The sequence below is a fragment of the Dasypus novemcinctus genome, chromosome 6, assembly GCF_030445035.2.
Source record: "Dasypus novemcinctus isolate mDasNov1 chromosome 6, mDasNov1.1.hap2, whole genome shotgun sequence".
Classification (NCBI taxonomy): domain Eukaryota; kingdom Metazoa; phylum Chordata; class Mammalia; order Cingulata; family Dasypodidae; genus Dasypus; species Dasypus novemcinctus.
Genome location: NC_080678.1, coordinates 135,823,808 through 136,112,165, shown reverse-complemented (window position 1 = coordinate 136,112,165; position 288,358 = coordinate 135,823,808). Strand labels below are relative to the sequence as shown.

The 288,358-nt window shown below is 48.6% G+C and overlaps 1 protein-coding gene across 1 annotated transcript; it reads right to left on the bottom strand.

Annotated features, from left to right (window-relative positions):
* Positions 1 to 76,391: 76,391 nt before the first annotated feature.
* Positions 76,392 to 275,930, bottom strand: LOC131278853 (disks large homolog 5-like). The gene is given in 36 exon segments (XM_058299452.2): positions 76,392 to 78,045; positions 79,523 to 79,632; positions 80,286 to 80,395; positions 81,410 to 81,537; positions 81,826 to 81,972; positions 88,861 to 89,057; positions 89,698 to 89,868; positions 90,685 to 90,833; positions 91,406 to 91,589; positions 92,154 to 92,300; positions 92,983 to 93,116; positions 93,417 to 93,579; positions 96,733 to 96,883; positions 97,158 to 97,247; positions 97,917 to 98,029; positions 99,283 to 99,319; positions 99,322 to 99,423; positions 99,821 to 99,944; positions 100,659 to 100,796; positions 100,799 to 101,517; positions 101,520 to 101,676; positions 102,482 to 102,574; positions 106,184 to 106,287; positions 106,604 to 106,779; positions 108,693 to 108,820; positions 109,123 to 109,255; positions 112,502 to 112,627; positions 113,464 to 113,648; positions 118,189 to 118,501; positions 119,809 to 120,068; positions 136,174 to 136,357; positions 136,919 to 137,062; positions 139,696 to 139,855; positions 152,587 to 152,655; positions 154,818 to 155,081; positions 275,346 to 275,930. Coding segments are annotated over 34 exon segments (5,469 nt in total). The 5' UTR covers positions 152,630 to 152,655; positions 154,818 to 155,081; positions 275,346 to 275,930; the 3' UTR covers positions 76,392 to 77,896.
* Between the last annotated feature and the right edge of the window lie 12,428 nt (positions 275,931 to 288,358).

Sequence of the window (288,358 nt, the reverse complement as noted above, 5' to 3'; positions counted from 1 at the left end):
TACAGGAGTTCCTTTTATATGCAGAATATTAGTCTCCTATCAGATAGATGGTTACCAAATATTTTCTCCCATTGGGTAGGCTGTCTTTTCACTTTCTTGACAAACTCCTTTGAGGTGCAGAAGGCTTTAATTTTGATGAAGTCCCATTTATCTTTTTGTTCTTTTGCTGCTCATGCTTTGGGTGTGAATTTCATGAAGACATTTCCTATTACAAGGTCCTGTAGATGCTTCCCTACATTGCTTTCCAAGGTCTTTATGGTCTTAGCTCTTATATTTAGGTCTTTGATCCATCTTTAGTTTATTTTTGTATAAGGTGTGAGAAGGTAATCCTCTTCCATTCTTTTACTTATATCTAATTCTCCAGGCACCATTTGTTGAAGAGGCCATTCTCTCCCAGTTGAGTAGGCTTGGTGGCCTTTTGAGTATCAGGTGACTGTACATATGAGGATCTGTATCAGAACTCTAAATTTAGTTCCATTGATCAGTGTGTCTATCCTTGTGTGAATACCATGCCATTTTTTTATGTTTTATTTTTTTATTTCTCTTCCTTCCCTCCCCTCCCCCTCTCCCCCCCCCCCCGTTGTCTGCTCTCTGTGTCCACTCACTATGTGTTCTTCTGTGTCCGCTTGCACCTGTGGCAGCACTGAGAAACTGCATCTCTTTTGTTGTTGTTGTGTTATCTTGCTGCATCGGCTCTCCATGTGTGCAGTGCCACTCCTGGGCAGGTTGCACTTTTTTCAACATGGGGCAGCTCTCCTTGCAGGGTGCACCACTTGAGTGGCATGGCACTCCTTGCACGTGGCAGCTCTGCATGGGGGCCAGCTCACCACACAGGTCAGGAGGCCCTGGGTATTGAACCCTAGACCTTCCCATATGGTAGGTGAATGCTCTATCAGTTGAGCCACGTCCGCTTCCCTACCATGCCATTTTCACTATTGTAGCTTTGTAGTATGTTTTGAAGTCAGGTAATGTGAGTCCTCCAATTTCATTTTTCTTTTTTAATATATCTTTGGTTATTTGGGGCCTCTTTCCTTTCCAAATAAATTTCATAGGTAGGTTTTCTAGTTCATTAAAAATTGTTGTGTTGATTTTTATTGGGATTGCATTGAATCTGTACTTCAATTTTGGTAGGATAGATATCTTAATGATAGTCTTCTTATCCATGAACAGGGAATATTCTTCCATTTATTTAAATCTTCTTTGATTTCCTAGAAGAGTGTTGGTTTTCTGTGTATAAATCTTTTACATTTTTAGTTAAATTTAATCCTGGGTATTTGATTTTTTGTATTCACTATTGTAAATGGTATTTGTTTCTTGATTTCCTCCTCAGATTGCTCTTTATTGGTGTACAGAAATGCTACTGGTTTTTGTACATTGTTCTTATAACCTGCAACTTTACTGAACTCATTTATAAGTTCTAGAAGCTTTGTTGTAGATTTCTCAAGGCTTTCTATGTATAGGATCATGTCATCTGCAAATAGTGAAATTTTGACTTCTTCCTTTCCAACTTGGATGCCTTTTATATCTGGTTCTTGACTCAGTGCTCGAGCAAGTACTTCTAACACAATAGTAAATAGAAGGGGTGATAGTGGGCATCTTTGTCTTGTCCCTGATCTTAGAAAGAAAGATTTTAGGATTTCACCATTGTAAATGATGTTACAAAAGTCATTTTAGGTCACAGTAAAGTCACATACAGTACACAGGGGACTCCCATAGGCCCAACATCTTCCCCCTTTTCCCCCTTCCTGTATCAATAACCTTTTTATATATGGATGGTACATTTGTTACAACTGATGCATAAATATTTATACATAGCCACTAACCATGGTCAATGGTTTACATTATGGTCTACACTCTAGACCACACATGTTTATAAATTTTTTAATGAAATTCAACATGGCCTGTATCCATCATTGCAAGATCAAGCAGAACACTTCCATTGCCCCCTAAATACCCCCTCTTCCATATACTCTATTCCTCCCTCCTCCTCCTGTCAAGACCCCCAGTGACTGCCACGCTTCACTCCTTGAAGGACAAGATTCATAGTTACTTGCAACAACACTGAGGGCTTGACACACTGGCCCACATAGGAACCACCCATGCTCTCTGAGACACCCACCCCTCTATTTGAGAATATATTGGTCTTCCCCAGGATGTGAGTCCAACTCCTTCCCTCTCATTATGTGGGTCTCCACCCACTAATACAACACACTATAACAAAATGATCACTTGCACATTCTTTAGAAGACTGCCCCAGATGCACCCTGTCCCAAATGCCCCCTCATCCAACACCGTAAGACAATAAACCTTCCTTGTCATATTGCCAAAAAAACTTTCTCAACATTGTAGTTTCAACCACATACCAGCCAATCTCCAGAGTTCACCTGCTCCCTCCCCAACCCTCTCCCAGTTCTACAGAATGTCCAACCCACCCTTCCTCCTCACCCTCCTGTCAAACTTACATCACCCAACCCAATAGTGTCACTACACCCCTGTCATATTCCTTCATTGCACAACTACTCATTTCCACCTTATCATAGATTTCGCCCATATGGGCATTGGCTCACAACTTCCTTCTCCCTTTCTATTTCCTGTAAATCTATTGTCCAGACTCTAGCTCTCTGATTCTGCTTGATTTGCGTAATTCCTATCAGTGACGTCATGTAATATTTGTCCTTCAATGCCTGGGTTGCTTCACTCAGCATAAGGTTGTCCAAATTCATCCTTGTTATCCTGTGTGTTGCTATTGTATTCCTTCTTAAAGCTGAGTAATATTCCATTGTATGTATGTACCACATTTTATTTATCCAGTCATCTGTTGTTGGGCATTTGGGTTGATTCTAACTTTTGGCAGTAATGAATAATGCCACTATGAACATTGTTGTGCATATATCTGTTCATGTCCTTGCTTTAAATTTTTCTGGGTATATACCCAGTATTGGAATTGCTGTTGGGCATATATCTGTTCATGTCCTTGCTTTAAATTTTTCTGGGTATATACCCAGTATTGGAATTGCTGGATCACATGGCAGATCCATAGTTAGTTTTTTGAGGAATCACCAAACTGGCCTCCACAATGGCTGGACCCATTCTACATTCCCACGAGCAATGGATGAAGGTTCTCAGTTCTCCCCATTCTCTCCAATACTTGTAGTCCTTTGTTTTTTCAATGGCTGCCTATCTAATGGGTTTAAGATGAAGTCTCATTATAGTTTTTTTTTAATTATTTATTTATTATTTTTTTAAATTACATTAAAAAAAATATGAGGTCCCATTCAACCCCATTATAGTTTTGATTTGCATTTCCCTAATAGCTAGTGATGTTGAGCATCTTTTCATGTGGTTTTTATCCATTGTATTTCTTCTTTGGAAAAGTATCTGTTCAAATCACGTGCCCATTTTTTTAATGGGCTGTTTTTCTTTTTCTTTTTGAGATATAGGATTTCTTTATATATGCTGGATATTGGGCTCCTATCAAATAGATGGTTACCAAATACTTTCTTCCATTGAGTAGGCTGTCTTTTCACTTTCTTTTTTTTTTTTTTCATTTGCTGAGCTACTTTATTATTATTTTTTTAATTTATTTTTTTATTATTGACTCTGTAAAATATTACATTAAAAAAAATATATGAGGACCCATTCAACCCCACCACCCCCATCCCACCACTCCCCCCCCCCCCCCCAGCAACACTCATTCCCATCATCATGACACATCCATTGCATTTGGTAAGTACATCTCTGGGCACCTCTGCACCTCATGGTCAATGGTACACATCATGGCCCATACTCTCCCCCATTCCATCCCGTGGGCCCTGTGAGGATTTACAATGTCCAGTGATTGCCCCTGAAGCACCATCCAGGGCAGATCCAAGTCCCAAAGATGCCTCCACATCTCGTCTCTTCCTGCCATTCCCCATACCCATTAACCACCATGTCCACTTTTCCCACTCCAATGCCACCTTTTCTCTGTGGACATTGGATTGGTTGTGTCCATTGCACCTCTATGTCAAGAGGAGGCTCAGATTCCACATGGATACTGGATGCAATCCTCTCGCTTTCAGTTGTAGGTACTCTAGGCTCCATGGTGTGGTGGTTGTCCTTCTTCAACTCCATCTTAGCTGAGCGAGATGAGTCCAATAAATCAGATTGTAGGTGCTGGAGTCTGTTGAGGCTCAGGGCCTGGCTATCACATTGTAAGTCCAGAGATTCAGATCCCCTAAATATATCTTAAACCCCAACACCAACTACAACTCCAGCACAGTAGCATGAAAGTCTTATGAAGAGAGATCCCATCTGAGTCCAGATTCATCACGCCTAAACACCAGCTCCAAAGAAGGGCCATCTGACATGGCAGTTAACCCCATCTGCCATGACCATAACACCCATGGATCTCTTTAGCCCGCAAAGGAACCAATACCTAGGGGTTGTATCTACTTTATCTGTCTCTTAGACTCTGCTCAGTTGTGCATAAGGGCAATCCTTCTGACAGCCTCCAGACTCTTTTTTTTAGAGACTCGTAGCCATATAAACTCATTTCTCCTTTCCATTTCCCCCTTGCATTAGGTCAAACAGCATTTTAAAGTCATGTTATTTTATGTAGACAGGGATATTCTGCTGATCCACATTGAATCTTCCTTTCCAGGTCATTTTCCAGTTGCATCATCAGTTGGTAGTTGATAGTGATCCCTTGGTGCCAGGGAGGCTCATCCCTGGGTGTCATGTCCCACGCTGGGGGGAAGGCATTGCATTTACATGCTGAGTTTGGCTTCGAGACTGGCCACATTTGAGTAACATGAAGGCTGTCAGGAGGAAATTCCCAGGCATGATGCTGCTCTAGGCCTTGTTCTTATTTCAGGCATATCAGCTCACAAGCATAGTCATTAGCATCAGGGGCTCACTGTTGGACCCTCATTCCTTCCCAGTCCTTGCTGCTGCATCTGGGAGACTGTCGCTGCTCCCCTAGGGACCACGACAGAGCACCACCGGCCAGGATCCCAGTACCCCCCCCAGCTGTAGTTTTTAATTGTTGCCACTATGAGTATATCCAAACATTACCATGCACCCTGGACATATGTCCTGTATAGCTCCCTGTCAGCCATATATCACCTGTCAATAGTATCCTATACCAGTATTCCTCCATTGCCATTGTTGAACCACTCTGTGATCCAGAACTTCCTGAAAATTGAAGCCCAATATAAAGTCAGGATCCCTTACTAGCTAAATGGCATATAGCGATGGGTTTAAAGGTTAGATATAGAATACGTGTTGACTTGGAAAAAATTCTACATCCTATCTTTTTCTTTTTTTTTTTCTCCCTAATTATTGAACTTCTCTTAACAAGAGCCCTAGACCACAGCAATTCATATATATAATATACAGCACTCCCACACATCCATCACAAAACCTTTTCCCTTCCACAGCGATACTCTTACATCCTATTCACATCATATTTACTTAAATTGATGTACAGAGTCTAAGACAATTGTTTTCAAACAAGGTGTCATCTGTGCTTACATTGTGGTGCATACATTAGGATACACAGTTTTCTAATTTTTTAGTTATCCTATGTTTTACATTATGGTTTACATTATCAGTCTGTTGTCTCCTATATGTTATGGTGTAATATTACATGTTTTATATCCATCCTTGTGTACTCTTGTGAAACTCCTCTCTTACCCCCCATTTACCTTGGTTCCACACATTTAACATCCATTTTCCCATCCATCTTGGTGCCCACGGTGACAGCCAACCTCCATTTTCCAAGGAGCCACGTCCAGAGATAGTTGGAATAGTGTTCACAGCCTAACTTGCTCAACTGCCCCAATGCCTTGGGAGCCACCCTTTCTCTCTAGAGATACAGTTTCCTCTATTTGATGGCATTAGTCCTCCCCAGGATGTGGGTCCACCCCCACTCTCACTACTTGGGTCTCTACCCAATGGTACCACCCACTCTGGCAAAATGAGCATTCAGACATTCCCCAGGAGCCTGTCCCGCATTGGACCATCCCCTCCGAGCATTCTAAACAGGTAACCCTCTTAATTATATTTCGGTATGATTTTCTCGGCATTTTACTCTCCACCAACACCTGACAGTCTCCTATGTTGGTATGCTACCCCTCCCTCCCCCCACTTTTGGGCAATATTACCCATCCGCCCATCCCAGCCACCCTCAAACCCGCAAAGCCCCTCCCAAAGGCAACCCCTTGCCCCCATTTTATCTCTTCTTTGTGTTCATACTTACCACCAGCTCGTCAGAAATTCCACCCCTGCAGATGTCGGCTCACTTCCTTCCTCCACCCCCGATTTCCTGTAAGCCTATCGTTCAGTCTCTTGCTCTCTGAGGCAGCTTGCTTATTTCATATCATTGAGGTCATGTAGTATTTGTCCTTCAATGCCTGGGTTGCTTCACTCAACATAAGGTTCTCAAGATTCATCCATGTTATCACGTGTGTTTGTAGTGAATTTGTTCTTATAGCCGAGTAGTATTCCATTGTGTGTATATACTACATTTTATTGATCCACTCATCTGTTCATGGGCATTTGGGTTGATTCCAACTTTTGGCAATAGTGAACAATGCTGCTATGAACATTGGTGTACATATATCAGTTTGTGTCCTTGTTTTCAGTTCTGCTGGGTATATACTCAGCAGTGGTATTGCTGGGTCATATGGCAAATCTATGGCTAGTTTTTTGAGAAACTGCCATACTGTCCTCCAGAGTGGTTGGACCCTTCTGCATTCCCACCAGCAGTGGATGAGTGTTCCCCTTTCTTCACATCCTCTCCAGCATTTGTATTCTTCTGTTTTTTTCATAGCTGCCAATCTTATGGGTGTAAGATGGTATCTCATTGTAGTTTTGATTTGCATTTCCCTGATAGCTAGGGATTTGGAGCATTTTTTCATGTGCTTTTTAGCCATTTGTATTTCTTCTTTGGAGAAGTGTCTGTTTAAATCTTTTTCCCATTTTTTAAATGGGTTTTTTATCTTTTTATTTTCAAGATATAGGAGTTCTTTATATATGCAAGTTATAAGTTTCTTATCAGATATATGGTTGCCAAATATTTTCTACCACTGTGTGGGCTCCCTTTTTACTTTCTTGACAAACTCCTTTGAGGTGCAGAAGGCTTTAATTTTGAGGTAGTCCCATTTATCTATTTTGCTGCTTGTGCTTTTGGTGTGATATTCATGAAGCCATTTCCTATTACAAGGTCCTGTAGATGTTTCCCTACACTGCTTTCTAAGGTTTTTATGGTCTTGGCTCTTATATTTAGGTCTTTGATCCATCTTGAGTTGATCTTTGTATAAGGTGTGAGATGGTAATCCTGTTTCATTCTTCTACATATGGCTATCCAGTTCTCCAGACACCATTTGCTGAATAGGCTACTCTCTCCCAGTTGAGAAGGTTTGGTGGTTTTATCGAATATTATGTGGTTATATATGTGAAGTTCTATATCAGCACTTTCAATTCGATTCCATTGTTCTGTGTGTCTGTCCTTATGCCAATACCACGCTGTTTTCACCACTGTAGCTTTGTAGTATGTTTTGAAGTCAGGTAGTGTGATTCCTCCAATTTCATTTACTTTTTCAGTATGTCTTTGGCTATTCGGGGTCTCTTTCCTTTCCAAATAAATTTCATAGTTAGTTTTTCTAGTTCCTTAAAGAAGGCTGTGTTGATTTTTATTGGGATTGCATTGAATGTGTAGATCAGTTTTGGTAGGATAGACATCTTGATAATATTCAGTCTTCCTATCCATGAACAAGGAATATTCTTCCATTTATTTAGGTCTTCTTTGATTTCCTTGAACAGTCTTGTATAGTTCTCAGTGTATAAGTTTTTTACCTCTTTAGTTAAATTTATTCCTAAGTATTTGATTTTTTTACTTACTATTGTGAATGGTATTTGTTTCTTGATTTCCTCCTGATCTTGCTCATTATTGATGTACAGAAATGCTACTGATTTTTGCACATTGATCTTATAACCTGTGACTTTACTAAACTCATTTATGAGTTCTAGAAGCTTTGTTGTTGATCTCTCAGGGTTTTCTATGTATAGGATCATGTCATCTGCAAATAATGAAATTTTGACTTCTTCCTTTCCAATTTGAATGCCTTTTATATCTGGTTCTTGCCTCAGTGCTCGAGCAAGTACTTCTAAGACAATGTTAAATAGGAGCGGAGACAATGGGCATCCTTGTCTTGTTCCTGAGTTTAGAGGGAAGGATTTTAGGATTTCTCCATTGTAAACAATGTTGGCTGTAGGTTTTTCATATATACTCTTTATCATGTTCAAAAAATTTCCTTGTATTCCGATCTTTTGAAGTGTTTTTATCAAGAAAGGGTGCTGTATTTTGTCAAATGCTTTTTCTGCATCTATAGATATAATCATGTGATTTTTTTCCTTCAGTCTGTTTATATGGTGTATTACATTGATTGATTTTCTTATGTTGAACCATCCTTGCATACCTGGAATAAATCCCACTTGGTCGTGATGTATAATTCATTTAATGTGTTGTTGAATACCTTTTCACTTTCTTGATAAACTCCTTTGAGGTGCAAAAGTTTTTAATTTTGAGGAGGTCCCATTTATCTATGTTTTCTTTTGCTGCTCATGGTTTGGGTGTGAAGTTTGTGAAACCATTTCCTATTACAAGGTCTTGTAGATGCTTCCCTATGTTATCTTCCAAGGTCTTTATGGTCTTGGCTTTTATATTTAGATCTTTGATCCATCTTGAGTTGAGTTTTTATAGGGTGTCGGATGGTGTTCCTCTTTCATTCTTTTGGATATGGATATCTAGTTCTTCAAGCACTATTTGTTGAAGAGGGCATGCACTCCCAGTTGAGTGGGCATGGTGGACTTGTTATATATCAGATGACTGTATATGCAAGGATCTATATCAGAACTCTCAATTTGTTTCCATTGGTTGGTATATCTATCCTTGTGCCATTACCATGCAGCTTTGACCACTGTAGCTTTGTAGTATTTTTTAAAGTCAGCTAGTGTGATTCCTCCAATTTCATTTTTCTTTTTCAATATTTCTTTGGCTTTTTGGGACTTCTTGCCCTTCCAAATAAATTTCATAGGTTTTCCAATTTGGTAAAAAATGCTGTGTTAATTTTTATTGGGATTGCATTAAATCTGTAGATCAGTTTGGGTAGGATAGTCATCTTAATGATGTTTAGTCTTCCCATCCATGAACAGGGAATATTCTTCCATTTATTTAAGTCTTCTGTGATTTCCTTTAACAGTATTGTATAATGTTCTGTGTATAAGTCATTTACATCTTTAGTTAAATTTACTCCTAGGTATTTGATTCTTTTACTTGCTATTGTAATTGGGATTTATTTCTTGACTTCCTCAGATTGCTCATTATTGGTGTTCAGAAAAGCTACTGATTTTTTGCATTGATCTTATGATCTGTGAATTTACTGAACTCATTTATAAGCTCCAGAAGCTTTGTCATAGATTTCTCAGGGCTTTCTATGTATATAGGTTCATGTCATCTGCAAAGAGTGAAATTTTGACTTCTTCCTTTCCAATTTGGATGCCTTTTATATCTTTTTCTTGCCTAAGTGTTCAAGCAAGTACTTCTAATGTTAAATAGGAATGGTGAGAGTGGGCATCCTTGTCTTGTTCCTGATCTTAGAGGGAAACATTTTAGGATTTCGCCATTGTAAATGATGTTAGCTGTGGGTTTTTCATATATATATTTTTTATCATGTTCAGAAAGTTTCCTTGTATTCCTGTCTTTTGCATTGTTTTTATCAGGAAAGGGTGCTGTATTTTGTCAAATGCTGTTTCTGAATCTATAGATATGATCATGTGATTTTTTTCTTTCAATCTGTTTATGTGGTGTATTACATTGATTGATTTTCTTATGTTGAACCATCGTTGCATACCAGGAATGAAACCCACTTAGTGATAGTGCATAATTTGTTGGATGTATTGTTGAATATGATTAGCAAGTATTTTGTTGAGTATTTTTGCGTCTACCTTCATTAGAGCAATTGGCCTATAATTTTCCTTTCTTGTGGTGTCTTTGTTTGGCTTTGGTATTAGGGTAATGTTGGCATTGTAGAATAAGTTAGGCAATGTTTATTCTACTTCTATTTTTTGGAAGATTTTAAGCAGGATTAGTGTCCTTTCCAGAATGTTTGGTAGAATTCACCTGTGAAGTCATCTAGTTTTGGACTCTTCTTAGTTCAATCTTGTTACTTCTGATTGGTCTGTTGAGTTCACCAATTTCTTCCTTTGTTAAGGTAGGCTGCTTTTGTGTTTTTAGGAGTTTGCCCATTACCTCCAAATTATCCTTCTTGTTGGCATATAATTTTTCAAAGTAACTTCTTATGATATTCTTTATTTATGTGGGGTTGATGTAATATCTCTTTCCTCTTTCTTATTTTGTGTATTTGCATCTTTTCTCTTTTTTTTCTTTGTTAGTCTAACTAAGGCTTTGTCAATTTCATTGATCTTCTTAAAGAATCAGGTTTTTGGTTTTGTTTGTCTAGTGCTTTATTTTCAACTTCATTTAGTTCTGCTCTAATCTTTGTTATTTCATCCTTTCTACTTCCTTTAGGTTTACTTTCTTGTTCTTTTTCTGATTCCTCTATGTGTCCAGTTAGGTCTTCGATTTTAACTCCTTCTTTTGATGTATGCATTTATGGCTATGAATTGCCCTCTCAGTACAGCTTTTGCTGCATCACAGAGGTTTTGATATGTTGTGTTGTCATTTTCATTTGTTTCAAGGTAGTTACTGATTTCTTTTGAAATTTCCTCCTTGACCCACTGTCTATTAGTGTGTAGTTTAACTTCCTTATCTTTGTGCCAAATCTGGTTCCTCGCCCTTACTGATTTCCAGCTTCATTCCTTTGTGGTCAGAGAAGTTGCTTTGTATGATTTCAGTCTTTCTGAGTTCATTGAGAATTTTTCTCTGGCCTAGCGTGTGGTATATCTTGGAGAATGATCCATGTGCACTCAAGAAGAATGTATATCCCACTGTATTTGACTGTAGTGTTCTGTATATGTTTATTTAGTCCAGATTCTCTAATGTGTTGTTCAGAGTCTTTGCTTCTTTATTGATTCTGGTAAGAAATTCTGTCTAGTGGTGTTAATGCTGTATTAAAGTCTCCCACTATAATTTTAGAGGTATCTATTTCTCCAGTTAGTTTTTACAGTGTTTGCCACATGTATTTGGAGTCACCCTGGTTAGGTGCAGAAATGCTTATGATTTTTCTTTCTTCTTGAAAGATTACCCCTTTTACTAATATATAGTGCCTGTCTTTGTCTCTTTCAATAGTTTTGCATTTAAAGTCTACTTTGTCTGATATTAGTATAGCTACTCCTGCCCTTTTTTAATTGTTGTTTGCTTGTAAAATTGTTTTGCAGCCAACCTCTTTCAGACTCCTTGAATTCCTGGGTCTAAGATGGGTTTCTAGTAGACAGCATATAGATGGGTCATATTTCCTTATCCGTTCTGCCATTCTTTGTCACTTGACGGGTGAGTTTAATCCATTAACATTCAGTGTTATTACTTTCAAGGAATTACTTATATAAGCTATATTTTCTTTGGATTTATGTACATCATGTGTTATTTTTATTTCTCTTTTTTTAAATTTATTTTTTCTTACACTGTCATCAAACTCTCTCTCTCCTGTTTTATCCTTTCTTTCTGCAGTACTCCCTTTATTATTTCTTGAAGGACAGGTTTTTTATTGGCATACTTCCTTGCTTTCTGTTTTTCTGTGAATATTGTGAATTCTCCATTATTTTTGAATGCCAGCTTTGTTGGATAAACTTGGCTATAGGTTTTTTCTTTTAGCAGCTTAACTATGGCATACTACTGCCTTCTTGCCTCCATATTTTCCGATGACAGACCAGCACTTAATTCTATTGAGCTTCCCTTGTATGTGATGGTTCTCTTTTAAACTCTTGCTGCTTTCAGTATTCTCTCTTTGTCTTTTGTCTTGGACAATTTGACAAGTACATGTCTTACAGTAGGCCTGTTGGGAATTATACTGTTTGTGGTACACTCCACTTACTGGACATGTACATCCATCTCTCTCATTAAGGTTGGTAAGTTTTCAGCTCTTATATCATCCTATACTCCTTCTGCTCCCTTTCACTTCTCTTCTCCCTCTGGGATGCCAATAATGCATATATTTGAGTGTTTTGTGTTGTTCAGATTCTTAAGTCCCCACTAGATTTTTGCTCTCTTTTTATCTATCATTTCTACTCTCTGTTTGATTTCAGCTGTACTGTCTTCCACATCATTAATTCTTTCCTCTGCCTGTCTGTTCAAATCTGCTGGTATATGCTTCCAGTATATTTTTGATTTCTTGGATTGTGCATTTTATCACCATCATATCCATTATCTTTTTATATATGTTTACAATTTCTTCAGTATGTTCTCCCAGCATCTTCTTAATATCCTTAATCTCTTCCTTTGCTTAATTAAATTGGTTCAAGATATTTGTTTGGACAGCTCTGATTAGTTGTTCCATGTTCTGTATCTCCTCCTGGTTTTTAGTTTGTTCATTGGACTGGGCCATGCCTTCCTGTTTCTTAGCATGACTTATAATTTTTGTTGGTTTTTAGGCATCTCTTTATCTTGATGGGTTTATTCAGTTGATTAGTTTCTCTCTCTACTTGGGTTTTATTTAATTGCTGTTTTTGTGTGTGTGGTAAGTTTTCTCTTTGACACTTAGTTCTTCCTATTATGTTTCCTTACTGTTGTCTGTGTTCCCTTGATAGAGAAAGATTAGGGCCAGAGAAAAGGAAAGAGGTAAGAAGAGAAAAAGGATAACAAAAATAATAATAGTAAAAGATAGAAGAGGAACCATATAAGGCCTAGGAAAATGAATAATTAACTCATGTAAGAAGTACAGAGGAATTAGAATAAAGAAGAGGGGTACAATGAAATGAAAAACTGAATAGAGAAAAATATCTAGAATGAATTAAAAGGCCTGAATGGTAAGAAGAGACAGAAAGAGAAAAAATGCAATAAGAAAAAAAAAGTTAAAAATGAAAGAAAACAGAGAATAGAGGAGATAGAAATAAAAATAAGAAAAATTGAAGACTAAACATAGAGAGGCAGAATTTAAGAACCAAAACAGAAAGCAGAATATTGAACATAAGGAAGGAAGAGAAATAGCATAAATAGACAAAATCTGTATACAAAAAAAGGGGGGAAACAAAGGATGGGGAAACATAGCAAACAAGAAACAAGACAGCAGTATCTAATTTTTAAAAAATGGTGAGGAAGGGGAGGAAAAGGGGGAAAAAAAGAACAAAAAAATAAGCAATCAAACAAAAATTTAGGAGAAACAGCCTTCTCACTTAAGCCCCTGAAGAGCTTCTCAGGTTACTAGTGTTTGTCAATCAGTTACCCTGCAGCCTGCCCTCTGTAAATTTTGAATCGGGTTTTAGCAAGTAAAATAAGTAAAATTTTAAAAAGGAACCTTTTTTGAAGAAAAATAAGAGACCCAAGAGAAGCTAATACAATACTGTTTATGTGTTTCCTGTTCTAAAGTATCAGCTGTGTGTTTGATCACCTGGTAGATCACTACTCTAAGGAGAGGTGGGAATCAAGCCAGTGCCCTTGTATATTCAAATTGGAGACTCCTCCACTGAGCTAAACTTTCTACTTTGGTCTGTTAGCTAGAGAGCTATCCAGTCACTTTCCCCAGGATAGGCTTGACTCCCTGCAGTTGGGGTATTACTACTTATAGGAGCCTGTCTGTCCCCTGTCCCCCCTTTCTACTCTTACTGCTTATTCTCCAGGGCAGCAGGACATGACAGCCTGTGTGACTGGATCTCCCCTCACCTCTCCTGGTCAGGTTGAGTTCCCTCCTGAAATTCAAATGGGACCCTGTTATGTGAACTCACCATGGAGAAATGACTCTCAACCTTCTTCCAGACCTCCCCCTCCACCCGGGGGACCCTAATAGGCTCTTGGAAGGTTATTAAATGCTTCCTACTGCCTGCCTCCCTTAGGAGAGTTGGAATTTTAATAGTTTTCAGCACCACACCAGTCAGTTGCCTGACTCCACCATCTCTCAGCCCAAGTTCCTCTCTCCCAGGTCAGCTTGGTAAATCAGGCTGCTTGAGCAAATTTGCCCTCTTCTCTTCCTGGGGCCACCAAGGTATGCTCCCTAAAGTTCAAAGGGGGACCAGGTAACCAAGCCCACAGAAAGGAAACCCCTCTCCACCCTTTGCCAGAACCCTATTAATCCTGGAGAACGTTCCCTCCTGCTCAGTGACTATTGGGAGTCAGGGAGTTAGCTGTGGTTTTTTGCCTTGAGGGCCTAGCTGCCCACCGTTTCCAGTCACTGGGGCGAGAAACTGATGGTTTTCCTTTGGGTTTTTTATCTCTTTGCCCTGTTCCTTGCAGATCCATGCCCTGATGCCTCCTGCTCTGTGTGTTCCCAAAACAGCTCTCTCGGCCAGGATCTTGTTCCTTCCTAGCCTTTTTTGCGAGAGAGGTGGTGAGTGCGCACTTAAACCAATGCCATCTTGCCTCAGTCTCCAGAACACTGTCTTCATTGCAGAAAGAGCTTAACAATGCATGTCCACTTTCATGTTTGACACTGGATCTGATATTTTACTCTTTCTTCAATCAGCATTTGTGGAGTCCTCCAGTCTCTACCATCCTCCACAGTTTTGGAAAATGCATTGAATAACTCAGGCACTATACATAGTTTTAAACTTGTGAGTTAAAGAAGAAATCAAGAGGAATATCAAGTATTTAGAATTGAATACATATAAAAATATTTTACATGAAAACTTGTGGTTTGCTGATTGTACAGTGCTTTGCAAATCTAATTTAGAAGTCTTATATTTACAATAGTATCAATTATATAGTATTAGAATAAATTAAAAAGATGTGATTTGCCTTTGAGAATGTTAGAAATGATTTTGATGGATAGCAAGGCATACTATAATGAAGATATCAGATATCCCCAACTTAATATTCATAATGAATTTAATTTCATTGAATATCTGTTTTTGCATGGTAGGTAGATTTGACCAACTGATTCAAAAATTTACTTGGGAAAGCAGAAGGTCAAGAATAGCCAAGAGAGATTTGGAAAAGAAGGAGGGAGCAGGTGTAGCTCAGTTTTGAGTGCCTGCCTTCACATATATTAATACAAGGTCCCGGGTTCAATCCCTAGTACCTCCTGAAAAAAAAAAAAAAAAAGAAAGGAAAAGAAGCAAAAAGCATGTGTACAGTATATATGATGGAGGGGTGACTTGCACTGCAAATTAGTAAGATCATAAGATATTATAAGGTTGTACATTAAGAAAATGTGGTAATGGTGTAGAAATTGGCACTTAAGACCAGTGCATAGGTGTGGAGAGTCTTGGCAAAGACCCATGGGCACTTTATATATGACAAGTGACATTGCAAATCATTGGAGATGGAATGGTCAGCTCGATGAATTGTGCTGGAGCAATTTATCCAAATAGGAAAAATAAAACTTCAATACTACCTGTGAGTAAATGTCAATCAAGCCTGTCCTTCTCAATAAGAAAATGGTCTTTTGTTAGCCTGCTACCATCATGTTTCTCTGGAAACCTGATAAAAGTAGAATCTCCACTGTGTCACCTGGCAGCACCACTGCACAGGGTAAATTCAGTGCTGACTGGTGAACTGCATCTGGACTGGAGGGACTGTGACTTGTGGAAAGTACAGATGGAATCTGCTCTAAATGTGGACGTTTCTCACTGTGATCCCCAGAAGTTAGGTCTGTGGGCTCTATTACACTGGTTCCCGTGGACCTGGGGCTCTTGTGGACCCACCCATGTGCTCTCACTGCCTCACACCTGCCTGACCCTAGACTGTTTTGAGACCCCCTGCTTAGGCTGTCCTGCAAGCATGCTGAGGTTCCTCTCCATTGTCCTTCCATGAAGCTAATGGAGTGAGTGAGCAGCTCACAGCTCACTTTTGGTGGTTGAGCAGAATGGGCAGGTTCACTGAGGTTCATTCCATGGAGACTAAATCATCAGAGGAAAAACCAAAATGTTTAAAAAGTAGTATATGTAGAATTGATATTTTTCTTATTCACTGTAGGGAATGGCTTTTTAAATCTATGTTTTATATATAATTCAAAATGGCACTGTATTTTAGAAATCCATTAGAACTTAATACATTCCAAAATGATCAAGTTATTGCTAAAACACAAGTTGACTGATATTTATTGTAAGGAGACTCATAGTCATGTTAGCGTAAAAACATGTTTTGGCTCATTCAGCCAAACTAATTGCTTAATAGGAATGCAAGGTAGTTGTTTACATGTGTACATGTACATGCTTATTGGTAAAAATGATTGTGCTCAGGCCCCTATTCTGGAATCACATATCTAATTGTGTCTGTAAGAGTCATTTCAAGGCTAGAGCATCTCATGGAATAGAATTAAGAACCACACCCACACCCACACTAAATAGCACTAAATAGCAAGAAAGGAAAAAATAAATGCATTCAAAATTATAAACAGACACTACCAAGAAGATGAAAAGAAAGGGCATAGTCATGGAGGGCGGGGGACCGGAGCCCAGCCGAGCCCAGCCGAGCCCAGCCGAGCCTGGCGGTGGGGTTTCTGTTCTTTGTTTTTTGGTTTTTGGTGTTTTTTTTTATTTTTTATTTTATTTTATTTTTGTTGTTGTTGTTGTTGTTTTTAATCCTCTCTTTCCTGTCCCCAATATTCTTCTTATACTATTTTATCTTAACAATACAATAGGTCCAACAGGAAATACCTCACATTTGCTGGGTTTCCTCACCCTCCACTGCCTCATTTCTCTGTGAATAGATTGAGCCTATCTACACTATCCCCTTTCCCCTACAACATGATATCCTCCACCATCTGCTATCTCTCCTATATTCCATCTCCCTTTCTTTGATCCACAAAGTGTCTAACTCTTAATTTCTAATACCTTTGCTTAGTTTTCCATCTGGTATTCGTCCCTGAAACTATTACCTTTCTTTTCTCTTTCCCACTCTCACGAAAACAATAGCCTCTTAGTACGTACCACATTCCTCCCATATTCAGTCTTCTACCTCATTATAGGTACTTTCCTACTACTATAACTCTACACAATTTACATGATCTAACCTCCATCCTCCCAGAACTCATATTGTTGCTTTGTTAACATATATCACCAATACTACTTCACACTTTTTCCTCCCTTACACAATTGCCTTTCCCCAGCACTAATACTTTCCTTTAAAGTGAGCTTAACTAGCAATAAGAAATTGGAATAAGAAGAACAAAGTGACAAAGAGAAGATATAACACTTACGCAAAAACAACAGCTAATTAATCTCCAAGACTAGACAAAGAAGCTAAGGAAGTGATTAAACCCATCAAGAAAAAATGTTGACAAGACAGCAACAAAAATCTACAAACCAAACCAGTAATCAGGAAAACATGGCTGAATCCAATCAGGAAGGGGGGCAGGACTTCACACAAGCAAGGAAAGATCTCAGAACATTTATCACTGACAAATTTGATGAAGTAAAGAAAGAGGTTAACAGCATGAAGACAACACTTGGAGGGGAAATTGCAGACATGCACAAAAAAATAACAGATATGATGGAAATGAACACCACAATTCAAGAAATCAAAAATACACTTGCAGCAAATATCAACAGACTAGAAGAGGCAGAGCAGAGAATTAGTGATGTGGAAGACAGTGCATTGGAAATCAAACAGATAGTAGAAGTGGTCAATAAAAACGTAGAAAAAATCCAGATAGGACTTAGGGACCTGAATGATAATGCAAAATGCTCAAACATACGTATTATAGGCATTCCAGAAGGAGAAGAGAAGGGAAAGGGGTCAGAAGAAGTGTTGCAGGAAATAATGACTGAAAACTTCCCAAATCTACTGAAAGAGACAGATGTACATATCCAAGAAGCACAGCGCACTCCACTGGTCATAAACCCCAACAGGCCCACCCCAAGACATATACTTGTCAAATTATCCAATGCTCAAGACAAAGAAAAAATTCTAAAAGCAGCAAGAGAAACGAAAACCATCACATACAAGGGAAACTCCATAAGATTAAGTGCTGATTTCTCATCTGAAACGATGGAGGCAAGAAGGCAGTGGTATGACATAGTCAAGGTACTAAAGGAAAAAAATTTCCAACCAAGAATACTCTATCCAGCTAAACTAGCATTCAAAAATGATGGAGAGTTCAAAATATTCACAGATAAACAGAAACTGAAAGAGTATATCAACAAGAAACCTCCCCTTCAAGAAATTCTTAAGGGAATTCTGCAGGAAGAAAGGAAAAAACAGGACAGTCAGAGATGGAGGAGAGTGTAAAAGCAACAAGAAAGACAAAAATAGAAGGGGAAAATAAAATAATACAAACAAAATATAACAAACACAAATCCAACCAAAATATGGCTACCATAAATAACTCTCTAAACGTAATAACACTGAATGTCAATGGATTAAACTCACCTATCAAAAGATTCATACTGGGACACTGGATAAGGAAATACGACCCATCCATATGCTGCCTACAAGAGACACATCTTAGACCCAGAGACTCATGGAGGTTGAAAGTGAATGGCTGGAAAACAATCATACAAGCAAACAACAACCAAAAAAAGGCAGGAGTAGCTATATTAATATCAGGCAAAATAGACTTTAAATGCGAAACAATTGTGAGAGACAAAGAAGGATACTATATTTTAGTGAAAGGGACAATTTGTCAAGAAGATCGAACAATCATAAATATTTATGCTCCTAACAAGGGCACCTCTAAATATGTGAGGCAAACGCTGGAAAAACTAAGTGAAAGAATAGATGCATCTACAATTATAGTGGGGGATTTTAATACACCACTATCAACTCTGGACAGAACATCTCAGAAGAGAATCACTAAAGAAACAAAACATTTGAACAGTATATTAGAAGAGCTGGATCTAATAGACATATATTGATCATTACACCCAAACACAGCAGGATATACATTTTTCTCAAGCGCACATGGAACATTCTCCAAGATTGACCATATGCTAGGCCACAAAGAAAGGCTTAATGAATTCAGAAAGATCGAAATCATACAAAACAATATCTCTGACCACAGTGGAGTGAAGCTGGAAATTTGCAAGGGACAGAGACCCAGACTCCACACGACAATTTGGAAATTAAACAGCACACTCTTAGAAAAACAGTGGGTCAAAGAGAAAATCTCAAAAGAAATCAATGACTACCTTGAAACAAATGATAATGATAACACAACATACCAAAATTTATGGGATGCAGCAAAAGCGGTACTGAGAGGGAAATTTATAGACATAAATTCATATATCAAAAAAGAAGAAAGAGCAAAAATTGGAGAACTAACTGCACTTCTGACGGAATTAGAAAAACAACAACAAAGTAACCCAACAGGAAGAAGAAGGAAGGAAATAACAAAGATAAGAGCAGAACTAAATGAAATAGAAAATAAGAGAGCACTTGAAAAAATAAACAAGACCAAGAGCTGGTTTTTTGAGAAGATCAACAAAATTGACAAACCTTTAGCGAGACTAACAAAGAAAAAAAGAGAAAAGATGCAAATACACAAAATAAGAAATGAGAAAGGTGATATCACCACTGACCCCACAGAAATAAAGACTATCATAAGAGGATACTTTGAAAAACTATATTCCAACAAAAATGACAATTGAGAGGAAATGGACAAATTCCTAGAAACTCATAAGCAGCCCATAGTGACGAAAGAAGAAATTGATGATCTTAACAAACCAATCACAAGCAAAGAGATAGAATCAGTCATTAAAAATCTCCCAACTAAGAAGAGTCCAGGGCCAGATGGCTTCACAGGTGAATTCTACAAAACATTCTGGAAAGAACTAACACCAATCCTGTTGAAACTATTCCAAAAAATCGAAACAGAAGGAACACTGCCTAATTCCTTCTATGATGCCAACATTACCCTAGCACCAAAGCCAAACAAAGACACCACAAGAAAGGAAAATTACAGACCAATTTCTCTAATGAACCTAGACGCAAAAATACTTAACAAAATACTTGCTAATCGTATTCAACAACACATTAAACAAATTATACACCATGACCAAGTGGGATTTATTCCAGGTATGCAAGGATGGTTCAACATAAGAAAATCAATCAATGTAATACACCATATAAACAGATTGAGAGAAAAAAAACACAATTATATCTATAGATGCAGAAAAGGCATTTGAGAAAATACAGCACCCCTTCCTGATAAAAACACTCCAAAAGATCGGAATACAAGGAAACTTTTTGAACATGATAAAGAGTATATATGAAAAACCGAAAGCCAACATTGTTTACAATGGTGAAATCCTGAAATCCTTCCCTCTAAACTCAGGAACAAGACAAGGATGCCCATTGTCTCCGCTCCTATTTAACATTGTCTTGGAAGTACTTGCTCGAGCACTGAGACAAGAACCAGATATAAAAGGCATTCAAATTGGAAGGGAAGAAGTCAAAATTTCATTATTTGCAGATGACATGATCCTATATATAGAAAACCCTGAGAGATCTACAACAAAGCTCCTAGAACTCATAAATGAGTTTAGCAAAGTCGCAGGTTATAAGATCAATGCGCAAAAATCAGTAGCATTTCTGTACACCAATAATGAGCAAGATCAGGAGGAAATCAAGAAACAAATACCATTCACAATAGTAAATAAAATAATCAAGTACTTAGGAATAAATTTAACTAAAGAGGTAAAAAACTTATACATCGAGAACTATAAAAGATTGTTCAAGGAAATCAAAGAAGACCTAAATAAATGGAAGACTATTCCCTGTTCATGGATAGGAAGACTGAATATTATTAAGATGTCTATCCTACCAAAACTGATCTACACATTCAATGCAATCCCAATAAAAATCAACACAGCCTTCTTTAAGGAACTAGAAAAACTAACTATGAAATTTATTTGGAATAGAAAGAGGCCCCGAATAGCCAAAGATATATTGAAAAAGAAAAACGAAATAGGAGGAATCACACTTCCTGACTTCAAAACATACTACAAAGCTACAGTAGTGAAAACAGCATGGTACTGGCATAAGGAGAGACACACAGACCAATGGAATCGAATTGAAAGTTCAGATATAGAACCTCATGTATATAGCCATATAATATTCGATAAAGCCACCAAACCCTCTCAACTGGGAGAGAATGGCCTATTCAACAAATGGTGCCTGGAGAACTGGATAGCCATATGTAGAAGAATGAAAGAGGATTACCATCTCACACCTTATACAAAGATCAACTCAAGATGGATCAAAGACCTAAATATAAGAGCCAAGACCATAAAGACCTTAGAAAGCAGTGTAGGGAAACATCTACAGGACCTTGTAATAGGAAATGGCTTCATGAATATCACACCAAAAACACGAGCAGCAAAAGAACAAATAGATAAATGGGACTACCTCAAAATTAAAGCCTTCTGCACCTCAAAGGAGTTTGTCAAGAAAGTAAAAAGGGAACCCACACAATGGGAGAAAATATTTGGCAACCATATATCTGATAAGAGACTTATAACTTGCATATATAAAGAACTCATATATCTTGAAAACAAAAAGATAAACAACCCAATTAAAAAATGGGAAAAAGACTTAAACAGACACTTTTCCAAAGAAGAAATACAAATGGCTAAAAAGCACATGAAAAAATGCTCCAAATCCCTAGCTATCAGGGAAATGAAAATCAAAACTACAATGAGATACCATCTTACTCCCATAAGATTGGCAGCCATGAAAAAAACAGTAGAATACAAATGCTGGAGAGGATGTGAAGAAAGGGGAACACTCATCCATTGCTGGTGGGAATGCAGAAGGATCCAACCATTCTGGAGGACAGTTTGGCGGTTTCTCAAAAAATTATCCATAGATTTGCCATATGACCCAGCAATACCACTGCTTGGTATATACCCATCAGATCTGAAAACAAGGACACAAACCGATATATGTACACCAATGTTCATAGCAGCATTGTTCACTATCGCCAAAAGTTGGAATCAATCCAAATGTCCATCAACAGATGAGTGGATCAATAAAATGTGGTATATACACACAATGGAATACTACTCAGCTATAAGAACCAATACACTACATCGCACGTGATAACATGGATGAAACTTGAGAATCTTATGTTGAGTGACGCAACCCAGGCATTGAAGGACAAATACTATATGACCTCAATGATATGAAATAAGTTAACTGCCTCAGAGAGCTAGAGTCTGGAAAAGTGGCTTACAGGAAATCAGGGGGTGGAGGAAGGATGTGAGTTAATGTCTGCAGGGGTGGAATATGTGATGAGCTGGCGGTAAGTATGAGCACAAAGAAGGGACAAAATGGGGGCAAGGGGTTACCTTTGGGTGGGGTTTTCTGAGTTTGAGGGGGGCTGGGGATGGGAAGAGGGGTAATATTGTCCAAGAAATAGGTAGGATGGAGGGGCAACATACGAATATGGGAGAGTGTCAGAAGTTCGTTGAGAACTAAATGTTGAGTAAAACGTATCAAAGTAAAAGTAGGAGGGTTACCTGGTTAGGACGCTCAGGGGGTATGGTCTGATGCGTGACGGACTCCGGAGGGAATAGCTGAAGGCTCATTTTGCCAAGGTGGGTTCTACCATTGGGTGGGGTGGACCCATATCCTGGGGAAGACTAATGCCGTCGAATAGAGAGAACTGTATCTCTCGTGAGAAAGGACGGCTCCCAGGGTATTAGATTGGCAGGCGTTGTGGGCCCTAAGGGGAGGGGAAAATGGATGTGGAATGGATGGAACAAAGGTAAATAAGGGGGCAAAAGAGGAGTTATGTGAGAGTACACGAGGATGAATATAAAACAGCTAATATTACACCAAAAACATATAGGGACGACAGACTAATAATGAAAACCATAAGACAAAACATAGGATAACTAAAAATTTCAAAAACTGTACAGCCTAAAATATGGACCACATAGTAAGCACAAATGTCACCTTGTTTGAAAACTATAGTTTTGGAATCTGTACATCAGTTTCAGGAAATATGATATGAATAAGTTAAAAGATTATTGCTGTGCAAGGGAAAAGGTTTTATGGTGGATCTGGGGAAATACTGTATAGTGTATATATGAATTTCGGTGATCTAAGACTCTTCTGAAGCTGACATTATGTTGGGATTCACTTTACGGGAAGTTTTGGATCACAGAGTGGTTCAACAATGGCAGCGGAGGAATACTGATATGGGATGTTATCGACAGGATATATATGGTTGACAGGGAGTTATACAGGGCATATGCCCAGGGTATATGGTAATGTCTATATATACTCATAGTGGAAACAGAAACAACAGCTGGAGGGGTACTGGCCTCCTGGCCGGGGGTCACTGTTGTGGTCCCTGGGAGAGCAGCAGCAATCCTCCAGGTGCAATGGCAAGAACCAGGAAGGAAGGAGGGCCCAACAGTGGGCTCGTGATACTAATGGTTACACTTTTGAGCCTATACACCTGCAATAAGAACAAGGCTTAGAGTAGCATTGTGCCTGGGGGTTTCCTCCTGACAGCCTTCATGTTACTCAAATGTGGCCACTCTCACAGCCAAACTCAGCATGTAGATGCGATGCATTCCCCCCAGCATGGGACACGACACCGGGGGATGAGCCTCCCTGGCACCGAGGGATCACTACCACATACCAGCTGAAGAAGCAACTAGAAAATGACCTTGAATTAAAGATTCAATGCGAAACAGCAGAATATACCTGTCTACATATAATAACATGACTTCGGGAAGCTGTTTGACCTAATGTAAGGGGGAAATGGAAAGGAGAAATGAGATTATAAGGCTGTGAGTCTCTAAAAAAGAGTCTGGAGGTTGTCAGAAGGAATACCCCTATGTACAACTGAACAGAGTCTAAGAGACAGATAAGGTAGATACAACCCCAGGTATTGGTTCTTTTGAGGGATAAAGAGACCCACGGGTTCTATGGTCATGGCAGAAGGGGTTCACTGCCATGACAGATAGCCCTTCTTTGGAGCTGGTGTTTCTGCGTGATGGAATTGGACTCAGAGGGATCTCTTTTCACAAGACTTGCATGCTACTTTATTGGAATTGTAGTTGGTGCTGGGTTTAAGATATATGTAGGGGATTTGAATCTCTGGACTGATAATATGACACCCAGGCCCAGAGCCTCAACAGACTTCAGCTCCTACACTTTGATTTATTGGACTTACTCCACTCAGCTAACATGAAGTTGAAGAAGGTCAACCACCACAACTTGGAGCCTAGAGTGTCTACAATTGGAAGCGGGAGGAGTGCATCCAGTACCCATATGGAATCTAAGCCCTCACTTGACATAGATGTGCAATGGACACAACCAATCCAATGTCCACAGAGAAAATGTGGAATGGGTGTGGGAACGGTAGCCATGGTGGCTGCTGGGTGTGGGGAACGGGAGGAAGAGATGAGATGTGGAGGCGTTTTCGGGACGTGGAGTTGTCCTGGATAGTGCTTCACGGACAATTACAGGACATTATAGATCCCCCCAGGGCCCACTGGATGGAACGTGAGAGAGTCTGGGCTATGATGTGGACCATTGACTATGGGGTGCAGTGATGCTCAGAGATGAACTTACCAGGTGCAATGGATGTGTCATGATGATGGGAGAGAGTGTTGCTGTGGGGGGAGTGGGGGGCAGGGGCGGTGGGGTTGAATGGGACCTCATATTTTTCATAATGTAATTTTTTAAAAAAATAAGAAACAATTAAAAAAAAAAAGAAAGGGCATAGATTATGGCTGGAGCAGGAATGGGAGCAATAGAGTGACATGAGCTGAGGATGGGGAAATTAGGCAGGGCCAGCTAATTTAAGGCCATGGGCCTTTGAACCTGTCATTCCTTTTGCTCCTTGCTGAGCTTCTTTTCATATATTAGGCACATGGCAGTTATGTATCAGTAGGCTCTATGTTAATAGTTATCGCCAGTGGCAATGATTTATTTGTTTGCCAGTTTATTATCTGTCTCCTCATGAGAATATATACACTCGTAAGGGCAGAGCACATCTGTCATGTTCACTGGGTATCCCAAACACTTAGAATAATATCTGCACATAGGAGGTCCTCAGAAAATATTTTTTGAATGAATGAGTAGATGATGCAGAATCGAGGGCTAAAATACTGACTACTGAATCTTTTTTTTAATGTGATTTTTTCCTGCCATCTAATGTAATTCAGTTTCATTCCCCATTGGACCAAGTACTGTAGAGGATGCTATAAATGCATCAAAGTGGACTAAAAGTCTTCCTCAGGCAGAGCAAAATCTCATGGGGGAGAACTACATAATATTATTGGATTAGATGGAATAAATACTAAAATAAAGATAAATATAGTGCTGGAAGCTTTATATTCACAGTAAACTACAATAAAAGCACTTGTTATAAGAATCTCAACCAGGCTACAGTGGAGCAAAGACAAGGAGTTGTGCAAAGATCTTAGTGGTGAGAAATTTTATGTAATAGGAGTTTTAGGGAATGGGTGAGTTGGAATGCTAGGAAACCTGAAGAGAGGTAGAGCCAAAAATAGAAACTAGGCCAGAGTGGAAATGAATTCTATATGTGATGCCAAGGAGTATGCATTTGATTCAGTCCCATAGAATGAAAATGAAACAGAGATGGAGACTTCCTGTTTTACTTTCTCATCTACCTACCTACATTTATCTATCTATCTATCTATCTATCTATCTATCTATCTATCATCTATCTATCTATCTCTAATCTACCTACCTACCTACCTATCTGTCTACCTACCATCTATGTATCATCTCTTTGTCTAGAAGGTGGATTGCTGATAAGGTGGAAGATAGGTTGGAGTGGCAAGAAGTGAAAAACAATTACTAGACAGATGTTCACAATAAATTAGTAGGTAGATGTTTACAGTAATCTAAAAGAAAAGATGAAAAGGAGAAAAGAGTTAGAAACTTGAATTTACCCATAGAAGCAAAAGAAAAAGCCATGTATTTTGCTATGGGTAAAACATAAAGTGCATGTAGGAAATTAGTAGAGGTCACGGTGAGCAGGCAGGCAAAGGCCAAGTAGTCAATGGTCTACACTTATATGCCTAGCAAGAATCCATGGTTTATCTTGAAGTCGGTGGGTGGCTATAATTAGATTTGCATTGTAGGAAGAATTTTTTCCTAGACAGTGGAGACTAGACCCAAGAAGGCAATTTAGGAGACTTTTGCTAAGTGGAATTGCAAACCAAAGTTCAACCAGTGCCAAGCAGATAGCCTAAGTGAGTAAGTTGAGTAGTGAGACATTGGAAAGGAAACAGAGAAAGTGAGTATAGACTAGTATTTGAAATATCTGTTAGAGCTAAAGCAGTAGCTAGATGGAGATGGAAAGTTGAAAGGGGTTTCTATTTTTAAGGTGAGAGAATTGAGAATTATGATATGTAAAAACTTGTAGATAGGTAGAGATTATATATATGTGTGTGTGTGTGTATATATATAGATAGATGAAAAATAAATTATGGAAAAAAGTCTCAGAGAAAGCAGAAGGAAATAGGGTTGAGAATGTGGAAGAATTAATTCTGAATGGGGGAAAGTAAGGTGTTATGAAGAATGCTGATGCATCTAAGTATACAAAGAGAATGAGTTGCTGGCTTGCACTTCTAAGAAGAGGCTACACTTTCATAAGACAAAGAATTAAGGTAGGGGCTAAAAGAGGGTGGTAGTTGGGAATTAGCTGCAGTGAAGGAAGGGTAGAGGAAACTGGCTAGGGACAGTAGCAAATATCTTCCAAATGGTTCTGCTGGGTTTAGAAACCCCAGTGAGCCCAGGACTTCTCTCCCACAGCTTTGGTAAATTAGGGGAGAAGAAGAATATGTGGATGGACCCAAGGGGGCTTGCTTGCAAGCCATGTGGAAGTGTAAAATAATGGAGCTTGTAATCAGACAGTGGGATTTGGGAATTAGCTCAGAAGTGGTCCATTTCTACCTGATGGTAAGGAGAGTGGCTGAACTAAAATGGAGATGAATGTCAACTGAATAATTAGATTATCAGAGATCCTTTTTAAAATTTATGTGTTATTTGACACCATGGATAACTATATAAATTTCTTTTCTAATGAGAGTAAGCCTACCGTGTGGCAGGCCAGTGGATGCTTTGCAAGAGCAAGTCAGAGCAGTAAGGATGAAGACGACGAAGGGTCATCATGGAAAACATCCTTTGGGCTTGCAGGTATGAGTTCATCATTTTTAGCAAATTTCTGAGGAGGATGTATTTCAGAGTGAGGGCACAAAGACATTTCTAATACAAATGAAGGAAAAAGTGAGAAGAAAGTTTTTAAAATGGGGGAGAACATAGTTTTCTAGGATTTTCTTTCTAAATTGAAGAAAATGTCCTCACACCCCCATTTACTAGGGCAAATTTTTACTCCTTCAAGTATTTAATCATATCAAACATGCCAATTTAATACAATGAACTACTGATGTTTTCTTAAACTAGGGATTATAGATTTGCATAAATTTGAGTAATCTGACCTTCCTCATTAACTTAGTTTTGATTTGTTGCATGGTTTTTACTGTTAATCTAAAATAGTAACTTTTTTTGGATTACAAATAACCATATGTTAATGTGGAAAAAAAGAAAATTTGAACATGTTTAATAAAATAAATCATAACACTGAAGACTATTTCAAAAAAGTTTATATGTATGTGTGCACATTGGTATATAAGATAAACATAATAACTATAAATAGGAATATATATGTGTGCCTATATATGATATATATATATATATGTATCTATAATTTTTGTGTGTGAGGTTGGAGAATCACATATGTACCTCAAAACGTTGGATCCTAGAGGATCTAAAAGATCACCCATGCAACTTCCCATCAAGTGCTGGTGTCATTTACACTAATAAAAACTGTATTATATTATGCAATTATTAAAATACAGGTCTCATACAGAAATAGCCAGAAAATATATTTCAAAAGTCGAGGTATAATTTACATATGGTGAAGTGCACCCTTTTAGCATACAGTTCAATAAGGTTTATCAAAGGTATACAGTCTTATATTTGCCACCACAGTCACCATCTAGTACATTTCCATCATCTCCGACACATCTCTTGTGTTCCTTTGTAGTCAGTCCCTAACCCCACCTCCAGCAGCCACTGATCTGTTTTCATTCCCTTTACTTTTGTCTTTCCCAAAGTTACTTCAGTCTTCAACCTGGCTAAACTCATTTACTTCAAGTAACTTTTCTGTAGCTTCCTTGGGATTTTAAATGTAAATGTTCATGCTGTCTATAAATTGAAAGTTTTATTTCTTCCTGTCCAATATGTATGCCTTTTATTCCTTTTTTTCCCCTGCCTTATTGCACTGCTTTGGACTCCCATTATGCTAGTGAATAGGAGTGGAGAGAGAGGACATCCACGCCTTATTTTTGTCTTAGGGGAAAGCATTCAGCTTTTCATCACCTAAGTATTGTGTTTGCTGTAGTTTTCTCAGAGATGTCTTCTATCATGGTGAGGAAGCTCTATTCCTAGCTTGCTGAAAGTTTCATCATGCATTGATAAATGAATTTTGCAAATGTTTCCTCTGTATCTATTGAAATGGTCATATGGTTTTCTTCTTTAGTGTGTTGATATCCTGAGTTATATTGATTTTTGAATGTTTTTTGTTAAGATTTATTTATTTATTTAATTTCCCCCCCCTCCCCTGCTTGTCTGTTCTCTGTGTCTATTTGCTGCGTCTTGTTTCTTTGTCCGCTTCTGTTGACGTCAGCAGCACAGGAAGTGTGGGCGGAGCCATTCCTGGGCAGGCTGCACTTTGTTTTCATGATGGGCGGCTTTCCTCATGGGTGCACTCCTTGCGCGTGGGACTCCCCCACGCGGGGGACACCCCTGCGTGGCACGGCACTCCTTGCGCACATCAGCACTGGGCATGGGCCAGCTCCACACGGGTCAAGGAGGCCCGGGGCTTGAATCGCGGGCCTCCCATATGGTAGAGGGACACCCTAACCACTGGGCCAAAGTCCATTTCCCTGATTTTTGAATGTTGAACCGACTTTTCATTCCCTGTTTACGTTTCAGGATATGGTTTATTGATAATCTTTTGAGGGTTTCTATATCTCAATTCCTGTGGCTTATTGGTCTTCATTTTTTTTTAAGGTGATGTCTTTGTGTGGCTTTGGTAAGAGCAATGTTGCCTTCATAAAATGAATTATGATGTGCTTATTTCTCTACTATTTTCAGAAGAATTTGTGGAGAATTGGGTCTTTCTTAAATATTTGGTTGAATTTATTAGGCAGTCTGGGCTCAATGTTCTGTCTGTTGAAAAATTTATAAACTATAATGTTTCATTTAAACATAGGTTTATTCATTCTGTATATATATGTATGCATACATACTTTTAAAAAAGTGAACTCTGGTAGTTAGTGTTTTTCTAGGAATTTGTCCATTTCATCTAAGTTGTAGAATTTTGGGGCATAAGATTGTTCATAATATTCCCCTAATTTCTTTTTTATGTCTGTAGAATGTGTAGTGATCCCTCTTCTTTAATTCTTGATATTAATATTGTTGTCTTCTCTTTTCTTTCTGAATCCATCTTGTTAGAAGTTCATCAAAATATTGATGCTTTTCAAGAATCAGGTTTTATATCCTTGATTTTGTTCCCTTTTTTATTTCAGTAACTTTTGTTACTATCTTTATTATTTCCTTTAATATGCTTTCTTTGTTATTTCCTACTTTTATTACTTTCTGCTTGCTTTTGCTCTTCCTTTTCTAGTTTTTCAAGATGAAATCTTAGATCATTGATTTAAGATCTTCTTTTCTAATTAAATATTTAGTGCTATAATTTTCCTCTAAGCCCTCTAATAGAAGCTATAAATGCCCTCTGAACATTGCTTTAGCTGCATAGAGAAATTTTGATATTTGCATTCAATTTAAAATATTTTCTAAATTTCCTTGTGACTTCCTCTATGATACTTGGGTCATTTAGAAGTTTGTTCCTTAATTTTCAAATATTTGCGTATTTTCCTCATATCTTTTCCTTATTCATGTCTAGTTTAATTCTGTTGTGGTTAGAACATACTTCACATGCTTTTAATTCTTCTTACTTTGTTGAAGTTTGTTTTATGGTCTGGAATATGGTCCGTCTTAGTGAATGCACCATTGGCACTTGAAACAAATGTGTCTTCTTCTGTAATTGGGTGCTATGTTCTCTGTCAGGCCAGGTGAATTCACAGAATTGTTCATGTCTTCTACATCCTTATGAGGTTCTATGTAATTCTTTCAATCAGCAAGAGAAGAGTGTTGAGGTTCCAGCTACAATTTTGGATTGGTCTATTTCTTCTTTGCATTCTGTCACTTTTTGTTTCATATATTTTAAGTTTGTTCATTCCTGGAGGGTCTGGGCCTTTAACAGTCCTCCCTAAATTGGGTTGTTTTTGTTTCCCATCTGTTCTACTTTAATCACCCAAGAAGCACCCTTGAGTGTCACTTGCATTCCAGTCACACTTGTCCTTCATACTCCCCATTGTGCAGCAGCACCCTAATTTCCCCTTGATAATTAGAATCACTTACATCAGGCAGCACAGAAATCCCCTTCATTGCCTGTCAGTTTAGTAGCATGAGGAGCCCAAAATGGCCTGGTGATATTCTCAACTTCCAGTTCAGTGTTGTCTCCTCTGATGGAAGCATTCTTCATTCTTCTTAGTTCTGCTTTGATTTCTTTCAACAGTGCTTATTTGTTTTGTAGTTTAAAAATGTAGTTCTTCAGAATGAATGATATAAGATATGAATGGATATGAAAGAAGTAGAAGGTTTGTGAAAGCTTCTTTAAGGTAGTGTCTTTTGTCCTATGATAAGATGGCCGGTGTTCATAAAATCAGGATGGAAAAATGTAGGACAAGAATTAAATGCATATGGAAAGTTGTAGATGGGTTAGCAGAAGGGAATTTTGCTTATTGCTAAATGTAATTCAATAAGCTTATTTAAAGGTGAAATTTGTCTTGAATTAATTAGTCTATGTGGTTATGGATGGTTATGGGAAGTTTGTAAAAGCATTTTCCAAACTAAAAGATTACAATGTAAAGGACTGATTTCAGGAAATCATTATTAAGTAGAAATCTAAGAGTTGATATTGATAGCAAAAATTAACTTTATAGCAAAAAACCTATCCTCAGTCTGTTTTAATGTATTCTAAGATTTGTTTCCTAAGTGATGTACTGATGCAAAACTAAAATTTGACTTTCTCTCTCTGTTAAAGTAACACAGTTTTCTTAAATGTCTGGTCTGTTTTGAGTGGATGGATATAAAACTCCTTTTGAGACTATCAGTGTATATATAACAAAGAATCAGTGCCTTATCAGAATGTCTTCATCGTATCCTTATTGGTTTTAAAATAGAGAGCCACTACTATTTTAGAAGTGGTCTTTTCTTACTATTTGATTAACTTATTTGTTACTGTGATAAGTAGAGGCCTGTTCGAATATAATGTTCTAAAACCCTTAAGGACTTCTTTAATTGCAAATTGTTATAGAAGAATTTGTTTTTCGCCTTGTAAAAAGTGAGGTGCTAAAATATAAACACGTAATAATGTGTAAAAACCCATACTACATTTACCTCTCTGAAGTTTAGGGAATCTCCCACATTGTTAAAAGTAATATATTCTTTTTTTTTAAATTTTTATTTTATTGAATTATATCATTCATACATGAACACACATAAACAATAAGTATATAGTAAAGATTGTGAACTTAAAAATAAACATACATAACATCACACAGGGTTCTCATATATCACCCCTCTACCAACTCCTTGCATTGGTGTGAAATGTTTGTTACAAACTATGCAAGAGCATTGTCAAAATATTACTACCAACTATATTCCTTATCTTACATTTGATGTATTTTTCCCCCAACCCATACTATTTTTCAAATGTACTTTTGTTACAGATATTGTGAACTTGCAAAACAATCATACAAATGTATAGATTTCCCATACAACTCCAAAACTTGGTGGAACATTTGTTACAGATTATGAGATAATATCAGACTATTACCACCAATCATGGTCCATAGCATACATTTGGCACACTTTTTCCATACACCTCCGTTATCAACACAGTATAGCTTGGCATTAATGCAAGAATATTATAGTATTGCTGTTAACCAGAGTCTATAGGTCACACCAATTGTAGTTTTCCCATGTTTCTCCATATTCCCATCACCCTGCAATGGTGATGTACATCTTCTCTTGCTCACAGAAAAAGTAATATATTCTTATGGTGGGGATATTAATGTTCCAAAAAATTGGTAATATATTAAGTTGGTGGTAGCGAGAATATGATCTTGATTCCATAGGGCATCTTAAGTTTTCATAAATTTACAAAAATAAATTTCTTCCAGCACTTCTGAAGTTTCTTTGTGGTAAACAGTATCTTTCTAAAAGAGAAAACATGAAGAAGGAATTAAATGTGTAATTTCCTTGTATATTTGGGGAATATATAAAAAAATTCTTAAAGAATTTCAAAGTTCACGCTGTCTGTTCTATCCTAATACTGATCTGTATGATATGATTTTTGGTTATACTTTTAGTTATTCTTAGAAAAATGTGATGCTGTGAGAACAACCAAAATCTCTTATCAGCTACACTCTTTTCTATGATGCTTCTCGAATAGATCATGCAGTCACCCCGTCATAAACAAAAAGACCTTAATGGAAAAAGCAAGGCAAAAGTTTGTTATGTTTTTCCTATTGATTAACATAATCTTGGTAAAAGAGTAAAAAGCAAGGTGAAACAAAACATCTACTATAAGTTGTAGTTTATGAAATCTAGAAATAGCTCAATTTAAGGATATTAAGGCCTAGATTGTAAGCTTTTATAGCAGTCACATTTATTCTTGAGCTCTGGTCTATGATTGGTATTTCTAAATCCGGAGATGTTTTGTTCTTTATGTATAACCTAATAGCTCCCCCAATTTTTTTAGCACCCATATGACATCAGGAACCCAGAGTTAAAGTTCACCAGCTCTAGAAGTGATAAAGAAGTAGCCCCATGGGTACATATACAAAAAGCACAGCATAGAGGAGCTGCCACAGGGTGGGCCTGGCTGAGGTATTAGGCATCCCTATCAATATCATACAAGTTCATATCATACAAGATTGTGAGGCCTGTTCAATGTCAGCCACAAACAGTGCCTTACAGCAGGGGACATAGGGACATAGCCAGAAAGCCACACACTAAGAGGATGTTGTTGGGCTCTCTTGTACATTTAAACCAGGTCCCAGTGCCATGTACGGTGTCTCTCCATTTGAGTTATTGGCTAGATTGGTCACTAAGACCCCCAAAACAATAAAGGTATCTGCCACATTTGGTCATGTTCTGAAATAGGTGGAAATATGTTGCTGCCTCAGGCTTCTGTGGCTCTGCCAGCCAGTGATGGCTTGATATCGCTAGACTTACAATGGATACTTGTCTCCAGGTTGGCTCTGTTCATCATGCCACAGGGTGCTGTGTACCAGGCCAGTGGATCTCCAGACCAACAGTGCCGCACTGTGCTGGCTGTGTAAAGGATACACCCAGTGGAGCAATAATTGCCAGAGTAAATGGGTAGAACCTAAACAAATACAATTGGCATTATGGCCTGCTTCCATGGAGGGACAACATGTATAGTATTGCAAACCTGGAGCTTAGATCTATTAACTGCCACTCAGAGAAAAGCTTGTGCATTGATTAGTATTAAGTGCTGTACCTGGTGAATATGATAATAATAATATCTCCAATACTGGATCATATGCAAAATGTTATTGAACATGTTAAAAATCTCAGAAAACTTGATTCATTTCCTGAGTGGTTGATGAACTTGCCTATGAGATGGAGAGTGGCTGTTTCAAGAACTGCCTTCGTTCTGCTTGCCGTGTGCTTGTCTTGCTGCTGTCTATGTTGTCTTTGTGGGTTTATGTCAAGAGCATCCTCTAAAATAATATGGATATTTTCTTCACCCATGCTCAGCAGGAAGTAACTACCGAAGATGGACCTTTGCCCATTCCCCTCAAATGGGGAATGCTTACAAATATTTCTTCTTAAGAATAAGAAGAGTATAATCACAAGGCGGGACTTGATAGCTGGAACATGTGCTTATTGAAAATTTCTTTTCTTAAGCAGTAATGAAAAATTCCAAGACCCTCTCCAGATCTAGTTGAACTAGTTTTCTATTAACCTAATCATAGTAGTTTACATTTTGGTCTTAGTTCCTAGAAGGACAATAACCAGAACTTCCCAGTTCTACTTCCAGGAATGTCAGTAGTAAGATAACATCTCCGCAAAACCACAGAATGGTACCAGGAGCAACTTATTGCCCAGAAAATCTGCAACTGATGTGGGCTATGGGTGGGAGGCTCTTTGTCTCTTCTGAAATAACCTTAACCTGAGCTGTCTGTCCTGACCTGTGTGTGTGGGATGGTGAGAGGCTGCAGCCCTGCCCTTGGTAACCATGGCACTGACTCCAGTCCCAGGAAACAGTTTATCAATGCAAACTCTATAAACTTTAAATATTCAGGGAAAATGCAAAGCAAATGTGCTAAAAACTTATCTAGAATGTATGAAGTCCATGCTAAAAGCTTACCTAGGATGTGGAAGATACATATGCTAATTCAAACCTATTGAGCACTGAAACAAAGAATGATTTAGCCCTTCCTCTGTATAAAAGGAACTCAAAATTCTTGTTTGGGGCTTGGGTTTGAAACAGAAAGCTCCTGAATCTGGCTGGCCATCAATAAGTCATTTTTCCTTCTCAAAATCATTCCTGAGTCCTGGCCTTTCTGTACACAAATAATTGAACCTCTCACAACTGCTACAATACATCTTCCCTGGGATAAAAGGCTACAAACTAGGCATCAAACAGGAGATTTGCGTATAGGACATAACACAGGAGACCCTGTAAGCAAAATTCCAGAATCTTCACCCACATGGCAGCAATATATCATGTAATCATCGCTTGATGTTCCCTATTCCCCCTATAAAAGCCCTAGACCCTTTCTCACTTTGAACTGGTTTTGGGCAGATCCCTTAATTCCTTGCTTGTGCATTTGGAATAAATCATCTTCTCAGTGAGAAAAAAAATTATATATATTGTTCTTATACATATTTTGTTAGATTTATAGCTAAGTATTTTGTGATTTTTATGCTGTTGCAAATGGTACTTTAAAAAATTCAACTTTCAATTGTTCATTGCTAGTGTATAGAAATACATGATTGATATTGATGTGGGCTATGGGTGGGAAGCTGTGTCTCTTCAGAGATCAGCTGTCTGTCCTGACTTGTGGGTGTGGGACATAAGAGGCTGCAGTCCTGCCCTTGGTAACCATGGCAATGACTCCAGTCCTGGGAGGCCATTTAGCAATGCAAACTCTATATACATACCAGTCAGTACAGGGAAACTCTGATGGTGGTGATCCCGAAACTTAAGGGAACTTGGACTTGGCCTCGAATGGGCAATATAATATAGCCTGTGCATAAATTCAGAATCATCTAATTCTGTATTCAAGTATGCCTAGTCTCTAGAAATCCAGTTAAGTGATATGGGCTTTGAATGTTCAGAAAGGATGTAAGACTGAATGTGTATTCAAGGTTGCATCTACACAGAATGTGGGCAAGATGCTAATTCAAGCTTACCCGAGGTGTGGGCGATATGTTAACTTGCCTGGTAGTCAGGCAAAGACTTAACTAACAAAGAAAGTAGTTTTCTTTGATAAAAGCACCGTTTGACTCCCCACCCTGTATAAAAGGAACTGAAAATCTTGTTCAGGGCTCCGGTTTGAAACAGAAATGTCCCGAGTCCTGCTGGCAGTCAATAAATCATTTTTCCTTCTCAAAATCATTCCTGAGTCCTGGCCTTTCTATATGCAAATAATTGAACATCTCTCAACTTCTACAAGAGTATTGCATATTGTTCTTGTAACTTCAACTTTGTAAACTCATTCATTAATTCTAGGAATATTTTTGTATAATTTTTAGGATTTTCTAAGTAGGCACTCATGTTGTCTGTGATTAGAAATAATTTTATGTTTTTTTTCCTTTCCAGTATGTATACCTTTTATTTCTTGTTCTTGACTTAGTATGCTGTTGAATAGGAGTGGTGAGAATAAGTATTCCTTATTCCTGATTTTATAGGGAAAGCATTCCATTTTCATCATTGTCTGTTAGCTGTAGGCATTTTGTGAATGCCTTTTTGCATTGCTGCAAGTTTTATAAAGTGTGGCTGTTGAATTTTGTCAAATGCTTTTTTCTGTATCTATTAACATGATCATATATATTGACATGGTGATTTACTTTGATTTCAAATGTTGATACCCCACTTGGTCTTCAAAGATTACTATCATTTTTACATATTGCATGGCTTGACTTGCTAGTATTTGTTGAGGATTTTTGCATTTTTGATCATAATGGCTGTTGATCTGTAGTCTTCTTGTTTTTGTTAATATCTTTGCATTTGGTGTCAGGGTAATGTTGCCTCATAAAATTATTTGGGAAGTGTTCCTCCTATCTTCTGGAAGAGTTTTTATTATATTGAAATTATTTTTCCCTTAAATGTTTGGTAGAATTCACCAGTGAAGCCTTCTGGTTCTGGAGTTTGCTTGTGAGAAGAATTTAAAATACATATTCAGATGTATGCCTGTGGGTGTATAGATGTACATACTTATATATGTAAAGGCATGTTTATATATACACTTGTATTAATAAAATCTCCTATGGGTTCTGTTTCTCTGGAGAACTGTGGCTATACATTATGTGATTACAGTCTTCTTCACAACATGCCAAGGTAATACATGATGTTAGAAGTTAGCACAGAGGTTAACCATGATGTGTGTAGCAACTCAAGGGAATTATGAGGGGAGGGGCTTTTAGGGTACAAGTTATATATTGTTTTTTGATCTGGGTGCAGAATTGGTGAAAATTCATCAATGTATACACTTATGTGTACTTTTCAAGTTTATTTATTTAGACAAATAAAATGTTTTTTTAAAATAAAAATTGCAGATTCAGTGTCTTTAATTCATATAGGACTATTCAAGTTATCTCTTCTTTAATGAGCTTTGCCAGTATGCATCTTTACTTGAATTTTCTTATTAATGAAAGTTTTCAAATTTATGGGCATAGAACTGTTCATAATATTCCCTTGTTAATCTTTTAATTTCTGTAAGATCTGCATTCATGCTCTCTCTTTCATTCCTGACTTGGTAAAATATATCTTCTGTTTCTTGATTAATCTGGCTAGAGATTTATCACTTTTATTGATCGTTTCCAATTTTAGCTTCATTTATTTTTTTCTATTGTTTCAACTTTTTTGATTTCTGCACTTATTTTTATGATTTTCTTCCTTCTTCCTTTGGGTTATATTTACTCTTTTCTTAATTTCTTAAGGTGAAAGCTTAGATCATTGATTCGAGTTCTTTCTCTTTACTAACATAAGCATTTAATACAATGTCTTCCTCTAAGCACTCTTACCTGCAGCATCCTACAGATGTTGATGTTTTATTTTCATTCAATTAAAAATCTTTTCACACTTGCAATGACCAAAGTCAGAACAGTGTGAGCAACAAATTAAAGTAGTAGTGGATATTTATATAATAAGTATCCATGAATCCATAGTAATTAAGTAAATGACAGAATAAATTGATAAATGAGAAGACATATCTCACATGCAGAAGAATTCCAAATAAATGATGTAGATACTCCACCATGGGAGGACAGATAGCATAACCCCCTTCCCTTAAGGGTGAGCTGTGCATGAAGACTTCCTCTCAGAGCACGTGTGAATGGGGGAGTGATGGAAACAAGAAAATGGTACTTCAAGCCAGGTGTTCAAGGTCAGCATCGACAGTCATAAATCATGCTGATAGTACATGCCCTGGATGTGATGTCTTGAAAATGGACTTTTTAACTCTGCAGTCTTCCTCTCCACAACCCATAATTCTAGTCTAATCATAAGAAAATCATCAGACAAATTCCATAGAGGGCCATCCTGTGATAAAACTGACCAGGACTCATCAGAACTGTCAAGGACGTCAAAAACAAGGAAAGTCTGAGAAATTGTCAAAACCGAGAGGAGCCTATGGAGACACCAAAACTAAATGTAATGTTGGATCCTGGGTGGGATTCTGGGACAGATAAAAGGTAGTTGGTATAAAACTTAAGGAAATCTGAATAAAGAATGGACGTTAGTTAATAATAATGTGTCAGTGTTGGTTGACTAATTGTAACAAATATACATACTAATATAAGGTGTTCATTATAGTAGAAACCATGTGCATGTATGTGGTGGGACTCTCTGTACTGTGTGCTTAATTTTTCTGTATATGTAAAACTGTTCTAAAAAATAAAGTATGAATTTTAAAAATCTGTGTCTAATTCCTCTTTTGACTTTCTCTTTCATCCATGGGTTACTGAGAAGTATGTTTTTGCTTTCTGAATGCTTGAGGATTTTCTTTCAGTTATTGATTTTTATCTTAATTCCATATTGCCCGGGACAGTACTACGTTGCGACGGTTTGCTCGGTCGGTAGAGGTGGGGTCTGGCTGCGGACGAGGGGTCGGTCCAGCTTGGGACGAGGGGTCGGTCCCGCTTGGGATGAGTGGTCGGTCCCACTTGGGACGAGGGGTCGGCCCGGCAGCAGATGAGGGGTCAGTCTCACAGGGGTTGCGTGGTTCGGCTGATGGGGTCACCCGGCGGAGCTGGCAATGAGGGGGTCACCCGGAGAAGCAGGCGATGAACTGGGGACAAGGGAGGCCAGGCCCTTGTCAGGGGCTCTCAGGACTGGAGGGCGCATGGCAGAAGAACTACTGCGGAGACAAGGTAAACACGCAAGTCCACTTTATTGAGGGAGAGGCAACAGTTTTATAGGGGCTGGGGAAGGCTGATTGGTCGAAGCCACACCCTGTTCTGATTGGTTGCCAGAGAAAGGTCAGTGGGCGGCACTGGATGGGGCAGGGGTGGTGATTAGGGATTGGCTGTTGCTGTTGCTGGGGGAAGTGGCAGGGTTTAGTGATTGGTGGCTGCTGTTGCTGGGGTAGAGGGCAGACTGGAGTTTCCTGCCCACGCCTGGCTGTTGCTGCTGTCAGGGGGAGGGAAAAGGGCAGACTGGATTTTTCCGCCCTGTGCCTGTGCAGGGAGAAAGAAGAAGAAGGGTGCTGCCCCACAAGGCATCATGTGGCGCCATCTGGGAGGATGGGTGGCCGCAGAAGCATGGCTGCCGAGAAGGGGAGACCTGAGGGCACTCTGCGCCCATGCCGAGCTTCCTTCAGGGGTGGCAGTGGGCCCGACCAACCACCCTATTATGGGGGCAGCGGTTTGGAATAGGCCTACCACGGCCATCGCCCCTCGCCAGGTCAGCAAACCACACTTCAGCCCGAGGGGTGACCGCACTACATGTTATTCTAGTACTTTCCAATTTGTTAAGGTTTGATTTTTGGCCAGAATATGGTCTATCTTGGTGATGGTTCTACATACACTTGTAAAAGAAATGTTATTCTACTGTTTTTGGAAGCAGTATTTTATAAAGATCAATTTATTCAAGTTGTTTGATAGTGTTGCTTAGTTGTTCTATATTCTTACTGATTTTCTTTGTACTTCTATTGGTTCCTGAAAGAAGAATATTGAAATCTTTAATTACAATTGTGTATTTTTTTGTTTCCTCTTTCAGATCTGCTTTTTGCTTCTGCATTTTCACACTCTGTTGCATGCTTACTCATTTAGCTTTGCTACATCTTTTTGTGACTTGATCTCTTTATCAATATATAATGACCCTTTTATCCTCTTAATGTTCTTGTTCTGAAGTCTGCTTTTTCAGATATTAATGTAGCCACTCTGCTTTGGATTAATGTTAGCATGCTCTATTGTCCCCGTCTCCTTCCCGCCCAGTATTGGCAGCCGGCGCTGCCCCTCCTTCTCCCCTTCTCTGTCTTCCGCCTAGCCGTTATCTAGACAGCCCGCACTTTCCCCTTCCCCTCCCTTGCTCCTAACCCCTTAGCCAGCTTACTGTCCAGTAACCGCCTACTGTCCAGTAACCGCCTACTGTCCAGTAACCGTCTACGCAAGCAACAGCACCCGCCGGCACCAATCAAGTCCCTTTACGTATCCCTAGACCCTATAAAACCATGTCCCCTTCTACAATAAAGACAGACTTGTGCCCAGACCTTGTCTCCGTGGTGTTCTTGCTTGCACCGTGCGTCCCCCATGCCTGAGCGGAGAGAGCGAGGGCCCAACGGCTTCGTGCCGACCCCCCTCCTCTCCTTCAACCGTGAGGCAGCCCCCGTTCAGAGAGCCCGCCCGGCCATCTGCGTCGACCCTCCCGGAGGCCCGCTGCTGCCCACATTTGGCGCCCAACGTGGGTGGGGCCCACTCTGACGCCTACCCCCCACCCTTCGCTTAAGGTAGGGACTCTTCGGCGTCTTCCATTCAAACCAGAATGGGTGCTTCGCTCTCCTCCCGTCAGGGCCCGCAGGTTCGGGCCCTGGCTGCCCTCCTGGAAACTAACCAGGTTAGAGTTTCCATCCGCCAGCTTCAGCGCTACTGGGACTTACTTCTCCCGTTCAATCCCTGGCTCATCACCTGCCCGCTCTGGAGTCCTCAGACTTATGCCCGGCTAATCGAACGAGTACCCTCAGCCATGGAACATGAGGGCCGGGTCTTTCCCCCGGCCTCCTCCTCGCTCTTGTGGCCATTCGCGCTTGTTTGCAAGGCGTGCCTGCTCCCGAGGCCAAGGCCTTCCCGTGCGATACCGTGCATGAGTCAGGGGAAGGGCGCGGCCGCCAAGACGGCGCTGTCGGTAACGACACTGATGCCGAATCGCTCTCGGCTCAGTTGGAGGCCGTGCTTGAGCTTGACCCCCCTTGCGCCACTGATTCTGACTCCGACCAGGATGGCGCACTTCTGCCTTCTTCCTCAAGAAACAAAGAAAAGCCCACCCAAGAGGGCGCGCTCCCTCCTTCTTCCTCCCAAAAGAGGAAGAAGCCGCACTCCCCGCCCCTTCCTGCTTCTTCACGGAAGGACTATCCGCCGTTGTACCCTCCCCTTCCTGCCTTGGGGCCATCTTGCCCCTACCCGGAACCGGCATCATCTTGCCCTCACCCGGAACCGGAAGCGCTTCATCCGCCATCTTCTGATGATGACCTAGATGATGCATACGAGCGCCCGCCATCTTATGTGCCGCTGAATAGACACCCCCTCCCGTGCTCTAATAATCTTCTCTTTGAGCCCCCCACTGCTCCAATCGCTGATATGTATCCGCTAAATCCCAATCGTTCTCGAGCGAACCCCCAAATATGGGTTCCTTTCTCCCCGAAAGACGTGCAAACCCTCTGCAGTGCTATCCGAGAGGATGGTCTCGCCAGCCCCCAAGCTCAAGACCTCCTTGAATGTATGACCTTTGCCCGCTGTCTCCCCTACGACTGGATATCCCTCGCAAGAGGCATACTTCCCTCAGGGCAGTTTATTGACTGGTGCACACAGTTCGCTGCCGAGAATGAAAAACAAATCGCCGAGAACGCCCGCGACGGCACCTGATATCCTGCCAATGCATTCCTCGGACTGGGGCACTATGCCATGCCACAGAGCTACGTCGCCCTCCCTCAAGGCTTCTACATCCAGCTAAGGCAGTGTGCCCTCTGTGCCTTCTGCAACTGTGCCGCCTCCACGCCCGAGCCACTCACCAGACTTTTCCAGAAAGCAGAGGAACCGTTCTCCAACTTCATGGCGCATGTCCAGGCTGCGGCCGAGCGCAAGGTTGTCGGCACACAGGCCCAGACCTCCTTCATCAAGGACATTGTTCAGGAGGGCGCAAACCCAACTTGCAAGGTGATCATCAGGCCGCTGAGAGACAAGTCCCTCCACGACTGGGTCCTCGCCTGCTCTGGAGTCAACGCCCAGGCCTCCGCCATGGCCCAGGCTGTCCTCACTGCCGTCTCGGCCTCCAACAAATGCTTCCACTGTGGCGAACTCGGCCACTTCACTCGAGACTGCCCCAACAAGCCACGGCCGCCGCCGGACGTGCCCAACATAGGCCATCCACCACAGCCTCCTTCCACTCCGTGCCCGCGGTGTGGAAAAGGATACCACTGGACCCGCGACTGCTGCATCCCTAACACCAGCCGCAAGCCTTTAAAAGGCCATGGGGGCAGGCCTCAGCCCCGCAACAAAGAGGCCGCAATGACTCAGCGCCCCCGCCCATGAAAGTACTCTGGTCTATTCCCATCGCACCCTCCACCAGGCCTTTTCTCTCTATCCAAGTCTCCGGCCGCTGGCTCACAGGGCTACTCGACACAGGAGCAGAAATTTCCTGCATCCCACTCAACCAGGCCGGGCACCTCCCTCTGACCGATGGCCCCCTAGTGGTGGGAGCCACCGGCCAAGCGCCCTCCCAGCAAGTTGCCCAGGACGTCGTCTGGAGAGACGCAGAAGGTCGACAGGGAACCTTCCGCCCCCTCGTTCTGAAGGAAATCTCGCAAGTTCTTTGGGGCCGTGATATCCTGCATCAGTCGGGAGCCGTTCTCACTGCCATGCCACCACAGCTGCCCCCCCAATAGTTTCGGCCTTTGCTCATGTTCAACCTCCAGCACCCGTTCCTCTGCAATGGGATACAGAGGAGCCCATTTGGGTGGAGCAATGGCCTTTCCCAATCCCTAAACTGGACATTCTTAAGGGGCTTGTCAATGAGCAGCTTCACGCGGGCCACATCGAGCCCTCCACCAGCCCATACAACTCACCAATTTTCTTCATTCAAAAGAAGAACGGGAAGTCCCGTCTACTTCAAGACTTAAGAGAAATCAACAAACACATCAAGCCTATGGGATCGCCGCAGCCCGGCCTCCCCCACCCTACCGCGGTGCCCCGGCATTGGTTTGTTGCAGTGATAGATATTAAAGACTGCTTTTTCTCCATCCCGTTGCACCCGGACGACTGACTGAAATTCGCCTTCACGGTTCCTCAGACCAACCATCGGGAACCGGCACTGCGATACCACTGGCGCGTTCTGCCTCAGGGCATGTGAAACAGCCCTGCCATTTGCCAGATGTATGTACGCGAAGCCATCCAGCCACTCGTGAAGTACGCTAACATCATCCACTCGTGAAGTACGCTAACATCATCCACTATATGGACGACTTGCTCGTGGCCCATCCCTCAGAGTCAGGACTGCGTGCAGGAGCAACTGCTGCGCCACCTTCGAGACCTAGATCTCAAAGTCAATACACAGAAGCTAACGGTTCATCCACCCTACCAGTTCCTAGGGTTCTCCATCACCTCCACCGTTGCGCCCCAAACGCCACACATCAGAATTCCTGACCTGCTTACACTGCTCGAATTACAACAACTCTGTGGACAGATCAATTGGTTGCGCCCAGCGCTGCCGCTTACCACAGAGCAACTCCAGCCCCTGTACTGGCTACTCTGCTCCAATGCTCCGCCATCATCTGCACCCAGAAAGAGGATTCGCCTCACCGACGAGGCCAAAAATGCCCTGGCCTGGGTAAATAGAGCCATCGAACAGTGCCAACTCCAGTGACATGAGCCTGGGAAACCGTTGTTAGGCCTAGTCTTACCCACTCGGGGAACACCTACTGGCCTTCTTTGGCAAGACGGACCGCTCCTCTGGGTCCATATGGCAAAGAGCAACTCCGAAAGATTGGACCTCAAACCACCCTACTCGTTCAGCTCACCACCGCCCTAGTCACACAAGCCACCCATCATTATGGGTGCCCACCTGACACCATTGTGTGGCCCTTCACCGCCGGGCAAGTCATCACCCTGCTACGCAGCTCCGTTGATATGCAAACTCTTATGGAGCTTTATCATGGCAACTTCGATAACCACTTTCCACAGCATCGGTTACTGCAGGGCCTTCCCCTGCTAGAAATCGCCGCCCCCGGCCATTTCCCTTTTCCATCCAGCAAGCCTCTTCCAGACACCACCATCATCTTCACAGACGCCTCCAAGACTAAGTTTGCCGCTGTTGTCTTCGCACCCGGCGAGCACCAGCCACGTTCACATGTGCGCCTCCATCAATCCTCTGTGCAAGTGGCCGAACTGCGTGCTGTCATCTTAGCACTCCAAACCCATCCCCACTGTCCACTGAACATCTTTACAGACAGCCTCTACTGCCTACAAGTCTGCCAAGTCATCGCCTTTTCTGCGTTTTTTCCGCCCGACAACTCAGTGAGTGAAAGCATCAACGTCGCTCTCCTGGACCTTCAAGAGCTCATAGAGAACCGCCGACAGCCTTGGTTCATCGCTCACATTCGCAGCCATTCCGGCCTTCCCGGGCCCCTGGCCCATGGCAACCACCTTGCTGATCAGGCCGTTCACCTGCTTCCAGCCGAGACCACCGTCGCAGTCGGAGACCTCATCAATCAGGCCAAGCTGCTGCATGCCAGATTTCACTTCTCAGCAGCTGGCCTCCACAAACTCTTTCCAGACCTCCCAATCCATACCTGCAAACACCTTGTGCGGTCATGCCGAACGTGCACTCCATTGCTGCCCTTGGGGCCGCTCCAACCGCAGGGAGTTAACCCTCGTGGGCTCTGCCCCAATTCCAGATGGCAACTGGACGTCACTCACGTCCCCCAGTTTGGCCGATGGAAATACCTCCACGTGGCCATCGACACCTTCTCCCATCTCTGCTACGCAACCGCGCTCACCAGAGAAACAGCCAAGCATGCCATCCAAGTGCTCAGAGAATCTATTCTTTTCATGGGCGTTCCATGGGACATCAAGACAGACAACGGACCTGCCTACCGGAGCGCCTCCTTTGCCGAATTCCTCAAACTCTACGACATCACCCATCACTTCGGCATTCCCTACAATCTGCAGGGACAAGGCCTAGTAGAGCGTGCTCACCAGTCTCTCAAAACCCTCATTCTCAAGACATCTGCCGACCAGCCGCGTCGCACCCCTCGCGACGTTGTCACAGAGGCCCTGATCCGACACAACCTGATGACCTTCAATGCCCAAGGCTTTTCACCGGTCCACATGCACTGGGGGCCTATCTTCCGGCCCACCCCTGCACCGCTTGTCCTCTGGCGTGACCCGCAGACCACCCAATGGCATGGACCTGCCCCTCTCTTAGCCCAAGGATGGGGATTTGCCTGCGTTTTCCCTGAATCAGAGCCGCAGCCCATCTGGGTCCCAGGACGTCTCATCAAGCCCCACACCGCCAAGGCTTCCGCTAACGCTGACACCAATGATCCTCCTAACGAGTTGCCTACCTAACTTGCCTCCTTCCCATCGCTGTTTCCTTTGTAGTTTTCTCTCTCTCTTTTGTCTCCACAGATGATTCGCCGCAACGCGGGTAGTTCCGTTCTTCCCATTGCTCTCATCGTCATGCTTCCCTTCATCTCCCTGGCCGTTGTCAACTCGGCCCATCAATGCTCCAATTGAACCCTCCAGCGCTGGCAAGAGGAAGCCTTCCTCATCATCAGAAAACTACTGCCCACGCCTGAATCCCCACCCCTCGCCGTTGGCCCCAATAAAGTCCTCAATCCCCCTGCCTCCCCCCCACTCCAGTGGCACCCCCCCTCGTCCATCACTCCCCAGCTATGGCCCCCCCTACCAAGTATTCCAGTCCCCTTCTCACGTTAATCTATGCATCCTACTTATCTCTAAATACTTCTCAGCCCAACCTCACCAAGAACTGTTGGCTCTGCCTCTCCCCCTCCCTTCCTATCTATGAGCCTGTCGCCGTTAACTTCACGTTCAACGAATCCACTTCAGTAGCCCCAGCCGAGTGCAACTGGAACACTTCCTCCATCCCCCTAACCCTTCAATCTGTTTCCTCCACAGGATGCTGTGTTCATTCTCGTCAAGGTTCCCACCCCTCCCTTAGTGCTTGCTCTAACTACTCCTCTCCCAGCACTTCCGCCAAGTTCTTAATCCCCCTTAACACCTCCCAATGGCTTTGCACCTCCACCGGGCTAACCCCCTGCCTCAACGTCGCCACCCTCAACGCTACCCATGAGACTTGCCTGCTCATCCTTCTCGCTCCTCGAGTCGTTTACCATTCTCTGACCACGAATTTTTCCGCCGCGTGCTGAGCAGACAAACCTCCCTCCACTTACAAAGGAGAGAGCCTGTCACCACAGTCCTGACAGTCGCTACCCTTGTAGGTCTTACAGGGGCAGGCACAGGGATCGCCGCCCTCACCACACACAGTCCTCTGCCCTCTCCTCTCTCAGACAAGCCGTCGACGAAGATATCACCTACCTTCAAAATGCTGTAAAACATCTAAAAAAATTCTCTCAATTCTCTCTCTGAGGTAGTCCTCCAGAACCGCCGCGGCCTCGACCTCCTCCTCCTTAAGGAAGGGAGTCTCTGTGCCGCCCTTGGAGAGGAGTGCTGCATATACGCCAACTCCACCGGCTTAGTCGAGGACAACCTGAGAAAGGTCCAGGAGGGATTGAATAAGCACCGCAAAGAGCGAGAAAATGCGAACTATTTTTCCAGTGTTCTCCATACCCTCCTCCCATACCTCCTTCCATTTTTAGGCCCACTCATCATCATCATGTTAGCCCTCACTGTAGGACCCTGGGCCATCAAAAAAATAGTCTGCCTCGCCAAAGACCAAGCCAACGCAGTATTCAGCTCCTTTGTGCAGGTTCATTATCAACGCCTCGCCACTAAAGAGCCACCACCAAGCCACCCGCCGTGCTCCTCCCGCCCCCACCGCAAACACCGAACCGCATGCCTGTAACCTCCTGTCTCCCTTTCCTCACTCATCTCCCTCCTTCTCCCCCAATCGGGCGAGGGGTTCAGGAACATCACGACCCCGTTTTGCTGGCAGAGCTCGGCGCGCGCCAGGCGCCGGCGTGCACCGACCCCAGCAGCAGGCACATGCGTCCTGGCCAGACGCTGTGTCCTCTGCAGCTGAGAGCAGCTGGGAGGGCCCTCTGCTTCTTGCCACCAGCCGGTCCTCATGGTCTCCCTCCTCCCCTCATCTTACCCCAGTACCCCGTCCCATACTGCCCCTGCTGCCACCAGTTCACCTCCCCCGAAGCACATACTTTTAAACAAAAGGGAGCAATTGTCCCCGTCTCCTTCCCGCCCAGTATTGGCAGCCGGTGCTGCCCCTCCTTCTCCCCTTCTCCGTCTTCCGCCTAGCCGTTATCTAGACAGCCCACACTTTCCCCTTCCCCTCCCTTGCTCCTAACCCCTTAGCCAGCTTACTGTCCAGTAACCGCCTACTGTCCAGTAACCGTCTACGCAAGCAACAGCACCCGCCGGCACCAATCAAGTCCCTTTACGTATCCCTAGACCCTATAAAACCATGTCCCCTTCTACAATAAAGCAGACTTGTGCCCAGACCTTGTCTCCGTGGTGTTCTTGCTTGCACCGCGTGTCCCCCGTGCCTGAGCGGAGAGAGCGAGGGCCCAACGGCTTCGTGCTGACCCCCCTCCTCTCCTTCGACCATGAGGCAGCCCCTGTCCGGAGAGCCCGCCCGGCCATCCGCGTCGACCCTCCGGAGGCCCACCGCTGCCCACAGTTTATTTTCTGATTTTAGTATAGCCACCCTAACTCTCTTGGTTACTATATACATGGATTGTTTTTTCATCCTTTTATGTTCAACTTATTTGTGTCTTTGAAATTTAAGGTGTATTTCTTCTAAACAACATATAGTTCTATCTTGCTCTTGTATCCATTCTGCTAATCTCTGTTTGTTGACTGGAGAGTTTAATCCATTTGCATTCAAAGTAATGGCTGATAATGCAGGATGTAGTAAAGCCATTTTGTCATTTTTTTCTTGTACATCTAATACCTTTTTTGGCCCTCATTTCCCTGCTTCCTCTTTTGTGTATAGTTGATCTTTTGTATTGAAACTGCTTTTGTGTTGAAATTCTCTTCACATTACCTTTTTTGTATATTTAAAAAATATTTTCTTAGTGGTTACTATGAGTTTTATATTTACCATCCTAAGAATATAACAATGTAGTTTGAACTGATAAAAACTTCAAAACCATATGCAATCTCTGCTTCTCTACCCCTCTGTTCCCTCTTTTTAGTTCTTTTCACAAATTAGCTCTTTATATTATGTATTTCCAGTAACCTGAAATAGGATTATTTTTATGCCTTTGTAGTTTAGATTATGTGAGAAAAAAAAAGTAGAGTTACATAACAAGAGTGTAGTAATCCAGGCATTTATAATTACCCATGTTGTTACCTTTGCTGGAGAACCTTTATTGGAGAACTTCGTTTCTTCCTAAGTCTTCAAGCTACTGCCTACCTTTCCTTTCAACCTGAAGACCTCCTTTTAAGATTTTTGCAGAGCAGATTTAGTAGTTTTTGAAGTTCCTCAGCTTTTGTTTATCTGGGAATGTCTTACAGTAAGACTCATTTTTAAAGGTTAGTTTTGCTGGATATACATTTTGGGGCTTTATTTTTTTCTTTCAGCACTTCAAATCCTGCTTGCTCTTTCCCCTCATTTCTGATGGGAATTAGGTGCTAAATCTTATTGAGGATTCCCATGTATGTGATGAGTCACACCTCTCTTGCTACTTTCTGGATTTTCTCTTTCTCTTTGCCCTTGGACAGTTTAATAATAATGGGTCTCTGTGTAGATCTCTTTAAGTTTACCCTATTTGGAATTTATTGGTCTACTTGGATGTGTATATTCATGTCTTTCATCAAATTTGAGAAGCTTTTGGTTATTGTATTAGTCAGCCAAAGGGGTGCTGATGCAAAATACCAGAACTATGTTAGCTTTAATAAAGGGTATTTATTTGGGGAAGAAGCTTTAAGTTACCAGGCCCTAAAGTGCCCAACTCAAGGTACCATGAGAAGTACTTTCCACCCAAAGCAACTGGCCACATGCTGAAGCAATATGGCAGGTGATGTCTGCGAGGGTTCAGCCTTCCTTCATCCTCTTCAGGCTCCATGGTCCCAGCTTCTTCCAATCTCAGCTGTAGGTTGGGATAAATGTCTCTCTCCTCAGGGCTGATTCTTTCTGGGTTCAGCTGATCAGTTCTTTTCACAAGGTCAGCTATACAGGCTCATCTCTCTTCCTGGGGCCTCTGTCATGTCTAAAGAGCTGTCTCTCTTCCTCTGCATACTTTTTCTCTGTGCTCTTCTTCTCCATGTATTTACTTACTAGGGCTCCAGCATCAAAACTCAAACTCTCTTCTGTGCCAATCATAGTTTACTCAAGTAAAAGTGAAACCCCTGAATTTAATACAATCTAATACACCTAGAAGAACAGAACAGTTTACAAACACAGTCAAATATCTATTTTGGAATTCATAAACAATACCAAACTGCTACAGTCATTATTTCTTCAAATGTTCCTTCTGCCCCTTTCCTTTTCTCTTCTAATGGAATTCCCACAGCAAATATGCTGGTACAATTCATGATTTCCTTCAGATCTCTTTGGCTCTACTCACTTTTTAAATTCTGTTTTCTTTCTCCTCTTCAGACTGAATAATTTCAACTAGCTTATTTTCAAGATCACCAAATCTTCCTTCTACCTGTTTAAATCTAGTATATTTTATATTTCTGTTTATTGTACTTTTCAACTCTAGACTTTCTGTTCTCTCTTTTTAAAATGTTCTAATTGCTCCTTTTGGTCATGCATCACCTTTGCAATTTCCTTTAGTTCTATGTCCATAATTTCCTTTAGCTCATTGAACTTATTTGGGACAGTTGACTTAATCCCTGATTACTTGTCCAGTATCTGTGCTTCTTCTGTTGTTTTACTTTGTTCCTCTCAATGGACCATCTCTTCTGTTTCTTTGTATGCTTTGTGATCTTTTGTCAAAGTCTGGGCTTTTAATTCCTTTGGCTTCTTGACTCTGGAATTCTACCAGATTTTAGGGTATATTGGCTGTGTGTTGAGATTCTTCTTCAATATCCAGCCCAGTTTATACTGAATCTACAGATCAGCTTATGGTGAAAAGGTAGATTCTTCTCAGGGTTTCTAAGCATGCATCTTGCCCTGGCATGTTTGGGACCTTTCAAGAATTTTTCAGTATGTGCAACTGTTTTCTCTCTACAAAAGGAGTTTCTCTTCTCTGGTTCTCCTCTTTGGGCCTTGGGTTGTGCTGTTTGTATCAATTACAGTCTTTCACCCCAGGCACTGCAGTCATCTCAGCTCTGTTCCCCTGCTCTGCTCCTCCTTTCTGCACTGTTTCTCCATCCTTGGCAAATTCCATGTTAGGCAAAACAAACATGTGCTTTAAGTCAGTCTTTGAAGAAGCAGATTGGAGCTGATGTACAAAGACATATAATGTGTGTGTTTGGGTGAGAGAATCACCAGGCATCAGGGACCAGCACTTCAAGATGTGCAGGCTGCCAAACCATCAAGCCTCAGATGCTGGGCCAAGCCAACAGCTGGGGAGGGGCTCACAAGTGAAGGTGTTCTGCAGCTTTCCAACCAATTTTAGGCTTTCTTTTTCCTGATTCATTGTTTACTGAAAAGTTATCTATTGCCAGTCAATTTCCAGAATTCTGGGAAAGTTTTTTCTGACAGAGTCTGCCAGGTTTCCACTATTCTAAGAAGAGCCATTCACCAGGAACATCTTATTCCATTTTGCTGATGTCACCACCTCAAGTTTTGGGTTCTTATAAATAATTACTTTTTTTAAAGTTTATTATTATCTTTAATAATTTGGCATATTTCATGGATCTGACTCTACAGTTGATATTCAAAAGGATTCGGCAGTTGATAAATCATGCAGAAGTGAACAAAAATATGATATTGTAGAGGAGCATCGTAGCGTGTTTAAAAAAAGAATTTTTCACTCTAGCTCAAAGAATGTCAGAAGAAATCATAGTTTTATATGAGGAGCTTTGATTTGGGAGACTTATTTTTTTGGATTTAAGAGTTAAATTGCCTTTTAAATCATTAACCAATTTATCATAATATTGGGGGGTGAAATGCATGCTTTCAAAGGATCTAGAATTGTCATGTCTGCTTTGTTTAAGAGAATATTTCCTCAGAAATACCAGAGGTGGCATTAAAAACAGGTAATCAGACCAATTTTTAAATATAAACCTAATTCTTGAGCTGCAATGCTTTTAAACTTCTCTTCCTTCACTGAGTAGGTTATGTCTCTTTTGAGAGCATAGTGTCCTTCTTTCTAGTAGATGGGGCCATTGTTGCCCTGTGGGAGGGTCTGGCTGAGTAGATTGATGTATGAACCCTGGACTTTCCCTTGCCAGCATGCGCAATTAAGGAACCCATGCTCCCATCAGTAAGAGGAGGCTGGAGGGACACACTGGGTATGCCTATGACCAAAACCACATGCATGCTGTCCATTCCCTGTCATTTATGGTTCCATAAGCATTTAGACATCACTTTCAGGAGATAAGTTCAATAATATTGCAAAATGCAGATAAAATGAGGATGAGATTAGTTTTTGATTCAGAGAGATATTCAAAACAGGAATTACAAATAGACTCAGGTCTCCTGAGTACGGGGTCCTACACCTGAGCCATCCAATATGGGAGCCTCGAGCCACGTGTGGCTCCTGAGCACATGGCTGGCCCAAACTGAACTGTGAGTGTGAAGAATACACTGGGTAGGAAGGTTTGGTATGAACAAAACAATATAAACATCCCATTCACTTTTATGTTGACTATGTGGTGGTTTGAAGCTTTCCGTACACCAGGAAACATGTTCTTAAATCTGACGCCATGGGTGTGGACCCAGTGTAAGTAGGACTCTTTGATGAGGCTACTTCAGTTGAGGTGTGGCCCAGCTCCCTCAGGACAGTCTTTAATCCTATTACTGGAGTTCAGAGAGGGGGCAAGAAGCTGAAATCAATGAAACCCAGAAGAGATGGGTGCCACCATGTGCCTTGCCATGTGACAAAGGTGCCAAGGATCACGGGCAGCTGGTCTTGGGGAAGAAAGTTTCACCCTGATGAGCCTTAAGTTGGACATCATCTTGGCTTCAAAACCATGAAGTAAAAATTCCCATTGTTCAAACTACGAGCCACTTCTTGAAATTTGCTTTGAGCAGCGTAGGAAACTAAGACTGCATTTTGAAGGGAACGTATTTTGGACACAGTGGGTTAAATAAAACATTATTAAAAGTAATATCTGTTACTTTTAATAATAGAAAACTTAAATGCTGTGGCGGCTTGCATACGTGGCTCACATTCTATTACTGTTGGGTCATATGCAGTCCTGGAGGGTTGCAGACCCCCAGGGTGTCCCCACCGCCCAGGCTGCCCTCCCCTGGAGTACCCCGCCCTTTTGACATGCTGGATCCAATCACAGCCACCGCCCACACTGTGCTGCATTTGCCATGCTTCTCACCGACCTTCTCCACCTGCCAAACACCCATGTGTTCCCAGACTCAGAGGCCACGTGCTTGGGGAAGCCCCCAGCTCCATCTGGCCCCTCCCTGAGCCCTTTTAGACCCCCGCTGAATCACGCCTGACACCTCCTGACCTCTCACCTCCTCCCTGGCCTCTGTCCCCTCTTGACCTCTCAGCTCTTCCCTATCCTCAGGCACCCCATTCCTCTCTCCACATTATCAGCCCCACCTCCTCCCAGTCCTCAGGGGTGGACACTGTCCTGGGCATGTCCCCTTCCATCCCCAACACCTGCCGGGCACACAGGACAGGGGACGGCTCAGCTCAGACAGCCTGAGGGAAGGCAGGGCCCAGTTCCCAGGAAGGGCGAGGCTGAGGGGGGTTTGCCTGGCCCTCTGGGGGGCTTCAGGGAGTGAGGCTCAGCAGGACTGCAGGAGCCTGAGGCCTCCCTGTCCAGGTGGGCAGGGACAGGGGTCCCGGGAGGCCCGGCTGGGGCGTGGGTGGGAGCATGGAAGACGAAGGGACTGGAAAGGCCCCGAGTGCTCGGGCCTCACCCAGGCAGGGCCTCGGCTGGCTGTCTGGGCAGGGCCCTCGGGGGTCCATCCTGGGACTGCAGGATGGAGGAGGGGTCTGGGGAATGAGGGGCTGTCTCCCCAGAGGTCGTCCCAGGGAAGGGGAGGAGCAGGGGGGCTGCAGAGAGGACCCAGGGACAGGTGAGACAGAGGAGAGCCGGGCCCTGCACCAGGACACTGCGGGCAGGGGCAGGGTGACCAGATGGCGATGACCACCCGGGACCCAGGTGCGACGGGTCTGGGGCTGGGGCTGGGTGCTGAGCCGCATCCAGGGAGTCTCCGTGGGGAACAGGCCACGTCTCTGCTGGACAGCGCATGGACAGAAGGACAGAGCACCTCACCTTCAGGGCCTGGGGGCTCAGCCCAGCCCCGAGGCAGGGGGCCTGGAGAGCTGGGGAGTGCAGCACCCAGAAAGGCCATGAGGTCCCCGGCACCTGCCCCCACCTCGCCCGGGGTGCGCTGCGGGAGGAGCCCGCGGGCCCCCAGCCCTGCTCCCCTCCTGCTGGGCGCACCCCTGCGGCCGCCTCCCGCGGGCCCGGGCCCAGGGCGGCCGGATCAGCTGTGGTGAGGTCCCCGCTGCCCACGCGGCCTCAGGCCCGAGAGGAGTGGCCGAGGGGAGGCGCGCGGGCCCCGCAAGCTCCTGGCAGAAACCTGCCCCGCCTGCGCGCCCCCCGCCTGGGCTGCCCTGGTGGGAGCCCCTGGCCACGGCCCTGAAGGCAGCGCCTCCTCCAGGCAGCCGGGGCAGCGGGGCGAGGCCCGCGGCGGCCTGCCGGGTGACACGCGGGGAGCGGAAGGCAGGCGTCGCCTCGTCCCTGCTCCTCCCACCAGCCCTGCCCCCTGTCGGGGCTTTTCCAGTCCTCTCTGCTCAGAGCTGCGCCAGCTCAAAGGATTGGAGAAGGAGGTTTTCAAGGAAAGGGTTCCTCTAGGGATTTCGCATCTTGCTGCATGGTCTTTAGGCCCCCAGCCTGCATCCTAAAAACTGAACCAAAATTATGCGAGTCACCCATCACCTCCCCTCCTGGAGAAGCAGCCTGCAGGGGGCCTGCCGCCCCTGGGGGCGCCGCCATTTCCAAGGCCAGGGAGGTCCCGGGCACCCTGGGAAGGGCCTTGCTGACGCCTCACCCCTAAGCCGGGTCTCCTGCGCCCGGGGGAGCAGGCTGCTCTGCGCGAGTTCAGAAGCCCCCGGTGCAGCCGGACGTGCTGAAGGCTAGGGCAGAACAGAGTTGGGGTCCACGCTCCCCCCCAGCAGTCCACAGCCGCCTCCCCCTAAAGGCCTCATTTCCGGCCTCCCCCAGCCTGCCATCTGCCGGTGCCAGGAGCTGCTGCCCCGTCTCCCAGGACAGGGCACAGGCGCCAAGGGCCCACCCCCAAGCAGGGGGCTCCTCACACCTTCACCAACCTGTGGGATAGTCGTCTGGTGGTCAGAACCCCAGCCAGAAGGTTCTGGAATTGGCAAGTAGTCGAAATCTGGAATCCTGGCCTCGTGGTGTTTTATTTCTCTCCCACATAAAGATGGAAAGAAAGCCAGTTCTTGGCTAAAATGGATCACTAAAATTCATCTGAAATCAAAATGTCTTATTCTAGCCTCATTGGCTCATTGTGGCAACTTTCAACATCTTAATTTAGCCGCTCATGCTGGAAGATAACTTATTGAGATGTGATTTCATTTTTCCAGGTATGTGTTTTCCCTCCTCTGTTCTGTGAAGTGAGCCACACCCTCAGTTCTGCTCAGTACAGGCCTGCAGACAGCTTTGCAGAGACCACCACCACCAAGGCCTCGACCCTCTGGGAGGTGGAGGGGCAGGACAGAGGGCTCTGGGGACAGAGACAAAGAAGAGGAAGCCCAGGAGCTGCCTGCAGGTAGGAGAGTGTATTAGTCAGCCCAAGAGGTGCTGCCGCAAAATACCAGAAATGGGTTGGTTTTTATAAAGGGTATTTATTTGGGGTAGGAGCTTGCAGATACCAGGCCATAAAGCCTAAGTTACTTCCCTCACCAAAGTCTATTTCCACGTGTGGGAGCAAGATGGCTGCCGACGTCTGCGAGGGCTCAGGCTTCCTGGGTTCCTCTGGGCTCAGCTCCTGTTTCCTGCACAAGGTCAGCTGTAGACCATGAGGCTCTGTAGACTTTGCCTCTCTCCACAAGGTCAGCTGTAGACTCTCAGGAAAATAGCTCAGTCTCTCTCCCTGGGGCTCCAGCTTCAGCATCAAACTCCAACATCAAAACTCCAATATTAAAAGGCCCCCCAACTCTGTCCTTTGCCACACCTTTTATCTGTGAGTCTCCACCCACCAAGGTTGCGGAGACTCAACACCCTAAAGACATGGCAAAATTAAAGCCCTAATCAAAACCCAATCATGCCCAAGTACAGATCAGACTACAAACGTAATCCAATATCTATTTTCAGAATTCATGACCATATCAAAGTGCTACAGAGAGGATGGGGTGGGGGCTGCCTGAGGGTAGCAGAGGATGGGGAGTCCATCCGAGGCTCAGAGTTAGGTTAAATCCTTGGGGTGGGGCTGCTGGAGAACTTTCCAGGCACCAGAGGGACAGGGAAAAATTCAGTGATGATATGCTCCCACTGGAACCATAGGATTGGGATTCAGAGTGATTCAATTGGATAGAAGGGATTTACGGGATGTGAGCAGCGTGTCCCAGAATTGGATTACAATTCACGCCTGCTGACGCGAGGCTTTGTGAGAGTCTCACCTGCCGTCCCTTAGCTGGGTGTGAAGGTGGCAAGGGCCCTCTGGTGCCAACCGGAGGGCAGGAGCCCCAGGCCCAGCGCCTGGTCCACAGCCACAGGGTGTGGGCATCGGTCACCCACAGTCTCCACAGCACCACGGGGCTGGTGCTGGCTGAACAGCGCGACCTGATTGTCCTCACGTGACGGTCACGGGGATCAAACCCAGGCTTTGGCCGAGGGACGGGAGGGGGAGCAGGTGCCGTGGAAGGTGGAGGGTGTGGGTTCCAGGCGTGAAGCAGGCACTCCGGAGGGTGTCGTGGGGGGACGTGGGCTGGGAGGAGAGCATGGGGGAGCTGGTTGGGAAAGGGGTGACTGCGGGGACAGGGGAACAGGAAAGCCGAGAACCCGAGGGCTTGGGCGATGACGGGACCAGCTGGCCTGCGCGGCTTCCAGGACTCAGCTCCGCACGTCGCCTGTGGTCCTGCATGTCCCTGGAACTAGGGTGGCTGCAGGGGGCTTGGGAGCGGGGGCTGGGGCCTGGGGCTGCTTCCCATGGCCTGTGCGGCGAGCTCATGTGTGAGGAGCCTCACGAGGGAGCCTGGGGGTTCAGCAAAGAATGTGGAGTCAGGCCCTGGGTCCCCAGGCAGGCACTGACCCCCTGGCCTGACCTTGGGCATGGGGACCTGCAGAGGGGCTGGGCCCACCTGGGGGCTCAGGGTCGGGCTTGCTGATCCCAGCAGAGGCTGAGCTTTGGCAAAGGGGCGCCTTGAGTTTGGCGCCTGCCTGCAGAAAGGGGAAAATCAGCCTAACCATGGAAACGTGGTGAAATGTGTGACACGACGGTCAGGAAACCACCTCCAGGTGAGACAGAAGTCCTAGTCCTGTGTGTCCCCTGACTGCAAACACTATGGTTTTGAGATCAGCTCTTTAAAAGGGCAAGGGATGACTGCAAGCCATGAGCGCCATCTCCTGGAGTCAAATGTACATCACAGGGGACTCCCCAACCCCCAGGCCCCACCTGGACACCTGGGCACCCGGTGCTGAGGCAGGAAGGCGCTGGGGGGTGACCCTCAGCCCAAGGCCTTCTGGCCCTGCACCCTGGCTCAGGCTTCCCAGCCAATCTCTGAGACAACCCCCATCCAGGGCAGGGTCCCCCACCCCCGGCCTCCTGCCTCTTGTTGGTTTCTGGGTGCCAGGGAACACCTCCCAGGGCCGGTGCTACAGGAGCCAGAATCGGCTTACTGTGGAGGCCCCACCCAGTGGGGTGGTGAGGTGGGGGGGGCCAGTGGGGGGGGTCCCAGACACAAGGAATCCTGTCCCTCGGGCTTGAGGGCCCCAGGTCACCTTTGGGCTCAGGAGCTGCCCTGCTGGTCATTCTTCTACAGGACGTCACTGGGGCCCCACCCCATGGGGTCCCACCCACTCTCCTGCTCCCACGTGTCAGAGCCACCTGAGCTGAGCAGCGGGGTCCCTGTCCAGCCCTGCCCCCCGGGCCCTTTGTCTGGGGGTTGCTGGGAGTTGTGCAGAGCCTTGTCCACCCTCAGGACCACCGGGCTCCACTCCACCCTCCTGGTGGTGGCTGCACAACGTGCCTGGGGCCACGGGGTCAAGCCTTACAGTTGCCAAAGCTCGGGGGTCTTTTCAGAGGACACCTTTAACCCCAGTACCTCCCACTTCCTGAGGGGCTCCTGAGGTGTTGGCTGAGTGCTGACCCCCACTTCCTGCATGTGAGGGACAAACCCCGCCCTCCCCTCCCAGGCAGCACAGCCCTGTGGAGGCTGGGGCAGCAGGGGGGGACTGCGGGGGTCAGGTGCTGGGCAGGGGGCAGAGAGGAGCTCAGAGTGACCCCAGGGCTCAGCTTGCCATGAGGAGGAGCAGCTGTGGGAAGAGGAGCAGGAGGGGGCAGGGTGTCCCAAGAGGACAGAGGCAGAGGCTCCCCAACATGTGGAGAGAACTCCGGGGGCTCCTGACTGTCCCCGGCGCCCCCTCCTAACTGCCCCTCCACCTGTCTGGGCCCTGACAGCAGCTCTGTTGGAGTCACGTGACCAACGGGTCACCAGGAGGGACCCTGATGAGTAGGGGCACCGGGCAGCTGCCTGGGAGCCCCTCAGTCCTCCGTGCAGGGGCTGTGGTGGGGGGAAGAGGGTGCGGGCAGCACCCAGAGGGCAAGAGCCTGCAGGAGGAAACGCTGCTGGTTCCCAAGGCTTTCCAGCTTCTGGAGCCCTGGGCCTGGCTGCCCACCAAGGCCTGGCCCTCAGGCCCCAGGCCTTCAGCCCCCGGGCCCTGCTGCCGGCCTCCGCCTGGCCCCCCAGGTCCCACCCTTCAGCTCCACCCAGGACCCGCCCCCAGGCCAGAGACCCTGCCCGAGGCCCCGCCCCTCGGTTCAGTTCTAGGTCCCGCCTAGGCCCCACCTCCAGTTCACTCCAGGCCACGCCTCGGTTCAGCCCCAGGCCCCGCCCCCTCAGCCCTGTCCTCTGCTCTGGGGTGGCTGCCTCTGTGCAGCCTGAGGCAGGTCAGTCCTGTGCTGCTAGGAGTAGCCTTTGGCAGGGCTGCTTTGATGTTTCCATAGAAACGCCCCTTGGACAGAGGCACTGAGGGACACAGCAGGCTGGGGGCATCTGGAAGTGGCCTGTGGAAAGTTGTGCAGGTTTCATGGTTCCCTGGAAGCTTCCATGTTAGGCGATAGAAACCCCCAGATTCAAGATGCAGCCTTCCAAGCTCCTGAAGGCCCCTCCCATGATGGGGGTTCCCCCTCCCCAGGCTGGTGTCAAAGTCCAGAGGGGCCTGGCCCTGCTCCCGTCCTCAGGGCTGCCCGGCTCACCTGGTTGTGGCCTGCTTGGGCCTCAGGCCCTGGGGCCTCTGGGAGGGCAAGTCCTTGTCACCACACAGCCCTGGGACCAGTGACCTGCTCAGGGTTCAGCCCTGGAGCCTCAGGCTGGTTCCCTCTGACACCTGACCTTGACCTCTGCCCTCTGACCCTGTTGACCCTGCCTGTGTTTAGAGACACAGCGTCTCTTGGGATGAGCATCAGCCTTGGTCCATGCTGGGAGGGGATGCTGACCCTAGGCCTCTCATTCCCCTGTCAGCCTGGGCCACCTGCCTGTCCCATGGATCAGAAGACAGAGGACAGCAGAGGCCCAGCTGCCACTGCCTTGCCTGGCCCAGGCTGCCCAGCACGGCACAGGCAGAAGCACCTGTGCACATTTGAGAAAAGCAGTTTCCTCTGCGAGCCCTGACCCCCACTCCATCTCCATTCTGGGCTAGGCCTCAATTTGGACATTTTCTAAGCCTCAAGCTGTAAGATGACAAACTTCCATTGTCTAGGCCACCTGATTTCATGGTATCTGCTTTGAGCAGCCTAGGAAACCAGAACAGATGTGGGTACCAGGAGAGAGGGGTGCCTCTATTGCAAATGCAAAAGAGTGGAAAGGGCTTTGGAATTGGGTTGGGCAGAGGTTGCAAGAATTGTGAGGTGCTTGAAAGATAAGGCTTAAATTTATTTGAAGAGCCTGTTGGTAGGAGTATGAATGCAAAAGGTATTTCTGATGAGTCCTTAGATAGAAAGAATGCATGTGTTATTGAAAATTGGAAGAAAGGCAGTTGTAGCAGTTTGATATGTTTATGAATTCCAATAATAGATATTGGATTATGTTTGTAATCTGGTCTGTACCTGGTGTTATTGAGTTATGATAAGGGCTTTGATTGGGCCATGTCATTAGGGTTTTGTGTCCCCACCCGTTGGTGGGTGGGGACTCACAGATAAAAGGCATGGCAAAGGACAGAGTTGAAGTTTTGATGTTAGAGTTTGATGCTGAAATCTTAAGCTGGAGTCCCAGGGAAAGAGACAGAACCCTCCACTTGATTTTCTGCAGTTGACCTTGTGGAGAAAACAGAGGAGCTGAGCCCAGAGGAACCCAGGAAGCCTGAGCCCTCGCACACGTCAGCAGCCATCTTGCTCCAACACGTGGAAATAGACTTTGGTGAGGGAAATAACTTATGCTTTATGGCCTGGTATCTGTAAGCTCCTACCCCAAATAAATATCCTTTATAAAAACCAACCAATTTCTTTTATTTTGCATCAGTACCCCTTTGGCTGACTAATACAGCAGTCTTTGTTTTAAAATGGGAGAGAACTTGGCAATATTGAGTCCTGATGACAGACAGGAGAACTTAAGAGCTATGAACTTGAGGATATTTCCAAGCTAAGTGTGGGTGGAAGGTGCAGCCTGCTTCTCCTTGAACCTTATAATAAAACGTGAGAGGAAAGGGATAACTGGAAACTGAACTCTTGGGTACAGGAAAAAAAAAAGAAATTGATGATTGGGAAAATTCTGAGCTTTGAGAAAGCAAGTCCCAGAAAATAGCGCTCCCTGTGAGGGTTTAGCTGAGCATGGAACCGGGCAGTGGTTTCCTTCCAAGTCAGGACTGGAAATGCGGCTCTCCAGGTCGGAGCTGGGAACGCCCTGCTGCCTGATGGCTGGGACCCCTGTGCAGCACGTGAAAACCAACAAGCTTCTGAGAGATCCCTATGAAAGGAACCCCTGCCAGCCTGGACTGGAAGGGACAGAAAAGGACAGATGGAAGGAAATCCCTTCAAGGGCAGAATGTGGGAGGCTGAGGTCTAGACCACAGGCATCCACTGGGGCCCAGAGAAGGGGCCACCTGTGCGTGTGGGAAGGGCGAGCGTGCCCGCAGCTGGAGGCTGCGCCTTCCCCCCCGTCACTCAACCAGCGCTGCTCCCCCCGGTTGCTCAACCAGCGCTGCTCCTTGCTCCTGAGTGGGCAGAGCCTCCACCCGGGACTGCAGAGGGTCTGGCCCCCAGCCCAGGGCTCAAGGGGGGGGACAGTGAATGGGCACTGCAGGAGCCCGGCCAGGCCAGCCCCTGAAGAGGAGGAGGCGGTCGGCGAGCCCAAGGCCCAGGCTCTGGAAGGTGGGGTTTCTCGGGGTGCAGGGGACCCCGGGCTGTGAGGCAGGTGGGGCCCGTGGCTCCAACCCCATCACCGCCCCTCCCTGGGCTGGTCTCGCCCCTGCCTGTGGAGGCCTCAGCAGGGAAGGCCCTGCAGGTAGGGTGGGCGTGGGTGGGGGACCCTCAGGACTCACCTTGCCACCAAGCCCTCAGGTTCCAATCCCCTGCTGCCCTCCCCATGGGGACTATTGGGCTGACAGGTGCAGTGCAGGGCCCAGGAGAAGCCCCTTCATCTGCGTTTCCACACAGGGCAGCCCCCGTCCCCCACCACCCCTTCCCTGGCAGGTGATTTGGGACGACAGCCACGTCACATCCTGCTGCCACCTCTCCGCGGGGTCTGGCTCCAACTGTGCCTCCCCTCAGCGTTGTTCCCAGAGCACGTCCTGACACACTAATCACCCCCTGGCCTGCCTGCATCCCCGGGTCTCCTCTAGCTCAGGTGAGCCACCTGGAAGAGGTCAGCTAGCACAGGTGTGCTGACCTGGTCCACCAGGCCCCGTGGGTGTCACTGCCATAGCCCCTCCGTGTGGATGCCAGGGTGACACCAGGAGGCCGGCTCTGAGGTCCTCCTGCTCATGAGGGGTCTGTGCCAGAGCCTGGGGACTCTCCACGTGTCCCTCCTCCCTACCTGGGCTCACAGCTGGACTGAACCCCAGGGCCTGTGGTCAGGTGGGGCCACATCTGAGCTCACGTCAGGGCACGTGGCCAGGCAGGCCCCTGCCAGCCTCTCCAGCTCTTCCCCCTCCTGGGTGATGTTCCAATTGGCAGGGCCGCCACTGTCATTGGCCTCGAGTGATCGTGTGGTGGCTCAGCACCCACCGTGGCCAGGAGCCCCTCTGCCCTGTCGTGGTGAGGGAGTCCTCCCACATGGCATTTCATGAGTGGGGCTATTTGTTCCCGCACCCATTCCAGCTCATTCTGACTCTGCAGGGTCTGCTTCATTTCTGCCTCTCGGGAAATGTGCGTTTATTGCTCTGATTTAAAATAAGGAGGAAGAATTCCCCAGGAGAGTCCCCCTTTCACTCCTCTCAGACGTGGGCAGCTCAGAGGGAGGGCTTGGTTTCTCCAGCCCCGAGGACTCAGGCAGGGGGGGTCACAGAGGGCTGCACCCCTCCTCCCCCCACTAGGGTTGAGGGGCCCCCAATCAAGGCCCCAGCCAAGGGTCAGCTGAGGGGAGGGAGGGTGGGAGAGGGCCAGGGAGGGACTGTCCATGAAATCCCATTTTTCTGAAGCCTCGTGTTCAGTTCTCAGCAGAAGCCGAGGTCTGAAGTCCCAGGTGTGGCCGTCAGGGGGCCCAGTGACCTGACAGATGACCTCTGGCCTAAGCCTGATGCTGCCACTGTGTCCTCGTGTGCAGGGACAGGGAAGACATGAGGGGCCACTCCAAGCTTGTGTTGGTTATACTAAGAGTGCCCTCAGCCTCCACTGTAGGAGGACGTGGTGGCTTCAGCGGGACTGCGTGGAGTCTTTAGGAGGGACAGATCCATTTCTCCAGAGTCCAGAGCCCCAGGCATGGGCAGGGGTCTGCTCGGTTTACACAGGGTCAGGGGAGCACAGCAGCCAGCTGAGGCACACCGAGCCTCGGGGCACAGCCAGCTGAGGCACACCGAGCCTCGGGAACAGCCAGCTGAGGCACACCGAGCCTCGGGGACAGCCAGCTGAGGCACACCGAGCCTCGGGGACAGCCAGCTGAGGCACACCGAGCCTCGGGGACAGCCAGCTGAGGCACACCGAGCCTCGGGGACAGCCAGCTGAGGCACACCGAGCCTCGGGGCACAGCCAGCTGAGGCACACCGAGCCTCGGGGCACAGCCAGCTCTGAGGCACACTGAGCCTCAGGGCACCAATATGGTCGATCCAATGTGTCTGCCAGAGAAGGAAGAGAGGTCTCTATGCTTCCAGGTGATTGCAACCCCCTTGCTATACTTTTCTTTTTTCAGTGCAAGTAGTTTGGGGGCTGATCCCAGGAACCACCTCAGGAAGGGGGGGTGGAGACGGGGATGAGAAGGAGGCAGAGAGCACAAGGCAGTGGGTCTCAGCGGATGACTGCTGTGGGTAGGACTGAGCCCAGGGGCTCTTAGGAGACAGTGTAGACCACTCGACCGAGTTTTCCCTGCAGAAGTGGATAGGACTGGGGCAGTGGCCCACCAGCTCCCGTGTCCCGTGTGCCTCACTGCAAGGGGCACTGACTCCCTGACATTTCCAGCACGCCCAGTGTGTGGACAGGGCAGGCTCAGGTGACTTGAAAAGCCCCCAGGTGAGACCTGCAGGTGCTGGGAGGTGGAAGTCTTGTTTTGGGGTTTGGGTACACAGTGGGGTGCTGAGGGGACATGGGGGGCAAAGCTACAGCATCTGCCACATCTTTACTGAGTGCCTACTGTGCGACGAGGCATCATCACGGTATAGCTCCCAATCCAGAAGACTAGAACCTAGTAAATTAGAGGCAGCGGGACACCCAGTGAAGCAGGAAGGGGACAGTTTAGTTACAGCGGGTTAGAGCAGGCTTCCAGAGGAAATGGCATCTGAATCTGAATGTTGAGAAGATCCAAAATCCAGACAACTTGGGGAGCAGCATTTTAGGTGCAGGACAACCAGCAAGGAAGGCCTGAGAGGACGGAGGCAATTGTAAAGATGAAAGGAGCTGATACCTTAGAGGACTCTCGGCTTTCCATACTTTTTTTTTTTTAATTTATTTTTTTATTGACTTTGTAATAATATTACATCAAAAATATATATGTGAGGTCCCATTCAACCCCACTCCCCCACCCCCCTTTCCCCCCCCAACAACACTCGTTCCCATCATCATGACACATCCATTGGATTTGGTAAGTACATCTTTGGGCACCTCTGCACCTCATAGTCAATGGTCCACATCATGGCCCATACTCTCCTCCATTCCATCCAGTGGGCCCTGTGAGGATTTATAATGTCCGGTGATTGCCTCTGAAGCACCATCCAGGGCACCTCCATGTCCCAAAGACACCTCCGTTCTGCCTCAGTCCCCCAGAGCCATAAATCCAAAGTCAGTCCTTGAGAGGCATCTGGAAGGGTTTGGACTCCCCCATCCAATTACCCCCACTCCTCAGAAGCCCTTTCACCTTAGACAAGGCCTTCAGCTCCGAGCCTTACTTTCCTCCTCTGCAAAAAGGCAGGGACACTGTGTATACCTTGTAGGATTGGGAAGCAGGTTGGGAGGCTCCCTTTCTCCCAGGCAGAGGAGAAGGGTTCCCAGTGCATGTTCATCTTGTACCCAGGTTGTTGAATTTGTTATTGGCTCTATTACTTTTTTTGTGAATTCTTTGGGATTGTCTATACAAAGGATCCTGTCATCTTGAACAGAGTTTTACTTCTTCCTTTTCTATTTGGATGACTTTTATTTCTTATTCTTGTCTAATTGCTCTGGCTAGAACTTCCAGTACAATGTTGAAGAACAGTAATGAATGCAGAAACCATTATCTTATTCCTGATCTCAGAGGGAAAGCTTTCTGTCTTTCATCATTGAGTAAGATATTAGCTATGGCATTTTCATAAATGCCCTTTAGAATGCCAAGGAAGTTCCCCTCTCTTATTTTTTTCTGAATGTCTTCATCACAAACATGTGTTGGATATTTTCAAATGTCTTTACTGTGTCAATTGAGATGACTGTGTATGTGTTTCTCTTTCATTCTATTAATGTGGTGAATTTGTTTGATTGTCTTCTGTTGAACTAGCCTTGTATTCCTGGGATAAATCCTACTTGGTCTTGGTGCAAAATAATTTTAATATGCTATTGGATTCATTTACTAATGTTTTGTTGATGGTTTTTGCATCCACATAAGGAAAATTAGCTCAGGGTGCCCCCACCTCCCACCTACTCCCCAGGCACCGAAGCCCCTCCCCGATGCTTCATGCTGCAGGCTGCAGGGACAGAGCACAGGACGCAGGCGCTGTGACCAAGGGCTGGCTCCACTGAAGTTCTCACCAGGTTAACTACTCCCCCCAAAATCTGGGTCCCTCCAAGTTCAGCCCCACAGTCTCGGGGTGGGGGCAGGACCCAGAGCCCTGATGGAAATTCAAGCTCCAGCTCCCACTCGTTAGCCCCCCGGCTCCCAGAGACAAGGCCAGACACCCCCAAATCCACCGTTGCCAGGCCTTGAGCCAGACCTGGCAGGTGGTGTTGGGGTCCTGGGTTGAAGGCAAAACCGCTGCTCCCACTCCTGGGCCTGAACTCCGCTGCACCCGTGTGAGCCCCTGCCCTGCTGCCACCGGCCCTGCCGCCTGCTGAGCCCCCATGCTGCCCCTTGCAGGTGCCAGCTGTTACAAGGGGAAGCCTGCTGCCCTTTCTCTCCAGCAGCTTCCAGGTGACAGGCCTGGCGACGGGAGGGGCCCCCCACACTCACAGACCCGCCACCAAAAGTCACTGCCGAGCAGGTCCCCGCTGGCCACGCTCAGCAGGGGCCCACGGCCGTGGCCGGGGAGAGGGCTCCTGCCCAGTTCCCAGGTGGGCACGGGGCTCAGGATTCCACCTCGGGGAGGAGGCAGCTGCCGGCCAATGAGCGGGCGCCCCTGCCAGGCTGGGAGGCCCTTCTCCCCCTGCGCTGAGCTGGGGCATCTGGACATCGGGCTTGACCATGTCTTTCCTCCACGCCTGAGCCACGCATGTCAGGTTCCCCGTCCTCTGATGCTGTGACTTGCAGGTTTCAAATGGCCGCTCAGTTTTGCGCGGCAGGGATGATGGCTAATTGCTTCTGTGTGACGTCCGTCTTGTGTGTTCCTGTAGTCCTTCCAGAGGTACCTGGCACAGAGTAAGGGCCATATAACTGTTATTATTCCTGCTGCTTCCTCAGGCCTCAGAGCTCTGCAGCCTCTCTCTTGCAACTCGAGAATCTCTGATGACATGCTGTGCTTCAGCACCTGAAGACCAGAGAGACACCCCTCCCCTCCCTTCATCCTCTTGTTTGTGCTGGGGTGGAAAGGTGGCGAGGGATGGGGGGCTGTGTCCTCTGGCCTCGAGAGGCTCAGGCTGGCCCTACAAACCCCGCAGGCCCCCTGGAAGTCGGGGAGGTGGGGAGACAACTTCTAAACAGATGCAGAAGCCCCTCGAGGGGCTCTGAGTCCTTGGGCCAACTCCCTTGGTCTCTGTAAGTCTCATTTTCTTTATCCCTACCTCGGAAGGCTGGAAGCACATGATCTCCCGTTTTCATTCCTTTAAGCTCTCACAGTTTAGGATCTGCCTTATGCTGAAAGGTCTCTGAGTAACCTGTGGATTTTAGAATGCACAGAACCTAAATTCAGGGACTGTGGAAGATACCCGATAGATATGGGTTACTGTGGGAAGGCAAAACCTGCACTAATTAAAATCAGCATCATAAAAGGGCTGGTTTTCCAGATAGCTAACCTTCACTTTTCTAAAGCACCAAAACTTGGAACTCATTACAAAGGAAGACAGCGTGAATGTTTTCAGCATCTACTCTCTCCCATCCAACCCCCCCTTAAGGGAAATTTTCAGAGAAACCAAGTTACAAACTGAATTTTAAAAAGCTGTAAGTGGAGAGAGAATACTGAGGTGCATATGGAAGGGGCTTGTGCGGGGCTGCTTGACACAAACCCTGGGTACTCTCGTATGCTCACTTTATGATTTATTGGTTGTACAGTTGTATTCCCTCCATCCCCATGGTTCCTTCATCTGTCTGCTCATTGTGCCTGCTTTTGTCTGTTCTTTTTTTTTTTTTTGTCCCTGCTCCATGTGCCCACTTATCTTCTTTAGGAGACACTGGGAACTGAACCCGGGACCTCCCATGTGGGAGGCAGGTTCCCAACTGCTTGAGCCACATCCGCTCCCTACAGTTGTATTTCTGTACATTACTATGCATATAATTCTTCCCAGTAGTAAAAGACTCAAAAGAGCAGCAAATAGGTTACTTGGGCAGTTTTGATAGCCATTACTTGGTATAAAATACTTGGTGTGTGCAAAGTAGCACTGCTTGAAAGCCACTGACCTGGCCCCACCCTTGTTTAGCCAATATGTCGTGGTGGACAGGCCTTCTTCAAGAGCACAGATGGACAGCCCCCAGCTCCTGCCCCGGTTGTGTCCAGGCAATGACTGGGCATGCGGAGATGGCAGCACCGGCCGCTTCCTGCCAGACACCAGACCCTTCTAAAGAGCTATTTGTGCTCAGGGCCTCCCCATTGGCCTGGGTGCCATTTTCTCAGAACTGCGCTGCAATCGAGGCTCTTCCTAGTCCGTCTGTCCTTCCCTCTCTCTCCCTTTGCAGGAGCCTGATATGGCTCCAGTGTCAAGCCTTCCTGGCTGTCTCTACCATTCACAGGCCATGCTCCCAATAAACCTCTCATATGTCTAATCCCATCTTGGCATCTGCTTCTCAGAGGACCTGAATGGACTCCTTTGTGAATGTCAAGGTTTTTTCCCTATGCATATTTTTTTAAATTGAGACCATCCTGGTGTGTATTTTCATATAACATTTTGAGCATTTTCCATACTATTAAACATTCTTCAATATAGGCTTATAAAACTGGCTTAATATATGTTATGAATGCACCATTATTTATTCTTCCTATTTGGGACATTTAGATTTGTGGTGTACACATGTTGTGCTTGAAGCTGCCCAGCATCCTCTGAACATGTTCCTCCATTTGGGAAGTTTCCCACATTAACAGGCCTTGCCTCCCTACCTAGCAGCCCAAATTTGCTTTCCCAGACTCCCTTGCAGCTAGAGTGCAGAAACACGACTCTACCAGACATGCCTGCAGGGACCCTGAGTAAGAAGGAGAGCAGTGAGCTGGGAGTGGGGTGGCTTTTGTTGATGGTGGCAAACAGAGATGCGTGGCTTTCCAGGGCAGCAGTCCCTGTTTGTTCTTCATCCTTCAAAGTCACCATCTTATTGGTTGTCAGAAAGTAGCAGCCCCCTTTATAAAAAAAGAAAGTAAAATTTGAGGAGATAATTAAGGGTTCAAAGTGACCCAACCATTGTGAGCGAATCCAAACCAGTACTGAAGTCCTCTGACTCCTGACCAAGTGTCCTAAAATTATACACAAGGTGACTGATTAGTCTCTGGGAGGCTAAAAAGGCCAAAGAGGGGACACTAGAGGAGGCATCGGGTTTATGAGAACGGTTTGGCAACATGGTATTAAAAAAAAAAGATCCCATGGTTCTAGAAGCAACACGGTGCAGGCTTCAGACCTGTCTCTTCTCTTGGCTGTCTTTGGTCAAGGCACCGGCTCAGTTCCCTTTACCACCTCTCCATGGTTTCTTTGAGAATAAAATTAGATTATGCTTCTCATAGCAGAAAAGCTAAAAACCAACCAACCAACAAAAGCTAAGTCATTAATATAGAACTGACTAAACGACAAATTCATCCAAACAAGAACCGTGCACAGTTGTTTAAAAGAAAGAGGTAGAGCCACATGCTCTGATACAGGAAAACCTCCATGGCTTTGGGTGGGGACGAAATTATCAAGTAGGTTAACTATGATTTTGGTAGGCAAAAATATTGGGGGAGGCATTACACAAGTTTGTTTTTTTCCCCTTGCGTAGGCATAAAACTATAACAGTGATTACTTCACAATTGGAGCACAATAGACTCTTCCCTGAGCTTTACTATAAAACAGTCTAGTCTGATATTTTTTTGAAATGGAAACCTAGATCAAAAACTGACATTTTGCCAAGTCATATTTCCATTTTTGGCTGACCCGTTTCAAAGGAAATGGCATTAGCCAGTCCATCTCTGAAGAGTTGAGCACGCATCGCCACAAGGTATTCCCTACACAATTCCATAAGCACCCGAACATAGCAACCCCCTCGTATAACACCTAGTGTAGTACATAGTCAACTTCCCCCTCTTGTCCCCCGAACGTCCTCTGCAACTTTTCTCTTGTATTTGGTTATTAGTCTTTCAGGACTTTTCCAGTCAGGCACCAGTGGTGAAGAGCTTGCGCCTGCACCCGCGTGCCCTCCAAGGGCACACTGCATTCTGGGCGGGTCTCAGGAGGCAAGGAGACAGCTGCACTCGTGGCACCCTGCACACGGGGCAACAGCTTCCTTCCGCTCGACACACTCCTTTTTTTTTATCCATACCACTGAAGAGACCAGGTCACTGGTTTGTAGAACCTGTATTTTAGATTTGCCTGATTGTTTCTTCATGGCATCTGTAGTATCCTGTTCTTCTATTTCCTTAATTTCCTGTAAACGGGCAGTTGGACTTAAAGGTCTGGTGAGGGCCAGGTGATGGATTTTTTGCGGGAACACATTGCCTCATCTGATGCCACCCCCCCCCCCCAGTGATTTCGTTATTACTGATGCGGGATGATCACAGGCAGGTGGAAAGCGCCAGACCGCTCACATTGTCAAAGATTAGGGCCTCCTTTACTTTTCATTTCAAACTCTGCTATACTGTTTGTGTTTTTGCCATGTGCCTATATTAATATTTGCCATAAAAGGATGATTTCCTTTTTAATCAGAAGTTTTTAATCTAGAATTTATTTTAACCTGAAATAAGTGCTCCCAAGGATGTAATTTTAAGTCGCGTTTTGAATACCTGGCTTGATAGATCAAAACAACCTTGTTTTAAAATGACAAGGTTTGGCCTTCTTCTCATTGTTCATTACATTTTGGTTTGAATAAAAGAATAGTATAAACGAATACTGATCATTAAAAAATTTTTTTAACCATGGGGAGATTTCTAGTATATGAAAGTCACCTAGTAAGTGGCACACAGTAGGCGTCTTACAAACTAGAGTCCATTCTCTTGGCAGTGCATACCCCACAAGACGGCCACTCAGGTTACATTTGGTTACGACCAGGTGTCCTAACGCCACCCCCACACACACACACAGCCGTGGCATTGCTGAGCTGCCGTCAACTTGTCCCAGTCCTCGGTGGCATCGGCGCCACCATCGTCCTCCTTTTGCGGCCATCATACACCCTTTCCCTTTGAGAAGGAACACTTGGCGTCCCTTTCTCCAAGCCTCTTCCTGTCTCGAGGTCTCTCTGGCAGCTCCAGTTGCCAGCACAGCAGTGAACACAATGCTGGGGCAAAAGCCACCCCCAATATTTTGGTATTTTGTGTTATTGTGAAAAAATTAAAACACAAAACACCGAATGCTACCTCCGGGGTGGGAATTCATATTTGACTTGGCTTTGTACACACCAAGCAGCAAGAGGAGTGAAGAAACTGATTTTAAAATGTGTAACTTTCTGGGATGCAGGGTGGAAGAGAATCCTCTTTCACTGCTCATTTTTCCACATCTTTTTTCACTTTTGCCGCAACCCCTGCCCTTCCCCCCACCTACCCCCCCCAAACCCTTCAGGGAGGTCTGACCACGAAATCCTTCCAGAGAGAGGTGTCCTAAGCCAAGGCGCAAGCCCCTCTCAGCTTGCCTGCTGAAATCGTGAGGGCCTCGATTCACCTCGCCACCGCTCCCCCCTGCCCGTGGCCGAGGGTGAAGGGAGACAGGACGGAGAAGGCCGCCCGCGTGCCTGGGCCTGGGGAACCAGCGAGGCCTGCCGTGGAGAAGCCATGACAAAGAACTCCAGAAGCCTTTCCTCCCAGCACCTCCCACAGGGGCCACGGGCTACCCCGGGACCCCCACAAGGGGACACGCACCTCCCCGGGGTCCCCTCCAGCTATCCCTCATCTCTGCATTTTTAAGGACGAATTACCCGAAGTAAGGAACCTGGCTTCTCATCTTCGAGGGTAGGCGCAAGGACACACACCTTCTAGATTCAACTCTCAGCGTTCTGGTTTTAAACAAATGAAGAGCCCCTCAAGCAGCAGCCTGCTGGAGGGTCCTGGGCATGGCCCACGCAGTCCAAAGATTTAATACACTCACGGGAAAGTTACAAAAAAATGCAATTTTCAGGGAAAGTTACAAAAAATGCAATTTTCAAAAACGCACTGGTTTTATGAAGAAGGAAATTGTTCAGAAGGCATCAACTATGTTAGTGAAAGTAAATGGTTAATATATACTTCAAACACAAAAATGTAAAACCATGTCACTGAACCTCAAGTTAAATAAATGTAAACTGAGGCAGCGGACTTGGCCCAGCAGTTAGGGCGTCTGTCTACCACATGGGAGGTCCGCGGTTCAAACCCCGGGCCTCCTTGACCCGTGTGGAGCTGGCCCATGCACAGTGCTGATGTGCAGGGGTGTCCCCCACATAGGGGAGACCCACACGCAAGGAATGTGCCCCATAAGGAGAGCCGCCAGCACAAAAGAAAGTGCAGCCTGCCCAGGAATGGTGCTGCCCACACGGAGAGCTGACACAACAAGATGATGCAACAAAAAGCAACACAGATTCCTGGTGCCACTGATAAGGATAGAAGTGGTCACAGAGGCACACACAGTGAATGGACAAGGAGAACAGACAACCGGGGTGAGGGGGGGAAGGGGAGAGAAATAAATAAATCTTAAAAAAAAATGTAAACTTGCAAAATGCAAAAGTTAAACAATATTCTCTTTGTTCTAATTATTGAAGATAATTTTCCAAAACATGTTAGTTAAAAAACACACTGTCCCTTCCAGTCAAACATCTGACAATTTTAGTTTTATCATTTTTATATTTCCGTGGAGAACCAATACCAGCACACATTGTTGCTCAACTCAAAGCAGCTCTGGTTCTGTTCTTTAAAGAAAAAAAACTAAAAAGATCATTCCGTGCTCAGAGGGGCAGGGGACGTCAGCCATGACTCGAGATGTGCTGGGGGAAGGGGGACCCGGGCCCTTCATCCCACTGCTTGACGGCAGTCACAGAGTTCCCAGCATCTCTGTGCACCTTTACTTGTCTTAAATGGTGTGCATAAAAATAGCTAAGGTGGTTTACTTCCTCAGAGCAGCTGATGACTGCTGCTACGATTTTCTTGCAAGGATCAGCATCTGAGAGGGGCCAAAGAGGCCCACTCCAAAGCAAGCACACATTTTCTCTCCTCCCTAAAGGTGCCAGGACATCACGAAAAGGGCTTAGGCAATCTACCCTGACTGCTCAAAGCCTTGGCGTGCTTGTCTATGAACTCCTCGCAAAGTTTAAATTTAAATAAGTCCATCAACACAAAAACCACTTGATCCCAGTGCCTGTTTGTTGGGAACAGTGAAGTTGCTAAACCCAGGTGACGGCTGCTGGATGTGGGCCTTGCCAGGACCCAGTGCCCAGGTCCTCAGGCGCCAGGCTAGGGGGTGGTGGGGAGGCGCTGCTCAGTGTCGCTGGAGCCCCTCACCAGCAGACTCGGGGTAAGCGAGCATCCTGGATAACCTCGGTGAGCCCGATGCAACCAGGCGAAAGGCCTTCCGCGCAGCAGGGGGATCCCCGGGAGGAAGAAGTTCCACCCGGGGACAACAGCCTCGGCTGTGCCTGTGGGGCCCCACGTGGCTTGTGATCTGCCTTTTCTGACATCCTGCAGACAACAGCTTTGGCCAGCGCCCAAGAGCGCCACCCTGCCTGTCACCCTCCTCGCCTTGCCTGCCAACCCTCGGGGCTTAGGAGCAGCTTAGCCAGCACCCGCACTCACGCAGGCCAAGTCCTCCAAGAAATCCACACGCATAGCTTATCTATGCTGTACAGGTTCTTACTGGTTCTCCTTCTCTGGTTGAACCTGACTGACACACCTTCCAACTGCAACAGGATGCTGCTGTTAAAGGAATGAGGCGTGCCTTCCAGCTCTGTCCAAGACCCCAGTAAACGATGAGCAAAGTAAATAATAAAGGAATATAAAGAAATACAAAACTTACTTATGGGTTAAGGAAGCAGATTGATACATAAACTTAATTTTGTGCCTCCTAAAACTCTATGAAAACACAGAAATACAGTAAAAGAACTGCTTTTAAAGAGACAAACCTAGAAATATGAAGACGGCTGGGGAGGCAACGACTGCAAAATCATTTCAGAAACTGAAAAGTAGATGGGCCAGTGATGAATTACTCAGCAGATCGGAGAATGCCAAATCCCAAGTCTGCAGAGGGCAAGGAACTGTTGCGTGGTTACTTCTAGAACTTGGGGGAAGAAATGAGGAAGAGCTGGGTGGGAAACAGACCCAGATTCCAAGCTACAGGGCTCCTGGCTCCCCCTCAACTGGGCAGAAGCATGGAGGGTTCTCCTTGGAGTGAGAGAGGCTTTCTGCAGTAGGACGCCAGGCACAGCTGGCAGCGTGGGTACCACACTGAACAACAGGACTGTGACCGCACGCGCCCCACTGAGCGCTGACTGCAAAGTGCCCACTGGGCTCACAGAACGCTGCCAGCCTGATCCTCCAGTCAGGAGCGGAAAGACTCCTCTGGGGAAACTGACAAACTCCAGAAGAAAAACCTAGAGAGACCTTCACTGAGATTCCCCAACCAACAGTGCAGCCAGGTCCTTAGCGTGAAAGGCAGAGACGACAACCCTACTGTGCGTTCTGGAGCTTCCCTCTCTCCTGCTTATCAACCAAGGCAACCCAGGAGTACCAGATACCTGAGGTTAAAGCTTCTAATAAAGAAACGAGCAATTAAGAAAGAAAACAACCTTGGAGGAATTAGAAATATGGTGGGAAGAGGAAGGAAACTAAACTATGCTCAGATGAGAACATGCCATAATTGAAACAATTACAAGATGCTAGAAAAATGGATATTCAGAAAATGAAAGAGTTCTTGGAAAATAAAAATGATAGCAAAACCAAAAAACCAACTGAAGGATTCAAAAGATGAAAAGTTGAGGGAATCTCTCTGAAAGAATACCGTAAAGACAAAACCTAGGGGACGGGAAAATGCGGGGACCAGTCCAGGGTCTCCAACACAAGCAATCAAAGCTCCAGATCCAGGGGCAGCTCCCCAGGGGTTGGTACCGAGGCCCTCGGTAGCCCGGGGGGGCCTGTGCGTCCTCTCCAGGGCTTCCCAATGCCCACGTACATACTGTAGACAATGGCAAACACTCGGCGCTGCTTTCTTCTCGGCCCAGAGCTTTCCCAGAAAACAGTCCTGGGAGTAATCACCGTTCCGTGGAGAAGGAATTTGGATCTGTGTTAACCTTTTGTCTTCACACATGATGCAGGCAACAGGAGTGTGACAAAGAAGAGCAAGAAGGGAAAATCAGAAACAGATGATGAAAATTCCCAGTAAATTCTCAGGAAGTGGGGAGAAGTACCAGGCTGACAGCTGGCACCAAACCCGGAAGACAAACTAGCCAGTTTGGGGCAGGGCCTCAAGCCAGGATGTCCCGAGCTGCCTGCACCGTGGCCCCTGCAGCCTGGGTGTCTGCTTAGCGTCAACGGTGAGGCGGCCGCAGCCCAGTTCTGGACTTCTACCATGTTGGCCTTGACAGTGGGCTGATGAACTCCCTGCTCTCTAAATAAATCAGCTGCAGGTCCTCCTCTCCTCCCACAGGAGAAACCTACAGGGTGGTTGTAGCAGGTGTAAAAACAAACAAAAGCAGCCCACTCCCTCTGACCATCTTTCTGCCAGACAACCAGTACCTGGTCTGGGGACTGTGCTGGTACCCGCCCCAACAGTGGTGGCCTTTTGTTCCCAGGGCCCACTCAATCCCCCGCTCACTGACTTCTCCGTTAGCAGCTCTTGTCAATTACCAGGGAAGCTGAAGTCCACTGTGACCCCGAGATCCCCTTGCCTTCTCTGGCAGACTTCATCCAATGGTGCCAACTAGGGCATTGTCCCCACATAGCTGGGTTCGTGCCTGAAGCTCAGTTTTCAAAACTGAGCAATATACTGCTCCAAGATAGCTCCACAGGGGCGTAGATGATACCCCTAAGTCAGGGTGGGGCTTGCTTTGGTGGAGAAGGCGGGAGGGCTCCTGAGGCAGTGACGGTGTTCCACCCCCTCACCTAAGGTGTTGGGTGCCCCGTTCGTTTCCTTCTTCGTGCAACTGCCCGTTTGGATTGTAAATGCTCTTCTGCACGCATGAGAATATCAGTTGGGGGGGTTCAGATCAAAAGGCATAGACCTGTACTAGCAAGAACTGAAGGGGAAGGTCTGACAGCAAGAGGCCAGAGAGGAAATCCCAGAGGGTGCGAGCAGGTGAGCGAGCACATGGGCTAAATACACTGAGGAAACCCGCGGCAGGGGAGCCAGGGCCGGCAAGCAGCAACACGGGTCCACCCTGCTCCCAGGATCCTCTTTGCACGCCCCTGCCCCGAGAGGACTGTCATTCCAGCGCCAGGCCCTGCTCTGACTTTGAATCCATGCTTGCTCTGGCCCCACCCTGCCCTGCCTACCTCTCTCCAGCCTTGGCTCCCCTGGCCCAGGTGGCCCCCTGCACTGTCAACCCCCAAGGAGGCGCAGCTCGGCTTCCCAGTGCCGATCTCTGGGCTGGTCGGCTGCCGTTTGGCCTGTCAGGCCTTCATCTTAGTGGCCGCTCCTCAGCGTTAGGTATGTTGGCGTCTCCTCCACCTCACAAGAAAAAGTCAGGTGAGTCAAGGCTGCCGGGGTTTTCCTCAGCCTCTGCAAGTCCACTGCTGCCTCCCCGTACCACAGAGTCTGCTCGGATCAGCAGAAGGCAGAGACGCGGAGGCGCCGTTCGTCCAAGGCCTCGTGGTTAGAGCCGATCATCAGCTCTGCCTCTCCGACTTCTTGGCTGGGCCCTTCTAGAATGATCTAGAATGACGGTGTTCACCTAAGGCACACACCAACTTGGGGCAGGGCCAATCTGGCTGTGGAACCAGCACCCACCAAGTGCAGTGTCTGGGGGGTTCAGAGACGAGCCTCTCACATGGGTGAGGCAAACCCCTCCTCTCAGCACTGCCCGGCAGGGCCCCTGGCAAGGCCTCAGCGGGCCCAGGTGAACGACCTATGATCTCAGTGATGTAACGGGCCCTCCATTTTAAAAAGCTGAGCATCTTTCCCCTTGCAATTATAAAATAAAACCAAGTTTACTGCAGAAAATTTGGAAAATACAGAAAAGTCTAAAGAAAATAAAATCTCATCCGCTGCTAAGGTTTTGGCGTTGTAACCGAGCCCTTCCTAAACAAGTAGCCATGCCCCCTCCCCCTGCACTACCCCCCACCCCCTAGCCCCATTTGCTGGGGGGGGCTTAAAATCCGTGGAGCAGCTGCCCACTCTGAGGTTGGCCCTGGGTCATGGCAGTGCAGGGCCAGGCCCCACGGCCGAGGACACCCGGGCAAATGCAGGGGCTGAGGATTTGCCCCAGCTCCCACCCGCTCAAGAGCAGAGCCCAGCTCAGTTCTGTAGCTCCCGTAGCCCCCGGGGGGCCAAGGCTGCAGGTCCACAGCGGAGGGAGGGACGAGGGAGGTACCAAAACCAAATCTGCCCCCATGGGCCCAGCCACCACGCCAGCAGGTGGTTTTCCTAGAACATTCTGCCCTCAAGCCCCTCCAAGCCCAAAGAGCAGGGAAGGCGGCCTCTGCTCTGCCTCAGGCCTCTGTCCATCTGAGGCCAGTGCTGGCCTCCCAGGGGCCTCCCCACCACCCCGGAGCAGGGGCTTTTGGGTCCAGGTGGCTGGAAGCCCTGCTGACCCTGCCTGGCAGGCTGGGTGTGGCCTGGGCCTGGTCCCCTGCAGATGAAGCGCTGACTGGACAGCAGGACCTTGGCATCCTGCAGGGCCCCCAAGCACTCAGCTCACTGCCCCCTTTCCATTTTACCCACCCCACCCCCCCAAGCCCACACCTGCAGGCCAGAGGGCAGGCTCTAAGGCCCCAAATGCGCTGCCTGGGGCAACAGTGGCCTCGGCCACCATGCCTATTCAATGCTGGACAGAGGGGAAGGATGACACAGGCTGAGGACGCAGGTCCGAGGGCCTCCTGATCGTCCTGAGCTGGGAAGAACGTCGCCCAGCAGCCACGCTCTGCAGGGGAAGGAAACTCTGGCAAGTTTTAGGAAACCGGCGAAGCTGAGGGCGCAGGAAGGCACGAAACCAAGGGAAACACAGGTGTCTGCACACACAAGTTATAGAAATTGACCTTTATTTGTCGTACTAAAGTCTGTTTAACTTTTGATACAAAGTAACATTTTAGTACAGAAAATCCCAGTCTGCCAGAACAGTACCTGTCTGCTCCCGCATGCCATCCTCAGCCCGAGGCAGCCCGAGGCTCTGAGAAACCACCCCCGAGGGGCCTGAAGGTAACACGCCGGGACCTAGTCTACAGTTTTTCTTAATTGTGTGAGCTAGAAAACTTGTACCTATAAAACAAAGGACAGCATTGAGGACTGAAACTTCTTTTTGAACAACTGTGCAAGAAAATATATCCCTTTTTTTTAAAAAAAAAAGTCAGTAATGGCTAAACTACAATCTAATGTCCAGAATTACAAATAAAATGAAATAGGATTTCTTGATAGGAAAATGAAATTGTTAGGAACAGGATGAAAAGGCAGGGCACGCTCCCACAGAGCCCCATACAGTACCTGGGAAAAGGACGCACAGCTTCAGGAGATACCTCAACCCTTCCGCCCGAGACACCCGGCATGGGCAGCGCAAACCAGGCCCAAATGGAGACACCTCCACAGGGCCCGGTGCAGGCAGGGACGGCTGCCACCTAGACTGGAGAGGCCCCCGCTTCAGTTTTAGTTTCAGCGTAGAACGCGCCAATGCACTCGCCACACTCTAGAATGTAATAGCTTACGAGGCACCCCGCAAAATCTCCACTGGTCAAGGCTGTTGCCAACTACAGAACCTAAAAAGGACCCAACGGTACACAGTGGCCCTAGCTGAACAGAACCTGTCACCGGGAGTCTATGAAGCTCCAAGGGACCAAATGCTTAAAGGATAAACCCACATGGAGGAAAAAACGAGAGGCTGTGGAAGGCAGGAGAGGAGGAGAGAGGCGAGTTTACTGGACTGCTAAAGCAGTCTTCCCTCCCCAGGGGGGGACGCTGCTGCTGGCGAGGCGACTCCACAAAGGCACTGGATCTGCCACCTCAAATGGCCTGAGCACCTGCGGTCACGGGGCCCTCCCTGGACAGGAGGAAGGCTGCCACAGCTCTGGTCCCACCGAGAACCTCCCGGAGCAAAGCAGCCGCTAGTGAGGTTCCAGAGTCGTTTCGCTGAAAGCAGGAAAAGAAACAGATGGGGCAGAAAGATGGAGGGGAGGCGGGGCAGGGGCTCAGCACCAACAACGTGAAGCCGTTCAAGTAAACAGAAACCACCAAATACTTAGAAGAGGCTTGTAAACTTGTGATCTGGAAGGTTCCCTTTGCAGCATCTCTGATTGGCTGGAGAAAGAAAGGTTGGTGTTGAACCCCTCTGTCGAAAGTCTTTTGTGTGTTTTTGTTCAGTCGAGTCTTAAGCACACAGGTGGGAGGAGCGCGGTCCGCTGCCCAGGCCTGGATCCATTTGGCCGCCACCCTCCGTCACCCGGGCGGGAGCTTCTGGAGCCTGTGCTCGTGGGAGCCTCCCCTTCACGCTCCCATGCAGTTTTCTGGTTTTAGTCACTAAAGAGAGCTGAGCCACGCATTCATGCGGGCAGAACATGTGCAGTCTCTTCACAGGACGAGGTTTCCCTACAACGGGAAGGCTGGGATCCACAGGATTTATTTTGTTCTTGATTGACTGTTGCCAGGATTTGCGTGCAGATGCTTGAGAGGGCTCCTCCCTGGACGACCCCTGCAAAAGAGCCCCCCAAACACACATTCAGCTCAGAGGGAGGGCCTGGGGTCTTAAGGCCCCTTTTGCCGCCTGCTCTGAGCCTCTGCGGCACCCCTGCCCCCCGCCCACCCCACTCTCCTCCACCAGGCAAGAAGGTGGGGAGGAGAAATAATCATAAAAAAATAAATAAAAAGATAAAAGACAAAAAAATAGAAGAGTGGAGCGCACATCAGTTCCACGTCCCCCCTGTCCCTCCAGTGGCATCTGGTCGGCTCTTCAGCAGGCGGCTGGAAACACGGGCTCCAGCAAGGCTGGGCTGGGCCCCAGTTTACCCTGCAACCCGGGCGGCCAGGGCCTGGCCCCGCGCACACACTGCCCACCGCCCCAATAACTCCCCGGGCTGGGGGATCCCAGCACATGGAAAGCCGCTTAGGGGAGGAAGGGTGGGTGTTGTGTGGCCCAGTCGGAAGAGGGATTCTAAAGGGAACTAGCATGAGTTTAAGGGGTCAGGCTTCCAGGCCCAGAGAAGATTCCAGCAAAGCCAATGAAATGCATTCCACTCTGGCCCAGCTCTGCCCTGCAGCCTTCAAACACCACAGGTTCGGTGGATGCGAATCGGGCGATGCACCTCCAAGCTCTGCAGAACAGCGCTGGCCACAAGTGGGCCCCGGCTGCCAGAGGTGAGAGTGGAAGCGGACAGCGTGCAGAAACCGCCAGAGCCTGGCAGGGCAACTTTGTGTCAATCGAATGCAATAAAAAAGAGAGCCTGCATTTTCCAAGTCTGGGGGATTTTTAAGGTTTGTCTCTAGTAACTTGCTTTTAACGTGTTTGACAAAAGGACTGGTCTGTGATGGACTGGAAATTAAAACACATGGATGCACCCCTGACCACGGGGGGGCAAGAGAAGGAAGCCCTGTTCTAGATCACAACACACTCCACGATGTAAGTTCACTGCCCCTTTCTTCCCACGACCAAAATGTTAACCCCCTACGAGTGTCTGATTTTACTGAAGAGGCTGAAAACCAGGAAGGAAAAAGGCAGCAGGTAAGTTGGAGCCATGGTTTTTTTTGTTTTGTTTCAGAGCCCAGAGATGGGTTTTCTTCACACAACCCCGTGGCCGAAACTGACCACTGGGGGGACAGACGACCACGGCGCACACGCTGCCTGCTCGCCAGGGAGTGCTCGGATCCGGGGCCGCAGGGACCCAGGAGCTGCGCTATGTGGTTCCCAGGCCCCGAGATGGACCCACGGCTGCCCACTAAGAAGGTGGGTGAGAAAGACCAGCTGGTGACCAGGTGCGCAGCTCAGAGAACTTTACATTTTCATCTTAAAACGCCTGGTGTCGCCAAGCGATGGAAACTCCAACACCTCAGCTGCGGTGAGAGGTGCCTGCAACCAGGCCCGGGAGGCGGCCCGTGAGCCCAGACTCCTCCCGCTCTCAGGAAAGATGCCCTGGTGAAGCCTCTGGCTCCTCCTCGCCGCGCCTGGCACCTACCTGTGAAGTACCTGCCGTACTCCTGCTCGATCTTCTGCGCCGCCTCAAACTGCTCTTTGGAATGCCTCTAAGTCACCTTGTCCCTCAGGTAGATGGGGTCCCTCTGCTCCCTGGTGGGACATCCAGCATAGGCTGAGCCTCTCCCCTCCCAGGCCCTCTTTTTCCTCTCCTCATCCAGGGGAAGGGCATCCCCCAGGCTGTGGGGCACCCCAGGAGCGCCTCGCAAAGCAGGGCAACAGCCCGCGGGTCCTGTCGGGGCTCTAGGCAGAGGGAACAGTGGGGGGCCCAGTGCGTGCACAGAGAGCAACAACCAGCTGGCCCCCAATGTGTGGGAGCCCAGGAAGGTAAAAGGAGAAGCAGCCTTGGCGGGCTGAGGACACCCCGAGGAAAAGGCACCTCAGCGAGAGCAGAGCCGGCCTGAGGCCGATCCGGGTCGGCCTGGCTCTGCCGGCCCTTTGTGTCCTCTGAGCCCCAAAGTGAGCAGAAGAGGAAAGGGGGGCGGAGAGGTGGGAAGGGGCTGTGCAGACAAAGCTGGGTGTGCGAAGGCACTGTGCGGCCCCCGAGCAGGGCTGAGGGGCTGCCTGGAGGAGGAGGGGACACAGTTAAAACGGCCTGGCTGAAATGGGATGGGCCCATGAGGGGCAGGGCCCCTCCCTTCCTCCTCTAAGCACCTCCTGCCTCTCCTTCGCTGCCCGCCCGCAACCAGGGCCACCGGCCCCCAGCCCTCACCGTCCAGGCCGAGCCCTGGGGCGGCGGCACCTACTTGATCTGCTTTGCGCTCTTGTAGTGGATGAAGATGACGATGGGGTAGATGTGCATGTTGTGCAGCCACTCGATGGCGTGGGGCGCGATGTCCAGGAGGCAGTGCCGGTTCTGGGGGAGGAGGGAGGGTGAGCACCACGGGCAGGGGCGAGGGGAGGGCGGGGCAGCCCAATCCAGACTTCCTTCCCTGCCTTCGCCCAGGTGTGGGGAACTTCTGGGATCCCTACCACACCACCAGCCCGGAGGCCTTATTTCTGCCAGACCCAGCAAATGAAGAGCTGGAGCATCCTGGAGGGGAGTGTGGCTTTGCGTGGCTGTGACTGACGCGTTCCCCGGGTCCCCTGAGCCTCCAGGCCGAATGGGGGACAATGAAAGGCCACAGGCTTGTGCCTGGGCCGCCCGCCCCAAACACCCCTGAAGCTGCACCGGGGAGTCCCGCCGAGCCCAGGGCACCCCTGGCGGAGGTCTTCCACCCCCACAGGGCAGTGTGCACTTAGAGCCGCAAGAGGCCAACTCCTTCAACAGGAGGAACCAACCCAAAGAGGCAGACTGGCCAGCCCCAGTCGCAGAGACTGAGAAGGACAAGTCCTAAGGGGACCCCGAGTCCCCTGCTCTGCCGGGGTCTTTCCAACACGCCTTGCAGAGCCACCAGTCTTTTTCTCGGGCTTCCCGACAAATGGACCTGAGGGCTTCAAATGCATACAGAGCTAGATAGCAACGGTATGGAGGCAGGGCCCCCCAGGCGGCCGTGCTGGAAGCTGCGCACCAGCCTCCAGATGAGGCACACAAACCTAAGAGTCTGCTCACAGGTTCAGCAGAATCTGTTTCAGAATTCCCTGCAGGAGGCTCTTCCCTGGAGTTCAAAGTTCTCATCCACCACCTTGGAGGGGGAGCGGCCACAAGCTTGCCCTGGCGCCAAGAGCCAACGAGGGCAGGCGGCAGGCAGGTGGATTCTGCCAGAGAGCATGTGGATGAGCTCCGTGAAGGTGTGGGAAGAGCTGGGGGTGGGGAGCTCTAGAGACACGCAGGGCAGGGATGCACAGGCAAAGGGCCCTGATGCAGCCAGGGGCGCCCAATCCCGACACACAGTTGGGCCTCTTCCCTGCGGCCTAACGCGGGGGATACCTTTTCTGTGATTTCTTTTATTGAAGCCACCGTGGTGACGTCGAAATGCCCGCTTCTCCGCTTGTAGTCGACAAACAGGCAGTCTTTGATGCCCCACTCAATGGCCTGCTGGGAGGCCTTCATCACCTCTGCAAGGCAGGCACGTGGCATCAGGACTCTGCACCCCGAGGCCCCTTCCAGGTAGTGGGCACTGTTAGCCCTCACAGCCTCCCCCGGCCCCAAAGGGGCAAAGAAGCCGGCTGTGCACCAGCGCTTCAGGGACACGCCACTGCCCTCGCCCCGGGGGAGGCAGGGCCGGGGCCGCACACTGATCTGACCCAGTCTGTGGTCGCCTGTCCTCTAGGGAGGGCTCTGGAACAGCCTGCTCTGGCTGACTCAGGGACAGACGTGCCCGGCAGGCGAGGGGCACCCCTTACCAAGGGGGCATCTGCAGAACTTGCCGGGCGCCTCGTTCACCAGCATCTCCTTCACCACGTCCAGCAGAGGCCCCAGAACCAGGACAGGCCGCAGGGATGTGCACTCGACCTTCTGCACCCGCTGATAGGCCAGGCTGCTCGCCGGATCTGAAGGAGAGAAGGCGGCGGCGTCACCAGGCTCCATCACTCCCCGATGGATCTGTGGGGTCCGTCACACAGATCCACAGCCCGGCTGGGGACCAACTCGTCCCTGCTGCCCGGGACTCTCCTGCCAGGCGGGGGCAATGGGGCCCCTCTGTTGTTCCTGGAGACCAGCACAGTTCTCTCCCCCGCATGAAAGCCAAGTGTCCCCCAGTCCTTCAGCTCTCACATGCTTCCTTGTGTGCCCCGTGCCTGCTTTCCTTCCACCCAGTATCCAAGCTCCTCTTGAGATAAAGCCTGAGCTTAGCCAGGCCCGGTCAACAGGGTGTGAGCAGCTGCAGCTCCCACTTTCCAGCTCCCTCCCCATCGGCTGGGACGGAGGGAGCTGGAGCCAGCCCCGACCAGAGCCAGCCCTGACCACCGAGGTGAAGAGAGGCCTTTGGAAACGGCCACAAGACAGAAGGGAACTGGGCCCCTGGACGGACCCCACAACACAGCGCCTCCCCCAGGCCACCCGCCAGCTTGGACAGTTAGAGGTGACAGAAACAAGCTTCCCATCAAGTTTAAGACACTGTTGTCTGGTCTCAGTGAAAGCAGTTGAAGCAGCATGCACTGCACCTTGCATCCCACATAATGGACATAAAAGCCCTGCAGGAGAATACTGTGCCTCAAAACCTGTAAGCACCTTCTTTGCATCCAGCTGGTTCAAGTCGCCGCGTTGGCATCTCAGAAGTACAGAGTGCACAATAGAAAGCTCAGACTCTGCCTGGCACCAGGAGATAACCGATGTGAAGAGACAACACGAGCTGCTTAACAGCACTAGGCAGCAGAACAAGGGCCTCCAGATAGCAGCAGGGGGTGGAACAAATGCTAGGGGTTGGAGTAGGGGATGAAGAGGCCACCGGAAGGCCCGGGAGTGGGCGGGATGACAGCTGGGCCCGAGGCGGAGCATGGAGGGATGTGCAGGGCGCCAGGTGAGGGCGAGGGCCAGCGCCAGGCTGAGCAGCAGGCAGGCCTGAGGGCGAGGCTGAGCAGGTCTCCCCGCTCCCTCAACCCGCCCCAAGCGCGGCTTTTTTGACGGCCAGTTGCCCACGCCCATCCACGTGGCTCTCTAAACAACCTAGTGTTCCACAGAAGGCCAGAGTCACAAGACAATCTGTTTTTAAAAAAAGTGAGGGAGGATGTGGTGGTCAAATAAGCTTGGGAAACGCCACACACATCACATTCATCACCTGAGAACCTCCACGCATTTGAGGAAAGTGTCTAAGGAGTCCCCGGAAAAAGATCTTCCTCCAAGAAGAGACGAACATCTTCTTGCGTAAAGAAAAAAAAAATTACAGATAAAGCTAAAGTCCTCTCTGATGCCCGTTTCCCAATTCTGGTCCCCTACTGGCCTCTTCAGAGGTGACTAATATTATGGGATGGAAGCATATCCTTCCAGTCATTTTGTTATTCTCAAACATTGATTTTTATATATTCATAAAACTATATAATATATTGCTATTGCATGTGTTTGACAAAAATAGCATGATAATATATTCTGCAACTCTTTGAATTAGTGTTCTGTTTCTGGAATGCACCCAAGCTGATTCAGACATATCTCATTTACTCCTTTTGAGCTTCACGAATATGCATCCATTCCCCCGTTTCTGGACATTAAATCAGTATTTCCCTTAACTTACTTGAACAAGAACCATATTCTCTTAACTACTGTTAACACCCATTTAACAGATGCACGTTCCTCCCTGACTAATCCCCATCAGAAGTCCTCACAATTACAGAATCGTAGGGCTAGAGAGCATCTTTCCTATCACTGAATATAACCAGGTAAGTTAGAGGCCCAAAGAACTGTGGGCCATCCAAGGTCACAGCTAACCAGGGCAGAGCACAGGGGTGGTCTCAGGGGCTCCATCCGTACCGTAATGACCTCTTGAAAAGGAAGCACCAGTGCTCAGTGCATAGCCCTGAGACATGCCTGCACAGGTCCCTAAGGGGTCAGGGACAAGGCCAGCCCGTCCTCCGTGGCGGTGGACAGCCCATGACGGTGGGCATGCAATCACGAGGAGGAGGTCTTCTGGGGACACACGCGGCAGCTGGAACCAATGAACTAAAGCAGGAATTCAAATGCCACATAAAAGAAGAAACACCTTTCTGGAGGCATCACAGAGCTGTTGAGGCAACCAGGATTTGAGATGCAAGATCCTGGGGAGAAGGGAACCCCGAAACAGTAAGCCTCCCTCCGACAGAGCATTTGCAGTTTTTGGAGTAAAAGCGAGAGGCAAAGAAGCCAGCAGAGCTGTTGGCAACCACCAAGCAGGTGAGACGAAATATAGTTTAGGACTGCCAAGGCAGCCAGGGCTTGAGGGGCCAGGATTCCAGAGAGAAGGGAGAGGCAAAGAAGTAAGCCTGATATTCACCCGTTTTTCCTTAAAGTCATTTGCCAAATTCCTAAGCAGAGAAAAGAAGCTGAGAGTTTAAGAAAGTCACTAAATTGCAGAACTGAGGTCCCTGCAGTCTCATGGTGCTGAGGAGACAGAGTCAGGGAGTCAAGGACAGCTAGCAAGGAGGGGCCTAAATGACACCCCAGGCTCAGACGGGACCACTGAAGGGCCACGCCTAGATTTCAGGATGAACCTCCAACTGCACAAAAGCTGCAGCTCAGCCTCAGGTCCATTCAGTGCCTGCCTGCAGCAAGGTGACCCGCCACCGCTCTGGAGGACAGGGCCCCAACAATTTCCTAACTGCTGACATTTCAACCAAAGATGACCAGGTATTCCAGGAGAAAAAAGAAAGACAATAGGAGACTCACAGATAACCAGGAAGAATGATGACCCAGTCTTTAAAATTAATGTGATTGATAAGTTTAAGAAAACAGATAACAAGAAGGAAAATTTCACCAGGGAATTAAAATCTACTAACGATGAAGCAAATGAAAACTCTAGAATCAAAAGATGCAATTTATGAAATTAAGAACATACTGGACACGACAGAAGAGGAGATTAAGGAACTAGGAAAAAAGGCCAGTAGAAAACATCCATACTGGAGCATAGAGAGAAGAAAAGAGACAGAAAATGGAGAAAAAAACATGTCAAAGATAAACGGGCATGGTCAAAAGCACAAAGGAACAGGAGTAGAACAGAAAGGTAGGTAGTGGTTGAAGAAACACAATTTTATTTTAATTTTTTTAATGGTGGAAATAATTGAAGAGCCTAAAACCTGGGCCATTCTAACAAATAACCAACAATTATTTGAGTGACACTCTGCCAGGCACTGTCAGGGAGACCAACCTAGATCCTCATGACGTGGAATTAGGAAGCTCTGATGCTTATGAATGTGGGAAAGCACTGACGAAAACAGTAAATATTAAAAAGGGTATTAAACTGCACACACATGTATATATGTAGTTATGTATGTATGTACAAGTGTGTTTAATACATTACAATAACTATGCAAAAAAAAAAAAAAAACCTATGGAAAGAAGACAACGCAGTAAGATATACCAAAATATCACAGATTTAAAAACAAAAAGAAACGATGGCCAGAATTTTCCAAAACTGACCAAAGTGTCAAGCTACGGTACTCAAGAAAGTGTTAAGAACTCCCCAAGCAGGATAATCGTAAAGAAAACTGAAGACAAATCTTAAAAGCAATGGGGGGTTGGGGAGCAAAATATTACCTTCAACAATAAGGGTATGAAAAATGACTTCTCTCCAGAAACCAGAAACAGCAGGCTCTTCAAAACCATATTCAGGTCCCAATCCCCAGAACTTGTTACTATTACCTTACATGGCAAAAGAGGTGATGCAGTTAAGGATAGCAAGAGGAGGAGCTTACCTGGGTGAGCCCTAAATGCAATCACGGGTGTCCTTGTAAGCGGCAGATACACATGGCAGAGAAGATGGAGCAGAGGGAGAAAGATGCGGGTGCTGTGGTCACAGGCCACGGAAGGCCAGCTGCCACCAGACCTGGAAGAGGCAAGGAAGGACCCGCCCCAGAGCCTCAGAGGGAGCCTGACTCTCCTAACACCGGATTTCAGTCCAGAGATGCTGCGTAGGACTTCTGGCCTCTGGGCTCTGAGAAAAGTGCGTATTGTTTTCAGCCACGTGGTTTGTGGTAATTTTGTTATGATGGCCCAAGGGAAATGAATGTATCATGAAAGCCAGGAGACAGTCAATAACACCTTTAAACTGATTAAACAAAACACCTGTCCATCTAAAACTCTATACTATCCCCAGTGAAAATCATCTTCAGAAATGATGGCAAAACAGACATTTTCAGACAAACTGAGAGACTTCATCAACAACAAACCTCTTCTACAAGACATACTGAAGGGAGGTGTTCAGCAGAAAGAAACAAAATCAGAAGTAAACACATAACTGCAAGAGGGAATGAAGGGGGAAACAGACTTGGCCCAGTGGTTAGGGCGTCCGTCTACCACATGGGAGGTCTGTGGTTCAAACCCCAGGCCTCCTTGACCTGTGTGGAGCTGGCCCATGCACAGCGCTGATGCGCGCAAGGAGTGCCATGCCATGCAGGGGTGTCCCCCACGTAGGGGAGCCCCACACGCAAGGAGTGCACCCGTAAGGAGAGCCACCCAGCATGAAAGAAAGCGCAGCCTGCCCAGGAATGGCGCCGCACACACTTCCCATTCTGCTAAGGACAACAGAAGCGGACAAAGAAACAAGACGCAGCAAAAAGACACAGGGAACAGACAACCGGGGGAGGGGAGGAATTAAATAAATAAATAAATCTTTTTAAAAAAAGAAAGAATGAAGGGTAATGGAAAGAGTAAGTATAAGTGAACAGTTGGCCGGCAAATCAATAATACTCTCTTGTGTTTAAAGTATACATAGAATTATAATGCGAATACAAAAGGTGGGAAGGAGGTAAATGAAATTACAGTATTCTGATGATCTAGAATCTTTCCTTATAACTAATATCAGTAGTAAGTCAGCGATGCATGTTGTGTAGTCTACTGTAACCCCACAAAGGAATAAAATGAAAATGAATAACTTTAAAAACTAAGAGATGAGGAAAGGGGTGGGATGAAATAGCAAACATACTTGATTAATACAAAAAAAAAAAAAACCCAAGAAGGGAAAAGAGGCAAGAAAAATAGAAAACAAATAGACAATAAATGTAAATCCAAATGTATCAGTAATTACATTTCATGCAATGGATGAAATACTCTTATTGAGTGACCAGAACAATTACATGTATGTTCAGGCTGTGAAAACTCTCTATGTTGTTCATGTCTCAGTAAATGTTGTGCCCTTTTCTGTACATATATTTCAGTAGAATTTTTTAAAAAGACATATGGTCACAGTGGATTAAAAAAAAATCCATATGCTACTTGTAAGAGATATTTAAATATGAAAAGATAGGAAGAATTCAAAGTAAAAGGATGGGAAAAGATGACCCAGAAGAAAACTCGTAGAACTGAATCAGACAAAATAGATTTCAATGCAAGAAACATGACAGACCTAAAGACATTTCACAATGATAAAAGGGTCAATTTACCAGAAAGATATGTATTAATTTAAAATGTACTTAATGACAATTTCAAAAATCGTCATGCAAAATTGAAGGACTAAAAGGAAGATTTGACAAATGGCTGTTTTTCAAAGATATATACATATCTAGGACATACCCCAAATGCACTGGAGACAGTCCCTGCGAGAGGGAAGAAGGGGACAGGGGAGAGCAGGCAGCGAGGAATGAAGGAAAACCCAAAGAGGGAGAAGCGTAGCCCTAGCCCTAACTGAGGCGCTGGCAAACTTTTCCTGTGAAGGGCACGGGAGTATGCATTTCAGACCAACGGCAAAGCTGAGCGAGACTGGGGTAACAGTCCCCTTCAATTTTATATTTAAACATAAAAACCACCCTTAGCTCGCAGGCGCAGAAAAACAGGCAGGCAGACCAGGCCCCCGGGCTCTAGTCTTAACGGAGAGTAATGGGGAGCCCGGGACCCAGGGTGTAGGTAACTCCACTCTCTGAGCCCCAGGCCTCCATTTTAAACACAGAGGAGAAGGGACAGGAAAGGGAGGGAAGAAGGAAGCCACCCCCCCTTCTGTTCCCAGAGGCCCCTGCCCGCCCTTCCCCTGCATGCTGTGCCTGCCCTGCGCCATGCCTGCCATGCCCCGTGCCCGTCCTACCCCTGCCCGCCCTGCACCGTGCCCGCCCTGCCTGGCTGGCACACATCCTAGGGCTACAGGCCAAAATCAGAGCAGCCTTGGGAAGGGCCTGCTTTACAGGACAAATGCACCCTCCCCTCGAGGCCGTCTGCCAGGGTCCACCTGACCTTCCCTGATACTTGACACCAAGGACCTGCGGAGATGGGTGGCCCTGGGTCACCACCAAGCAGCCTGAAACGCAGCCATTCTGGAAGCAACGTCCCTGAGCAGAGACTGCTTTCGGCCTCCCCACTGCCCATCTTTGTCTCTCCCTTACTAACAGGGTTTCCTGTAACGTTGAGGCCACAATGCACCCAGCCAAATCCCTCTTTTCCCATGTCCCTGGCAGATGAGAGTGGTCAGTGAGATACAAGTGGAAGCCACAGCATGGGGCTGTGATTTAAAGAGAGTTGTCAGGCAGAGGTCCAGCCTCCTTCCTGCCACCTGAAACAAAGACATGATGGCTAGAGCTGCAAAGACACACATGGTGACCACAGGGAAGCCCCAAGACCGGAGCCACATACTATGGGTGACAAGCAAAATGATCATAGACTCTGAAAACTGCAGCGCCACCCAACCAATCCAGATGCCTGCCACCAGCCTTCTTGCATTTGAAAGAAAAATAGACCCTGTCTTGCTTAAGCCACTGTCTTGAGGCTTAAGTGATAAACATCAACTCAAATCCTGAGAGTCCACTGGAAAACCAAGTTTAGCCACTTGCCTTCAAAGAGTGGAATGGAGTCATTGGAAAAGGCGTCCAAGGCCAGGAGATCCCTCCCTTCTTTGGACCCACTGCGCTTGTGCTTATGTTTCCTTCGAAAGAAGGACCTGCGTGCGGCGGCCAACAGCGTCTTTGCAGCATTGTTATCATCTTTGACTTCGGACATGCTGAGCCTCCTGGAGAATTCTTGGTCCATCCTGTGGCCGCAGAGAATGGCAGTGCTGGGCAAGGCTGCTGGGACCATCTCCCTGCCCACACTGCTCGGTGAGGAAGGCGAGAGCTGATACAGGACCAGGGCCTGTTCCAGGGCTCCCCTTTGCAGGTTTCATAGCTACTTCACCCAGCCCACCACCGAGGACCCCTTCACCCACCTTTGCAGGGGGTTGCACAAACACCAGTGCTAGGGGCCAGCTCTTAGGAATTTCTACCACTTTCTACTCGGATCAGTGTCAAAGGAACTGCCACGAAAGCCCTCGCTTAATAGCATTTTCTTGAGCCTGTTTTCCCTTTTTTTTTTTTTTTTCAGGAGGTACCAGGGATTGAACCTGGGACCTTGTACATGGGAAGCAGGTGCTCAAACCTCTATGCTACAGCTGCTCCCCAGCTTAACAGCATTTAAAGTTATGCTTCCTGAGTCACCACTGTCTCTCTGCACAATTCTGATTTATGCCAGGGGCAGTTCCTTAGATAACTGATCTTGGCCAACCAGAGGTGGGAACGAGCAGCTTAGCCCTCCCCGCAGCCCAGCCCCTGCCCTTCATCCCTGGGACAGCTCCGTGGCTGGCGGCCCACTCTGCCCCCGCCCAAACCCCCAGCCCGGGGCTGGAGAGGACATACACATATTTGCTGGGAATCTGCCCGTGCTGGATCTTCTGGGCGTTCTCGTCCAGCTGCCAGGCCATCCAGTAGCCAAACGTGCCCTGGGGCAAGGTGTCATCAATATAGAGGATGTCATCCTTCTTAAAGCTCAGCTCATGCTCCACCTCTGCCAGCCGGTCGTACAGGGCCCTGGGTGGGTTGAGGATGCGATCAGGGGGAGCTGCACCCTGAAGGAGCCGCCCCCCAAGACTGCTCTCCTGCACTGTGCTTCCCCCAGACTAAAAAGTCATTCCAGAAACTGGAGCTGGGTCTTCCCACTCTGCAGCGGCTCCCCGAAGGCGGGCGCCCGTGCTCTGCACAGGAGGACGAAGGTGGTGCCTTCCCCTAGGACTAGGGCAGCACCGTCTCCTTCAGACTGAGAACTTCTGGCCAAGACCTGAGGCCCTGCCCTCCCCTTCCAAATGGGTCTTCTTGCATGCCTTCCCTCCTGAAGGCAAGGGCCATGGTTCCTACAGACTGGAGACCCCGCAAGATGGAAATAGGCCATGGAGACAGGGAAATGCACCACATGGTACTTCAGGATCAGTGGTTCTTAATTTTGGGGGGGTCTCAGATCTGAGGGATCATGAAGAAAGCTAAAAGTCCCTCCCAGGAAATGCTTAATCCTGTGCCTGCACCCACACCATGTCACAAGGCACCCCAACGTCCACATGCACACTGCTGGGCAAGACAGGAAGGGGAGGAGGGCAGACCAGAGGGAAAGGGGGATCTGTGGCCTCCAAATCCCCCCAGGCCCTAAGCCCCAAATAAGGAAGCCCACCTGCTCCTCAAAGCCCGCAAGGGTGTTTCGAAGTCACGAGCACCATGCTGTGACTTGCAGATCAGGGGGTCAGGTAACAGCTACCACGGCCCTACCCTTAGGAGGCAGGAAGCACAGGGGCACTGATGAGGAATGGAGCGCCACAGGAGGCCGCTCCCCTGGCCCCGACCCCCCAGGCCCGGCACCTGATGTAGAAGCTGTCGCCAGGCAGGCCCTTGATCCTGGTGAACTCCTCGGGCCAGTACTGCACCTTCAGGTGGACGCTGTCCTTGGGCTTCAGCATCTTCACGTAGACCTCCTCCACCATCTTGCTCCGGATGTCCAGGGAGCCGTACTGCCCGGGGATGAGGGGGGTTGGGGTCAGAAGGGCAGAAACCAGGGGGCGGCCTGGATAGCCAGGAGAGGCCAGTGTGGCGAAGAGGCAGAGAACCGACATCCCCCTACCTGGGAGCCCCCCTGCCTCCCCTCTGGAGGAAGGGCTGAATCCTTGGGGTCTCCCCCAGTGCCCAGGAAAAGCCACGTTCGAGTCCTCGTGCAAGTATGAGATATTCGAAATACAGCATTCCCTCTCGTTGCACTTGAACCTTTAAATATCTATGCACCAACTCTTCATCAAAAGGGGACCCTGTGCAGGGGAGGTACAACTCTCCCTGTCAAATCTGAGGCTGCTGCGCACAAGAGCAGAGCATCTTCTCCTGGACCCCCACAGCCAGGCTGGGGGGCTCTGCCCACAGCTTCTCAGAGGCCTGCCCGGCTTCCCAGGGGTCTACCCAGAGGGTCCATGCAGCACCCTGGGTTTATGAGGGTTTAAAATAAAATCACCCAGGGGTCACCCGGCATCAAGTCTGCGCTGTCTGTCCCCGGGGCCATCTGAGACAGACCCCCAGGGTGCAGCTAAGGACTCACCTCAAGGAGGAGGTCCCCTGGCACGAGGCCGTCGGGACCCCTGGCAGGGCTGTCGTCCTCCACCTCGGCCACGAACACCCCGTGCAGGTTCCCGCCACATAAGTGCACCCCGAGCTCCAGCTGAGACTTTTTGATGAAGATGACTCGCGGCTCTGGGGTCTTCTTGTTGGCATCTCCCACCATCCTTTCGGGAAGAAAGACGAAGTTGCTCGATCACGCACAGACAGGGAGGCGGGCACGGGCAAGTCAGAACTGTGGCTGATCCGGACCCGGGCTCTACTTGCCTCACGGTCTCCCGCCTCCCCCTGCCACCCTCCTGCAGCCTTTCAACTGCGCCACTGAGCCTGTGCCCAGGACCACGCCCTCTAAACCAGGAGCTCCCTGGGGGTGAAACTGCTCTGACGGCCCCAACCCAGAGCCTGATAAACAAGTGAGGGATAAAAGGAAAAGAGAGAGGAGAGGTGGGGCAGAGAGGGAGTCAATGGGAAAATGAGAAAAAAGAAGGAGGGGGGAGGAAAAGAGCGGCTATGGCATGCACCTCCCCGCCCTACCAACACCAAAGACCCGGTGTGCGGCTGGGGTGGCTGGGGTGGCTGGCAGCCGGTGGGGACGCAGCAGCTGGGGGGTGGGGAGGGCTGGCAGCAGCCCCCATGCCCATGCGCTCAGAGGAAGAGCTGGGGCTCACAAGGACCCCCCGCCTGGCTGCCCGCACAAAGGGAGGGCTCCCAGCCCGTGCCGGCTGGCTGACCTGGAGCTGGGCGTGCTCTGCTTGCACGGGGGCGTGCCAGGGCCCTCGTTCTGCTCCATCAGGGGATCGATGGCAGAGGCGTGCTCCGGGGTGGTGGCACCACTTCCCTGGAGTGTGGAGTGGGTGCTCGCAGGGTCCAGGTGGGAACTGGAGTGGGGAGGGGCAGGGAGAATGAGGGGCAGCCGCCCAGAGCCACACCCCTCCAATGACAATGCGGGTCCTAAGGGGGGATTGGGTCCACGTGGGTCCTACCCCGAAGCCCAAGGAGATGCAGGTGCCTCGGAGCTTGGACGCGCGTGGCCGGTCACCTGCAGGAGGCGCCGGTCCACCTCTCCCCTACCCAGGGCCCACTATGTCCTCAACCCCGAGGTCCTCTCAGACCACCTCTGGCCTGATGCCTGCGGCACCCCGGTGACACGTGAATTCTCTGTCCCTTTTCCTTGGCTCATGTCTCGACCCCCCACTAAGCTGCAACGTGCTAGGCTACTGAGAACCCTGTCTCCCCCTTCTCTCACCTGCCCCACGGCCCACAGCCCGGGCTAAGACACAGGCAGGGGTGCAGGGTCTGCTCAGGACAGAGTGTGCCTGAGAATCCCGCCCTGGGCTTCAGCCTCTGGCTACCCAATGCGACCCTGGCCCACAGTTAACTCGCCCAGTTTCAGGAGGAGACATGTCCCTTTAAATGTCTCTCTCATCCAAAATCTAGGCTGGTCAACTCTCCTCCTCCCAGGAGCCGGAGGCCCAGGAGATGCAGCTGGTAGCCCTGCTCTCCAGCAGCTCGCCCGTCCCGCCCACTCCCCAGCCCACAGTCCAGGGCCTCCGGCCTCACCTGGAGCGTGAGTGGCTGCCCAGCTGGTGCATGTGTGGGTTGTACTGGGCCAGGATGGTGACAGTGTCACACTGCTGCCCGATGATGAGCCGGGCCTGCTGCTCCGTGGCACTCCGCAGGTTTATGCCATTGAACTGGGGAGACACCCACAAAGGGCTGGGGACAGGATGTGGGGGGTGGGCTAGGCAACAGGGGCATGGGGGGTGGGCTGGGGGATGGGCACATGGATGTGGGGGGAGAGCTGGGGGATAGGCACTTGGGGTGCAGGCTGGGGGATGGGGATGGGGATGTGGATGTGGGGTGCAGGCTGGAGGATGGGGACGGGGATGTGGGGGGTGGGCTGGCAGATGGGGAGGAGAGGAGGCCGAGGAGGAGAGGAGGGAGAGGAGGAGAATGCTGCCACGAACATGCTACGGAGGGCAGCCCTCTCTCACCTCAAGTAACTGATCTCCGTACTCCAGGCCGGCCTGGTGGGTGATGCTTCCCCTGGTCACCTTGGAGACGTAGATCCCACCCTTCTCACCACTCATGATGGAGATCCCCAGAGGCTCCAGGCCCTTGTGCACCTTGACGTGGCATGGCTCCTCCACATAAGACCTTGGAAGAGAGCCAGCAGTTTGGGGGACTCAGATCCAAAGAGTTCTGGGGAAGGGTCTGTGCTCAGGCATGCAACTGGGCTATGCAGAAGAGGCCAGGGAGCACAGGTGCTCCTGGGGTGACACAGGCAGGTGGAGGAGTGGCTACCCCAACTCTCTCATGACAAATGATGCATGTTCCTGCAACCTCATGTAATATGAACATGGCAGCAATGGACACCAAAGCACCCCATCCCAGAGACACGAGAACAGTCCGTGTGAACTATAAACACTGATATGTGCAGGGGAAGACCCTGAGATTCTCCACGTGAGCCGAGCTGCCTCACACAGTATGCGATTTACAAACTCCAGCAGGGTCCCAAGAACCCCTTCCTGGGAAAAGAGATGGCTTCTGGGGTGACAGTCCCTTGAGGAAAGACAGTATAAAATATCAGTTTTTATATTTATTGGCTACCCAGGGTGATGCAAATTGATCATGGCCCCCTTTGGACGGCTTGGGTTTGCAGCGGCAGTCAGCATGGAAGCCATGGAAAGACCATGCCCTTGCTGCACCCCCGGGGAGCTGCCCCCCGTGCCCGTGGGCGTGAGAAGGACCTGGGCCCGGCAGGCACAGGCAGTCTCAGAAGAGGTCTGTGGTGGTACGGATCGCAGGAGAGCTGAGATTACACCTCTGCCAGCACGGCCCTTCCCCTGGCGCCCTGCAGCGCTTCCCTCGGCCTCCCCAGCTCAGACCAGGCCTGGTCCGTGGCCAGGTCATCTCCATGACTCAACCTGCATCCAAACACAGACGGTTTAGAGGTGCAAGACCTCAGAGAGCAGCCGCCCCCACGAGGAGGTGCTCCAGCCGGGGACGCCACAGTCCTCCCTTAACACGCCGCCCTCTGTGCCACTTCTAACCAGTACCCTTTCCTCAAAAGAGAAAAGGACAACTGTAAAATAACAGCCATTCAACAGAAGCCATGGAGCCATCACAACTGACATATCGATCACAACAACTCCTCTGGAAAGACGAACAGGACACACTGGGAAACGAGAAGGCAGGTCCATACAGCACAATTCCACTTCCACAAATGTGCACGTGCAAACTTACATGTATGCACACGCATGACGACATCTCCAGAAGGCCACCGACATGTTAACAAAGTGGACCTCTAAGTGAGGGCATGTGTGGTGATTTTTGCTGGTTAATCTTCTGATTTTAATTTTTTAACATAAGCACAATTAATTTTTCTCAGGATAATGAGGTTGCATTTTTGTGAGCAGTTAAAACACTATTTCCTTGAAATCTTGTTCATTTTTTTAAGGTTCCTTTTAAATAGGTTTATACAGTATACTTCATGTGACGAGGAGCTTAGAGTAAGTAAAAGATGTGACTATGTATAACAAATAAATAATGAAACAGGAATAAAATACACAGACACACATCACAAACAGGTAGCAGTTATCAAATCTCTGGTTGATGAGATTAGTTTTTTCCTTCTCTCAGGAAAAAAAGGATTATTTTAAATAAGTGTTCTCTACTCTGATGACTTGTGTTTTTGTCCAATTTTCTATGAGTAGTTATATGATAGTATGCTTCAAAATCAGGGGTAAAAAGGATTTTTTTAGGAGTTACCAGAGACTGAACCCAGGACCTCATATGTGGGAAGCGGGTGAGCTACATCCGCTCCCCAGGATTATTTTTCACACCTGTTGTCTGTTCTGGTTGCTCGTGTTTTCACATTTCTCTGATGAGGCCGTAAGCTCACAACACTTGTGTCCTTCCCAGTGGAGTCCCCAGCTCTCTGCACGGCACAGGGAGTGAAGGGATTACTGGACTGCGACATGACGAAACCCCCTCTACTTCTAAGGACGCACTGACTTCAGGGGAAGGTCTTGGTCTCGCAATGACCAGAGCCGGGGTCGAGAACCTCCAGCCCCGGCCCCATGCCTGCAGGCCGTGTCCCTGTGTGCACACATGGGAAATCCCCGTGGGTGAGGACCGGCCCTCCCCGTGGACTCAAACTGCCCCTCACAGTGTCCCCTAACGGGCCAGGCGCTGGTGAACGAGGACACACCCCTCTCCCAGGCTCTTGGGCTGTTTGACGAGGTCACGCTTTCGAGTCAAATATGAGATTTTCTTAACGGAGCCCCCCTCCCCGACCCTGCCGGCAAAGGTCACTTGAGGCTCACGGCTACAGAGGGTCTTCAGCTTTTTGGTCTCGCCTGGACAAGGGCAGCTGTGTTCTTTTTTACGTGATTAAATAAAGGCAAGTTCAAGTTTAATGAGATGGCCTAAAGACCCACACTCTGGACAGGACCTTCTAAATGTAAACACGATCCACCAAATGCCATTTGCAGGAACGACAGAGAGGGACGAGGTGTGTGTGGACAGCGTGTCTGGAGGGGAGTACAGACTCGTAGACGGGGCAGCCTCGGACAGACATGAGGCCTACAGTGAACCTAAGAGTGAAGCAGGGACTGGCCTGCACTTAAAATGAAACCACGGCTGGCTTAGCTGTACATTTAGGCTTTATATTCTTTCTTTGCCCCTTTATGTATATTTCACAATAAAAGGTAGAAATAATAATAACCGAGAGCTATAGCTGTTCTGGGACCAAAGAACAAGGCAAAGAGTGAATCCCAATGCCCACTGCTAAGACATGACACAGACAAAACACTACAACTTCCCAGCCTCAGTTTTCTCATTTGCAAAATGGGGCTAATGACAATCATAACAATGTCACTCACACTGGGGTTAGTTTGAGGCTCTCACGACTTAATGCACTCACGGTGTTTACACAGAGCGATAGCCGCGGCCGTGGAGCCACCGTCGGGCTCGCGTCCAGCACCCTCCCCGCAGGCCCACCGTGCCCCGCGGCACTCCGTGGAAGGAGCCCACCCTGTTCCTTGCCTTGTCACCTACACGTGCCCACCCCTGGGGGCACAGCAGGCTGGGCTACGGCTCCCACATCCCAAGGCCCCGTGGGTGGCACTAGGGATGCACCAGAGCAAGACACGACCCAGCACCAGTGGAACCAAAACCCAGGTGGCCCAGTCCTGGGATCAAATAACAACGGACCCCACAACCCCTGCTGTGCGTGCCCATGAGCCCCCGTTGAGGGATGCGCCGCCCACCAGTGTGGCCGTGACACAGAGCCCAGGTGGTCCTCACTGGTCCTTCCTGCGCTCCCCGAGGGACGTGGGGTTGACTGCGATCCTTGGCAGTATGGAAGCCGAGGCGTGGGACTGGCTGCAAGAGGACAGGGTGTCGACATTCAGGGGCGACCGAGGCGGCGTGCTGCACTCAGAATGCGACAGCGAACCTGCAAGAGAGCGCGGGAGCTTGTGGGCCACCATCATCTCTGGGGGCCCCGGCTGCCACGGCCAGGAGGAGGACGTGTCCCCGCCGCTGCGTGCCACGGGGCCTGACCGCGCCACAGGGCCTGGGTCCATCCCAAGTCGCCAAGCCCAGGGCTGACTCGGCAAACGCTGATCAACGGAAGCAGGTGCAAGTTATCAGCTGTACCCAGACACTCAACAGTGAGGAGAAAGGGAAAGAGCAGGGCTGGCATGGAGGGGGCTGCGAGAGGCGCTTACCTCGATCAGAGTCCATGACAGACCGGGGGTATCGGGGCGTCGATGGGATTTTAATGCGTTCCGCCTTGTACTGCAAGTTACTCGAAGACCCTAGAGTTCCAAGGGGACGAAACTTTAGTCCTATGATTAAACACCAGCCCTCACCACCAATTTGGAAGACCAGAGAGATGTACAATCACAACAAAAACTCTGAGCTGAGCCTTGCCATTCACCCCCTAGAGGTCTAAATGAGAGGAGATGGAGAAAGATAGGCGCTGAGCCCCTGTCCTTGAACGAGCCACACAGGCGACGGCCACTCCAGACGGGACCGCACAGGCAGGGACAGTGACCCAAGCCATGCAGCAGCCGCTCCGTCTTCTCTCCCCAACACCGTGAACCACCCCCTCAGGGTGTCTAGGGGGGACCTGCGAGACCCTACGTGGGGCTACGGTCCCCACAAGTGGACAGCAGAATGCCTCCCCCAGGTCGCGTTCAAGCTTGGGTGCCCAGAGCGAGGCTCCCTAGCCGCGGGATTCCTCTGGAGCTACTGCAGCAGGAAGGCAGCAGGGTCACTGAAGGAAGCGAAGAGACATGGGGAGCGGCTCTGAGCGGGGCGGGGTGGGACCAGCCCGCAAGGCGGTCAGCCCTGCGTGGAAATGAGCCGGCCTCCATGGGGGGTGGGCAGAGGCAGCAGGGAGCAGGCCACCGGGAGGCTCTGCCGACCGGGAAGGGGGAGGTAAGCGAGGGCGGGGGCCAGGTGACAGCAGCCTGCGCGGTTACCGAGGCGGGCGCTGGAGGGCAGCGAGTTGGAGCTGTGGGAGGCCCTCATCTCAGGGTCGTCGCTGCAGACCTGGGGGCTCAGGTCCAGGCTCAGACGTCCTTGGTGCTGGACACTGGAGAGAACGAGAGGGGCGAGGGGGCTCAGGGAGGAAGGCCCGAGCGGGGCGCCCGGGGAAGACGTGCGTGCGACGGGCGTCACCGACACCCCCTGGTCAGGCAGAGGGCGGCCCGCAGCCCTGGGACTCTGCTGCTCACGGGCAAACCGCTCCCGGGCAGAGGGCCCCTCGAGCAGCACAGAGGGCCACACAGCCGGAGCCGCCAGCCAAGTGCACTTCAGCCAGGGCCCCCGTGAAAAAGGGACTTCCGTATGGGAAAAGAGGGGCTCCCGAAGCCGGCGGGCTCAGGCGGCTGGAACCACTCCTCCGAGGATGTGGGCCAGGAGAGGCTGGCCCAGAGAGGGGGCTCTGTGCCTTGTTCAGAGGGCATGGCAGGTCACAGAAGGGGGGCTGGCCTGAGAGCAACCCAGGGACGGCTTCTTCCAGCTGTGCAGAGAGGATGCCTCTTGCTTATGCCCTCCCTCCCACAGACCCCACCAGACTTGGGACAAAATCCAAACCTTTGCTTTCAAGCCCCTACAACCTGTGACCCCCTCCTGAGCCACTGTCCCCCACCACACTCCAATCACTCTGCCCCCCAAGCCAGTGCACTGCCTGCTACCTCCCACCCTCGGCCCAGGCACCTACCACTCTGCTCCCCCGGGGCGCTCCCCAGTCTTGGGACAGCCAGACTCCCCTCCTGCCTCACAGTCACTGCAGCACCCCCCCCATCAGGCGGCCCGCCCTGCCTTCGAGTCACAGTCCAGCCTGTTGCCATGTTTTCCCGTCTCCAGAGCCACCACCTGCCTGCCTCCCCACACGTGAACACAGAGCACTGCCGGGCCAGCAAGCTCATCCTTCAGTGCCCTGCTGCATCCCCTTGAAACTAGAACAGTCTGTGGCATCTAGGAGGTGCTCAGTAAATACTTGTCAAATAACTAGATGAATGAGCCCAAGAGTGGCCTCCACCCAGCCCCCTCCTATGCGGCCATCTCCTCCTCCACGACAGGGTCAGTCTGGCACTTAGGGCACAAACACGCTGTGGACACAAAGCCAGACCTGTAGGGAGGTCTGAGCCTCTGTGGGGTTCAAGAGCTTTACAGACCCCATGCTGGTGGAGGGAGGGGCCACCTTTAAAGCTCACCTTCCAGGGGACCCCAGGCTGCTCTAAGCCCCTTCCTGGCCAAACTGCCCACGAGCTCTGGGTGCCTGGCAGCCCGGGTAGGCTTGGAAAGCAGGGGAGCCAGGGAGGCGTGGGGGGGCTCGCATACCTGGGGTGCAAACCCTGGGGGCCCAGCTCTCTGGGGACGGGGAGCTGCAGGGGCCGAGCCTGTGGCTGTGCACGGTGTAGATGGGGTTCCTCAGGATGGAGCTCACGGTGGTGCTCGGTGTCACGCTCCGGGGGATGGTGCCTGGAAAGGGTCTGGGTGAGAACCACTGCCCCAGAGCCCCCCGGTGGCCCCACGCCCAGCCCCTGGCCCTGAGCACCACCAAGAAGCTGCAGAGTAATTTGGGGAAAGGACTCACAAGTCCAAAAGGGCGCCAGCTGCCAATCCGCTACCCAGCAAAGAGCTACCTGCCTTTCTCCACCAGTAAAATGGACAAACCCACTTTAATGCTTCCACTTCCCGGCTCGCACAGGGGATAAAGTGCTTTGAGAAACAACTGTCACCGATGCCAGACAAAACATCACAGGTAGGGACCACCTCCAGTTCTTTGGGCCGTAAGCCAACGCCCCCCACCCTCCCAAGTCTGGGCAGACCCATGCGACCACACCGACCTCTGCCCCCACCCGCCTCATCAGCTCACCCACAGACGCCCTGCTGGGGTAGAGCAGGGGGTTGCCGTGCTGACCGCAATGGCCTGGAGAGTAAGGGGACCACTCCGGGAGCTCTGGGGAGAGGTCACCACCTGCCGTGACACACTTCTGATCCTGAGGAAACAAAGGCAAGAGGCGACTGCTGGAAGCAGGCAGCGACGTGGGCGCGCCTGAAAGCTGACGTCTGCCCGGGAGCTCCTCCTGACACCAAGGCGCTGCTCGTTCACGTTGTGCAGACATTAGCGGAAAGGCAAGAGCTTCCCTTAAAACCAATTCGGAAGAAAAGCAGAGACAGTATCCCTGTTCTTTCAAATAAAGAGGGCTTATGTGTAGAAATGGTGAGAACACGGGTGCTTCCGACACAGTCACAACCCGGCTTGCACCATGTCGTGCTTCCTGTCTGCCGGGAGCAGCACAGCTTCCCTGAATGCTGCCCGCCACCTGTGGCATTCTCTTCCTTCTGGAAATGACTACAGCACACACCAAAACAACCACACTATCCCGGGCTGGCTGACCAGGTATGCCAGCCTGTCTCCCTAAACCTTTCAAGGCAAGTCTGTGCCACCGTGTTTTCTCGCAGATGTTCAAAAGCTATTTGAATAAGCAAATCAAATGCTACTCCTAAGAAAGGGCTCCTCTTTTAGCTCCACATTCCCACCTCCCATTGGGGCTGCTTCCCCCCCCACCTCCTCCACCCCTTTCCCTCCCCTCGGGCGAAGGAGCCAGGGCTAAGCAAGCTTGGGGACCTGGTGCAGGATGCCTTGGTGTGGCTCTCGACTGCTATGACCCCCCATTCCCACCAGGCCCCACTCCCAGGCAGAGCTCTACCTCCAGGAATGGAGCAGGAATGACCACTGGGGCGAGTTTGGGCCGAAAACTGGGAGCAGACTTGGGTCTGCGGCGCTTCTGGCCCAGCTGGTCAGCCTTCTGGGAGGTGAGGTCCTCGTCACAGGACTTCTTGGCCTGGCCGGCAGGTAGGAGGAGTCCCCGTCGCCTTCAGGGTAGTAGCTGGAGGCGATGCGGACCTTCGCCTTGCAAGGGGGCGAAGTGCACGTGGGCTCCGCGGGGTCCGCGCCAGGAGGCAGGGCCGCCGGGGGGCTGGTGGATGGGGAGCTGCCCACCAGAGTGGCCTCTGACTCGGAGCTGGTCTCCAGTCTGTGCTGAAACTTCATGGAGTCGCTCCTCCTGGGAGGTTTCGGGGGTGTCAGGGGCCCCACTCTCTTGGAGGCCTGGGGAGAGTGAGCAGGGACGGGGAGAAGGTAGTCTATCTTGGGGGGTGTCTGGGGGCGTTTGAACGTGTTCAGGTCAAAGATGAACTTTCTTTGCTTTGGCTTCTTGTACACAGAGAGCTTCTCGGTCTCCACCACGGAGCTGAGCACGGCCTTGGGCCACGTCCCGCCACTGTTGGAGCTCTTGGACTCTGCCTTATGCAGGGGAGCCTCGGACACCCTGCAAGGGCCTGCCTCTGTCTCAAAGGGCAGCAGGGGCCGCCGGCTGCACACATCCACCAGCCCATAGCCGCGCTCCCCGGAGAGGTCCGAGCAGAAGGAACTGGGACTATGCTCCACGGCACCTGGGCAGGCCTGCGGGGAGCCCAGGAAGGGCCCCCCAGGGAACGGCTTGTGCAGGAAGGAGCCACTGCCCCCAGGGGGGCCCGGCTGCTTCCTGTCCTCCAGCCTGTCCACAGAAAGATATCTGTCTGCGTGGAGTTGTTGTGCTGCGTCAAGTTCCGTCTGTTGTAAGCCTGGACCTCAGGGCCCTGCACTCGGAAACTCAACATCTTATCCGAGTCCTTGATATTTTCAAAGATGTTCTGGCCACTCCATGAGGAGCTCTGAGGGAACACCTAAAGCAGAGGAGCGAGAGCGAGGGAGATGAGACTGCAGGACCTGAAATGGGCCATCCAAAGACCGAGAGGGGCTGATGCACACACCTGCATACACACTCACACACCCCTGTCTCCCTCTGGCAGGTGCGGCTTGCACCTGCAGTTCTCAGTCCTGGCCCCTTGGAACTCACATGAGCCACATGGTTCCTTTGAATCTGAGCACTTTCTGAATTTACCTGTACAACATCCTACACATTTTTAAAAAAATTATTAAACATAAAAGCAAAATTGCAGAGTTAAAAATACACAGCTCTTATTGAAATGGACAAGTAATTTTGTTCTATTATAAATTTTGCCAACTATGTAGAAAAATTAATAGGAAAGTACAATGAGCACCCATAAACCTACCATCTGGATTCAACATTTTACCAAGTTGTTTTTTCCTGTCTGAAAGGAAGTTGCAGATATGACATTTTACTCCAAACAACTTCAGCAAATACCTCTCAAAATAAGGCTATTCCCTTACACAAGAAAATAATTCACTATTATCATCTGAATAACTAGATATTATTATATGATAACATCATATTAGATGGTATTCAAATATACCCTACTGCCCCCAAAATATACTTTTGTATATAAATATACAGTTAGAGCTGCTTTTTGTTTTAAGCCAGGATCCCGTCAGGCCTCACGCACGCCCTACATGTTGTGAAACAAGCTTCCAGCAATGCCGAGAAGTAGAGCTGGGGTCCGCAGAGCTGAGGCTTTGTCTGTGTCCCAGACAATGAGAGCAGAGCCAGGCACAGGGAGGGAGCCTCACCTTTAAGAGAGAGAGGGTCAAGGAGTCCTGGCAGCTCCGCAGCAGAGATTCACATTCATTCAGAGACTTGTTGTCCAGTGCAATGCCATTGATCTAGGACCAAACAGAGAGCCCATCAAGCTCACCCGCAGGGCGGCCCCGGGCAGACCCCAGGCAGGGGCATGGCCCGGCTGCCATCCTAGGGGAGCAGGCCTGGTTCTGTAAGGTCACACCTTCTGGAGTGGGCAGATGAGAGAAAGCCGCTCAGTGGTAAGACACAAGGAGCCAGGCAAAGGTTTCTGAGGCCAGTGAAACGCACACCCTTAAAGTCAATCCAGGGAAAAGCGCCTGTCCGTCTGGGGCCAGAGCCCCAAAGATCTTAGGGGGTCATTTCTGTCCTGCCACTTTCTGCTGCGTGATGCTGGATGCAGCTCAGAGCTTCCAAGTCCCATTCCTTCATATTAAAAAATGGAAAATAAACTCAAACCCCTCCCAGAGGCAGTGAGGAGACTGGAAACACGGTTGCAAAAGACTTTGTAAACAGAAAGGAGCCACGTGAAATGAAGGCTCATCTCTCAACCCTTGTCCCTGAATCTCTGCCAACAGCCCTCCAGGCATGTCCAGACCTATTTTTTTTTTTTTTTGAGGTCCTGGAGCTGGGGATTGAACTCAGGACCTCAGGTGTGGGAAGCCGGTGCCCAACCACCGAACCAGACTGGTTCTCCTGAGTGCTTTGTTTGTTATTTTGCCCAGGGACCAAGCCCAGGACCTCCCTGGGCTTGTATGAGAAGCAGGTGTGCAACTGCTTGAGCCACATCCACTCCCCCAATCTTTTTAAAAGGGTATGTACAATGTGTGAATGGTTAAACAAACCGTGGTACTTTCATGCCATCAATTAACACTCGGCAATAAAAAGGAACAAACAGCCGATACACAGAGTACCCTGGATGGCTCTCAAAGGCATGAGCCTGAGTGGAGGGAGCCAATCTCAGAAGGTCACATACTGCAGTTCAACTGTATAACATTTTCAAAATGGCAAAATCACAGAGCTGGAAACCAGATGAGTGGTTGCCAGGTTTAGGAATGGTGGGAGGGGAGGGCTGGCTGTTACTACAAAGGGTCAACTCGAGGGCGAGCTTTGTGCAGATGGAACAGTTGTGTGTCTTGACTACACTCGTGATTCCATGCAACCACACGTGCTGGAAAGGCACAGAACCACACCTACACATCGTACAGCTGTCCACTCCCTGGTCGAGATGTTCTAGTTGTGTAAGATGTAGCCCTGGAGGGAGAATGGGTAAAGGATACATGGGAGCTCTCTAGGTTCTCTTTGCAATTTCCTGTGACTCTATAATTATTTCAAAATCAAGTTAAAAAAAAAGTATATGCAGGGTGATTATCAAAGTGGAGGATTAATTTGGTTATTGCTCTCCTTGTAACTTTTCCACGACTTAACATTTTTCACAATGGCCGTTTTAATATGCTTTTAAACCCCAGCTCAAAAGAAAATCTGAGAAAAATTGGCAAAGATGTGAAGCAGGGAGCTCTCTCATACACTGCAGGTGGGACTGAAAAGGCCAAGAGTGGGAAGATCCTATCAACTGCTAAATGCATAGGGCTCCTGGCCGAGCAGTAACACCAGGAATTTACCCCAAAGTACACTTTCCAGGACAGCCTGGAGCCCTCTCCAGCAGTACTTGTAAAGACAAAGATGTCTTCAAAGGAATGCAGAGTGCTGCAGGCACTATAGAAAACAGTAAAGAGATTTCTCAAAGAGTTAAACAATGAATTACCATGACTCTACAACTGCTCTCCTAGGTATACACCTAAAAGACCTGACAACAGGGACACAAACAGATACTTAGACACAAGTTCACAGCAGCATTACTCACTGTTAGCCAAAAGGTAGAAGCAACGCAAGTATCCATCAGCAGAGCAATGGGTAAACAAATGTGGTCTAGACATACAATGGAATATCCTTCAGCCATAAAAAGGAATGAAGTTCTGACTCATGCTACAACATGGGTGAACCTTGAAGACATCATGTTGAGTGAAATAAGCCAGACACAAAAGGACAGATATTGTAGGATTCCTCTTATATGAAATATCTAGAATAAGCAAATTCCGAGGAACAGAAAGTAGATTACAGGTCACCAGGGCTGAGGCGAGGGGGTGGGGAATTGTCTCAAGCAGGCACAGAGTTTCTGTTTGGGGTGAGGGGGGAAAAGTCTTGGTAGTGATGGTGGTGATGTCAGCACAACATTGTGAATATGATTAATGCCACTGACATCTACTTAAAAATATTAAAATGGGAAATCTTATATATGTTACCAACATATATATTTAATTTTTAGGGAAAAAAATGTCCTAACGACCATCAGGAAGGGACTGGTTCCACAGCTCGTGCTGCTGCCGTCAAGGAGCAGCATGAAGTTAGCAAAACGGGGAGGCAGACCGGGACATGCAAGTGTGCAAGGACCTCCAAGCCACGCCGCTAGAAACTAAAAGCAAGGCTGACACCTGAGCATGCTCTGATCCCATCTGGATGAAAAGGCAGAGTAGGAAATACCCATGTTTTAAATATTTCTGCAAGAAAACCCAATCAACTGTTAACAGTGGCTGCCGTGGGAGGTTGCCGAGGGAGGTTGGTAGATGCAGAGTCTGGAACTGGAGGAAGAGTTACTTTCACTGCCAGCACTACGACTGGAATTTTGTGGGTATATCATGAAAAAGTTTAAGACATTTTCAAGTTCAGAAAGTGAGTTTAAAATATTAAATGTGCATGCCCTATGACTCAGAGTAGAGTCACCAGAGAGAGAATCGTGTACCCAAAGCAGCTATGCACACAGGTGACGGTCAGTGCAGAACTGTGCGCAATTGCAAAAACTGGAAACGATGCCTATGTCACCAGCAAGGGAGGGGGCTTTACATTACACATAATCCAACAGAACATCACTGAGGGGATAGAAATGAGGCTCAATATGGAAAGACAGCCACAATGTAGAGGGCAAATCGTAGAGTAACACAGTATGAGCTCACGTACTCAGAAAGAAACACACACCCACCAGAGCCCTGTACGTGCACACGTGGGTTTGTATAAGCACTTAGGGTCTGGGGGCACACCCAGCAAGTGGGGGCAGAGATTAGCTCTGGGAGCAGGACTGAAGGAAGGAGTCAGACCACTTTTCACTGTGTGCATGTATCTATCACTTGAAGATTTTACAGCAAGTCTTACTTTGACAATAAAAAAATGAAACAAATAAAGGATATAATGTTTAGTATGAAAGATCCAAAAAGTTACACACCAATGACATCAACTTGTAAAAAAAAAGTTCTCCTAAATGTACATTCATGCATAGAGTACAGGCTGCAGAGAAATTCATAAAAATGTTAAGGAAGCTTTTCTACAGGTGGTAGCTATACAAGTGACTTTTATTTCCTCCGTTTTCTGTATTTCTTAAGTTTCTAAAATAAATAGAAACACATCATCAAGACGTCAGGATCAAAAATCTTTTTTTTTTAGAGGTACTGGGGATTGAACCTGGGACCATGGCAAGCAGGAGCTCAAACCACTGAGCTATACCCGCTCCCCCCAAAATTATTTTTAAATGTTCACACGGAGCAATGCCCAAGAACATTTCTTTCTCAAACCTTCCAACTGTAATTCAACTGTCTGTCTGCAGTGGGTCACCCTGGCCCTAACCTTGTCCCAGCAAGACTTACCGCCACAATCCTGTCTCCCACTGCAAGAGACCCTTCCTTGGCAGCGGGGCTCCTGGGTACCACGGCGGCAGCGTACACTCCATTCTCCAGGCTGACGCCACTGTCTGCAAGCACAAGGCTGACCGCGGTCACCGCCTGGCCCAGCCGGTCACGGTCCTGCCTCATCTTTGCTAACCAGACATCAAAAAGGGGGTTGCTGTCCGACTGCACCCTGCCCGAGCCGGCACCCTGCCCAGGTCAGGCCCCGGATGCAATGCACATCTGGTGAACTGAATCAAGCATGCAAAGGGAGATCAGCAAGACCAGAAGGGGAAGGTGCGTGGGCAGCGCTGTAATGACATCCACGCCTTGCCCCTGCAAGGAGAACCATCGCCTGCCTGGGAGGAGGTGGCGCCCTGCCCCCTCTGCTGGCCCCTCTACCTTTGTGTCCACTTAGGTTGATGTGCAGTGGCGTGACCACCTTCCCGCCCAGGGACTTGCGCCACTGCACGACCATGTTGATGGCCCCCCCTCCGTTGAGGAGCACCTTGACCGCCTGCTTCTTGTCCTTGTTGATAAGATCCACATTGTTAATTCGCAGCAGCCAGTCATTGACCCTGTGGAGGGGCAAAGCCAGGTCAGCACCTTCGCTCACGCCGGACCAGCTGTGCCTGTTTGGAAAGTGGGGACCCCGTGTACGTCCAGAAAGATTTCCTCTTCCCAGCACATAATGGTTAAACTATTAGGTTGGTGCAAAAGTAATTGCAATTTTGCATTGCTGAAATTTGCCATTTGATACTGGAATACATTCTTAAGTAACTGTGGTTATGTTATACATCATTTTAATGTACATTTCTAGTTTTATGGTTTTTTGCTAATGACATTACTTGCTGTTTATTTTGTATTTATTTTGGCTATGGAAATGATGTTAGAAAAAAAAAATTCAAGTGATTTTCTTACTTGAGTTCAGAATGGGTTGTAAGGCAGCAAAGACAACTCACAACATGAACACCACACTTGGCCCAGCAACTGCTAATGAACATACAGTGCAGTGTTGGTTCAAGAAGTTTTGCAAAGGAGATGAGAACCTTGAAGATGAGGGAGCATAGTGGCTGGCCACTGGAAGTTGACAACAACCATTTGAAGGCAATTGTCAAAGCTGATCCTCTTACAACTATAAGAGAAGTTGCCGAAGAACTCAACATTGACCGTTCTATAGTTGTTCAGCATTTGAAGCAAATTGGAAAGGTGAAAAAGCTTGATAAGTGGTGCCTCAAGAGCTAACCGAAATTCAAAAAAATCGTCAAAGTGTCATCTTCTCCTTTTCTATGCAACAATAAGGAACTATTTCTCGATGGGATTGTGATGTGCAATGAAACGTGGATTATATATGACAACCGGGAATGACCAGCTCAGTGGTTGGACCAAGAAGCTCCAAAGCACTTCCCAAAGCCTAATTTGCACCAAAAAAGGTCATGGTCACTGTTGGTTGGTCTGCTGCCAGTCTATCAACCACAGCTTTCTGAATCCCAGCGAAACCATAACATCTGGGAAGTATGCTCAGCAAATCGATGAGATGCACTAAGACTGCAATGCCTGCAGCCAGCACTGGTCAACAGAAAGGGCCCAAGTCTTCTCCTTGGCAATACCCAACCACATGTCGCACAACCAATGCTTCAAAAGGGAAAGAACTGGGCTACTAAGTTTTGCCTCGTCCGCCATATTCATCTGACCTCTCACCAACTGACCACCACTTCTTGAAGCATCTTGACAACTTTTTGCAGGGAAAATGCTTCCACAACCAGCAGGATGCAGAAAATGCTTTCCAAGAGTTCATCAAATCCCGAAGTAAGGATTTTTATGCTACAGGAATAAACAAACTTATTTCTCATTGGCAAAAAAGTGTTGATTGTAATGGTTCCTATTTTGAGTAATAAAGATGTGTTTGAACCTAGTTATAATGATTTAAAATTCATGGTCTGAATCACAATTACTTTTGCACCAACCTAACAGCAGACTTAGAGCTGGGCTGCCTGGACTGAGTTCTACCCAACCTTGAGTGACCTTCTGCAAGTGACATAGGCCCTCTGTGCCTCAGTGTCCTCATCTGTAAAAGGGGAGTAATAAAGCATCTTCCTCATAGGATGGTAAAGATTAATGAATTTATTTATATACATGGAGCAAACAGTAAGGACTGTGGAAGCACACAGTATTTTCAGTCATTCCTATTCCAAGGCATGAGCAGGCATGCCCTATGCTTTTACTCATTCCACCGAGACCTTTCCTAGTCAGAGGAGCAAGTGGCAGCACCTTGGTGACAGGGGGAAAGCAGAGGCAGAGGCAACTGAGAGGCAGGGAGGTTCCTACAAGAACAAAATTAGCAGCCGCGCCTGCAGGCCTTGGACGGACGCCCCGCAGGCACACGGGTTTAGTCGCTGCCTGGCGCTCTCGGGCCCGCTGGGAGACGGCCCCTTGCATTGGGTTGGAGGGGACCCCTTCCCTCCAGGGCCTGGGGCTCCTCGGTTCTTACCTTAACCTGCCATCAGCAACACTCCCTTTGTCCACTTTAGTGACAAATATGCCACAGTCCCCCAGGAAGCAGGGCTCATTCACGCGTTCTGCCATTTCAAACCCGAGTGCCTTTAAATCCACATTCTCCTGTCAAAGTAGCAGCAGCACACTTGACTGAGTGCCAAGGAGGAAGGTTTGGCTCTCAAACCCCCAAGTCCCCTCACCGTGCCTGACGGAGCCCGGGGCCCCGGCTGGAAACCTGCGAACAGCTGCCCCTGCCTGTCAGCCACTGCAGACAGACACATGTCCTCATGGTGCCACCTCCCCCCTACTCTCTGCTCCTCCCTCTGCCTTCTGCATGCATGCTGGCATCTGCCATGTGACACAGGGGACCGACGTGTTGCCACCCAGCTTGGGTGCCACCCTCACACTCCCCAAAGGCAACTCACCATCTCCCTCTCAAACTCTACCACTTCCGTTTCCCACTCCATGGAATCCGTGTCGATGGCCAAGTCGTGGGAGCTGTGGGCCATCAGCTGTCGGAACCAGGCCTCCTTCTCTAACTGGGATTCCATCTGCTCCCTGCGGAGAGGGTCCTGGGGCAGCTCTCTGGGCGGGGAAGCACCCAGCCTGTCCCAGCTCCCAGCCCAAGCCGAATGCACTCCTTTCCCCCCTCCCCTCACGCTAGCTTCCCAATCAATCTGGAGGGTCAGTCATGGCCCCTTCAGTCTCAGTGGGTTTTCACGGTGGTTGGTTACTGTGTTTTTTTAAGGAAGACTCAAATCCTTTACAAATTGATCTATACGTTTGATGCATTTCCTACCAAAATTCCAGCAAGATTTTTTCTTGTAGGTGTGAATGAGACTATCTAATATTTATACAGAAGAGAAAAGGAACTAAAATGACCAAAACAATTTTGAAAAGTGTGGCAGTTTGATATTACTGAGGAATTCCAAAAAGAAATACTGATTATGTTTGTAAACTGGTCTGTTCCTCTGGGCTAGTGATACCCTTATAATTGTGTTGAATTTAGGTTTCACTTTTACTTGATTAAATTATGATTAGGGCTTGGATTGGGCCAGTAGAATGTGGAGGCAGACTCACAGAAAAACAACATAGCAGAGGAGGCAGTTAAGAGTTTTGGATGCTGGAGCCCTGGGAAGTAAACACACAGGAGAGGAACAGAGAGGAGTAGACACAGTAGAGACCCCAAAAAGAGAGAGAGCCTGACAGTCCATAGCTGACCTTGTGGAAGGAAGAGAGCAGCCAAGACTGGAGAGAGAGATGGGACTTATCCCAGCAATGCTGAAGGAAGCCAGGACACCAAGCCTTGGTGGGGTAAGGAGGCAGAACTCGAAGACGATGGCAGCCATCATGCTCCACCATGTGGCAACTTTGGTGAGGGAAGTACTTGATGCTTTATGGCCTGGTGACTGTAAGCTTCTACCCCAAATAAATACCCTTTTAAAAGCCAATATATTTCTGGTACTTTGCCTCAGCATCGCTTTGGCTAATACAAAAAGGAAGAATAAATTGCGGACTCACTACCTGACTTCAAAACATATTATATACTACATTGATTGAGACTGTGTGGTATTGACACAGATCAATGGTATGAAATAGAGAGCCTAGAAACAGACCCTCACAAGCAAAGGGCAACGGATTTTTAACAATGTGGATGAAACCAGCGCCAGTAGTGGAAGGATGGTCCGTTCAACAAACAGTGCTGGAGCACCTGAACACCACAGGCAAAAAAGTAATGATCTAAACCTCAAAACTTCTATGAATTAACTCAAAATGGATCATGGGTTCAATTTTTAATTTAATTTTGTAGATTTAAATGTAAAAATTAAAACCACAAAACTCTGAGAAGGACATATAGGAGAAAATTTTCAAGACTTGGGCTAGGGGAAGATAAAAAGGACTTTGGTGAAATTAAAAACTTCAGCTCTGCAAAAAGCCATGAAAAAGATGACAAAAGACTCGATATCCTGATGACTTGCAAGTGATGCCCCTTCTTCCTAAAACCCAAACCCCCTTTCTGGGTTCATCGGTGTGACCCTTCAGCCCCAGGGACACTCTCTTGTGACCTGCTCATTTCCTGCTCAAGTGTGCCCTCCCCCAAGCCCACAGCTCTGGCCGGCCCGAGGTCTTTCTGGCCATCTCCAAAGGCTGCTTGGCCTTCCTGGGACACCGCCAGTCCCCACCCCAGACCAGGTGAAGGGTGCTTCCACCAGGGTCCCACAGCCCTCGGCCAGCGCTCTGCATTTAATGCTTGCTGCACTTGCCCCTGCTGTCATCTGATCGGGTGCACACCTGTGCTCCCACAGGCTGGGGGCTTCCTCGGGAGCAGCACTGACCCCTCGTCAGCATCACGGGTTAGAGAACTTAGGAGCTTAGCAGAGAGAAGGTACAAATCCAAGTATGCCAAAGGAACAAATGGAAGATGCTTGAAAGTTCCAGGCATCTCTGGTGCAATTAAAATGCAAAACCTTCTCCCAGGTTCAAGCTCCAGAGGTTCCAGGATTTAACTTAATTTAGATCCACTGCTCATGAGAGCCAAGGTGGGCGCCTGGCAGGGGGAGTTGGACACTTAGGTTCCAAATGCCTGAGACTTTTCTTAGAGCACTCAAACCCTGGAGATTCTGGTTTGATTTTTCAGAATAAATATTAGATTTTACTGAATGGAGGAGGAAGCACTGTCAACTCCCTCAAAGGCCACTGCTCAAGTGTGTGCAGGCTTGTACACTCACACAACACACCAGGTCTTAACTCCCCTTCCCCACACTATCAGCATAGGAAAACTTCCAATGTACAGAGAACCACTGCTTCTCAAGTTCAAGTTCTCTCTATTACACTGATGAGTATTGGGCTCTGCCACTTTCTACGGTTAAAGTGTGATCTTTCTTTTATCAACCACTGCTAAAGGCTATCATGCCTTAAATGGCTCTCCTGGGAGCAAGCTGGAACCACAGGGAGGATGTCTGATACCCCAAAGATTCTCCTCTAAATGGACAGCCTCATAACACAAGCAGAGTGGACGGATGAGCCTGAGATATGCTGCCTTGGAAACATTGACTCACAGTCATGACTATTTTCATTGTTGACATATTTGTCTCTCTAACGGCCCCATTTATCCAGCTCCTCCTAGGGACTTTGCTGGCTCAGCACTGTCTGCCCACGGCTGTCCAGAGGGCCTGGCCCATACCAAGGACATCCTCAACCAACATCACAGAATGAATGAATGGCTGGCAAGTCCCCAGGCAGACTGCCTGGACAGACAGCATTGCAAGGCTTTCCTCCTTTGTGACTTCACACATGGATCCTGCTGATGGAGGGGTTGGGGACACATTCTGCAGCGCTCTAAAGAATTTCTAGTGAGGGATGCAAATGTGGCTCAAGCAACTGAGCTCCTTTCTACCACATGGGAGGTCCCTGGTTCGGTTCCTGGTGCCTCCTAAAGAAGACAAGCTGAAGTGATGGGCAGGTGCAACAGAGTGACGCAACAAGGGACACAAGAAGAAAAACATAATGAGAGAGACACAACAAAGCAGGGAACAGAGGTGGCTCAAGCGATGAGGTGCCACCCTCCCACATCGGAGGTCCTGGGTTCAGTTCCCAGTGCCTCCTGAAGAAACAAGGAAGACAAATGGACACAGCGAGTGCAAACAATGAGGGGATGGGGAGAAATAAATCTTTTTAAAAAAAAGGCAGCACTGAGACCTGCCCTACGGACTGACGGAGTGGGGCAGAGAGAAGGACACGGTGCCCAGGCTGCACGCGGGGAAAAGCCCTTGCCTCGTCCCCAAGGCACCCACCCCAGCATACTTGAGCTCCTTGAGCTCCCGGCTGATGTCATTCTTCTGCTTGCGCGTGTCATCCAGGCTGCGCAGGGCCTCGGCCAGCTCGCTCACCGCCCAGTCCCGCTCCTGCCGCAGGTTGTCACACAGCGTCCTGGCAGAGAGGGGGCAGCGGGCAAGGTCAGCACAAGAGGCGTGGAAAGCTCGAGGGCCTGCAATGGACACTTCTAGATGCACAGAAGGAGGCTGGGGAGCCGGGGGGTGATCATCCAGGCCGGGTCCATCATGAGACGAGGGGACAGGGAGGACCCCCGAGCAAGCAGCAGCAGGATCCAGGCTCTTCCCACTGTTTCCCCCTCAACGTGCCTGGAGTTACAGACCACCCTCCTCCCTGCCCCACCCTCCTGCAGATGCTCACTCCCACCTGGCTCAAGACCCACCTGGGAGGTCTCCTCTTCCATGAGCCCCCTGCCCACCTGGCAGCCTGTGCTGCAGAGCCCACCTGTCTAGGGGCTTTCTGGAGCCACCCCCAACCCACAGCCAGGCGGGAGCCCCAGGCTCACACCTCTGCAGGTCTGAGCCCCTCCAGGGCACAGGCCAGGTGTGGCATGGCTCTCCTAAAGCAACCTGTGGCTTTGAGGACCCTAGGACTACCTCAGCTGTTCCAGAGAGGAGGTGGGCATGGGCAGCCTTGGCAACATGGGAGCCTGGGCTCTGTGCCACTTCCAGAACCACCTGATGCTGCTGTGCCCAGGGGCTGGTCCCCACCTCTCCACGGCCCCAAACCTCATACCTGGGCCCTGAGCAAGGACTGCACCCCGGAGAAACCACAGAGAGGGTCAGAGCAGGGTCAGAGCGGGAGCAGACAGGGAGCCCACCACTCCTTCCCCACCCCTGCTGGGGCCTCCCTGGCCACACCCTCCAGCCCACACTGCACACTAAGGGGCTCGCTACTGGCAGGGTCCCCGGGGGGGGGGGAGCGGTGCCTACCGGATGCTGTCACGCTCTGCCATGATCTTGTCTCGCTCCTGGAAGGCCCAGTCCCGCCGGCACTTGGCCACATCTGCCTCCTGGAGGGCTTCCTTCAGCTCCTGGCACAAAGCCTTGCACTGCTTTCGAAGGATTTCGACCTCCTTGTTGGCCCTCCCGGCGTCCATTGTCACTGTGTCTTTGATCTGGGAGGGTGAGGGGACAAGCAGAGGGGACTTTTGTGGGGCTTTCTGGCTCCTACCAGGATCAGGGCTGGAGCCAAAGCTCTAGGCTTGGGGGAGGCTCAGATCACAGCCACAGCCAAAGCCAACAGCCGCTCCTTCTCCTGGGCCCGCAACCCCCATGTCCACAGCCACAGCTCGGGCTCCTGATGAGGGGCCCAGTCCACGCCCGGCTCAGCGGAGGCCCCGGCTGAGGGCTTTGTCAGACGCCCTGGCCAGCCCCTAACTGGCTTCTATCTGCAAGAGCGTGCTACATCTCTCTAAAGGGCTGGCAACAAAACGTCATGGGGCGAGGCTGCACTGCCCCCACGCTCCAGGCAGGAAAAGAATGCTTGCCCCACCTTCTGTGTCTGCCATACCGGTTTTTATAATCTGGCAGGCTGCATTATTTTTAAAGGCTAAAACTCCAGGAATTTTTGCTGAAGAACTGTTTATCTCAGCTTGCTTAAAAAGCTGAAATATGAAGCATCTGTATCTTGACACCTCCTCAAAGAATTGCATGCTCCACTAAAATCTCATATTGAACTTTTATAAGCACTCATGTAGAAAGCTCTCTCTATGCTTCTACAAACTTTAAGAAGGGAAAAAGGCCAAATGACAAAACAAGTGTCTAGCGCAAAAACCATCTCTGCTTCGAGCTCAACGGCAAGCCGCGTATGACCATGACATTCATTTCCACATGGGCCATCTCCACCTCTGCATAAGGCCAAGGAAGACAAATGAAGAGCATACCCAGCTACCTCTCCATGGAAGAGAAGAGAACCGCCTCTGCTGAAAACAAATTCAAAAAGACCTCGGGTCCTCACCAAGACACCAGGACGAAGGAGACAGGGGAAGATCCTAGGCGTCACCCTGGAGCTGCCCCCACCTCTCAAGCAGTGTTGGAAAGGGCTGGGGCAACTGCACCACAAATACGCCGGAAATCAGCAAGGCCTCTGACCCGCTCTGCTCAGACCTCACATTTCACAAGATCAATTTCAATCACTTTACTTTCCATTTTCCGCAGTTCTCTTCACTCTTATGCAGTGTTCAGTTTGCTATTTTGAAAGGAAACCCTTATTTGTATTACTCTTCTGTCAAGTGTTATAATAAGCAACACGTTCAGGAATCACACTCTTAAAACCTGCCGTTTTACTCTGCTCAGGATTCATCGAGTTCAGGATCTGAGAGGTCTTAGTACCTAGTTCCACTCTGGTACAGAGCCATCTCACTTTGCCGTCCAGAGGTGGAGACCCCAAGGGGAGGCAGCTTTCCCCCTCCCCTTCTCCCTCCCCCTGGGCCCCTCAGCCCTGTGGGTCCCAGAAGTGAATTCATCCAAAAAGACTATTTCCTTGTAAGCAGCACAGCAGCTCTGCACTTAGGTCTGTGGAGGGGCAGGAAGGCGGTAACTCATAAGGAGCGCTGCAATTCGGGAGCTGAGAGGCCCCGAGAGGGCCCTCTGTGGGAGCCTGGTTTGCTGCCGAGGAACCTCAGGATCCGAGAGGTCCCCCAAGGCCCCCGCTGGTGGGAGCGCTGAGCCCGGACCCCGGCCTTCCAACTCTCACTCCAGAGTTCCTCCCTCTACACCATGCACCCCCCAAGGTCTCTCCCCACAGTCCCTGGGCGGGGCTGGGGCCCCAGGTTGGGGAAGAACATGCTGGTTTTCCCACCACTCACCTGGCCCAGGCCTGAGGCTAATTCAAAAGGCCCCTGGGCTGCAGCCCAGCCCCCCAGACGCTCCTCTCAGAGTCCCATCTCCTGCTGCCTTCCCTGCTCCTGAATAGCTCCAAAACTCCTTCCTGCTCCTTTCCTCTCCCACACTGCTCAGGCTCTCTCCACCACAGCTGAGCTCCGCTCCTAAAGGGGCACTGCGGTTGCCCGGGCGATGGGGGGCCAGGGACGCAGCAGCCACTGTGCCAGGCAGCCACGCCATCCTTTCTGTGAGCTGGGGGCTTGGTCGGAGGGGCCTGACCTGGGAAGCGACCCAGCACCTGGGGAGAACTTGTGACCAATGGCAGTGCCCACCCCACCCCCCGCTGCCCCAGGCAGCACCTTGGTCCACCAGAGGGCCACAAACCCCAACTGGACCAGGTCAGCTGATGGCCAGAGGCTGGGGGCGTGGTCCAGGACAGGCCCACGCAGCAGCTGGGAAGCAGAAGGGAAGGCAGAGGGATCTGGTGTCCAGAGCTGACCCAACACCCAGAGCAGACCCAGATTCTGGAGAGGACCTGGCATCCACAGTGGGCCTGGCGCCCAGAGCAGAGCTGGTGCCAGGGCTGGGCAAAGGCCCTGATTGGCATCCGGACCTCCTGGGCCCTTCCTGCCCATTCAGGAGAAAGGCATGGGAAGGGGAGTGGACCAAGGAAAGGAAGGCAGAAGGGAGGGAGGGAAGAGAGGTGCAGAGAGAAGGGCAGAGACTGCCAGGGAAGCCCGAATTGCACCAGAGACAAAAAGCAGCTGATTCTGAGATCTGGGGAGCAGGTCACCATGGCTGAGGCCCTGGACAGGGCACTGTGGCAAGGCATGGAAAGCAGGGAGGTGTGCCCAGGGAGAGGGTCAGACCCAGGAAGGCCCAGGCCACTGGGTGATGTGGTGCATCTGGAGGCCAGGCAAAGTTCAGAAGGGAGCCGAGCATTTCAGCCCCAGAAGCTCTTGGCTGCCGGGGAAGGGAGAGGCTCTCCTCTCCCGCCTGCCGATTTGGAACAGAGCCTAGAAAAGATTCCAGCTCAGCTGGCCGGCAGGCTCCATGCTCAGCCAAGACCCCCCCCACAGTCCAGGAAGCGCACTCTGTTCTCGAGTGCACTGGGCAAGCAGCCGGCGGCAGTGAGCTCGTTCCTGGAGCTAGCACCCAGGGCAAGGCGGGCATTGATCTGCCCACACTCCCTGTGTTTTCAGACTTCCTCAAAGGGCACAACTCCTCCAGCGGCAGATGCCCCCCAGGCAGCCCTGCCGCCCCACTGCATGTCACCTGCGCCATCCACTTTTCTGCATCTGCTCTTCCTTGACCCTTTTGTTTACTTACTGACTCAGTCATTTTCAGTTTTCTTCCTAGTCATTTTGTTTCCCTTTCTGATATGGACAATATCCACTCGCCCCCACCCCCAAAATTAATTACTTAAATCCCAGAAGGCGAAAATGAGTTGATAGTTTTCCTGGGACCATTACGGAGTTCTAATGCATTAACTTTCCTTATTAGAAATTCCTTCAACATCTTTTCAAAAAATCCATCAACATAAAAAGTATACCCTATTGCTTTTCAACCACCAGCTAGAGAAGTCTCAGTCCTTTTGAATGAAATTGCCATTATGTGACCCTCTTTTACCTACAAAAACACGATTTCGTATGGTTCAACCTGATATACACAGGGCAGTAAGCTTCCGATGAGAATAATACTAACCTTAATAATAAAAGTAGAGTCAAGTTGTTCCTAAGTCTCATGGGGCCCACTCTACGTGCTTTTTCTACATTCAACCATTTGATCGTCACAGCCCTGGGAGGCAGCTGCCACTGTCTTTCCCTCTTTGCAGGTGAAGAAGCCGAAGCATAGAGCGGCCCCCGGCTGCGGAGGTCCCCTGCAAGCACAAGGCTGTGTCCCTCGCAGGCCCGCGGTCCCTGGCACCCCTGGCATCCCCGGCACAGGAAGAAAGCCTCGCAGGGCCCTGGACGCCTCTCAGGCACCAGCCCTGTGCCATGCTTGGTAGAGGGGAGGGGTCTGGCTGTGACCACCCAGTGCCCACCTCCCCCTGCCAAGCTGCCCCACCCATAACACCTTGCTTCTTGTTTCTCACAGACCAACCTTAAAACCTACATTCTGACTGAGCTGCCAAGGAAAGCAGCAACGTGGAGAGGCATAAACAGATGGTTTTGATGGGGAGAACATTCACTACGATCAAGTTCAGCAGCACACAGCAGAGCTGAAAGATGTAAAAGGGAAGCTCAAATATGGGGGGAGCTCCTGCTGGACACAGATGGCCTTGGGGTCAGCAATGACCATGAGGAAGGCCTGGGGTGACCAGGTAGGAAGTCTTCAAAAACTCCACACTGAAGGCACAGGATTCCAGCAGAGTGGCCCAATGCTGGTGCTAATGAGCAAGCCTTCCCTTGACCCTGGAGGTAAGGCCCCCAGGGAGCAAGGCTTGAGGAGGAGGGCTTCAGGGTCAACCCAGGATAACATCTTCCTGGAAGAACGCTGATCACCCCTTTAATAAGCAAATGCCCACGACTGAGGGAACACTTCCAGACCCATCGACAGCTTTGGGGACTTGCTCTCAGCATCTTTCTCCTTCACGAGCAAGCCCTTGCTCTAGCCCCTGACTTTTCAAGATTATCTACTATTGCTTCACCATGGGTCTGGGTGTGAGGGTGCCTGGGCAGCGTCCGAAACTCAGCCAGCGTTTCGGGCAAAAATGAGCAGGCCTTCGTGCCAACTCGGAAGGCGGCTTCTGACCGGCCGCTGTGCCCACTGCAGCCCCCTCCTCCCTGGCTGCTTTAGAAGATGCTGGACGGCCACCGTCCCCCTGCCTACCTGTCGCAGTGCCTCCATCTCCTCGCTGGCCGCCTTCTTCTCAGATGTGCTGCTCTTGAGCTTGGACTCGGCCAGCTCCACCTTGGTCTGCAGCTTGTCCAGCTCAGAGATGACCTGGTCCCGCTCGCTCATGATGAGCTTGTACTCGCTGTACACTGCATCCCGCTCCTCCTTGTACTTCTCCGACTCCTTGGCGGTCTTCGCTTGCATGGTCCGCAGCTCCATCAGCTCCGACTGCAGCAGCTCCATCTCCCACTGCAGGTCCTTGTTCTGGGTCGTGGCCTTGTTCAGCTCGTGGTGGATTGCCTCAAACCTAGGGGAGCGGCGCCCAGGGCACCGGGGAGGGGTGGGGGGCCTGCCCAGTCAGCTGCTAGGCCGAGGCCACTGTGCTGGACCGCCTTTCTCCCACACCCCCGACAAAGGAAAGTTATGGAGTCCTGGTGTCCGTGAACCTGGAATCTTTCTCAGCCTTTAACAAATACCAGAAGCTGAGCTGAGGATTTTATGCCTCCCGTTTTACTAGAAATAACACCTTATATCTTCCACAGCCAAGCCATGTTATTTAAAAAATAAAAATAAAGGCTGCAGCAGCCCAGCACACGGGAGCTCAACGCAGCTTTGATCTAAGTTGAGTCTGACCGCCACGTTTTCACAGACACTAAGGCCTCAAGTCAGTCAGCACAGAGACCACAGCTCCAGCCAGCCCCGTGCAAGGCAGCCCTGCAAGTCAGGGCCTGCAGCGTGAGACTGGCATTCTCAAAGGCTGTTCCTTGAAACCCCAATCCTGCACAGGGTCCCACTAAACATGCTGGGTGCTCTGGCGGCTTATGTTTGGGAACACTGCATCCTGTGCCCCACTCTTGGCAAGTCACATTGCGCAATACCAGAGTAAAAGGCCCGGAGAGGTCCTGATGTAAAGAAACCTGTCTGCAATTCAATCCAGCAATTTCCAAACCTATTTATCAAGAGAAAACGTCTACTTAAGAAGCCCAGGAAGACTGCTGAGAATTGGCGTTGTGCAGGAACGTTCCTTACGAAACACTATTTGGAGGAAGGGAGCACAGCCCTGAAGAAGATCATATTCCTTAATTTAAAAATAAAACTTTGGAAGGAACAATGCCTAAGACAAGTGGCTGTCCTATTCTCTGGGTGGGTAACTGACACAGATGGAAACGCTTGTGGTGAAACCTGGATGAACTGCATGCTTTGTTGATATGTATCAATAAAATAGATATGTTTTTTTTTAAAAAAAAAAGAATTACCAGCATTAGAAGAAAGAAAGAGAGAGAGAGAAGGGAGGGAGGGAGGAAGGGAAGAAAAGGAAAGAAAAGGAAAAAAGCAAGCTCAGAGCACTCAGAGCTACTCAGGGGAGAGGAAGGAGCCACAATTCATGAGACTTACTGGGTGTCAAAAACAACGCTTCCTGGAGACCAGTAGCCTGTGCCGGTTTTAATCCCAGAAGGCGCTGGGAGCCTCGCAGATAACCACCAGCCCAGAGGTTAGCCCCCTTCCCCCCCACGCCCAGGGGAGTTCAAGCAGCTCCCCCGCCCTTCTCAGAGAAGGTGGGGCGGGTGCAGGCTCTGCCTGCGCATGCCCCCCTCCCAGCCCCCCGGCTCCTACCTCCTCAAGGAGAGGGCGCACTGGTGCTGCAGCTGGATGGCGGTGTCCCTCTGCTGGGTCAGCATGTCCGTCTGCTTCAGCAGCCGCTGGTTCTCCCGCTCCAGCTGCTCCAGGAGGTTCAGTTCTGAGCTGTGGATGGCCACCTTCTCACTGAACCTCTTCCGCAGGGCGTCGTAGTCCTTCTTGACCCCCTCCAGCTTGTCCATGGCCGTGTCGTACAGCTTGTTGAGAATCTCCGAGGACCCGCTGCGCTTCAGCACCTGGAGACAGAGACTGCCTGGCTCACCCAGGGCCTGTGGGGGCTGGGGGGGCTGCGCCCAGAGCACAGCACACCCACACTTCTATCTGGGAGGGAAGGCCCCACCCTCTAGCCTGGGGGAATCTGGCTGTCTCATTCACAGGCCCTGCCATCACATGAGGCTGATTCATTCAGATTTATTCATTCACAAATCTCTATTAAGTACTGTGCAGAAAACCATAAACATTGCAGACATAAGGCTGTGTTTAAGGACAGAAATCCAGAAAAAGGCCTGTTTGCAAGGCTGGCCCTTGGCTGGTATCTAGGAACTTGAAGGGTAAACCATTCCCTACAGTGACATAAAACCTTCCCTAAATGATCAAAGTGGCTCATGGTGCCTAAACTGTACAAATAACATGTTACACTCTGAGCACCTGCTCTTCTTCTGGGAGTCACACACTTAGTCAACAGAAAGCCCTCATGACTTTTAGATCAAGCAACACCTTGTACCCAGGTCTGGCAAAGTTCCAGTAACTACAAAGTATTGCCCTTATTCATGGGAAATAACTCAAAACTTCGAAAAGAAAGACTTCAAATATTCAATTACCAAACATTCCCTAAACCAGGTGAGAACCCGATTAGCTCCAATCTGGTTTACTGTGCAGCCCCGGCACTGCAGTTATTCCCAAAGTAGCCCACAAGGGGGCAGTCCGTTGCAGACCAGCCAAACGCTCTCCAGATTTGTCTCACAAGCTTCACTGAGAAACAAAATAATTTAAAAGGCCATCTGGAGGTGAATGAACACAAACCTGGTAGAGCCCAATTTCACATGTCTGGAACAGAATTTGGAATCTATATGATGGTTTGGCATCTCTGCATTGTAAGTCCTTCAAATACCCCAGCCTTGAGTTTAAACCCTGACAGTCTGGGGACAATTCAGGGCCGAGTGAATCACAAGTTCGCAGTGAGCAAGGGCATGCAGGGACAAGCCCAGGGATAAGGAGATGACAGAATCTCAGGGTCACAGGGGACCCCGAGGGGCCACTTCCACCAGTGTTATAACCACGCTCACGCACAGGCAGACTGCACAAGAACACCTGGCTTACTCTGAGCTGAAATCCACCTCCTCTAAAATCAAAGCCTGTTCTTCTACCCCTGGAATCATACAGAACAATCCTTTCTCCACAGGACAGTAGCCGAAGAGGTGCTCACGTGCCCACACGCTCCACAACCTCTTGCCACAGGCAGGTGCGCCGGGGCAGCCTCTGCGCATCACCATCGACAGCCTCTGGAGAAATCGGGGGGAACCACCGCCTCAGCGCAGACCAGGAAATTTGAAAAGCTATCCTAGTAGTCCAGACTTTTTCCTTTACACCGTTAGAAGACAGTGTTCTTAGGAGCTAGTTTCCCACACACTGATTCGCAGTCAATGGTGAGACGTACATAAACGCACACGCAACTGCAGCCAAACATTCAGCCTGCCAGCCCAAGGGCGGTGGAGGTCCGAGGGAGAGCATTTACACCCAGCCTGGGATCCTACCATCCTTCTCGTCCCAGGCAGGCAGCGGTCTCCAGAGATGACTCCCCAGGCCTGAGCCCCCGACAGTCTGCCTGGGAGGACGGGGTGGGAGTGGCGGGAGGGAAGGACCAAGCCCCGCGTTCCGCTCTATCCACGCCGCACGACAGCCGCGGCAGGAGTGGCTGCAGAAGGCAAGCAGAGCAAGAAGAGAACGCACCTGGGGCTGCACTCAAGGCGGGTCAAAACACTCATTATCTGGGCTTCTCCCCAGATGTGTCCTTCAGGGACCAAGAAACCCCTTTGCTCCCCCCCTGGGCCCATGACAGAGCATTAGCCTGTGGTTCCTGGGAAAAGAAAGTCAACTTTCAGGAATTACAGAAGAAAAATACTGTATTTTAAAGACAGGGGCCAGGGCAAGAAAGAGAAGAGAGAAGGCTCCAGGGGCCTTATGAGTTTCTCAAATAAACTGGCAGAGCCTATAAAAAGAGAAAATGTGCTTTGCCTTGAACCCAGCAATTTTATCTCTAAGAGTCAAACCTAAGAAAATGCGGAAAAAAGAATGAGGGCAGACGTAAGCATGTCCCGGGAAAGACTATTTGTAACAGGACGAAAGTGCAAACAACCAAGGTGCTTAACACACTTAGAACAGGGTTAGGCCATCCCTGACAACGAAACCACGGAACACTTGGCTGGGAGTTCCAAACTGAAAGAAAACTACAAGGAAACCCACGGTATATTGTTGGGTTAGGAGTAAAGGCAGGTTGCAGGAAATGAAAATAAACGCTGTGCATATGTTAAGTATGACACAGAAAACTATCTACGAAATTAGATGTCAGGGGTGACCAGAGGAGTCCCCTTTCAGGAGGGAACCTGGGGCTGCAGTAGGGGTTGGTAACTGCACGGCTGTTGAAGAGGGTGTTGGTTATTTCATTCATGGCCTGTTTGACCAAAGAAGACGTATGATTTCAGTAAAGAAAACAGACAGGCACACATCCTGTACCTGCTTCCTCAGCCAAGGCTCGGCAGCCCCTGCCCTGGTCACTGGGGCATCCCCAAGACAGCCAAGAAGAACCCAAATTGCCACAGCCCGGGGATGCCACATCTGGGCCGCGGCCCTCCCTGTCCCCTCCATACACTCAGAGGCAAAGCGCCCATCTGCCCAAGAGGGAACGGGGCCCGGACCCAGGCCCACAAAGCCCCGCCCACCAGGGCAGCCTCACTTCCTGTGAGATAAACCGTACCGAGGGCAGGAGGGCCCCACAAATCCCTCGAGCAAACACACAAGTCAAACAGCACCTTTTACCCAGCAAGGGCCTCTTCACGTTGACAAGGCGTGGCAGGAAGCGAGCCACAAAACCGCCTTGTCCCTGGAGACCGACCTTTACCCCCCAGGCCCCGTGGGGCACAAACCTGGGGCCTGCCGCCTGGGCGGAGGGGGCACGGGCAGCCCCGGCAGCTGGACACAGTCCCCGCAGTGGCCAGGCCACTCTTCCCCCAGCCGCCAAGGCGGCGGCACTTGCCCGGTGACAGCCAGTGCCATGAAGGACCTGTGGAGCCTGGAGCACGGGCATTTAGTCCTGCCCTGCGGGACAAGCCCTCAGGAAAAAGAAACCAGGGGATGGGCAAAGGGACCGACAGAAAACACCCCCACTTTATTTGGGAGGAGGGGGACAGGACAGGGAAGGAGGCGAAGAGAATGGAGATGCAACTCTCAGTCTGGCTGCCTGTCAAAGCCGTGTACCTCCAGAAGAAAGAGTCAGATTTGGAGGCAAAGAAGTTTTATGCTTCATGAGGGCAGATTTTTTTTTTTTGTGATGGAGTCTTTCTGAGATCTAATTCACCCTTTTAAAGTAAAACTTCAGTTGGTGTTTAGTATCTTTATGAGGTTGTGCAATCACCACCGCCACACAATTCCAGAATATTTCCATCACCGCGAAAATAAATCCTGTACCCATGAAGCAGGAGCTCTGTGGTCCTCCTCCCCTCAGCTCCTGGAAACCACTCATCTATGTTGAGTCTCGATGGATTTACCTCTTCTGGACATTTCATGGAAAGGAATCCTGCAATACGTGACCTTCTGTGTCTGGCGGCTTTCATTTAAAATAATGGTTTCCAGCTCATGCACATTGCAGCGTGCACCAAAACGTCATTCTGTTTCTGGCTGAATAGTACGCTGCTGTACGGGTAGACCACATTCTCCTCATCCATCCATCCATCAGTGGACATTTGCATTGTTTCCACCCTGCGGCTACAGTGACCGATGCTGCCATGAACGTTTGTTCACAGTTTTGTGTGGACAAGTTCTCAGTTACCTTGGTTTTATACCTAGGAGTGGGTCGCTGCGTCATCAGGTAACACCCATGCTAACTTTTTTTTTTAAAGATTTATTTTATTTATTTATTTCTCTCCCCTTCCCCCCCACCCCGGTTGTCTGTTCTCTGTGTCTATTTGCTGCGTGTTCTTTGTACACTTCTGTTATTGTCTATTGTCTATTTGCTGCGTGTTCTTTGTCCGCTTCTGTTATTGACGGGAATCTGTGTTTCTTTTTGTTGCGTCATCTTGTTATGTCAGCTCTCCGTGTGGGCGGCGCCATTCCTGGGCAGGCTGCACTTTCTTTCACGCTGGGCGGCTCTCCTTACGGGGAGCACTCCTTGCGCATGGGGCTCCCCTACGCCGGGGATACCCCTGCGTGGCAGGGCACTCCTTGCACGCATCAGCACTGCACATTGCCCAGCTCCACACAGGTCAAGGAGGCCTGGGGTTTGAACCGCGGACCTCCCATGTGGCAGACGGACGCCCTAACCACTGGGCCAAGTCTGCCACCCCATGCTAACTTTTTGAGGACATGCCAAACTGCCATCTAATGTTCCCACTAGCAATGTATAAGGGTTCCAATTTCTCCACATCCAGATCTGAAAGGCCCAGGATAATAACAGCAAACATCACCGAGAGCTTCAGACATGCCAGGCCCCTGGTGCTGTGCTCTGCATGCAGACCTCCTTTAATCTCCTCAGCAACCATGAGATGAACTCAGCCAAAAGCCCACTCTGCCACTTCCCAGCAAGGCTAGAAAGGTAGAGCTGCAAAATCTCTCAAAATGATGAATCTCCCAAAGAAAAGGCAAAAGGTTATCAGATAATTAAGGTAAGCAAACTCACAGAGACAGACTCTAGATGTAAGTTATGAGGGGACGGGGTAGGGTAAGAAAATGAGGAGTGAATGCTTAGATTGCCCTGAAGTTCTGTTTGGATTGATGGTAAAGTTTTGGTAATGGACAGTGGTGCTGGTACCACAATGCTGTGAACATAATTAACAGCCCTGAAATATATATTTGAAGGTGGCTAAAAGAGGATTTTTTAGGTTGTATACACGGAACTAGAATAAAAATTGAGAGGAAAAAAAAAATGATCTGAGCCAAGGTCAGAGCAGGCAATGGCCAGGAAAAAAGGAGAGGCAAAGGGTGAAGTCAGGGAGGGCCGCCCACCCCTCAGACCAGGAGTCGCCCCTCGCAGTAGAGAGAGGCACGAGGCCTCGGCTGGGGCTCCGTGACTGACTGCCAGGCAGCTCCCGCTCACACCGGGAGCACGGGGGCAGGCCGGCCCGGTTTGGCCAGAGCTTCCTACAGGTGAGGCCCACAGTCCTACACGGCTGCTCCAGGAAGCTCAGCGCACAGGCAGGGCAGGCGCACGGGCGCTGGCCTCAAGGCGGCACTTCCTGTCAGTGGCACCTGCCTCCTCTCATCCTTGCAGCAATGCTCCAGGAGCATCGCCCCTCCCTCCTGGGAGTTTTACCAGGACAGGGGAAAGGAAGGCGAGGGTGCTGTGGCAGCCGCTCTGGGGTCATGTGTCGGGTCAGCCATGGAGGTGGCATGGGGACCACGTGGTCCATGGCGCTCCCCACAGGGCCCGGGGCCTCTGGCTGCTGTCCTGGCCTGCACCTAACTCCCCTTCCTGGGAGCCTTTCCTCTTGTCAAGAACCAGCCAAGGCCTACAGTTAAGTACCAGCCCCCACCCCAGACTCAGGCCTGACCCCGGCCGGCCATATCCCCCAGCAGGGGGCTCACGGGAGGGATGCAGGGGCATCTCACAGCAAGGCCCTCCCAGGGCCCCCCACCCGGCCAGCCCCATATGACACACAGGACCTCAGGAGTTATCGGCCAAACAAAATAAACCATGGAAGCAAATTTTTATTTTTTTTATTTTTTATTTTTTTGATTTTTATTTTATTTTTTATTTTTTTAACTTTTTAAAAAAATTATTTATTTTTAAAAATTACATTCAAAATATATGAAGTCCCCTTCAACCCCACCACCCCCACCCCCCACTCCCCCCACAGCAACACTCTCTCCCATCATCGTGACACATCCATTGTACCCGGTAAGTACATCTCTGAGCATCACTGCACCCCATAGTCAATGGTCCACATCATAGCTCACACTCTCCCACGTTCCATCCAGTGGGCCCTGGGAGGATCTACAATGTCCCGTAATTGTCCGTGAAGCACCACCCAGGACAACTCCACATCCCGAAAACACCTCCACATCTCATCTCTTCCTCCCATTCTCCAAACCCAGCAGCCACCATGGCTACCCTTCCCACACCCATTCCACATTTTCTCTGTGGAGATTGGATTGGTTGTGTCCATTGCACATCTATGTCAAGTGGGGGCTTAGATACCACATGGATACTGGATGCACTCTTCCTGCTTTCAGTTGTAGACACTCTAGGCTCCATGGTGTGGTGGTTGACCTTCTTCAACTCCATCTTAGCTGAGTGGGGTCAGTCCAATAAATCAAAGTGTAGGAGCTGAAGTCTGTTGAGGCTCTGGGCCTGAGTGTCTTATTATCAGTCCAGAGATTCAAATCCCCTAAATATATCTTAAACCCCAGCACCAACTACAATTCCAATAAAGTAGCATGCAAGTCTTGTGAGAAGAGATCCCCTCTGAGTCCAATTCCATCATGCAGAAACACCAGCTCCAAAGAAGGGCCATCTGCCATGGTAGTGAACCCCATCTGCCATGACCATCGAACCCGTGGGTCTCTTTATTCCTCAAAAGAACCAATACCTGGGGTTGTATCTATTTTATCTGTCTCTCAGACTCTGCTCATTTGTGCATAAGGGCATTCCTTCTGACAACCTCCAGACTCCTTTTTAGAGACTCATAGCCTTATATTCTCATTTCTCCTTTCCGTTTCCCCCTTACATTAGGTCAAACAGCATTTTGAAGTCATGTTATATATGTAGACAGGGATATTCTGCTGATCCGTGTTGAGCCTTTAATTCAAGGTCCTTTTCTAGTTGCATCTTCAGCTGATATGTGGTAGTGATCCCTTGGTGCCAGGGAGGCTCATCCCCGGGTGTCATGTCCCATGCTGGGGGGACTGCACTGCATTTACATGCTGAGTTTGGCTGTGAGAGTGGCCACATTTGAGTAACATGAAGGCTGTCAGGAGGAAACTCCCAGGCACAGTGCTACTCTAGGCCCTATTCTTATTGGAGGTGTATAGGCTCAAAAGCATAGCCATAAGTATCAGGAGCCCACTGTTGGGCCCTCCTTCCTTCCTGGTTCTTGCCATTGCACCTGGGGGACTGCCATTGCTCCCCCAGGGTCCACGACAGTGACCCCCCGGCCAAGGGCCCAGTACCCCCCCCCCAGCTATTGCTCTTAATTGTTTCCACTATGAGTATATCTAGACATTACTATATACCCTGGGCATATGCCCTGTATAACTCCCTGTCAACCATATATGTCCTGTCAATAACATCCTATATCAGTATTCCTCCACTGCCTTTGTTGAACCACTCTGTGATCCAAAACTTCCTGTAAAGTCAATCCCAGCATAATGTCAGCTTCACAAGAGTCTTAGAACACCGAAATTCATATATACAATATAGAGTACTTCCCCAGATTCACCATAAAACCTTTTCCCTTCCACAGCGATAATCTCTTAACTTGTTCATATCATATTTCCTGAAACTGGTGTACAGATTCCGAGACAATAGCTTTCAAACAAGATGACATCTGTGCTTACTATGTGGTCCATACTTTAGGTTGTACAGTTTTCTAAAATTTTTTAGTTATCCTATGTTTTGCCTTATGGTTTACATTATTAGTCTGTCATCCCCTATATGTTTTTGGAGTAATATTACATGTTTTATATTCATCTTCGTGTACTCTCACAAAACTCCTCTCTTGCCCCCATATTTACCTTGTTTCCATCCATTCCACATCCATTTTCCCCTTCCCTTGGGGCCCACAACGCCAGCCATTCTCCATTTCCCGAGAAGCCATGTCCAGAGTTACTTGCAGCAGTATTCAGGGCCTGACTTTCTCAACTGCCCTAATGCCCTGGGAGCCATCCTTTCTCACGAGAGATACAGTTCTCTCTATTTGATGGCATTAGTCCTCCCCAGGATGTGGGTTCACCCCAACTCTCACTTCTTGGGTCTCTTCCCAATGGTACAACTCACCTTGGCAAAATGAGCCTTCAGCTATTCGCCCAGAGTCCGTCCCGCATCGGCCCATACCACCTGAGCATCCTAACCAGGTAACCCTCCTACTTATACTTTGATACGATTTTCTCAACATTTTGTTCTCAACTATCACCTGACACTCTCCCATGTTCGTATGTTGCCCCTCCCTCCCCCCGATTTTTGGACAATATTACCCCTCTGCCCATCCCCAGCCCCCCTCAAACCACAAAGCCCCACCCAAAGGTAACCCCTTGCCCCCATTTTGTCCCTTCTTTGTGCTCATACTTACCACCAGCTCATCACAGATTCCACCCCTCCAGACATTAACTCACATCCTTCCTCCACCCCCCAATTTCCTGTAAGCCTCTTTTCCGGTGTCTAGCTCTCTGAGGCAGTTTGCTTATTTCATGTCATTGAGGTCATGTAGTATTTGTCCTTCAATGCCTGGGTTGCTTCACTCAACATAAGATTCTCAAGGTTCATCCATGTTATCACGTGTGATTGTAGTGTATTTGTTCTAACAGCCGAGTAGTATTCCATTGTGTGTATATACCACATTTTATTGATCCACTCGTCTATTGATGGACATTTGGATTGATTCCAACTTTTGGCGATAGTAAACAATGTTGCTATGAACATTGGTGTACATATATCTGTTTGTGTCCTTGTTTTCAGTTCTGATGGGTATATACCCAGTAGTGGTATTGCTGGGTCATATGGCAAATCTATGGTTAGTTTTTTGAGAAACCACCAAACTGTCCTCCAGAATGGTTGGATCCTTCTGCATTCCCACCAGCAGTGGATGAGTGTTCCCCTTTCTTGACATCTTCTCCAGCATTTGTATTCTTCTGTTTTTTTCATAGCTGCCAATCTTATGGGAGTGAGATGGTATCTCATTGTAGGTTTGATTTGCATTTCCCTGATAGCTAGAGATTTGGAGCATTTTTTCATGTGCTTTTTAGCCATTTGTATTTCTTCTTTGGAGAATTGTCTGTTTAAATCTTTTTCCCATTTTTTAAATGGGTTGTTTATCTTTTTGTTTTCAAGATTTATGAGTTCTTTATATATGCAAGTTATAAGCCTCTTATCAGATATATGGTTGCCAAATATTTTCTCCCATTGTGTGGGTTCCCTTTTTACTTTCTTGACAAACTCCTTTGAGGTGCAGAAGGCTTTAATTTTGAGGAAGTCCCATTTATCTATTTGTTCTTTTGCTGCTCGTGCTTTTGGTGTGAAATTCATGAAGCCATTTCCTATTACAAGGTCCTGTAGATGTTTCCCTACACTGCTTTCCAAGATCTTTATGGTCTTGGCTCTTATATTTAGGTCTGATCCATCTTGAGTTGATCTTTGTATAAGGTGTGAGATGGTAATCCTCTTTCATTCTTCTACATATGGCTATCCAGTTCTCCAGGCACCATTTGTTGAATAGGCCATTCTCTCCCAGTTGAGAGGGTTTGGTGGCTTTATGAATATTATATGGCTATATACATGAGGTTCTATATCTGAACTTTTGATTTGATTCCATTGGTCTGTGTGTCTCTCCTTATGCCAATACCATGCTGTTTTCACTACTGTAGCTTTGTAGTATGTTTTGAAGTCAGGAAGTGTGATTCCTTCTATTTCGTTTTTCTTTTTCAATATGTCTTTGGCTATTCGGGGCCTCTTTCCTTTCCAAATAAATTTCATAGTTAGTTTTTCTAGTTCCTTAAAGAAGGCTGTGTTGATTTTTATTGGGATTGCATTGAATGTGTAGATCAGTTTTGGTAGGATAGACATCTTAATAATATTCAGTCTTCCTATCCATGAACAAGGAATCTTCTTCCATTTATTTAGGTCTTCTTTGATTTCCTTGAACAGTCTTGTATAGTTCTCAGTGTATAAGTTTTTTACCTCTTTAGTTAAATTTATTCCTAGGTATTTGATTTTTTAATTTACTATTGTGAATGGTATTTGTTTCTTGATTTCCTCCTGATCGTGCTCATTATTGGTGTACAGAAATGCTACTGATTTTGGAAGCAAATTTTTAAATAGAATATAGTGTATAATGGGAAAGTACTGAAAATAGCCCTAGGTTTAGTCAATAGGAGACTGACTGAATCATTTAAGTACTTCCATGGAATGCAATACTCTACAGAAGTTAAAAACAATGAGGTAGCCTTGTACCAAAATAGAAAGAAGTACATGACCTATTAAGCAAAGAAAAAAAAATTCTGGCCAGAAATTGTATCATATGATGCCATTTCTGTAAAATAAATGGAGACAGAAGGGGTTGTGTGTGTGCAAATAAAATCTCAAACCTTCCACTGGTAGTAGGCTAAGTACACTAATGGCAGTTATTTCTGTGTAGTGAGAATATGGGAAGAATTCTACTTTTAATTTTTGACATTCCTGTATCATCTGATTCTTTCATTATTCAGTACAAAATGTTTATTAATTTTGCAATTGGAGAAAATAACCATAGCATAAAAAAAGAAAAAAGCGCTCCCCCCTTTCTCAAGAATTGGACCTGAAAGCCATTAGGTATGGCAGAGCAAGGCAGGCACCCTGGAGGGGAGGTGCCCTGAGGGGGCTCAGGGCCTGAGTGGGATGGGGAGGGGTCCCCATGGAGGTGAGGCTCAGAGCAGGAGGGCCCAAGAAGGGCAAGATGGGCCTGGCATGGGGAAGGGGACAGAGGGGCTGGAGACAGGTTACAGAGGCGGGCACTGATCAAAGTTAATAGCTCAAAGAATAACAGGCACCAGGTTTCTCATCGTGTGAGGACCGGGGTAAAAAAAAAAGGGGGAATGGGAGAAACCAGGCCAACCCCGTGGTGTCAGTGTAAACTCATGGTGATAATCAATCGAGATGCAAATGTGTGTGTATACACATGTATGCATATACAGATATTCCCTACTTCTATCCACTGAGAAGGCCTAGGAGCAGTGACACCCCAATACCTATGAGCATAGCTGGCATTCAGATCTTGCCCCTAAGTACCGTTCTCCACTAAAAGGAATGAAGGCTCCTTGGAGAAATGGCTAATTTCCAGGGCTAGGGCAGGAGAGGTATAAAATAAGCCTGGAGCATCTTGTACCAGAGAGCAAGGAAGTGCTCAAATAATGATAGAAAATGTCAAAAAAAAAAAAAAAAAGACATAAGTGCAAGGCCGAAGAGGGGGTTCCCACTGGCCTCAACAGATTATAGCCTAGTGACTAAAACAGGAAACCAGAGATGGATAGGTAAATGGATACACAGATGGAGGGATGGAGGACAGGTAATTGAAAATCTGATGACAAATGGGATATCTGCAGTTTCAATGGACAGCCCTAAAAACACTTCTGAATCACGAAGAGGAACTTTACAGTGGAGAAGCTTGCAGACATCGCCTCAGTCAAGTGATTCTAGTGAACAGTATGAGGAGCGGATCAGAGGGCAGCATTTCCCACCGACAGGATACAAGAGAAGAACGCAGGATCCCTTCTGTGACACTCCTACCAAAAATACACTAACCGATTCTAACCATGAGGATCAGAGAACTCTACATTGAGAGCCACCCTACAAAATAACTGGCCTCACGCCTGGGTCAAGAGGATGGGGTGAGGTTGCCAGGGCTCCACCCCGACACAAACTCTGAATAACCTACAAGAACTGGCAGAAACATCTTTCTCAAACAAAGCTCAAGAGAAAGGTTAGACAACAGTAACAGGACGAGAACCGAATCAAGAAAAAAAGCTACCTACAAAGTGTTGGCTCTCATGGCACCCTGGCCAGCCCCTCACCCACCCCTCACAGCTGGGCATGGGGTCAGCAGCGCTCCCAGGGTGGGTCCCTGACCCTGGATGCAGAGGGAGCAAAAGAACCCTCGTGCATATCCTGGCAGCATGCACGTCCGGCCCAGCCTGCCTGGCGGTGGCCTGAGGGACTCGCTGCCCCAGAGCGTGCCCTGCCACGGAGGGCGGCTTGCCCAGCTCTCCTGCAAAAGGCAGAAGGCAGCGGGGGGGCGGCAGGCTGTCAAGTCATGCTGCCTGGGGCAAGGGATTGCTGGCTGGAGGACACAGAGGGCCATGCTGTGAGGAAACCACCTCCTAGGAAAGAGGGACATTCCTATGTGTGTAAACGGGAATTCCCAGGGCCACAGAGCAAGCCCAGGGAAGACCTAACCCGCAGAAAGGGCTCTGAAGGAGAGCACAGGTCAATTTGCAAAGACTGGAAACAGTACATTCTTTCTCCTTTTTTAGCTCTTAGGCTAGCTGTTTACTAGCTTAAGGAACAAACACCTCAGACTCTAAATTCCAGCGATAACACATTTAAAAAAATCATTTAAATATTGAAACATCCAGCTTTTAATGAAAGATTACAAAACATACAAAGAAAAGGAAGTGATGGGCCAGGCAAAGGAGATGATTAAAGCATTTGAAATTACCCATGAGGAGGGGCCAGACCTGGGACATAACAAAGACTCAAAAAAAAAAAAAAACCAAAACCTAAATATGTTGAAAGAGCTAAAGGAAAACATGGACAACAACTAAAGGAAATCAGGGAAATGACAGATGAATGCAGAATAGCAATAGAGATGGAAAATATGAAGGGAGTGGATATGGCTCCAGCAGTTAAGCACCACACCTCACACCCAGGTTCGGTTCAGGTGTCCCCTAAAAAAAAAAAAACTACAAGCAAAACAAATGAAAAAGTCAACCCAGGGAAGCCGATATGGCTCAGTGGGTGGGCACCCATTTCCCATATACAGGGTCCTGGGCTCAATCCCCAGCCCCCATATCTTAAAAAAAAAAATTATGAAAAGGAATGAAACAGAGCTGAAGACGAGAGTAACAGAAAAATTTAAATTCCTTTAAGGTTTGGTTCAACAACAGATAGGGGCTAGGAAGAATCAGGTAAACTTGAAGATAAGACAGTTGAAATCATCCAGTCTGAGGAAAGACAAAAGAATGAAGAAAAGTGAACAGAGCCAGAGGGAACCTGTGAGACACCATCAAGCACTGTGGGAGTCCCAGGAGAAGAAGGAAAGAAAGGGGCAAAGAGAAAATTCAAAGAAATGATAGCTGAAAACTTCCCAAATTTAACAAAAGACATGAATAACATAATAGCAATATAACAAAAGATATCCAAGACGCTCAAGGAACCCAAAATAGGATAAACCCAAATAGACCCACAGTATAGTACTTTTTAATCAAATAGTGCAATACCAAAGATTAAGAGAGAATTCTAAAAGCCCTGAAGAGATGTGTCTCATAAAGAAGCCTCAGTAAGATTAAGTGCCTATTTCTCATGGAAAACCATGGAGGCAAGAAGGCAGTGAGGTAACATATTTAAAGTGCTGAATGCAAACAATTATCAACCAAATTAAAACATTTCCAAATAAACAAAAGCTGAGGGAGTTTGTCTACCACTAGACCAGCCCTACAAGAGAGACTAAGAGTTTTGAAGGTAGAAAGGAAAGGACACTAGACAATAAATCGAAGCCACATGAAATGCAACTCCAGTTAGGGTAACAGCTGGGGTATATATAAATACTAACACCCTTGTGTTTTTTGTTTGTAACTCCACTTCTCACTTCCTACAGAATCTAAAAGTCAGATGCATAAAATGTAATGAGAAATCAGTGATTTTTTTATAAACAAAGTATATAAACCTGTAATTTACAAGAACTACATGAAATAGTTGGTACATACCATTGAAGTTAAGTTGGTCTCTACACAAACAAGAAAGTTAAGGATAGTGGACTTGGCCCAGTGGTTAGGGCGTCTGCCTACCACATGGGAGGTCCGCAGTTCAAACCCCGGGCCTCCTTGACCCATGTGGAGCTGGCCCATGCACAGTGCTGATGTGCGCAAGGAGTGCCCTGCCATGCAGGGGTGTCCCCCGAGTAGGGGAGCCCCACGTGCAAGGAGTGTGCTCCATAAGGAGAGCTGCCCAGCACGAAAGAAAGTGCAGCCTGTCCAAGAATGGCACTGCACACATGGAGAGCTGAAACAACAAGATGATGCAACAAAGAGACACAGATTCCCAGTGCTGCTGATAAGGATAGAAGTGGACACAGAGAGCAGACAACTGGCGGGGGCAGGGGGAGGGAGAGAAATAAATAAAAAAATAAATCTAAACAACAAAAAAAGAAAGCTATAGACTTAAAACTATTTATAGGATGTTTACACTTAAGCTCCATGGTAACTACAAAAAAAAATCAGTGAACCACAGTCTCACAGAGATGGAAGTTACAATACGGGTAGTCAGGGGTGGGGAAGGAGGGGACAATGGGAATGGGGAATTAGCACATAACAGGCACAGGGTTTCTGTTTGGGAAGACAGGAATGGCAGGTGGTAAGGGCACCACAACAGGGAAAATGCGAGTAATCCCACTGAGTGGTTGAGATGGAAACATCTGCTATATGTGTGTGTGTGTGCATATATTCACACACACAAAAAAAGAGCAACTGAAGAGACAAAGACAACTAAATGCAATATGTGATCTTATACAAGAGGAGAAAAGGCTCGAAAGGAAATTTGGGGGACATATGAAAAAATTAGAATATAGACTGTAAGCTTTACATCAATGTTAAATTTCTTGAACTTGAACACTGCACTTAAGGTGATTACATAAGTGAATATTCTTTTCTTAGGAAATGTGCACAGCACTATTAAGTGTTCAAGCAGCATGATGTATATAAGCAATAAACAAATGTTAGAAAATGGACTGATAGACAGATAGATGATTATAAGATAGACAGACAGACCAGTAAGTTGCTGCATAGATAGGAGGAGAATGATAAAATGTTAAAATTGGTGCACCTGGATATTGGGGCATAGGGTTATTTTGAAATTCTCTATATGGCCTTTATTTTATTTCTGTAACTCTCTTGTATATTTGAAAGTATTTCAAAATTAAAAGTTTAAAAAATAATAATTGGCCTGTAAGCTTCAAAAGAGTCAAGGTGACAAAGGTCAAGGGAAGCCTGAGGCACCTTTCCCAATTGAAGGAGACTAAAGAGACAGAAGATGTACATTTTATGCTACAGACAATCTGAACTTGACCCTTTTCCCAAAAAAGACAGGACTGAGACAACTGGCAAAACGTGCACAGGGTCTGATGATTGGGTGGTACTGATGTATCGTGCTAACTTCCTGGGGCTCGTGGTTGTGTTGCTGTCACACAGGAGAATATCCCTGTCTGCAGGCAATACTCAGTAGAACCTGTGGAGGGGATCCTACTCTTGAATGAGGCAGGAGCAAAAAAGGTTCTTTGTACCATACCTGCAAATACTCTATAAGTTTATAATAGCTTCAAAATTTAAAATGTAAAATATGTTCACATGAAAAGAAAGCAAAGAATACAATGTCATACTAAATTATTGGATGAGTTCAGACTGTTACCCATTAGTTTATAAGCAAAACCCAACAGCCCTGCTTTAACTCTCGAGGGTCCACAAATGCCCTCTGGTGGGGACGGGGCGCTCTGTTTCACCACGTCCTGGGTTGCGGTGCTCAGAGACTCTGCCTCGCCCGGGGAACGCCTTCCGACCCCAAACATCCACAGCATCTACAGACCCACAGCACATCATGGGCCCTGTCCAGATACCTGGGCAGCTGCAGACTGTGCACTAGGAGAGGAAGACCCCGCCCAATGCCACTCACGGCAAGCCCATGTTCTGACGGGCCTGCCGCTCATGCCGGCCCATCGGAGTGAATCAAGAGCTGAACCGAGGGAGGGAACTGGCTGGGACTGGAGAGAGCCCCAGAGCAGAGGCCACACTCCCAGCCACAATAACGACAACAACCGCTCCACCTCATATCTGCGCAGTATTAAAATTTCCAAGCTTCTTTCCATCCATAATCTCACCTGATCCATACAAAGGAAATAAGATACAGAAACCCGACCCCCCCAGATTAAGTCAAGCCCGTGTTAGGCCACATCACACCATACACCTCCTGCTCAGCAGCCCCTGCAACACCCGGTGTGTGTGGTTATTAGATTCATACTCCTCTCCCCCTGCTGGATGGCAGCCTCCAGGAGAGCATGGGCTGTTTGCTCACGGATATCCCAGGACCTCACAGGAGGCACACACCGCAGGGGGCACTGGGGAGAGGGAGGGAGGGAGCCAGCCCTGCTCTGCCCCCCGCCACCGGCCCAGCGCTACCTGCTGCTGCTGGGCCCGGAGGTCGCCGATCTCCTTCTGGTTCTCTTCATGGAGCCACTTCATGTCCTCCCACGACTGCTGCAGTAGGTTCTGCTCGCGCAGCAGCTGCCCGTTCTCCCTCCTCAGCATGTCCACGTCGTCCTTCAGCTGCGTCTGGTCGCTCAGGAGCCGGCTGTGGAGTGTGCTGAAAAGCCCACGCAGTGAGCCCCAACCGGCCTCCTACCCCCATCCCGAGGCCTCACCCCTCCAGGTCCCAACACTCCCAAAACGCCCGACGGGAGCCAGCACAGCCAGGCCAGCAGCACTTGGAGGCAGACCCAAGCCCAGTACCGGCCACGTTCCAGGAAGACCCAAACCACTTGTTGAAAACCCGACATCAGAAATGGCAAATGTACGAAGACCAAGGAAAGGAGATAAGCCCTTGGCTGGTATGCACCCAGCACCCCCCAGTTCTGAGGTCCGGGCAAACATCAGGAAGGGAGGGCAAATACCCTCAAAGGGGCGCCAGGAGCCAAAGAAGTCCGTGCCACGTGCCCATCTGCCTGTCCTGCAGCCACATGCTGTGGCAAAGCCCGGGCAGCGACTGGACGGGGTCTGCCTGGCTCACTGTCTAAGGCAGGTCCAAGGGCACACATCCACTCACTGAAGGCAGGATGCTTGCTAAGTGGGAGAAGAGGACCAGGACCAGAACCCCAGCTCCACATCCAGAGACCGGCGGGAGCCCCGGCCGGGCAGGCCCACTCACTGGTAGAAGTCGGTCTCCTTGGCCACCTCCTCGCACCTCTTCAAGGCGTTGGTGTGCTGGTTCTGGAGGCTCTGCAGGTCCGACATGGCCCACACACACTGGATCTTCAGCCTCTCGTAGTCGGGATTCAGCCTGTGGTAGGGCCTGGCCCAGACCAAACAGCCCCATGAACAGAGTCCCTGAGATTTGCACTGACAATGAAGGTCTCTCAGCCGGGAGGCATGTGGACTCCTACATGAAGCTCTCCTGGATTACCCCAGTCCAGTGGTCCCCAAATACTGGTCTCCTATGCACCAGCATCCCCTGGGGGCTTGAGAGACCCAGAGGTCTCAGCCTCCCCCAGATCAACAAAATCAGAATTCCTAGGATGGAGGGAGCCTCGGTTGTCTGAGCTCCCTGCATGTGTCTGAGAAGGTGGCGCCTCATCCCCTAGGAGCTCGCAGGGGACCATGCAACCAGCCAGTATGCACAATGGGTCCATCTGGAAACCTGGGAGGGGACCCTTGCATTCCCACGATGGGGTGAAGTTTCCTCCTTTTAACCAGTGTGTTTCAATCTTGGATACTCATTAAAATACCAATGCAGGCTGATGGCATCGGCATATCTGAGGCTGGACCCAGGGGTCAAGAGTTTTTTTAAAGCTCCCCAGGTGATTCCAACATGCAGCCAAAGTTGAGAACTATGGCCAGGTGCAGAGGTGCTCAAAGTGTGCTTCCCAGGGCGTCAGCACTCGGACCTCCTGGGAGCTCCTTAAAGATGTGAAGTATCAGGCCCAGCCCTGGACCTAAGGATCAGTGGCTCTGGGGGAGGGCGTGGGAAGAGGATGACTAGACCAGAAGCCCATGAGTCATCAACAAACCCTCGGGTGATTGTGCTGCATGCTCAGGTTTGAAAACCCCTGCTCTAGAAAGTCAACTAACTTTTCCTGTAAAGGTCCAGAAGTTAAATATTTTAGGCTTTGTGAGCCATACAGTCTCTGCTGCAGCTACTCAGCTCTGCCTTCGCAGCATGAAAGGAGCCGGAGACATTACACCAACAAATGAGTGTGGCTGTCTTCCAATAAAACTCTTTAAAAAGCCCAGGCAGTGGGCCTGATTCGTCCTGCAGGCCATAGTCTGCCTGCTCCTGCTCTAGAGCATCCTTAACTTCACTCATCCTGCCTTTGTGACAGCTGACATAGGGGCATATTCTCATAAAAAACAGTTTCAAGAACCAGGCTTTGTAGCCCTGACATCATCCCAGAGGAACCTCCCTTGGGAGGAGGCACAGACCTGTGATGGTCCTAAAGGAAAGCAGTTAAATCACTCCCTCTGTCCTCAAGACTCCTGCCAGCCACTCTGGACCCGTGCTCCTTCCCCTCCTCCTCCACGAAGCCCTCCTGGATCATGCAGGTGCATAAGGACACTTCCTCTGCCCTGCTCTGTGGCCGCCCTTCCCTCAATCTACCTCTGGTCCCAAAGAAAGAGGGGGATGAGGATTTTCTTCCAAACAAGAAACCAGGTGGAATACACCCTTCCTAACACCACGCATAGCAACGGGAGGATAAACGTGCTCACAAGTCACACAGCGAGCCACTCGATGTGAGGCCAGCCGGGGTCTTCTGGGAGGCAGCAGCACACACAGACACACAGACAGACGGACCCACCAAGGGTGGGCGGCAATGGCCGACTGTGCCTACAAGGGCAGGGGCTTCACGCAGCCCCTGAGGGATACACAGGGGACACACTCTCTTGGGGCGGGAAGGCGGAACCAGAGAGCGGAGTGGGGAGCCCAGGGCCATCCAACAGACAGCAGGGCCACCAAGTGAGCACCATGAGGGACAGGCAGGGGCTGAGGGCTGCACCCCAGCACTCCTGTCACCACACACAAGCACAGCCAACGGGGCCTCTCCATGCATATGACAGGACGGACAGATGGACACAGTAAGCACAGCCATCGGGGCCTCTCCACGCGTATGACAGGACAGACGTATGGACACAATAAGCACGGTCATGGGGGTCTCTCCACGCATATGACAGGACGGACAGATGGACACAATAAGCACGGTCATCGGGGTCTCTCCACGCATATGACAGGATGGACAGATGGACACAATAAGCACGGTCATCGGGGTTTCTCCACACATATGACAGGACGGACAGATGGATACAGTAAGCACAGCCATCGGGGCCTCTCCACGTGCATGACAGGACGGACAGATGGACACAATAAGCACAGCCATCGGGGCCTCTCCACGTGTATGACAGGATGGACAGATGGACACAGTAAGCACGGTCACTGGGGCCTCTCCACGTAATGACAGGACAGATGGACACAATAAGCACAGCCATCAGAGTCTCTCCATGCATATGACAGGACAGACAGATGGACACAATAACCACAGCCATTGGGGCCTCTCCACGTGTATGACAGGATGGACAGATGGACACAATAAGCACAGTTATCAGGGGCCTCTCCGCACGTGTGCACACACAAGCACACCTCTCACACAAATGACCCCCCTAAGGGGTCTCTCCAAATGTGGCAGGACAGATGGACAGCTGGATCCGTGCCCTCCCCTGGATTCCTGAGTGTCGGCTTGGATTTGGAGGAAGCCTGCACCCCCTGAGCCCACAGGCACCACCTCTGGGTGCCTCTCCAGATGTGAGGTGGGGCCCGGGGATGCCAGGAGCACAGCTGGACCCTGAGAGCTGGCTAAGCACTCGGGGACAACGGCACCTGTGTCAGGATGGCGACCCTCACCCATTGGGCCTGGAGAGGAGACCGGTCGCAACTACCTTTTGTCAAAGGTGGTCCCGTGGGAGGCAAAAGCCAGGCGCTTCCGCAGCTCGTTCCTCTCTCGGGTCATGAGGCGCAGCTGAATAGAGAGGTTTTCCACCTTCTCGTTGGCTTGCTGGCCGGCGAGGAGCAGTGGGGACGGCGCCTTCCCGGTGGTGCCTGGGGGAGGACAGCGATAAGGGCAACTCGTATTTAGACTGTGCTCCCCAAGTGCTGGGCAGGGTTCTGAGCTCCTGCTCCTGCTCAGCCAACCCGGCAGGGTGGGCACTCCAGGTCCCCTTCACAGATGCGAACGCTGAGCCTCAAGCCCAGGCAGACGGGCTCCACCACCCACACACCCAACCACGTCCTCTCCTACACTCTTATAGAACCAGGGCCTTGGCTCAGGACCCTGACAACACCCCTCAACCCCCAACCTGGCTTTGAGCCTTCCAGGGGGATGCTGGCTTGCCCCCATCCCTGGATCCTTACCTGGTCTGGAAACACCAGCTGTCATCCACCCCTGCCCATGGATTTAGCCCGGCAGGAGAAACTGTGCAGGCCTTGGACCCAGCCTGAAGACAAAGGTGCCCAGGGCCCCACAAAGCCCCCACAGACTGGGGCAGTTTCCTCCCCCACCAGTGCTGGACACCACACCCTACACAAGCTCCCTTTTCCAATCCTTCCAGCTGCCTGCTGGACCTGTCTAACTGGCCACAGGTGTGCAGGTTGGGAGGAAGCAGCCAGGGAGAGCGGCCCACAGTCCAGGTAAGGGCGAGGCAGGTAAGCCCTGGGGCCTCCAGCTCTCCAGCCCAGAGCAGGTCCTGATAAGCTGCCCCCAGGACCAAAAATGTCCTGAAGGGAGCCCCACACCTCATGCTCTTACTAAGGAACAGCAGCCAACACCAGCACATCTCACAAGCTACAACTCTGATTCTAGGAGGAAAGCAATCCATCCATCCAGGAAGAAAGCACCTCACTCAAATGTCCTAGAGAAGTGGGACAGCACAGCGGGTTAGTCTCAACTCTGTAAAGCACGTTCTCCTGATATCAGCCATCCCATTGTATGGCTGTGATCCAGGGCTGACTTACCCCAGGAGAGACAACATTTGTCTCCCTGGTAGAGCTGCAGAGTGGGCAAAGGGCAATCACTGCATCTTCCAACTCTCTGTGCTGTCCTGAATCACATGTCCCCTTCCCCCTCGCCTGCCTAATCCCTTGGAGGTCAAAAAATCCTCAGCTGATCGGGTGTCCACCTTCAGGAGCTCCCGGGAGGGAGCGAGTTCAACGCTGGGGTTGGGTCAGCTAGGTACGAGACTGGGGCCTCAAACTCCCAGCTCAGTGCTTTTCAAAACTGGATCCCATGCTTCCTGAAAGGTCTGTTATTTTAACCCCGACACATCCTAACCACCAGGATTCCTGCTGTCCAGCACAGACCTTTCTCCAAGTGGGGTCCAGAATCAGCATTTTTCGTAAGCACGGCCCTTCTCCAATGTGGTTCTACTCTACAGCTTGAGAAGCCCACCCTCGCTTCTCCCCTCAAAAACCCTGGCTCCATACCCCTGTCCCCAGCAGATGTAACAGGCTAGTTACAGCTCTGAGAGGGCTGCAGAGCTGCCTCCCCTTCTAGCAAATGAAATCACTGTGGTGGGCATAAGCCAGAGCCAGTTCCCCTGCCAAGTCTTCTGGTTTGCAGCAACTTGCTTGACTTTCGGACAAGCAGGGCTTTCTTTGGACACATCTGAGGCCCTGCTAGAGGTGCTTACTATTCTATTCACCCTCTAGCCAATTCGGGGCAGTGGTGGGGGCAGATCATCAATGGAGGATCAACAAACCCAAGACAGTGGGCTGGAAAGACTCTCAATGAGCACCCAGCAAAAGGGAGCTTCCACGTCCAGTCATGGCTAGCCCCCCAGAACAGCCCAGAGAGATGACTTCTACTGAATGCTTACTATGTCCCTGGCATTAATTGGATCTTCACAACAGGTAGGTGCTATTGTCATCATTCCCATTTCGCAGGTGAGAAAACTGAGGCACTACAAGGTTAGGTAGACAGAGCCAGTGGGGGCACTGGGAGGTAAGCTTAGGCACCCTGGATTCAGGGCACATGCTCCTCAGTCATCAATAACATTTCATGCCCAGCCGTTTCTGAAGTGCTTTTCACACATTATGCCATTTAATCCCCATGAAGTAAAGGCTGCTGTTATCTCCATTTTATAGATAAGGAAACAAAACCTTACCAGGGTACAGAGCCATGGCAGAGTTGGGATTTGAAGCCCTCTCTGTCTGACCCCAGAGCCCAAGATTAATCTAAAAGTCTGCAAACTTTTTGACCCTAGGACCTCTTCACACGCCTAAAAATGACAGAGGACTCAAAGAACCTTGGTTCATAAGGGTTCAATCTATCCATATACACGAGATTAGAAATTAAAACTAAGAAAAAAAACCTTTAAGTTTATTAATTTTAAAATAACAAAAAAGTATTAATATTGTTACGAAAAATGAAATACATTTTCCATAACAAAACAAAAAATGTAGTAAGGAGTGACATATTCCATTTTCATTGAGTTCTTTACTAGGGACGGCTGGATTCCCCCAGGGCCGCACCATCACACAGCGCGCTGTAACCTGTGAACGCGCCACTCCACGTTCGTGGGAGGAGGACAGCGGGAAAAGCAAACGCCGTCTCAGCGTCATCGTGAAAACAGTTTTGACCTCACAGACTCCCTGAAAGCGCCTCAGGGACGCAAGGTCAAAAACCAGGAAACATGAACCCTCCAGCCTCACAACTGAAAAGGACCACCTGCCCGCAGCCTGCCCGGGGAGCTGAGCGTGTGATCTCCCCGCACAAAGGAGCAACAGGAAGACGGAAGCCAGGGCGAAGGTGGGACCGCGATGCCCTCCCAGGGCGCGGCGGGCGAGGCAGCGTGCTCTGCGGCTGCGCGGACCCCCGGTGGGGGTGCGGACCGTGAAGAACGCGGCTGCAGCTTACGAGCCTGAGGGACCGCTTGAGCTGAAGGCACGCAGCGTGGGCGCATCACCCCCAACACCCACGCCAGGGCGTGCTACGGTCACCCCTTGAGGAACCATTACACAGCCCAGAAAGCAGCGGGCCCACGCAGGCTCGGGGCCAACTGCTCCACCAACTGCCCACCCAGCGTCGTGGGGTCCTGGGGGCTTCACCCAGCCCTCCGGACTCAGCCAACAGCGCTTCCTCCTGTCCTTTCACAATAATGGGGAGAGAAAGGGTGGAAGAGAGGCATGAGGAAACTTCAAGAAGAATCCCAGAATGAGGCAAGCCACAAACTCAGCATGTAAATGCAATGCCTTCCCCCCAGCGTGGGACATGACACCTGGGGATGAGCCTCCCTGGCACCGAGGGATCACTATCAACTACCAACTGATGATTCAACTGGAGAATGACCTTGAATGGAAGGTTCAATGCAGATCAGCAGAATATCCCTGTCTACATAAAATAACATGACTTTAAAATGCTGTTTGACCTAATCTAAGGGGGAAATGGAAAGGAGAAATGAGTTTATATGGCTACAAGTCTCTAAAAAAGAGTCTGGAGGCTGTCAGAAGGATTGCCCTTATGCACAACTGAGCAGAGTCTAAGAGACAGATAAAGTAGATACAACCCCCAGATATTGGTTCCTTTGAGGGCTAAAGAGGCCCATGGGTGCTATGGTCATGGCAGATGGGATTAACTGCCATGTCAGATGGCCCTTCTTTGGAGCTGGTGTTTATGCGTGATGAATTTGGACTCAGATGGGATCTCTCTTCTTAAGACTTTCATGCTACTGTGCTGGAGTTGTAGTTGGTGTTGGGGCTTAAGATATATTTAGGGGATCTGAATCTCTGGACTGACAATGTGATAGCCAGGCCCTGAGCCTCAACAGACTCCAGCACCTACAATGAGATTTATTGTACTCACCTCACTCAGCTAAGATGGAGTTGAAGAAGGACAACCACCACACCACAGAGCCTAGAGTGCCTACAACTGAAAGTGAGAGGATTGCATCCAGTATCCATGAGGAATCTGAGCCTCCTCTTGACATAGAGGTGCAATGGACACAACCAATCCAATGTCCACAGAGAAAAGGTGGCATTGGAGTGGGAAAAGTGGACATGGTGGCTAATGGGTATAGGGAATGGCAGGAAGAGATGATATGTGGAGGTGTCTTAGGGACTTGGAGCTGCCCTGGATGGTGCTTCAGGGGCAATCACCGGACATTATAAATCCTCACAGGGCCCACTGGATGGAATGAGGGAGAGTATGGGCCATGATGTGGACCATTGACCATGAGGTGCAGAGGTGCCCAGAGACGTACTTACCAAATGCAATGGATGTGTCATGATAATGGGAATGAGTGTTGCTGGGGGGGGGAGTGGTGGGGTGGGGGGAGTGGGATTGAAGGGGTCCTCATATATTTTTTTGTAATGTAATATTTTTACAAAATCAATTAAAAAATTTTTTTAAAAAAGAAAAAAAGTATTCATGTAAACCAATCAGATACTAATAAAGGTTTTACAAAGAGAAAAAAAAAAATGAGGCAAGCCAGGAAGTTCCAAAATAACAGCAAGTGTTGCCAAAAACCCTCTCCATTCCCATTCAAATTAAAAAAAAAAAAAAGGCTTTTGGCTTTTTACTTCCATTTCAGAGTTCAAAGACATTTTGAAATCGGCACAGTCTTCGCATCGTCCCCCATGTGGCCACTGAGACCCTTGGAAAACGCTAATGCAAAGTGTTAATAATGGTGGGGGAAGGTGTCTACAGGAACCCAATTTTCTGCATGATTTTTTTGTAAAACCTACAACTTCTCTAACTAAAAGAAATTTATGTTAAAAAAAAAAAAAAGACCGACCTCCAGAATGAGGGACTTACTATGACAGCAAAGTCCATTTTCTCTCTCCCTGTCTTAGTTTTCTAGGGCTTTCATAAGTACTTCCCACAAACCACATGGCTTAAACAACAGAAAGTTCTCGTTTCTAAAGGCTACAAGTCTGAGATCAAGGTGCCGCAGGGCCAGGCGTCCTCTGAGCTCCGCAGGGCTCTGGTGGTGGCCGTACTGCATGATGCTCTGTGGCTTGTGGTAAAACTCAAATCACCACCTTCGTCACACAGCTGTCTTCTCTCCACATGTTTCCTGTCTGTGGATTACGACCCGCTCTGATCCTGTTTGGCCTCATCTTAAATAACATCTTCAAAGATCTTACTTACAAATAAGTTTACATTCACAAGATCTGGGTAAGACTCAAATGAGTCTATTTGGGGGACACAGTTCAATCCATAACACTCCCCATAAAACGATTCTCTGTACTGACCCACCCTAGTTCTACCCGAGGGTCACAAGGTACATCACAATGCCTCGTCTACAGAGCAGACCTATTGTCCTTTTGAAGACAACGATCATGATCCTATACCAGGCACTCTTATCAAAATGGGTAAAATAAAGAAGTGACAACACGAAATGCCAGCAAAAGTGGAAAAAGTAGTAAAATTGCGTGTTTAACTTTATAAGCTCATTGTTGGTGAGAAAACAAGATGACACAACCACTTTTGAAAGCAGTTTAGCAAGAGCTCATAAAGTTAAACACGCACTTACTACAGCAAACAGCAATCCCACTTCTGGGTAATTTACATGAGAGAAATGAAAGTTTATGTTCTCACAAAAACCAGCCTGGGTGGGAAGCGGATGTGGCTCAACTGATACAGCTTCCACCTACCACATGGGAGGACCTGGGTTCGATCCCTGGGGCCTCCTGGGGAAAAAGAAGATGAGAAAGTGTGCCTGCATAGCAAGCCATGCCCACACAAGTGCCTGTGTGGTGAGCCAGTGCCCGGCAAGTGAGTCACGCAGCAAGATGATGATACATCAAAAGAGAGACAAGAAGAGAGTCAAGGTGAAATGCAGCAGAAACCAGGAACTGAGGTGGCACAATTGACAGGGAACCTCTCTCCCCATCAGAGGTCTCCAGGATTGAATCTCAGTGAATCCTAGGAGAGAAAATGAGAAGACAACACAGACAGCAAAAACAGCAGGGCAGGAAGAGGGGAAGGGGGGTAAATAAATAAATAAATCTTTAAAAACAACAATAACAACAAAAACCCAGCCTGGGGGGAGCAAATGTGGCTTAAGCAGTTGAGCACCCACCTCCCACATGGGAGGTCTAGGGTTCAGTTCCCAGTGCCTCCTGGGGGGGAAGGGGAACAAAAAACAAGGGAGGGAAACGGACTTTGGCCCAGTGGTTAGGGCATCCGTCTACCACATGGGAGGTCCTCGGTTCAAGCCCCGGGCCTCCTTGACCCGTGTGGAGCTGGCCCATGAGCAGTGCTGATGCATGCAAGGAGTGCCGTGCTACACAGGGGTGTCCCCCGCATAGGGGAGCCCCATTCGCAAGGAGTGCACCCTGTAAGGAGAGCCGCCCAGCGCGAAGGAGGGAGCAGCCTGCCCAGGAATGGCACCACCCACACTTCCCGTGCTGCTGATGACAACAGAAGCGGACAAAGAAACAAGATGCAGCAAAAAGACACAGAAAACACACAACTGGGGGAGGGGAGGGGAGGGGAGGGGAATTAAATAAATAAAAAATAAATCTTAAAAAAAAAACAAAAAACAAGGGAAACAGATGTGGCTTAAGCGACTGGGCTCTTGTCTACCATATGGGAGGTCCTGGATTCGATTCCCAGGGCCTCCTGGTGAAGACGAGCTGGCCCACACCATGGACACGGAGAGCTGATGGCCCACACTGTGGAGAGCTGGCGCTGCAAGATGATATAACAACAAAAAAAGGGAGACTCAGAGGAAAGACCGAGACACAGCAGACCAGGAAGATGAGGTGGCGCAAGCAACTGAATGCCTCTCTCCCACAGGGGAGGTCCCAGGATTGGATCCTGGTACCTCCAAAAGAGAAAGAGGAGAAGAAAAGCAGACATGGAAGAACACACAGTGGATGGACACAGAGAACAGACAGCGAGCACAAACAACAACAGGGGGGGGGACACGCACAAACAAACAACAAGCAAAGCAAACAAACAACAAAACAAAAACCAACTCAGAGGAGCCAACGTGGCTCAGTAGTTGAGTGCCGGCTTCCCACATAGGAGGCCTTGGGTTCAATCCCCGACCCCAATACCTCAAAAACAAACAAACAGACAAACAAACAAAACCAGTCTGCCTCTGGTGATAGCAGCAGTGTATGGACAAACAACTGTGCTATATCCATACAATGGACTTCTACTCAGCAATAAAAAAGGAATGAATTACTAGTATGCACAGCAGTATGGGTGAAACTCGAATGCATTATGGTAAGTGCAAGAAGCCAGACTCCAACAGCTGTGTACTATGTAATACCATTATGACATTCTGGAAACGGCAACAACTATAGGGATGGGAAACTAAAGGAACTGGGTGGAGGGAAGCGCTGACTACAAAGCTGCAGGAGGGAAGTTTTCAGTTGATAGGAGAGTTTTGTATCTTAATTATGTCGGTGGTTACACAACTGTGCATCTGTCAAAACTCACTGAAATTTATTTTTTAAAAGGGTAAATTTTACTGTATTCAATGATACCTCAATAAACCTGATTTTTTTTTTAATTAAAAGTAAGACAGTGTGGTGCCCTGGACTGAAGCCATCATTCCAGGAGTGGGGTGACTGGTGAAGAGCTGAGGCTTGTCACCCTCCCTCTGCCAGTGAATGCAGTTACAGTAACCATTAAACAAAAAGCACAGCAAAATAAAAATGAACACCAAGTCAACCGTCAACAAAACCTCCAATGCCTTTCCCACAGCTCCTTTGCAGGATCCTGGTGCAGCTCTTCTTTTGGATTCAAATGTAAAACTGTCACCTGTCCCTCATTTAAACCCTTCCTCTTCCTAAATCAGGAACCCACTCAAGAAGGCAGATTTTAATTTTCCTTGGAATGTCCATGACAGGATTCAGAAGGTAGGGGCTTGGACTGCAGAGGCCTGAAAAGGGGTGCTGGAAGCCGGCACAGGCCCTGGACTGTGGACCAGGGGCGGAGGAGCAGAGGCCCTGTGCCCATCACTGGACCTCTCCTCTGGCCACCCTGCAATGCAGCTCCCCACCGATGCCAAGGCCCAGGCTTGGGCTCTCTGTCCTCGGTCCCCTGGTCACCACTCTCCAGCCTCCTTGGTCTTACTGACAGCTGGGCAGGTCCCAACTTTGCTTCAGAACCCTATGGGCCTGTGGTGCCAGGAACTGGGGAGAACACTGGCACAGGCGCTCAGGCTGGTGCAGGGGAAGCTTCTGGGCCTCCGCCAGGCACTGGCTATCAGGGAGAAGCAAAACAGCCCCACAACTGGCCATCAGAGGCACCACGGAGCTGAGCCAACCCACCCTCACCTGCAGCCGGGAGAGCCAGCACCACCCGAGGCCTAGGGCCGATTCCTGCAGCAAGGTCAGCTCCACTCGGAGAACTTCCAGGACCTCCCTTGGACCTACTGAGCCCGAAACCCTGGGGCACAGCCTGGTGGTGGGGGCGGGGCGGGGGGGCTGGCAAGCCCTCCAGGGAGTCTGGCTTCTGATGCCCGCTAAATTTTGGAACCGCGTCTGCAGCCAGGGTGCATTTAACAGCCAGTGTGGGCTTTGCTTTCCCTTGTTTTACCAGCTGTCCAGTAGCCACACCTGAAGGAAACCCCAGGGACAAAATGCAGGGCTATCCTCCGACCCCCCAACTACAGAAATGGAAGGGGGCTTCCTCCTTTGCCAGTACACAACTCTAGCTCAGCTTCCTCCTGGGACTCAGAAAAACAGGGGCCAAGACGAAGGAGGTGACAATTCCAACACAGCAGCTGCAGCTGTGCCTAGCTCCCAGTGCTCCTTCCAGACACAGTACTTGTTCTAGAATCCTTGCTTCAGGGTCTGCTTCTGCAGCAGTGGCCTATTGCTTCCCCATCACTCCCTCGTCTAGAGCACCATCCCTGAAAGGCCCAACTCAAGTGCCAGCTCCTCCACAAAGGTCTCTGATTCAGAACTAACAACTCCACCCCCTGGGCTATTTCCTTCTGTTTTACACAGGGCAGAATGGCCACTTATCTCTCTGCCTCCCTGGCTGGATGTGAAGAATAGGGACCATGCTAAGGAATGAAGAAAAAGCAGGCTTTCCAGAAGGGGGAAGGAAGGGCAAGAGGGCACAAAGAGCCAGAGAGCAGCCCCTGCCCCCTGACGATTTATCGCTACCTTCCCCTACCAACCAGAAGCCACACTTTCAAGGAATCTCCACAGGGACACGAGGGCAATCCTCTGCTCCTTCTCTTGCCAACCAGCCAGGAGATCTCTGTTTAATAAAACATCTCTCCCATTACCTCCATTTGCATGGAATTTAAGGCGTGCTTTACAAATGCTGCCCAAGAATGTCTCTTCTTAAAACCTCCCCGGTCATCAAAGAAGAGAAATGAAAGGCAACTCAGAAAATTAGGTCAGGATGAATAGGGAGAAAGAAATACCAATTGCCTGAAACGAGCGTGCATTCCCTGGGCAGACTGCACCAGCTACCCACACGGCAGGGTTGGAGCCAGGCTACAATAATGGGCCAGATGGCATGGGAGAAGCCATGTGCTGAGCGGAAGAATGTCTGAAAAGACCTCAGCAGGGAGACACTGCAATCTCCCAGGCTGTTAGCAAAGGTGTGAGGAGTCGGTAGTGGAGTCCACGTGGAGAAGCGAAGCAGGAGAGAGTACCTGATGACCTAACGCCAAGCAGGTGGACTTACCAGGTGTGAGTTATGGGGGGAAACGCTACACCCCAGGCTCCCCCTACCAATACTCTCCTGTGCCGAGTATAACCTGCCAGACTTTTCCCAAATGTTCTTTTGAGAGAGATGAAAGTGGGAAAGTAGAGGTGGTCTTATTTTAGAAACTTGCTCCTGCCTTTATTTGCACAGAGACCAAGCACATGGAAACAACCAGGCTCCATCTAAATGCTCCATGCCCTCCTGCCAAGGGCGGTGGCGAGCTCCCAAAGGCTGGCAAGGGAAGAGCTGTCTCCTCTCACCGAGGTGGGCTGAGCCAGGAGGAATTCCCCAGGAGGTGCTAGAGCCCATCACCCATCCTGCCCCAAGCCCACCGCCAGCATCCGGGGCCTTGCCAGGGCTGGGTGAGGCCAGAGTGAGCCTCGGCATCACGTGGAGGGCTCCGAGAGCAGCCCCGGCCAGGCCCCACCCTGAGTTTCCAACCCAGCAGGTGTGGGGTGAAGCTGAAGAGCTGGTTTTCTCACGAGCACCTGCATGGTCCAGGGGCCACACTCTGTGAGCCACCGGCTTGGGCACAGTGGGAAGAGAGGCATATCTGTGCAACGGGCCTTCTGGGGAAGGAGACCCAAGAGGACACAGCCGTCTTCTTCCTAGGGACCGTCTGTGCTGGGGAAGGTAGTCTATGTCCCTGCTAAGACAGTCGCCACTAGCCACAGGTGGATACTGAACACTGGAAATGTGGCTGGGAGAAGTGATTTCATTTTAATCAATTTAAATTTGAATAGCCACGTCTTTCAGCTCTGAACAGGATGCTGGAGCTGCTGCCACAGACACCCTGCCATCAGCGTGATGCTCCCACGAAGAAGAGAGCACAGCCAAGAGGGCCACGTGCCGCAGCGGGCCGACCTCGGGGCTGCACCTCTCTCGTTTAGGACGTGCGTGTGTCCCTGTTGCAGCCACGGGCCTCCTGGCCAATACAGCCGAGAGCGCCTTTAAGGCAGCCTGTGGAAAGATGTTGCTGCACACCCAGAGGACAAGGGCAATGGAAAAGAGAAGGGCGAGGAAACCAAAACGTGGCTCCCTGGGAACCTAGGAGTGTTTGTTCTGGCTGGAAGGGGTGACGAGTGCTTTCTGCGTTAAAGGCCTGGGCACAGGTGGGGAAGCTGCCCCTGCTCCAGAGGGTCCATCAGAGGGTTGCACCCTGCCTGCCTGTGGCCGGTGGCATCGCTGACCCCTCCACCCCAGGCGTGGAGCCGGCATCACACGGGATAACACCGGCCAGCGGACTGCCCACACGAGGCCTCTCCCAGGGCATGCAAAGGGCCAGCCACACAGAAAACATCTTCCCACCCATGCCTCAAATTCCCCCGTTAATAATAATTGCTACGGGTTAAGCAATTCCTCTGTCTGGAAGCCTTTTTTAAATTTCAAAGGCTCCTAGGAAAGGTAATACTTTAAACCTTAAATGTCGAGGGGAATGAATTTGTCAGATCATTGTTACTCATTCCCAAGGGAGAAATGAGGCACCATAAATTCACAGGTTTTTTTGTTTATTATTATTATTATTGAAAAAATGAAAATGCTCTAATGATGATTGAAGTGATGAGTGCACAACTATGTGATTATACTAAATACTGCTGATGGTACACTTTGGATAAACTGTATGCTTTATTAATATATATCAATAAAATTGATTAGGTTAAAAAAAAAAAAACCACAGGGAGCCGAGCAGAGGTGAGGCAAGAGGGGTGCATTGAGGGTTTACCCAGTTCAATTTTCTAGAAGCCCCCACCTTACCCTCTGTTGACCCTGATGCCCCACCCCCATGCCCTTCCTCAAGGGGCAGTCCCATGTTCAAAATGCCAACCACCCCACATTCACTCGATGAGTCTAAAGACGTCCAAAGCAGGCAGAGCAACAAAAACGAGCATGCCACGGCCGAGAACAGGCCCCTGGCTGCTCAACAGGATGAGAGCACCCTGTTTGTCCTCTCTTCCCCTCACCACAATGGCCCCACTTACTGTAATCACTAATTAACCATCTCCCCCATGCACCCCAAGATCTATGTGTGCAATGAGGGACCAGTCCTTCCCATTCCCCACCAAACTCCAGAGCCTACTCTGGCTCACGGGAGGTCTTCAGTAAATAGGGGTCAGATTCACCTATGAAAGCTCTGCCTATGGCTAATTCTGGAATCTCAGGCATGAGGCTTCCCTGCCCTGGATGTCAACTTCCACCTCTGTCGATATAGGGAGGAAAGAAATAATTGGACCAGATGACCTCTGCAAGCCCTTCTGGCTCCACAACTCCAGCACTCACCACTGAGGCAGCACCCAGCAGACTGGAGCCACAGAACCCACACTGGAGGTGCTAGAGGATGTCACCCAGGGACCCGATTGCAGAGGTGGTGAAAGACGAGAAAAGAGACACTGCCTTTCTGCCGGTGTGTCGGTAGTGATGCGAGAGCACGGCCGACCTCACCTTAGGGGTCTCTGAAACCCAGGATCAGAAAGACACATCCAGTTCAGCACGGATGGCTGTCCCTGGCCCCAAGGTCACATGCTGTCCAGGAGGCTGTTACTGCTTACAGTGGAGTCTCAAAAGGCAAACAGTCTCACGGATAGTGGTTGCCGAGGGGAACAGGCTCCCTGAGAGCATCGACATCCTGATGGGGTGGGGGGGAGGTAATGGCAACACATGTACCTCCCCCTGCACCCCCCTCCTTTCTAACACCTGAACCAGAGTCCTGCCCTTCTCCATGATATGGCAGGGACAGATGCAGGACATTATATATCCTGCCATAACCACTGGGAGGACTGGGAGTGTGTGAACTGCAATGTAAACTGAAGTCCATGCGGTGTAGCAGGGCTCCAAAATGTAATCACCAAGTGCAGAGAAGGTGCCGTGCTAATGGGAGAGGTTCTGATGTGGGAGTAGTGGGGGGGGGTGGGTAATATGGGAACCTCTTACATTTTTTAATTTAACATTTTGTGTGATCTATGTATCTTTAAAAAAGAAAAGATTTAAAAAAAAAAGAGGACTAAGTGCTGATGGGAGGAAGAGAATGGAAATGATGGGAGAGGATAGCCCTGAGGGATGTGACAAGTGAGGGCCAGAATCCAGCCCAGGAGCCGGGGGCTCTAGCCCACACCCAGACCCCACCCACCTGGCCACCTCCCGGCGGGGTACTCACCCACACTGCTGAGGGAGCTGCTGCTCTCAGAGTCTGAAGGCATGATGGACAGGACGCTGTAGGTGGAGCCTGGGGGCAGAAGGAAGACAGATGGTTACCAACCCCGGAGTTGCTGCTCACCTCACCCAGACAGCTGCCAGACCAACTGGGCCTCAGTCAACACCGGGCCATAATGACTAACGCCGGGACTAGAACTCAGGAACCAAGAGCCAGGCAGGGGGAAGTGGGTGTGGCTCAAGAGGCTGGGTGCCCGCCTACCACATGGGAAGTCCCGGGTTCAGTTCCCAGTGCCTCCTAAAGAAGACACAGAGCAGACAACAAGTGCAAACGATGGGGTTGGGGGGAGGGGAGAAATACATAAGTAAAATAAATCTTAAAAGAAAATAAAAATAAAGAGCTGGGCAGAGAAAGGGCAGTCCACCTAGCCCTCCACTGCACCTCTCTGCAACATTCTGGCTCAGGGGAGCAGCTCAAGGGGCAGAGTGGCAACTGGGAGTCACTGCACTGGCTTCCTGCTGGGACATCTGGGGAAAGGCTTAGCCAGGGTACAACAGGCCCCAGGGATTTCCTATGGATTGTTATCAACGTGATTCTGGCAGAGGCAGCAGGGCATCAATTAAGCATCAACCGAACTATTTGTTCTGCTATGTCCTAGCTGTCCTTAATAATTTAGTCAGTGTCTTCTTCCTGATTAAACATTACTCATAAACTTATGAGCAATTGCACCATCACCAAAGCCAGGGAGTAACACAGGCTTTCCTTTTTCCTTTTTTTAAGTCTTGGTTGACAATGTTAACTCCTGATCTTTGGACACAATTAATTTGAATTCAGATATTTTCAAAGCCAGGATGTTGTCCTCCTGGCATCTGGGGGAAAAACAAACCTTGGATCTGGAATCCCCATTTCTGAACCCACAACTCAAGTCTACCTAAAGAAGCTAAGTCAGGCCCAGCAAGTCACTTCAGTTTTCTGGGACTCTAATTATTAATGATTTTAGAAACAAATGGTGTGCTTTGCTTATCAAGACTACAAATGAGGGAAGCAGATTTCGCTCAACTGATAGAGCGTCCGCCTACCATATGGGAGGTCCAGGGTTCAAACCCAGGGCCTCTTGACCTGTGTGGTGAGCTGGACCGTGCACAGTGCTGATGTGCACAAGGAGTGCCATGCCATAGGGGAGCCCCACACACAAGGAGTGCGCCCTTCAAGGAAAGTCACCCCACATGAGAAAAGCGCAGCCTGCCCAGAACTGGTGCCACGCACACAGAGAGCTGATGCAACAAGATGACACAACAAAAAGAGACACAGAAGAACACACAGTGAATGGACACAGAGAGCAGATTGGGGGGGAGGGGGAGAGAAATAAATAAAAATAAATCTTAAAAAAAAAAGACTGCCAGTGACAGAATATTAAGAGGGAGGGAAAATCAACTCCAATTCTTAACTGGGAGTTGGGGGTGGAGCACAACATGCAGAGATTATGGATCAAATAAAATAGGCTGATGAGAGGAATGCAGTGTTTTATACTTGGAATCAAAAGAACTATGCAGTGAAGAGTTGTGCACCATGGCACTGGGAGGGCAAGCCAGAGGTGGCTTTTTGCAGTGGAGTCTTTGAACAAGCCTTAGGGCCTTGGTAACAAAAAGCTGCCAAGAAGGAGTAAGTTCTTGGGCTCAGGAACAGAAACGTGGAGGCCAGATTTAAGGGATTCTCTTCCACCTCCACTCTGGACTAGCCACCCTACACCTGGACATTCTCAGAAGGGGAGGAAGATGCTGAGGAGATGGGGCAGAAATAGCCAGGGGGACTCAAAGACTTGTACAGGGGGCAGGAGACCCCAAGGGGGGGATGGAAAGACCATGCATGTAAGCCGAGTGGGAGGGGGCATCTGAACATAAAGGTGTGCAGGTGAGTGGGCACGTGTGCCCATCAGAAAAAGAGATGAAAGGGGAGGGAAAAAGAGAAAGCAAGGGAAAAGAAGGATTTGGCAATGTGGAGAACAAGGACAGTGGCCAGGAATGACGGGCAGCCTCTTTAGCACACTTTCTGGGTTGAAGCTCTGAAGAACCTGAGGGTGTTTAGACTGGATGGAAGGGAACAGGGAGGTGTTCTAATCCAAACAGGACTGTCCGAAGTGATTAAATGCGTCCTATATGGCCTTCGGCAACAGAACTGGGAACAGAGGTTGATGCTGGAGGAAGCTGCAGCTCTCCACAAGCTAGGACACGCACCCACACACTTGCTGCTCCAGGGGCCTCCAGTTTCTTGGGGTGAAATCCCCTCGGGCGCCCGTGTTCGCAGCAGGCCCGGCGCTCACTGGGCTTGTGGTTATCACCAGGATGTGTCCAGCTCCAAAGGGAGATGGACCCAGAAAACCCTGATCCATCCCGAACTTCTACGATCTCACTGAAAACTGAATGAGGGGAGCCGACGTGGCTCAAGCAGCCGAGCACCTGCTTCCACATGGGCGGTCCCGGGTTCGCTTCCAGTGTCTCCTAAAAACAGCAAACAAACGAAAAACCAACTCAGGGGATGGGATGTGGCTCGGTGGCTGAGCACTCTCTTCCCACAGACGAGGTCCTGGGTTCAGTCCCTAGCCCCAGGACCTCAAAAAACAAAACAAAACCATATTCAAGGCTCAGCCTCCCATATTTAAAGTCAACCCACCCGCTACAGCTTTCCTGCCCATTCACACCTCCACATTTTGGTCTCAGCAAAACAATGCGCAACATGATGTTTTCCAAAATCTCTCTCTTCCCATTCCATAAATATTAATTGTTGCTTACAGATCTGTGAAACCAAGTCAAATTTCACGTTAGGCAAATCCACTGGTATCTTTCAAGATCAAGAACCCAACACAAGGTCTATCTCCTAAACTCAATCGCCATTTTTAAATTTTTATTTCTTAAGCGGTACTGGGGATTGAACCTTGGAACTCCTGCATGGGAAGCAGGCACTCAACCACTGAGCCACATCTGCTCCCCATTTTTTTCTTTTAATGGGAGTAAGGGGGGAGGCTAGCTGGGTGGCTTTTTTTTTTTTTTTCGGTAAAACGCCTCCTAAGAAAAGCCGGCACAGATGGGCGCAAACATTCTGCTCGGAGGCCTCTGCTACGCCCAATCCTCCTTGCGACGCTGCGGCCTGCTCTCCACTCATTTTCAAGGTTGGCATCAACGGCGCCCCACCTTCCACTCAGGTGCCCCCCTGTTCACCCCCCCATGGTGCATTTCCACTGTTAATTAATGTGGCAGGCGCCACCTCCCTTGGTGGGGGGAGTCCCCCGGCCAACCCCGACACGTTCTGTCCCTCTGCCCGGTCCCCCAGTCCTGACCCGGGGCAGGGTGACATCTTTCTCTGCATCTCTGGGCATCACCTCCCCCCCCCCAAGTCAGCTGCCAGGGCTCCTAGGAGCCAGGGACGGGGGGCAGGAGCAATTGTAATTGGAAAGAGCCCAGATTTTACAATGTTCCCAGCGCCTCGGACATCATGGGGGAGGGGGAGCCTGAAGACGCTGTTGTCTTGGTCACGCCTTGTCTCTGCCCCTATTGTTGTCTTAAAAGCCTGTGTGGTCAGGGCTGTCAGGAACAGGCAAAGATAGACCCTCCTGGAGTCACACCGCGTCCTTCCAGGCTGGTGTCCCGGAAATTTCACAATCAAATCCGGAGGCCGATGCGAGTCCCGTCCACCCCCACACTTCCCTGCCCAGTGGCCCTCAGGGTCTGCCACTGCCCAGTCCAAGCTCCACCCCAACCCACCCTGTAACCTGAGGCAGCTCCAGACGTGGGCCACAGGGAAAACGGGACATGATGAGCACTCCCCAGTGCACGGAGAGGCCCGGGCTACCCAGGGAGCAGAAGCAGCCCCCTCCCGTCCCCCATGCCCCCCACAGAGCCCGGACGGGTTCAGGAGGCTCAGAGGCTCCTGCAGCGCCCCAAGCCCAAGCCTGTGCAGAAGTCCCCAGGGGACCCAGAGAAATCAGTCGGATGAGAGCGATCTGGAAGCATTTCCAGAAAAGGAAAGGCTGAGGCCACGCTTCAGTGGGTCAGAGTGATAGATCTGCAGGTGTGCCATCAGAGGAATTATCCCAGGACCTCGTCAAAGGACAGTTTCCCACTCCAATGGGGGTGGGGCCTGAGGGTCTGCACTTCTAACAGGCTCCCAGGAGATGTGGTCTGGACAGGGGCCCTCGCACTTGGGGGAGACGGGCAGATGGGGTGCCAGTGCGAATGGTGGCAGAGCCCTGGGGGGAGCCCGGCTGGGTCCGGGGACCCCTGGGACGACAGGCCTGGCCCCTGGGCAGCGTCTGCATCCTTCCCAAGGTCTGCATCCTTCCCAAGGCCGGGCCTGGCCTCTGTGAATTCTGTTTACTCTGTGACTCAGGCCCTCGGGTCACAGGGACCACTTCAAAAGCACTTCCAGTAAAATCATCGGAGCGAAAAAAGAGAATGCCCCAGCCCTAGGGCCCGAGCCTGCAGGGCCCAAGAGAGTTGGGGGCACCCTCTATGCAGCCCTTCATTCACCTGGAGCTTGCAAAGGTGGGGGGGGACGGACGACACACCACGACGACCACGACACACTCTTCTTCCACCCGGCAATGAAGCCCTTCACCCGGGACTCGTCCGCCTCAGCCTTGAACACCAGGCGGAGCTCTCCCCGTTCTGCCTTCCCCAGCCTTCCAAGGACAGGCTCACTGGCCGCGGGACCCCGCCCAGTCCGTCCCCCTCCCCAGCACCTCGGGACAGGGGAAGCGGTGCTCCCGGGGGCTCTGGGGTCCCTGAAGGCAGAGCAGGGGGTGCTGCCCGCGCACTACCAGGCCCCCCCTGTGCCCACCTCCAGGTGACACCCTGAGGGACCCACCACCCCACACTCATGGGTGTCAGTCAGGATCCCGACACACGCCCTGAGCCCTGCGAGGCACCGGGCTAGGTTTCAGTAGAAGACAAGCCCGGGGCCAAGAGCCTTGGGGGCTACTCGCCTGCTGTGAGACTCTGTGGAAATACCTGCCCCTCTCTGGGTCTGTAAACCGAGGCAGCACACTGCCGTGATGAGAACATGGATGCCAGAGCCAGCCTGCCTGAGGTCACCTCTCTACTCTGCCACTTACCAGCTGTGTGCCCTTAGGTAAGTGACTTAGCCTCTCTGTGCCCTCCGTTTGCTTATCTGTAAAATGGGATCATAGCAGGACTTATCTCATGGAGATGTTGTGAGGTCATCTGAGTTAATAAATAAAAAGTGCCTGACACAGCACCTGGCATGGACAGCAGTCCCAGGGTATGCTCCTGTTTTTATCTTCAAAGGAGACCACTAAGTGCCAGGACTGAGCTGAGCACGTCACATGCACTGTCTCATTTAATTCCCCTAACAATCCTGTGGTTATCATTATCATCATTTTACAAAGGGGGAAACTAAGGGTTAGAAAAACGGAGCCACTTGCTTAATAAGGGTCATGGTACAGCTAATAAGGGGACAACAAGGAAACAAAGCCAGGCAATCTGGCCCCAGTGCCTGTGCTCTTAGCCCCTGTATACAGTACTTCTGCCTGGCTCTAGAAATGCAAATGCAGTCAGGGAGGACTTCCTGGAGGAAGGGGTCTGGAGTGAGTTGTCCCTGGGGGCTGGTGGACTTGGATAAGTACAAGAGAATCCAGATCAGCTTGAAGCCAGACAAGCAGCAGAACCTACACCCTGTGCAAGTGAGAAGCCTCCAGGCCCAGGGCTGCCCAGAATAGATGCTCCAGGGGCGGGGGTCCTTGTTGCCTCCCCACCCTCCTCCCCCCTCTAAGGCATTCTGAGCTGAGCAAGAAACGAGACTGAAAAGGGGAGGGGGGTCAGCCCTCACTGGAGAATCACTCAACTCCGAGCTGCAGAGATAAGGCGGTGGGAGGGGGAGTTGTCGGCTCATCACCCGGTGCGAGCCCCCTTTCTGCTTCCGAGGTCCCCGAGGTGCTGGGAGGGCGCCTTCAGCTGCTAAGAAGCCTCCCTGCAGGCCTGTGCCCAGGGCCCTGCAGCTCCCCTGGGGGCCTCAGACTCCCGCACTGTAACAGCTCAGTCTAAGGCTGCGGGCCTCGAGACCCAGACTTGAAGGCTGCCAGCCCCCAGCATTCAGGAGAGGTGACCGAGGGACAGGGGACCGAGGGACGGGGGCCGAGGCCCAGCGAGCGGCTGCACTGCACATGCACGTGCCCACCTTGCGGGGAGGGGGGACGCTGTTCTCCTGACATGCCCCGAAGAAGTGGGTGACAGAGGACCACGGCTACCTCTGGGTCAGACACAGATTCACCTGCGGTCACCCCTCGGGCTGAAGTGTGGTTTGCTGGCCTGGCGAGGGGAGCGGCCGCGGTAGGCCTAATTCCACTGGCCCATAATAGGGTGGTTGGTCGGGCCCACCGCCACCTCTGAAGGAAGCTTGGCATGGGCACAGAGTGCCCTCGGGTCTCCCCTTCTCGGCAGCCATGCTTCCGTGGCCTCCCCTCCTCCCGGATGGTGCCACACGATGCCTGTGGGGCGGCACCCTTCTTCTTCTTTCTCCCTGCGCAGGCGCAGGGTGGAAAATTCCAGTCTGCCCTTTTCCCTTCCCCTGACAGCAGCAACAGCCAGGCGTGGGCGGGAAACTCAAGTCTGCCCTCCACCCAAGCAACAGCAGCCACCAATCCCTAAACCCTGCCCCTTCCCCCAGCAACAGCGACAGCCAATCCCTAACCACCACCCCTCCCCCATCCAGTACCGCCCACTGACCTTTCGACGGCAACCAATCAGAACAGGGCGTGGCTCCGACCAATCAGCCTTCCCCAGCCCCTATAAAACTGTTGCCTCTCCCTCAGTAAAGTGGACTTGCGTGTTTACCTTGTCTCCGCGGTAGTTCTTCTGCCGTGCGCCCTCCAGTCCTGAGAGCCCCCGACAAGGGCCTGGCCTCCCTTGTCCCCAGTTCATCGCTTGCTTCTCCGGGCGACCCCTTCATTGCCTGCTTCTCGGGGCGACCCCTTCGTCGCCGGCTTCGCTGGGTGACCCCGTCAGCCGAACCGCGCAACCCCTGTGAGACCGATCCCTCGTCTGCTGCCAGACCGACCCCTCGTCCCAAGCAGGACCGACCCTCATCCAGAGCTGGACCGACCCCTCGTCCGCAGCCAGACCCCACCTCTACCGACCGAGCAAGCTGTCGCATTCACCCAAATGGGCACCCTTCAAAGTATCAGGTTCATAAGTTAAAGACCTAAAATTGGTTTTCCCCAGCTGAGATGCAGCTGCAGTGTCCTTGACAAAGTTTTAAAACAAGAATAATCAGGGAGAAGACATGGTTCAACCGATTGGGCACCTCCCTCCCAAAAGGGAGGTCCTGGGTTCATTTCCTGGTGCCTCCTACAAAGAACATGAGCACACAACGAACAGACACAGAGAGCAGACACAGAAAGCAGACACAGAGAGCAGACAGTGACGTACAAACCACTGGGGGTAGGGGACAGGTAGAGAAATAAATAAATAAAATAAATCTTTAAAGAAAAAATAATCAAACTGCTAATGTACCAGAGTAACGATGCTCATTTCCCCCTTTTCGAGTCATTGTAAGGACAGGAGTCTGTCTTTCAAGGGTGAATGGGAGTATCCATTTCCCAGGTAACTGGGAGCGTGCACGGAAAATCTGTAGGGGGCAGCACAACCAGGAAGCACGCCTGCTGGGCTCCAAGTTCACAGTTTAAACCCTTCTCCCAGAACCCTGGGGACCACCTATAAAGTAACAGGCTGAACGAGCAGATTCTAAGAAACTCTCAGCTGTCAGTTTTGCCCCCTTACCTGCTCAGAAGGCAAAGATAAGAAAACAGAGGGAAAGCAAAGCATACACAGCATAAGTAATCATTCGACACTATTAAAATAAAGGCCTTCTCTCACTAACCTTTGTTTCTTTTTTTCCCTGGCATATGAAGAAGGAAAGATGGAAGTCTTGAATTTTGGAAGAAAAAAAATAGCAGTCAGGAAGCTTGCTTTCCCTCGTCAGCTAAGCAAAGGTTCCTGGAGGTTTTTGGAAAGGCCTATGTCTGATGAAAGTCACCTTCCTTTGTTCCTCTCCTTTTTAGAGCCTCGGGATGGAGGCAGGAGAGGGAGAAGGGAACTGGCAGGGGGGAGATGGGGAGGTTGCCAAGACCTTCAATTGGCCCCAGGGCCTGAGGTGAGAACACCTCTCCATCCTGCCTCTCCATCACCGAACACAAGTCCTGCTTCCTGCTGTCATCTGGCCAGCCAGTGAGACAGTGTGCCACCCAGGAGGCCCAGCAGGAGGGCCCTCAGCAGGGTCTGGGGAGCTGGGCTGCAGCACACACCCCGGAGGGTGGAGGATGGACTGGGACCAGCTCCAGGAGCCCCCACCACCATGCAAGGATCATCAGGGCACACGGTCACGATCAACGGACGCGGCCCAGCCTGACCTGCACCCCAGAGGTGGGCGCAGAGGTGCCGGCAGCAGCGTCTGCAGCAGCAGCAGCAAGCTCCCCTCTGCCCTGCCTGCTCCACACAGCGAGTGTCCCCGGCACGAGGACACAACCGAGAGGGCGCAGGGAGCCTGAGCAGCCACTGCCTCTGTCCTGGAATAAACCTCTGAGAGCACGAGAGGACACGACGGGCAGGAAGCAGCTCCTGGAAAGGCGCAGCACCAGCTCCCTCCAGCTCCAGTGCCCCAGCAGTGCTCCATGTCCCCTTCTCAGCAAGACACAGAAGAGGCAGCTGCCTCCCTCGCACACTGCACCACCCTGCGTCCCCCACAGAGTGCACCAACCACCTCGGGCACAGGCACAGGCTCCGGGGCCAGACGGCCCAGCTCAAACTTGCCACCTTCCAGCTGTGCGACTGGGGTAAGGTGCTTCAGCATTCTGGCCGTTTCCTCATCTGTACAAAAGGAAGGAGAGCGGTGGGCTCTGGGGACTCAGTTATGCCTCAACAAGGAGAGACAGGCAGAGCCTTAGATTGGGCACGAGGCAAGAGGGCCATAAAGCCTGCCTCTCCCCGGTAACCTGGCTCTCCTGGCCACCTAGGTATGGCAGGGCACGGCCTCGCCTCTGCAGTGTAGACTGTGGGCTGCTACTAGCTAGTCTTGGCAGATGACCACCAGCCTTCCCTGGAAGATGGGGCAGCTTTATGGCTCAAGCTGCTTGCACCCCTGAGGTGCCTCCTATTACCCCACCCCCAGGACCTGATGGCTCTCCTACAAATGGGTGTCCCCCCCACTACACACCAGCCTCTCGACATCTGAATGCAGCCCTGTGCCTCTGCTTTCTTCTCCTTTAGGGAAAGGGGGCCCCTGCACCCCTGCCACCATTCTGCCGGCCATTACCAATTCCCAGCCATCCCCCTTCTCCCCTCTTGAGCTCCCAATTCCACCATTCCATCAGAACAAACACGGGTGCCCGCCATGAGCTTGGCATCGTACCAGGCCCTGCATCTGCTTTCTCACCCAGTCCTCACAGCCATGTGCACGTGGCCTCAGGCAAGGAGCCGGAGGCACCAGAAGAAGTGCCCGTGCTCTGGACAGGACACTGCCCCCAGGACTCAGATGCCCCCGAGTATGCACCAAATGCTCACTGAACACCGTTCCAGGTACTCGGGATGCAGCAAAGAACAAGATGGACAAAGTCTCCGCCCTCATGGAGCTCACATTGGTGGGAGGCGGGTGGTCAGCAAAGTAAACCAATCAACAAATATAGACTGTATCAGGTGATAAGTGCTATGGAGAAAAATGCAACAGGGTGCCTGCTGTAGGGAGGAGAGGTGGCTGTTTTGTCCAAGGGTCAGGGAAGCTGCTCTAAGAAAGTCACATTTAAGCAGAGACCTTAGGAAAATGCAGAGTGGGAAGCAGATGTGGCTAAAGTGATTGGGTTCCGTCTATGAAACAGAAGGTCCAGGGTTCGAGTCCCAGGTCCTCCCGGTGAAGGTGAGCTGGCCTGAGTGGAGTTCTGGCCCATGTGGAGGGCTGGTGCAGCAAGATGACACAACAAAAAGAGACACAGAGAAGAGACAGTAAGAGACGCACAGACCAGGGAGCTGAGGTGGTACAAGAGACAGAGCACCTCTCTCTCACTGCAGAAGGTCCCTGGATCGGTTCCCAGTGCCATCTAAAGAGAAGACAAGCAGACACAGAAGAACACACAGCGAATGGACACAGAAAGCAAACGCAAGCACAAAACAATGAAAGGGGGGCGGGGTATAGAAATAAATAAATAAATCTTAAGGGGAAAAAAGAAAATGCAGAATGCTGGAGGAATGTCCTTTCAGGCAGAGGGAAAGCAAGTGCAAAGTCTGGGGCAAGACTGTGCTTGATGAGTTCCAGAAACAGCAAGGAGGCCGGTAGATCTGGGTGGAGTGCAGAAGTGAGAGGGGCAGCAGAAGCTGGCTCCTGCAGGGCCTGTCCACCCCAGGGAGGATATTGGGTTTTATCCCAAATGAGATGGGAAACCTTGGGAAGGTCCTGAGTGGAAGACAGACACAGTCTGCCTTACATTACCTTAAGATCACCAGACACTGTGCTGAACACCGTCCACAGGTAGGGCATGTGGAAACCAGTTAGGGAGCAACTGCAGCATCCAGGAGAGCGACACTGGTGCTCAGACCAGGCTGGCAGGAGTGAGCTGGAGCAAAGTGGCTGGTGGGCAGGGATATTCTGGATGGGGAATAAATGGGGAAACCTGTCAGAGAACAGGCAGGAGGGGCAAAAACAAGGAGCTAGCGTGTGGCCAGGCTGCGTCTGAGATGTCTACAGACTCACGAGCAGAGACACGAGGGAGGCCCTGGGATGGACCAGTCTGAAGTTCAGGGGTGAGGTGAGCATCAGAGAAATAAGCTGGGAATTATGTCAGAATACGCTTAGTATATGAAAGTGATTAAAATGGGGAATTTAGGTTGTGTGTATGTTAACAGAGCAAATAAATAAATAAATAAAAGAACTGTATAGCACAAAGAGTGAACCGTAATGTAAACCATGGACTATAATTAACAGTAGCATTGTAATAATATTGTTTTACCAGTTGTAACAAAGGCACCACACTCATGCAAAATATTAATGAGAGGGACAGGCATGATTATATGGAAACTTGGAACTTTGTGCATGATTCTTCTGTAAACCTATAACTGCTTTAATTGAAAAAAAAAAAAAGAAAGAAAAAGGCAACAAGAGTTGATGGGATCACCTAAGGGAGGAATGAGGATAAGGAGGATAGAGGAGAGGTCCAAGGACCAAAGCCTCAACATTTGAGGGTGGGGGATAAGAGGAACCAACAAAGATGACAGAGGAGGAGTGGACAGTGGGGTAGGAGGAAAGTCACAAGTCCAAGTAAAGACACTGAACACAACAGCATGTACTCTTGATGCTTAGAGTGACCTGCTATGTCCAGGCTGCTTAATAGTGAAGGTGAGAAAGATAATCCACTCACTCCTGACCCAAACTGTACCTGCACTCCACCTATCTCCTGAATTTTCATAGCAAGGAGACTGGTGGAGGTGAATCAGAGAGCTCTTTAGACAGCCTACTAGGTACACTGGGCATCTTACATGTTATGGCTCAAGGCTTGAAGTTACACTCCCAACTCCTAGTAGCTGCTAACACTGAGTACTTGCTGCAGAAAAGGCACTATTTATATGGATAATTTCAGTGAATCCTACCAGACACATACTATTATCAGCTCATCTTCTAGATGGTGAAATGTAGGCTCAGGGGAAATAAACAACTTGCCCCAAGGCCACAAAGCTAGTAAGTGAGTCCAGATTCAAACATGACCCATCCACTGACCCTATCCTAACTCACCAGTCCCCTGCCCCAGTGGACAGCACAGGACGAGAGCAGCCATCCCCCTGCTTCGTGAAGACACTCAGGAGAAGCACCTGAGAGCTATCAACTGTTGGATCACTGACAAGGGGGTGCTGCTAGGAAGTGGCCTGGGGGCCATCTTTCAACTCTGCAGCCAAGGTTATCCTTTCCAACAGTGGGAAGGAAGGAAGAAGCAGGAGAAATGGGTTTCTGACTCCCTGCTGCACATCCTCAGCTGCAAGCCTTCTCTGGTCCTGGCTTTGGTCCCCACTGCTTGACTCTGTCACTCATCCCACCATCAACTTCTCCAGGGCCACCCAGGAAAGACCAGTCCAATCTCTGAAACAAGCTAGAGAAATATCTCTGGGTTAGAAGGCAGCAGGCAATGGAATGGGCCAATGGGGTTTCGAGAACCTGTTCATGACTCCAGTGCCTGGACTAGAAGGCAAAAGAAGTGCAAGAGGCCTCTGTGGAAGACGGTTTGGTGGTACCTCAAGAAGGTGAATATAGAGCTGCCATATGATCCAGCAATCTTGTTACTAGGAAGATATTCAGAAGAACTGAAAGCAAGGGCAAACTGACATTGTACACCAATGTTCAGAGCAGCATTATTCACAATTGTTTAAATATGGAAACAAACTGAGTGTCCATCAACCAGTGAATGAATAAACAAAATGTGGTATATACATACAATGGAATACTATTCAGCTGTAGGAAGAAACAAAGTTGGGATGCATATGGCAACATGCATGAACCTAGAGGATGTTAAGTTGAGTGAAATAAGCCAGACACAAAAGGACCAATATTGCATGGTCTCACTAACATGAACTAAATACAAGGAGTAAACTCATAGAGGTGAACTCTAGAGTATGGGTTATAGGAAACAGAAGATGGGTTTAGAATGGGAGCTGATGCTTAATGTATGCAGCATTATTAAAATGAACAGAATTGATGGCAACACTTTACAGTGAGTTTAACTACCACGGCTGATTTATAAATGTGATTGGGGCTGAAAGGGGTACTACGTGGAAGTAAATGCCAGTTGAATAGAAACCAGACAGTAATCCAGGGCATGTATAACAGTGATTTCAGTGGTAGATGAAGATTGTGTTTGACAGCATAAATATAAAAATGCTCTTCTTTTACATAGTGCTAAGAATATGGTGATATGCTGGAAAATTACAACTAATGTAATTTGTGGACAATAGTTAACAATAATATTATAATATTTTGCAGCAACAGCATGAAGATATTTCAATACTAAGGGACACAATAGGGGGAGATAAGAGGCTATGAGATTTTTCCTTTTGGAGTAATGAAAATGTTCTAGAATTGACTGAAGTGATGACAGCACAGTTCTGATGAAAACGAGAGCCACTGAGTGTGCACTTTGAATGGACTGTATAGGTATGGGACTGTATCACACAGTGAATTCTGTGGTAGATGACAGACCTTGATTAACAGGACAAATATGAGAACATTTTCCCCTGAACGATTAACAAATATAATATTAATACAGGGTGTTGATAATTGATTAGGATGGAGGGAAAAATATACCAAGTGTAAGATATGGGCTATATTAGCAGTAATATTTTGACGATGCTCTTTCACAGTCTATAACGAATGTTTCACAGCAATGCAAAGTGCTGGGGGTGAGGAGATGCAAAGGAGCCTTGTATGAGGACATGCATGTTTGTTTTGTCAATTCACAAATGCTACTGTGCATTTATGGTTTATGTGTGTTCATATATGAATGATATACTTAAATACATTTTTATTTAAAAAACTGCAAAAGGTGGCTCTCCCCACTGTCTCCTTAATGCCACACCACCCCTCCAAGTGGTCATTTTCCATTCATCTCAGTTCAGGGGAAGCCAGGGAGCAGCTGGAGGGAATGGAGGCCCTGGGAACGGCTCAAGTCCCAAGGCCTGAGCTGGAAGGTGGGGGCAGGACATGACACGCCAGGTGCAGTCAAAGGTCAGGGTTTATTGAAGGAGGTGCCAAAAGGTCACTGATGGGTGATTTCAGTCAACAAAGGTGGAGGAGGGGGAGATACAAAGGAAAGGTCATGTCTTCATCAGCAACCCTTCTTATCCCAATACCGGCAACGCCAGCGATGGGCTGCTCGGTTCCTTGCCACCTTCCTCGTAGACTTTGTGGGGCACCTTGAAAAGTCCTCCAAGCCTGGGCCCCCAGGAGCAGCAAGGCATGGAGAATCCCTCCCCTACCACAGTATTCCTGCTGAATTTGAACTTTCCAGGACCCCTGTGCCAGGTGGGGGAGGCACAAAGTAACTGTACAGTGGTGACGGGACAGGCCAGGGGACAGATGCACCTGGGCTCTCCCTGGCTTAGCCACCTACCAATCCAGGGACCACAGACATGAGCGTCAGTTTCCTCATCTCTCCACGGAGGCTAAACAGTCTTTATCTGCATTTCAGGGGGGTTGTGCCCAGGACATGTGATAACAGATGCCACAGTGCTTTGTGACTGGAAAGGAACTCCGGACAAATGAATGTTACAGCTAACATGTGCAGGTGTCCCGAGTATCACCCTCTCCCAGAGGGCACTGTGTGCCTTTTCCAGTCCCCTTTGCTCCTCTACTTTCACCATTAGCCAATTTGCTTCCAGAAGCTACTCCTCATTTCCTCTCCTCATATTTAAAACACACACAAACAAGAAGGAAAATAAATACAAAACCAAGAGTTTTACATCCTCTCTCTCTGTTACCTACTGGTCATTCCAAATCCTTGAGTCCTGAGGGTTCCTCAAGCCCCACCTAGTTTTGCACAATCCTACAGTGAATTTGCTTCCTACAGGCCAGTGTCCAGCTCCTCAGTCTTGGAATTCAAGAATGCCAGAGGCTTTTGAGCACAGGACGGAGCCAGCAGGGGTGACCTCCAGCAGCCAGGAGCAGAAAAGACTGCTCTCTGCTTCCACAAGGAACAGGGGAGCAGTTGGGATGTTCTGGCAAGAGCTCCCCTGAATCCCTGGTCTCAGGGGAGTTGAGGAGGGAAGGCACAAGAGATTGTGCAGAGGTGGGGAAGTGGGGTCACAGAGACACTGGGTGGGGAGTACAGGAGGGCGCTGGGGTTTCTGGTTGGGGTGTCCACTTCATAGGGGCAGGGCACCCAAAAGGGAAGAGCTACCTAGGCAAGAGGAGAGAGCGTGAGACACACCAGGTGGCAGGCGCTGAAGAACGCCTCCACGAGGGCGGTCAGCTGACACAGGAACTGGAGGCTGGGCTGGGGAGGGCGTCCCCAGCCAGCACAGCCTATTTGGGGGTCATCCCAGGGAGCCTGCAGGGTGAGTGGCAAGCCCAGAGCCACGGCCTGACCACGTGAAGTCCTTGGATAAAGAGAGTGGAGGGGAGAAGTGGGAGGGGAGGGGAGGAATGGAGGAGGGGGAGGGAGGGAAGGGCCTGCTCCAGGACTTAGGAAACAGTCGTGAGAGAAGTGTGGTTCTAGGCATACACAGGGCAGAACCTGGGAAATATCACCTATGAGGACAGGAGAAGCAAGAAGGCTTTCTGGAAAAGACACAAAGGAGACACAAATTGGACACTCAGGGAGGCAGGAGCGGTGTTCCACAAGGGGGAAGGAGGCACTGGCCTGCCATGGGGAATGTGGAGGGTGTATGTGAAAGGAAAGGAAACCAAGTCTTTGATTTGGTTGTTTGGGGGCCAGGCAGCAGCAGTAAACACAGAGCAGGAGGCCACACTGAGGCCCTGCGGGGAAGGGGCCCCCGGTGGATGGATTCATTCCTGAGGTCTACTCTGGGCCAGAAGAGGAAGCTCGTGGGCCCACCGCGGGGGGTTCGAAGAGCAGGTGTGCCTCCCAGAGCTCCACTTCACGGGGCTTACTTCTTAGCAGGCTTACTAATACCAATTGCTGACGTGAATTAAACTCCAAAACCCAATCTGTTTCTCTAACATTCTTGAAGTGACTGGGATTGGAAGAGCCTCCAGGGAAAACTGAAAGGACCATTCTCCTCCTCCATCTAGGCTTTCTTTAAGGCCCCTGGGTCTTTCCGGGAGGCCTAAGGCAGATGGCTTTCCAACCCAAGAGGAGCCTTAGGATACTAGAGAGGGTCCGCTCCCGAAACCACGGGCATCTGTCACATTTTCCAAAAAGGACAGCTGCACACATGCACATGCAGAAACCCACTTCCATATCAAATGTTCTGCTGGTTACACCAAAAGCAGGGCTGAGGAGTTCCTAGAGTGGACTCTGGCCTGCAGACCCACGGCACCAGCCCACTCAATGAGGCAGTGTTCATGCGGGTAACCTGCCGGCCGGGTCCTCCCCGCACCAAAGAAAGATGAACCACCACGAGTATTCTCCTCAGTCAAATCCAGGAACAAAGCTCTCTGTCATGTTCCGGTTTCACAGCTACATTTCCATGAGTCCAAGCACTCACATTTACCTTCAACTGCAATTTTATATTCACTCCAAAGCTCAGAAAACAGACCCACGATCACTCTTGTCTGAGCTGCAGAGAGGAGCCCCTCCCCAAGGCAAAATCTGGGCACGCACTGCAGTCTCTCAATTGCCACAAGTCAACCACAGGAAATGGGGGAGGAGATCAGAGAAGCATTTCACATGTACAAAAGGATGTGGGTTATCCTTCACACTGGCCTCCCTCAAGAGAAAAAATTGATTTGAATAAAAAGAGAAAATATTTCACTATTTTGTGCATAGGGCAAAAACCAAAATTTCTTATCCCCCCAAAACCAAAGAGTACACCAAATGACAGCAAAATGCACCAACCCCAAAGATGTGAGCTTCCTTTTTCCCCACCCCCCCCCACTATACCGAGTGCAGATGCCCTGCCTGGCTCACTGCTGGATCACTGTGCTTGCTCTCTCTAGCTACTGCACCAGCTCAGTAAGGAGTGCGGAGGAAGTTTGGATCCAGGCTTTCTTTTTTTTTTTTTTAAAGATTTATTTTTTATTCATTTCTCCCTGCCACTCCCATCCCCAGTTGTCTGCTCTCTGTGTCCATTCACTGTGTGCTCTTCTGTGACTGCTTTTATCCTTATCAGCAGCACCTGGAATCTGGCTCTTTTTGTTGCGTCATCTTGTTGTGTCAGCTCTCTGTGTGGGCGGCGCCATTCCTGGGCAGGCTGCACTTTCTTTCACACTGGGTGGCTCCCCCTATGGGGTGCACTCCCTGCGCATGGGGCTCCCCTATGTGGGGGACACCCCTGCATGGCAGGGCACTCCTTGCTTGCATCAGCACTGCACCCTGCGTGGCAGGGCACTCCTTGCTTGCATTAGCACTGCACATGGGCCAGCTCCACATGGGTCAAGGAGGCCCAGGGTTTGAACCTCAGACCTCCCATGTGGTAGGCAGGTGACCCATCCACTGGGCCAAGTCTGCCTCCCCAGGCTTTCTTTTAAACTTCAGCCTCCTAAGAGCTTAAGGAGGTCCATATCCCTGACATTTCACAGACGTCCAGAGGAGGACAACTTAAGCTAGGTCACACAGCAAAGGTGGTGACAGCTCCAAGAACTCCTAGGCCACAAGCCAACCTACAACTCTGCTGGAAGGGGCTGAAGGCAGAAGATGCCAGCACCTGCAGTTAAAGCAGCCATGCAGCGTGGCCCAAAGCAGCCCGCGGGCATCCTCGCTAAGCTTTCTCTGCCTGCTGTGGGACTCGAGGGGGAGGGACAGTCGGTCAGTTTGGCTTCTGGCCATCAGCCCCCAAACCTGGCCCCTCATCAGAATCATCCAACTGCTTTTTGAAACGCCAAGTCCGGGGCCCTTTCCTACATCCAAGAATCAGCGCATCCAGGAGTGCAGCCCGAGAATCCGCTTGCAAAGGTGCTCTCCAGGCGATGCTGATGGGCCACCCAGTTTGGGAGTCCCCGTCCTGGCTGCACATGCCTCACAGCTACCCCTGACCTCAGAGCCTCCTAAAACCCTACACTGCCCCTGGGTCCCCCAAGACCACCCTCAGAGGCCACCCACGCCACAACTCGGGCCCTGTATCTGATGAAAACCAATCCAGACTTTGCCCACAGTGAGAGCAGGAGACTCTAGCCATGAAAATCATTAACTTACTTAAAACTCCCAGCATTCCGGCACAGGAAATATTGAGAGTACCCTTTTTACAGACACAAACCTGAAGTTCAGAGACCTTCAGGTAGACTTGAAACAAGATGTATCCACCTCCAGAGCCCAGCACCCTTAAATGCCACTAAGGCCTAATGCCTCCTCCCCGCCATCCTCAATGGCACCTCCTGCCCACAGCACGTAGACTGCTCTGCCTTCCCCATTCTGGAACTCCTGGCAAATAACTGAAGGAATCCCATGCTTTCTACCATGTATATTTCTGGAATACTTTTCTGTCTTCTCTTTTTTAAATGAACATTCCATTGCTCTGGCAATAAAATTTTAAGAAAAAGTTAACAAGATTATGGGATTCTATAGAATCTCCTACCCATAGGCAAGTAAATGATTAAAAGGGATATCTTTTAAAAGAATCTTCAGAAGAAAACGGAGGGGAAAAAAAATACAGGCAGCCCTTGCCAGTGTACCATCAGCAAAGATGAGATAAGGAGCTCATGGGGCAGAAGTAAGACTGACACAGCCAGTGAGCCCAGCCAAGCCATCTCCAGAAAATAAATATTTTTACAAGGACATTTCAGAAAAACAAAAAGGAGACCTGAGGGGCAGACAGCAGGCTCCAAAGTGCTTGCAACAGCAGCAGCAGTGGAGGCGGCCACCCACAGCCGGCCGGCCACTTTCATCTGAAAAATCCGGATCTGGTGGTAGACAGACCACTGGCGTCCAGCCCGACAGAGCCCCAACTTTCCTACTTCCCACAGCCTGCCGGCAGCCTGCTTCCTCACTTAAATGTGTGGCTTTGTGCAAACATGCAAGTTTTCCTCTGGGGCAAACATTCTGAGTCTATGAACTGTTCTTGTATTATTTTCCAAGCTTCTCGGTCTTCAGTGACAGCATCAAAGAGGAGAGAGGAGGGTGAGGTGGGCACCGGAGAGCAAAGCAAACACGAAGCGCAGGGAGATCCAAATGGGTTTCAGGCAGGAAAACGCAGTAGGAGTCTGCCAGCTCGGCCGCTCCCGGGCGAGGGTCAGCAGCGCCCTCCTCTCCCAGCGCCCCGCCGGCCCATCCCATCTGTAGTAGACAGACTTCCCTCCACGGGACTGAGAGGTCTGGGAGAGGGAAATGGTGGGAAAGCAAGTGCAAAAAGAAATAAAAGTTGTTTCAAGGTGAGAGGAAGGGCAATAAGACACTGATGACCAGAAGTCCGATAGGCAATCTACAGGAATAGGGTTAGAGATGATGGCGGCTAAAAACAGTATTACTATTTCATCAGGCAGAGCTTTTGGACCGTTTTTGGTAATGCCATTGATTCTTCTGAACCACTTTTAAGGGTCAGCCACTTTTTCATTCTAAGGTCATCCATTTAAGCCTCTTAAAATGGTCTCAAAAGACAGACAGGTACGCGCCCAAATCTGCCTTAACACATTCACCGCACATCGAGCAAATGGAAATCCGAGGCAAGGGCCTCTGAGAGACTGTCCCAACACATATTCCTCTCTAGCTTTATGCATTAAACCTAATTAAACCACGAAGACAAACAATTATGGAGCTCCTTTGAGGTGGATGGAGTGTGCAACACATCACGTGTTTTGGGAGTGGGTTTGGGGCTGCTAGGGGTGGGGGCAGTTAAGGAGTGATCCCTCAATTTAACTGAAAAAGAGTGACTATAATGGAAACATCCCAGTCTCCAAAAGCCTCCGCCGCCTTTGAGACGATGGCGCCCTCTGTTTGCATTTCAAGGGTCAAGATGAAGAACTGGCCATGAAGACTCCTGCCCAGGGCTGCCCTCCCAGGCCCAGGCCCAGCCCAAGTATCAATTAAGGCTCTTGATTCCAGTCACTGTAAAATCACCAGGAACCTTCCCTGCAGCTCTGTGCTCCCTCCCCACGTCTTCAAGAAAAACAGGGTCCGTTCTGGGGCTTGCAGCGCAGAGCCAGCTGGCTTGGCTCCGGCCACCCTGTGGATCCTGGCCGTGTCCCGCCTGGGGACGGCGCACCCCACGCTCTGACTCAGCACGAAGGCCACTTGTTTCCCATGTGTGCCCAGAACAGTGGCTTCCCCAGTGAGTCCAGTCGGGGACCGTGGTCCTGATGGATGGGTGGTGGCAAGGGCTCACTGTGACCCCACAGACAATTAGCAAGGTGGGATCAAGTCACCACATTCCAGCAGTCACCAGCCAGGGGGGATGGGGCGCTGTGGGGGACACTGTGGGGGGCACCGTGGGATCTGGCCTCTGGACAGCCAGGTGGGGGCTGGGCAGGTCCCTCCATCTCTGCCCCGGCCTCTCCATGTGGGACCTGTGGCTGTCACAGGAGTCCAGGACCTGAGGAACCTGAGTGGGTTTTGGGGGAGGGGAGGTAGCACCCCTAGGAGGCGGTTGGCAATGTGTGGGGACATGGTTCAGTGGGCTCGACTGGGTAGGGGCTGGGGGCCAGAGATGGTGACCTTCTTGCAAAGTGAAGGAAGACCCCAAAGCCACCAGCACCTGCTGAGATGCACTGCAAGTCGATCCCACGTACGCCGGCTGTTACAACTGCTCCTGGACCACAACAGCACTAGAGCCACAACCAATTTGGAAGGTAGGAAGTACCAATAGTTACAAGAGGAAAAAAATTGAAAGATTGGAGGGAGGGAAGCAGATGTGGCTCAACTGATAGAGTGTCCGCCCACCACCTGGGAGGTCCAGGATTTAAACCCAGGGCCTCCTGGCCTGTGTGGTGAGCTGGCCCATGCGCAGTGCTGATGCATGCAAGGAGGGCCCTGCCATGCAGGGGTGTCCCCCGCATAAGGAGTGTGCCCCACAAGGAGAGCTGCCCCACACAAAAAAAAGCACAGCCTGCCCAGGAGTGGCGTTGCACACACGGAGAGCTGATGCAGCAAGGTGACACAACAAAACGAGGCACGGATTCCCGGTGACACAGAGAATGCAAGCAGACACAGAAGAGCATACAGTGAATGGACAGAGAGAGCAGACAACGGGGGGTGGGCGGGGGCAGAGAAATAAACAAATTAAAAAAAAAGACTGGAGAATAAGAGACTACAGTTTTTGCATGGTGATCGTGAGAACAAGGGGCAAATTGGGGCTCAAAAGAACAAGAGAAGAGCTGGCAGGATTTACCGAGGTGTAAGGCAAATGGCTTTTCAAAGTGGGGTACCCCCACCTCTGCCAACTTACCTGAGCCACAGGAGGACGACCACGTGCCAACCTGCAGGCTGACCTCAGCTGACAGGAACTCCACCAGGGGACGGATCGATGGCCTGCCCATGCCTGCCTGCCCCACCTCCTCTCCCCTCCACCCTCATGGCTTCCTCTCTACTGCCACCATCCTGGGGACAGCTCTCACTCATCAACTGTTGCAGCCACCTCCCAATTTGCCTCTGGCTTCTAGGACCCCCACTTTGCCACTTGCCTCCACGGGCAAGCACGTAATACCTCTCTGCACCCTGTTCACCTCTACAGTGACTCGCAGAGGACTGAGTGGATAATAGTGTCTCAAGGCAGCCCCACTTCGAGCTGCTGGGATACCAGGGCCACTTCCAGGGACCCAGCTACGAGCTGTCGCCAAGCCCCCAGCAGCCCTGAGTTGTCCTCTGTGGCTTCAGAACTAAACCTGCCTTGACGCTGGTATTCTAGGGTCTTCTTGGATGTAGGATGCCCGGGCCCCCCACTGCCCCCTACCGCCACCCAGGCCTCGGGCCAACCCGCGGGCTGCTCATCACTCCCTGCTCACACCCACGTCTTCCCTGCCGATGCCTTTGCTCCCACATCACCCCCACCGAAACCTGAGCCATCCCTCCAGGACCAGCCTAAACAGGACTCCTCCAAGAGGACCTCCCAGGCCCTGCTGCACAGTGTCCCCCCAAAATTCACCTCCGCCAGGAACCTCAGAACATGACCTCATTTGGAAATAGGGTCTTCTCTGATAGAGTTAGGACGGGCCTTCAACCCAGTGACCGGTGTCTTGATGAAGAGGGAAGGACACACAGAGATACGGAGAAGAAAAGCACGTGAAGAGGAGGCACAGATCAGAGCTGCACTGCCCCAAGCCAGGAGCGGCCGGGGATGCCGGGAGCTGGAGGAGGCAAGGAAGGCTGCCCCCCAGACCTTCAGGGGAGCAGGACTGTGCCCGCACCTGGGTTCCAGGCGTCTACCCTCCAGAACCGTGACAGAATACATTCCTGGGGTTCTTCTTAGTTTCACCTATTTTAGGAGGTACTGGGGCTTGAATCTGGCACCCCATTCATGTGAAGCAGGCACTCAACTACTGAGCTAGACCCACTCCGAAAATTCCTGGTGTTTTTTGTTGTCACTGTTTTTTTGCGGTACCAGGAGCCAGGGACTGAACCCGGAACCTCATATGTAGGAAGCCGGTGCTCAACCACTGAGCCTCACTGTCTCCCTCCTGTTGTTGCTTTGTTTGTTCCTATCTGGGTGTGTCAACGTCTTTTTGGGGTGTTGCAGGGGCCCACGCCTCACCGTGCAGGTCCGGGATGCATTTTTTCCTTTGTTTTGACCAGGAGGTCCCGGGGATCAAACCTGGGTCCTCCGTATGGGTAACGGGAGCTCAATTGCTTGAGCCACAGCCGCTTCCCCCTCCTGTTGTTTTAAGCTCCCAGTGTGTGTACTGTGCTATGGGAGCCTGGGAAACCAATACACTGTCCTACCTGGAAGTTACCTGTCCCACTGCCGCCCTGCCTGAACATCCCCATAGGGCTCTGAGTTCCACCAGGCCGGTGCTCACCTGCTGACCACGGGCCACTTCGCGAGGCCCCACGCTTGGTTTCAGGCTCTGCTGTCACCATCCTCACATTAATTTATGAGCAAGGAGCTCTGCATTCTCATTTGGCCCTGGGCCTGCAGATTAGGTAGGTGGTCCTCTGTCACCTTGTCAAGGACAAGGGATTTATCTCTCCATCCCCCAGCATGAAGTAGTGTTTAGTAGAGACCCAACAAGGGACAAAACGAGGCACAACTCTGCGTCTCTGCTCTGGGTGGACAGTTAACGTCCCTGCCACCACAGCCCACGTACATGCCAACAGGCTCACCTCTCCTTCACACACCCATGTAAAGGGAAGCAATTCACCTCAGCTCTTTCCTCACTGCACATGACCCCACAGGACACCATGAAAATGGTCCTTGGATTTTAAAAGGCAGCACTAGGGGCGTAGATGTGGCTCAAGCCATTGGGTGCCCACCTCCCACATGGGAGACCCCAGCTTCAGTTCACGGTGCCTCCTCAAGACAAGCAAATGCCACAAGCGCTGGAACCAGCAGATGCTGCAAACAGCAGATGCCACAACCGCCGCAACCAGCAGATGCCATAATGGGAAGGCACTGCAATGAGCAGACACTGCAACGAGCAGACACAGCAAGCAGACAATGAGCAGATAGACAAGGGAGCCACCCCGGGGGGCAGGGGTAAATAAATCTTTTTAAAAAGGCAGCGTTGGGGATTGAAACCTGTGCCCTCTGTTCAAGTCCTAATCCCCAGTTCTGTGGGTAGGAACTCATTTGCCAATGGGATTTTTGAAGCTCCTATATTAAGATGAAGTCAGGGAAGGGGATGTGGCTCAATCGATTGGGCTCCCATCTACCATATGTGAAGGCAAGCTGGCCCCATGCCTGTGGAGAGCTGATGGCCCACACCCACAGAGTGGGTGGGGCAGACCCTGTGCCTTCAGGGGCCCCTGCAGCCCCCAGCCTCACATCCCGCAGTGGCCCAGGGCTGTGGGGAGGGGTCCTCCTTCAGCAGACACTCGCCAAGGCCCAAACCAGGCAACGCTGTGGCCCCAGGGGGAGTCAGGACATGGGGAGAGGCCAAGGTCATAGGTCAGGACTGGGGAGGGTGGGGGGGCCCTGCAGAGGAGGTGACAGCCGAACCTTGTCGCCAAGTAGAGTGGAGGCTGGAGGCCAGCACCCAGGGAAAGGTCCACTGATGGGTGCAGGTGTCCTGAGCCCAGCCCACTGTGCCAAGGGAACTGCAGCCTCTGCTCCCAAGTCGGACGACCTTCCTGTGACCTTCTCTCTCTTCTCTGCCCTACAGAGGAGGTGCCTCACCTTCGCCCCAGTGAGAGCCCCATGCATGCCGGTGGTCTGAGACCCAGCCCTGTGCACCCCACCCTGCCATGAGGAGGTCCCTGTTGCTGTGTGCCCACAGTACTGCTGTCCCCCCACTGCGTACCCCATCCCTGCTCGTGGGCACTGGCCGCCTGCCCTCCATGAGCCCTGCCTGCAAAGCCCTAAGGCTAAAGCAGCAAAGGGCCAGGATTGTTGACTTGCTGAGATGGACACATAGTTTTGGTTTTACAGTCAAAAAGATGTTGGCATTTGTTGCTGATGATTAAAAGAGTTTATTACATGGTGAGTTTCTGTCCTCTCTGAGATGCCTGTATGCTCCACCTGCTAGAATAACGCATCCCGGGGCCCCGTGGGGGATGGACATGGATTGTGCCTCTCACAGCACCTCGTCTTCATCCATCTGCCAAATTCCGCTCCATGAAAAAGCCCAAAGAACCAATTTCATGTGTATCCTGTCCTGTGTCTCACACCCTAACTTCACGCAAAGAGAAGCCTTTGAATTTCTCATCTCCTTTTTCCATGTCCCTGGTTTCCCACTTTGGAATCCCACATTCTGAACGTGTCATAGAAGGTGGTGAGGAGCCCCCAAGGTCACTAGCTGGAAGCACGACTTCTCCGTCCAGGTGCCCCGAACTGTGCCCAAGCCCAGAAGGATTCCACTGAACCGTGTCCTCTCCACTAGAGAAGAAAAACAATTCCCCATCTGGTTCCATCTGCCCCTGTTGGAGAATCCACGCCCAAGAAGGATGAGTTTTAGTGAGCAGCATCCTCCCACCAGGTGGAGCCCACGGTCTCTCTGTGTCTGTGAAATCACCAGGCCCATTGGCCCCCGGGACCTGGCACTGGGTCCCTGAGTACCTCAGGAGGGTCTGCAAGGGCAGCTGTGCCTGAGGGCACCCAGGCATTCACTTCATTAGGGAACTAGGCTGCTCTCCACCTCAATCCCGTCTTCCTGAATGCTACATTTCTGCCTTTCAATTGAGTGCACGGCAAGAACGGGGAAAAATATGGCAGGTTTTAGAGTTTACTATCGATTGAGTTAGGTGGCTAGTGAGGGAAATAACCATAATTTCTCCCATGTTTAAAAAAAATTCTCTGGAGGGGCCCGTTTTTATGTATGTAGTTTGTATGTGTAGGCTTACCCTGGGACAAATAACCATTGACCTTCAAAGCCTTCCTGTCTGGCGTTGCTGCTGCTTCAGGGAGCCCCCTCTCCCCCTCCCTGTCCCTTGCCCTTCTGTGCAGCTGAGTCCACCATCTGTCCAGCCAGCTCCCAGGACGGGCTTGGGGAGAGCATTTCCCACTCACCTCCCAGGCCGTCTGTGTGCCAGCAAATCCTCTCCCAAGCTGGTGGTAAGAAGGTTGTTCCTGTGACAAAATGCCGCATAAGGCAAGGTCAAGCAATGGGCCGAGTCAGAGCCAGGAGCGAGGGAGAGGGGCTTAAAGCCCTGGGGAGGGGCTCGGCAGTTCCATTTTTGTTTTTTTGTTTTTTTTTTAATATAATAAAATTTATTTTTAAAGAGGTTTTAGATTACAGAAATGTTACATCAAAATTATGAGGAATTCCCCATACCCTCCTCACTCTCCCACATCATCCCCTATTTTTCAAATGTAGCAGTACATTTTATCATGATGTATCTGTAAAATCTGCTCATTAAAAAAAAAAAGCACATTTAAAAAAATGACTCATTGTGGTAAGGACTAACCTACCTAAGTGATAATCTAAAAAATAAACCATCATTGTGACATTTATCAGTACTTCACACATCCGACAAATACTGCAGGTTCACAGGGTGGGTCCCATTTAGTGCATCTGCCTGTCTGCACACACAAAGGCTCCTGAAAGACTGACTCAAGGTGATCACTGGTTCTGCCTAATGTGGAAGGTATGCAGGGCAGAGAAAATGGGTGGAGAAGCAGGGCAGACAGATCATGGGGAAGAAATAAGCCACAGCTGCTGGGGTAAAATGTGGTGAAGATATAAAAGGTGCCTGGGACACAGGAGGAAGAGCTGGGGAGTTTCTCTTTAGGATGGGAAGCAGGGACACAAAAAAGAATTTGTGCATGCCAGAGAATTTTTGAAAGCTACTACACATGTCCAGGGCAAGATGCATGTGTAGAAAGATCAGAGAGGAACCTAATTCTTCAATATGGGCTGGTTTATGAGAGCTCAGTACAAACTGGCCTACATGCAGAAGGAGACCCTCAACACAGAGTTGATCCACATTACAGCCTTCAACGATCACTAAACAAACATTACAGAACCCTGGGAAGTGGTAGAATCTGACTTTAAACATTAACACATGAAAATATCCAATGTTCAGACTTCAGCAAAAAAATCACAAGTCATACAAAGAAACAGGATATGATGGCTCATTCAAATGAACAAAATAAAATGAATAAACTGTCCCTGAGAAAGGCCAGGCACTGGAATTCCTAATCAAAGACAGTAAGTCAACTTTCCTAAATAAGTTCAGTGAGATAAAACATGGACAAAGAACTAAAATAAATCAGAAAAATTATACATGAGCAAAAGGAAGAATTAGAAATCTAAAAGAGGATCAAAACAAATTATGAAGATAAAGGGTACAGTAACTGAAATAACTCACTAGAGGGGTTCAACGACAGATCTGAACAGGCAAAAGAAAGAATCAGCAACCTTGAAAATAAGACAAGTGATTATTCAGGCTGGTGAGGAAAAATGAAAAACAATGGAAAAAGTAAACAGAGCCTAAGAAAGTTGTGGGACACAATGAGCCATATCAACATATCATAGTTCCAGAGTAGAAGAAAAGAGAGAGACAGAATATTTGAAAGAATAAAGGATGGAAATTTCCCAAATTTGGTGAAAGGTGTGAATATAACATCCAAGAAGCTCAACAAAGTTTAAATAAGATAAATTCAAAGATATCCACATTGAGATACATTATAGTCAAACTGTCAAAGGCCAAAGACAAAGAGTCTCCTAAATGCAGCAAGAGAGAATTAACTAGTTACATACATGGGATCCTCATTAAAATTAATTGCTGATTTCTAATCAGAACCCATGGAGTTACTAAACGCAGTGACTGGACATATTTAAAGTGCTGAAAGAGAAAAATTGTCAACCAAGAACTCTATATCTGGCAAAACTGTCCTTCAAAAAGGAAGGAGATGAGCCTCAACAGACTCCAGCACCTACAATCTGATTTATTGGACTTACCACACTCAGCTAAGATGGAGTTGAAGAAGGACAACCACCACACCATGGAGCCTAGAGTGATTACAACTGAAAATGGGAGGATTGCATCCAGCATCCAGGTGGAATCTGAGCCTCCTCTTGACATAGAGGTGCAATGGACACAACCAATCCAATGTCCACATAGAAGAGGTGGCATTGGATTGGGAAAAATGGACATAATGGACAAAGGGTATGGGGAAAGACAGGAAGAGATGAGAGGTGGAGGCGTCTTCGGGACATGGAGCTGCCCTGGATGGTGCTTCAGAGGTAATCACCAGACATTGTAAATCCTCACAGGGCCCACTTGATGGAATAGAGGAGAGTATGGGCCATGATGTGAACCAATGTATATGAGGTGCAGAGGTGCCCAAAGATGTACTTACCAAATCCAATGATGTGTCATGATGATGGGAACGAGTGTTGTTGGGGGGGGGAGAGGGGGGTGGGGGGGTGGGGTTGAATGGGACCTCACATATATATTTTTAATGTAATATTATTACAAAGTCAATAAAAAATAAAAAAATTTAAAAAAAAAAAAAGGAAGGAGAAATCAAAGTATCCACAGAAACCCAAAAATAGAGGGATATTGTTACCACTCTAACTTCCCTACAAGATATACTAAAGGGAGTCTTCCAGGAGGAAAGGAAAGGACACCAGACAGCAACTTGAAGTCATATGAAGAAATGAAGAGTTATTCTGATGTTGGTTTGTAACTCTATTTTTTTTTTAAGTTTTTACATGACTTAAAATATAAAAGCATAAAAGAATAATTCTACATTATTGAGCACATACTATATAAATATGCAATTTGTGGAGAAAAAAAAACACCATGCGAGGGTTTGAAGGAGTATTAAGAGCAGAGATTGTGTATTCTATTGAAGGCAAATTATTAGTATCAATTCTATCTAGATTGTTATATATTAAGGATGCTAAATGTAAACCTCATGGGAACCACAAAGAAAATATCTTTAAAATATCCAGAAAAGGAAATGAGAAGAGAATCATATCATTTCACTACAAAAGATTAACTAAAACAAAAGAAGGAGACGGAGGAAATGTAGGGTACAGAAGGCATCAGATTTACACGCACTCACAAAGCAAAATGGCCATAGTCAATCCTGCCACATCAGTAATTACATTGGATGTAAATGGATTACACTAGCCAATTAAAAGTCAGAGATTGACAAAATGGGTAAAAAGCATGACCAACTATATGCATTTACAAAAAGAATCACCTTAAACCCAAGGGTGAAAGGAAAGAAAAATATTCCAAGTGAATAATAGCAGACAAAATGGACTTTAAGTCAAAAAGTGTTATGAGAAATAATTTCACTATATATTAATAAAAGGGTCAATATATCAAGAAAATATAATGATTATAAATAACTATGCAGGTAATAACAAAGCCCCAAAAGATTTAAAACAAATATTGAAAGAATTGAAAGGAGAAACAGTTCTACAGTAGTAGTTGATGGCTTCAGTACATGGCTTTCAATAATCAACAGAACATCCAGGCAGAACTTCAAAATAGAAAGAGAAGGACTTGAAAAATATTATAAACCAATGGGACCCAGGAGACACATGCAAAATTATCCACCCAAGAACAGCAGAACACACATTCTTCTCTAGTTGACTCAGATCACTCTTTAGGGCAGAATATACGTTAGGTCACAAAAAATAATAATTTTGAAATAATTGAAATCATGAAAAGTTTCTTCTTTGACCACAGCGGAATGAAGCTAGAAACCATTAACAGAAGGGATTTTGGAAAATCCACAGATAATTAAACACAAAATCAATCAAAAAAGAAATTACAAGAGAAATCATAAAATTCTTAGAAAATGATAAAAATGAAAATGCAACATACCAAAATTTATGGGTGCAGCAAAAACAATGCTCAGGGTGAAAACTATAGCTGTAAATGTGTACATTAGAAAAAAGAAAGATCTCAAATCCAAAACCTAATTTCACATCTTGAGGAACTAGAAAAAGAAGACCAAACTAAATCTGAAGTTAGCAAAAATAAGGAAATAATAAGTATTAAAGCAGACATGAATGAAATATAGAGCAGAAAACCAATCAAGAGAATCAACAAAATCAAAAGTTGTTCTATGGAAAAATAAAATTTATAAACATTTGAGAAAAGACACACAAAAGACAAAATTGGAAATGAAATGGGATGTATTTCTACTGATCTTGTACAAATTAGGATTACAAAAGACAGCTCTTGTATGAGTCAGCCAAGGGGTGCTGATGCAAAAAGCAGAAATGGGTTGGTTTTTATAAAGGGCATTTATTTGGGGTAGGACCTTACAGATATCAGGCCATAAAGCATAAGTTACTTCCCTCACCAAGTTTATTTTCACATGTTGGAGCAAGATGGCTGCTGACATTTGTGAGGGTTCAGGCTTCTCAGATCCTCCCTTCCAGGGTCTTGCTTCTTCCTTGGCTCAGGATTCCTCTTTTCCTGGGGCTTCCTTCTGTTTCCACTGTGTGCTTACTTCCCAGGGCTCCAGCTTAAGGCTTCAGCATCAAACTCCAACATCAAAACTCCAACATAAAAAACCCTCAGTTCTGTCCTTTGCCATGCCTTTTATTTGTGAAGCCCACCCACCAAGAGATGGGGACTCAATGCATTAGTGATATGACCCAATCAAAGTCCTAATCATAACTTAATCATACCCAGATACAGACCAGATTACAAACATAATCCATTATCTATTTTTGGAATTCATAACCATATCAAACTGCTACACTCCACCCACTGAATTCCAAAAAAAAAAAAATTACAATATTCCAAAAACCTTTAATCAGTAACAATGCAAGTACTAAATCATATCACAATCAATGTAAAGAAATATAGTTTGTCTTGGGGCCAAGTCCTGTCTACTACAGACTTCTGAAACTTACAAAACAATTCATCTGCTTCCAATACACAAATGGACAAAGGATAAACATTTTCATCACAATATGGAGAAATTGGGAGGGAAACATGAGTCATGAGTCCTCTACAGTTCAGTAAACCTACAAGGCATCCTCCATTCCATTTCAGACTGAGAGTCATTCTTAAGATGATGGTTTCTTCTCCTTGGGGCCATATGGGAACCCACCCTTTCCACCTGCTTGTCCAATGACTATTTTCTTGGTTCCAACTCATCAAGGATCTGGGTGTCAACCAAGCTCCAGACCTCTCCCTCCAAGAGTGTTGGGGTGGTTGCCACACCTCATCCAATCTTTAGGTTAGAGTCTTAACCCCTCTAGTACAGTGATGTGAAGACAACATTCCCTCTAACCTTTGGCATACAGGCTCAACCCTCTCAGAGCAATGAGTTGACCACCTGGCCTTCCCTAACCTTTGGGGGACAGGTCCAACCCTCTTAGACCTGTGGGGTGCTGATCTTAAACCACCATAATCCTTGTGGAATGCGCTCCACCCTCTCTGTACACTGGGGCAGCAAAACTCTCCCAGGACACTGGGTGGGAACATCTATCCTCTTCAGCTGCTGGGGCTAACTCACCCTCTCTGTACACAAGGGTGGGGTTCCTCTCTTGGCCCAAGGTGACGTCCTAATTCCAGATCTCCGCTTCCATGATGTTCCTCTTAAAGCTGTTTCTCCTTCAATCTCTCCTTTCCATGTCCTTTTGATTCCAGACTGACAGTGGTTTTGTTCATACAGCTCTCCCAAAAACCTTGTTGGTTTAGCATGCAGGAAGCAGGGGCCAAAGCCATTAGACACTAAGAATTTCTACAAGTCTTTCAAGGTATCAGCAACTTCAATCCTGATTTACAAGTTCCAGATTTAGTTAACTCCTCCAATGGGGCACTTTCATCTGGGAGCTTGATTTCCAGAGACTTGGAATTTCCAGAATCAGTTTCTGTTTTCTTTGTACCTGACAGTTCAGTCCTCAGCATATCTCTCTCACCTAGCATTTTGCTATAAGCTGCAAGCATAAGCCAAGGTGCATTCTCCTGGTTTACTTTGGACAGTTCTTCAGCTACATGCCCAGGATCACCATTTTCAAATTCTGCATTCCTTAAAACACCAGGAGTTAATCTTGCTAAGTTCCCTGCAACTTTAAAACATGAATCACCTTTCCCCCAGTTTCCAATAATAGTTTCATCATTTACTTCTAAGGCATCATAAAGTCTCTCTAGCATCCACATTGCTTTCAACAGTCTCTTCAAAGCATTGTAGGTCTTTTCTTCTAAGCATCTCACAATTCCTCCAAAAAATACCCCTTACTCATTTATAAAACCATTCCAGCATTTAGGTAATTGCAAAAGCACTTCCCCACTCCTCGGTACCAAAATCTGTATTAGTCAGCCAAAGGGGTGTCAGAAATGGGTTGGTTTATAAAGGGTATTTATTTGGGGAGGACCTTACAGATACTAGGCCATAAAGCATAAGTTACTTCCCTCACCAAAGTCTATTTTCACATGTTGGAGCAAGACAGCTGCTGACATCTGTAAGGGTTCAGGTTTCTTGGATTCCTCCCTTCCAGGATCTTGCTTCTTCCTTGGCTCCAGGTTCATATCTTCCTGGTGCTTGCTTCTGTTTTCTCTGTGAGTTTAATTCCCAGGGCTCCAGCTTAAGGCTTCAGCATCAAACTCCAACATCAAAATTCCAACATAAAAAACCCTCAACTCTCTCCTTTGCCATAACTTTTATCTCAATGCCCTTATGATGTGGCCCAATCAAAACCCTAATCATAACTTAACCACACCGAGGTGCAGACCAGATTACAAATCCAATAATCTATTTTCAGAATTCAAATCATATCAAACTGCTACAGCTATGAACAATTATGCACCAACAAATCAGATAAACTAGATGAAAAGGTCAAAGTCTAGAAACACACAGTATACCTAAATGGACTCAAGGAAAAAAAAATAGAAGAACTTTTCAGACTTATAACAAGAGAGTGAATCAATAATCAAAAACCTCCGACAAAAGAAAAGTCCAGAACCAGATGCCTTTATTGGTGATTCGACCAAACACTCAAAACTCAATCTCTTCCAAATTTGAAGAGGAGGGATCTCTTTCTAACTCATTCTGTGACTACCGTTATTCTCATATGAAAACCAGAGAAAGATATGACAAGAAAAGAAAACTAGAGGACTGGGTGTAGCTCAGTGCATGCTTTGAGGGCATGCTTCCCATGTATGAGGTCCTAGGCTCAATCCCTGGCACCAACTTAAAAAAAAATGAAAAAAAGAAAGAAAATTGCAGGCTAATTTTCCTTATGTAGATGCAAAAACCATCAACAAAACACTAGTAAATGAACCTACTCTGAGATGTATTCACCAAATGCAATGAATGTCTCATGATGATGGAGGAGATTGTTGTTATGGGGGGAGGAGTGGGATGAGGGGGATGGGGGGTATATGGGGACCTCATATTTTTTAAATGTAATATTAAAAAAATAAAGACAAAAAATGAATCCAATAGCATATTAAAATAATTATGCACCACAACCAACTAGGGTTTTTCCCAGAAATACAAAGCTAGTTCAACAGAAAACAATCAAACAAATTCCCCGCATTAATAGAATGAAGGAAAAAAACATACAGTCATCTCAATTGACACCGTAAAGACATTTGAAAATATCCAACACCTGTTTGTGATGAAGACATTCAGAAAAAAATAAGAGAGGGGAACTTCCTTGGCATTCTAAAGGACATTTATGAAAATGCCATAGCTAATATCTTACTCAATGATGAAAGACAGAAAGCTTTCCCTCTGAGATCAGAAATAAGATAATGGTTTCTGCATTCATTACTGTTCTTCAACATTGTACTGGAAGTTCTAGCCAGAGCTATCAGACAAGAATAAGAAATAGAAGTCATCCAAATAGAAAAGGAAAAAGTAAAACTCTGTTCAAGATGACAGGATCCTTTGTACAGACAATCCCAAAGAATTCACAAGAAAAGCAATAGAGTCAATAACAAATTCAACAACCTTGCAGGGTACAAGATTAACATGCACTGGGACCCCTTCTCCTCTGCCTGAGAGAAAGGGAGCCTCCCAACCTGCTTCCCAATCCTACAAGGTAGGCACTCTTTTTCCTGCCATTTTGCAGAGGAGGAAAGTAAGGCTCAGAGTTGAAGGCCTTGTCTAAGGTGAAAGGGCTTCTGAGGAGTGGGGGTAATCAGATGGGGGAGCCCAGACCCTTCCCCTGACCCCTGGATCAGGGGCCTCTCAAGGACTGACTTTGGAAGAGGGAGTGAATTTATGGCTCTGGGGGACTGGGGCAGAACTAGTATCAAAAGTATGGAAAGCCCAGAGTCCTCTAAGGTATCAGCTCCTTTCATCTTCACAATTGCCCTCCATCCCCTCAGGCCTTCCTCACTGGTTGTCCTGCACCTAAAATGCTGCTCCCCAAGATGTCTGGATTTTGGATCTTCTCAACATTCAGATTCAGATGCTATATCCTCCAGAAGCCTGCTCTAACCCGCTGTAACTAAACTGTCTCCTTCCTGCTTCACTGGGTGTCCCACTGCCTCTAATTTACTAGGTTCTAGTCTTCTGGGTTGGGAGCTATGCCGTGATGATACCTCGTCACACAGTAGGCACTCAATAAAGATGTGGCAGATGCTATTGATATAGCCTGTGACTAAATTCAAAATTGTTTCCAAGAGTACCTAGTCCCCAAGATGGCTAAATAAGGAATATAGGCCCTATAGTCTCTGAATGTTCAAAAAGGATGTAAGACTAATGTGTTTAGGGTTGCCTCCAGAAGAGATGTGAGGGATATGCTAATTCAAGCTCACCTGAGATGTTAGAGATATGCTAAAGCTCACCTGAGATGTGAAGGATATGCTAATTCAAGCTCACCTAAAATATGGGGGTACTATAAAAAACTTATCTGGTACTCAAACACTTAACTAACAAGGAAACTCATTTTCTTTCACAAAAGCACCATTTAACTCCCTACCCTTATATCTTTTCTGTTTAAAAGGGAACCCAAAATTCTATTCGGAGTTTGGTTTTTATTAGGAGGAGAGTCCGCGCCCAGCCGGTCAAAATAAACCAACTTCCTTCTCGGTACTCTCGTGTGCTGGCCTTCGATACCACACACACCCAATTTCTCTACAACACTATAGGTTTGCCCCCCATGTCCCCTCAGTACCCCACTATGTACACAAACCACAAAACAAGACTTCCAGCTGCCAGCAACTGCAGTTCTCACCTGGGGGCTTTTCAAGTCACCTGAGCCTGTCCTGTCCACACACTGGGCATGCTGGAAATGTCAGGGAGTCAGTGCCCCTTGCAGGGAGGCACATGGGACACAGGAGCTTGTGGGCCACTGCCCCAGCCCTATCCACCTCTGCAGGGAAAACTCAGATGAGTGGTCTCAATGTGGGCTATGGGTGGAAGGCTCTTTGTCTCTTCAGAGATAACTAAGTTGTTTGACTTGTGGGTGTGGAATGGTAAGAGGCTGCAGTCCTGCCCTTAGGGGCAGTGGAAGCGGCTCCAGTCCCAGGAAATGTTTAACAATGCAAGGGCTATAAACTTTAAGTATTTAGGGGAAATGCAAAAAGTAAATATGCTAAAAGCTTATCTAGAATATCTGGAGTCCATGCTAAAAGCTTACCTAAGATGTGGAAGAGATATATGCTAATTGAAGCCTATTGAGAACTGAAACAAAGGGTCCATTTGGCCTTTCCTCTCTGTATAAAAGACGTTTGAAAATCTTGTTTGGGGCTCGGGATTCAAACAGAAGTTCCCGAGTCCCGCTGGCCGTCAATAAACCATTTTTCCTTCTCAAAATCATTCCTGAGTCCTGGCCTCTCTATACTCAAATAATTGAACTTCTCTTAAATTCTACAACATTTTTGGTGACTTTGGTGGGATAACAAATGAAGGCCAGAGACAGTAGCATTTTGCCACCCCTTCCAAATCCCCGAGGAGGCCGGGAGGACTCGGGTGAACCCCTAATCTGGGCGCCCCTGGATTAAATTTAATCCAGAAAAGATGTGGGCTCCACCAGAATCTTCCCGACAAAAATCGAGGGCAATGGAAGGTCTGAAGAGAAAGATTCTGGGAACGAAAAAGAACTCCGAACATGGAAGAAGGTAAGACTCCCCGGGTGAGCACAGTCTGGAAGGCCCTAATTTTAATTGCTAGGAAGGGGAGGCTGATCACCTCCCAAGAGAACCCTAGTAGCCCCAGAAGGCTGGGGGGAAGCCGTTCTCTCTAGGCTTGGGAAAAGGAGAAAAACTGGGGAAAAGCCCTGGTGTTTTGGGTTTGTCTAACTGCATGTTAGAATCTGGTACTGGTCTTATATCCACTAAAGGAGTGGAGTCTCGATTTTAATAGGAAGGGCTATTTACAGGTTCAAGTCCTCATGTCCTGGAAATTGGTCTAGATTAAGGGAAACAAAACTTGGTTACAGGAAAATGGATCGGCTTTTCTGGTGGAGCTTGGTCTGGGTGTAAAGTTTAAACAGTGGAAAAGTCTAGCTGAAATCTTTTGTTATGGTGCTAATTTGTGAATGAATTCACTTTATACCAAATGTTAAGTGTTCTGAGGCAGCCATGGTGAAAATAAATATATAACTTGTGGGTCAGATTAGTGACCTTTGTGCTTCTGTCTGTGTCAGCTAAATGCTAGTGTTGGAGTTGTGTCCTTATGTAAAGTGGAATTACAGCTGAGCTGGAGCCCTCCCTTGCCATTGGCAAGGGAGTGAAATGATTCTGGGGCAAAAGCTGAGGAGTCTGGATGTTTGCGGAGTCTAGATGTTTGTGCATGCTCTGCTGTCTTGTCTCTGGTCTGGCCCTTTGCCGGGGCTTGGAGGCCATCTGTGTCCACGCCAAGCACCCAAGTTTGTTGGGAATGTCCCAGTCAGGGCGGCTGGGTTCCTGGGAGAGTTGCCAAATTTGAGTAGGTTCTGTCTGCCCATTTTGGCTGAAAGCTGGAAAGCGGGGAGCGGCTTGCCCCTTTCCAGTGAGTCCACCCTTCTATTCATAAGCCACATTCCTGTTTGTTGTGCACCCGACTGCCTGGAAGGGGGGGAAGTGAAGGGGGTGAAAAGCAGAATCAGAATAAATGCAGTAAAGTTCCCTCCTTAGGGTTTAAAAGCCAAAATACGTTTGCATTCTGCTCAGGTTCTTAGAAGGTATTGTAGTAACCTTAAGTAAGAGAATGTGTTCTGTGAAGGTAAAATTTGTCTTAAGGGTATAAATAATTATAAAAGTTTTACAAAGCATTGTTTAAATTAAGGTATTTAAGTGGCTAATTGCAGAAAGTCATTATTTAATAAAACTGAATTGATAATAATAATAATAAAAGGCAATTTTATAACCAACTTATTCGGCAGCCAATCTCCCCTGCCAACTTGCTTCCAAAAAAAAAACTGTTTCTGGTATTACATGCTACTAAGTATTTAAAGTGAAGAAAAGTTCATTATTTTAACAAGCTTGTTTAGTATTAATGGCAATTATATGTTGTAAGAAGTTTGCCTGGTAACTTAGTATGTGGGATATATGGAGTGCTTTTATTGTTAAGGAAACAGAAGATGATTTTGTCCTAAGATAAAATGATTGATTATTGGAAAGAGTAGAGTGTGGGACAGAACCTGAATGAATACTGAAAGTGTAGAAGGTTTGTGGAAGGAAAATTTTTATGATTAAAATTGAGTAAGATCAATATACAAAGAAAATCTTTTATCAATAGCTTCTTGTGCTTTAACCTCATCATTTCCTCAGTGTTTAAAGAAGAGTCTTACCTCTTTTAAAAGAATATTTATGTTCTAGAAATCAAATCCTGAAAAGTAGCTTTTTATTTCAAACTAACTGCAAGAGATTTATTCTTTTACTTTAAAGGAAAAATTAAAGTAATGGTTAAGTTCATTTAATATGTTATAAGTCGAAAGAAAGGTATTTAAAGGTGTTATAAAATTAATAGTTTTTTTTTAAAATTAATAAAAACTGTAACTAAGTTAAAATCATTTATAAATGCATTTATGTTATAAAACAGTGGAAAGGTAATAACTGAAATTATAGCTGGGTGAATTTAGCTTGAAATTATTAAGTGTAAACTCTAAACTTTACCTTTCCTTAGTTTATGGTTACTTCAAGTCTAACCTCACCCCTTGTCTTTGCCTATGGTTATTTCATAATAGCTTCTGCCCCTATAGGCCAGAGAAGAGCTGGGACATCACTGTCTCCTCTCCTGGTATTAGTAACCCTTTCTCTCATGAATTCAAGTGTAAACTAAATAAATTGCTGCCTGATAGAATAAGGTTAAATGACCACTGGAGTTTTATTATCTCCAAAACCAAAAAGGGGAGGTGGAGGGGGAGAAGTCTCCTGCCTTGAGGGTCAGTGTTCCTAAGAGTGGCAATTCATGAGAGAAAGCAGTCTGTCTCCCTGAGGCTTCAAATAGCCTTAGTAAATATATATAAAATTAATCTTGTTGCTTATCCAAAATTCTGCTAATTTCAAAGTAAAATATAAAGTTCTAAAACAAAATGGTGCTAAGGCATTGAGAACATTTTGGTTATTACAATCCATTAAGTGAGAAAGAAAATTCTTGTGGTAAACTGCATGGTCATAGTGCAAATTAAGAAGAGTTTCAAAAGTCTTTGAAAAGTTTAAAGTAACTAAAGTCATGTTGTTGTGTCAAACTATTCATGTCTGCCTATTTGCTCAAATTGTTGAGGTTAAATATGCAGTTATATAAGTAATATGTATTTCTGGACCCCTAATTAATTAAGCTAAACAGTATATAAAATAATGCAAATTATAAGTAATATCAATGAGTTGTGTTTGTGTCTAACTCTTTGTGTCTGCCCATTTTAAAAAATGCTCAATGTATGTCTTCATACATCAGGATAATATCAAATTAACAAATAAAAATTCTTAAAAGAGGTCTATTCAAATTGTTAAAAATTAAATATGCAGTTATATTTATAAATATTCTTAAAGCCCAAATTAAACTAAGCAGGATGAAAAAGTCATAGAAATCTGATTATAGAAACAATTGGGAAAGGGCCTCCTTTGTAAGAGCTTTAAAGGCAAGACTAGGTGTAGCAGATTAAACCTATCTACTAGGCTAGGGAATTAAGAATCAGTTTGCCTGGTAATTTCCCAGTTTAAACCTTTGTCAGCCATAAAATGCAAAAAAAAAAAAACAACAAAGATTAGGTTAATTTTCACATAAGAAAAATGTTGATGTAACCTGGTGGCCTGCTGCCTCAGTCTCCCACTCCTGGGTTGGACAGCAGTGGAGGAGACCAGTTTAGGCCAGTCCTATGGGCAGTGGAAGGATGCCCAAGAAGGAGCTAACTAAGTCGGTGCCATTTCAGCACTAAATTCTATTCCTTATTTGACAAAGGGGGGAGCAGGTAAAAACTAAAATGGTTGGAATGTGATAGAGGAAGCAGTTAAATCAAACTTTTGTGTGGGAAAGTTAAATCTCAGATAAGCTGTAACTTCTGAAGTATCCAATCTATGGAAAAACAGGAAGAGCTTGCATGCTAGGCTTAGGGGTATAAATTGTGTCATTTTTCTTTGTTCGTGGCACCAGCCATATCTGGCTCTGCACCCCTTCTTGCAAGATTGAGAATAAATTATTTTCTTCTCCACAATCTGGTGAGCCTTATTTTCTTCCAGAAGATTTCTTTCCAATAAAATAAAGGTAATTAGTGGCTCTATTAACAAATTTCAGTAAGTAAAGGAAAGTCCATAAAAACTATGGAGAGATCTTTCCTGGGTTATGATTTTTAAAAAATTAAGTAATTGTGTAATGTGTTTAAAAACCTGGTAGTCAGTATGCATGTTTTAAAACCTAGTAGTCAGTATGCTCTTAAATTAATAATTTTTATAACTTAAAGAAAAGAAGTTTTTAGCTTCCTGTAAGGGAAAAAGAGAACATTCCTTGCATAAACTATTATGGTTTCAATTTTATTTAACTTGAGTGTAATCTCCAATGGTTAATTTATAAACTAAATTAACATTATGTATGAAATCTTTAATGAGTGAAATTAGGCTAAAGGAAAAAGATTGTAGATATGCTCTCTTAAATAAGGAGTAAATTTCTTTCATTGGTAATTGTAATTTAGTAAGTTTATTTAAACATGAGGTGGCTAGTCAATGTGGTTATAGTCAATTATAAAGAGTTTGTAAAACATCCTCCAACTGAAAATGTTTAAATAGTTCTAGTTCTAGAAAAGTCATTGTTAACTAAAACTTAGATTGGTTATTGGTAGCAGAAATAACTTCATGATAATAAACCTGTCTGAAGGCCACTGCAAAGTACACATTTAAGTAAATGGTAATAAAAAGTTATCTTGATTATATTGGAAGTCTTCTGTTTTCATTTTAACAATGAAAAATAATATTTTTCCTCTATTACTAAAGTACCGACTGTTATCTTCATAATAAAATTGTGTAAGTAGACAGTCATTTAATATATGATGTGTTGCATTAAATTGTTTAAAATATATATATAAACAAGGAATAAATGTTAACATTATCAAACTCTTGTGCATTCGAACCAGGCCTTGTATACATTACAGGTGGCCTCTCCATGTGAGTTATTGGCTAGGCTGGTCACTGACCCCTCAATTAAAAATATGTGCTATATCAGTCTCTGGTTCTGCTCCTGAAGTCGATGGAAACTATATTGCAGTTTCAAGCTCCTGCAGCCAATAATGACTCGGTACAGCCAAGTGTACAATGGATATCGCCTCCAGACTGGCACTGTTCCATGGTGCCAGAGAGCACTATGCACCAGGCTAGTAGAATACTGGAAAATCTCTCTAAGATGAAGGATGCTGCAACTTGCTCACTGTGTTGAAGAACATGCTAAGTGGAGTCATGATACCAGGATACTGTAAGTAAAACTTAAACACAATTTGGCACTATGGCCTGCTCTCATGGAGAGATAACATGTAAAGTATTACAAACCTGAAACTCAAAACTAATATTATTAGTTGCAACTCTGAATCCTTATGCATTAAGTAATACATTAGTTAATATTAAGTGCTGTACTTTTATCCTGTACTAAATATATGCCTAATAATTGTAATGTTATCTTTTCTATTTTGGATCAAGTGCAGAAGTATATTAGACATGTTAAATTCCTGGTAAAATCTTTTTCTAAACAGTTAATAACATGTCTATAGAATAAGGTGGCAGTCTCAGCCAGTCTCAGTCAACTTCTATATTCTGCTGTACTCTGCTGTGTAGCAAAAGTGAGGCTTGCTTGCTGATGGTGAGTCACCTATTGAACAAGTCAAAATTGCTAGAAATTGTACAATGAAAACCAAGGTGTAAAAATCTTTATTCTGTAGTTCTGATCACTCCCACAGGTGAAAACTAAGAGTATTTCCAAATTAGTGTTCTAATCCTGAGTGAAGCCAGTTGTCCAAGGAGTGCCAGTTCACCAGGAGCATCTGACAAAGAGAATGAGTGTCAATCATTGAACAGCTTGGAATGTGTCTTCAGACAAAGCTAAGTGTCTGTTGCAATTTCTCTCTAAAGATGGATAACTTAAAAAAGAATATATATGCTGTTCCCACCAGCTTTTAAGGAATGCCATCTTTATAGGCACCTAACCTTGTCTACCTCTGTAATCCAATGTGTCCTCTTTTAAAAACAGGTATTCCAAATTTTTAATTAAGTTTGTTTCTTTCAGAGTGAACATCTTATTAACCATATGAAAACTTCATCCAACTTCGTACAGAATGCCAGATCCATCTTCCTCCAGTTAGAATAAATTAAAGAGTTTTACACCTTATTAGGCAATGACTACAGCCCATGGCCAGCAGGAAGCAGTTACAGAAAAGAGATCGTCTCCCTTCAGCACCCTTTTTAAATTAAAGGTGTAAACTCTTTAAGAGTAAAATAAAAGTAATAGCTGGATCTGGAACCTGACTGGAAATCCACGTGAGTGCCAGTGGCAGCAGAATAACTGCAGGAGGCCCCTGCCCAAGATTCTGCTGTCCAGAATGAAAAGTTCTAAACTTCTAAAAACAGTCCTGGATGCTAAAGACTGATAAATAATCAAGACGACAAACAGCCATCCACCTCATAGCTCCAACAATAATTATGCCAAAGCTTAGCAAGTTAAACTTTGGCAAAAGGGGGGGAATGATGTGGGCTATGGGTGGAAGGCTCTTTGTCTCTTCAGAGATAACTAAGTTGTTTGACTTGTGGGTGTGGAACGGTAAGAGGCTGCAGTCCTGCCCTTAGGGACAGTGGAAGCGGCTCCAGTCCCAGGAAATGTTTAACAATGCAAGGGCTATAAACTTTTAAGTATTTAGGGGAAATGCAAAAAGTAAATATGCTAAAAGCTTATCTAGAATATCTGGAGTCCATGCTAAAAGCTTACCTAAGATGTGGAAGAGATATATGCTAATTGAAGCATATTGAGAACTGAAACAAAGGGACCATTTGGCCTTTCCTCTCTGTATAAAAGACATTTGAAAATCTTGTTTGGGGCTCGGGATTCAAACGAGTCCAGCCGGCCATCAATAAACCATTTTTCCTTCTCAAAATCATTCCTGAGTCCTGGCCTCTCTATACTCAAATAATTGAACTTCTCTTAAATTCTACAACAGTCTACACTGTCTCCTAAGAGCCCCTGGGCTCAGTCCTCCCCACAGCAGTCATCTGCTGAGACCCACTGCCTTGTGCTCTCTGCCTCCTTGTCACCATCTCCAACCCCCTTCCCGAGGTGCTTCCTGGGATCAGCCCCCAAACTACTTGTAATGAAAACAAAAGTATAGCAAGGGGGTTGCAATCACCTGGAAGCATAGAGACGCTCTCTTTTTCTTGGCTGGCAGATACTTTGGACGATCCATAACTGGTGCCCTGAGGCCCGGTGTGCCTCAGCTGGCTGTGCCCCAAGGCTCGCTGTGCCTCAGCTGGCTGTTCCCAAGGCCCAGTGTGCCTCAGCTGGCTGTCCCTGAGGCCCTGTGTGCCTCAGCTGGCTGTGCCCGAGGGTCCGTGTCCCTCAGAGCTGGCTGTGCCCCAAGGCTTGGTGTGCCTCAGCTGGCTGTGCCCGAGGGTCCGTGTGCCTCAGAGCTGGCTGTGCCCTGAGGCCCGGTGTGCCTCAGAGCTGGCTGTGCCCCAAGGCTCGGTGTGCCTCAGCTGGCTGCTGCTCTCCCCTGACCCTGTGTGAACTGAGCAGGCCCCTGCCCAGGCCTGGGGCTCTTGACTCTGGAGGAACAGGTCTGTCCCTCCTAAAGGCTCCATGCAGTCCTGACTGAAACCACCACGTACTCCTACAGTGGAGGCTGAGAATGCTCTTAGACAGGGTCCCTGGCAGCAACCCACCTTCTAGCCCCTTCACCAGCCTACTTAAGGGTATGACTCTTGATAGAGGCAATGGTGTAGCAGGGTAGGAGACTTGGGGTGTCATCCCAGCTCTGCTGCTGGCTCCTTACGCAACCTTAGAAGAGGTGTTTTGTATCTCCAAGCTTTGGATTTTTCTTCTGTCAAATGAGTTAATACCAGCTATGACTCACTCACAGGGCTCAATCCCCCAACAAATAATTATTGAGCATCTACTATGGGCTGGATATGGTTTTAGGTACTGAAGCTCTAGAGGCAAATTAGATGGGCAAGAGCCTTGCCTCGTGGAGCTAATACCCCAGGGAGGGGATGGGACCTAATAAGGAGAAGCACGTATGAAGGCTCTGAAAAATTACAACATGCCTTGCTGTGCCATGGATGGTGACACTATCTTGTCACACTGGCCACTCAAGGATTAGACCCACAGAGCAGACCCACTCTGAATAAATCACTGGCAATGGTTACCAGCAGAAACCATTCCAAATGCCTTGTATGTATTAACCCAGCAATCCCAAATACCTGTCCATGCTGAAATAGGCACTATAAATATTTCTTTGCATATTCTGCAAAGAAGGAAACTGAGGCATAGAGCAGTTAAGATATCCTCTCAGAAGGACAACTCGAATGAGGCAGAGACAGGATTAGAATGCAGGTGATCTGAGGTTAGTCATGTCCAGCCACTATCTTATCCTGCCTCCACCAAGACCAATCCAAGGGTCCTGCCCTTAGGGTGTCTCCCAGGCTGGCTGGAGCTGTTGAATGAACTACATTGAATTCTATCCTGGGGGGTTGGGGGATGTGCCTCTGGGCCAGGAGGAAATGTCCCTGAATGGGGGAGGAGGCTCTTGTTCCTTCACTAGTGATCCCTGGAAGAGGAGGTCTTCTAACAGGAGACCCAGAAGATGAGCCTTGACCTAAGGAGGGAGTGGCCCTCACAGCTCCCTCTCTGACCTCCCTCTCCTGGTTCTGGGTGCCTAGAAGAGCAGATGATCTAGTTGTGGGCTGGGGAAAAACGGGTGGTCCCATCTCATGGAGGCAAGCCCAAATCTAGGACACGGTGGAGGATTTGTGAGCTATGAGGTATAAACTAGATGCTGGGAGGCTGCTACCTGGCTTTTACCCTCAGTTTCCTTCACTTTTGCTGTCCCAGAGTCTTTAGTAAAGCCCCAGACCAAATTCCAACATGATACAGGGAATTAGAGAAAGGTGGGAAAGCTATGCATCCAAGTTTGAGCCACCAAGTTTAGAGGGAAAGGGTGACCCTGTAACTAGTTTTGGTGGTAGTACCAATAAGCAGGCAATTCTCCAAGAGAAAGATAAAACTGGGCAGTCAGGGACATTGGGCATATTTTGTCCACGTGGAGAAATTTCCTCCATTGCCAACCCTGGAGGATTAAGTGCTAGTTTATTCAGAGAGAGAACAGCTTCAGAAGATGAGGGTGCTAAGAGGAGAGAAAAAATGGAGTGTAAAGGAAAGGTGTAAGATTCAGGAGTTGTGCAGGGACCCCCAGCCTCAGGCCCTTAAGAGACTTTCCCAAACCAGGAAATGGTGCTAGCCTCTGGTCTGCTCATGACCATGGCCAGGGCAGAGCAAAGAGAAAGGATGAGAAAGAAGAGACAGCTCTGAGGCTGAGGGGAGGTCCTGGGTGTCTGCTTGGGATGGAGATGGCTTGGAGAAGACAGAGGTCTGGCCCTGCTCCCAGCCCAGATCTGATCATCATTTCCCAGAGGCTCCCATCTGAGCATGGCTGGGTCAGGGCTGCCTTGCTCCCAGTGCCTGCAATGGGAGACTAGCCTGTGCTTGGCCCCAGGGAGTGCAGCAGCAGCCAGAGTTGCCTTTACTCCACTGCTGGAAGCACTGGGAAGTTCCCAGGGCCCCCACTTCCTCTGGGATTTCATGCTGCTCTCTCCCGCCTCGATTTCTCTCTTCTTTCTTGGATTAACATATTGTGGGGCCATCTGCAGAGCTGTGGGCATGCTTATCTTAGCTTTGCAATCCCACACAGAGCCACAGAGCTGAGCTGGAAGGGGCCTTGGAGAACATCCCCAAGCAGGCATGTCAGTCTCGGGCATGCCTCTCCCTGGGGAAGGTGTCTGGGTCAAGGCTGGGGGGAGAAGTGGGACTGGACATGCTCCCTCTGAGCACATTTTCAAAAAGTGGAGCATTTTTAAGGTAAGATGTTGACATAATTGTTAAGTCTGTGAGGAAACAATGCTAGAAACAATGTGAAAATAGACATGCAGAAAAGGTAGTCAAAGTGGAAGAATTATTTTCATATACTGCCCTCCCCAATCCAACCAGTGGCACAGGACCTGCCCCCAAAATTTGCCTCCCAGAACTTAGGCCTCAAGGAGAATTATGGTGTGAGGGATACAGTATACAAAGGCACTCAGGAGACATACTAATAGAATATAAAATTGGTTAAAAGATGTAGGGAGGGGAGCAGATATGGCTCAAGTGGTTGAGCACCTGCTTCTCATTTGGGAGGTCCCAAGTTCAGTCCCTGGTGTCTCCTAAAAACAAAAAGAACGTACAAAAAGCAAACAAATGAGGGGGGAAATCCAACTCAGGGGAGCCAATGTGGCTCAGTGGTTGCACACTGGCTTCCTACATACAAGGTCTCAGGTTCAATCTCCAGCCCTAGTACCTTAAAAAAAAAAAAAAAGACAAAACACTACTTTTATATTACATAAATTGCATATAACATAGAGTAACATGGAAAAACCTACACGAGTTTATTAAATAAATGTTGTACGTAGAGTAGCTGACTTTGGATTAATCTCCTATAATTTGGGAGGAGGGATGGAGAAGAGCTTGTTTACCTTTATTTTCCTCTCCCCTGAAAGAATTTCAGTAGAAAATTCTGAAAAGTACCGTGATTCTAATTCAATGGCCTCATTTTACAGATGAGAAAACTGAGGGCCAGAGAAAGAGAACAGCAGAATCAGACTGAATTCTAAGCTCCCCAACCCCATGGTCCATGTTCTTTCCATTAATACATCACCATCTCTACCTTTAGGTCCCCCACCCAAGAGGTCAGGTGCTGTTTCCAGTATAACTTGCACAGACAAGAACCCAGGAGAGCATGCTGCTAAGAGGCATCCTCAGTTGACTATTTCTGATGAGCGCAATGATGCTCCAAGATTCCACCCAGAGATTCACTGATGCTTCAGCCTTGGTCCTTCAAGGAAGGTTCTCTTTCCACCAAGTACATACATGGAGCATCAAGGAAGGATGGTGGAAACAGATGTGGCTCAACCAATTGGGCTCCCTTCTACCATATAGGGTTCAATGCCCAGGGCCTCCTGGTGAGGGTAAGCTGGCCCATGTGGCAAGCTGGCCCATACTGAGTGCCACCCTGTATGGGAAGGCCACCCAGCACAGGTAATCCACACTGCACAGGAGTTCCAGCCAATGGAGAGAGCTAGCCCAGCAAGATGAACCAACACGGGACACAGAGGAGAGAAAATAAGATAATGTAGCAGAACAGGAAGTTGAGGTAGTGCAAGAAATTAATTGCCTCTCTCCCACTCCAGAAGTTACCAGGATTGGTTCCCGGAGCCACTAATGAGAATAAAAGCAGACACAGAAAAACAAATAGCAAATGGACACAGAGAGCAGACAACAGGGGGAATGGGCAGGGGGGAGAAATAAATAAAATAAATCCTTAAAAAAAAAAGAAGGAAGGACAGGTACCCTACTGTCAAGCCTGATCAGTATCATCTACTCTAGCTATCATTAAGATGACAGATATGCATTTAAAGGTCACCCTCTCCTCCTGAAGACAGCTTGGGAACCTGATTTCCACTAAGGGAGCACTACAATTAAAAGCTTACAGGTGCCTACAGAGTCCACTGAAAAGCCAGAAGCAACAAGGAGAAGGTCAAATATTTAGTTGACAGAGGCACAGGCCTTCCTTTAGCCAAGGGGGGAAAATACTCCCTGGACAAGTTTACAATCTCCAAGTGTTTCTGGGACCTGGACAGAGAGTAAAAGGGTTTAGATGCAGGACACTAAGAAGCTTGTATGTAAAGAGATGGGGAGATTTCTATCAGTGGAGAGTCCTGCCAAAACAAATGTGAGGTTTGCAAGCGTGATGGAATTATGTACAGTGGGGCTTCCCGAGCAGAGTCATCTGCTACATCAGGAAAGAGCAAAACAGTGCAGTGGATAAACCTGTGACTTCTGCAATGCACTTGCCTGGGTTTGAGTCCTAATTCTACCATTTCCCAGCTGGGAGACCTTAAAAAGTTATTTAATTCTTTGGGTCTGTTTTCTCATCTGAAAACAGGGACAGTAACTGGGCACATGCATTGCGGGTGTGGGAAGGATTGAAGGGATAATAGGTCAAGCAGGTAGCATGGAGAAGTACTAGCTAAGTGGTAACCATCATAAACACCCGGTGGAGGCACGCATCTGCCAGGTGAGTAGACAACCGATACACCTGTCTGCTGGTGCTCTCTGACTCCCATTCAGCATTTGGAATTTCCAGCACAAGAATTTAACCCCCAAGAGGGGATAGTTTTGTTCTTCCTGAAAATCATGTATATGATTTTCTCTTGTTGTGGACCTCTTAGACCCAGGGACCGCAATGGCCTGGGCATCAGCTGTGGCTCAGAGACTTGATGAAGCCCATTATCTAATTAAAGAATGAAAAAAAGGTAGAAAGTAGCCTCTGTGCTGCTACATCATCATTAAGATTTTAGCAACAAAAAGGCAAAGCCAACTTTCTCAGTATTATTCCCCTATTTCATAAATCTGAAAATCTGAAATTTTTTGTGTGCTTTTTGCTTGCCCTCTTGGGACTCCATAAGCTATTTTTATTTTGGTTTTTTTTTAAAATGTAACCCTTACATATTTTGAATGTTCCCAAATGGGCCATCAGGGATCAATGGCTCTGCACCACTGCTCACACCTTCCTTTCCTGCTGCAGTAAAGGGAAGGGAGATGGAGAAATGGGGGCAGGGAGGAACTCCTCAAGGAGCTAACGGGTCCCTCAACTCAGGCCCAGGTTAAGATCTGGACTGAGGAGTGCACCAACCTCTGCTGGGCAGTTATCAGGCAACTCTACGTGGCCATGAAATGAACTGCCCACTTGCCATGCACATTGGGCCACAGCCCGGGCGCCATTGTGGGCAAGGAGGCACTGCTGAGTTTTTCAGTCGTGAACCCCCCTGTGATGTCTCAGGAGCACCCCACCCCCAGGAAGCAGCTTCTATCTCAGGGCTGTTTCTCAGGGAAATGCCCCCACAGGGACCAGGGTGTCCTGCTGAACCCAGGGCTCAATGCCAGCAACAAGATGTTTCCAGATCCATGAAGGTGTGTGGCTAGGGGCTGAGTTCAAGTTGACCAGAAGGAAAGAAGGTGCTAGTCAAGTGTCCTCTCCCAACCACCACCTTATCCCCACTTCCTAGTCAATAAGTAAGGAGTCCCTGGTTCTCATGCCTGAAAAGGCATCCCCTGTAGAGTTGGTTTTTAAAAACTACATGGGAAACGGACTTGGCCCAGTGGTTAGGGCATCCGTCTACCACATGGGAGGTCCATGGTTCAAACCCCAGGCCTCCTTGACCCATGTGGAGCTGGCCTATGCACAGTGCTGATGTGCACAAGGAGTGCCCTGCCATGCAGGGGGTTCCCCCCCGTGGGGGAGCCCCACGCGCAGGGAGTGCGCCCATAGGGAGAGCTGCCCAGTATGAAGGAAAGCGCAGCCTGCCCAGGAATGATGCCACCCACACTTCCTGTGCTGCTGAGGACAACAGAAGCAGACAAAGAAACAAGACACAGCAAATAGACACAGAGAACAGACAACCAGGGGAGGGGGGAATTAAATAAATAAATAAATCTTTAAAAATACATTATCACTGTACATGATAATTCCACCATGCTGGATAGGTCTTGAGTAGGGATTAATTTCCTTTTTAGGTTCCAACGGATGTCTCGATGGCCAAGATCAGGAACCCCTGGCATAGGCTACTCATAAAGCTCATGTAGATGGGAGCCCATCACGTCCCTGAGCTGGCAACACTGGCTCTTCAAAGCAGGCAGAACAAATTCCTTGAAGTCAGGCCAAAACCAGATTTTCCAGGGCCAATGGCATGCCTGCTCTTTCTGTAACCCTCAGACAGCCCAGGTTATGCCACAGGGCCCAGGAGAGAAACTATCAAAGACTCCCTGAAAAAGCTCCCTTGTGTACAGTCCTTTCTGCTGAGGTGAGGAAGAGTCCACAGAAACTGTTTTTGCAATTTGGAAATGAAGACTGAGGAAGAATCCAAAAGAACCTGTGCCTCTGGCTAATGAGCCCACACACTTTCCAAGGCCTTCCCGTTCATGGAATCACTGCCATCGCTAAAGAACGCTTTGTGTTTGAAAGAACCTGACTCCACAGGTCATGGCACAAAGCTCCGAGCCAACAGGGGCTTATGAAAGAGAAAACATCAAGCAAAGAACCCAGAAGAAGTGTCGATCAAAGCAGGGTGTGGGCCAGGTCGGTGGTGACATATTACTAACTTCCTCCAACATATAAAAAATGACATTCTTTTCTGAGAAAAATCTTCCAACTCATAAGATCCCAACTCCCATATCTCTTTCCTTATCATCTCTTCACTCTGACACACATTTGCACAAACACCAACACATGTGTGCACCAGAGAAAAATGTATAGGATAAAGAATTCCTGATTGTGTCCACCTTTAAGGAAGAGGAAGGTCTTTATATTAGGAGAAGTGACCTGGGTGTCTGGGGCCAGAGACTGTGATAAGATGTGGCTGATCTACTTTAGGAAAAGCCGGGGTGTTCTCTCCTGGGAAATTGACTTCAGCCCAAATAAAACTCTGTGGATCAAGGGTCATTTTGACTATTGTAAGAAATGAGTATCCAGGACTGAAGACCCCATGGGGCAGGAAAAAATTTTTAAAGAATAACAGAAATGTAAATCTTGGAGAAATAATCTAAAAATTATCATCAAGGAATAGCCCACCTTCCATCTCTGGGGGGGAAAAATCATTTACTAAAATGACACTTCAGCATTACCTATTTTTCCAGCTTGTCTTTCTGGGCTGAACTTCCAAAACAATTGTTTATCTTTACAACATCCTATTGTTCAGTCAGTTTGATTTTTTTAAAAATCCAAGTACCTCTTGGAGCTTTAAGCAGAGTGAGCTCTGTGCCGAGTGTGGTAAAGTGTTCCAACAACCCAGCCCCTATGCTGGTGTTAAGAATGATACATGAAGCAATGTGAAAACATCATTTTTCATTTGGTGCAGAGAACATAGTATAATACTTTGGAGGTTAAACTAAACAGATGAAAAGGGAGCAGTACAGAGACCCAAACTTAGCTCTGCAAGGCAGAAACCTCCCCCACATCCTTTGTGCACACACAGGCCTGACCGGGAGCGGCATCCAGAGATGAGAGCTAACACTACAGAGGTCAGGAGTCCTGGTTGCGTTTTGGGCCCTCTGGTTCTGTGCTGGAATCAATCAAGTAAGCCTTGTTTAACTGTTAAGAGTCCTGATCAAGACCATTTGGAAATTAACATAGGCAAATGCTGACATCCTGTAAAAGAGCAATAGCAAAATGCATGTTTCCTGAAAGCCTGCTGAGCTCCTTTCAAAGAAGAATGGATAAGAATTCATGGTTGACATGTAGCATGGCCTGAAAGACCTTAAGCTTTGACCACAGATCAAAGCCCCTTTCTGTCACTGAAACCACTGGGAGACTTTGGGCAAGTCACTGAACCACTCTGAGACTCAGTTTCTTCATCTTCAGAAATGGAGCAATAATTTCCAAAAGTGGTTGGGAGGAATGAAAAGTCATAATGGAAGTGACAGGCCTCTATCAACTGTAAAGTACCCTCCACAGAAATGTCAACATTGATATTGATGAAGACAGTGATACAATAAGGTAGGGTCTACACACCTCATTCACCTCAAAGCCATGACCATGAGACATCTGGTGGAAACCAGGACCCTGGAGATGTGGCCCAGATCATCCAGAATTGAGGATCAAGATGAGCACAGGTGCCTGGGTCACAAACACTCCCCACCTAGTGTCTCATGCCCAACCCCAGGAAGCCAGCTTCCATCAATACCCAACAGTCACAGGTGAAGGTGCACAGGTGGGAGCTGAAAATACAATCATTGGGGCATTTCCCCAGCTCCAGCCTTCAGCCCATTAGTCACAGGCACAATCACACTCTAATACATCAAACCCTTCTCCTATAGATGCTGCCAGAGCTGGGGCTGAAAGTCACAGACAATCAAATGTGCTCTATTTGATGGTCCTCTAGCTGCAAGAGCAGGTTGGTTTTAGACTAATATAAATAACTCACTCAGATAATACTGGCAAAAGAGCAGTAGATGGATGTGACATAATGAGCATAGTGCAGGACAAGAGGCAGGTTTGTGAAAGGAAGGGAAAGCTATGGAAGGAAATTAACTCAAGCATTTTGCGGGAAATTGGGGGCTCCAGGCTCATTATTTCAATCTTGGCAGCTGCCAGTCACTGTCCAAAGGCAGTTTAATCTTGCCCCAAAGCTTTCAGGACCACTATGAATCAAGGCCCACAACTAACCCTTCAATTTCCAGTTCATGAGTTATAGGCATTCTCCAGCTGGGAGGGTGCAAGCTTCTTCTGTACAGAGTGTGCACTAGACAGAAGAGATATGTAGAAAGACACAAATACCAAGCCAGCCAGAAGTGACAGAGAACCAAGTTTATAATATTAGCTCAACTGGGTTTACAAAAAATGAGTGTACAATTCAACACTGTTTAAATGGCTTATAGGGGACTCCTGGGCAGAATATAATTCTCATCCTCTTTAGGATTTCCAGAATTGAACAAGGGGTATCAAAAGACAGCAATAATGGGCTATTAGAAGAGGGGCTGGATAATTCTGGGTCCCCCTTTTCCATATTTTTGTTTTCGTTTGTTTTAATTTACAATGTCAAGCCAAGTTAAGAAATTCAGACTATGCATGGGAAGTGATTTTTTCTCTTTATGTCATTCTCTAAGAAAGTCAGCCAACATCCCAGACTGGGTTGGTAGAAGATTGTACCTATCAAATGAGGCATTTGGGTATTCATAATCTAAGAAATGCTAAATAACAATGACAATAATAATACAATATTTTCTTTTGCCAAAGCTGGTTTTCTATCTCCTTTGATCTTCACAGTACATCTGTGAAATGGATAGTCCTATCCCATGGTATGAGGGGGCTCAGAAAGTGAGTTCTTGCTTCTCCAATTGAGTCCTGGAAAGATCATAACCCTAGTCTTAAAAAAATAAGAACAAAGCTGGTAGGACCCACCTCCTGAGGCATGTGACACCCCAGCAGTATGGGACTTGGAGTGTCAACTTCAACTCCTCACCCAGCCTGAGAGAGATTTCCTCAGAGCCATTTGATGCTGGGGGAGGGGAGGAGAGGTTGGCATGAATGCAGTGCTGGAAATCCAAGTGGTGGGGCCCATCAGCTGATCTGCATCATGTAGGAAAAGAGGCAGTGGCATCTGACCAGGCCCAAGGACACAGGTGTCCACATTTAAATTGATACCACCTGACACCTTCATCACAGACTCAGCAGTGGATGCTTGAGGCAAAGAAACAGATAGGCCTGTGATAATGGAGACTCCCCAGTCCAACACCAGGGCTACCTTCCCTCAATGCCCAATGGTCAGTCCCTGCCTCTGGGAAGCTGCCCTGTCCATCAGGACCATGGCTGCAGCTCAGGCCCAGAGAACCTTAATTATAGAGCCAGCTAAAGCAACTTCATCATCAGTGTACATCTCGCTTCCATGCTACTCCAGGGACATGAGTGAATGACTTTTGGTCATATATTTGAAAAGGACTGATGGGTTCTTTTTGTCTGGGGGCTTCAGGCCCAGAAGGCTAGCCACCCCCACACCCATGGTCAGCCCAGTCCCTGTCACCAGGCAGCACTGGGTGAGAGTTAGGGCCACCCCCAGCTGGTGCATAAAAGGTGGGGTCTAATGGTGTTCTCCTTAGCACAACCTAAGGCAACAGGGCTAAGTTGTCCAGGGCTGAGATTGGGACATACTGGTACAGACTCCCAGTTGCTAAAATACTGAAAGACTTGTTACATATCAGCAAGCAGCTGCTGCCCTGAACTGCTGCATGGTCATCACCATCACCCCAGATCCTCCAGTGGGACCCCAGAGTCCCTCATGATCCATCAATGCCAAGGTTGGCACCTGCCATGGTGGCTGGACGCTGCTCCTGGACTCGGTCAGGGCCTGCACTGGGCAGCAATTAGCCATTGTGCACACCCTCCCTGACATGCCCAGCTCATGTGCTGCAGCCTGACCACAGCACCTGTGGGCCATCGAATCATGTCCCCCACAAAAGACATGTTCAACTTCTAACCAACTCCCCCCCAAGTCCATGGGTATGAGCCTATTTGTAAACAGGATCCTTGCAGATCCTATTATTGGTTATGGTGTAGACTCATTTGTGAACAAAGATCCTATTTAAATGAGGCCCAAATGAGTCAAGATGGGCCTTTATCCATATGAATGGCCCTTATGAGGGCAGGAAATCTAGAGAGAGATACAGGGGACTAAGAAGAAGGAGTCAAAGCCAGAGAAGATGGTCATGTGGCAAAGGCAAATGCAAGCCAAGCCAAGTAACCCCAAGGATTGCAGCAAGCCACCTCCAGGATGATACAGACTCTGGGGGAAGGCATGGCCTGTCAAGACCTTGATTTTGGACTTCTAGCCTCCAAAACCATGGGACAGTAAAGTCTTGTTTTCAAGTCATCCAGTGTGTACCATCTGCCACAACAGCCCTGGAAAACTAAGACAGTGGCCCACTGTAAGAGCTAAAGGACCCTGCTCTATTGAGAACTCGTGAGACCACATCATCTATGTTGTCCACGTGGGGTGATGAAAGTGCCACGCCAGCCTGTCCCTTTGGCTAGGGATCTCCCCTTTTTAATCCCTAAGTCTGGGGAATCTGGAAGGGGCACTACAGCCTAAAAGTATTTTATCCATACCTTCAAGTCTTCATGTTTATGTAAATGCCCACATGCTGAGTTTCTGGCCCCAACGCTGGAACCGGACAGTCAGCTGGTATAATAGTTCAGCGCAGTGTCCTGATCAACAGAGATGAAACCCTGCACCCTCCTCTCCTGTCCCAAGCAGAGTACAGAATAACAGCACCCAAGTGACCTCCAATATCATTCTGACTGGTTTTTTCAAGCCACAAGTCATGACCCAGTAGCAGGCCACAAGAACCTATTTAGGTTTGGGAAGCAGTCATGGCTCAGCTGATAGAGCATCTGCCTATCATATGGGCATATGGGAGGGTCCAGGGTTTGATCCCCAGGGCCTCCTGACCCATATGGTGAGCTAGCGCATGCACAGGGCTGCCGTGCACAAGGAGTGCCATGTCAAGGAGTGCATGCTACAAGGAGGGCTGCCCCATGTGCAAAAAGTACAGCCCGCCCAGAAGTGGTGCCACACACACAGAGAGCTGATGCAGCAAGATGATGCAACAAAAAAGAGATGCTGTTTCCTGGTGCCACTGAGGGTGCAAGTTGGCACAGAAGAAGACACAGCAAGTCCACACAGGGAGCAGACAATGGCAGGTGTTGGGGGGGGAATAAATTTTAAAAATAAATTTTTAAAAAAAGGAACCTATTTAGTAATTCACAATCAGTACTTTTTAACTGAAATAGAAAATAATATAGCACACAACATAGAGTGCATGGCACTTCACAATGGTGCTGCTTCATCGATCTTCTGTTTGGTTGCATACAGGGGTGTGTGGAATGGGTTGAGAGGTAAAATGTGTCTCTTACAGTGTGCGGGTCTCAGGGGAAGACAATGTGAAGTTAGAAAGCCCCTGACCCAGCAAATTCCACCCTGTGCTGATGAGGCAGCAGTGAGCTGGGCGAGCCCACCCAGCGTGGAGCCAGTGGTAGTTCCCGGCAGGGCATGTGGCTCCCACTTCCCTTCCCATCAGATCTGCTGGGGCCCTAGGCACAGGCATCCAGTTTCCGAGATGCTAGGTGCTGCCTCTTCAGCGTCAAAAAGTTGCTCTCAAGTTCTCTAGTGCCTTTGTGACTTCTACCAGCAAAGACCCAGAGAAGAGACAGACCCCCTCCTGCACCACTAAAGTTCCTAAGTCACCAGTATACCATGGGGCTCCAGGCCAAACAGGGTCTACCCCAAACTAAGCTCAAGCAAGGAACTAGGGTTCTCCTTAAAAAAAAAAAATGCCTCTGCTCTTCAGCAAATCTTCCTTACCTCCACAGGTGGCCTGCCCTGGGGCTACTGAAAACAGGAGAGAGTGTGTGAGTGTGCATGTGCCTGTGTGCAGGTGTGACTGTGATAGACTAGGGCAGGGGGAATGCTCCTCCAGATAATTTACTTAAACTTATTTTTATCTCAATTAGAAATAACATAGATCCTGGGAGAGACACTACTAAAAACACCTCAAATGTGACTGTTGTTTTTCTAATAGGACCTAGTTAGATAAGAGCTAGCATTGGTTTTCCATGAACTATTTGTCAAGCATTGTGCTAGGTGCTTCCTACACATTATCTCATTTGACGCATCATAAAGCCCTCTATTTCAGGTGCAAGCATTCGCAGCACGCACACAGCTATCACTGCTTTTTTTTTTAGTGTCTTTCCCCCATGATGGCTTAATTTATTTTTTTAATTTATTTTTACTTATTTTTTTCATTTCTTCTTCTTCTTTATTTTCTTTTAAATTTTACCTTCAAAAAATATGAGGTCCCCACCATATACCCCCCACCCCACCCATGCCACCCCTCCCACATCAACAAACTCTTCCATGATTGTGGCACTTCCACTGCACCTGGCGAATACATTCTGGAGAACCACTGCAACACATGGACAATGGTTCACATTGTAGTCCACACTCTCCCCCAGTCCACCCAGTGGGCCACAACAGGACACACAATGTCCAGCATCCATCCCTGCAGCACCACCTAGGACAACTCCAAATCTTGAAAATGCCCCCACACTTTATCTCTTCTTCCCTCTCCCGACCATCAGCAGCCACCATGGCCGCCCTCTCCACATCACTACTACAATTTCTTCCCTTACTAATCACAATAGTTCCGCAGCAGCACAACAGTAAGTCCACTCTAATCCATACTCTAATCCTCCATCTGGTATAGCTGGGATGGCTATGTCCAGTCCCCCTCTACATCAAGAGGGGGTTTAGATTCCACATGGGTGATGGATGCAATTCTCCTGCTTGCAGCTGTAGATACTCTTGGCTCCCTGGTGTGGTGGATGATCCTCTTCACCTCCCTGTCAGCTGGTCAGGGTAAGTCCAAGAAACCAGAGGGTAGGAGCTGCAAGTCTGCTGAGGCCCAGGGCCTGGCTGTCACATGGACAGTTCAGAGATTCAGGTCTCCTGAGTATATACCAACCCAAATGCCAACCACAGGTCCGGTCCGGTAAAAGTAACAGAAGAGGCGTGTAGAAAAATTATATCTGAGTCCAACTCCATCACACTCAGGAACACAAACTCCAAAGTAGGGCCAACTGACATGGCTGTGAACTCCAGAGCCATCTGCCTTAACCATAGAACCTGGCACTTCTACGATGCTTACTCTACTCTAAGCATCTTACAAGGGTTAGCACATTTCATCTCATCATCAGCTCTGTACAGTAGGTGCTGTTATTATCCCCATTTTACAGGCAATGAATTGAGGTAAGAAAGACATCATGACTTGGCCAAAATCACACAGCTAATTAGTGGCAGAGCCAGGCTGTCAAGCTTCAGAGCCCCCCTTTCCCCCCAGAGGCAGGTAGGCTCCTTATGATGAACTCTGTTTTCAGATGTAGAAACAGGAAGTCATATCAACTGCAGAGTGGACTGAGGCTTCTGACTCCACCTGGAGGCTGTTCCCGTAAGCTGGGGTGATGGGCACCCTATCTGACAGCCATGGCCACCAGGGTGGGTGCCCGCCCAGGGTGGAGGTCTGATGCCTAAAGCTGCGCTGGGCTTCAATTCTGTAGTAGCTTGTCATGGGGGATCCAGAGGCTTTTAGGGAAGGGGTCCTGGTAAGTGGGACAATCAAGCTGCTTGGGGCCATGGCTGCTTTTAACCGGCAGGAAGTGTTTCAAGCTTTTATCAACACTGACCACCCCAATAAGAGCTAAAGCTCTTCCTTGAATTTTTGAATTTTAGTTTGTTCATTACAAGGTTTGGGATCTAGAAAGGACCCTAGAGAATATATGATTCAAAACACTTATTTTACAGACAAGGAAGATGAGTCTGCATCATGCCCAAGGTCACATAGCAAGAAAATGACCGAGTTGAGACAAAACTCCAGGTCACCTGGTTTGTGCTTTGGGGGTTTGCTGCTGGCTGCCTGTCCCTCCTCCAGCCACGCTGGTGCTGCTCGGTGAGATCTGTGGGTGGGCACATCGAGCACCCAGCCCCATGTGGAGATGCCACACCAGGACGACCCTGGGTTTCTAAGGAAGAGTCTCAGCTGCCCAAATTTCCACCAGTGACTGTGCTAGCCTCATGGACATTCAGATTTTTTCAGAAAGAACATGAATTTTGTGACTAATTTCAGCACCCATGGGAGATATTTAGAATGAACATCCGAGGCAGTTGGTAGCACAAATGTGTACTTCCTCGGAAGAGGTCAGAAACCATCAAATTGACATACATAAAACAGTTTCTTCATACCTTAATATTAAACTGTAAGAATAGAGTATCTCAGACAAAGCTTTAACCATAATATCCTTCTAAATAAACTATAGTAGTCAAGAACTCTCTAGATGGTTTTTTGTTGTTGTTGTCTTTCTTCGACCACTTCTATCCTTATCAACGGCACCGGGAATCTGTGTCTCTTTTTGTTGCATCATCTTGTTGTATCAGCTCTCCATGTGTGCGGCACCATTCCTGGGCAGGCTGCACGTTCTTTCACATGGGGCGGCTCTCCTTACAGGGTGTACTCCTTGTGCATGGGGCTCCCCTATGCAGGGGACACCCCTGCATGACATGGCACTCCTTGCACACATCAGCACTGCACATGGGCCAGCTCCACATGGGTCAAGGAGGCCCGGGGTTTGAACTGCAGACCTCCCATGACATAGGTGTATGCCCTATCCACTGGGCCAAGTCCATTTCACTCTAGATGTTTTTAATGAAAACTCAATGCTGTTTCAACCCTTATTCTCTCAATGCAATTCCCTGGTTTCAGCAGCTACCTCTAGACATTTGTCCATCTAGAGCTCAGTGACCGATCATGTGAGGTACTGGCCTGCACTTTATGTGATAAAAGCCACCTTTGCAGAATGTGCAGCTTCAATTACTTTTTTTTTTTAATTTAGTTTTTTGCTCTCCCCTTCCCCTCCGCTCCCAGTTGTCTGCTCTCTGTGTCCATTTGCTGAGTGTTCTTCTTTGTCCACTTCTGTTGTTTTCAGTAGCACAGGAATCTTTGTCTCTTTTTGTTGCATCATCTTGTTGCATCAGCTCTCCGTGGGTGTGGCGCCATTCTTAGGCAGGCTGCACTTTCTTTCACGCTGGGTGGCTCTCCTTACAGGGTGCACTCCTTGTGTGTGGGGCTCCCCTACATGGGGCCACCCCTGCATGGCAGGGCACTCCTTGCGTGCATCAGCACTGTGCATGGGCCAACTCCACATGGGTCAAGGAGGCCCAGGGTTTGAACCACAGACCTCCCATGTGGTAGACGGACACCCTATCCACTGGGCCAAGTCTGCTTCACTTTCAATTACTTTTAATTACCTCCTTCTTTGCCTGTCCCAGGCAGTGACTCGTATTCAATTACATGAGTCTCTCCCATACCATTCTGTACTGTGTCTATTCAGCTGTGCCAGGGCAGGGTAGGAGGGTCTTTCATTGAGAACACCCTCCTAATGAAGGATGCAAGGCAATATGTACTGAGCCTCATCTTGAGGTTCACACACAACCTTCCATCAAAACATATTATCATCCCTTGCCCAGAACAGATGGGAAAAAATTACTCCTATGCCCTGAAATTTTCCATTCTTGATCTCAGCCCAAAGGTGGCTTTTTATTTTTAAACTTGAGCAAAAAATAAAATAAAGTTCAACTATTTTTTGATTCATGCCAGGGCTAAAGAAACACACTTTGTTCTTGTCAAGTGCAAGGTAAGTTTTTTTTAACACATAGGTAACTCAAACAGCCAAGCTTCAAAAGCCCCAATTTTTCAACCAGGTGGTGTTGACAGAGCTCCTTTGCTATCACAGCAAGGCCAGAAGTCAATAGCCAGGGTGAGCGGGAGTGAGAATTCCACTTTTTGTCCAGTTGTCTCCAGTTCCACTAAATACTTTAAAGAACTGCATGTAATTCTGAAATGTGTAATTGGGGGGGGGCGGCTCCAGCTTTTTCTCCTCCCTGGGAACCCCTGTCTCTGGTTACTCCCCAGAGGCCGTGTCACCGCGGGGAGAAGGGATGGGTCCCAGGCCTTGCTCAGTTTGTTCTCTCTCATCCATCCTTGCCCGCTGTGCCCCCAGCCCCACCCCATCATTCCTTGAACCCTCACTCCACCAGCTATTCCCAGTCTCCGTGGAGAAAGAGAATGAGCACAAGTGTCAGGATAAGAAGAGTCGGGGTATGAATCCCTCTTTATCCACTCAGCCCTGGTTGCCCCCGGTACCTCCCTGGTCCACAGTGAGCCTCCTCCATCTCAACCTCAAAACCTTCCTCTCTGCCCAGTTGCCTAATGCCCTCTGATCCTCCAGCACACACTCTCACCCATGCTGCAGGCCCAGAGGAGCTCCATCTGCTCACGCTACCATGGCAGGGGTACATGCATCAGCAGAACTAGGGTGGGGACCACAGCACCCAGGACCTCACCCAGGTCCTGCCACCTATCAACCGCATGGCTGTGAACAATCCACGTACACTCTGGCAGATGGGGCTCATCGCTCTGTCCTGCCGTCACACGGTGCTGTTAGGAGAATCAAGGGGAAGCACCGATGCAAATGCACATTGAAGTCAGAGCTCAATAGAAGTGCACATTCCTATTAATAGACACACACAGTGCAGTGCTAGGCAGTGTGGTATGTTCCTTGAGGACAGAGGCCAAGAGACATTGGCAATAAAAGAAAGTGAATTATACCAGGCAGAAAACAAGCAACCAAAAGAGAAGAATCTAGATGACGATCTGTAGGGTTCCAGGGAAGGGCAGGTTCACAGTGACAGAAGCAATCAATAAAGGCTTCCTAGAGGAGGGGATTACTGGGTGCTTTATACTCTACCCCCAGAGAGGCACTCTGTGTGATGACAACTAACAGGGAGATGATGGACAAACAACTTAGCAAGGAACCGCGAGTGCCTACAACTGTAAGAGAGTCCCTTCCATCGGATGTATGGGATTGATGCCCCCTCAATTAATGGTGGAGTGGGCATCACCATCCCAGAGTCCCCAGGATTGGGAAACAAGCTATGGGCTAAAATAAACTTACTAGTATTCTATTATAGACTTTTTGTGATTCTATCAATGGAAGAAATACCATTGTTGTGGAGGCAGTGACCCATGCATGTTCTGGGGTTAGGGAGAAGGAAAAACAGGTTTAATAGAGGGGCATTTACAGGGCTTGGGAATCATCCTGAATGACATTACAACACAGATACAAGCCATTATATATCCTGCCATAACCTACAGAGACGAATGAGAGAGAGTATAAACTACAATCCATGCTTAGTGGCAATGCTCCAAAATGTGTTTATCAATTGCAATGAATGTACCTCACTGATGAAAGATGTGGCTAATGTGGGAAAATGTGGGAGGTGTGCGAGTGAGGCATATGGGAATCCCCTATATAATCTCTGTAACATTTAAGTAATCAAAGTATCTTTTAAAAAAATTTTTAAGTGTAGGGGGGAGTACTTTTCTGGAGCAGATATAGCCCAATAGTTGAGCACCTGCTTCCCATGTAGGAGTTCCCAAGTTCAATCCTCCATTCCTCCTAAAAAAATTTTTTTAAGTACTTTTAAACATGCCCCTTCCTAGGCCCAGGGCTCTCCACAGGTGAGAGACCTGCCCTGTTAGGTCTCAGCTTCCCAGCCTCTTTCTGGCCTGAAGTTGACCCAGTGTTGAGTGAATGAAAGAATGGGCTGAACCCTAAATGAGCAAGACTTGGGTCAATAGGAGAGGAGAGGAAATCCCAGACAAAGACAAAGATGTTGTGAAGGCGCACTTAGGACGCCCTGCCAGGCCACCTGGGCATGGTGGGGGTTCACGGAGGGCAGACAAGGAAGGGAAGGTTGGAACAGCAAGCTGGGGTCAGAGAGCAGAGGCCATGACTCTGGAGTTGAGGAGCTCCAGCTCTCAGCATTCAGGGAAGTAAAGGAAGCTCAGAGGAGTGACTTGAAGTCAGCGTGGGGGGGGGGGCGGTGAATTAAGCTGGTGCAGGACAGCCTGCAGAAGGGAGCAGAGTTGAGCGGGCAGAGCAGGATGTAATTCCAGGGAGCTGCAGAGAAGGGCCTGCTGTGCCTGCCTCCAGGCAAATCCCGCTTCTGGCAGCATAAATCTCTACCCAGGTAGAGGGCCATCAGGGCACACCCTGGGAATGGCCTTGACTGACTGGGCTTTTTACGTGTCCTCGAGTCCTCCCACCCAGTACCCTCCTGAATCCCTCTAGAGCAGAGCCATTCCATGTGTAGATGACAACTTCCAAGGTAGGTTCTCCCTTAGAGGAGAGAAATGGGCAGGAGCGGGGTGGGGAGGCAGAGGAGAGCTGTCACTTCCAAGCACATCTACCCGAAGTGGTACCTTTTCAACTAGTTTATAAGGTAATATGTTAATATGACAGTTAAGACTATGATAAAAAAGAAAGCAGAGGGGGAAAAGAGTGAAAGAAAGAGCCCGGCCATTCAACCCACAATGAAAACATCATTGAGAAGCAGACGCTGATGCTGAAGAGTGGAGCAGGGCCTGGGGGTGAAGACAGGAGTGGGAAGGAGAGGAAGGGACTGACAGCAGACTGCCCCGGGGAGAATTCAGGCCCTGTCACTAACTCTAATTAGCGTGCACTTGGGCGACTGGATTCTTTGTGCGTCAATTTTCCCCATCAGGAAAATGGTGTTGGCAATGGCTCCTGCCCAGCAGGGAGCTGTGAGAATCAAATGGGTTGATTCCGGGACAGCACTGAGCACCCCGCACGTTAGGAGGGGTCAGTAACTGGCAGCTAATATGGGTGCTATGCTAGAGGTGATCTCCTGCAGCATATAGTGTCTCTTCATCTGGGGGAGCAAGCACCCAACCCCGTGGCTGCCCCACAGTATAAACGTAGTCTCCCACCCACACCCCACCCCACTGGAATTCTGAGATGAAAAATGCCTCCCTGCAGCCCTAATTCTCTTATCAGGGGACACACGGAACAAGTTAGTGCCTCTTTGCCATTACAAACTGTCAGAGGTAAAGCAGCTGTCATGCCTCCACAGAATATCCTCTTCCCCAAAATCTTTCTTTCTGTTACTCATTCCCCTCATTTCTCTTACGTTCACCCACTGCACAGAGAAGGATAGGAAGCAGTGATAAGTAAAAATAGTAAGAAAATATTTTTTAAAGTAGAATACCTTGAAAACTCCTGCCTAGCAATGTCCCCCATGATTCTGCTCTCCAGGGGCCTAAAGCACCAGAATCCCATGGGCATGAAGCTGCAGGCTTCTGGGGACTGTCTCTCCATCCCGCTCCCAGGGGCCCTGTCCAGGGATGATGGGAGCTGGCTTCAGGCCTCCCTGGTCTGCCCCGGCCCAGCCTGGGGCAGCCACCTGAGAAGTGCCACAGCAAAAGTGCTTCTGGCCACCCATGAATGCTGGGGAAAGCATTTGAAAATAAAGTTTCAGATTACCACTGGTACTTCTGGAGTGGCCTGCTGGTGCCTGCAGCTGTCCCACCGCAGGCCGGTGGCATCATCAGCAGGTCTGACCATGCCGAGTTCCAAGGCTTGGCTGGGCAGAAAGGTCCCCAGCCGGCCGAGCTCAAGTCCCTGGGGAGAGGGTCCCCTGCCATCACCTTCCCCAGGCTGCTACTGCTGCCCTTCCAGGGTAGAATTCTGCTGGGATGACTTGGCCTCCCACCAGGAAAAGTTCAGAAGCTATTCCAATGTCCAGGACACCTTCTAAAAACTTACTGTGCATCAAGCATTGCTCCAGGCCAGCCTAGATGAGATCTAATCCCCAAATTCTCACTGTATTCATTTCCCAGAATGAAAAAAAAAAAAAAAGGTCCTGCATTCCTCTGATACAGAATGAGGGAAAGAAGAGGGAGAGAGAGGGGAAAGAAAAAAAAAGAAGAGGAAGAGGAAAAAAAAGAACAGTAAAGCAGAAACTAAAAAGAAAAAAGAGAAAGGAAGTGGGGGAAAGGAGGGAGACAGAAAAGGAGCCAGCTCTCCCATTTCCCCACCACCCCTGCTGCTCAGGGAGCTCCTGAACTGGGACAGCCCTGGTATGTCCTGTCCTCTGGCAGAGCTGACCAAGGGGTAAGGGGGCAGGATGCCTGCAGGGCGATGTAACAGGTTTGGACCCAAGCCCTAAAGTAGAGTTCAAATTCATGCAAAGCTCAAATCTCCCAAGAGTTAGGATTAGATTAATCGGGGATGGATTTGCAGGCTGGACCCGCCCAAGGTCTGTGTCTGTCATGTGTCAACCACATTTGTGCCCCTCTCCAACTCAGAGACCGCACCATCCATCACCACCTGGGAACGGGAGGCCCGGCCAGAGCCATTCTGCCCAGGTCCCAGCCCTCTGGCAGGCGGCCTGCCTCTCGGCCAGCCCGGCCCTCTCCTCGCAGAGCAGCCAGGCTCCCCTGCCAGCTTCCAAATAAATACATTTAACTCAGGAGCAAATAACAGTCTCTGGAGGAAGTCCTGGCAGTTATGAATACAAGTCCCCTTATTCATCTGAAGAGTTAATTTAATTAAGCAAGAAATTGTAGGATTGGACCCTTCCCAAGGGAAATGGAGGTGGGGGAGATGATCTGGGCTCCAGAATCCAGCACAGTAATGGGAAAGGGAAATAAGGATGCTTACAAATACAACTGAAATACAAATCTCCTTGAGCCCTCAGAACAGACCTGCCTGGTCAAGATCACTGCCCTGTGATACACAAGCACAGACCCCACATTAAGGTGTGACATCAGGTGACATGGCCACCACATGAAACCATCAGGCTCAAACCAGGCAGGACACTGGAGTCCAAATCAGTCTTACTTGCAGGATATTACAGCACATCAAATCCTGGAAAACCGTGTATGCTACTTTATAAGAAATGCTGTCTTTGATGCCTCATTATTGAGGATTGCTGTCTCGATGGTTCTGATTTTAAGCTGGACAAGCCTTGCTCTTTTCTCAGGAGTCCAAGGTTTCCAGGGCCCTCTAAAGCTGAAACTTCAAAAAACTTTGAAATTGTGAAGCATTTCTCAGGAAAAAGAAAACGCAGTGAGGTTTTAATGCCCTACAAGGCTAATAGTCATAAAGGAAAAAATGTATGCCAGTTTGTAGGCAACAGTCCTTATAAAGGGAAACCTGAAATATCATGAAGGAAGGACAGAGAAGAGGAAGAAAATATTTGAAAAGAGCAGAGGAGATGGGAAAAGATTCGACAAAGATACAGAGCTGTAGCTCTGTCTTCTTATTTTGCATTTGGTTAGTCTTCATCAGGGCACAGCAAAATAAAAGTGATACGTTTTCAACCCACACACACAACACATGGACACTGTAAAAAGTAGAAAAGCAGAGCAGGGTTTGAAAATATAATTCAGAGTTTTTTAAAAAGCCATACTACACCGAGCCTTACACAGGTATGAAGATTGTTTACAAAGTGCTTTCATTGCCATCACTCATTTCACCCCTACAAAAACCCTCAGAGGTTCATTTTATAGATATTCATAGTCAACTTTCTGAAAGCTGGTCCTGTATACTTTCTGCCATCTATCAATCTTTTCTCTCAAGAAATATTCATTGATTAATCAATAACACACACACTTCAAATATATCTATAGGTCCACAATCTCTTACCAAAATTCTTGGGGTCAGATGTGTTTTAGAATTCAGATTATTTTAGGTTTTAGAAAATTGATAAGGTGAATGAGGTTTGGGCCAAACATCGCAAACACATTAGCATTTCTCCGGTGAGGTATTTGAATATTCACACCATGTTGAATGAATAAAGGCAATGAACAGCCTCACGTCAGTTCAGGTCAGTTTGCTCCCAAATGAATTATGTGAAAACCCTCACATTTCAAAGCTTTGGGAGACTGGTTTTAGAACTGGGAACAAGGGGTTTGGGGTCTAGATAAATGAATCCTCTCTCAAAGTCCCTAACACCCGTATCTACCAGCCCGCAACTCCTGGGGATGCAGTGTCAAAGTCCCAGCTCTGCTTCTCAGAAGGAGCTGAAAAGAACAGGGACCTGGAGTGACAGAAGCATTGAGATGGCAAAGGCCAGGGAGGGCCTGAGAGTCCTGTGTCTGCAGCATGTTCATGGGACAGGAAGGGGCGATAGCCCAGGCCTCAAAACCCAGAAGCCTCAGAGAACCCGGCAGCAACACCCTAAAAAGGTTCTTAGCAAAAGCCGCAGGTGCAGTGGTAGGGGCAGGTGGGAGGGGAGCCCACTAAAAGATGTGGCACGTGAGCAAGGCCCCACTTCCCCTTCTGTAATGTGAGAGAGCTGGACTAGACCAACAGCTTGCAAACTGCAGGACTTAACCCAGTAGAAGTCTGCTTAATGGGCCATGGGCTATCATTTTTAATAAAATGGAAGAGAACAGAAAGAAAACATCAGGCTGCATCTCATGTGGTAAGAGCAGCTATTGTTTGTTGGCATTTTGTTTCTGTATGGTATATGTATAATCTAGCATTGTATACACAATATATGTATTATATGTGTAGGTAGATGCAAGTAGATATAGATAGACACATACTCATAATGTACATGTATTTCTTACTAGGGAAATGGTCTTCAATTTTTGAATTTACCATACTCGATGCTTTCCTATAAATCTTTTCAGCACAAACACCCAGGGAATTCTTTTTTCTGCTGTTACATAATCCAAGCCTTGGTAATAAAGTCTTCCTAAACTAAAAACCAAGAAGAGACCTGGCTAAGCCTTTTGTTTTTCAAGATTTGCCTTAATGATGGAGACCTGACTTCTCATTTTATCTCTGCTATTTCCTCACTCTGACCCCTTGGGCAGGTCCCTACTCTCTGGACCTTAGTTTCCCCATCTGTGCCAAGCAGAAGTTGACCATCACAGACCCTGAGAAGCAACTGCTCATGCAAATGAGGGAAATAATGGCACCTACCTCCCAGGGCTGTTGTGAGGACGCCATGAAGCAATACTTAGAATGGTGCCTCCTGGCACACAGTAAGGGCCATATAATTTGGTTTTTAAGATAAGACGCTGACTATTTGCCACACCTGGTGTCCACAGTGCTTTGAACTGAGCATGCATGATGCATGTACAGTTTGTCCCTTTGTAGATGGAGTTACTGGTGACTTTCCAGGGCCTTCAGACTCTGGCCACTAAAGGGGCTGGGGCTGGAGGCCATGATCACCCTGCCCCCCTTCTCCAGCTTCATCCTCACCCTTGGAAGGCTCAGCACATCCCCTCAATAAATTATGGCCAGAACTCTGTGTTTGCTCCACAGCTTCCCGGGAGATGGGCAGCAGCATAGCAGAGGGATTACTGTGCATAAGTATTTCTCTAAACCTCATTCTTGCCACCACTGGCACTGAGAGCCAGGGGACCAGTGCCCCAGCAGCCCCCTCCCCATTCTAATGCAAGGGAAGCCGGCAAGGAACAGATGTCATCCTCCTCCCTGAATACAGTATGAAGGCCACACAAAAAGGCAAGCCCCAGAACTGGGCAGCAGTGGCAGAGTGTGGGAAGCATAAAAGGAAGAGGCTGTGCAAACTGGGCTCTCCAGGAACTGGCCATGTCCTTTTTGGGAGCAGAGCTTTTGCATCAAGCAGGACATTGCTCTTCTAGTGCTTGGCTGGAAGGCCAGCAAGTCACCACGTTACAATTCCATCCCGATGCTGCAGAAGGTCTACAACGTGGCCCCACCACCCTCCCTCCAGGCCCAGGGCAAGCACCCGTGCTGCACCTCTCCTCACAGAGGGAAGCCTGTCTCCTTTATGCACTTTTTCTGGGCCCAGGAAGCTAAACGGTAGCTTAGAGGGTACTTTCACCTCTCCTGGCAGGTAAACAGGGCTCTTCTGCCCAATTTATAGCTGAGAAAATGGAGACTTATCTCATAGACCTCAAGCAGCAGTTCTGGAGCCTGGCTGCACCCGAGAATCCCTTGCAGAGCACTTAACAATCCCAGTGGCCATGGCACAGGCACACCTCTTTGGGTGAGACGCAGGCACTGTATGTGATTCCCTCCCCAGGTAATGCAAAGGTGCACTCAGGGCTGACAGCCAGCTCCAGCTCCTGCTTCTCAACTGCACTTGAGCCCCTGGTAGGCTGGTGAAAACACAGCCCTGGGCTCCACCCCCAGCATCTCTCATTCAGCAGGTCTGGGGTAGGGCCTGACCCATCCCACATCTAACAAGCTCCCAGGTGAGCTGCCAGGGCACTGTGAGAACCAAGCTCAAGATCCATGCAAAAGCCTCTGATTGATTTCTCTGCCGTAGCTTGGGGCAAATGCTTCCTGGCTTGAGAAGCCCTGGTCTGGAGCAACGCTTCTCAAACTTGCATGTACACACAAATCTCCCAGGAATCCCATTAAAAGGCAAATCTAAAATTTCTCTAAAAATAAAGTGCAATATTACAAAAAATTTAAAACAACAAAAAAAGGTAAATTGGGTCTCAGGCCTGGGGCAGGGCTTGTGCCCCGGCTCCTCCCACTCACCTCACTTTGAATAACAAAGCCCAAGATGAGCTGCTGAGCTCTTGGGTCTTCTCACTTCAAGCAGGTCTAAGGCAGGCAACTCCCCCTTTTCCAGAACAGAGAGCTGCCTCCTTGAAACTCCCATCACGCACACTTGCTCTGAGAGCAGAACAAAGTGAACGTGCCCCTCTTTCCCAGGAGAGCTCTTCTGAATACAGTTATCTCCATCCTTTGACCTCTGTTTCACCACACTAAGCCAATGGTCTCCTGTCCCTTTAAATCTTCTTCAAACAGGACCACAGACAAAACTCTCCATCGCATGGCACTCAGAACCCCACTGGGCGCAGGGGCAGAGACACAGAGCAAACAGCCCTGCAGCAAGACTGCCATGAGGTCCCAAGGCGAGAGCCACAAGCAGCGGGTGCAGGACGATGGCACAGGAAGAAGATCCAGCTTCCCATCTTCAGCCAGGGGGTCTCAGGATTGCCAGCTCTCTGCCCTCTATGGTCCTGGTCCCATTCTCCCGCAGATTAGATCATCTGTCAAGCCTGGAGATGTTGCATGACCTGCCAGAGTCATCCAACAGGGCAGGGGGCACAATTACAAATGAGCCCTGCTTTCATGCTCGCTAGGTGCTCGGCCTTGTGTAAAGTGCCCTGCCAGGATCCTTCCATTTCATCCTCACAGCTGCCTATGAAATGTAACTGGGGTGCCCCCTGTTACAGAGGAAGAATGGAGACTTGAGGATAGGAGGCAACTTGTCCAAGGGGACGTGCCCAGGTGGGAGGGGCTGGGCCTCCCCAGCCCTCCAACAGGATGGCGCACACCTGGCCACGGTGCTTCTGACATCCTCATGGCATTTCACACATAACAATAATGACAATCTTATTACACGTAATATACTAGGCTATTCTAAATGATATACACAGATTATACACATACACCCATATATTATGTGTGTGTGTGTGTATACCTACACTCCATCCTCACAACATCCTTTTTAGGTAGATATTACTAAACCTTGCATTTGGTAGATGAGAAAACAGAAGGACAGAGGCTGGAAACTTTCTCAGGGTTTCACGGCTAGTTAGTGGTGAAGTCAGGATTTGCGATCGGGCCATCTGGTTCCCAAGCCTGTGCTCCTGACCATCCCACTCCCCTGCTCACACCGACTCCCTCTGACTAAACTGTAAGTTGTGAGCACAGTTCAAAGCTTCTAGGTGCTTCCTGTCCACACCTGGTGTCCAGCCCACTACGGAATCCTTGATAAATGCCTACTAACGACCCAACAGGTGCATCCCACACTATTTATAGCACCCAGCATGGCCAGCTGGCTATAATTAGACCAGCCTCTGTCTGGCCTGGAGCTAAATTAAGCCAGTGGGATTAGAGGCCAGCAGCTCCGGACACCTCCTGCAAAGAAGAACTGGTGATACGTAAGAGGAGTCTCTTCAGGGAAACAGCCCAGTCTCAGCCAGTGGGCCTTTCTCTGGGCTGGTTTGTTGATCCAAAGGGTTACCCACATGACTGAAATGTCCTGACCTCAGTCCTGCCCCTGGCATCCCCCAAGAAAATCAAAAATCAAAAGTAGAGAAAGAATGACACCTTTCTCACAGGGTCAGGAGACTGGGATGCGGCACCTGCCCCTGCCTCTCAGCCCCGTGACCAAGCGACTCACCTTCTTAAATGAAGAGGTCAGCCAGGTCCACCACTGCAGTTCCCTGCAGCTCTAAACTCCCAGCCATCTCAGGGATGTCAAAAAGGGGCCCTCGGTTAAGTTCCGTGGCTGGGATAAAACGCTAGGAGGCTCCAAAGCAGGGTCTATGGGAAACCAGCAGCCCATCCACGAGGCAGAAACCTTGAGGGTGGATGCTGTTTACTTGGAGGGAGGGATGTGATGTAAAGACAGGGTGTGACTTCTCAGGCTGCTGGTGCAGTGGGCACTGGGGCAAAGAAAACTGATGACCCCTCACCATCTCATGGGGCTGAAGAGGAAATGGGCAGAGGGGGTTGGGAGACCCCAGAGCTTCTGGCAGCCCAGTGTCCTGCCTCATGCAGCACTCAGAGGCCTTCCCTGCCCTCCTTATCTTAAACAACCCACCCTCCCCTCCACTTCCTTTGCACAGCACCTCCAATGACCAGAAACTCTTTCCCCATCAATTTGTTAATATATGTGTCATTATCTTCCTCCACTCAAATGTAAGCCCCATGGGACAGAGCAGTGTCTGTCATCTTCACCTCTACAGCCCAAGCCCAGAAGAGTGCCTGGCAGGGATCAGGCACTGGACAGACGTCGCCTGATGGGTGAGTCATTTCCCCCCTAGGCCTGCTGCCCCTGTGCTAAGCACCCGGTCCCCCAGCTCTTGGAGTCTCTGGGCTTCTCCCTGTTTCTCATTATCCAAAAAGGCATCCCAGAGCAGGGAGCTGTGAAACCAGAGAGGAAGGAGAGGAAAGGAGGAAGAAGGTGGGAGCCTGGGAAGGTAGCTACCACAGGAGGATGCAGTGCTGTCTGGCCAAGGAAGGGGAAGGGCATTTCCTTGAGGAGAGAAGAGGAAGAGCAAAGGCACAGAAGCAGCCAGTGAGGGCTCTCGGAGCAGCGGGCTGTGCCCAAGAGCAGAAAGGGCAGAAGAAGCAAGGTGGGGCTGGGGAGTCAGCAGTGCTCAGTGGCAAAGGGATTCTGATGCCATGCCAAGAAGCCTGAATTTAACTTTTTGAACAAGAGACCCTGCATTTTCATTTTCCACTGGACCCTGCAAATTATGTAGCTGGGCCTGCTTGAAGTGGTTAAGGTCACGTGGCTAAGCAGTGGTGGAGTCAGGGTTACCGTGGCAACAGGACTCTAGCAGCTGCCTGCCTGACCACTACTCCATCTGAAATGGCACGGAAGTGCCAACCAGAGCCCAGGCTCTGAAAAGCCCATGCCAGGACAGCCTCCAGGCTGTTCAGCCCCAAGGACTGGACTTCTCATCCAAGGAGGAAAAACCCACTGCATGGGTCTGGGCCAGTCCAGCCCCCAGGCCCAACCTTCCTCCCAAACATTCTCTCCCTCCTTGGGTAAGAGGCCCCTTCTGCATGTGGCCATCCCTCCTTGGCCACGAAGCCTCCCAGCCACACCGTGACATCCCTGGGATGGCAATACCACAGAGGGGAGGCCAATGAAGGCCCGCTCAGCTGGGCCAGGTCTCTGGCTGTGGCTGAGCACACACACACACCTTGACAGGTGCAGGCAGAGCTAACTGCAAAGAGCACCCAAGTTTTAGGAGTGATGGAAGGGAGCCAGAACAGAGGCTGATGCTGCGAGCCATCACCAGTCTCTGATATCCCCAGGAGAAAGCTTCCTAGAGAATGAAACCTTTTTTAAAAATTCAGCAAATCCAGGAGACATCCCCTCAGGATAGAGCTGGGAGGTTCAACTCCTCACATTTTCCAAGGGTTTAGAAGATGGGAAATTTCTCCAGCAAGATCAAAGGCATCTCCACGCAGACCCACAGGGCAAAAGCCTAGCACATCCCCAGGGTCAGCGGGCACGGAGGCGAGCGCGGGCTCTGGGGCCACCCTGCCCAGGCTTGAATCCTGGCTTGGTCACCTACTAGCTGACTGATCTTGGCAAGTTACTGAACCTTCTTGTGCCTTAGTTGCCTCCTCTGTGAGACAGAGAAACTAGCACTTATCACATAGGGCTATTATGAAGCATAAATGTATTAATATATGTGGACTAAAAGCTTAAGAGTTGCTAGCAATTGGTATTACTGTCATCATCTCTGAGCTCTGATTTAGGTACACAAAGAAATGTTCACAAACCCAGAAGCAGCCTCAGCCTTTCCTTCCCTCTAGAATCCCAGGGACAAGCAAGCAGTACTGCCCTTTCTTGACCAACTGCAAGGAAGTTACCTGCCCCTGCTAGGACACTGGGTCTTTGCCAAAGCCCACCCCACGAGGTCAGCTCACAAAGCCACCCCTTCGGGGCCTCCTTGACTTGGGTGGTTGAGGCTCAGTTCCATATTTGATTCCAGATGAGACTTTCAATTGACTTTCACAGACACATGGCTGCTTAGATGCAGGCGCAGCCCCAACGCAGGGAACAAGCAGCCAGCCAGGGAGGACCCACTTCTTTGTGATCTGTCTGCACCCATGACCAGCCAGCAGCCCATCTGCCAATCTGTGTATGGGGCAAAGTCGACTCTGGCAAGGTGACATAATTCCAGCATCTCCGTCCCCTCCTGCTTCAATCAACAGCACTGTGGGCCTCCAACCTTCTTTTGGCTCCAAATGTTGCTCGTGGGCCCAGGACTATCATGTCTAGCAGGCATCCCTGTGCCAGGCTCACAAGCAGGGCTGTTCTTGCCAGCCTGGATCCTGTGGCTCTGCCTGCCCCTCTCCAGCCCTGACCCTTGCTCTTGCTGCCTGGGCTCCCAGGCAAGGCTTCTCCCTCACCCCATTCTGGCCTGACCACAGCAAATACCATCCTGAGCAGTTAAAAGCTCATTAGAAATCAGGTCAATGTACCACGGGCCCAGTTTCACAGAAAGATGGATGGGGTCACAAATGGGCACTGGAATCCAAGCTCTGGCAAACACACAGCAACTCCAGTTCAAAGGCAGTAACTGTGGGTACTGGTCATAACACTAGGAGAATCTAACCCCAAAAAGGGATTAGTATCACACACTTGGCCTTGGGGGCCCATGCAGTGATAATATTCTAAGATCTGGAATTTGAGTAATACAACAACCATCAGCTTCACGATAAGGAGGACACCCTTGAGGGAAACTGGCTTACCCCTCTCTGAAGAATTATTTCTGCAAGGAGGGCAAGATCAAGGCTAGTCCTGGGTCTTGCTGTAACCTCCTTGGCTTTGTGTGATGTTGAAGGATTATGGTTTTGGGGCTCTCCCAGAGATTTCCTGTCTCAGTCACTCATGTTCCAAGTCCAGCCACAGTATTGGCTCAACAGGAGAAGCCAGTGCATCCAACCGCACTTCTTCAACCCAAGCCCTGGCCATACCCAGGGAGGAAATTCTAAGGAGGCATAACCATAGGTAGATTTAAGAAAAGTTTACATTTCTTAAAAGCAAAGTCTCATTCACAAAGGACACAGATAGCAGAGGGGCTGGATTTATGGGGTAGGATGATTAATCTCTGTTCCTCTTTAATATGTTATATTTAATCATACTTTACCAAGGATCTAATTGGTTAATAATTTGTTGATTGCTCCAATTGCATACATAGCTGTTACAAAAATCCAGAGTGCAGAAGAAAGTTGAACATAGAAGTACCATATGACCCAGCAATCCCATTTCTTGGTCTTCCCAAAAGAATTGAAAGCAGGGACTCCAACAGATATTTGTACACTAATGTTTATAGCAAAAAGGGGGAAGAAACACAAGTCTCCATCAACAGATGAAAAGATAAACAAAATGTGGTATATACATACAATAGAATATTATTCAGCTGTAAAAAGAAATGAAGCCCTGATACATGCAACAACATAGATGAGCCTTGAAGATATGTCAAGTGAAATAAGCCAGACACAGAAAGACAAAATTATGTAATCTATCCTTGTTGTCAGCAGCACGGGAATCTGTCTTTTTGTTGCATCAGCTCTCTGTGTGTGCAGCACCACTCTTGGGCAGGCTGCACTTTATTTCACCCTGAGCAGCTCTCCTTACAGGGTGCACTCCTTGCACATGGGGCTCCCCTATGTGGGGGACACCCCTGCATGGTACAGCACTCCTTGCATGCATCAGCACTGCACATGGGCCAGCTGCACATGGGTCAAGGAGACCCAGGGTTTGAACCACAGACCTCCATGTGGTAGGCAGACACCCTATCCATTGGGCCAAGTCTGCTTCCCCAAAGCTCCTTTCTGAAACCTCCCTCTCATAAGCACACAAGCCAGATGGCCTTCTAAAATCTCATATTTAACACAAATAGAAGCCAGTTTGACCAAGCACACTTTATATCACAATGTAATTAACTGTCCAAATCAAACAGCATGCTTTTTAGTACACATTTTCCCTTCACAGAATAAAAGACCCCAGTTTTCATCCAACATATTTCTGAAATCATTGTGTCACTCTCTCCTCTTCTGAATGTGATAGGGGATGAGCCAGTTTTACAGTCACCACTGGAGAGAATCTGCAAGTGCAAAGAGGAGGCTAAGGTGCCAGATTCTGTCTTCATTTGTAATACAGGATCACACACTAACACTACTGAGCTTTTCCCACCAACACTCTTGGTTCCAGGGGCAACAGAGGAAAAACAGTTGTAGCACTTAAATGCAGACTGTTTCAAGTTTGACGGCTTCTTGTTGTGCCCCAGAAGATACCTGTTCTGGATTCTGAAAGGACTGCCCTCCACTGTCTAGACTCATGACAAAGAGAGAAAGAGGTCTGTGGGTTTTCTCAAGAGCACAGCAACAAATCCAGGTTCTTACAGGTAAGTTCCTGTTGCATTTCATGACAGAATAGAGATGCAGTGTTGAATTATTTGAGCTCTAGTCAGATATTAAATATTACTGCCTATTTTAAAATGAAGGGTCCATTCATTTTTAATGTTACACCATTAACCTGTACTAAAATAAATTGGAATAATTAAGCCTAATATTAATGGAGTAAAATCGTGAGAGAGGAAGAGAGGAGGGGAATAAGTTGAAGAACCGTATTTTTTCCCTACATGAAAAAATAAAACATGCTGATAATGGAAACACACAGGAAAGAAGTGTTTATCTGCATACCAAGGAGCACAGAGAACTTTCCCAAATCTGCCCTCCCTATTGACTGCTAGCACAGTTTTTTGATCATCTGTTTTGGTTGTTTGACTCCAGTTTATTTCCATGATAGCCTAAGAGTTTTCTGTTCCAGTTAGAGGAGGGCCCTGACCTGGGACCCAGGCTCCCAGTTATGATGGGTTGGCTATACACTGCTCTCTGCTCCCAGCTTTGTGAAATGTCAACCTCCCGCGTTCTAAGCAAACACTGCTTGAATTTATTTTTTCTGGAATTGAACCTCCCTCCCGCCACATGGCTGAAGTAAAGCATGAGGCCCGAGCTCAGCCCTCAACACCAAGGCTGTACCGTCACTCCCTGAAGAGGGAAGGAGGCTTTGCTGAGATCGCAGAGTCTGGACTTGTGTAAACAAGCAGTATAACTTGCACGTCTCTCTGAGCATTTTAAATGGGAAAGCAAAACTCATTACACAAATTAAACCCTCTGCTACATTCTTAAGTGTTCAAATAAACTTCTCCCCAGCAGTCAGCCTGCACGCCTATGGTTTTGCGTTACTGGGATGAGCCAAAGGGAGGGAAGAAAAGAGACTTTATCTCATAAGCGTAAAGAGATCAAAGTAAAGAGAACTGAGCTGAAGAAATGCAAGGATTCTGCTGGGTGCACTTTTCTCAGCGGGGTGGGATTTCTGTGTCTGGGTTATGGGCTCCTGAACACACAGGCTTTGAGAACGTTTTTTGCAAAAGCTATAGAAAGCAGAGCATGGTTTGCTTTCCCAGGCACTTTCACGTCTGGGATCAGTCAATAAGCAAACATTTACTGAGAGCCTACCAGACTTCAGGCTGATGCAGGAGATTATCTCACCTACCAATCATCTCACTGCCCCGAGCTCCAAATAGGCCTGCAGCTCCGAAAAGGAAAATAAGGCTGGATCTCCCCTCAAGAGGTTTACAGTTAATCTGAAGAGACAAGAAAGAGTCCCATAAAAAGATAATTTGAAGTTAGTGATCCTCCAACTTCAATCAGAATTATAACTCCATTAGGAGCTTGTTCAAAACACAATCAAACAAAGAGGCTTGTGCTCTAATTCCATGGGTCTGGGGTCTGGTCCCTGTTTTTAACAAGGATGCACAAAGCCGTAAAAAAAAAAAAAACAACACTACACTACAAAGGAGACAGTCACTCCTACTGGCCAAGGCCAAAGGACTCCAGGAAGGTCAGACATTAGGGGAAACTGCAAAGGCCAACAGGAAGCAGACAACAGAGAAGAAGGGAGAAGGAAGGCACTCCTCCAAAGCGGGGCCAGGGGAAGGGGGTTCCCAGGCAAAGGTGGCACATGCAGGGGACAGTGTGCAGAAGGCTCTGAATGAAACAAACACTGACAGAACGAGAGACCAGGACAGACAGGTCAGGGTCAAAGTAAGGAGACTCCTGAATGCCAGGCAGTGAGTGCTGAACTTTAGCCTGAAGGCAAATGGGAGCCTGCAAATGGCAGCACTGAAAGTGTGGGGACAGGGGAGCAAGAGGGCCCCAAAAAGAGAAGTGCTGTTTTCAGGCTATGCCAGAACTATGCAGAAGACCGGAAGGTAGGCCCACAGTTAGGGTAAGATATTCTACTTTCCTGTTCTATCCTCACCACAGATTAGTGAACTCAACAGAGCCAACAAAATTGTCTTCTTTCTACAGAGAGAAAACTGGGGCACAAAGTGGTCAGACAGTGGGACAAATTGCTTAGGAAATAAAAAGAGAGAGGGGATGGCTCCAGCTTCATGGATAAGATTGTTGACAAATCAATTCACTGTATATCAAGTCTAGTCAATATGTATTTATTGAGTATCTTATTGGGAGCAAGGAATGGAAGATGCAAAAATATGTGAAACCTCATTCCTGCCCTCAAGAAGTTCACCTTCTGGTGCTGAGATAGGTAGGCAAAGTTTCTCTGTAAAGAGCCAGAAAGTCAAGCTTTGAAGACCATTTGGTCATTGCCTCAACTACTCAATTCTGCAGCTGTAGCACAAAAGCAGCCATGAGCAATTCATAAACAAATGGGCATCACTGTGTTCTAATAAAACTTTATGGACAAAAACTGGCTGTTCACCAAATTTGACCCACAGGCTATAGCTTGATGATCCCTGATCTAGTGTGTAAAACAAAGCCATACAAAACTAGTTAGAAAACAAGGGAAGTACTTCATAAATAAAACAGCTTTGGAGCATAGAGGAAAGAGAGCTATTTGGTTGGGCAATGGTTGGAGAGGTGACATTCAAGCAAGACAAGTCTTGGTCACAGATAAAATGATGGGGTCTCAGCAGAAGCCTGCTGATGGGTCCCTCTTGTCCCAACATTCTGTGGTTTGTATGACCTGCTGCCTTCCAGCCCAGAGTCTTTCAACCACACAAGCAATATGGCCCCTCTCAAGCTTCCCAGATTCCTCCCCTCACCTCTAACATCCATTTCAGAATGTCTAATATCCAATTTCAGAAGGGCACTTAAAGGAATAAAAATTCCTACATCATTCTGGAGTTTAAACACACGCACACACATGTAAACATCCCTCCCATCGCTGTGTGTTAAGTCTAAACATAATCTCATTCTTTATCTTCCTAAAGGCCTTCTCCCTCCTCCAAGGAATTTCTCCCCTTAAAAGAATCCATCTGCTCCCACACCAGATTCTCTGGTGAGATTCAAACGTTCTACTTGACCAAGTACCAGCCTTAAGAATAATATGAAGCCAGGAGTAAAGCAAGGGTAGCCACACACCTCATCTGGCCCTGCTGTGCTGGTGCCAGATGGAAAAACAGAAATAGAGCCACAGAACCCAACAGCAACACCTCTGATGTTGCCAGCAGGCAGTGAGTGAGGCCCAGGCAAATAAGCACATTAAGACAGTCTGTGCAGTAAGGGGCACGTCCAGGGCTCAGAGTGACTTCATCCAAGCTGGCCAAGGTCAACTTCAGGCAAAGGCTTAGTCAGCCTCCTCTTCTGGGGGCTCCGACTCTCCCAGCCAAGATTGCTCATGGTACCAAGAGAACTGGACAAGGCCATGAGTGAGGCCAGATGCCAAGAGGAGAAAGGCCAGCAAAAGGTACCCACAGATTTCATGTGGTGACTCCAAGACGGCTGTGCATAAATTCCACCTCCACGCTCACTTGTTCCAATCATACCCCACTCAAACCTAACCTCCTGCACCGAGCTCTCCCAGATTTTGCCAATTCACAATGACCTGTTTCTCCTCCACATCTACTTCTACAGCAGTGGTTCGCAAAGGGTGGTCCCTGGACTGGCAGCATGAGCATCACCTGAGAATGTGTTGAAAATGCAAATTCTCAGGCCCTACCCAGTTCTAGTGAATGAGAAACCAGAGGGTAGAGCTAGCAATTTGTGCTTTGACAAAGTCCTCTGGGTAATTCTAAGGCATACAAAAGTGTGGGAGGATTCTAGGATTGAGTCTAGAATCCAAACTTGATTCTGGATTTGACAAGTTCTTGGACTAGATTTGATTCTAGAATCTGCATTCTAGATGTGCTGCTGTCTATAGCATGGATCCAATGCTTCCCATGTGTTTCCCGAGGCTCTGAGTTCCATGGGGAATGTAATTGATTTCAGAGCCTGGATCACAGGTGCCCATGTCCTCAGTCCCCTTTGTCCAGCACAGGTTTCATAGCAACTATGTGTTCAGTTAACATACACAGAATTCATGAACCACTACCAGGTTGTAAAATTACAGAATGTGAAGGTTAGAAGAGAAACCTTCTATGGGTTCTGATGGTGCCTTGATTTGGATATTTTTCTTAGCCTCAAAACTGTAAACTTACAACCTAATAAATCCCCATTGTAAAAGCCAACCCATGTCTGGTATATTGCATTTTGGCAGCCCAGCAAACTAAAACACATGCTATGGAAAAAGAAATTGAGCCTGGAAAGAAGAGACAAATGGGGGTGGGGACTAGTTGTGTATCTGTACCTACAAACAGAGGGGTTTCCGAAGGCCTCAATGAGAAGGTGACATGTGAGCAAGACTGAAGGCAGCAGAGGAGTAGCCAGGGCTTGGCGAGTAGCAGGCCTAAGTCAGTCTCGCAAGGACTTTCACCAACTGCTCCTTGTCGTCTCTAGGTTAACTTAAAGGTCACGTGGGGAGCTCCTCAGTCTGCTCCTCAGAAGGAACTTCACAGTCCTGCAGCTGTCCCTCCTGAGTATGCCCTGGGGACCGATGCCCCCCTAGAGAGGGCAGAGAGAGCATAGGAGGTGGGAGCTGGGGGAGGGGGTGTGGAGGGCCTATGAGCACCAAGGTCAGGAGCAGGCTCCTCACTTTCTTTGTTCTGGAAAACCCCTGGTCTCCTTTTCTTCCCAGCAAACAATTTCAGTTCCTCCTTCCTTCTCTCTTAGACCCTGTGCCCAACCTTTTCAGCATCTAAGCTCCTCCTCCAAGCACTCTCCACATTTTCCAAGAACCTCAAGCCATGGAGCTCATATGGGGTCAGCAGGAGTGAGCCAATGTGAGTCAGAGCTGCAACTCCTCCTCAAGACCGAGGGTAAAGCCCCACCCGAAGCTCCAGGTTTCCAGCCTCTTCAGAATGGACAGAGCACCCTGACCCCAAGAAAACTAACAAAAGAGCCCACTCCCTAGAACTGAGAGTCTGAAGCCCCTACATTCTAGGGACCTTGGGCAAGTCTCTCCCCTCCATGTATCAGTTTCAACCTCTAAAAAAGGATGAGGTTGGTTTAGTTAGGCCTCAAGCTTCTTTCCAGTTCTAACATTCCATGAACAATGATGTATCAAATGGACTTCCAGATGGTGACTGCAGATTTGAAATACAATGTGGGGTAGGAATGGCAGTGAGGTCAATGAGCTTCTACCCCAAATGGGTCACCAGGATTGCACATGACCACTGTTACCATAAATACAATATTACCTTATATTCAAGGGTGCTTTTCCATTTACAAAGCACTTCTACATAAATGTGATCCTCGTAAGAATCCAGGGTGGGAGGGCAGGTAGGAATATTATTTCTTTTGTACAGACGAAAAAAACAAAGTTGCATGGTCATTCAATCATAAGTGACAGTGCTAAGATCTGTGTGCAGGTCTTCTGATGGCTCGCTTTCTTTCTGCACCTCGGTGCTGTCTCTGCCACCCCAATAACTCATAAAACAACCTAAAGGCGTGGGACACGACACCCGGGGATGAGCCTCCCAGGCACCGAGGGATCACTACCACATACCAGCTGAAGAAGCAACTAGAAAATGACCTTGAATTAAAGATTCAATATGGAACAGCAGAATATACCTGTCTACATATAATAACATGACTTCGGGAAGCGGTTTGACCTAATGTAAGGGGGAAATGGAAAGGAGAAATGAGATTATAAGGCTGTGAGTCTCTAAAAAAGAGTCTGGAGGTTGTCAGAGGAATACCCCTATGTACAACTGAACAGAGTCTAAGAGACAGATAAAGTAGATACAACCCCAGGTATTGGTTCTTTTGAGGGATAAAGAGACCCACGGGTTCTATGGTCATGGCAGAAGGGATTCACTGCCATGACAGATGGCCCTTCTTTGGAGCTGGTGTTTCTGCGTGATGGAATTGGACTCAGAGGGGATCTCTTTTCACAAGACGTGCATGCTACTTTATTGGAATTGTAGTAGGTGCTGGGTTTAAGATATATGTAGGGGATTTGAATCTCTGGACTGATAATATGACACCCAGGCCCAGAGCCTCAACAGACTTCAGCTCCTACACTTTGATTTATTGGACTTACTCCACTCAGCTAACATGGAGTTGAAGAAGGTCAACCACCACAACATGGAGCCTAGAGTGTCTACAACTAGAAGCAGGAGGAGTGCATCCAGTACCCATGTGGAATCTAAGCCCTCACTTGACATAGGTGTGCAATGGACACAACCAATCCAATGCCCACAGAGAAAATGTGGAATGGGTGTGGGAACGGTAGCCATGGGGGCTGCTGGGTGTGGGGAATGGGAGGAAGAGATGAGATGTGGAGGCGTTTTCGGGACATGGAGTTGTCCTGGATAGTGCCTCACGGACAATTACGGGACACTGTAGATCCCCCCAGGACCCACTGGATGGAACGTGAGAGAGTCTGGGCTATGATGTGGACCATTGACTATGGGGTGCAGTGATGCTCAGAGATGAACTTACCAGGTGCAATGGATGTGTCATGATGATGGGAGAGAGTGTTGCTGTGGGGGGAGTGGGGGGCGGGGGCGGTGGGGTTGAATGGGACCTCATATTTTTTTTAATGTAATTTTAAAAAAATAATAAATAAAAAATTAAAAAAACAAAACAAAACAACAACAACCTAAAGGGTCTCTCTACAGACTTTGGCCAGGTTAGTTCAAGACATTCGTGCTATAAGGAAACCCAGGTGTCCCCTTAGAGCGAAAAGCATCCAAGGTGCGCCCAGAGTGGCCATGCCTCAGCTCATCCAATGGGCCCTTGAGAGCGCAGCCCTTGCCGGGGGCAGGCGGGGGTGGTGACAGCATCTCACATGTGTTTCCCTAGTACTCAAAATAGAACCAATGCGATATCACAGCTTGCATGCTGATCTCACTGCAGCATCAGATGTTTTCAAAATAAAGGGCAATGGGAGTGTGAGGAAGAAAGCTCCAGTGTCAATGCCAGTGTGCCACACCAATGGTAAGAGAGGGACGACAGCTGAACTCAAGGTAAGGGGACAGCTCCCCTGGAGGCACCAGGTTCACAGCAGCCTGGGAAATTCTGCCCCACATGGGACACCTTGGCCAAGCCTTCCTACCCAGAGTAGTGCTGTCACCCCTCACCATTTGGCTGCTGTTGACGAAGGGCAAGGGACAACTGTCCCTCATGTCACTTACCAGGGCAGAGGAAGGGCTCCGGTCTGCCTCCAATTTTGCCTTTCTAAACCACCCGTTCTCCCCTGCCCGCCATGCACAGAGGTGGCTCAGGTGCAGCCAAAGTGGGCGACCCCTCTAGTGCAATGAAAGAAAGGACCAGCGGGTGAGAGCCTTGTTCTCAAGCCCATTCTCCATACCTGCTTTGTCCACTCCTAAAGGGCTCGCCTCACTTGGGAGTGTCCCTGGACCTAAGGTTCCTCGGCTTGAAAAGGGGTTCAGACACTAGACTCACCTCCTTTGCAGAGCTAGAATGATATCCCACTTGGGAAGCCACTCTGAGAACTTACAAGAGACAAGAGCACATGCAGGGAGGGCTGGGATCAGGGCCAAGGACTGGAGCACATGGCTTGCCTGCATTTCCCAGGCTCCCTGGGGCACTCAGTCCTAAGGCTGAGACTGGCCATGGACTGCCCCGGCAGCAAAGCACCTGGCCCATGCCACCCTCCACACAATCCTCTCATCCCTCTGCTGGCCCAGTATTCAGAGAACTCCAGGTCCTAGAAAGGGATGAGCCACCAACACAAGGAGCATGGACCCCTGACGGGTGCTGGAGAGCCCTGCCAGGAGAGCTCCCCCACGAGGATCCCCACCTGGCTCAGGATCCAGGGAGAGAAACCTTTGTATTGAGTTAAGATACCGACATCGGGGGTCCTTACAGCAGTTAGCACCAGGACTAAATCATAACCCAAAGGCGTCGTCACTTGGAAAACTCGCACACGATAGGATTGTAAATTCAAGTAAATGGAGAAACACATTTTAGTAGCAACCAAACAAGATTCCGCATATGTCCTCAAACCAATGACACGATAACAATGAGACCATATAAAAGATACACACCAGCTGATGGACTCCAGGGTCAGCAGCTCACTGTCATGTCTGCTTTCAGCCTGTTTGAAGAACTGTTGGGGCAACACACCTGTCAAAACGCAACAGGCACGTACAGATGGTTGAGACATACCTCCCTTTTCTCCAATGCCTAGACTTTCACTCCTGCCAACAAAGACAGTGTGGATCGACCTCTAACTAGTCGGACAGGTTAGGTTATCTGAGCACAGAGTCAAACGCCCTCATAATGTGGACAGACCATGCTGAAAGCAGCCAGATAAGAAAAAGACTAATAATCCACCAAGAAGGAAAAAATAAAAGGCAAAGGATTGGAAATACAGTTCACACACACATAACAGAAATAGTTCATGAATATCCGAAGAGACATTCACCTCTTACTCATGAGAAATAAATATAAAATGAAATGACAATAAAATAAGACATTGCACCCATCACACTGGTGAAAATCAGGAAGTGTGACCAGACCTGGTGCTGCTGCAGCAGGTGTGCGACGGCACTACTTACACCACCATGGTCGGGGACACCGGTTTCCCGTGTGGACGTCAATTTGGCAATCTCTATCAGCATTTGTAAACAGCAGATTCCTTTTGATCCAGCAGTTCCACTTTGAGAAATCTTCCCAAAAGATATACTCATCCATGTATAAAAAGACCCACGTGCAAGATAATTCATTGTTTGAATTGCAACAGAAAAGAAACAAGCTACATGTCCAACAGTACGAATCACACAGATACACATGGCTATTAAACAGATGAAAAGTGTACTTCCAAGTTTATAAGACCCTTTTCCCATACGTTGAGAGTGGGAAAGGAGAGATGGGCAATTACTACACCTTCCCCACTGTGATCTGGCCAAGCACCACCCACCCACCACCATTTTATAGGATTTACAAGCCCACAGAGAGCATGCAATGGAGAAACCATATCTTTAAGTTACCGGGCACAATTCAATATCAGACAAGGTGTGAATCTGTTTCCCAGCAGCGCTTAGGTGTTGTGCTTATTTTAAGCATATGGAAAATTAGACGTAATGCAAACAACACAGCAACAGCTGTGTTTTCATCTTCTTGGATATCCTGACGTCACAACCATCAAAAACAAACCCTAAAAAAGAGCAACCAATACCGCTCCCAGCAGCATCCTCCAAAAGGCCACACACCTGCCCACCGGATGGAGGATTCTAGACTCATCCCTTTTGGTAGCTGTGACATCCCCCTCTGCAGAGTAGCTATTTAGCTCCTTGGGAGCAAAGCCAGGCATCTGAGTTTTAGGAATGGAATTCTAGCAGGAAAAAAAAAATGGCCTCAACCTTTTTAGAGAGAACTCTAACAATATCTATTAAAAGTTAAATTATACACATGTTTTGAGCTAGCAATTCTACTCTCTAATTTCCAGAATATAAGTGCCAGAATGGAGGGCGGTGTATACAAGGATGTTAACTGCAGCTCTGTCATGGGGTGGGGGGTGGGGGAGGTAGGAGGTGGGACTCAAAGACACCTGAATGTCCATCAAAAGAGAATGGTTGAATAAATTAGGTACAGCCACACCATGGATATTTCACAACTGTTAAAAACTAAGAGAAACAGATCTATATATCTATGGACCTGAAGGGGTGTCCATGATGTATTATTAAATAAGAAAAGCAAGTTGTGAGGAAAAAGACTACAAAATAAGGTCCCATTTTCATTGAACAACCAAAAAGGTCCTATACAATGCCCACAAGGCCCTCTGCAACCTGCCCTCCTCCAGCACCTTCCCCCTGCCTCTGTAACTTCACTTCCTGCCTTTCTTCTGGTATCACATTCTGTTCCAGTAGAAAGAGGCCATTTCTAGGCATAGTACTACCTCAGGGCCTTTGCACTTCCTCTCAGCCACAATGTTCCTTCCCCAGAGATCTGAATAGCTTTCTCCCACATCTCCTGCAGGACTCTACAAAATTCACCTTTCAATGAACTCTACCCTGACCCTTCCTTTCAAATTGCAATAAAAAGGCAGGAGAAAAGGGTCATGCTTTATTTTTCTCCATAGCATTTATCATTGGCTGGCACAGTAGATACTTAACTATCAGATATTGTAACCCTCTGGTCTATAAGTTCCATGAGGGCTGGGAATTTTGTCTTTCTCGTTCTGGCATAGTGGCTGGCACAGAATAGACATTCAGTAAATACTTATTGAATGAACGAAAACATGTTTGCATATCTTGACGTGAGCCTGGAGGAAAAAGTGGAGGAGAAATGAGTCCTGACCACTGATTAGGGAAGCATGGGAAAAGGGGAGTGTAGCAGCCAAGAGCTTTCAAAGAAAAAAATAAATATGCTTGTATTTCTACCAGTTGCAATGAACATGTCATTTTTATCATTTTTGCAGAAGCATTTAATAAAATTTTAAAAAGCAAAAAATGTACATTGGATGAAGAGAAAGCAGTTGAGCCAATATGAAAAGAGAGGGACCCCAGGTCATAGCCAGCAGCTGCTTGATGCTGTCTGCCCTCTACATGCCTCAACCAGGCACCCTCCGAAGGAAGCCAACTCCTCCCAGCATCAGACAAAGCGAGCATTCTAGGCAAATCAAGCTGCTGCTCATAAAAGAATTCGAAGAGTACATTCCAACCCAAATATAAATGTTTCTGGATTATCTCTTCCACCGAGATCTGCCACCACCGAAGATGGATAATAAAGAACTGACAGCACAAGACAAACTGCTGGATACACAAAGGCCCGAAGAAGGTGGCAGAGAGCAACCAAGAAGAGGAGCCCTTCCTGGGAGGCCAAGTCCCCGCTCAGCCTCTTATTCACTAGGTGACCTTGGGCAAGATCATTTTAACCTCTCTGAGTCAGTTTCCTCCCTATAAAAATAAAATTAAAGATACATATCTTGCCCCAACGGGCTTGATGTTATAGTACATATTTTTTTATTTTATAAATCTATTCATCTATTTTTATATTTAATAGTACTTATCACATTGTACAAATATATGTTAGGCAAAAATAGTTGCTGCTGTGGTTGCCACATAGGATAAGTGCCAATATTTTTTCACACCAGATAGAACACTGGTTTCTTCAAATTTACCTTCTAATTAGTTGTATACTGGAAAGCCATGATTTTTGTACTTGCCCTTTGGCCACCTTGCTGAACTCCCTTGCTTCTAATAATTTATAGATTCAGAGTCTAGTGTTCCTCCAGCTAGATGATCAGATCCACCCCCCCCAAAGAATGACTCTTTTACTCTTCTTTTCCAACATTTGTGTCTCTCCTGCATTTCTCTTGTCTTATTGCACTGGCTCAGAACTAAGGGTCAATGCTGACTAAGAACAATGATAGTGGGCATTCTTGTCTTATTCTTAACCTCAAGGGAATGTGTCTAGCATTTATCCACTGAGCACATGCTATAGATTTTAGCAAATACCATCACATTAAGAAAGTTTCCTTCTGTATGTAGTTTACTGTGTTTTATCCATGAAGTATCTATGGGATTCTCTTGAATGCTTCTCCAGCAACTTCAGGAGTCATCATCTGTTCTTCTCTATTTTCATAGAGAGCTTCACAGAACTGGGATGTTCCATTTGCCAGGCAGGCAGAACACGGCCTGTGATCCTGGACATGATGCCATCACTCCTACTCAGTGGCCAGACAGCTCCTGATGGACATTTCCTCCCAGACACAGCCCTTCCCCCTGCACCCTACAACTCCCCTAGCTAATCTCCTGCATCTCCATCCTGAACTAGTCCCTAAAATGCCACAGGCCTTCACCTGTGGGAAGGGGACCATCAAGACAAGAGCAAGTTCACTATCAACCCATCTCTATGTCTTGACAAACAACCCAAGTATGAACTCTGGGAAGCAGGCAGATCGTATCACATCTCAGGATTATTCACATTGATGTAAATAACAGCTCATTATTTTGATGTAAATACAACACCATCCACCTCAGCATGTTCAAAGGTTCACATAAAGCTGATCCAAAATGGAAGGTGAGCTCTCAAGAGATAGTCAGTTCCCCCCTCACAGGATTATTTAAACAGAGGTGGGACTGCCACCCATGAATGTATTGCTGCACAAGATGAAAATGAACTAGAGCCTCCTCATGTGTAAAATGAGGATAATTAGACAAAACAAAAGGAATGTGAGCAGGAGGTGGTAACAGCCTAGAAGAAAGAGCAGGAGGTAGGATTTATCTAGAATTTCCAAGCACCCTATATACATTTCCTTGTTTAGTCCTCACAACAACTCTTTTCTCTTTACATAGAGAAGTTACTACAATATAAACACATGCACACACACGCACATACACAAACATGCACACACCTGGCTCAAGGTCACACAGTTAGCAGAGGACAGAGTCCAGATGTGCCTCAAAGTCCTCTGACTCCGTACCTTATGCTCAAACCACAGCTTCATTCTAACCCCCCCAAAAGGGCATGAAACCTCACATTAAACAGCCTGACACAGTGACGACAGCCACATAATGGACACTTAATGATTCACCCCAGATTGAGATGGTCAAAGGTCCCTCCCACTGAGCAAAGACAAAAGCAAGGGAAGACTTCATCCCAGCCCTTCACACAGAGCCAGGGCAGACTCCGTGCTCTCACAGCCAGCCCTTTCCTTTTTTTTTCAAACTATTTTCAGAAACATGATCTCATTTAAGCGTCACCCCTCTGAGAGGCAGGAACTTGACTGAGAAGGCAACTGAGGCTCAGATGTGAAGGTTCTACCCAAGGTCCCCAGTCAGACCAGCACGGACATATTCAAGAACACCAGCCAGCAGCCATCTTCCAATCCCAGCCAAAGCCATGGGTGGGGAGAATAAAGACCACCTCAAAACTTTCATTTCAAGAAAGAGATACAATTAAACCCATATTCAAATACAAAGACTGTGATGTGTCTCATATGTGATCAATACTCTGCAAGTGTTTGGTGAAGGGAGTTAGGAAGAAATCAGCACATGACTCAGCCATCCAAGCACAAATAATGCCATCACATGAGACTGGGAGCATGAAACCTTTATACCCTTGGATTATACATTTGCTCTCCTTTTATAATCTAGGAACTGAAATATCTATTGGCAACTTACTTCCAGCAGCCCCACGATAAAGCAGCTCCGGCATATGGTTCCAATGAGGCCCCCCTTTAATCCTGATGGTCTGTTAATCACCAAAGGTCATTGCCATGGTACCTCCCCTCCCCACAGCCACTAGTAAGCTTCAAGCCCACTTTATTTGCCAGTGACTCTATCAGGGACCATGTGTACTTCAAGGCAACATCTTGGCCTTCAAGGGCACGGCCAAGGTCATGTTGGTCAAAGGATATAACAAGTTACTTGGACCCAGAGACAAAGAAAATGACATACACTATGCTAAGGTCCAGGTAGCAAAGAGTAGTGACCAAGGTAACCTAGTCCCTGCTCCCTTGCTTATAAGAGGATGCCATGCCACCTACAAAACTAACCTTGCTGCTCATCAAACGGTATATCACAAAAGGGCAGTGAAAATGCCCTTTAATCCTGAATCCATCCTTTATACATTTCACCATCCTAGTTGGTGGGAGGGATCTTATTCCGACATGTGAGGCACACAAAACTTACCAATATCTGACAGCAAAATCTGATGGTCTCCCATCTGCCAGGGTAAGGGGAAAGAGAGATTCTCTCAAGATACCAACTTTTTTCAGATTCTAATTATTCATGCCTAACTTTCTGTCTTGATGGCCTAAGAGGCCTCTTCTTTGTGTCTGTTACCTATGAAATTATGTAGACAAACATGCTCAGAGAAAAAGACAGAACACTGTCACAGAACATGGAGATCAGAAGCTACCCACTGGAGGACGCAATTTATATGAAACATCCAGAATAGGCAGAAAGCAGATTAGTCATTGCCAGGGGATATAGGAAGTGGGGTATGGGTACAGGGTTTCTTTTTGGGGTTGTGACAATATTTTGAAATTAGATCTCGGTGATGTTGGCATAACTTTGTGAGTCTACTAAAAGCCATTTAAAAGAGGGAAAGGTATGGCACGTGAATTGTATCTCAATAAAGTTGTTCTGAAAAAGCATTCATGGTGGAGAGAGAGAACATGAATGTACCAAATGAGGAGGCACATCCCTGCCCCGTGTCTTACCAGTTGCCCCCTGCACTGGGTCCTCATATCCTCGGTGGCCCTGCAGGGGTGGGACCTGCATGCCACACACCCACATTTGTCCAGCCCTCAGCAGGCCCCTCCAGCCAAGCAGTCTCCTTCATCCTTCTGGCAGGCCAGCCTGGGGGACTCACAGGTTCCAAACAAGCCAGGCAGGCCTGGGAACATTCTCAGAACATTCCCAGGAAACACCTCTGGGAATACTCATTAATCTGGGAGGGGAGCCGTCTGCATTTCTGGCAACAGCCCAGGATGGGGAAGGATGTAAAACCAAAGAGGCTGCCACCTGCCTTCTGGAGGAGCTGGATCTGGTAGGAAAGGAGAATGGAAACACTGCAGATTCACACCATTCATTGTTTGCTCCTCCCAGCTGCACTGAAGGAAAAGGAGTTTGGGGCTGCAGGCAAGGGAGACTTCAGAGGAAACCTAATCAGGCATAAACACTGCTAGAGGTTCCATTAACAAGATGGAGGAAAAAATAGGACTCCCGTGTCCCCCCCTGTTGCCCGAGGGCCCCTTATACTGCTAAAAATAGAGAAACAGACTCGGTCTTTCCAGTACCAGAATTCTCAGGATTCCCCGCTGAGCCAGCCTCACTCTGGGCACCCTTCGATTTGCCCCTTCTCAGCCGCCTCGGCCATGGGTTTCCGCAGCCCAAGGCAGCAAGGAGCCCCGGCCTAAAGGAAGCGTGTCCACAGATATGGTTGTTTCCTCCTAATGTCCCGTTTCAGGGATGTGGTCCCAGCCTTGAGAACCAAGGGCAGTGTCTCTCAAGGCAGGCAGGCTGGCTGCCCAGGGTCCAGTGGTGGGGTCACACAGACACATGCCATTACTCGCCCCCACCCCCAGCCCCCTTACTCAGCAGGCAGTGCCACCTCTCCCTCCTTCCACAGCCACCCCCCAGCCCCTGGGCTGCCCTATACTCATTTTTTATTATTATTAGAGAAACTGTAGGTTTACAGAAAAATCATGCAGAAAATACAAAGTTCCCATATACCGTCCCCATTACTAACACCTTGCATTCGTGTGCTGTCATTACTACAACTGAGAAGAGCTCATCATTATATGTTAGCTAAAGTCCATGGTCTACATTAGGGTTCACTGCATTGAACAGTCCTATAGGTTTGTTTTTCTTTTTAGTCATATACACAACCTAAAATTGTCCTTTTAACCTCATTCAAATTCACAGTTCAGGGCCGTTCATTATGTTCATGATGTTGTTCTTCCATCACCACCAGCCATTTCCAAAACTTTTATATCACCCCAAACAGAAACTGTACAATTTTAGCCTTAACTCTTATCCTCTACCTCCACTCTGGCCCCTGATAGCCTATAATCTAATTCCTGACTCTGAGTTTGCTTATTCTAATTATTTTGGGTCAGTGAGCTCATACAACATGTGTCCTTTGTGACTGTCTGGCTTATTGCACTCCATGTAATGTCTCCAAGGTTCATCCATGTTGTCTCATGTATCAGAACTTCACTCTTTTCATAGCTCAATAATATTCCATTGCATGGATGTACTACATGTTGTTTATCCATTTGTCAGTTGGCCATCACTTGCGGTGCTTCTACCTTCTGGCAATTGTGAATAGTATTGCTATGAATATTGGCACGCAAGTATCTGTTTGAGAACCTGTTATCAATTCTTTGAGTACATAGGTAAGAACGACACATGGTAGGAGAGCTTTAGTCTCTTAGAACCGGAACAGCCTTAGGGAGGCCATGTACCTCGAGTAAGTAAGAGTGTGGGCTCCAGAGTCAGAATGCCCAGGGTTCAAATCCCAGCTCTGCCACTCACTAGCTGTGTAACCTTGGACAAGTACTTGACCTCACTTTGCTTATCTGTAAAAGAAGGATAGCCATGCTTCCCACCTCACAGGGTTACTGCAAAGTTCTTACAACAGCGGCCAACACATAAAGGTGTACAACAAACACCAGGTATTACTGGGGACTTTCTAACAGTGTCTCTCCAGGGAAGCCACGGCATTTGGGCTGGACAACACTTCATTCTCCAGGGCCACCTTGTATGTAGCAGGATTCTTGGCCCCTGGGAAGTAAGGACAGGGGCTCCTCTGGTCTCAATGACTACCCAGATGGCTGAGGGGTGATGACAGGGTTCCAACCAAGGTTAGTCCAGCTCTAACCACTGCCCTACACTAAACCACCTCCTGCAAAGCCTAAGGAATATATAGTCCGGTGGGAGAAAATGTCAAAAGGCAGCCTTGAAAGGCAACCACTGTAAGGGACATGGATATAGGACCAGGGCGGGGGGGAGGGAGGCAGCCTCTTCAAAAAATAATTAACTGACAGACAGGATAACTCATTATGTATTAGTTTTTTAAAGTCGCCAAATTCTCCTCAGGTCTTTTGAGATTACTTTATGTCAGGACACAGAACCCAGAAGCATTCCAGTCCCACAGGCAAGCAGATCGCTCCCATGGCAGCAGGCAATGGGAAGAATAAATGCGCTGCCCGGGGGCCTTGGACTTCACCTGGGCAGCACTCTGCTCGCAGCCCGTCCTCCCACCTCCTTCAGCTCGGTCCCAGCAGGCGGCTCCGGGCATGCACCCACCGTATGCTGCTGTGGTGCCATAAAGGCTCTAGGGAATGTCAAGGGCCCTGGCCCAGGCTGAGGTGTGGCTCCCAGAACACGGAGCCCGTAAAACCACCTCAAGACTGACAGCAAGGGAACAGCCATAAAAAACCATGGTTCTAACAGCAGATGCAGGGGTGGGCCAGGCAGCCAGCTGCTGGGCTCAGGGGAGCCAAGAGGGGCATTCCCTGCCCCCAGCCCACCGACTGCCACCTGGGGCCCGGGACTGCAGAGGTCCACTCAGACAGCAGGAGCCCTGCACCAGCACTTACGAGCTGCCAGGGCGTGCACCCCAGGCCCTCCTTGGGGCTAAGGAGACACTGCAAGAAAGAGCCAGCACAGAGTCCACAGCTGGGGAGGACTTCACAATGGGGCCCCCATGGTCTCTCCTCAGCCCACAGGTTGAGCAGTAACCTCATCCTTCAGTGGGGGAAACTGAGGCTCTTGGAAGTTACTAAATTTGGAAGTGACCAGGCTGGGCTTCACACCAGGGCTGTTTGACTCCAAACGTGGGGCTTTGCCCACCTCCCTCTTTCTCAGTTGCTCCTGGCAGGGATGCTAGACAAGGGGCCTGGAGCTCTTGACCCTCTGCTCAGGGCCTGCCCCAACTTGGGCAGCTCTGCCTCCAGGGCAGCCTTCCTCGGTCTGCGGGAGAGCCCAGAGGGGTCTCGGGGGGACGAGCCCTGAGACAGGAGGGCTGGAGGGAGGAGGCAGAGACTCCCCTTTCTGGAAAGCTTTTCCACGCATCAGGCAACCAAGGCTGGGCCCCACAGGCCCTCGGCTGGCTGACATACAGGAGTGATGACAGAGTGATCTAGGGGCATCCTATGTGCCCAGTATTGAAGAGGATTAGCTCTCTGAGTCGGGCACACTCTGAGAGGGAGGCTCTGGGATTCTGCCCATTTCACAGAACACAGATTTCCGGAGGTTGGAAACAGCGGAGCTGGCACTGAATCCGTGCTCCTCACCAGCCCATGTGGCCTGAAAGGAAGTAGGTGTGGATACGGTGCCACGTCATGAACACATCCCCTCGGCTGCCATCTTTCCTGCCACCACGGAAGGGCTGGGGCCCAGGGGTGCTCCTCAGGCTCTTTGTCCCACCCTTCACTCAGACCTCCTGGCTCCCCCAGTTCCCGGGGCCCCTCGGTCCCTCTGTAGGTGACGCTGCTGAAAGGGCAGGCTGGCTCTATGCTGGGACCACCCCCACTCCTTTGGAAGGGGAGAGTCAGGTACAAGTACCTCTGAGTCAGAGCAACGAGCCCCAATGGCCCTCGGAAGGCGCCCCTCCCCAGAGCCAGGAAAGCCAGGTTTGCAACCCCAGCTTGCCCCACCCAACCCTTCTCTGGTGGTCCCCGAGCTGCAGGCAGCGCAGCTCACTAATCGCTCCTCCCCGAGGCCCTTCCGGGGACCCTGGAGGGGAGCGCCAGGAGGGCTTCATCAGGCTCGGTCCACACACTGTTGCACGCAGTCGTCTTAGCCACCCATGCACAAGGGCACCCTGATAGCTACAGAGCCCTCTGGGCAAGCCCAGAAAAGCCCACCCCACCCACCCACCCCACCAGTCCATGGCAGTGGCCTTGCTGGAGCCTCCCTGCCCAGCACTCTGTTCACCTCCATTAAATCACTCTGCCCCCAGGCCCTCGAGTCCAGAGTCACCTAAGCAGATGGGTCAGAAGGGAGACACACGGCTCTGGACTTGGGGTGCCTCTGTGCCGATATTACTAGTCAATTGTCTATAATTCAGCAAGTGCTTACTAGGACATATAAGATAGAAAGGCAAAAAACACAGGAGCAAGCACTGTGGTGTAAGGAAGATGCTGGCTGCAGAAGACAGTGTGAGTGAGGCTCCTGGGCCTCCAGAGAAACTGCCTCCAGCTCAAGCAGGTGCAAGGAGAGCATTAGGAGCAGCTAAGGGGGTGAACTAAAGGACTGAGCCTCTTACCCCTTTTTAAGGCACTGCTCCCCCAACTTAGCACATGTCTCTGGTGCCCCTGCCCTCACAAGGGACATCCCGTCACCGTCCCTTAAAAATGCTGTTCATTTAACACACTGCAGAAGGTGGACACACGAACCCCAAGATGGGCACGTCCTAATCCCCAGAGCCTCTGAAAGTGGCCCTCTATGGCAAAAGGGACTTTGCAGATGCAATTAACTTAAGGGTTTTCATATGGGAGATTATCCTGGTGTATCCAGCTGAGCCCTAAATCAAAAGGGTCCTTATAAGAGGGAAATTTGACTACAGAAGAGGAGACTGCAATATGATGATGGAAGCAGGGGCAGCAGCCATGCGCTTTGAAGACAGAGGAAGGGGCCATGAGCCAAGGAATACAGGAGGCCATGAGGAGGGGAAAAAGTCCAGGAAACAGATTCTCCCTGCATGCTTCCAGAAGGAACCAGCCGTGCTGACACCTTGACTTTTTAGCCCTGTTGAGGCAGCTAGAACAGGGATGTATGGACAATGAGGACCAACAGTCAGTTCTGTGTAAAACTCCTGCTGGGATGCCCACCCTTGCCTGCCAACAAGGGGCCCAAGGCCGAATATCTAAAAACAACAGGTAAAGAGAAGCCCATTCAGGACCCCATCCCCTGAACTCCACTTGGGCCGGCAGACCCTCAGAACCAACGAACGGTCTGCTCATTCTTCCGTGTACTCAGAACCAACGAGAATGTTGTGACTCACTAGCCCTCATTTGCATCAGAGGTGCTTAATCTTTTTGTTCCATGGGCCCCTTTGCCAGTGAGGTGAAAACTAAGTCCACACTGTCCTGTGGATTATTTAATAAATACATCACACCCACACCAACACGTCCCCACAAGAACCATGCTTTTTGGTGTTTCAGTTCAAGCTCACGGACCCCTTGTTAAGAACCCCCGATGCATGGATGAGGGAAGGGGGAGCCAGCCTCATGGGGCCGCGGCCCCAGCCCCAGCACGCGACTCACCCTGGAGCACACCCACACCGAGTCCCGAGGGTGTGCGCCGGCTCTTTTGCTTCTCATCGAGCCCTTGACGTGCCTGTCTACCCCGTGGCGCCTCTGAATTCTTTCCCGCCATGTAGCCAAGAACCTGGAAACTCACCACCCGCCGTGCAGTAAAACTGATTTTGGGTCTTGACCTCCAGAGCTGCGAGGGAATAAATCTGGGTTGTTTCAAGCCACTGGGTGTGTGGTCATTTGTTAGAGGAGCACAGGACACCACTCCACACTCCATCACTAAGCCCTTGGTGGCGCCTTCGCGCTATGCGCCGTGCTAGCCAGGAGGGGCTGAGCAATGAGGGATAGGCAGCCCCCCAGCCTCCTGGGGCTTAGGTGGCTATTCTCCATCCTCTTCTGTCTTCTGTGCTCGGGTCCCAGGGGTCGGGAAGATGCTGTCTTCTGCCTCTCGAAGCCGTCCCCCACCAGAGCCCTCAAACGCACCCATCTTTCCACACCCTCGTCACCCTGCCCCGGGCCTGGCTGACGTCTGCTCAGCCTTAGGTCTCACTTCTGCAGCGAAGCCTGCCCTGCAGGGCTGCTGCCAGCCCCATGCCACTGGGTGCCCCATCACATCCCATGGCATTGCACCTCAGGCTTCTTGGGCAGGGAACATGTGTGTGAGTGTTCAAGTGAGTTCAACCCAGTCCCTGAATGGTGTGTAATTAGGGTCCCCAAAGGGACTGGTGAGCCCTGGGAGGGCAGGGCTACAGGCCAGCTTGCTCACCTTGCTCACTGCCGAACCTCCCCAGCCTGCAGCAGGCGGCTTCAGGGCTCCCCTCGGCTGCAGCGCCTTTAGTTAGAGCTCAGGGGAACAAGCCGCCCCAGCCCGGGGTCAGGAAGATGCTTGTGTGTGCCAGGTCTTCCCCCTCGGCCGCACCAACTCCTTATGGGCCTGAACTCCTCTTCCTCCAGATGGGGCAGGCAGCGGCACTCAGCATCACTGACATCATGCCCCTCAGTGAGGGACAGCGCGCCTGTCCCCGCCTGGGCCAGCATTCCCTCAAACCTGACAGACGCGACGTTGGAAGAGAAAGCATAAGGCTCTTCAAATACTCCAATTTGCCTTTTAAAAGCAAAAAAAGAAGACAGCTGATCGGCAGCCTCAGGCCTAAATCAGTAAAATGAAGAGGTCAGGACCCAAAATTTGAAATCACAGAACGATCCAGCCGAGCACAGACCCCGGCGTCTCCGGGGACCTGATAAATAGGGAGGAAATGCCGAGGCCTTTTAGCAGTAGCCAAACCCTGCCAGGGTAGAGGCTGCAGGTAAAGGACAGTCCTGACATGGGAGGTGCCACTGGAAAAGCAGAAGGAACAAGGTGGCAGCATCCCATGTCATCTCTAATTGGATAGAATGCCACCCTCGTGCCTCCCACAGACTTTTGCCTGGGACACCCTGGCCCCATGCCCAGCTGCCTCTCTCCATAGGCAGGTATGCACTCACCAGGAAGCCTTCCCAGACCACCCTTCCTAAGTAGCCCTTCTACACTGCAACCCCATCATCCTCTTTAGTTTGCTCCATGTGCCACCTGAAATTTTTCATTTGTTGGTGCATTTATCATGTGCCCTCCCATACACTCAGGCCCACACACAACTCAGCACCAACCAGCAGCACTGGGGGGCAGGGTCTGTTTCACTGCTGTTTCCCAGGGCTTCTCACATAGCTTGACCTAGAGGAGATCCTCAAGAATGCAGAATAAATGATGACCAAGCAGAGTATGTGCCAGGCCCTCCATAGGTTCTGGGTACAGAAAAAGGCCCATCCCACCCTCCCAGAGCCCCAGGCTGGTGGCTCCACCAAAAAGCAAACAGAGCACACATCCCGAGCAGCCTCTCTCCCTCTCTCACCTTCTCCCTCCCTTTCCTCTCGCTTCCTTTCCCTCTCTTTCTCCCTCTACCTCCCTCTCTCTCCCTTCCCTCTCTTAGAGAAATTCTTTCCCAGTCCCTGAGCAGCACTGTCCATTTCATGAAGGGAAAGGTGAGGAGGAAGAAGCCTTGACTTCAGGCACAGCTGATCCCAATAAAAAATTTAAAATCATTGACTAAGAGAAAGAGGCCACATGTTGCATGATTCCATTTATACGAATGTTCAGAAGAGGCAAATCCATAGAGACAGAAAGTAGATTATCCAGTGGCTGGGGGAAGGGAGAAGGGAGAGTTCCTGCTGATGGGTACAGGGTTTCTTTGGGGGATGGTAAAAAATGTTTGGAGTTAGGTAGTAGCAATGGTTGCACAGATTTGTGAATATACTAGAAACCACTGGAATGCACATTTGAAAATGGTGAATTTTATCTCAATCTTTAAAAACAAAAATGATTTATTGCCCTAAAAAAGCACTTTGCCTGAGAGTGGTTAGAACAGGTTCTAGAGTCAATTGTCCTGGTTTAATTCCTGATGTGAGTTTATACTAGCTAAGGCAAATTACTAGGCTTCTCTGTACCTGAGTTTTTTGTCTGTAAATGGGGGTGGCAGCAGTGCCAGCCTCGCTGAGGCTTTGTGAGAATTACTTGAGCCCATGCACTTCAGCTGACTGCTCTAAACTTCCATCTTCCCCTTTCCTTGCAGACCCTGTTTTCCATTTGGGGAGCATTGAGTTTCTGAGGACACTGACCACACACCCCAGTCTCAATTAGAGTGACGCTCAGGACTTGGACTAGGAAGGTGAGAACAAAAATGCTGTCTGCCAATACTGACCCAAGCACGTGCCCTCCAGAGCTGCAGGCAGCCCTCTTAGAACCAGCAGCAAACCAGCCTCAGCATGAGGCCAAGCACACGAAAAGCAGATTGGAGTGACAGCAAGAAACTGGGTCCTGGATGACATCACTGAGCCTCTGGATCAAGACTCACCTGAAGTCACCCGACTTTTCAATGATATGAGCCAATGAAATCCCTTTACTGTTTAATCCAACTTAAATCAGAGATTCTGCTACTTGCAACCAGAAGCATCAAAACTGATCCAGCTATGTAAAGTCCTTCATACAGGACCTGGTCCATGGCAAGTTCTCAATAAGTGTGCTATTGTGACTTCCCCAAACTTTTCTCCTGCTGTTCACCAAGGTCAATGGTGAGAATTTGGAGGTTCATCCAGATGCCCAGAGATGAGCACTCTTGTATTAAGCTTACAACCAGGTCCAATTTCATGTCCCTGGGATAGCAAGTGACAAACAATTTCGACGAAGGCCCTAAAGTCCGTGCACACAATGAGCACTGACAAGGGATTGAGGGTGTGCTGGAATAGTACAAGAGAAGAGCAAGGAGTTTATCATCTAAACTTGAAGGCAAGATCAAGACCCACAAAACAGTAAAGCAACTATTTGCCTAGTGAGATGATTTAAGTAAAAGCTTACAAGAGCTCAAGGAAAAAAGACAAGAAATCCCAGCAGCTTTCTGCTTTCTCTTGGTTCCCTCTGCATCTACCCAGATGCAAATGCACTCCCCTAAGAATGAATGCAGGGCCCACATGTGAGAGCCTAGCAGCAGCCCTGCTCTTGCAAACCCCAGAGATCCGGCTACCTAATAAGATACACATTCCATGCGCATGGCCAGAGACCCAGATAAAGTTCAGGTCATGGGCACGAAGCCGGCTAAGCTATTCAAGGTGTCCAGTCGTTCACTTTCCCCAGTTTATTTTCTTCTCCCTCTTCCCCGCCCCCCCCATGCAATAGATGTGATGTATGAAATAATTATCATTCAGAACCCCAAGGGCAGGTGGGGAGCTTCAAATCCAGAGAAAGCAAAATGTAAATGATGCAAAAAGAGATCAAGATACATGAATATTCATCTTCTCCCTTCTGATGGAAACCAGGTTTGGGGGCAGGGTCATGGAGCTCCATTTCCTCTGAATTCCTTGGCGCACTCCTGGTGGAATTCTATTTTTTAACCAAACAGAGAATGTGATTCCTGCCTCCAGGAACTGGTGGTTACACAGGCACATATCCAGGTAAAAATGCTCCAAGCTGTACACTAAGATCTGTGCAATCCCTGTCTGAATGTCAGACTCCAGCTAAAAAAACTAAATTCAAACACCAGCAGTGTCCTCCCCTCCTCACCCACATTGCAAGTGTGACATTCTCAGGGGAGCCTTCCTGTCTTCAGCGCCTTCACCTCGCCTCATACACAGCCCTGACATGGCTCCTGGACCTACCCTAAGACCTGAAGGCCAAGAGTCCAGACGGGGCCATGTGCTCCCTGAAAGACAAAGCTGGGCTCCTTCATTCCTGGATCCCCAGCTCTGCACACAGGGCCAGGCCTGCAGTCAGCACTCAATGATAGATGGCAGGAATACCTTCAAATGGACCATGACTCTTGCCCAAGGTCCTGAGGTTCTACCTCCTGGGACGTCTGCATGACCCTGGGCAGCTGTAGTCTCAGCCTCTGAAGCACACCTACCCTTCTGGGCTGCTGCAAGGCTTCGCCAGCTCAGGTGCAGAGCGGCTAGCTCAGAACATGGTCGGTTGTGAGGCCTTGACAAGTGGCAGCTCCCTGGCCCCATCCCTCGCAGCATGTTGAAAACTTCCCCAGAGCCCAATTAACAGACCTGGACTGGGATAAACCGACCAACCCCTGGATGCACTTGCCCATACACGTGGAGCCTCATCAAAGAAGTCAAAGCAAGCTCGGCTCAAAAAGAAGTCTCTGCGCTCGAAGCAGACAGAATGGGAGCAACAGGTAAAGCCACTGAGGCATCTGAGCCGATGCATCCTGGCCACCAACTGGTGCCAAGGAGATGCAGGCCGGGCTCATGTGGCAACTCAAGTGTGCATGGAAGGGTTAATTAGCAGTAAAGAGACTCGGCGATTCACCTCTGTGTTGTTATTTCCCCGTGTGCAGGAAAAACTATGACCACTCTGTTCTAAGACAGGATATTTGCATTTGAGCTAAAATTGCCACCTCCATCTGATTTGCCACGGTTCTGTATGGCACAGTGCAATGAGGAACTTGGCTTGCCTGGGGACAGCTAGTGCCTGGCCTGACAGAGGCCCCTTCACATGGCAAATGAAAGGAGCTGGGTGGGGTAAGGTGGGATGGGGAAGAAGAGAACAAATTTGTCATTTTATCAAACACAGGAGAAGACTGTCTGGAAGGAAGCTGCCACCTAGCACTTAGACAAACACGGAGCACACAAAATACTCTTTCTTCTGTGGAAGTCGGGCATAAGACTTCTCAGGAGCCCATGCCAAGCCTCAGGCAAGTGAGGCCAGGGTGGGGGCAGACAGGCTAACTTCGCAAGTCCACCCCAGGGCCTCCACACCCTGCGGCAGCCCAGGCAGGGACAGGCGTCTCCTCTGCTTGGAGCCTGGGACCTGGTGAAGGTGGCCTGATGTCTGGCTTCCAGAAATATCTCAATGCCCTCAGAGCCCAAGAAGCCACAGACAAGAAAGAGAGACAGTGCCTGAAATGTACAGTTAACAGGTGTGGACTCTTAGCCAATTCATTAGCAAGAATTTGTTGAATGACCATTTGTTCACTCATTCACCCAGTGTTTCCCAAGGACCTGCCTTATGCCACACTGCTGGCTTGGGGCAGGGGATACAGACATAAATGAAGAAGAGGCAGCTTACATTTAGGAGCTTACAACCTAGCTGGAGAGCCGGGCAAGGGAAGCTAGGTGGAATTCTCGGGAGTCATCTACATCCCCACCTAACACAGTGCTTTGGTAAGATGTGCTCAAAGGTGGGGCTTGACTCTATCAACATTTGCTAAATGACATCATTCCAGCTGGAGACATAATTAAAATGGTGGGCACATCTATTGAGTATTTCTTATGGGTTAGACAGAACTATCTCTGTGGTCCTCATCCCATCGGGAAGAGAAACTGAGGCTGGGGGAGGATGGCCAACTTGTCCAAGATGACACAGCTCCTCGGTGGTGGAGGTGAGAGCTGAACCCAGGTCTTTGTGCCCCCAAGTCCATGCCCTTGCCCCCACTCACCAGCAGAGGAAGGACAGCCTGCGTCCACCCCTCATCCAGTGCCACTATGACCAATACTCTTGGTATTCTCTTCATAGCCTGGCCCAGTGTGGGACAAATTGCCAGTGAATAAAATATTTGTTTAACTGAATGACTGTGGCAAAACAAACTTGAGATTAGAGCAGGTGGAAGGTGGGAAAGAAGTTCGATCTGGGAAGTCTTCCAGGAGGAGATCAGTGTGCAGACAAATGCTTTTGGTGCCTCACAACACATAATCCCCAGGAGAGGAAAAATTCTAAGGACAAATACCAGATGTTATGTAAACCTTAAAGCCAGTGCCCGGCCTGCCCCCGTGTATCAGAGAAGTACATATTCCTTAACGCGTGAAACTGGTAGCCAGGAGCTAGGATGGGCACATCTTCTTTGCCCTTATGCTCCAAAAGGCGCCTGTGGCCCACCGAGCACTCACTCCAGTCCCCTGTGGGTATCCCAGCCCCAGGATGGTGGATGGAGGGGTGGATGGAAAGACTGCCCACCAGGCTCTTTGTAGTCTTGCCCCCAGACTCAAAAGCCTCTTTGCAGACCCTCCACCTTCTGAAGGAAGTGACTTCCATGCCTTCCAGCACTTGACACCCTTTCTGTTCCCTTTGCTCCTGTTCATGTCTGCCTGAGGCTGTGGAAGGGGGTTGGTGTGGGGAAACAACAGTTAGGAGCAAAGGCAAAGCTCTTCCAAAGCATGGGTGATTGGTGGAGCTGCAAGCAAGGACCTGATTGCCTAATCCAACCTTCATGTTACAGATGGGCAAACTGAGGCCCACAGAAACAACCCTATAAAGTAAGGTCTCTTGTATTCCAAAATTATTCCTTTCCCATCCTCCCATGCCTTTCCATCCTTTCTCTTCCTTCCTATAGTAGCACAGAGGGCAGAGGAATGGTGTAAAGGTAGAGGGAAGAAGCATTTTTGGATGCCATTTTTTCTTTCATACTAAATTTTGTCTCCATCTTTTGTGTCCCAAGGGAAACAGACATGCCTTACTGTCCTCTCATCTTGGTACTTACTGTGGCCCCTGACTTCCACACTTCCCACCAGCAGCCTCCTCCTCCTCTCCATAGCATCCTCACTGTGGCTACTGATGGAGAGGCATCTACAGTCAAGTCCACCTTGTCATCACCAGTGCCATTTATGGGGCACTTCCAAAAGGCTGTGCATTCATCATGATCATCTATCTCAGTTAGCCCTCCCAAAAACTCAATGTGGTGGGTATTTTCAGTATTTGCATTTTACCAGTATATGACATCAGCTTGGTGAGGTTCAGTAAATTGTTCAAAAGCACCAAGCTTATGAAAGGAAAAGCTGGGATTTATAACTATCTTTGTTCAATGCCAAAGCTAGGCTATCAAGTCCACAAGGCTGAATTTAAGAGACCATAGTTAATATTCAAAATGACAGCTGTCCCTTTGTGGTGGGAAGTTGGGGGAGGATTACACCTTTATTCCAATGCCTCCAAAACTCAAAATGTTTCTGGAACTTTTCTTTGGAAATTGCTCACAAATTGACAAACCACCTAAAACTTCCAGATTTAACACTTCATAATTACATATTTATAAGACCAGAGATACCTTATCCATTGGCTTCCTCTCTTATTCGTGCCACCTGCCTGCAAACTACTTCTGACACTTTCCTAAAATCAAGGTGACTTTCCAATGTTGAGAGATGTCACCTAAGGCAGCATTAAAAAGAATGAAATCAGCACTGTCAAGGCTGTCCCCAAGAAGACTCTCTCATCCTTCAAATAAGGATGAAATCATTCATCCTTTCAATCCTGCATTTGTTCAAAGAGTATTTTGTGATGTTGGACACTGTCATAGGTTGCTAAGGAACATGATGAGCATAAAAGGGTCCCTGTCCTCAAAGAGGCCTCAGCCCCTGGGCAACCAGTCATAAGCATGGGTTCAACATTGCAGGCAGCCTGTGCCAAGTACTCAACAGACACAAGCACTAGATAGACATTGCAGATACAAAGCTGGAGAGGACACTGTTCCAGACCTCAGAAAGTCTACCGTCCAGCAGGGGAGATGGCCATGTGATCGTGTGTGAACCCCTCTGAAGTCAGTGGACTGGAGGAGGGCATAATGGAAGAGAGGGTGACCCTCTACTGTCATGGTCCACATTAGAAAAAAAGTCACAGTCTCCCAAAGGAGACCAGATTGAAATAATAACAAGAGCTAAAACGTATACAGAGCTTACTCTGTATATGTCACTACTCTAAGCATTGTATACTTCTTATCCTCACAACAGCTCCACGAAGCAGCTCCCATTACCAGGTCCTCTTTTTTGTTTGTTTGTTTTGATTTGTTTTATTTTGAGGTACCAGGGGCCAGAGATTGAACCCAGGACCTCATATGTGGGGAGCCAGTGCTCAACCACTGAGCCATATCAGCTTCCCTGAGTTGATTTTTTTTAAGATTAATTTATTTTATTTATTTATTCCCACTTTGAGGCTTCCTCCTTTTCTTTTTGCTGTCTCTTCTCTGTGTCCATTTGCTGCACGTTTTTTTCTGTATCTGCTTGTCTCCTTTTTGTTGGGTCTTTTTTTTTTTTAAGACTTATTATTTATTTCTCTCCCCTTCCCCCTCTGCTCCAGTTGTCTGTTCCCTGTGTCTATTTGCTGTGTATTCTTCTTTGTCCACATCTGTTGTTGTCAGTGGCATGGGAATCTGTGTTTCTTTTTGTTGCGTCATCTTGTGTCAGCTCTCTGTGTGTGCAGTTCCATTCCTGGGCAGGCTGCACTTTCTTTTGAGCTGGGTGGCTCTCCTTACAGGGTGCACACCTTGCGTGTGGGGCTCCCTATGCAGGGAACACCCTTTTGTGGCATGGCACTCCTTGCGTGCATCAGCACTGCTCATGGGCCAGCTCCACACAGGTCAAGGAGGCCCGGGGTTTGAACCACGGACCTCCCATGTGGTAGACAGACGCCCTAACCACTGGGCCAAGTCTGCTTCCCCTCTGTTGCATCATCTTGCTGCACAAGCTCTCCACGGCACATGGGCCACCAGCTCTCCTTTGTGCATGGGCCAGCTTTGTCTTCACAAGGAGGTCTTAGGACTTGAACCCAGAGCCTCCCATATGGTAGACGGGAGCCCAACTAATTGAGCCACAGCCATTTACCCGAGTTGATTTTTTTGCTTGTTTTGCTTGTTGTTTTTGGTTTTGCAGGAAGCACCAGGAACCATATCTGGGACTTCCCACAGTGGGAGGTGGGTGTTCAACAGCTTGACCCACATCTGTTCCCACCAGTTCCTCCTTTCAAGTGAGTACATGGAAGACCCAAGAAGTTAACTTGCCCGAGGTCTACAAGTCAGCAAGTAGCAGAAGTGTGGTCTGAGGCCAAGTTGTCCAGCTCAAAGGGCAGGCTCTTGATGACTACACTGGACTGTGTAGAACAAGAAAAGCTCATTCAGACACCTACAATCTGGTCCGTTGGATTTGAGAAAAAAGCCACATTGCTCATGTTGTTACTCACCTTCAATCCCGTTTTCTCACAAGTGAACTCCTGAACTCTCCTTAAATATGAAATCTGAACTGAGTGGAATGGGCTACGGGGATGCACCATGGGGAGAAAGATGAGGGACCCAGGAAGCAGCCTCTGTCATCCAGCCCACTTATGCTCTTCATGTTCCAGGCGAAGAGCCACTCAAGGTAATATTCAAAGCAGGAAAGAGCTGAGCAGCAGACGGTGCTTTCAAATCCTAAGGATGGGTGCGGGCAACCACTTTCAGCTCAAAGCCCTTTAACAACACCAGGGAGGGCAAGGGCAACATCATCTTGGGACAGTGAAGATGCCTTTGTTCTCTACAGCACAGAGAGAGAGGAGGAGGTTAAGCCCCTTTGTCCCTTTGCTCCTCAGGTGTTTAAGAAGTGGAGTAGCTTCAAGCTGAAGGCAGGGACCAAAAGTGGCAGAGCAGAGGGAACCCCAGAGCAGTTGGGCAGGGACTAAGAAATAACACTCTGGAAACGTATGCACCTTGGACAAACAACATAAGCACCTTTTGCTCACCTATAAAATGGGGATAATAATAATAATACCACCCAGAGAATTAAGAATGTATGTTGCATAAAGTCAGATCTGTAACCTGGTAGATACCAGCAAATATTCAGTTTCTCTATTTAGGCCATGGTAATTATTAATTAGGGCAGACCCAGCTATGGACAGACAACCGGAGACCTCACCCAGATTCTTACTCAGCCTGGGACTCTGCAATCCAGGTACTACAGAAACTGGCTTGAGGTCCTCCAAACCCATTTCTGATTCCTGGGCACACTCCTACATTTCTCAGCATCTACTGCAGGTGCCTGAATTCTGGCCCATGCACTGTGTGGGCAGAAGGGATGTGAACAACTGCCAGGCTTTGCTCCACAAAAACTACCCCTCACGGTCCCTCCTTCTCACTCCCCATCTGCCAGGCTGATGCAGAGGATCTAGCAGAGGTCTTCAGAGCCCCGGGAGATGGCAGATCCACAGGAGCCGAGGCCCCGGAATGACTGTGTGGAGCATGTCCCTCCACCCCTACCAACAATGGTACTTTATATGAATAATATCTAAATTCTATTGCATTTGGTCACTGACATGTTAGGGTTGCTTGTTGCAGCAGCCGGTCTAACCTGAATGCTACACACAGCTAACCGAGCCTCAAGTTGAACTGGTAGGTGCTTCTGTGACCACTGCATGCACTGCAGAGACTAGACAGCATAATGTCCAAGAAAGAAAGGATAGGATGCAACTGGCTAGGACTGGTGAGCATGAGGAAGGGCCAGCAGCAACTCACGAGACACCACGGGAGGACCAGTGGCCTACGGGAGAAGTGGGCCAGCCCAGCAGCGGAACTGCCTGTGCTCACGGTCAGCCACTGGTTCTTCAGGAGGGCAGTGTGGTGCTGTGGGGAGAGTAGGGGCTTTGAGGCTTAGCAGACCAGAGCCCATATCTGCCAGTGACTATATCAGAAAGTGACGGAACCTCTCTGATCTTCAGTGTCCTTGTCTGGGAAGTGTAGATACCAATGCCTGCCTCTGTTCAGTGGCATCTGGTACCATGAAATCAGCTGTGATGGGAGCAGTCGCTCCCCGGAAACTGGCAAATGCTACTACCTGGGACTTTTTTCCCTAGAAGGCCAGTTGTTACCCAGTGACCAGCAAACCACAGAAATGGCATCAGCAAAGTGGTAGGGGAGAGGGAACACAAGGGAAGAGAATCCCCCACAGCATACAGAGCATGTGTGAAGGTCCAGGGGTATAAGAACAAAAGGTGTGATAAAATGAAAGAAGCCCAGGGGGCTGAGGGTGGAGAGCTTGGGAAGAGAGGCCAAGAGACACTGAGACAGAGGGCATGAGATGGCTCTTGGGGAAGGAGCTCACTAAAGAGTGGCTCTTTGTTCCAATTCCCTATGGCTGGGTAACAAATCACCCTAAAACAAAGTGGCTTTTCTTTTAAAGATTTATTTATTTTATTTATTTCTCTCCCTTTCCCCCCCACCCCGGTTGTCTGTTCTCTGTGTCTATTTGCTGCATCTTATTTGCCAGCTTCTGTTGTCAGCAGCACAGGAATCTGTGTTTCTTTTGTTGCGTCATTTTGTTGTGTCAGCTCTCCGTGTCTGCGGTGCCATCCTGGGCAGGCTGCACTTCCTTTTGCACTGGGCGGCTCTCCTTACAGGGTGCACTCCTTGTGTGTGGGGCTCCCCCATGTGGGGGACACCCCTGCATGGCAGGGCACTCCTTGTGTGCATCAGCACTGTGCATGGGCCAGCTCCACACGGGTCAAGGAGGCCTGGGGTTTGAACCGAGGACCTCTCATGTGATAGATGGATACCCTAACCACTGGGCCAAGTCCGCCACCCAAAGTGGCTTAAAATGATCATTTTATTTTGTTCATAATTTTTAAGTCAAAAATACAGGAAGGGGGAAACAGACTTGGCCCAGTGGTTAGGGCGTCCATCTACCACATGGGAGGTCCGCGGTTCAAACCCCGGGCCTCCTTGACCCATGTGGAGCTGGCCCATGTGCAGTGCTGATGCACGCAAGGAGTGCCCTGCCACGCAGGGGTGTTCCCCGCATAGGGGAGCCCCACGCACAAGGCGTGCGCCCCTTAAGGAGAGCCGCCCAGCATGAAAGAAAGTGCAGCCTGCCCAGGAATGGCGCCACCCACACTTTCCGTGCCACTGAGGACAACAGAAGCGGACAAAGAAACAAGACGCAGCAAATGGACACAGAGAACAGACAACTGGGGGAGGGGAGAGAATTGAATAAATAAATAAATCTTTAAAAAAAAATTCAGGAAGGGATCAGCTGGTCGGTTCATCTCTGATCTATCTGATGTCAGTTGGGTTTCAAGGATCTGCTTCTAAAATGGCGTCTTTACTCACATGCTGGGAGCCTGTATCTCTCTCTCTCTCTCTGTCTATCTTCATGTAGTATCTCACCTTCCAGTGCCTTTCCATGTGGCCCACTCTTGTCACAACAAGGTAAGCTCAGGCATCTTACATGGTGGCTGGCTGCTCCAGGAGCAGGCCTTCCACGGCTCTTCTTCCCACCCAGCTTCAGAACTCCCGCTCCTCACTTCCCCCATGCCCCCATGGTTACCAGCAATGACAGAGCCAGCCCTGCTCAAAGGAGGGTTCTGCCCCTAGATGTGAACACCAGGAGCCAAACACATGGAGAGGCTTCTTTGGAGACTGGCTATGGCACTGCTAGTGAGCAGCCAACGCTCCCTGGCCACCCTCCAGGCACAGCAGGGGATCAGAAAAGAAAAAGACCAAAAGCAAAGAAAGACCGGTGCTGTCCACAGGGAGCCTGCAGCCAAAGAGGTGAGGTGCTGGCCACATAAACAGCAGTGCAGCCTCAGATGGATGATGACCACACGAGACATCGAAACAGAGTGGGGAGTCGCCAAAAAGAGCGGGGGACAGACCTCTAACTAGGGCGGGTGGAGAAGACTTCCCAGGAAGGTGGTGGCTGAGCTGAGCTGTGAGTGATGGGTGAGGCCAGCTGGAGGCCTGGAAAGGGGAGCAGTGGACCAAGCCTGAGGTCACCCAGCCTTCCACCACATCTGGACTGCATGAGGCCGAATGTGGCCATCGCCACATTCCCCACCATCGGGGATGTCGCTCAAGCCTGGAGCACTCCTCCGTGATGGGCAGGGGGCAGGAGAGCACAGCGGCTGCTGAGTGTGACAGCTTGTCCTCGGGTCCACGATGCTGCCCCATGCATCTGCACTCAGGGAGGGGCCGGGGACAGCAGACCTGCTCACGCTGGTCTGACCTCACCTGAACCAGCAGCCCCACGGCCAGTAGAAAGGCAGGAGACGCAGCTGCCTTGCAGCAGCCTGCTGGCCTCGGAGGCACAGCCTGGATGGCAGGTCCCCCAGACACACTGCTGGGGCCACACAAGGCAGACCGGGTGGTGACGGCCATTTTCCAAGCGCGCAGGATGCAGGATGCTCTGCTGACAAACACCTGGGACAGCAGGGGGCATGGGAGGGAGCTAAAAATAGCACCACTGGCAGCAGAGAAGCCTCTTCTAAGTCCCCGGGGTCCTGTTATGCCTCGCCAGGGGCCTCTGGGACACACACGGGCTGGCATGCGAGCATTCTCCCTTCTCGACACCACAGGCATGGGGGCCTGGGAGGGCTCATCCAGCACACCAGGAGGTCTGCCCAGGGCTCCGAAGTCCTCGTGGAAACAGCCCGTGGGCACTGGGCCTGGAGGTGGGCAGGCTGGGGTGGTCTTCACACCGCTGGCCCCAGGGCCCTCTCTAGCCACCCCCTCTCTGAGTGATTCTCAATGTTCTCTGCCATTTCCTGGCAGCCAGGCTTCATGAAGACCTGCTCACTGCCCACTTCACCTCCTGTCGCCAAATATTTTGTGCCTGGGGCTCAGCAGGCACAGGCTGCCATGCCCAGTGGCCTCAGAAGAGATCCACACCGGGCTACGGTGATGGGCTTCCAGGCTGTGAGTGGAGAGGGGCAAGGCAGGGTCCTTCTAAGGCAAGGGAACATGCACGGCCACTGAATGGGTTCCCGCCACCGTCTTCTGAGTGTTCAGATTAAATTCTCTGTCCTGCTGATATCCAAAATACACCTTGTTGATAATAGACCTGAGAACTCTGGGATCTTTTTTTTTTTTTGCCTTTCATGGAATTTCCATTCATACAATAACAGAGTCTCAGAATTTGAGATATGAGTAGATCGCCTGTAGAAACAATAAGGCATCCTCCCGTGCTGGATGCTTAGACTCATGCTTTAATGATAATACTTCACCTGTATGTCTCAAACTTTTCCATCAAAAGACACTTCTCAGCAGAGAAGGAACACGAACTTCTGGGGGGTGGCCCAGGCCGCTCCTCCGTGCCCTCATGCACCAATGCCGATGACACTCACACACACACAAACCTCTCACAAACACATCTCCCTCAAGTGTTTACACATGTGCTTGAATTCTGCCTCCCACTCCTAAGGTATCTGTGTATGTGTTAACATTAAAAATCATGTTTTTCTCCAAATCTTCAAGGAAGACTGATGCTCAGAAAACTGCCCCAATATTTATTCCATGACTCCACATACACCCAAGCACAGGGTCTATGTGCCACAGACCATCAGTTAATGCATTATCTGATGTGACTATCATAGCACACCTGGAGTTGCACAATGAGCAACCTGAACAACTGCACACTTCATCACTGCCTGTTAGGTAGAGAAAAAGGTAATTATCACATTTTACAGCAAGGAAAACTAAGACTCAGAGAGATTAAAGGACAAGATAACCTTTAGGGCTCTTGTCTATCCTGGTGGTATAGAATTCTCTGAATTTATCCAAGGGGCCTCACATCTAGTCTAGGAATGGTGCATGAGTCTGAACTGCCAACTCCTCTCCCAGTGTCCCCTCTACATCTTCACAGTTTCCCTCCCACCGTGTGCAGGAATGAGCTGAGCACTGCTGCCCTACAGGGCAGGAGTTATATGTTTGACCACCTGCCTGGGTTTAAATCTGACTCTGTCCCTCCACACTGTGTGACCCTGGGCGAGTTACTAAATCTCTCCATGCCTCAGTTTCCTAATCTGTAAAGCAAAGATCACAAAAGTACTGACGTCATATGGTTGTTGTGAGGATTAAGTGAGATAAGACATATCAAGTCCTTGGAAACTGTGGGACATACTGTAAGCACTCCAAGTTGATTATCCAAAAAAAAATTTGTTGTTCTCTATGCCTTGGTTTTCTAATCTGTAAAAAGTAGGACTGTTTTGAGGATTAAATAACATAATCATTATAAGGACCTTAAAGCAATGTTTGATACATAGCAATTAAGCACTCAAAAGTTTGATATGAATTTCTTTTTCCTAAGAAGCCAGTAATTCCAGTTCACACAGAAAGACTTTCCTAAAACAAAAGCACCCGGAAGCTTGGGAGATAAAGGGCCACACCTGAGGAAGAAGAGAAAATGGCTAAGAGAGAATCTGGGGAACTAACTGCCACCTTCGATAGCAGGTGACAGACCAGATATTTTAGAGACTGGAGGTTCCTGTTTTAAATTAATTCTTTCTCAGGAAAACAGGTACTGCTGAGGTGGGGGGGGGAGGAATGGGAGTGCCTCACTGGCTGGTTTCTCTTTTCACCATTAAAATCAGTTTTAAACCACTGCCTGGCATTTAAATAGCATCATCCCTGGAGATGGGCTGTTTCAGTTTCATCACAGTATGTGTTCATAGAGTACAAATAGAAACCTTCATGATTTTATTAGTTTCCATGCAACTCAGGAGAGATCTGCATGATGACATTTCAGCTCCTGACTTAAAGAGGGGAGCAATTAAAAATATAGAGCTCGCACTGCCTATCCAAGGAAAATGAAAAGGTGCCCAGAGTTTTAAAAAATCTCTCTCATATGTGGTTCATGGCCATAAATCTACTCTTCCGTACTGTCGTTGCAATCACTACTGCCAAAATTTTTAGTTTATTTGGAGGGAGGATGTTTTTACCCACCTTAGGGATTAAACTATAATATGGAAGAATCTAATTATCCAAATTAGTATTTTTGCCTGGGCTCCATCAAGTCCCACGCAATCACTGATTCACTTAATAACACCCACAAGCTATCTGGTAATCTGCGGATTTGTGCAGTGTTCATGAAATGTATCTGTGACAAGTTAAAATTTAATACATGACCCCAGTAGCATAATAAAATTGTTATTATGTAACCTAGGAGAACTTTTCCAGAAAGTTCTGGTGCACTGCCTGCCTAAGGTGCTAGAGGAATTATATTTCAGGGGTTATTGAGTGTTTAGGGATCATCTCTTCAGACACGTGCTCTTTTGCCACAGAAGCTGTGGTAATCTTATCCCTGCTTTAAACAGCCAGAACATTCCATGGGACAGGGCTGAGATGAGCCTTCTGGCACCGGGGCTGCCTTCTGGGGAGAGTTAAGGAAAAGCATCAAAGAAAGCTGATTTGCAAGAGCTCCTCCTTAAATAGATGCTTCTTTTTATGCCCAACCTCAACACAGCCAGCCTATCACACAGCACATTATTTATACTCTATAACCTAAGATGCTTTCAACCTTTCCCCAGCATCAAAAATTAAAATTTAAACCTCAAAAGTGATGTATGGCCATGTCAAAAGTAATAGCAGAGTGACAAAATCCTATTTCTGAGACTTTTTTTAATGACAGGTCTGACAGTGTTTCCAGCAGGGCCTGTGTCTCCAGATGCTAATTCTTACATACGCAACCTCATCAAAGTTGATACTTCAGAGCGCATGTAGATCAAATTTCACTCTTGTGATTTACAGCAGAACCAGAACTTCTCCCTGGGTCCATCACCTGGAATAGTTCAGTCTTTGGTTCTTTATCCAATAAAAATGATAGTTTTGGGAAGCAGATGTGGCTCAAGCAATTGGGGTCCAGGGTTCAATACCCAGGCCCTGCTGGTGAAGGAAAGCTGACCCACATGGTGAGCTGGCCCACATGGAGTGCTAGCCCACACAGAGTGGTGGCCCACACAGAGTGGTGGCCCACACAGAGTACTGCCCCATGCAGGACTGCTGGCCCATGCGGAGAGCTGCTGCAGCAAGATGATGCAACAAAGAGAGACACAGAGGAGAGATAATAAGAGATGCAGCAGATGAGGCAGCAGAGGTGGCACAAGGCAATGATCACCTCTCTCCCACTCTGGAAGATCTCAGGATCGGTTCCCAGAGCCACTTAATGAGAATACAAGCAGACACAGAAGAACACATAGCGAATGGACACAGACAGTAGACAATGGAGGGATGGGGGAGAAATAAATAAATCTTTTAAAAAAAATGATAGTTTTAAAATCTGATTTAAGAAATGGCTTTACATTGAAATCACTGAATCAGAGAACACCTAGGCCCAGAGTCAATGACTTGCCTAAGACAAGACCGCTACTCATATGTCAAAATTGAAACTTCTGATTTAAAGTAATTCTTTAACTTCACCTTAAGAACAGAATCCATTTAACCCAACTCCACAGGCAAAAAAAAAAAAGCTGCTGGAGGGTTAGATGGTCCTTTCTTTTGTTCTCCATCTGAACACCATCTAATCAAACAAGGCCACCGAAGAATTGAAAATGGGGACTCCAATGGATACTGTGCACCAGTGTTCACAGGAGCATTGTTCACAATAGGCAAAAAGTGGAAACGAGCCAATGCCCCTCAATGGAAAGAGAGACCAACAAAGCATGGTCCAGCCATACAATGGAATATTATTCAGCCATAAAAAGGAAGGAAGTTCTGACACATGCTGCGCATGGATGAACCTTGAAGACATCATGTTGAGTGAAATAAGCCAGACACAAAAGGACAGATATTGTGTTATTCCACTTATATGAAATACATAGAATAAGCAAATTCATAGCAAAGAAAATAGAATAGTGGTCACCAGGGGCTGGGGAGTGGGTGGGGCATTGGGAGTTATTGCTTAACAGGGATAGAGTTTCTGTTTTGAGTGATAAAAAAAAGTTTTAGTGCACTGAATGTCTCATGATGATGGAGGAGGTTGTTTTTATGAATGGAGGAGTGGGGTGAGGGGGGTGGGAGGTATATGGGGACCTCATTTTTTTTTATGTAACATTAAAAAAATAAAGACAAAAAAAGTTTTAGGAATGAAAGGTGATGATGGTAGCACAACACTGTAAAAGTCATTAATGCCACAGACCTGTATACTTAAAAATGGTCAACAGGGCAAATTTTATGTTTTATACACATGCCCATGCACACACACACATACACACACACACCTATTACCATAATTTTTTTTAACGCAAAATCAAACAAAGCCAGTATGGACACTTTTCAGGTTGCTGCCATTTTCAAATTCTTAAAGGAAGAACATCAAATGCCCACCAAAAAACCTGAGCCCCCCGGGAGAATGGTCAGGGACGGAAATCTGGTCATCTCCAGAAGGCAGGAGTTGTTTTTGTTTTTTTTTTTTTTAATGCCTGCCTGTACTGCCTGAATGTTCTACAATAATCATATAGTCCGTTAAAATTCAGGACAAATATGTAAAACACTGAAGTTGAAAAGAAAATCTCACAAAGAAAAAAGCTTTGCAGTTGAATCTAAGAAACTGATTTCTTTTGCAAGACTGATGCAAATGCTTGACTTCTGTGGCTTCTGATGGGGACACCCTAACTATATTCTTCAAGAATCTTCCTGGTGGTAACACAACATTTTAAATGTAATTAGCAGCACTGAATTATATATTTGAATGTGGTAAAAGGGGAAATTTTTATGTTAATAATGTTTTTTTAAAAATGTATTTCTCATTAATAAATTCATATTCAAAAAAAAAAAAGAATCTTCTCACCTAATTGGTAGTGTCTTTCACAATCCATGGGAGAAATGACTATAATTCACGGACAGCTAAGCAATTCCTCTAAGCCTGTTAGGAAAGAGGACCCCATGTACAAAGGAGAAAAACAATACATAAATCTGCCAGCTAATGTTAGTCATAAAAATCCCCAGCACATGGATAAGCCCCTTCATCCTCAAAATCCTTCCCCCATGCCTCTGAACCTCAACTCTGAGTTCTCCATTTGATTATCATCGGATGCCCACCTTTTCCACTTCCAAAGCCACAGAGGATCCACTTTCCAAAGCCACGTGAAGGGAAACAAGATTAATGCAGCAACTCCTCCTTAAGAGGAGTGGAAAGTTCCTGTCCTCATAACATAAGCACACAAAGAAGATCCCCACCAAGCCCTAAAACCCTTCCCTCTGGCCCACAGGGCCACACACAGGCCCCATGCTCTCAATTAGACAGAACTTCTCACTTGAAAAGCTAAATTTTTCCAAAAGTGAAGTCACTCTGCCCACTGGTCTTTATATAATGCTTCACTCCTTGGCGGTGAGGTCATTTTACATGATTTATTCATTAAGACAAAGGTGAAGGGACAAACCCAAAATCCACCCAATTATATATTTATCCAACCTCTAACTCCCAGGAAACAAATTCTATTTTTCTTCTTGTGAACACCTCCCCTCTACCCTCTGCCCTCTTTCAAGTTCTCCTCCTGGTTTCCTTTCTTTCCTTTTTATTTGCCTGGTCTCCTTCTGTTCAGCAGGATGGGGTGAATGGGAGCAGCAGAAGATAGAAATTGAAGGGAAGAGGAGATAAGGTGGGCAGTTGGGGAAGGAAGAGCCTTCGATTCCAGGGAGCAGCTATATTAAAATGATGCAAAAGAGGCTCAAGATTCTTACCTGTTCTCTCTCTCGGGCTCAGAAGGGCCAATACCCAGAAAACAGAGTCCAACTCAGACTTCTTGATGAAGGACCCACACCGTCCACATGTAGTCTTTGCATGGCCCCCAAATTACATCTGCTCTTGACCAAGCCCTGTGTGAAACGTGAAGGAAGCTAAACCCAGAGGCACAGCGCATGCATCACAGATGAAGGAACAGACTCAGGGTCCAAAAACAGCCAGAACATTGTATGTCCTCCCATGGCCCACTGGCTGGAATGTAGGAGAGTTTGGGCTATGGTGTGGACCATTGACCATGAGATGCAGCGGTGCTCAGAGATGTATTCACCGGATACAACGAACGTCTCATGATGATGGAGGAGATTGTTGTTATGGGGGGAGGGGTGCAGTGAGGGGGTGGGGGATATATGGGAACCTCATATTTTCTGAATGTAATAAAAAATTAATTAATTAATTAATTAATTAATTTTTTTAAAAAAAGCAGCCAGAGAGCCCAACAGGACCAAACAGATCACAGAGGGCAAACTATGATAACCAACAGGCAGGAGTGGGTCACTTTCCAAAGTCTGAGTAAATGGGGAGGGGGTACCTTTCCACAGGAGGAGCATGGGGAAGCCCTGGAGAGGAAAAGAAAGTGACCAGCCAGAGCTTAAAGCCATCCTTTGCCTCAACAACACTGTCCACGTCTAAACTCCAACCAGCTGGGGGCCTTCCAGAACCGGATTCCAAACGTGACAGCTATCCTCAACCAGGACCTGTCCTGTGTGTTCCAGAGATGGACCAGAGGCAGAAAGGGCCAGTGCTGTGCAGAGAAAGTGTTTTCTGTTCTTTCTAAAGTGGATTTGTCTAAGAAATGGTGGCCTGAGGAGAGCCGTACACTCCCGTGCCCTCTGGTAAAGGTGCAGGATGGCTCCAGCACTGGCAAGAAGCAGGACCTGCAGCCCTGAAGGCCCTTCTGCCACCGTGATGCTGCCTTCTGTGCTTCAGAACATGTAAATCAAGCCCCTGTTTTTTGTCTAATAACCTGCAAACTTCAACCCCTCTGCTCCTCTCCTGGACTGGGCTGGAGCCCTGAACCAGCCACTCTCCACCCCTCCCACTTCTAAGAGGGGAGAAGGAGCAAGGCCAAGACAAGGAACAGAAAAGGAAAATAAGCACTGTTCTTGAACTTTCCACTTGAAATCTAGGTATAGGCATCCCAGTCTTTACATCCCAGTAGGTAACCTGCCTTCCAATCATATGCAAAGATGCAGACCAGTCGCTGATCAGCTTCACACAGTTAGAAGCGGCCCTGGGAAGAGTGTTACTAGAAATCCCTGCCTTAATAACTCTTTGTGAACGGCATCACAAACACCAGACTTTGGCAGTCAATGGATGGAAATGAACTTCACTTCAAGCCACAAATCTAGAATTCTATCAGCCTTCTATATATATATATATACCCAGCCACCCCTCCCCCGAAATAAAAGCTGAACTCTGATAATGGGGAGATTAATTCAGCATTTCCCCTAATTACTTCTTCTCCACTCCTTCCTCAAATCTAAATATTTCCCCTTATTGTGCTAGAAATCAAAATTAAATGACAGTGAGTTCCCATGAAAGCCCTCCAGAATGAGGACCACTAAGGAAGAGGGAAAATAAAGGAAAGGAGAGAGAGATGGAAGAGAAGGAAGGAAAATAGGCTTTCCTCTTCATTATCTTTGAAATACCAAGAGTCGGTGGGATTTGGATCCCTAAAATAACCTGGAAGGGAGGAGGCAAATGAAACAGCATAGTCTAGAAAGTGAGATGTTTTAAATAAGTTTGTTTTAGGCCATGCAAAGAAGCATTCATCAAACAGGTATGAGGTCTTACAGGGACAAGGTTCTCAGGCCTGGTATGACAAGGTTACATATATCCATCTGGGGCCTGGAGTGCCAATGACATTTTCAAATTGGCAATCAGACCTAATGCCCTAAAGACAATCGCCAAATAATGCCCCCCCTCAAAAAAAAAGCAAATTCCCCCTTGCAGTAGCCACTCGTTGAAGCTGCCCTTCTGTGTTCTGCCTGACTCACCTACCTCAGAAGCAACTATCCCCCCCCCCGGCCTGACAAATTCCTTATTATCCACAGGTCAGAGCCAGGAGTGGCATGAATAATTAAAATCCAGGAATTACTCAAACATCATTTTTTCATCAAGTCAAGTCCATCCCTCTCACCCAGAATTTCTCCATTGCTTCTAACAACCTATTCCCAAAAAGCAAGGCTGACTTTGCGCCTACCTCCCTCCCACTCAGACCCAGCTAACCACTAGGGAAAGTTCCCTCCTAGCGTGTGTTTGTATTTGATGACTCAGTTCCTGCCCTCGAGGAGTCAGCAGTCAACTCAGGGATCACACAAATCCATACCACACAAAAAAATAACTTTTTCCTGGCCAAGGAAAAGTCCTATTGAGCAGACAGGCAGAAGGTACTGGGTTTTAATGATTTTTCCCCCAAAACCTGGCCCCTAGCATAGTTCCTGGCACATAATATGCAATTAAACCAAAATGAACAGTAATAAGAATGGTAAGCTTTCTTTGGGAACCTAGTATGTGCTGAAATTCACATGGCTTAAGTTTGGCCCGGGGTCTCCCCTTTGACAACGGAACAGCACAGAAAGCGTATCTCAAGGAAAAAGTCCTTGGCAGTATGACCTGTGCAACCCCACTCTGGCGAGGAGAGGAGCCATCTTCAGTTTTATCTGCTGGATTTCCTGAGAAGTGCAATGAGGGGTACCACCCATCTCTGGCCACAGATGACCAGGGCTTGAGCCTAGTCCTTCAAAGCAGAATCCTCGAGTCTGGGGATGCCCACCCAGGTCCCTGTGGAAAGCTGGGCTTGCAGTTTTGCCATCACCAACTTCAAGCACTCCAGAGGGCGTGGCCCCCCACTGGCTCTGTGAGCCACCACTGTGAGCCCTGGCCACACGGCTCGCCTTTCATTTTGCAAGATGGTGGTTTGGCTGAGATGCCATGCTGGCCTTCAAAAAGCCTCACCCCATGCACCGTGACCAACTGGCACTAGGGACAGCCTGTGCTCTGATGGACAAGGCACAGACGAGACCGTGTACTTCTCCAGAACACTCCAACCCAGCTCCAACCCAGCCATGCCCATCGCTTCCCTAGGAGGCAGGTGCCAGAGAAGTCCAGAGTGAGCAACAAGTGCTCGGCCCAAACCCCAGAACACTCGAGAAGCCAGAGCTGTCTTCACTACCTGCCTGTCCTGACACAGGGAACCTGCCTCCTCACGCCCCTTCCCACTTTGTCTGCTGAAGAGCTAGGGGTTTCCATATTTAAAAACAGGCTGGGTTTCAGAGATGGGCCACCTGGAGGCTGAGGAATGGGCCAGGTCCTGGCTGGTCAAGGAAGTGTGTCTGCTGGCATCAGCTTTGCCCGGGTCTTGTTAGGGGTGAAGAATCTCAAGCCCCACCCCAGCTCCCCTGAATCCCAGTCTGCATTTTTCCAGCTCCACAGGGGATCTGTGTACAGATGATGGTTTCAGAGGGCCTGGACCAGATGCTCCCTCAAGCCCTTGGAGGCTGAGATCCCGTATCCCCAACTGAACCTGCTTGGCCTTTTTGCCCAAAAGGGGCAGGCACTTCTGCCTCTGCCTGTGGCCCCCAAGTTCCCTTCTCTGTGTGCCTTGGGCCCAGGTTACCCTCTCAAGAGGCACTTCAAAGAAGGATGCTTTTGATCTGCTGTGCTGCACGCAGAAGGCTGTGGAATGGCCAAGGTCTTGCAGGGAGGCCTGGCTGGCCTGACATCTCCGTGGGGACAAGCATCCTCCACAGGGCCTGTGGCACAAATGCAGCCCTTGTCACCAGAACCACAGAGGTACGCTCCAGGGCTCTGAAGCCCCAGGAAACCTGTGTTGGCTGCTGCGATTCACGGCGAGCACGGCCATTGCTGGTCAGAGTGGGGCCACCCTCATTGGAAAGGAGGCCCTGGTGGCAGAACCCAACACCAACCTGACTGCTTTGACACCAGGCTTCTCACTGCAGTCAAAGAAAGAGAGCTTCAGAGCAGACACTTACTCCATCCAATGAAGAAAGTAGTGAGGCAGAGACAAAGCCCACTTAGCCCAGCCCTTGGAATCCTGCCCCGCAGGCCGAGCAGTGGGCCAGCTCTTCCCTGCATCCTGCTGCATGTTTGAGCAAGGCCATTGGGCACCCAGAAGCAGAGCCAGTCCAAGGCTTGCAAACAAGGCCATGGGTCACCAGCGTCCCCCTAGGAAATGCTGTAAAATAGGGTTAATAAGTGGGCCTATCTCATAGGGTTCTGCTCGATGATGATCCCCAATGTGCAGATAAGGAAACGGAGGCTCAAAGTCAAGTCCCTGCCCAAGGTCACAAGGTTGACTCTTGGTCACTGCCCAGGCCAGCTTCAACACCCAGGCGAGGTGCTCAAAGCGAGCACATTCAAGAGCAGTCTCACCCATTTCCCTACAGGTAGGATTCTCCAAGCCTGCCGTGTGAATCTCCAAGACAGGAGCTCAGGCAGGCTCCATGACTCCCATTTTTCCCCCCACAGGGTAACTTCAAGGACAAGGGCTCCCCAGAACACACTTTGGGAAATGCTGCTCTAGAGGCTGTCGAGGAAGAGCTGCTCCAGGCAGAGACGGCCCTGGCCAGGAGACTGCTGTGTGACTGAGGAATCACGACTGTGAGCTCTGGCCCTGGAGTAAAGGGATGGCAGCTGGGGAGTGATACCAGGCAGCCACATACCCACCACTAAACACCACTTGTGCTAGGCTGAGAGTTCCCAGACCCCCACATTGTCAGGGCTCCCCCATTGACTTCACACTGTCCTCATCCTTGCAGACGTTCATGGCTGACCTTGACCAATCTTCCTGTCTTACAATAGCCAAGAGCCATGAGCCCAAATCTCAGTCTGATCCTAACTAGTCATATGACCCAGACCTCGAGACTTCAAGGTCTAAATAAATTCTATTTATTCTAGTCTTGTGCCCTTCAAAGGCTGTAAGCTCAGTGGATCAAAGAGTAAATGAACTCAACAATTTGGGAAGCTGAGGTAGCTCCCACTTCTCAGAGACCTGTTAAGTGCCAGGCATTTGCTGCATGCTGAATATTATTGTCACTCCTTTAGAAATCCTATAAGATTATTGCCACTCCTCATAAATATCCAACAAAGTGGGCATCATGATGCCATTTTTACAGAGGAAGAAATCAAGGCTTGGGATGGATGCCAGGCAAAGATGCTCCACTGTGTGTGATACCCACAATTTGACCTTGGGTCTGTCTGTTTGCAGAGTCACTACTAAAGTGTATTTCTATAAAGAGGGTGAGGAATGAGAAGCCAAGGTTCTCAGACCAAGGGAAGGCCAGCTGACACTCACCAGTGACTGGGAGCTCAGAATGTCCCCAAGGCCACCCCAAGTGATCTGATCACAAGGGGTACCTGAAGGTGGGCCACTGGCAGCCAATCCCTGAGAAGGGACAAGGCACCAGGGCAAATCTGGAATCAAGAGTGCCCAGGCTCTGAAACTCCAACCCTGGCTGAATGCATCAGGCCAGACCCGGGATAATTACCAAGCCATGATGGGATGTGATGTTTAAATTAGTCAGGCGCCTAAGAGAGGAAATGCGTGGTTTTCTCAGACAGCCATGGAGATGATCCCTCAGTAATCCACTACATGCAGACCATCCCTGCGTAAGCCCAAGCTTCTGCAGGGAGGACAGCTCAACTGAGAGCCAGAAAGTGTGCCCAGTCACATGCGGGGCACTCAGCAAACTCCATCAGGAAGCTGGACCTTAAGCCTCAGTTTCCCCAGACATTTAAAGAGAAGCAGAGTGCATGCTGGAAGAAGAGTAGAGGATGAGAATAAAGACACATACACACTCCAAGGCTGAATTCCTCAAGGAATTGAAAGGGGATCGCAAAACACATTGAGTTAGAAACGTTTCCCATAGTTCCTTCAACTTTCCTTTCTCCTACGTGGAATCAGAAAGCAGGAAAGGACATTACGACTCACAGAATTCAATCCCCACATTTCATACTCAAGCAGAGAGAGACCAGTGAGGTTAAATGACTGCTGCAAGGTCGCAGCCTTGTTCAGGCTGCCTGTCTAGTTCCCTTGCCACTCCAGCCTGCTTCTGGACCTCAAAACATCACAGCCAGGTGAACAGAGAGTTCTGACAAAACTCAAGAGAAGAAAAAGCAATACTGTGAAAAAACACAGCTAAGAACACACTACTGGAATGACTGCCCATGTTCCCAACGGGGGTAGGCATTAGCTTTCTACTTTATTCTCCAAAAAACAATAAGCCACATACAGTTCTGTTTAAAATAGTAAAGTCATTCATCATTTAAGATTCAGCGGCCAGACTAATAAGATGCCCCACAACCCACTTCTACCATCTCAGGTTCTGTATTTTGTTTCTGTGTTTTTAAGAAAAGTTGTAGGTTTACAGAAAAATCACACAAAAGTGCAGAGTTTCCATATACTCCCCCTCAAAACACACAGTTTTGCCTGTTATTAACGCTTTGTATGAGGGTGATATCACTGTTTGAATTGTACAGTTCTATAAGGCTTTTTATTTTTATTTTGGTAGCATGTATACAACCTAAAATTTCCCCCTTTCAACCCTATTCAAACACACGACTCAGCAGTGTTACTTACATTCACAACGTTGTGCTGCCATCACCCCATCCACTACCGAAACCTTCCCACTACCCCAAATGGAAACTCTGTACCAATTAAGGACTACTTCCCCATTTCCTACCCCCTCTCTGGCCCCATGTAACTTGTATTCTAGTTTGTGACTCTGTGAATTCGCACACTCTAATTACTTCATATTAGTGAGATCATACAATATTTGTCCTTCTGATCAAAAAGGACAGTGCAGTCCACAGACCAAATCCTGGGGATTCCAGAGCTCTCTTCTGAAACTCATCTCCCATGGAATTTCAGATGCTAAGAAGGCCTGCCTTCCTTAGACCCCACCTCCTAGCCAAGCATCAGGGGGCTGAAGGAGGCGAGGGTCAATGCAGCTGAGTGATGGGAGAATTCTGGGGAAATGCAACCTAGGTTTGCTTGGGAAACCTGGCACTAAAAGAATTATTCCAAACTATAGCCAAATGCAGTGCTCTCTACCAAGTCTAGACCACAACCGCCAAACACCTGGAAAGCAAAAAGGATGAGGAGCAAAAAAAGACAAGATTGTGGCAAAAATACATTCTTTCAGGGTAGGAAGAAAAGTTAATAAAAGGCCTAAGTTGTGACTGGCTATAATGAGCTCGCTACACATGGTTTAACTGAGCAGACTGAGGGCCAGGTAGAAAAGATTCTGGGCATATTTTCTAATGGGATGGCATCAAAATGACCTGATGTCCTTCGACATTGACCTCACATCTTGCCAACTGACACTGCAATCGTCTCTAGTCTTAGGATGATTCTTTGTAGTAGCCTCCAGCTATGTCAACTCAGCAGGTCTTGGAGCTATAAAACATAGCCAAATACTTAGGAATTGTTTTTCCTAACAGTGATTGCCAAAGACCTATTTTCTTGAGAAAACGGATATAAGTTATGCTTGTTCATCATTTAGGAAAAAGATTCTTTCTGTGAACAATCTGATTTGCATTTCATCCCAAGCACCGCACTGGCGTTTATGTACCCACAGAATAAAAATATTTTAGAAGCCGTGTTAAAAACCCCAGGATCACAAAAACACCAAAACTTCTTTTTCCTCATTGAAAAAAGAAGTATTCATTTTCATCAAAACTGCCCATGCCTGAAAGAAAGGGGGCTATTTTTAAAAGTTCGCCAAAATCCCTCAATCTGGGAAACATTTCTAGCAGGGGCAACCAGGACTCCCCAAGGGCAATCACTGCATCTCAGGAAAGGAAAAGAGGCTCCGCAGAAGGTGGGAGAGAGAGAGCACGTGCACAAGAAGCCCTACGAAGCCACGAGCTGGTAGGGCGCCTCCGGCTCACTGCCAGGATCTGGCTTAATCGGAGGGCTTCTCCGGAAGCTGGGAGGTTTCCTCCTAGGCAAGGAGGAGGAATTTCTCTCCCTGCTGACTGGCCAGCGCCTGGAGGTCTCCGGAGAAGAGGGAGGAAGAGGGGGTGGTGGGGGCGGAGTGATGGCTTTTCTTTTTCTCTCTTATTTCCAACACACCAGTATTTTCCAAAACACAAATGTGCTGCCACAAAACACAGCTGAGCCCCACCACCCAACACGATGTATAATTAATGATGAGGAGACAGCGCTTCAGTTCCCCCTTGTGTTTTCCCAGCCAGCCTTCACCCAGAGCCCCCAGCTTCCGCACTGCTTTCGCTTGGCAACCAAGGAGGCTGCTGCGCCACGGGAAGTTGGAGAGGGTCCTCGGATAAACTACACACTAGAAAAGGTGTGAAAATGAGGGACATGGATCTCTGTCTACCTCCCACTTTTCCCTTGATATATCTTCCCTCCAAAAATTTTTAAAGCTATGAAGTTCCCTAGGATGGAAACTACACCCCCACACACGTGCGCGCAAAAAAAGCACTCTTTTTTTCCCCAGTCCTTTCTTTTTCATTCCACAGTTTTTTATCAAACCTTCCCACCCCCCACCCCCCTCCGCGCCCCTCACCTCCAGCTGGTGGGGAACCTCTAGACCAGGCCACAGACCAGCCAATCAGCCTAGTAACCACACATCCAAGGTGTAGCGCGCCTGGGTGCTGGTGGGCGTCTCTGCGCCAGGAATAGCTTCAGCCCACATCCAGCCACCTCAAAAGGGCCCGGGGAAGAGGATCGGCGCGAAACCGCCGCCTCGGCCCATTCGAAAGCGGACCTCCCGTTCCCGCTCCAACTTGGCGCTGCTGCCAGCCTGTCTGGGGACCCAAAGGGGGTGGCCTGGGGGTAGGAAGACAGAGGCCAAGGACGTGGGGTGAGGGGTATTTTCCAAGTGAATACCTAAGGGATGGAGAGGGAGGTAACATCAGATCTGTGACCTTGCCACATTCCTAAGGTGGCAGCCGCACGGGATGCTCCAAAACTGGGGTGGATCTCCCCAACTTTCCTTCGCCCTCCCCTCCCGCAAAACCTCCCACCGCGTTCCTCCCCCGTGATTCCTCAGTCCCAAAGATGTTCTCCCTATCCCAAAGAATCCCCACCTCCTTCTAACCCCACGAACTCATCTCCCCAATAGACTCCTCAAGTGCGGGCTGATGTGCTCCCCCTCGCCCACGCGAGGAGCCGAGCCGCTGCAGGTGAGCCGCACGGAACACGCACCAGCGGCCCCCAGCTTCCTCTGTCCTCGCGGGGCTGGCGCTCCCTACCCCGCACCACCTCACCCGGGCGGCGCGCGTCCCCCACCCGCGGGCCCGGCCGCTGCCGCAGACGACCCTGCAATAAAAAATAGGGGGACAGGATTGGGCGTCCGCGTCCCGGAGCGCACCTATTGGGGGGAACTCCTCACCCGCGGCGCGCCACCCGCTGCCCCATCCCGAGGGCGCAGGGAGAGCGGAGACAACGGAAGGCAGCGAGGGGAAGGCAGGCGGGGAGGGAGGGAGGAGCGGCGGCGTGCGGAGCGAGGAGGTGGGCTGCGGAGGACCCCGAGAGGCGACGGGGCCGGCGCAGGGGGCGGGCGCCTAGGGCGCGCGTTACCTTCGTCTTGCCCCGCAGTGGCAGCAAACGGTCCACAGGTACTTGAGCGTCCGCCAGAGCAAGATGATGAAGAGGCCCCCGAAGAAAGTCACCATGGAGGAGGCCAGGAAAGCCCACCACTTGCGTTGGCCCCGGCTGTCGCACGGCACCTCCATGGTCACCGGAATGATGAGCGTATCCATCTTGGGCTCGTGGACCGAGGACGAGGAGGAAGAGGAGGAGGAAGAAAAGCAGGAGGAGGAGGCGTCTAGGCTGAGATGGTTCGCGTGGATATTGCTGCTCATTCTAAGACTGCTGCCTCCGCCACCGCCGCCACCATTTGCCACAGCTAGCAACGGGCAGCCAGCGCAGGGGCTCGGGGGAGCATCTCCCGCCGCCAGCGCCACCCCCAGCACCCATCAACTGTCATATTGTGCTACTGCCGCCGCCGCCGCGGAGCGCGGGGAGGGGGCGGGGAGGCGCCTGGGCTGGGGGCGCTGTGCGCGACCTGGCGGGGAGCGCGGAGATATATACAGCGAGCCGCCGCCGCCCGCCCTTCCCCCGATCGCCGGCCCGCCCGCCCGGGGCGAGGGGTGGGGATGGGGCGCGCGGGCGGCTTCCCCTCGCCGGGCCCGCGCCCGGCTCGCCCGGGGCTGCGCTGGCTCCGGGCGCCCGAGAGAGAGGGCACGCCGCGGGCCGCCCGCGCCCGGGATCCGCGCCGCCCCTCGGCCTGCCCCGGCCCTGCGCGCCGCCCGCCCGCCGTGCGCCACGAGTGTGCGCTGCGCTCCGCCGGGGACCCTTCCCCCGCGCAGCTAACGAGCCGCTCTTCCTGATGAGGCGGGAACTCGTTAATATTGTCTAATCAGCCCCCTCCTCCCCGGACGCCCCCGTCGCCCCCTCAGGGGGCTGAGCTCAGCTCGCGCCTCCGCCCCCTGTGCGCGCGGGGCCGCGGCAGGTTCACCACGTCCGCTGCCGGGCCGCTGCCGCCGCCTAGCCCATCCTCCCGGCATCCCTGAGCCGCCGAGCGCCCGCGGCCTCCGCTCGCTCTTCCTCCTCGCCCGCGGCTCCTCCTAGTCCCCGTCCTCTCCGCCCGAGCCTCTTCGGCGCGCGCCCTGCGCTCCCCGCAGCCGCCAGCAGCAGCAGCTGCAGCAACTGGAGCGGGCGCGGGCTCAGGCCACCCTAGGCGGGAGGGGAGGCGGCTCGCCGCGCTGCTCGCCTCGGCTCGGCGCTGGGCAGGGGGCGGGCAGGCCCCTTGAGAGCGGCCCCGCACGCGCCCGCGGTCCCCCAAGCGCAGGGCAGAGCTCTCCAAGCCCTGGCGCGGGACCGGGCGCCTCTCTCCAGGGCGCTGCGCCCCCAGCTGAGCGCCCTGGGAGACTCGGGGAGGACCGCGGGGCGCCCGGGGCAGGCCGAGGTCCACCAAAGAGCCCCAATCAACTGAATTCCACAGTCTGCGCGCCCCCGGGCCCTCGGGCTTCGGGAGTGAGGAGGACCCTTGCCCAGGATACACACACCTACGGATCTCCAGTGTGCTCTGGCCCCTCTTGCTAGGTGCCCCAGGGTCCCGTGCTTGGTCTGGAGGCAGGGCCAACAGCAGATGTTTTTCTGCCTTTACATCAGTAAACGATAGAGGTTGCCTAAAGGAGAGGGGGCAAGAGAGGACCAGGAGGGACCTGGCCTCAGGCAAGGTGCGCGCCCCAGTAAGCAAGGGGCGCGTGCGGCTCAGGGAAGGGGTGCTCCAGGCGCCGTGAGGGCTCACCTTTCCCCATTTAGAGGCTTCCCTCCTCCCCACTTAAAGCTGAGGGCGTGTGACCTCGTCAAGCAGCCTCTATCCCTTTCCTAGCGTGGGAATTGCCCTTCCTCGACACCGACCCTCACCCTACAAGCGGGCCACAAGTCTCTCCAGTGCTAATTCAGAGGAAGATGATCTCCGCCTCCCCTCAGTGCCCGCAGTGCTTCACGCCCAGAGCTTGCAGCGCGTTAGTTTCAGCCTGCTTGGAATCCTCAGGCTCCTTGTGGTGTGAAGACCCACGTTACGTCCCTAACTGCACAGGCTGGTGGAGTGTTTGGCTGAGTGAGATCAGCTGGGATCAGCCCCTCCCTTGCCCTGGGAGGTCGTTGGAGGCAGGGAAGGTGACTCTGGGCAGAGAGGCCGATGGCAGGAATGTTTTTATTTTTTATTTACTTATTTTTTATTTTTTGACATACCAGGGCCAGGGATTGAAACCTGGACCTCATACTTGGGAGGTCAGCGTTCAACCACTGAGCTACATCGGCTCCCTATTTATTTATGTATTTGCTTTTGCAGAATACTTTTCCTGAGCTCGGGGGTCAGTCATTACAGTGATTAGAAAGGAGGCAAGGGCAAAGCGGGAAACGGGCTGACTTGAGTATTTTGTGCTCAAAAAGCAGTATGCACGAGGGAGCTCAGAATAGTATTTTCCAGAAAGTGAAACTGTCTGAGACACCCCTCTTTGTCACCCAGGTGGTACGTCCAGCCCCATCCTCCGTGTTCAGCACCCACTCTGAATACATCCCCCCCACGCTGGTCTCACTCATGAACGGGTTCTGGGTGGTCTCCGGCACTGGGGTGGGGGAGCTTGCTGGGGGGTTGTGCAAGAAGGGTGAGTGCTGAGGCTGCTTTATTTCTCAGCCTTCTAGATGGCTGCACTTGTTGCCTTTGTGCCTCAGCATATGGCAAGAAAGTTAAGGACTTCCCTTCAATGAAGTCTAAGAAGTGAAATTTAAAAGGAAAACACCCTTAACATAAAAAGAGCATCAAAGGGGAGCACCGTCTCCCCACTGGGAAATGAAACCTCCAGAAAGGATTCCCTCCCACACAAAACTGAGCATCTGCAAACCACTGTTTCCCTCCCTGGCCTCCCCACGCACGCCCCTACAACCTCAATTCCCCTGGAGTGCCAGTCCAGGAGCTGTTAGCAAGAGGCCACTGGTGGCGTGAGTGCCCCCCAGCTGCAGGAGCCCCAGCTGTGTTTCTGCTCCATCACCACCTTTGTCATCTCAGCATCCTTCAAGGGGCCTCCAGACACCATCTCATCCTGCCCTTCACCCCTGTCTTTGCTGACTGAAGCTTTTAGCAGCTTCTGTGTTATTCAAAACCTAGCCTTAGTCCAGATTCATTAGAGACCTTGCTGTCAAAGTCAATATCCTACTATCCTTCCAATCCCCTATCCCTCACCACTTCCTGGAATGTCAGGGACTGGTCCTGAACAAGAAAGGGCCACCATCTGCCAGCAAGAGACAAAATCAGGCTTTTGCCCAGTGCTCTCCAGCCACTTTCTTATTGTCTGCAAACTTCTGTTCCAGGTTCAGAAAACCTGGCACCCAGCCTTACCAATTTAGGAAAAGGTTCTGCACAGATGTGATGGATCCTCTCACTTGAAAAGGGACTCAGGTATCTTTTGGAGATCATAAAATTGGAACAAAAACAGGAACTGCACTACCTGCCTCAAAGGATTATCGTGAGAATGAAAAATAAAACCGTATACAGATCTTGGCTGCAATTACCGTGACCCCAAATTCAGATGGCCAGACTCAGACCAGAAGTGAGATCTCTGACCCCCAAGCCAGGTGTGTGTGCCTGCCCCAAAACACCAGAGATGAGTGCAGGTACGATTATTGCTCCCAGACCCCACTTTGCTTATCTGCACCCCAACAAGTCCCCTTGGTTGGATGAGAACTGCACAGAGGCAATTCAGTGGCCCCTCCTCTCTGCCACAGCCCTGGTTGAGCCCAGATGGCCCCGCAGCCCCGCTGGCCACGGGCAGGTTCCAGTGGCACCCGCCGCAGATCCCGTCCAGCCGACTGGCTCTTCTGACTCCCAGGAGCTGCAGCCCCCTCACCGCCGTTCTCCCACTTCAGGTCCAAAGCTCCACCCTGGGACTTCCTTCAGTGTGAAGAGGATGGACAGTCACCTACAAGCAGCCTTGGTGCGCTTTCACTTAACGTAGGTGTGGCTGCAGCCTGAGAACTCACTACAAGAACTGAAGGCGCTAAGCAAAAGTAGAAACCTCAGCCTCGGTTATAAAAACCATGAGGGCCACTTATTTTTTTTAAAATGCATTTAAAAATTTTCCAGAGAAAACTCTATGGGGAGGGGTGGGTGGCATCGATGGGAACTGTGTAGTTTATGCATGGCTTTTCTATAAACCTACAACTGTTCTAATAAAATTATATTTTTCAGCTTCCCAGAGTGGAGGGCAGCCTCTTTGCCATGTTCATATGTGTCTGAAACAGCTTTCAAAGCAAACCAGAGGTTGTTCAAACCTGAATAATCCCAATGGATTTAAAATAAAAGTGCATAAATATATAAACTAAAAAAGTTGAGTGATGAAAATGAAAGACAAGAGAACAATAAAGGTTATTTACTTAAATGTTGGCCCAGCATTGAGGTACCCTGGATTTTATTTTTCTCCGTTCTCCACCGGGGTCCCACCACACTCTTTTTTTTTTTTTTTTATTGACTTTGTAATAATATTACATTAAAAATATATATGTGAGGTCCCATTCAACCCCACCCCCCCACCCCCCTCTCCCCCCCCCAACAACACTCGTTCCCATCATCATGACACATCCATTGGATTTGGTAAGTACATCTTTGGCACCTCTGCACCTCATAGACAATGGTTCACATCATGGCCCATACTCTCCTCCATTCCATCCAGTGGGCCCTGTGAGGATTTACGATGTCCGGTGATTACCTCTGAAGCACCATCCAGGGCAGCTCCATGTCCCAAAGACGCCTCCACCTCTCATCTCTTCCTGCCTTTCCCCATACCCATCGTCCACCATGTCCACTTTTCCCAATCCAATGCCACCTCTTCTATGTGGACATTGGATTGGTTGTGTCCATTGTACCTCTATGTCAAGAGGAGGCTCAGATTCCACATGGATGCTGGATGCAATCCTCCCATTTTCAGTTGTAATCACTCTAGGCTCCATGGTGTGGTGGTTGTCCTCCTTCAACTCCATCTTAGCTGAGTGTGGTAAGTCCAATAGATCAGATTGTAGGTGCTGGAGTCTGTTGAGGCTCAGGACCTGGCTATCACATTGTCAGTCCAGAGATTCAAATCCCCTAAATATATCTTAAACCCCAACATTAACTGCACCTCCAGCACATTAGCATGAAAGTCTTATGAAGGGAGATCCCATCTGAGTCCAGATTCATCACACATAAACACCATTTCCAAAGAGGGGCCATCTGCCCTGGTAGTTAACCCCATCGGCCATGACCATAACTCCCATGGGTCTCTTTAGCCCTCAGAGGAACCAATATCTGGGGGTTGTATCTGCTTTATCTGTCTCTCTGACTCTGCTCAGTTGTGCATGAGGGCAATCCTTCTGCCAGCCTCCAGACTCTTTTTTAGAAACTCATAGCCATATAAACTCATTTCTCCTTTCCATTTCCCCCTTACTTTAGGTCAAACAGCATTTTAAAGTCATGGTATTTTATGTAGACATGGATATTCTGCTGATCCGCATTGAACCTTCCGTATAAGGTCATTTTCCAGTTGCATCATCAGTTGGTAGTTGATAGTGGTCCCTCGTTGCCAGGGAGGCTCATCCCCGCCCACCACACTCTTGACATAAACCTACTTTTGCTCTGGAGAAGCGAGGTGATGACTCTAAGTGATCTATCGCCCTCTGGTGGCTATTTCTGGTTCATGACATTGTGCCTTCACAAAGGGGCTTATTATAACAGTCGAAAATTTGAAATGTGAAAATTCCAGGGGAAGTCCTGCTGTAAAAAACTGCAACCCCAATAATATTTATTGTCCAGTTACTAGTTCTAGCATCATGTAAACCGTTATGACAAAGGCAGCTAACAGGGTTCATGTTGTTTGCTGACTTGATGTCAGATCTCAGCTATCACTGCCATTAGGAACCCTAAACTCCTTAAATCTCCACTGTGTTTCCTTCTAAAAGGCAGGCTGTGCTCTCCCCTTTCTTACCTCCTTTAGTCTTCATAAAACCTTTATGGTTTATGATAGAGCAGTAGCTATTCTCCCCACTTTATAGGAAAGTAAACTGAGGCTTGGATCCGTCAAGCAACTTGACATGACATTAGTCTGTTACCTCTGGAGCAAATCCTCTCTGTGATTTACAATGAGAAGGGATATCATAGTGGCCCAATCCTTGAAACCATGCTGATGGGAACACTGAGTCCCAGAAGGGAGCCCTGGCCCCCAACGTGGAGAGACTTGGTGAAGAAACTTTGAGAGGTTTGCTTCTTTTTGTTGTTGTTTTTAAAGACTTATTTTATTTATTTCTCCCTGCACCCCTTGATGTTTTGCGCTTGCTCTCTGCCTCTGTGTGTTCTTCCATGTCTGCTTAGGCAGCACCAGTAGCCGATCCTGAGACCTTCCAGAGCAGAAGAGACATGCTCAATCTTTTCATGCCACCTCAGCTACCTGGTCGACTGCATCTCTTATTGTCTCTCCTCTGTGTCTCCTTTTGTTGCATCATCTCGCTACACCAACTCTCCACAAGGGCCGGCTCTGCACGTGGGCCAGCACTCCACTCAGGCCAACTCGCCCCACCGACCAGCTCGCCTTCATCAGGAGGCCCCAGGAATTGAACCCTGCACCTCCTATAGGGCAGATGGGAGCCCAGTCGCTTGAGCCACATCTGCTTCCGACAGGGTGGTTTTTTATAAATAGGTATTCCATTTTTATTTCTGCTTATAATAATAATTCATAATCACTGTAAAGAACGTGGGAAGTAAGTGTTTCATGGAAGAATCCAAAAATCACCTTGCATTCCACCACCCACAAAGAAACATTCGTAATACTTATTTTTATTTTTTAAACCTTTTTCTGTGGAGTGTACTTTAGCAAAATTAGAATTAGATTAAACTTCTATATTGTTATCCTAGTCTCCCTTTAATGTTACATTGTAAGCCTTTTCTGCATGTCATTAAATACCTTGGAAAGCATTTTTAAAATAATTGAATAATTTTCATTCTGTTGACATTTAGAGGATTTGAAATTTAACAACTTTTAAAATAAATCCTACAAGTGTGGGCCAGTGATTCATAGTAGTCAAAAATATATCTGAGGCAATTTCCACTGATATTTGTACATCCTAGACCCAAGCACCCATCTTCCAGGGTAACTGGATGTGACAGAGACGTGCATGTGCGGGCCCGCCTGGGGGTGGGATACATCCCCAGCCTCCCCCAGCTATCACTGACCAAATAGCCAAGGCCACATGAAAGATTTTTTGAGCCAGGACATAGTACCTAAAGAGTCATTCTTCCCTCTCCTAATACATTGAAGCGAGCACCTTTGGGAAAATAATGACTGTGGTGCCACCATAACCATCCCTGCTGCCACCAAGATGCAAACTTGCAAAAATATAATCTTCATTCCCCAAACTATCTGCATTGCTGGGTCAAAGTTGACCCACCTCATGGACCATGACCTGGTTTAGAAGTCCCCTTTGACTTTCATTCTGGGGGACTTCCAGAAATTTCTAGCAACCTTTTACCCCAGTGATCATGGCCACTCTGCCAGAACACAAGGACCATGTATCTTACCTCTGGAGGCAGGCAGAGCAAAATATAGTCCACTCATTTTAACTAGTGGCAAAACAGGGCACCCAAAGGGAAGAGGGGCTTCTTAGTGGCACACACCTTGTTCTCCTTTCAGATCAGCAGGCTTTCTAATCCTTTTCTTAGAGGAGTCCTGCTTGGACCTTTACAGTATCAACTTGGGGGCAGTCGGGGACTGAACTCCTCAGCTACAGCTCCAAGGTAATCCAATGGCTTGATCATAAAGGAGGCTGCACAGAGGCCAAGGGCTTAATCCTGAACCTGCCACGTGGTCATTGTCACATCTGCAAGGAAGGGCCACGTGGAAACCATTTTCCCCCTCAACAAAAACACTGACACATGAAAAAGTGAGGAGCTGGGATGTCACATATCTCTAGGGAATTTCTTGGCTTTCCAGTTCTAACTTGCTCTACAGGCATCTGCTTTTGGCATAACATCATCAGAAGCAGACTCCCGTAGGTTCATTTTGAGAATTTACCTCCTGTGATGTCTCATCTCTTCTGCTTTAGTCCCCACAGTTGCCAAGCTTTCTGCTTCCCCCAAATGGGGAACTGATAATGGCTCAAAAAATAACCTGTATGAATTTTGCAAAACTAAGAAACCCCTTAGTTGTGAAACTAAGGCTGTGAAACTAAGAAACCCCTTAGTTGCTCTATTTTTTTAAAAAGCAACTAAAACAAAACAAAACCCCAATCGAGCAATGTCCTGGGAGCAGAGCAATAAACAGGCTGCTGAGTTCAAGAGGAAAGTTCATTGAGAGTCTTTATGAAAGGGACTTGTCATGTGTCAGCAGGAAAATGCTGTAAATTTCTTGGGGTGTATGAAACCCCATCCAAGGACAGCTGCCTAAGGACAGGAAGGAGAGGGGCATTCTCACCAGGGGCAGGACCTGAGTCCTCGAGTCTGCCCAGTAGGCATGGCTCTCCAAGTGGTCCAGAGGGGTGCTCAAGGAGCTGGAGGCCCCTGCCAATTGCCTGGCTGTTCTGACCAATCCAGACTCACAAGAGTGACCCCTTGTCTGGGGATGTCAGACACGAGCTGACTGGAGCACAAAGTTTTACAGACTTCCAGAAAGTATGCCTAGAGCATTGTGCAGCTGGGTCACTGTCCCGCAAGCAGCTGAACCTCTCTGTAGGAGAGCCTCTGGGGGCTCCAGAACCCCGTGTTAAATGCTTTTTCTGCAAGGTGCTACACTGAGTTGGGGGACCACGAAAACATCCTGTGGGTTATCTATAAATTGCACTTTTTTCCTCCCTCCTTATAACAGAATCAGAAGCTGGAAGCTGAGCAGTCACCCACCCGCTGTCCTAGCTGCGGTGGGAACCCCCCGGGTGATGGATAGTCATGGGCTAAAGGCTTTTTATTTAACTTGCTCTTGGCTCCTCTATCAAATTCTGTCTTGGTCGCACTTTACTGAGAAAGATTGTTTGGTATGCATCAGTAGTTTTTGTTTCAGAAGGTAAAACATATTCTGTTAAAGTAGAGTGGCTCAGATGGGAATTCCAGCCCCTTTGTCATTAGTGTAGAAATTCAATGGTTCATAAGCTGGCGGCCCATTGAAATGGCTTGCCATTAAATTCAGTGGGGAAGACCATTTGAGTTAGAAGCAACCTAAAGGCTGAACAGAATGTACCCCCACTTTGCACTGCCCAGAGGACTCTCTCATCCTGGGTCTCCCAGGGAGACTGGTGTCACCAGCTCAGAACAGAGTGACTGAGCTATTCCTCAGAGAACCCACAGCAAGGCCAAAGGAAGAAATGGCATTTATGCTCAACCTACCATAAATCAGCAGAGACCCCCTTCCTTCCAGCACAGTAACAGTGATGATGAACCACCACTGAGGACAGGGACAGAGTGGGGACTTCCCAAAATGTACTGCCAACCTTTCCCCAAGTCTTAGATCATCTTCACAATTTTGGCCATATCGTCATGCTGCCTTCACTATTACTTCATACTGGCCTTCAAGCTGACTTACTTTACTTAAATTTACTTCCAAAGGAAATTATATAATGCCACCTTAATGGAAAACCAGCATCACTCGCTATAAATAAAAGAGAAGTGTAAAAATAAACACAATGAATAAAAGCAACATGGTGAAATCAGAGCTTGGTGTTGCCGGCTGACCTGGACCCTCCTTGCTAAATGGAGAAATTGGACATGTGGGAGTGGAGTTATGGGAAGCCTGTTTCTGTGGCAATCAGGTTCAAGAGAAAATTGAAAAGGGAATGACTCTCCTTTAAAGCCAGGGTCAAGTAGGAACTAAAATTGTTCCTTGCACAGTCCAGGGCTAAGCAGTTTCCTTTGGGAAATACTGCTTTCCTACTTGGTTTAGCACCAGGTATGACCTCCACTTTACGAATGTGGAAACCGAGGCTCCGTGAGGTCATGTTCCCCATCCCAAGTCACACCGAGAGCTGGTGTGTGTTCCGAGGCCTCACCGCCAGCTTGGTGGGCGCCAGCCAGCAAGCTGGCAGCCTCTCTCCATGCTCTGCTTCCCTAGCAAAGCACAGTACAAAGGGGTTCCAAAGCCTCAACATCAGGAAATGAGGGGTCTTGCTTGTACTGCCCTGTGCGCCCCCTCCCGGGAGCCATCAGAACGCCGGACCTGGCGGGACTTAGCAGGTGGTTTTTATAGGTGAGGAAAGCGAAGCTTGGAGATGTCAGGTAACCTGCCCTCTGCTCATCAGTGACTGAGCTGCAGGTAGAATCCGACTCGTCTTCCTCGTCATCTGCTGCCCTTTCTGTCCTCTCAGATGCCCCCTGGAGGAGGGGGCAGTGAACTTTCCTCGCCAGCCTCCCTTCTGCTCCCAGCAGGTCTTGGAATTCCTCTCTTGCAGACCTTTCTTTAAAATGCTAATCGGGGCTCTGTGCTCCACAGGTCCTGTGCCCCATCAGGAGCCCACCTGCCAGGTGAGCCGTCTCCGTGGGTCAGCACAGAGCCCCTCAGAAGTCCCCGGGCTGACTCCAATGCATCTGGGCCCCTATACCCCGTGTGGGCTGGTGTCCCAGGCTGGCCAGGAAATGCTCCCAGCTGGAGGCTTTAAACTCAGCAGGCGCAGCTCATCCTCCTTGGCCTCTTCCCAGCCTGTGGCCCAGAAGGCAGCTTTGAAGCTCCTCCGAGGGAGGGGCCCTGGGGTTGCAGATGCACCAGGCCCTTTCTGGGGCTGTAGGGAGGCAGGGCGAATGGGGGGCATGGATGTTGTGCGGAGCCCTGCCGAGGAAGGAAGATGCTGGGGGCGGAGCGATGGAAAAGTTCACAGAAACCCACGTCAGGTATGGAGAGGAGTTGAGAGCAGAGAAGAAACAGGAAGAAAAGTAGGGAAAATTGAAAGGAGCGAGAGGGAGCAGGAGAGAATGAAAAAGTAAAACAAGGAAGATGAAGTGAGCACATACCAGCCACGTCGGTAGCCTCTCCGCCGTGCTCTGCTTCCCTAGCACAGCACAGGCAGCTTATGGCACAATAAAAGGGGTTCCAAAGCCTCGACAGCAAGAAACAAGGTGTCTCCCTTATAAAGGAAAGATACAGACCCCTGGTAGCAAATTCCCTGCAGGTGAGCCTTGCCACCAGCTCTGGGCTTCCAGGGAGAAGAGATGCTTGAGATGCTGGCTCTGCCTCAGAGCACAGGCCTGGGGGGCCCTACAGCCTGGACATCCCAATCCTAGGAAGGCTCGGGGGGTACACTAGAGACCCGGCTGTGCACGTGCCAAGGGTGGAGCCTGGGAGGAATCCCCTGCATTCCGCGTTGTGCTTCCATCACCACGATGAGGATTTCTAATAACGGGACTCAGCAGGGTCAGTATCTAGAAATTGCCGCCCAGCCAGGAGAGGCTGCAAGAGGCCAGGCAGTGCTTCCCCAGCACCATTATTGCCTGCAGTGCCCCACATGTCACAGGAATCCCTGCCACCCCCAGCTCAGCCTCCTTGCCAGGGAAAGTGAACCAGGAAACTGCTTTCTCCAGCTGACTGTGCAGTGTTTGAGAGCCAAGGGAAGGGAGAGGGGAGGAGAGGGACTGGGTGTAACATGTCTTATTCCACTGCTCCGGTGCTCAGCTCCTCACTTCTACAAAGGAAAACACGTTCTTTATTTACTAGGTGTGTATTTACTGGCACCCACCAGATGTCATGTGCTTTGCGCTATTTGTGATTTTGGTCAATGGGGTCTACCCATCTACAGAAGATCTCCCTAGCGCCACAGGAGGGTCCCTGGCATAGCTACTACATGGGTCATGGATTAAAATATACTAGACATCGTATCCCAGCGCAAGTGCTGGTCAGCCCCAAAGCAGCTGTATGTTCCGGTTCTGGAAGCCCACAGAGCTGGGGTCAAGTTTCAGCTTTGCTCTTCTCTGGCTGTGGGATGGGGGTTAGGTTTCTTAGCTTCTCAAATTTCAATTTCCTCATCCATAGAGCAGGGATAATAAAAGTGCCACCTCAATGAGTTGTTATGAGGATCAAATAAAGAATCCCGATAAAGCTCTTAGCACAGTGCCTGGCACATGGTAAGTGCTGGCCTTTCACTGCCATTTGCTATTATTAATAAAAGCAGACAACTAGGGAAGTGGATGTGGCTCAAGTGACTGAGCTCCCACCTATCACAGGGAGGTCCATTGTTCGGTCCCCAGTACCTCCTAAAGAAGACAGCACTGGCAGGCGTGGCAAATTGACACAACAAGATGACACAATAAGAAACACAAGAAGAAAAACATAATGAGAGACAAACAAAGCAGGAAGCAGAGGTTCCTGGTGCCTCCTAAAGAAGACAAACAAGACAGCAAGCTGACACAACAAGCAGGTACAGCAAGCTGATGTGACAAGATGGCACAACAAGAAACACAAGATAAACATAATGAGAGACACAACAAAGCAGGGAATGGAGTGGCTCAAGTGATTAGGTTCCTCCTTCCCACATCAGAGGATGTCCCAGGTTCAGTTCCTGGTGCCTCCTAAAAGAAACAAAGAAGATGAACAGACACAGTAAGTGCAAACAATGAGGGGGTGAGGAGAAATTAATCAAATTAATCTTTTTTAAAAAGCAGGCAACTAATGCTATAAGCCTATCCCCACTTTTCCCTGAGTGCCCATCCTATAATCAAAGCAGTGTGGTGCCTTCTGCTCCTCGGGTACATAAGCCATGTCATTCTTGCATCTGCTTCCCTTTCTCAACCCAAAATGCCAATATTCTTGTTTAATCATTTTCATTTGTTGTCCAATGTAGTCTCTCCTTCCTAGAGAATTCTTCCATCCCTTTTTCCCTCTTTCTAGATCCTTTGCTCATTTCTTGTCTCCCAAGGTCAGCTACATTCCCTTGTCTCAAGAATTTTTATCTCTATAACAATGGAAATCTCACATACACAGAAAAGCTTGAAGAAATGTGGTAGAGAATTGGGGTCTCCTTCTAATAAGTAGAGTGAGGAGATTTTGCATATTTTTGTAAGTTGATCATATCATCCACCAAGAAAGTGT